This window comes from Notamacropus eugenii, chromosome 1, assembly GCF_028372415.1.
Source record: "Notamacropus eugenii isolate mMacEug1 chromosome 1, mMacEug1.pri_v2, whole genome shotgun sequence".
In the NCBI taxonomy this organism is placed as follows: Eukaryota; Metazoa; Chordata; class Mammalia; order Diprotodontia; family Macropodidae; genus Notamacropus; species Notamacropus eugenii.
The window spans coordinates 95,838,744-96,084,640 of record NC_092872.1 but is presented as its reverse complement, the minus strand read 5'-3'; the positions used below and the strand labels follow the sequence as shown (position 1 = coordinate 96,084,640).

Sequence of the window (245,897 nt, the reverse complement as noted above, 5' to 3'; positions counted from 1 at the left end):
GTCACTTCGCCCTGCTTGCCTCAGTGTCCTCATCTGTAAAATGGACTGGAGAAGGAAATGGCAAACTCTTTGTCTTTGTCAAGAAAACGTCAAATGGGGTCAAGAAGAGTCAGACATACCCGAAATGAAGCCAGGATTCTCTCTGCTCCGGATGTTGCCCCTGAGGCAAAGCAAGTCTTCTGCTTTCTCACCTACACCCACTCCTCCCCTTTGGGCAAATCATCAGCACCCCCTTCCTTTCCTACCCGGCTGGTTGCTTTTCTCGTATTTTTCGTCCCTCGAAAGTTTCCGAGATGCTCGGTATGGTGAAAGGACCACTTAGGACTGGGAAACGAGACCCGGAATTCCAGATCAAACTTTCCTACTAATTAGATTGAGGACATTAAATGAGTCTATCTTTCTGGATCGCATGTTCCTTAGGGAGAAAATAGAACTTCATTTTCGGCTCCGAACTTGTGACTTCTTCCTCTGGATGGGGGACTCCCAGTGTAGAATCTCCCTAGGGTGAGACTACTTGATAGTCTCGAAGAGTTGCCTGGAGAGTAGAGAGGGCACGGGACTTAGCCTAGATCGTGGAGAATCGGTCAAAGGCAGGATTTGAACTAGGTGTCAATTATTACAAAATCAGCCTTCTAGCCGTTACACTATGTTTTCCTCTCTTAAAGATGATCTTTCAGGTATAAAATTGTCTATATTTCAGATTACTCCCTCTCATGTTCTCTTTACTCTAGCCGGATTGGATGACTTCCTCATGCCCCAACTAGGTTCTGTGCATTCTTTCCTCCCATGCCTTTGTGGGATTCCTGCTATATGCCTTTCCCTCCCATTTCTCCACATCATGACTTCCAAACCATCATTTTTCAAGGGCTATCTCCTACATAAACTTTTCCTTGATAACTACAGTTGTATTGATTTCCGCATCTTCTTTATAACAAATATATTATTTTCATTGCTATCTTATCTCCTCCTCATCTTTTAACTTCTTTGAAGGTAGGATCTTATTTCTGTTGGTTTATTCCTCCTATCCTCTTCTACAAACCTTATGAAGGTCTCTTAAATGAATAAATAAATAGAACAATGGAAGAGAGAAAAACCTTAACATTAGTAATTTTATAAATCCATAAGTGGTTAAAATAATGCTTGAAGGACTTAAAAATAGTCTTATCTAATCCATTTTTCCTATATTTTTCTTGTATCTTTGGGCCTCTGTCACTTGAGAGGTCTTTGTTTCTTTTCCATGGGCCTCATAACATGATTTATTAATTCAAAATACTAACACCAACATAGAAGAAAAGGTTGTTATAGAAAAAGCTCCTTCAGTGCTAGCTTGGTAAATTCAGCAGTCATAGCATTGGAACAGAACGTACCTTATCTTTCTCAATGATCTAATTAATATACTATAAAATCTAATTAATTCAGACTTCATTAATTTGTAATTTCTTATAAATCTTAGCCAGAGACTGACTGAAATTTAACTTTGTTTTGTGATAAAGGAGTTTACGACCTAAATGAACAGGGTAAACAAATTGTAGTGACATGTTTAATCTGTTCATTCATAGAGACCTTTGTGTACAATCAATCAACAAGCATTTTCTAAACACCAATTACTTGCTGGGAATTGTGCAAGGCACTGAAAGAAATTATGAGATATATAGGTCTCTCCCTGAGAGGAATTTATCATTATAGATGAGACTTAAGAAAAACAATATTCAAACATTCACAAATACATTTTTTTCCCACTCATGAAAGCAGGTCTCTAAGAAGCTCTTAGCTCTCCTAGGAATTATTGTTTATTAACTTTCAACTTAACAGACATTTAATAAGCTCCTATTATATGCAAAGGACCTTGCTAGATGTTTTGAATAAAACAAGGAGCTTGCAATATAGTATGGAGAAATTTAAAATAACATAAACCCCTTTAACTATATCATAATACAAACATAACACTTGGATGGGAGCGTAGAAACCAAGCAGAAATCAGAGTTTAAAAGAGAGGAAGATCACCTTTGATGTGAGAGATCAAAGAAGGCTTCCTGAAGGAAATAGCCCTTGAGCTTGTTTCCCCCACTAATGAATAAAATGATCACCCTATAAAGGAGGTGGGGGTGTTCTGTGAAGAAAGGTGCTCTTGGGGTCTGAATATAAATTGAAACACACTATTGTCACTTTTTTTCATAGTTTTCTTTTTTTTTTTCTATTTCTTCTTTCACGCCATGACTAATACGGAAATATACTTTACATGATTGCACATATATAACCTATATCAAATCACTTACCATCTTAGGAAGGAGGGAGGTGACAGAGGGAGAACATTTGGAACTCAAAACTGTATTTAAAACATCAATGTTAAAAGTTGTCTTTACATGTAATTGGAAAAAATAGAATTTTATATATACATATATATGTAAAGTCATACCTCAAGCTGCTCACATTTTAATGAAGGAGATAACATGTAAGTAACTATGTGCATGCAAGAGAAAGATAGCTAGAGATATAAATAATATAGAGTATATGATAATGCATTATACATTAGTAATATATTGTTGTATATTATATAACATTCATATGTAATATACTGGTATAAAATATATAGTATAATAGTATAAATAATGTATGGTATAGTTACATATGATATTATATAATGTCCATATATATTAGTATATATAGTATAAATAAAAGGTAACCTCAAGAAAGATACTTGCAGCCACAGACTGTAAAATGTCTCTTGTGGGTGGGAATTTCAGTTGGTATTTTAAAGGAAGTCAGGGAATCAAAAAGTCAGAGAAGAGCAAGGAGAACATTCCAGCCATGAAGCATAGCCTGAGACAGGAAACATAGTATACTGTGTCCAAGGAACAGTGAGTAGGGTATTGTGAAGAATTTTAAATGTCAAACAGAGGATTTTATATTAGATCCTGAAGAGAGGAGGAACTGAAATTTATTGAGTGGAAGGACAGGGTGAGGTGATGATGGTAACATGGTCAGCATGCTTCTTAAAATCACTTTGACTGGGGCAGCTAGGTGGTCCAGCGGAGCCAGGAAGATCTGAGTTCTATTTTGACCTCAGATACTTACTTGCTGTATGACCCTGGGCAAATCCTTTAACCCTGACAACCTCCCCCACCCTGAAAATGACTTTGCAGCTGAGTGGAGGATAGAGTAAGATAAAGAGAAACTTGAGACAGAGAGACTAGTTAAAAGACTATTGGAAAAGTCCAGTCAAGAGGTAATGAGGGCCTAAACTAAGGTTGTGGTTGTATGAGTGGAGAAAAGGTAGATGCATGTGAGAGATGTCATAAATGTAGAAACCAGATGGCAACAGATTGGAAATGTAGGGTGGGTGATAATGGTGAATCAAGGATGACACCAAGAATATGAACCTGGGACACTGGGAAGATGGTAGTACATTTGACAGTAATAGTGAAATCTGGAAGAAGAGAAAGATATTGAGTTCTGTTTTGGACATGCTGAGTTTGAGATGCCCATGAGATATCTAATTAATAATAAATAACAAGGTCAGTTGAGATGATAATTAAATTCATGGGAACTAATGACATCACCAAATGAAACCATATAGAAGAATAAGAGAAGGCTCGGGACAGAGCCTTGGGGGCCATCCAAGGTTATTGGACATGAACTGGCAAAGAAGACTGAAGAATGGTCATACAGATAGGAGAATCAGGAGACAGCAATATCATGAAAAAGAAGAAAGACTATCTTGGAGGAGAAGGTAATTAGCTGTAGAGAGGTCAAGAAGGATGAGCACTGAGGAAAAGTCATTACATTTGATCATCCAGAGAACTCCAGTGATTTTCGAGGGCACAGTTTTTGTTGAATGATGAGACTGGAAACTGAATTGGAGAGGGTTTAGAAGAGGCTAAGAGAAGATAAATATTATAATCAGATAAAGGAATTTGAGAAGTGGAACACTTATAAGTGTTGGCAAAACCAAGGATTTGGTTATTTTGGTAGCTGAGGTGGAGTAGAGGAGTAACTCGTGTTAGTCGAGTAGACTGAGGAGATGGTAAGCTAGGGAGATTTTGCTAGTGTGAGAGCAGGAGTTGGACTGGAGAAACTACAAATCATGTACCAAACTCAATGAGGAAAGGAGAGTATCCTGAATGTTGGTAAGGCACCAAGGCAGAAACAACTAGGATAGGTTTGGTAAAAGGTGGATTGCATAGTTTGGATGGAGTAAAGAGAAATCATATAGTAAAGTAGAAAATATAATAAATTTGGAGTTAGAGAACCTGGGTTTGGCTCCCAGCTTTGCTGTTTGGCACCGGAGTAACATTGGGCTTATTTAATGTCTTACTTAACAGATTTCTCATCTGTAAAATGAGGAAATTGGATCAGTTGTCTTCTAATTTTCCTCCTTGCCCTAAATTTATGACCCTGTAAAAGAATGGGAATGAGCATTTATTAAGATTTACATGATAGTTTTATTGTATATTTAAAAGGAATATGAAGTTGAACATAATAGATTTGCGATTGCATGTGCAATCTTTTTTTAAATTATACTGTGTTATAGAAATGCTTGTTTTATTCTGTAAATTAAAAATAAAATTTAAAGTCCTACTATGTACCAGGCAGTATGCTAAGTGCTTTACAAATCTTGTCTCATTTGATTCAGCAAATCTATAAATTAGATGCTATTATTATTCCTGTTTAACAGTTGAGGAAACTAAGATAGGCAAAGGTTAAGTGTCAGGTTAAGCCCAGGGTCACAGAGCTAGTAAGTATCTGAAGCTGGATTTGAATTTAGGTCTTCCTGACTCTAGGCCCAACACTCTATCCAAGATGCCACCTAGCTACTCTGTCAAGATAGTAGTGTGAAATAACTATGGGAAGATAAATGGGAGTCAGATTGTGGAAGCCCTTGAATGCCAGGCTGATTATGGACTTCATTCATGTCAGTACATTAAATTATGGTGATGCTACTAAATGCAAAGGACCAGAGAAGGTAGCAATTAGAACAAATAAACAGAGGCATGGCATTCTAACTTTCTAATATTAACTAGCCAGCAGTCCTGCATAGTGGAAAGGAAGCTGAACTGGACGCCAGGAAGATCTTACCAGACAGGTAATGACTGGTGACTCATGGGAAGCCATTGGCAAATAAGGTGTCTGTTCCTGGTTAAAACCATCAACTCATCAGAATGAAAGCCAAAAATCAACAGCAAACTAGAAGAAAGAGTAAAGGTAAAAAAGATGTTATATACACTGGAATAGCCCTTTTGCAGCACTGGGGCTTCAAGGACAGGAAGATGTATGAATCAAACCAATATAAGAGGGAGTTTTTAATATACAGGACTTATTGGAGATAGCGGTCCTGCGGTCCTGTTTTATCCATGCACCTAATACTAAGAGAATCATGTAAAATTCCTGCAGTACCCTCCACACTGTGTCCATCTCTTGTGAGTTATACTGTCTTTAAACTGCTTCTTCTTTAATGGGGGAGAAAGCCTTTATAATAAGATATGGAACTTCCAGGTTGGCCTTCACAGCTGTAGCTTAGGAAAATGACAATGGATTCCAGCCAGAAAGACTGTAGCTGGGCAATGTTTGGAATGTTTCATCCCATGGTACCTGTGTCTAATTCTTCCTGATTTTACCATGATTTTGCTAGTCTAATTGAGCTACTTACTTATGAACTTGAGTTCTGAATGAAGGTTGACAGCTTAGGTCAGCTAGAGAGTGCTGAGACATGAGCCAAGGATTGAAGAGCAGGTTGGAAGCAAATTGTAAAGGCTTTAAATATCGAAAAGAAGAGTTTGCATTTGATTCTAGGAGCAATCTGGGACTTCTTGAGTATGGGAGTAACCTGATCTTTTAGATATAGTTAGGGATATAATGATCTCACCCACAGAATGCTTTGAGCCAAGGTCAGTGTTCTGATCTCCCCATCTACTCCAGAATACCAATTATTTATAGGTATCCATAAATTCAACATGCTTATTTTACTCTCTGAATTATTTTATAGGCAACATTTATACTCAGCATTAATTATTTAAAATCATGAGGTTCGAAAGTAATAGCATTTAAAATAAATGAGATGCAAAAGTAATATATATAATTTTCTTAATCACTGAAATAAACATGACTCTTTAGCTATTTAGTTTCAATATTCCAATAAAAGAACATGCCTCTCTTCTTAGACCTATGTACACTTTCATAGTCATATGATATATTGAAAGGTATATAAGATACATGATCTCACTGTGTTTTATCTTCTGTTGACTGGGGGAAAAAAAGCATTTCACAGAATCTCAGAGTTAGAAGATTTCTCAAAGATTATTTAGTCCAACGTGCACCCAAGCAAGAATCCCCTATCCAATCCATCCTCTACTCAGCACTCTCCCTACTCAGTAAACTCCAGTGGATCCCTATTACTTTTAGGAATCTTGAGTCAAGTACAGACTCCTCTGCTTGGCATTTAAACTTTTCACAACCTGATACCAACCCGTCTTTGCAGGCTCATTACACATCATGTTGTTTCACATACACACACAATCCATAGCCCATCCCTTCTGGCCTTCCTGCTTTTCCTCCCACATGACATTTCTTCTCCTATCTATGTCTTTGCAACCCATTGCTGGAATGAACATCTTCACTTCTTTCAAAGGAAGATAAGGAAGGAAGGAAGAAAAAAAAAGGAAGAAAGCTCTCTTGATCCTCCTAGCTACTCTTGTTTTCTCCCATCCCAAATCCCTTTGTATGTACTTTATATGGATTCAATATGTGCTCAGATATGTACGTTTCCACTGATAGAATGTAAGGTCCTTGAAGGCAAGGATTTTTATTTTTAATATTTGTATCAGTGCTTAGCACATTACCTGGTTAGTATTAGGAACTTAATAATTACTTTTTGATCAGTTGATACAGCATACCCAACAAGTAGTCAGTCTTTGCCTAAAGACCTCCAGTAAACCCATTACATTTTTTGTTGTTGTTCAGGTCTTTAGTCATGTCTAACTCTACATGACCTCATGGACCTATATTCATGGGTTTTGTTAGCACAGAGGGTGGAGGAGTTTGCCATTTCCTTTTCCAGTGTGTCCCCATTTTACAGATGAGCAACTGGGGCAAATAGGGGTTAAGTCACTTGCCCAGGATCACACAGCTAATAAGTGTCTGAGGTCAGATTTGAACTTAGATTTTCCTGATTTCCTGACTCCAGGCCCATCACTGTATCCACTCTACCACTTAAATGCCCCCACTACATTTTTAGATCACTTTAAATTTGGGGGGAAATTTTGACTTACATCAAGTCTAAGATTTTCTCTTCACAAACTTCTTCCTGTTGCTCCTAGATTCACAAAGACCAAGTGGAACAAACATAAAACCTCTTCCATATATCAATCCTTTAAATACTTGAAGGCAGGTAGTATGGCTCCTCTCTAGGTCCTTTCTTCTTCCATTTCTTCAACATATCCACATATGGCTTAATCTTCATCCTTTATGTTGTCCCTTATTGTTTGCTTTCCAATTTATCAGTAGACTTCCTAAAATGCGGTACCAGGAACTGTGAACATAATACTCCAGAGGGAGTCTGACCAGGTCGAGGTACAATGCAATGATCATCTCCCCTCCCAAAGTTTGTTTTCAGTTTTTACTTTATTTGGCAATTGAATGGTTTTCATGTTAAATAACTTAAAATAAAAGATATGTAGCTCATATAAGCTTGGAAGATCCCTATTCCAACTTCCACTCCTTCTGACATGTTGGGTCCCAAGAGCTTGGACACATCCCTGGTTCAGGTCTCTGGGGCTATCCATGAAAAGTTGGGGGGGGGTGGTATAGGGAGTAATACTTTAATATCATTAACTCAGGTTCCTATCCACTGAGATTACCAGCTGATGATAAATGTAGCCAGCCAGTCGTAAGTAGCTTTTAGAGAAGGATATTTATGGAGATGGTGTAATAAGATGTCAGTACAAAAGGTCTCTACCCTACCCCACCCCCCCCAAAAACCATTCTTCCCCAGATATATATCCAGAGTTCAGGGGAAAGTTGGGCTCAAGCTTAAAAAGCACATGTGGTAAAGGAATAGCTCACTGGTCCTGGCTGCTAGAAGTCCTTTTTTCCCATTTGTAGAGATGCTCATGAATTTCCCCTTAAGCATGGTGAATCTGTGTTCATTTGTCTTTGGCTACCAATGTAGACCCTGCTACCACCCTCTGCTACCTTGGGGAGATGGTGCTAGGATGCTGGTAGGAGGATATAAAGTCACAAATCCTCTAGACCAGGGATGGGGAACCTGTGGCCTCAAGGCCACATATAGCCTTCTAGGTCCTTGGGTGTGGTCTTTTGACTGAGTCCAAATTTTACAGAACAGATCCTTTTATTAATGAGATTTGTTCTGTGAAGTTTGGATTCAGTCAAAGGGCCTAGGACCTTGAGGCCCTTGAGGACCTAGAGGGTCACATGTGGCCTTGAGATTGCAGGTGCCCCATCCATGCTCTAGACCCTTCAGAGTTTCCAAGCTTCCTCCTCAAAATAAAGGGATATGGAAAAGAGATCCAGAATTGAAGCAGTGTTTCTCCTTTCTACCCAGGTGGTTCCATTTCAGGGGTTTTAGCTAGAAGACCTCACTTAATCCAATTTTTGGTATCCTTGGATTCTAGCTAAGTTGGTGTTTTTATATAGGATTCAGAGGGTATAATGAAGTCTCCCAGACAATTAAAACAGACTTTCTGTCTGACATCATTAACTTTATCAAATGGCTTTCAAAGACTTTTTACACTTAGGCCTATGATTGAAACTGATTTATTGAGGATCTTATAATTTATTCCTTTGGGTCAGGTGACTTGACTGACATAATTATAATTGCCATTACTAACATAAGTATAATTCAATTCAACAAACATTTAATAAGTGCTTGTTAGGCAGAAGTCACTGTGCTAGGGACTGGGTGTACAAAGATGAAAGGCAATCTCTGCTCTCAAGAAGATTGGAATCTAACAGAAGGGATACAAAATGCACACAAGTAAGGATGAAGCAAGATAAACTGTGATAAAAACAAAGGAATATCTAGACAAAATATTACAAGAAAATTTGAGGAGGAAGAGATCACTTTCAGCTGGGGAGGTGTGGATCTTTTTCATGGGGGTGGGGGGAGCAAGGTTAAGGGAAGGCTTCACAGAGAAGGTAACATTTACCTGGGCCTTGAAAGAAGAGAAGGAATTCAAAAGGCAGAAATAATAAGGGAATGCACCCCTAGGAATAGGGGACAGTCTGACTAGGATGAGAATGTAAGAATGAGATTGAGAATCAATCAACAAACATTTGTTAAGTCCTAACTATATGCCAAACACTGCTAAATGATGGAAATACAAGGAAAAAAACAATAGTCCCTATCCTTATGGAGCCTTCCATTTTCCATATACATAAATGGTACATACAAGATAAACCTTGTAACCCACAATAGCACAAACATCTAGGGTTGCCTCATCCAGAATTGCGGGCAGACTCATGTATTGGACAGCCTAGCAACTGCCCACAGAAGACTTTATGTCAGAGATAGTTTCATTACGCAAATAACACAGAAAAGGGAACAAAGAAAAGCCTACAAATAATTCTTGGAGAATCCCCAAGTTCATATGATCTTAAAATCAGTGACGCTGGTGGTTCCATCTGAGGATCCCTCTCTGGTTTCTGTTCCTCTGAGTTCCTAGGGCTTGACAAAGTTCTACATATGATACTCTCATGTCTGGCCTTGGCCCAGAGTTCTCCTCAGCAACCTCTAGTCTCTACTCTGACTATTTTCTTTTGGTTTCTGCCTTCTGGATTCTTGCTCTGTTCTCTACTGTGTCATTTTTTTCCCTTGGGTCTACAGTCTTCCATCTTAATAGGATACTTCTGGAGCTCTGACTCATCCTATCCTTTCCCCTCTCCTCCCCCCCCAACCTTTGTGATCTAGTGCTAACTTGGTCATTATAGAAACCACATCAGCTCTATGGGGTAATGGGTAGAGAGTTAGCCTCAGAGCCACCAAGACCTGGCTTCAAACCCTATGTCTGACACATACTGGCTGTGTGACCAGGAACAGTTCACTTAGCCTTTCAGTCCTCTAAGCATGCACAAAGAATTTCCTAATCCAGAAATTCCCTATATTAAATTTAGCACCCTCTGTAGGGCTACTTCCCTAATCCACATCAACACTGGTAGTACCCAGAGAGCAATAGTCGTTCCAAGGTAAGATGTTGATATTGATACCTGGCCCAAGCTTAAAATACATGGCCTCATACCTTGTATCTCTACTTAAACTTAGGTAGAATTTGTGGCCTTTGGCTTGTATTAAGCCCCTGCTAAGGCTGTGTGTAGTGGTGTGCTTGAACTTGGGAGGACTCCTGATTGTTAAATCTTGTGAGCACTTGCCTTAAAAATAGGCGCAGCCGGCACGGTGTTGCCCTTATCCTTACTGAAGACAGCCCAGAATCACCCCATGTTGGTAGAACTAAAAAATGGTGAAACCTACAAAGGGCACCTTGTGAGCTGCGATAATTGGATGAATATCAATTTGAGAGAGGTCATCTGTACATCTAGGGATCGTGATAAGTTCTGGCGAATGCTTGAGTGTCACATCCCAGGCAGCACCATTAAATATTTGCGGATTCCGGAAGAAATTATTGACATGGTGAAAGAAGAGGTGGTGTCCAAGGGCAGGGGCCGAGGTGGTGTGCAGCAGCAGAAGCAGCAGAAGGGGCGTGGTGCAGGCGGAGCTGGCCAAGGTGTGTTTGGAGGTCGAGGCCGAGGAGGAATTCCTGGCAGCGGAAGAGGACAGCAGGAGAAAAAGCCAGGCCGGCAGGCTGGGAAGCAATGAAGGCGCGGCCATGACCTTGGCCTGGCTGACCAGAGACTTTGACGGGAAGATCCCTGTGCTGCTGCCTTGCACTGGCCTCGTGTCCTATTTCTAATTTTTGGTTAATGAATCTGTTTTTTTTTTTAAAAAGTTGGGGGCCGGGCAAGTGTTGGGGAAGAATTCCATGAATCATGTCTTTTGTAGTCCTTTGAAATCCTCTTCTTTAGGTAAAGTAAGTAGTCATTGGCTCACTTGTTTTAGCCTCCATTCTAGAGTTAGAAACATCAGGGGGGCTTTTCAGTTTTTTGACATCCTTGGTTCCTGGGGACTTGATTTAAAGATTCTGAGCCCTTTTTTTAAGTGTAGCCGAACATGGTGGTCTTTGTTTCTGTTTTAAGGGTGTTTCAGGAATTTCCACAGTGGTTTTCTTGTGCTGCCGTCTGTCTTGTGATGTTTGCTTTAAGATTTGGGCATTTCTGACACATGGCAGGTTTTTTCCTTCAAAGTTACAAGCCCTGAAACTATCAGGGAGGTGTTTCCTTTAAGTCTGTTCCCTAACCTTGCTTCTTCTTTTTTTTAAACTAAAAATAGAGGTTGGAATTTGTTTCAGAGAAAAATTATTAGAGTTGTTTTCCCTTCTCCTCTGAGCATTTGTTTTGGGGAAACCACTTTAGTTTGTGTGACTGAAATAAAAATAATACAACCATAAGCTGAAAACTAGTAATTCCTTTGTACATGCCCAACAGATGAGCATGTGATTTCTTCATTCTCAGGCTGCCATGGAGCATATTTCTACTCTCGCTCCCTCAGGAAACTCCACTCTCTAGAAAGATGGTGGTTTTGGGTATTGTACTGTACACTTTCTCCATGGCACCAGAGCTGTCCCCTGGCAAATCTCCTATCCTGCTTTTCTGATACGTATGACCCTTTCAGAAGTTAACCTAGTATGTAGAAACACTTGCTACTTCACAGAACTTTTTAAGCGTCAATATTCTAGGGATAGAAATAGAAGATTTATGTCTATTTCAATGGTTTTAAATTCTAACATCCTGCACATTTCTTTCATTTCGGGGTGGGGTTCTCACCTTCCTTTCCCCTCTTTTCCATTTCTGCAGAGACATTTCATGTATGGAGATTATAGCCAGGATTTTGCTTTGAAATGATTCTCTGAAATGTGCGTGGAGAACATTTGCAGACACCTGAAGTGTGGGCAGACTTCAGCCCTTTGGATGTACCTTTTAAAGTGTGTGACAGGGTAGTTTGTACTATTTGGATCTCTTACAGTCACTATTTCCTATCCTGGGAAAACCTCAAACTGAAGCTATATAGGGATGCAGCAAAAAATACTTGAAAAAAAATTCTCATTGAGTTTTGAAAGGAGTTCACACTGCTTTAGGAATAAGAGACCTATTTCCTCTAGAAATAAGAGATTGTATATTTTATCTCAATACTTTATCTTGAAAAAATAGAGCCAGATTTTTGGGGGTGGGAGTGAGTGGCAGGGATGACCTTCTTGTTAAGAAGGTTTTATCTGAGACAACTCTCCCTTTTTTAAAAGATGATGATGAAAAAAACCAAACCATATCCAGTGTTGTAAGCAAGAAGCTCCATAGGTTACCAAGGTTTTATATATGCATATTTTCTCCATGATGACTTGGCTGAACCCATCCTGAATGGTGATTGGAATAAATGCAATGTTGACCTAAAAAAAAAAATAGGCAAAGGCTACAAATCAGGGCTTGATTTTTTTGTTTTGTTGATTGTCTAGCAAGTGAAGGAGAAAATGCTAATATTGCAAATGAAACTTCAAAGTGCATTGTGAACACTATCACCCCCAGCTGTTAAACATTTGTTAGTACACCCCTGGACATATGGATGCCTATGTAGTCTATGTAGCATTCTACTTCAATGCAATAAGTTTTGATTAAGACTACTATACCCAAGACAATTATTTTGAATAGTTTTAAATGTTAGAAAGTTTTTTCCTGACTTTGGGGTTAAATTTACCTCTTTGCAACATTTTTTGGAGGAGGGTAGAGTTGAGTCGAAGAGTGGGTCCAAGTCCTGTGCCCAATACTATGAATACATTGTTATAGGGAAATTTTCAGTGAGGAAACTCTCCTAAGGCAGGTCAACAAATACTTTGCACCTTCTGTTCTTAGAGAGCTTTTTTTTGTGGGGTACTGAGAGGTGTGGAAGCATATTTAAAAACTTCCTTCTTTTCAACTTATAATATTAAGAATTAACATTTTCACCAGGCTAAAAACACTTTCCAGACCTTTCCCATGGGTAGTAGGTTGAGACAAGCACTAAAGTGGCAGGAATAGGAATTGGGGATGATAAACTTAAAACAAAAAGTACCTAGTCTCTAGTTAAGACTATTACTTCCCCACCTCCCTAAAGTGATTGGTGCCATGACTCACCTAAAGGCAGTATCTTTTCCTTTCTAGGATTAAGGTGTTGATAATCAAGAGAAAGCCCTTTCAGTCCTTGAGGGCAAAGGCCAAGGGAGGAATATAGTAGTTTTAGTAGATAAAGTGATGTGTTCAGGAATGTTAACCCCATATTGTAACATATTTTAATCTTTTCTTTAGTCAAAATTCCTGTAAATGTTACTTCAGATCATCTTTGGCTGGAGAGGGATGTCAGAGAGCATGAGAGAAAGAATTATGCCCATCTGAGCATTTCTTTCTCCAAACTAGAAATGCTTAGATTTAGACTGACTTAAAATTAATAAAAATTTCTGGCAAACTTGTACCTAAAATGAAAAGAAGAATATTTTCCCTCTTCCAGTTGATATTCCTCCATATACTTTAAATACTGTAAATCTTCTCTTTGCTAGGCTAAACATCCCCAGCTGTTTCAATCCCTCATCATATGATGTGAAGTGAAGGCCCTTCACCATTTGGGTTCCCCTCTTTTAGGTTTTTTTCATCCTTTTGTTATAGTAAAATGTAATGCCTATAGTTGAATCCAGAAGTGGTCTAATCAGGCCATAATCCAACAGGACAATCAACCCCTCATGTCTCAAAGCTATGCCCTTAATGCAGCCTGAGATCCCATTAGCTTTTTTGGCTCCCATATCACAGTATTGATTCACCCTGCATTCACAAGTCTTGAGACCCTTTTTAGACAAATTATTACACTATTATGTTTCTTCCATCTTGTACTTACAAAATTGATTTTTTAAAACCTAAAAGTAAGAATAAGACTATACATTTATCCCCACTGCATTTTATTTTACTTGACTTGGACCAATGCTGTAATCTGTCAAGATCATTTTCAATCATAACTTTATCACTTGATGAGGAAATTTTTCTGATAAGAGTTTGGTATCCAAGAGATAGAAATAATGAACACTTATGCATATATATATGTATATATATATATGACACATATACAGATAGCTCTCTATATAAATGTATATATGTGTGTATATATAACGAAGACATTTCCCACTAAATAAGTGACCAAAAGACAAGAACAAACTATTCTCAAAAGGATAATAGCCATAATAACCATATGAAAACATGCTCCAAATCACTGATAAGAGAAATGCAAATCAAAATAACTCTGAGATTCCACCTTATACCCTGCAAATTGGCAAATATGACAAAAGATAGTAAGGATAAAATTAGAAGGACTGTGGTGCATTGTTGATAGAGTGTGAATCAGCACAACCATTATGGAAAGCAATCTGGAATTATGTAAGTAAGGTGACTAAAATGTTCAACACCCTTTGACTCACAGATTTCATTACTGGGGTTGACACTGTAAGGAGGTCATTGATAAGAAGAAAGTCCCCACATATACCAATGTATTTATAGTAACAAATTTTGGGACAGCAAAGAATTAGAAATAAAGTAGATGCTCATCAAGTAGAGAATAGTTAAACAAAACTGTGTTATATGAATGTAATAGAGTGTTACTGTGCTTTAGGAAACGACAAATGTGATGAATACAGAGAAGCGTGGACTGATCTACATGAACTGAGGTAGAGTGAAGTCAGAAGAGCCAAGAAAACTATACATAATGCCGACACCAATGGAAACAGAACCTCAAAAAAAGGTCAGAAGTGAGCGTTGCAAAATTATAAAAAACAGTCATATTATAGATAGGTAATATTAAGGCAAATCAAGAAATGATTAATTTTTAAGTTTTTAGTAGAGTGAAAGTTTCAGCAGATGTCTGAATAATTGAATTCTTCCATCACTGCTATGACTTGCTTCTATGTCAGGTTTGTGAACTCATCCACTTCTTGTTTTGTTTAGCTGGTGTATAGTATACTCTGATGACAGTATTGCTTCACTTATCTGCCTTCACTGATTGTTGCCCAACTGTTTTCCATGATACTTCCCCCTCCGGTTTCTTATATTAATATACCTTCTTAATTATATTATTATATTAATATACTTTCTTAATTATATTATTATATTAATATACCTTCTTATATTAACACACCTTCTTAATATAGCATGTTACCCTGCCCCCCCTTTTACCTATATGGTTTCTTTTGACTAAGAAATACCCTTCCAGAACCATATTTCATGGCTCGTCCTACAAAGTCTTAGTAATACCTATTAAATCAAATTTGCTTCCTTGAATTGGGATAGTTCATATTGCTTGTTAGTCAACTAGAATAAAAAAGGGAGAGAAAAATTCTGTTACCTTTATTAATACTCTCTGCCCAGAATTGGAGCTATGGGTTTACATGAACTAAGCAACTTGGAGGTGTTGTAATAAAATCTGGCATTTTGGTTTATGTAACCACCCAGTAGTTTTCATTGAAAACATCAGAATTTGATTCCTTTTGTCCTCACTCAGGATATTCCTTGGGAACATCAGAATGTGGCTCATGGCTTGGTCTCTAGAGAATAAATAAATGACAAGAACAACAATAAAGAGAGCATTTATTTAGTGCTTTGAGGTTTACAAAGCATTTTACAAATATTATGTCATTTTATCTTCCCAACAGCCCTGAGAAGTAAGTGTTATTACTAGCCCCATTTTACCTATGAGGAAAACTGAGGTAGACAGAAGTTAAGTAAGTTGCCTAAGGTCACATAGCTAATAAGTATCCACTCAAGTTACAAGACAGGATGGTCTTTATTACACCCACAAGAAAGTACAAATGAGTAGCACCCAAGCCTATAAACAGTGAAAGCATCTCCTCCTCTCCAGTGATTCCCTACCTCTCCTTAAGAACTATACAGTCTTCCAGACTAGCTTATTCTTGGTCGGTTCAGCAAGGGGAGAGAATTGGGACTATTAGTGAGTTCACCCTTATTGTGAGCCCTACTTCTGATTTATAGTGCCACTCTGGGGTTAAGTGCCTCCCCTCCATCCTTCCCCCACATATACCAAGGGGGTAAGCACAGGGTCACCAGGGAATGACTTCCTTTCTTCCAGACTTGCACAGTCCATGTGATTCACATTCATCTGTGAAGAACAGTATCTCTTCCACATCATGGTTTTGGTTTTGGCTCCTCCTTGGTCCAAGAAGCCTTCCTATGGGTTCATTTCCTTGGACAGCGAGTCTTATATTATTCAGAAACTCCTCCTCTGGTCTAGGAATTGAGCATAATCCAGAATCTCCCCAACTGGTTTCAAGAGGCTAGTTCCTGGAACTTAATTCTACTATTGCTTCCAAATGTTTCCATCTCTGAGTCTATATGATTCCCTTCCCTTCTGGGCCACAGGGTTCCCTGGAAGGAGCTACATAAGCTTTCCTTAAAGGAAATGGAGTTAATGTGTGTCCAAATAACATCTTGCTTTCCTTTCCACCTCTGTTTTGCTATGTGTGTGTATTTTAGTGTGTGTATGATGGCTTTTTGTTATTCTTTCTTATGGTTTAGTTCCCAGGATCCATAGCCATAACAATCTCTTGTTCCCAGGTGTTAGATATGAGTTCTCACCATCATAATTCAAAATATCTCCACCATGCTTGCACAGTGTTATATAATGATATAAATATTTTTTGTTCTTAAATTGTAAATATTCACTATAACTGAGCAGTGAAATATAGGGATGAGGTGATGTAAAATTGTAAGGCTATTGTTGGTAATATGCTTTCTTTGACCGTTGCCCTATAAAGTAGGTGGGCACTGGTCAATGAGTGGGGAACCCTTAGGGTTGAATGCATAAACTGGAATGCTGTGTATGCCTTGATCAGGCCCCATCAAGGCTTCACGGAATCTGTGTTTGCCTTAACTGTACCCCATTGAGGCTTGAGGGGATTTAGGAGAGTGTACAAGCTGTGCCTGTCTTGATTGACCCCATGGAGACTTAGGAGTAGCTGCCCCTTTCACGCTGGTCCCTACAGAAGGGTGATTAAGGAATGCTGTAGGAGTTGGTGCTCTCATTATCAACAAACCCCTCTTGAGAAGAATAGACTAGAATAAAGTAAAGTTATTAACCCCTGCAAAGCTGTCTTCCTGTTCTTCCTATCTGACCAGATCAAGAGTGAATCTGTTAGAGGCTGGAGTCAAAAACTCCAGTCTCCCTCCTCCCCACCCCTATGTGTTATTTGTGAAACAGTGTGATAGGCAGTTCTATTTTTAAAGGCCAAGGCCATAGTTCAGGGGCAGGACTGGCCATGACTCAACTAATCATTCTTACTACAGTGTTTAAAAAGCCAATAAATGCCCATAGCAAGGGAAGTTCATGCCCCATCAAAAGGGAAGTGTCACTGCCAGAGCAATGCTTCCTTCATCAGTGTTAAGCAAGGAAACATCATATACCATCCTCTGCAATTATTCTACATATTTGTCAATATTTCTGATTGTGTTTTATGGGTTAGATTATAAGCTCCAAGAGGGCAGACACTGTACCTTATCTGGAGGCAGTTTCAGCACAGAACTATACTTGGAGTCAAGAACCTTTGGATTTGAATTCCACCTCAGATATTTACTAGCTGTGGACTCCAGACATGTTGGTTTATCTCTCTAAGTCTCAGTTTTTTTATCTCTAAAATGTCAATGAAAATAACAGCATCTAGCTCAGAGTTGCTGTAAGGAGAAAAAGAGATAATACATTTAGAAGGAGTGTAAGTTCTCTGAACTGACAGAGAGAACAGGCAACTGACCAGGGAGTCCAGTCCACCATGTGCAGAGTGCTCAGCTGAGGAGTGGATTTTGTAGAATGTCTAGACATACTATAACATGCTAACCATGTGGTAAATAGGAGCCTCCTTGAATGACTGTAGCTGTCTGTTTAGTTGGAATTGGAGTCCATTCAAAAGGTACTAGGTCCCCTCATCTTTTCTGTCTTTACTTGACGTCTTCCTATGGGGTATCATTCCAGGGAGAGAAGACAAATAGTGCTGAAAGGAGAGAGGTCTTGGGTCCTTCCCACTGGAGTCTAGCACTGGTGTTTGTTCTTTTGTTTAGGTGAAGGAGACTAGAGGTGGATTTTGAGACTGTGAACTTCTTAAGATCAGGAAAACAAGCCATTTGAAGTTGAAGAGTGCAATCATCTCAGGTTTTACAGTCAGCTTGGTCCAAGATCAAGGACTGACCTCTGGGACCCAGCCCAGTGGTAGGTAGATAGAACTAGGGTTCATCCAGTCACAATGTCACATTTGGATTTAAATTAGGTGAGATTAATGCTGGGTAGAAACTGAGTTAACTCTCAGCCACCTCTTTCAGGGACCAAAGTGGAGGGAGAGGCGAGAGTATATTTCTGAAGAATAGGAATAGGGGAAGAAATGTTTGTACTTTTGATCTTGCTATGTCTTTGAAGTTAATATCCCTTTGTAAAAGGTAACTGCTGTTAATCAGTTAAATGGAACTGAGTCTTTAGTCACTAAAAGCTATGGGGGTGGAGGAGCAGAAACAGAATATTGGTTCAAGTCAATAGCAGAACCTCATAATATATAGAACCTCCAGCAGGGGGAAATATCATTAGCCTAGCTCACATGCATAAAGAGCTTTGCAAACTTTTTTGTGCATCATAGTTTCTTTGGCAGTCTACACACTCTGCAGAATAATGTTTTTAAGAGTATAAAATAAAATCCATAGAATTACAAAGGAAACCAATTATAATGAAATAGTTATCAAAATATTATTTAAAAAATATTAAAATATTATTAAAAATAGTTATCAAAATATTATTAAAATATTATTAACCTGTGGCAGACCGCAGGTTAAGAATCTCTGCTTTAGAGCTTCATTATTATGATTATTTAAACTTTTTAATGCCTTCTTTGTAAACAGCAGGTACTTGATTAGTTTTTTTAAATGAATGGAAAAGCACTGGAAGGAATGTTGTTTTAAAAATTTTTTTTATGATTCTCACCTGTAAAATATCCCACACATATACATAATGATGGTGAGCAAATCACCAGCTTATAAAATCCTATATGGTTGTCTTCTGCCTTCTGGCAAGTTAAATACAAGCATAAAAGATGTTTCATGTGCTTGTTTGATCTTGCCTTCAACCATACAATACAAGTCTATATCACTGGCTTAGATTTTCCTAAATTCTCAGCTACTGATACAAGTTTGTGGTATAAGATCATCAAAACTGTACATCAGAAAAAAATTGTCCCTTTCCCCTCCAAAATTTAGTTTCTTAGGAAATTCAAGAAATTGAGTTACAGCAGAAATAACCTAAGACAACTAACAGTTATTTGTGGCAAATAACCACAAATCTTACTTATCAAAAGAAGTACAGACAAAAGAATATACAGACCTATTCACTGTCCCAAATGGCCATTATTTCAAATCTTCAGGTGTTCTAGCTACAAAATATTGGTAGTTTTTAGAGAAAAAAAGTGAAGCTACAAATGGGTAAGGGTACCAAATAAAGCTATTGGCAATGTGTGGATATTGTAGGAGCTCCTTCCCTAAAATTAGAAATTCCTTGTCTGTCCTTAGAAAAATATCTCAATAAATTTTACTTGTAAAGCAACTGGAAATTACTAAGAGCATAACACACACACTGACATTTTGAAATTTCATTTATTGCAAAAGCTAAATTTATAAAAAAAATTCATAGATAACAGTTCTCCAACATACTTTAACCCAATATGTTTACTTTGACTTCAGAATTACAGCGTTGGAATAGAATTTATCCGGGTGAGGCTTCCTGAGTTAGGGAAGTAAACAGTAAGATACTGTTTTACTCTTTGTATTTGTATCTCCACGATGCTAGACCCAGGTCTAGGCACATAGTACATGCAATATAAGTGCTCATTGAAGTCAGAAACCTGAAGTTTTATTGGCTTAATATAATGAAAATGAATTTTCTTGTGTGACCACGAGGTGGCACTCTAAGGACACAGTACAGCAGCAGCGACTGAATTGTAAAGTTTTACTGTTGCCTAAAGGAGGCAACAAAATTTCCAGGATTTGTCTCATCAAAATGCCAACTGTAGGCACGACTTTTTTCTTCTAGTATCTAAAGGACTGCCAATTTGCTATGGGTGAGTACAGAGAGTAAAAGCAAGGACCAATGGGAGAACTTCCAGAGACACAGATCTGAGATCTTCTGTATGGAGAAAATGAAACAATCAGAGCAGCTAAGCAGTGGAATGGGCTACCTCAGGGGGTAGTGGAGCAAAGTCTGGATGACCATTTACCTAGTTATTTGGAGGGGATTCCTGTTTGGATATGGATTAGATGGCCTCTGAAATCCGTTAGCTCGAAGAGTGTGTAGTTTAGTTCCCTAAACGAGGAAATAGTGAGAGCTTCTTTAATTCATTAATTCAACAATTATTTATTTAGTAGCTACTATGTGCTTCTATTTAGTAGATACTATACTAAGGGTTGGAGATAAAAAAGGCCCTTAAAGGAGGACTTCACCCTGTCTGCTCTATGTCCTACTTCTCTTGTACTCTTCCAAATGGACCTCTGGAGACCATGAGCTGGAGGAGCTACTCTTCCTTTGGAATTCCTGCCTACAAACTGTGCTCTCCTGACTTGTGAGAGCTTCCTAGCCTCCCCAGACATGATTAGGCTACACCCTAGCCATCTTTTTGCCATCTGTCACTGTACCTATAACCTCTCTGCTCTGGTCACCGTTGCCCTATAGATTGTCTCTATTTGCTTTTGTATTGCCAGCACCTGAGTAAGCTCTGTTACCTTAGTTAGGTGAGACCAATGACTCAATCAATCAAAAGACCTCAGACTGTGGGAAAAAGTCTTTGAAAGCCATTGGCTGAAGTAAAAGGCAAGCGGTCCATTCCAATTGGTCGGGGAAATTTTGTTCCTCCCTCTGGGTCCTACCGTGTAAGCATCAGATTTGCCACAAAGAGGAGTGACTTAGAATGTGACTGAGAGTGTGTGTGTGAGGCCCAAAGGTGCCACTGAATCGTGACAAAGACAAATATCTGGGGGAACTCTCAAGAAGACACTGACTGTTTGCCCAATCTACCCTCCCAGGCCTGTCTTTCTACAGACTCTGTAACATAATCAGTTATTTCATTACCCAAATGTTTTCAGTAAACTAAATTTTGCTTCAACCACAAAGAGGCCAGGGGTTAATTAGGGATAATTATACATTCAAAGAGCCCGACTTTTGCCCAAATGTTAGAAATTCTTCTAACTAGGGTCTCTGGAGTCACGGTGACTGAACTCATAACTCTTTAAAAAATAAAATGCCTAAGCTTGGACCGTAGGGTAAGTTTTATCATCTCGCTAGGCTTAAAATGAGCTCATATTTTTAACAGGTATGAAACTCTCAATAAATATTTTCATTCAAGGACTTTCTGTAATATTATTCCTTCTATTTTTTGGTAAGACCCTGATAGGGGTCCAGAGTCCTGCTTCCTAGTCCAGTCCTTGAAGGACCCTCGTCTTACGGCTGAACAAACTGAAGCGGTGCCCTTCTGGAGATTATTCCCAGATTGTCCTGCGTACAGGACACCCGTCCTATGCACAGCGGACAGCTCCAAGGCGCTCCCAGAGTCAGGCGCGGTGTCTGGGGCGCTTAGCGGAGCCCCCAGCCCGCAGAAAGGGCTTCGTAAAGGCTCGTGGCCGGAGAGGGAACCTCGGCTCGACTCCAGCACACAGAGAGGCACCGGCCAGCCCCGGCCCCCGAGTGCACCGTCACCGGGGGGCCGGCATGCGCCCATGGCCAAAGCCCGCTACCCAGGGCTAAGCGTGCGGTACGGGGCGGGGGGGGGACGTGAGGAAGGTCACCCGGACAGACTGCACCCTGACTAGGGTCACCAGGCAGTCAGCGGGAAAGCACACTGGACCCAGAAAGGATCCGAGGTTCAGCGTCCCGGAGCCCCGGACGGGGACGACAGACACCCAGCTCTTTCTCGCCCCCGCACCACGGGAGGTTCTGGGAGGGCTGCCTGCCCGGGTCAGGAGGAGCCCGGGGGGAGGAGCCTCGGAGAAGAAGGCGGGGCCTCGGAGAAGAAGGCGGGGCCGCGGGGAGGAGGCGGGAGGGGCCGGTCTCTTTCTGGAGGACGAGGTCGAGGAGGCGTGGAAGTTTCCCCCAGGCCCCGCCTCCTGGGCTTCCCAGCACGCCCCGCGGAGGAGGAGCCCAGGGGGACTTGGGAGGGGGTTCGGGGAAAGAGGTGAGAAGGGTGTGCGTGAGGGCGTCGGTTTTGCGACAGGGCGGTGCGTTACGGAAGCGGAAGTGGTGGGTGCGCTTGGCGGCGGCGGCGGGAGCTGCGGAGTCGGGAATCAAAACAAAGGGCTGGGGGGGTGGGGGGGAAGGCGGTATGGCCGGCATGTGAGAGCAGGTGGAGCAGGTGGCTGAGGTGAGTGTGCAGGGGGGGTGGGGAGGAGCGGAGGGGTCGCGTCACCGCCCTGCGGTCCCTTCCTTCTGGCCCTGGGAGCTGAAAGAAGAAGAACGCTTTCCTTCCGCCTTCCCCCTCCCCCCCTCCACACAACTTGGGAGGGCTCGGGCTGCGCCGTCTGGGGGACTGCCCTTGGCCTAGCTCCAGGGCGGCTCCCTTTCCCCTCCCCCCTCCCCGCTTTGGGCTAGGGAGCCCCGCAGCTCTCCCTCGGGCCCTCCTTTGCCTCCTCTCCCGCTTTGGGCTTGGGCCCCCCCTTGTTTTTACTTCGGGGGGCCGGGGTGGGGGTGGGGGGCGGACAGCGGAGAAGTAAGGGAAGTTGGTGGGATCCGCCAGGGTTTCCTGCGTGGCCCCCGCCCGGTCGCGTAGGCTTTCGTGGGGCGGCACTCCGGCGGTGTTTGTGTGATGGGGAAGGTGACCACGTTAGCCCTGTGGGTGACAGGAGTCAGTCGGAGTGTGCGCCGTGGAACTACTCCACGAGGAGATGCAGCCTGTTGGAATCCGTCCGCGGTAGAAATTCTGGGTGTTGTGAGACTCCTCACATCACGGAGCACTCAGCCAAGTGGATAGTCTGTAAAAGCAGCCCTTACCCGCACGTCTCGGGAGCCTAGGGCAGTGCCAGTAGAGTCCCAAGCACAGAATCTAAGATGGGGAGCTTGGCATTTCTCTCTTTAAGAGAGACTGGTTGAGTTTCCCTTCCATTCCAGAAAAAGCTCCACTTTTACGTTTGGTCGAAGGCATTCAGCCTAGGACTCTGGATTACCTACAGTATATCCTGTGTATACCATGTTTGTACATAGTTAATTCTTGTCTCTCCCTTTACATTGTGAGCTCCTAACGAGCAGGGACTGTCGTTTTGCCTTTCTTTGTAACTCCAGTACTTAGGACTGTGCCTGGCACGGAATGAACATTTAATAAATGTTTATTGACTGACTGATGAGTTGCCTCATGCGTCCGACTGATTAAACATCTTGTTTGATTATGTGTTTTACTTTATGTGATTTCCAGGGACGATTTAGTAGAATTGGTACTGTTTGTAGCCTTTTGACTTAGGCGCTTTCTTTTCCTTCTCAGTACGTTTCACCTTCCCTTGAATTTGTTCAGGAAAAGGGAAGTGAAAGTGAATTAGGCAGATTATAACAAAGTTAGCTTTGGTTCCTTGCCTCTCCAAAGTTTAAAAGTTGAGGTTAGAGCTACACTCTTGTAAAGAAATGAGCATGGATGGTCAACATATTTAACCTTCCTGGATGGAATGTCAGTGAACTTCTCTAGGGTGGGTCAGTATCAGGCACACTAGAATTAATTTTGATTAAAAAAGGTAGGAGCACAGAAAATAGATATTTGGTTGTAAGAAGAAAATTGATGAAATGGAGCCATGGAGCGAAACATTTATTTGTACCTTCTATTCCAGGAGCCCCCTCCCCCTTTTTTTTATCTCACAGATGTTCTCTTCCGTGCTTTCAAGTTACTTTGTATCTATTTTTCTTTTACTTAGCCATGTACATGTTATTTCCCTTGTGTGTAACGTAAGCTTCTTAAGGGTAGGGATCGTTTAGGTTTGTCTTTGTAGCCCCAGAACTCTACAGCTGATAGACATTTAATAAATACATATTGAATTATACATTTAAAATGGTCAGTATTTAAGATAATAGAATCTGTAACTTTCTGTCAGTGACCACAGGTTGTAAGGAAAATGATCATAATGGGAATCCAGTATTTCATCAGAAATATATATTGTACTTTCTGATTTAACCTCAAGATTCCCAAAAGGTTCAGCTGGTGAGTCTGTTGCTGTTTCAAGGTTCTGTGACTCATAAGTTGTAGCAAAAATCAGAGAATGATGAACACTGGTGCATCTGAAAGAAATATTTTACTATTACTTTATCCAGTCGTGCAAAGTTTGTATAATTTTACAAACGTGCATATCTCTGTGAGTTAGAACTTGTATGAGAAGTCTCACATCTCTGAATGATTTTGGAGAACATTTCTTCCCCTGGGGGAAGAAGAGAGAGCTTGAGTCAATATCAGCACTGGGCTCCAGATACAGTTAGTGCTGTTATTTCCTATTCAACTAGGTTGCTGGGAGCCCCTGCAGAAAAATTAATGCTTTGGAGGAATTCTCCAGTTAAATCCCACGTCTGTAGTTGGATGATTTGGTATTTGAAGAGGACAATGAAAGTCTGTTGGAAAGAAAGTTGAGTTAGATGTGAAATAAGTTAAAATAATGACCCCAATTTACAATAAATTAAAAAAGGTAAAATTAAGGTTCACATGCAATTTTAAGTCCTACTGAAATCATAGTATCTACATTAAGCAGAGAAAGGTAAGTTAGAAGGAAGATATTTGAGTACTGTCTACAAAAGTAATTTTTATGAAAGGAGGATAAGCCTGGAAGAGGTATTTGGGGGTGAATTTTTAAAAAATTTCTCTAAAAAAGTGTCTTGGGAAATTACCGAGAGGAAATGTTTGAAGCTATTTCATAAACTTTAAAAAAAGAAGACCAAGAAAGGTGGTTGGATATGTTTGTGTAGAATATGAAAAGAACTCGGGCATGAAACATTGCTTTTGCCATTGTCAGGCTTTCTCCAGGTAAATGGGCAACAGTGCTTTGATCTGTTTTGTTAAATTACAGGAATACCTTTGTAATTTGTAGTTACAAATCATGAGTGAACTGCTCGGAATAAATCATCAATTCTATAAATGAATAGTTTACTTATTTTTCATTAGTGATGTCAGTTTGTAATAAATAGTGAAATAGAGGAATGAAGTTCTCAGACAATTCTTGATTAGTTTTCTGAGCATTTATGGAAGATGCCCATGACTAGGCAGTCATGAAAGGCTGGATTTTGCATACTATCAAAAATAATATGGGATAAAATATCCTTAACACATTTTAAAATTACTTATTTTTGGTAGTGAAGATGGATAGTTTGCTCCTATAAAAAGACTGATATTAATAGAAATGAATAGTAACTCTCAAGCAAGTAAGTAGTGTTCAGAATACTTTAGTAAACTGTATTTAAATCTTTCTGTGTATGATATTGACTTGATATTTTTAAAGATTTGATCATTATACTCACTTGATTACACTATAAACATTGAAATCTTAAATGTAAAGAAAATTTTTTTCCTCCTTTAAAAAAGATAATGATCAGATTCATTCTTCACAGGGGGGAAGAATGAAAGAAAGGAAAGACAAAAGAATGTTGAACTGCACTGTATGGTTGTATGATGGAAGGAAACGGAACCGAGAACCCCTGCAATAGGTCACGTGGATGGCTTCAACAAGATAGCGATGCTAAGCCATGGCTTTGGAAATTTTCTAATTGCTTTTCTCGTCCTGAACAGACATTGCCACTTAGTCCCAAAACGGTAACTATATGGTATACTAACAACATAGGGAATTTGTTATTGAAATAGTTTGCTGGTTCACATTGTCTAGTATGTTATGTCAGTATGGTCAATGACAAGCTTTCTTTTTGTATGCTTTTTCTAATGTCCTTTGGTTGTTCATTATATTTTCTGACTAAAGAGCAGTTTATTTTCATAACTCCTATGCTCATTGGAAGAGTAGATACTTTAAATATTTAATGTTAGACTCTTAGGAAGGCTTTTCCCCTTTAAACCTGGCAGCAGTTGACTCTAAAGATAAATTCTACATTGTATTATGTAACAAAAGAAGAGATCAAAAGGGAGGTTATAGTTACTATATCTCAAGTTTCAAGATCTTTTTCTCATATACAGAAAAGGAAAACGAGAGCTTTATTGACTTTTAGTACTTTGTATACATAACTCCTTATTGCTTTTTTCTTTCAAAGAAAACTTATTTTTATTAATGCCTGTTATATTTATTTCCAAATTCCTCCTGTCCCCTTCCCCTACCAGTGTGTCATCTCTTGCAAGTCATTTCCTTTCAAAATTTTCTTAACGATTTCACATTTTTTTCTGTGCAAAAGTTTTCTTATCCTCTGATGCTTTTTGTTTTAGTTTTCTGTGGACTTTTTCCTAATTTGTTTTCCTTTTTAGAATTCAAATGAATTGCAGAAACTCACTGAAGAAACTATAAATGCTACTTTATACTTTTGTGTTCTCAATTTCCATCCTGTATGTATCTTTATTGAGCTCTTTTAATAACCAGTTTGGTTCATGATTCTGTGTGGGATGTGTAAGAAACTTGTTTTTTGGCATGCTTTACTTGAAAATTATCAGGAAGGAATTTAGTTCGCTACTATATTGCTTATTAGACATTGTTTCATTCTTGGAGATTTTAGTCAGTTGAGAGTAGTTGTAAAGTAATTGTTGTAGGTTAAGTTCCATTTATTGGAGTGCATCAGCATTAGAAATAGAAATTTCTTGAAAAAATAGTCTACATCTGGTACCTCCATGTGATTATTATCTACTCTCTTTTTGACCCTTCACAGTCTGGCTTCTTTCCTCAACAGTGCAGAAACTGCTTTCTCTGGTCACCAGTGAATCTTCTGATCACCAGTACATTGTCCTTTTCCCAATTCTTGTTCTCCATAAGCCATCCAAAGTGTTTGGTTCTGTTAACTACCTCTTGTTTTAGGTGGTTTGTCCTTGAAGATAGTGGTAGCATCCTCAAGTAGAAACAGATCCTTGTGGGCTCTATATTGACTTTCAAAAGCACAAGTTGACATTCTCTATATTGTATTATGTTTTTGCTCATTTTGTTAAACACTTCTCAGTTGTAGGGTTCAGGTTTGTGACACGTACTCTCCTGGTTGTCTTTGTCTTCACTTTTTGCTTGTCTTCTTTCTGATCCTTAAGTTGAGTATTTCCCATGTGTCTGTCCTTAGCTACCTTTTTTCTTTGCCAACTTTCTTGACAATCTTTTACTCTCACTGCATCAGCTATCACTTTAATTGAATGATTCTGAAATCTTTATCTTTTTCACTGCCCCTTTCTTTTCAATTGTTAACCACAATGCCTAATTCTCATGTCCCATATATTCAGTGTTTTCAAATCTTGCCATTTCTACCTTCACAATGTCTTTCTCTACTCCCACAGTCACCACTAGGTCAGCCCTTTATCACCTCTCGCCTGGGATTATTACAGTAACTTTTTTTATCAGTCTCCTTGTTTCAGATCTCCTCTAGCTGCAATCTGTCCCCCACTCAGCTATCAGTTCCTTACTCAGTAAATTCCAACGGTTTCCTCTGTTCCCCAATTTAAACAAGTCAACAAGCATTTATTAAATGTCTACTATGTGCCAAGCACTGTGCTAAATGATGCTGATACAAAAAAAGGGAAGGGAAGGAAATAAGCATTTGTATAGTGTCTGTGTTTCAAGTACTGTGCCAAGTGCTGTTTGCAGATATCTCATTTGATCCTCACAACAACCCTGGGAAGTATGTGCTGCTATTATGGCCACTTTATAGTTGAGGCAAATAGAGGTTAAGTGATTTGCACAGGGTCATATACACATAATATAAATTGGAGATAACCTCCAAGGGAAGGGAGCCAAGGAAGCCAGGAGGCAGAGAGGAAAGAGAGAGTGTTCCAGGGATGGGAGATAAAGAAAATGCCTGGAGCCAGGAGGAGTATCATATGTGAGGAAGAGTAAGCAAGCCATTGGAATTGGATTGAAGAGTATATGGAGGGGAGTAAAGTGTAAGAAGATGAGAATTGGAAGAAAGGGCCAGAGTTTGAAGAGCTTTTAAAGCCAAACAAAGAATTTTATATTTGATCCTAGAGATGATAGCCACTGGACTTTATTGAATGGGTAAGGGTGGTGGTGAAACAGTCAAACTTGAGCTTTAGAAAGATATTTTGACAATTGAGTGGATGCTCCATTGGAATGAGGAGAAATTTGAAACAGAGAGCCTCCCAGAAGGCTATTTTTATAATCAAGGTGTAAGGAAAGTGGGGTGTCCTTTACTAGGGTGGAGTCAGTATCAGAGTAAAGAAAGGAGTCTATAGGATTGATGCTGCAAATGTATAAACAACAAAACTTAGCAGTTGATTGGATGTGGGGAGGGTGAGAGTGAAGAGTCAAGGATAACATCTAGGTTTCGAGTCTGAGTGACTGAGAGGATGGTAGTACCCTTGATAGTATTAGGGAAGTTAGGAAGAAGGGAGAGTTTAGGAGGAAAGATAATGAGTTGCTTTTTGGACATAGTGAATTTAGGCTGTTTGTGGGTCTACTTCAAGATATCTTTATAGGCAGTTGGAGACTAGACCAGAGGACAGGAGACAGGTCAGGCTAGGCAAATCCATTCAGGCATCAGCACAGGGATGATAATTATATTTTAATGGGAACTGATGAAATCACCAAATATAAAATCTTTTGGCAATTGAAAGTGTTTCACCACCTGGTACCTTACTAGCTTCCAGTTTTCTTACACTTTACTCCCCTCCATGCCTATGTGCTCTAGCTACCCTTTTGCTTTGGGGTCCACACAGCATTTCATCTCCCAACTCTTTGAATTTGAACTGACAATGCTTTATGCCTACAGTGTTCTTCCTACCCACCTCTGCCTCCTAGGTTACCTGGCTTCCTTCAAGACTTAGCTTTGTACCAGGTCTGTACCAGGCTTATCACCATACCTGTCCCAGTCTCTTCACTCTGAGATTACCTTCCATTTACAGGTTATACTATCTTGTATGTACATATCTGTTTTCATGTTGTCTCCCTCAGAGTATGAGCTCCTTAAGAGTGGAGTCTGTTTTTGCCTTTGTTTGTATCCTCAGGGCTTCTCCTCATTCCTGGCATGTATTAAATGTTTGCTGACTATCTGATTTCTACACCCAGTTCTCTAACTGCCTGTCTAGAGAATATTTCAACCTTAAACTCAACACATTCAAAATTGAACTTAATATATTTTGTCTTAAACTTCTTCCTCATTCTGATTTCACACTTTTCTGTCATTGGTAACACCACTTACCTTGTCTTCCATTTTTGAAACCTTGGTGACTGTTTCGCTATTCCTCTGTCCTTCGTTTCCCATATCTAGCTAGTTACCAAGGCCTGTTGATTCTACCTCTAGCATCTGTTAGATACTTGTTCCTTTCTCCAAGTCTTATTACCACTTGCTTAGGCTTTTGCAATCACCCTCACTCTCACATCTATCATACTATAGTTAGCCACCTTTATTATTCTGTCCAAGCTGAGTTAGAAAAAGTAAAGCTTGGTATTTGAAACTCCTAATAATGTGGTACCCTTTTCCCTGTTATTCCCATGTACTCTGTAGACATGTATATGCTTCCTTTCTTTCTTGCCATTGCTTGTATGGTTTCTTTGTCTGGAATGCTCTTCACTCCTTTTTGAATTCTTACCATCTGAGATAGTACCTCCTCTTCAGCCTTCATTCTACCCAGTTGCCCCCTTTGAACTTCAGTAGTACTTCAACACTTTTTTATGTACTTGTCATATATTATTTTGTATTATATTTGTGTGTCATTTTCCCCACTTGGCTATAAGCTTCATGAGAGCAAGGATAGTGTCTTACCTAAAACTTTTTATCACAACCCTTAATACAGTATCCTTTAGTAGGCCCTCAGTAAATGTTTGATTTGAACTCAAATCTCTGGAAAGTTTGGTAGCCTTTTTATCTGAACTCACTTATATTGATTTGTATTTCATCTGCTTCAGTCTTCAGTCCCTTAAAACTGAGTAATTATGGTGATTTTGTCTATTACTCCACTTTAGTTTTTGTTTGTCAGATAAAGTAGTACTTAAATAGACTTGGGATTTGTGCTTTTGAATGAAACATGAGGGAAACTTTAGGCTTCATATCCTAATTAAGACACATCCCAATCTTTCATTTTGCAGAAAGATTACATGGAGAACAAAGTTGTTGTAGATTTAAAGGATGTACCATCTCCTCTTCATGCTGGCGCTAAACTTTTCCCAGCAGCCCCAATTCCAGATATTCATCCTCTTCAGCAACCTCAAATACAACTTCCACCTGCTCCTAAAGTAAGCTGCTGTGCTCATTGCTCTAATGACCCCTCAACTCCTCCGATGCACTTTGGTGGTGGTGGCGGCGGCGGCACTGGTGGCAGAGGTACTGGGGGCTTGATTCACGCTGGCTCACTATTAGACTCACCAGGCACTGGGACAATCACTTGTCAAGTAGGGTCAGGGTTTGCTTTTCAGTCTGCATCTTCACTCAAGAATGCTCCAGCTAGAAATAATTTGGCAGGCATTGCAAGTGACTTTTCCAGCATGTGTATAGAAAGTAACTTCTCTTCCTGTAAGCACCTGCCCTGTTGTGGAAAACTCCATTTCCAATCATGTCATGGTAATGTACGCAAACTGCATCAGTTCCCAGCTCTTCCGAGCTGCACCTCTTCTGGCTATTTCCCCTGTTCTGATTTCACAAGTGGGGCTCCCGGGCATTTGGAAGAGCACATTTCACAGTCGGAGCTCACATCCCATGTGTGCACCAACCCTTTGCATCTAAATGTGGCACCATCGGTTTGTCTAAAGGGCTCTCATTACTGCGAAGACTGTTTAAGCAAGGTTTGTATATTTTTTTTTTTTACACAGTGCATAAACATAGTTGAGGTTTTCAAAATAAGAATTTGTAAGGTGTCTTGCATTATAGATGTAAGATTGTACTTTTGATGGAGTTTTTTTTTTTAAGTTAGAAAATAATTTTATTGATCAGTATAACTTTTGCTGGTCTTAGAGGAAGATGTGAAGTCAGTCAACAATAAGAATTAGGTCTGATATTGAACGTAAAGAACTACTAAAACAGAAATATAGTTATGTAGAAACTGTACTGAGCTAGATGGTTCATGCTTTGTAGAACTTATTGTTTTGTTTTATCTGGACCTGTAATTTTATTGTGTGGGAGAGTTCCTTTGTAAAGTCTCCACTGATATAGATCAGTAATTAGTCCTTAATTGTACTCTTAAAGATTTACTTGGGGCACTGAGTTGGCTGATTTGCCCATAGTAAGATAACTAGTATATATCACAAGTAGAACCTGAACCTGGGTCTTTTTGACAGTTCTATATCCATTACACCATTTTGCCTCTCAGAGCTTCTTACATTGCATTACAACAAATTTACCATAGCTTATGTATGTGAACCTACAAAACCAGGTCAGTTGTCCAAAGGCTTTTGTCTTTGAATAAAAACAAGAAGAATATAGCACATTTGTGATATAAATTAATTACTTTTTTAGCTTAAAGCATTTGAAAGATTTGATTTCACAGATTCACTCATGTAAGGTAGTTCAGAATTTAGATGAGCTTTGCACATTAATAGTAAAATTGGGAACTTGATACTTACCTATAATGTATGACTGCATTTATGTGAAAAACTTTAATACCCTTTATGTAAAGCACATGATTAATTTCATTTGTGTCCAACTCTTCAAGATCCTATTTGGGTTTTTCTTGGCAACGATACTGGAGTAGTTTGCCATTTCCATTTTTGGCTTATTTTATAGATAAGGAAACTGAGGCACGTAGGCGTAAGTGACTTGCCTACGTTCACAGTTCATAAGTGTCTTGAGGCTGGATTTGAACTCAGGCTTTTTGACTTTCAGACCCAGTGCTTTATTTACCTTGCCACCTAGCTACTCCCAAAGCACATATATATGAAGAAATAGTTTGTAGGTGATGTGGGCCTTAGAACATGGAGTTTCAGACGTTGAATTCCCTAGCCGTTCTTTGCATGGTCGTATTTTGTTTTAGAGAATAAGGGACAACTGCTTGGAATTAGTTTCTGAATTTGATGTCAATTGCTTCCAAGAAATATAACTGAAAATTAATTTTAATAGAGAGATGGAAAATTGTTAAATATATTCAGCACATGCTTTTTGGGTGTGAGTATGATTGTAAAGTCTAAAATAATGTGATTGAAAAACTTGTTTTTAACATAAAATAATGTGATTGAAAAACTTGTTTTTAACAGCCAGCAAGAAATAGTATAATTGATGCTGCTAAAGTCTGGCCAAATATTCCACCTCCAAATACTCAAACTGCATCGATTTCTATCCCTTTGTGTAATGGCTGTGGAACCAAAGGAACAGGGAATGAGACAGCTTTGCTACTTGCAAATAGTCTAAGCAAAACAGCATCAAAATATGGTAAATTACATTTAAATATACACTTGTATTCATTATATTTTTAGTACAAAATGTTAATATCAGAAATATACCTCGTTATTTTTAATTTTGAGAGTAGTGCTAAAGCCCTGTTTCCTTTTTTCTTCATTCTAGCAAAAAAAACTCCTCACCGTTCTAAAACTCAGTAAACCAATAGGTTTTTATGTCATCTTAAATTGGGTTTCTTCTCTTAGAAGGATTAAAGTGTTGGAAGACACTACCTCATTTCTGTCAAATTAGGATTACAGTTGGTGGGATTGGTTACTGAGTCTGTCATCTTTGTGTAATGGAAGTAGGAATTTTAGTCATGGAGGTTAAGAACAATATTTGCGAATCCCCACTGTATGTTAACATCTATTTCACAGAAGTGCTGTTCAATGTCCTGTCTTGTTTTAGAAAATTATAAATACTAGATCAGGTATTAATGCAGTGCTATGTAGTAAGTATTTTGTGACTGCTCATCCTTTTTTATTTTATCTGGTACTTTACTTTCTCTTTCAGATGTGTGTTGGTTTTAGAGAAATATGACTGGTCAAAAAATGTCGGATTTATAAATTGACTTGCTTTATGTACTTTATGAACTCATGTGAGGGTTTGGGTTTTTTTTCTTGTAAATGAAGATAGTGTTTTAAATGGCAAATTTTGTATTCCCTGCCCCACTCCCCCCCATAGTAGTGGTTTCTCCTTGAGGGAATATGATGTATAATCAAGTGTTTTCTTTTCTACCAAATCTACTTAACTGGAAAAAATAATAGTGGGAATCTTGATTTTATTTTCACCAATTTTTCTTTTTCTGTGATTACAATAGAACATATTAAATTTTTTAAAGGGTCATCAGAAGTTGCAATAGCGGGACAGGTGCTAGAAAACTTACCCCCCATTGGAGTTTTTTGGGACATTGAAAACTGCTCTGTTCCTTCTGGCCGGTCAGCTGTGACTGTTGTACAACGAATTCGTGAGAAGTTTTTTAAAGGCCACAGAGAAGCAGAATTCATCTGCGTCTGTGACATCAGTAAAGAAAGCAAAGAAGTTATTCAGGAGCTGAATAATTGCCAGGTAAAAGAAAACACTCTGTTATGGTATAGTAATAAGTACAAATGATTTGAAATTTTTCCATGTTATAATAAATAATGTCCAGTAATACTGGTTTCATATCTTTATTGGGTATATTCTCTTATGTTGACTGTTTGAGACCACAGGAAACTATCTTATCTTTCTAGATAATATCGTAATGATAATTATTAATTCCCAATTGTATATAATTATATAAATATAATGTCCTAGGTAATTGTATTTTTTGTTTTGTATTGTCATTTGGATATTATGAGTTTTTCATGTGGTTGCCTTATCTCTTCAATTATTATTTTCCTGATGAAGGGGAAAGTCTTCTTTGCCTACCTCCTATAGTCCCTGTCACATAGTAGATAATAAATATTTTGTTGATTGATAAAAAATATTTTTTGAGGGGCAGTGTTGGATAGTACTGGACTTGGAGCTAGGAAGATGTGGATTCAAATCTCACCTTTGTTACTTACTAGCCTGCATGACTTTGGGTAGATACTTAACCTCTCTAAATGGAGATGATGATATAAAGTTGTTGTGAGGCTCAAATGAAATGGGGTACCTTACAGGTTTTGTCAACTTTAAAGTATTCAATAAGTGTGCTATTGTTAATATTATTGTTACTTTGAGAGCTTTATGTGAATGAATATTCACAGAATCAAGACTAAAAAGACAGACATTACATGACATTTTGAAATAATCTCAGTAGTCTTTTCAGCAAGTCAGCTACCCTGATAGTTATTTCTTCAAGCAATATTTATCGTATGTTTTATTTTTTCAAGGTGATGTTTTTAGTTTTGTGCTGGGTAATAACCACATTGCCTAATGGAAAAAAAATTGATGCAGAATTGTTGAAATGCTAGGTTCTTTTTAATAATGGAGGCTTTGTGGATCATTACATTATCTAAAATTACACTTCTGTTAAACATCTACTGAAATTTCTGCTTGAGTATCTTATGTGATGCTGGACAACCTCTAGAAATAGAACTTTTCCTGTTAGAGGGTACATTTATATGCTTCACTGTTGCTATTTTTTATGTATTGGAGTTAAGGTTCAGAGAATCAAATAAGAAAATATACTAACCTTATAACTTTGACACAATATAACATATTATTATGTATTATGTTATGTAACTTATAATTTATATAGCCTTATGACTTTGATAACAAAAACATTTCCGGAGTTTGTCTATTCCCATCCTTCCTCTTCCTCTCCTATCCCGCCATTGTCATAATTTCTTAGGTGGCTAATAACTATAAGAATATAATCCACAGATTTCATTTTAACCATAGTTTGAAATCCCTGCCACTATCGTATCCACATTTTAACCAAAAATACTTAACAAATTTGTCTCAGATTTTGTTTGTTTCCTTCTATCCATCCTCTGATCTAAGAATTAAAGAATAAAGCAAAAAAAATAACAAAAGGCGGTCAAAGGAAGGAAAATTAGTAGAAAAATATCCAGATAAATAAGTCTGATTAATTGAAAGGTGTTTGTGATTTATGTTTTTCCATCTTAAAATGACAAAGAATAGCATGAATTTTCTTCCTTAAGGATGATATTTACAAAGTAATGGGCAACTATTAATCTTCACATTGTTGTTCTTATGAATAATGTAGGTGACAGTTGCACATATCAATGCTACTGCAAAAAATGCTGCTGATGATAAACTCAGGCAGAGTCTCAGAAGATTTGCAGATACTCACACTGCACCAGCCACTGTGGTTCTTGTATCTAGTAAGTTTGTGTTAACATATTTGCAAGGTTAAATTAAATTTACTCTGTGGTAATGGTTATGGATTGCTTTGGAATCTAAAAACTTATAAAATAAAATAGGCCCAAAAAGGAATATGTAACAAGTCTTTATGCTTATCAAGTTGGAGCTTTGTTATAGCAGAAAATAATTGTCTTTTCTGAAGTTCTTAACCTGGGGTCTGTGAACTTAGTTTCTAATATTCTGATAATCATATTTCGACATAATTTGATTTCCTAAGCCTGTGTCTTTTACCCATTTAAAAACATCATTCTGAGAAGGAGTCCATAGACTTCACCAGACTACGTAAAGGATTCCATGGCCCCCAAAAAGTTAAGAAGCTTTAGACTAGAAATTTTTATGAATTTCTTTTCTCTTTTTCAATACGTAAGGGCCAGATTTATCATTATTACATTTTTAGTTTTGATTCTGAATCTGCTATTACTTTAGAGCTTCAGAGTGTCAAGTTTTCTAACTCTGTTCCCCAAAGAACTTCTTATAATAGAAAATGGAATTATCTACCTCTGTAAATGAGTTGATATTCTGCATTTTTATATTATACTGTAATATGAGAAATGAAATCTAAGGATTGAGGGTATACATGTTGAAATTTGCTACTTTTATAGAATTGAAACTGTTAACCAAAAATTGTGACTCCATAAGACATGTAGAAACTAGATTTATTGTAAGAGAAATAAACTATGTAGAACTCCTTATACCAAATACAAAAGAGCTCAGCAATGCAGGGAAAGCCCTGGATATTTGAGTTAAAGCAAAAACAGGAAGTATGAGGGGAGGGGAAAAGGGCTAATACTCTCCCCAAGGGGAGGCAGAAGGGGAGAGCCCCCTCCCTAAGGGGAGGGTGGTATCGAGAGTGGTCTATTCTTCTTCCTTGGTGGGAAAATTCTAGCCCATGAAGAGGAGACAGTCTGCTTGTCCATTAAAATCCCAGCTATATCAACAGTTTACCAGTCTAGGTAGACTGGTTGGAGCTAGATTTAGCTTTGAGGGCACTGAGAGTTTATTAATAGAGTTCAGTTGCAAAAGATCACTGTTAAATTAGTTCAGGGGGGCTTCATCTCTGGAAAATAGGACAACTCAAGAAAATAAGTTCAAGGAGCCCCTTCATATCCTCCCCCACTGGTCAAAGTGACTCCTCAGTATGCCAGTGACCACAGAGAGAGAGCATGCCCTGAAGGATGGCGCGAGCCCATGAACTTAGGCATTCAGGGAGCCAGAATTTCTGAACTAAGTTTAGAGACAAAGAAATGTGGCTCAGGCAATTTAGAACATCGGGGGTGATACAGAATGGTTCCAAGTACAAAGTGAGATCAGAATCATTGACCAATTACAGTACGAGCCAGAGGAAGCATGCCCAAAATCAGGGACTAATTCAGAGGAAAATTCACCAAGCACCAAGATGATGGAGAGAACTTGGTATTCAGATACAGTGAAACAAAAAGACAAAGTACAATAGTGAACATCAACAATGAACACAATCAACACATTTCATCTTGGATCTTAAATGTCCCATGAAGTTGTCTGGTCTCTGGAACATCTTTTCTTGGGGCAATCTGGAAAATATCGTGTCCTCAGGGGTAGTACTTCAGTAGATTAACTTTTTGATTCCAAGTTATTTGTAAAGACTCCTTAAATATTTCTATTAAAATCTTTTGCAAAACAGATCTCAATACAAGATTTCAATATAATTCTCAAAATTTACTTCTTCAACAACTAGTTCATGTGGTGAAAACCAGCTGGAATCATGTGATTCCAACCTTATCAATATTAGAGCTATAAGGGGTTAGGGCACCAAATTAGAAACCCATAATTTACTTGAAACTTCAGAGATTAGAGTTCAGTTGCAAAAGATCACTGTCAAGTTAGTTCCGGGGGCTTTATCTCTAGAAAATAGGGTATCTCAAGAAAACAAGTTCATGGGACCCTTTTATAAAACTAACATTTTGACATTTAGGTTTGTGTTTAAAGGAGGGATTATTTTGTGTTGCCCTTTTGCAAGATTTTGAATTATAGCAAGTTTCTGTTTGTGCTTATATGTGCTTTAAAAGAAAGTGGATTTTGAAAGAAAGTTCACATTCATTTGTATAGCTGGTGCTTTTTCCTTATTGAATATTAGTAGAATTGTGTGCTACACTTTCCAATATTGAGAGGGAACGCCTTTTTTCTTTCAGCTGATGTCAATTTTGCGTTGGAACTTAGTGACTTGAGGCACCGGCATGGTTTTCATATTATTTTGGTACATAAAAACCAGGCCTCTGAAGCACTGCTGCATCATGCTCATGAGCTTATCAGATTTGAAGAGTTCATTTCAGACTTGCCCCCAAGATTACCACTAAAAATGCCAGTAAGTAAGTGAATGTGTGTGTGAAAGAGAGACTTTTAAGAATATTTTAATTGTGTCACAGTATTAAATTATAGAGACTATCAAACTTGGGATTGGAAATTATTTTATTTGCATGTAGAAACTCAAATCTTTAAATGGCACTTTAACATTCATTTGCCCAATTGCCTGTCACATCATTCCCAACGAAAGATTTTGTGCCCTTTATCATAATTTTTTGAGCATCTTTCAAATTATCTTTTTTGGGAGTTTTCTTCTCCCTCTCTCTCTCCCGTCTTTCCTTCTTTTTCTTCTTTCCTTTCCTTCCTTTCTGCCTTCTTTCCTTCCTTCCTTCCTTCCTTTCCTTCTTTTATTTCCTTTCTTCCTCTTTTTCCATAGACTTGGTGTCTTATTATTTCCTTCTCATTCTTTCATAACTGTTCTCTTTCCTCACAAATGAATGCCTTTAGCTTTTGATGTGTTCCTGTTTATTTCTGGATTGGAAGTAAATTATTCTGCATCTGTGCGCCCTTTTATGGCATCTTTGGTCTCTGTTTTGCCTTTTTACTTATAATTAAAGAAAAGGCTAAATACTGATTAACAATGGAACATTATGTCTTTCTGTATTTTTTTTCTAGCTCAAAGTTTCTAGCTCATCAGTTTCACATTTTTCTTTTTAGCCACTTTTAGGACTTTCAGGAGATTTAATAATTTTAAATATGTTACTCTAGCTCAGGGGTTCTTAACTTAGAGTCTGTGAGCTTGCTTTTTGAAAAATATTTTGATAACTGTTTAAATAAAATTAGTTTCCTTGGTAATCATATGTATTTTGTCTTACATGTTTAAAAGAATTCTGAGAAAGTGTCTGTGACACATAAAAAAATGGTTAAAAACCTAAAGTATCTTTAGCCTGACTCCTGGGTAAGAACATAACATCTGCATGTTGTTGTTCACACCCTCTCAAAGAAGTCTGTTACCTTAGTTTACTAAGGAAAAGGTTAAGAAAAGGTTTTGTTACTTGATTGCTCACACTTCTTAGTTGCTGTAGCCCGTCTAGTCCAAACCACGCCAAAACAGAAATACCCTCCAACATTTTCATCAGTAGATCACTTAATCTTTGCTTAAATATTTTTAATGAAGGAGAACCCACTTCCTCCTGCAGCAGACCATTCTTTTGTCGGTAGCCATAATTATTAAGGATGTTTTTCCTTACATTGAGCCTAAATTTGTTTCTCTTTAAATTCTACTCCTTACTCCAAGCAGGATAGTTTTTTTTTCCTGTGACAGCCCTATAAATAATTCAGAATAGTTAGCATGTCCTCTTGAAGTCATCTCTAGTCTAAAAATTGTTTGCATTTTAAACTGATCCTTGTAAGGCATGGTCTTCAGTTTCTTCACCATCCTTACTGCTGTCTTTTGGCAGTTTGTGAATGTCCTTAAAATGTTTTTTAACAGAACTGAGCAGACACTCTATATATGGTTTGACCTGGCAGTGTACAACATACCTCTCATCTCCCTCTTTCTGCACATTATGCCACTCTTATTGCATCCTTAGATAGTATAAGCTTTTTTCAGCTGCTTTGTCTTTCTCAGTTTTGGTTTGCTAAAACTCCTAGGTGTTTTTCACATAAATTGTTTTCTAGCCATAGCTCTTTCATTTTGTTCTTGCAAAGTGGATTTTTTTGAACCCAAGTGTAGGACATTATATTTACCTCAAAAATTTCATCGTATTTGATTTGAATTAATGATGTAACATTTCAAGACCTTTTTGGATCCTGACTTTATTTGTTAGGATAACTAATATGTTGGCTATCTTCCCCAGTTTTGTGTCATCTGAAAAATTTGATGAGTGTGCTATGTGTGCATTTATCTAAGTGTTTGATAAAAATGCTAAGTAGCACAGAGCCCAATTGAGCATCATTAATGATGCTGATCATCTCTCCATCTTGTCTTCAGTGACAGCCTGAAAGATTTCGTCAGATGCCAATGTAGTTATCCTGCTTTCTGGTATTCTTCCCTTTTTGAGTGATAGAATTGCTAAGGAGATAACTTCTTTTTAGAAGATACATAGCACAGTAAAAAAGTGCTGTTGACACTGGGTAATGGGCCCCTTCTTCTTGTCCTACCCTTTCATTATCAGTTATGGCTTGAAGGCTCTTTATTTTGTTTCTTTGGTTTCTAAATGATTGTAATGGAGTTGATGAAACTTCATCTCTTGTCTTTTGCAGCAGTGCCACACTTTGCTCTATGTTTATAACCTACCGACAAACAGAGATAGCAAAAGTATTAGCAACCGCCTTAGACGCCTGTCAGACAACTGTGGCGGCAAAGTGCTCAGCCTTTCTGGAAGCAGCGCCATTCTGCGCTTCTTGAATCAAGAAAGTGCAGAACGTGCCCAGAAGCGAATGGAAAATGAAGATGTTTTTGGCAACAGAATTATTGTGTCATTTACTCCTAAAAATAAAGAACTTAGTGAGATAAAGAGTTCAAACACTGTTGCTGATAAAGCGAAATCTCCCAAAAAGGTCAACAAGAATCCAAAGCTGTGCCTAGTCAAAGATGGAATTGAACAGTCTCCCAGTGCCAAAGTCATGCCTGGAAAAGGGTTACAAGCAAGTCTTGGATCTGCTGCAAAAAGTACTAACATTAAAAGTTTACAGGTAATTTTGGCAGCTTGATTTTTCAAGTTTCTCTTTGCGTGTCCTCTTTGACTTTAGTTTCGTCTAGCACTGACAGACTCAGTGGGGTATCAGTTAATCTCTTTTGGTCTGTACCTTAGACCTGGTGGCTGTCATATTTTAAGCAGTATTGCCTTCATATTTTTTAAAGGAGCTCTGCCGAATTGAGTCTAATACAAATAATAAAAACAGTGAACACCACCAGCAGGACCAGCTAAGGATGGATACACCTTCTCCACAAAATAATTCTCATGCTGCAAGTGCTGAAACTCTGACAGCTAAAACTACAGGAACAGCAGAATCTGTTTATAAAAGCTGTCAGAAGTATGTAAAGTTACTTTATTTAAAAACTGAATTAATTTATTATGGCACAAGTAACTTTTCTTCTTACCTTCACCTTTTCAATTTTTTTTTTAAATTAGGAAAGAGAATCCTAGCAACCGAAGCATTACCAGTTCACCTGTAGAGAAAAAAGATAAAGAGGAGATCATGTTTCAAGTCAGTTATCCATCTGCTTTTAGCAAGTTGACTACATCAAGGCAACTCAGCCCTTTGCTTGCTTCTCAGAATTGGTCTTCTAGGTAAAAACCAGCTTTACATATGAGTGTCTAGATTTTTCATGGGGATTTGTTTTTTATTTGAAAATTTATGGCAAGGGAAATTAGAGAAAATATTAATCTACTTTTGGTTGAAAGCACACTATTATAATATATACAGAGATCCTTAAGGAAAATAGTAATTTTTGATCATTTTCTATAATTACTTTTCTTTAGTGAGTAGACCCTAGATCCATGGGTCAGAGGTCCTCAGCTTGTGGAGAACCTTTAGGAAGGAAGTTGACAGTGGTCTTGTGGAATGGGAATGGCACGACTGAGAGAGGGGATTTAACTAAGACCGCTGGCTAGAGATGAAGGAGAATGTAACTGCAGCTGAGAAATCTGCCACGAGTTTATGATTGGTCCTTAGGCCCTGCTGAAGAAACCTTACCTAGAACCAGATCACTGCTGGTTGTGTTAATTCAACAAAGATTAGTTATAATAATTACTTATTTAGGACTTCAAAGACTCAAAACAGCTATGTTTGTTTTCTAATTTTTATTATAAATTCAGTAAATTAGAGAGACCTTGTGGTGTGATGGATAGAGAGCTGGCCTTGGAGCCAGGAAGACCTGGATTCAAGTTCTACCTTTTACATGTACTAGCTCTGTGATTATGGGTACGTTTCTTACCCTCTCAGTGCTCTAAACAATACTCTAAGACTAAGATACAAAGAAGGTGATAACTTGCGTTGGTAGAGAGAGTCCTTATTTGGGAGTCCCACAAAAACAGTGAGATCACAAGTCCTGTCTATTATAAATTATCAACCAAAACAATCAAACCTGAAAAATAAAGTATAAGACTGCAAATTAAATTGTGAAGTTTGTCAAAGTAGAGCCAAACAAAAATTATATTTGTTCTCTATTCCCCCTCTGAATTTGGTAACATTAATTTGACCTTTTTTTCTTTTTCAGTTGTCATACTTAGTTTTAAGTTTCCTAAATTTAAATCAAGTGGTCTGTGGGTGTATTATGGTCTGAAGAGACCACAAAACTAAACATATCACAAGAATTCAAATAAATATATTATTTGATTTTTTTTTTAATTTGGAAAAGATAATTGCAGAAAGATTCTAGAGACCCCTGAGAATCCATAAATAGGTTTAAGATTTTTCTCTACAGGGAGAAGATTTGTGATAAAGCAGAGATCCAAATAGACTGGACAGAGAATAGGAAGAGAATAAATTAAGTCCTAATGTTAAAATGGAATTTTTATATGCCAAGGTTTAAACTTTAATTTGATGAGAGTAATTATCTAAAAGGGACTATCCCTCATTAGCATGTTTGGTTTTCTTTAATAATAATAACTCATTTATATAATGCTTTAAGGTGTAAAAAATGCTTTTCTCACACAACTTTTGGAGTTGTTAGTGCAAATATCCTTATTTTGCAGGTGTAAAAACAGACTCTGAGAGGTTAAGTGACATTATAGCACAGCTAGTAAATATTTGAAATGAGATTTAAAGGTTTCCTGACTCTTAAGATCAATACCTTATCTACTATGCCACAAAAATTCTTAAAACTAAGAATTTTTAATGCACTTAGCAATTTAAATTAGAAGTCAACAAATAGTGCAGTTGTTACTTTGAAAATAAGTATAATTATTCATAAGATATAGGGTTTTTAGGCAAAAAAGAATTTTTTAAGCGCCATTTGTACAGTGAAATTTAAAAAAAATAATTACAAGTGGTGAAATATTTTAACATACTTTTATTTTAAGCAGGAGTGGATCTCCAAACCTTTTGAACAGAGCATCCCCACTTACTTTCAGCATTACAAATCCTAGCAGCACAGACTGCCCTGATCCATTTGCAAATGGTGCTGATATTCAGATTAGTAATATTGACTACAGATTGTCTCGGAAGGAATTACAGCAAGTTATGCAAGAAGCCTTCTCTAGGCATGGCAAGGTATTTTCTCAAAATTTTTCTTAGTGTTACTTTTGTATTTTTGCCTTGTTTAGTTCTTTGGCCCCTTTGCTAAAAGAGTTTTAAGTTGTTTAGTTTAGCAAACATTTGTGGTTTAAGTATTTAGTGTAGTACAATTCTAGGGGTTTAATGAAACCTAATTCAGCATATTGTCATTCTCAGTATATAAAGCATTAAATTGTTATTGTAAATCAAAAATTGGAAATTAAGCTCAGTGCTTTTTGGTTCTGATTTTCTTCACACCACAGAAAATAGAGCTCTTACCATGATCATGGGGCTGGATTAAATGACACTTTAAAATCTAAATGGATGATATTTCTTAATAACAACTACTAAAATATAAAACCGAGATTGCCTTAGGATTGGGGTAACTTCTGTATGTTAGGATGTTGGTCCATCGAGTGTCCTATTTTTAGTACAGCTTGCTGATAATGCACCACTTACTGTTTTTGATCTACATCTTCCTGGTATTTTTGAAGTCAGGAGAGGATCCCATGAATCTTTTTGTTGTGAGTTTAGTACCCTGTGACCTTTAGATCTCGTGACCTTGACTTCGTTGTCTAGAGTTCTGTGGCCTGAGAACTGACACAAAGTGAGCCACAGATAAGTGCAGGACAGGAAAGGCACTGCTGTAACACCAAGTTTTTAAAGCTTGTCTCAGTGAGATCAGGCTCATTTTTAATGGTTTGCTGTGGTAAACTCTATGACGAGAAGCTTATGCAGTTTTGCTTTTTGCTGTTTTAGGTGAAGAGCATAGAGCTCAGCCCTCATACAGATTATCAGCTCAAAGCTGTTGTTCAGATGGAGAACTTGCAGGAAGCAGTCATTGCAGTGAACAGTCTTCACAGATACAAGATTGGCAGCAAGAGGATCCAGGTCTCTCTAGCCACCGGAGCGGCTAATAAGTCATTGTCTTTGCTGAGGTAAAAAAAAAAAAAATGCTGTTATAGGAGAGTGAACTTTGACCCATAAAATAATTATGTCATCCGCATCCTAGCCAGTCTTTATATAGTCCTTTATGATTTTTCAGAGCGTTTTATGTTGGTTATCTCATTTGATTCTCACAACAACCCTGTGAGGGTTATCTGTTATCTCCATTTTTACTGATGGGAAAATTGAGCCTGAGCAGTTAATGACTGACTTGTCCATGTTCATTAAGCTAGCTAGTGACTGAGGCTGATTTGAACTCGAGTCTTCCAGTGCTCTATTCTCCAGCTGTTTTAAATGTATGGTAATACTTGGTTACTTATAAATTAATCCATTAGAAATATTTCTCCATCCTTGTTCAAGTTTATAATTCTGTAAGTTTATGATTTTAAGAAATACAACTTAACAGTGGTGAGCACTAAGAAATTAACAAGTCATCTAATGTCTACCAATTAGGTGCTTTAAAAAAATAGAAAAATGAAATCAAACTTTAAAAGCAAAGACTTAAAAATCTTTATTTCTAAACTAGTGAAAAAACAGTGAAATTATCCATATGTGGTATCATATCTCATACATTAAGCATAGCTTCTCAATATCCATCTAGTTTTAAGACTTGTCTTTTCAGTTCATATTGTTAAAGAGAAAATTAGCTGTTAACAGTTTTGATTCTAACAGAATCACTAATACGCATTTTTTTTGCATTAGGAGCATTTTCCTTGATTTGCATCTATGGCATGCCCTCTGTGGATATATCTCAAAGCTCTGCCTTAGGCCATCTTTTCTTCTCTTGTTAGAGTTTCTCTCTTGGTGACCTCATCAACACCCCTGGATTTAATTATCTCTATACAGATGACTCCTAGATTACAGAGCTAGACCCATTCGCTCTCCCAAGCTGCATCACTGACTGCCTCCTGGACATTTCCAACTGGATGTCCCATGTACACCTCAGATTCAACATGTCTAAAACAGAACCCATTATCTTCCCCCCAAAACCTTCTTTGCCTCAAGTCTAGTATTCTATCTGCTACACTACCCTTGGGCAGGGCTCCAGCAGTCAGAGAAATCTTCGAGTTGAAAATGCTTAAGTTCTGTCTTGAAGGAATTGAAGGATATGTGAGGGAAAAGGAAGTGCATTTCAGTCAGCAAAGACAGAAGGGAAATGGAGTACCCTCTGTGAGGAATAAAGAGAAAGCTTATTTGACTAGAGACTATAGAGTATGAAGAGGGAAATCATTTATAATGAGGTTAGAAAGCAGGACAGTGCCATATTCTGACGGGTCTTTAAAGGGATTTTTATCCTTTAGGAAGTCTTTAGAGTTTATTAAGTAGGAGGCATGACTTAGGCACTTGTGAAAAATCACTTTAGTAGTTCACTCTGGAAGATACATTTGAGGGACAAGTCACATCACCTCTCAGCCTCAGTTTCCTAATTTGTAAAGGAAGATGATAATACCTCCTGCTTCAAGATTGATGTGAGGATCAAATGAGATAACATCTGTAAAGTGCTTTCTGAAACAGAAAGTTCTATATAAATGCTAGCTTTGATACTATTCCCTTGATAAGTGTATGCCTAGCATATATAGCAGGTGCTTAATACATGCTTGATTACTTGATTGATATGGTATAGGAAACTTGGTTATTGTTAGGATCTGTGATTCTGTGATCCATTTGGAAAACTACTTAAATATCCTTTTCTGCAAGCCAAGTTGCTTAAAACATCAGTAATTCTTTTTTGTCCTAAATTGTTCTTTTTGTCATTAATAAGTTATTTTAAAGCATGATGTTCTGAACTGTAGCAGTTCTAATTCATGTGATCTCTCATGCATCCATTGAAGTGTGACCATCGTTATTAGATAGTGCTAATGCTGATTGTTCTCAATTTTAATTTCCAGTAAAAGAGGACATCTTCTGGTTGTATTTTATAAAATTTGCAATATATAATTTCACTTTGTCCTTCAGTTCCCAAATCTTTGTTTTAAAAATTCTGGAGAACTTCAGGAGCTTAGATTCATTGTGTGAATAATTTTCTTGATGATTTGTTATCTGTTCACAAAAATAGTTTGAAACAAGTAGAAAAATGTTTTTTAATTTTTTTATGCTTAAAGCTCAGAAACAGTATCCATTCTTCAAGATGCTCCTGCTTGTTGCTTGCCTTTGTATAAGTTCACAGATGTCTATGAAAAAAAGTAAGTTGACTGAAATTCACTGCTTATTGAAATTGCTTCTTAAAAGGATTCTGTGTTTAACAAATTAAATTTTCTGTTAGTGAATATGGCAATAATGTAGATGCTGGGATGTTTTTTTTTAATCTGTTAAATTATTCAAACTAGTGAATTTTTCTATATAGTATTGAGAACAGTTTTTTGAACTCTAAACTGAAAGTCTCTACTTATTTCTATCCTTTCCCATTTAGGTTTGGACACAAATTGAGTGTGTCAGACCTACATAAATTAACAGACACAGTAACAATCCGTGATCAAGGAAATGGGCGGTTGGTGTGTCTGCTACCTAGTAGCCAGGCCCGACAGAGCCCTTTAGGGTCTTCCCAGTCACATGATGGCTCATCAGCTAATTGTAGTCCAATTATATTTGAAGAGCTAGAATATCACGAACCTGTCTGCAAGCAGCACCACTCCAATAAAGATTTCAGGTAGATTATTAAGTATCTTTTTAAAAAAATTCATCCTGTCATAAATGTTTTCTTTCATTCTTTAGAAATAATTGCTATTATAGTCTGTTTGCTACAACATAAGTAGGCAACTAAATACTTTTTCTCATTACTTTAGTGAACATGAATTTGATCCAGACTCATACAAGATTCCTTATGTTATACTCTCTCTGAAGACATTTGCACCCCAGGTTCATAGTCTTCTACAAACACATGAGGGCACTGTACCGTTACTAAGGTGAATAATTTTAAATGTTACTACCAGAGTAAAGCATGTCTTGTTTCATTGATGAGGTTTTTATTAAGTTCAAATGATGGCTTTCTTGTGTTATGTCTAAGTAACAGCTGACATTTCTGTATTCTTTTATGATTTGCAGAGTTTTATGTACATGGAAATGATAGATCACTGAGAGATCTTTATTTTACTTCTCAATGATTCTATCTAACTTTTGTGTGTTTTATTATAGTTTCCCAGATTGCTACACTGCTGAGTTCAGTGATCTAGAAGTGGTGCAGGAAAATCAAGGCGGAGTTCCCTTGGAACATCTCATCACCTGTGTTCCTGGAGTAAACATTGTTACTGCACAGAATGGCATAAAAGTAGTTAAGTGGATACACAATAAGCCTCCACCTCCAAACACTGGTATGTATTTATATCCCTTGCTTAGTCTATTTGAATTCTTGCTAGTCAGTTAATAGCATATGTGGAGAATACAGTGAAATGTGGCTGGGTCAGATTTGGAGTTATCTGATTTATTTATTAACAGATTGTGAAAGTACCATACAAGTTTCTGCTTTGCTATTTAAAACATCAGGTACTTTGTAGAACTTTTTTTTAAAAAGCTTAGTTATAAATTATCTTTGACTTATGATCTATGTATATAGTCCTGGTTCTGTTCCTTTCAGCATCAGTTCATATAAGTCTTTCCAGGTTTTTCTTAAGTCAGCCTGCTCACACACCACAGCTTGTTCAGCCATTCCCCAGTTGATGGGCATCTGCTCAATTCCAATTCCTGTCCACCACAAAAAGAGGTGCTACAAATATTTTTGTATACGTGTGTCCTTTTCCCATTTGTTTGATCTCTTTGGGATGTAGCCCAAAATGGTTGAATCAGTTACTAAGGACTTTGAATGGCAAACAAAGCATTTTGCATTTGATCCCAGACGTAATAAGATGCCACTGGAGTTTATTTAATGAAGGGGTGACATGATCAGAACTGCTTTTTAGGGAAATCACTTTAGTGACTGAATGGAGGACGGAGGGGAGTAGGGAGAAATTTGAGGTAGGCAGACACACTGTCAGGTTATTCCAATAATCCAGGCATGAAGTGATGAGGGCCTAAAATGGTGGCAAAGGCAGAGGACAAAAGGGGGCATATTTGAGAAATGTTGCAAAGGTGAAATCAACAGACCTTAGTAACAACTTGGATATGAGGAGTGAGAGGTAGTGAGGAATCTAGGATGACGCCTAGGTTGTGTACCTGAGGGACTTGGAGGATAGTGTTGCCTTCTGCAATAATAGGGAAGGAGGGAGGAGAGGGTTTAGGGAGAAAGAATTCTGTTTTGTACATACTGAGTTTGAGATGTCTATTGGACATCGAGTTTGAAATGTCTGAAGGGCAGTTGGAGATGTAATATTCTAGATCAGAAGAGATTTATTTATTTATTTTTTCATTTTATTTATTTTTAATGCTCTACGATCACTACCATAAAACTTAGATTTTTTTCCCCCACCTTCCCTCCACAACCCCCCTCCCTCCCCAAGACAGCATACAATTCTATATAGGATCTACACATACGTTCCTGTTGAGTAAATTTTCCTTATAGTCACACTGTGTAGAAGAACTGAAATGGGAGAAATTATATAACAAACCAAAACATAATACGCACAGACATGCACACACACACACAGCGCTACATTCTGCGATTGAATTCCGTAATTCTTTCTCTGAATGTGGAAGGTAGACTTAGAAGACCATTGGGAATTTTTTTTTTTTTATGTCCTTTCATTGCTATGAAGATCCACCTCTACCAGAAAAAACAGTCACACACTGTGGTCGTTGCTGTGCACAAAGTTCTCCTGGTTCTGCTCCTTTTGCTCCTGGTTCTGTTCCTTTCGCTCAGTATCAGATCATACAAGTCTTTCCAGGCCTCTCTGAAGTCTTCTTGTTCATCATTTCTTATTGCACAATAATATGCCATTACATTCATATACCATAATTTGTTCAGCCATTCCCCAATTGATGGGCATCCCCTTGATTTCCAGTTTTTGGCCACTACAAAGAGTGCTGCTATAAATATTTTTGTACATGGGGGACCCTTTCCCATTTTTTTTGATCTCTTGGGGACAGAAGAGATTTATTTATGAAATCAAATTAGCTCTAGGCAAAAAAAGACAATTTTAAACTTAGATTTGGTTGGCATTCAGAGTATAGCCTCTCATTGAATACATATGAACAGTTAGCTATACTAATGCTCAGTCTCTTCCACCCCCTGCTTCTCACCCATCCTAAAACCATGCTCCCTTCCTACCTCTCTGCAAGGACTAGTGAGACCAGCTGGTAGTCAGAGCAGGGGAATTGTTGAACCTCATCTCTCCCACTTCAAGAGAATAGTGTGTACTCCTTGTGCATCTTTTTTAGTCTTTTTTCTTCCATAATTCAATTAATTCCACTTCAAGTGATCTTTTTCTCATAATTTACCATCCCTAATTTTCTTATTCCTTCTCCCTACTTGTAAATTTTGCTCAAGTATAAAGAAAAATCTTAGGAAAATTTTTTTGTCCCTTTTTCTCTGTTATTCTGTTTGAGAATAACAAAAATAAATGAATGATCCTAATCATGACTAATAAGCATTAAAAATAGTGCTGCTGATACTTAGATAGCTAGGAAAAGAAAACCTACTTTGAAGTAAAATCAAATAGAACTTAGCATCAATTTTTGACTTGAAGTAAAATCAGATATAGTTGTTACCATCAATTTTTGACCCTTCAAAAAATGCAGAGAAATCACTTTTAAAATTTTTACAAAAGCCTCCATTTATCTCTTGTTTTTCCCTAATCAAAGTCCCTTTTTTCTCAAGTACAGGCATCCACTTAAGAAACTTGAATTCAGAATAGTTTTTAAATTTTTTATTTTTAAATTTATTTTCAATGTTCTACAATCACTAGCATATAACTTAGATTTTTTCCCCCTCCCTCCCCCTCCTTTCCCCCTCCTTCTCCTCCCCCTCCCTGAGATAGCATACAATTTTATGTAGGTCTACACATACATTCCTATTAAATACATTTTCACCATAATCCTGTTGCGTAGAAGAATTAAAATGAATGGGAGAAATCATATAACAAACCAAAACATAATACAAAAGAAAATGTTCTGCTACATTCTGTGATTTAATTCCATAGTTCTTTCTCTGGATGTGGAAGGCATTTTGCCTTAAGAGACCATTGGGAATTTTTTAAGTTGTTGCGTTGGAATGAAGTTCTAAGTCTACCAGAAAAAAGCCTCTCACACTGTGGTTGTTGCTATGTACAAAGTTCTCCTGGTTCTGCTCCTTTCACTCAGCATCAGATCATATAAGTCTTTCCAGGCCTTTCTGAAGTCTTCTTGTTCATCATTTCTTATAGCACAATAGTATTCCATTACATCCATATACCTTAATTTATTCAGCCATTCCCCAGTTGATGGGCATTCCCTTGATTTCCGGTTCTTGGCCACCACAAAGAGAGCTGCTATAAATATTTTTTGTACATGTGGGACCCTTTGCCATTTTTATGATCTCTTGGGGATACAGTCCTAGAATTGCTATTACTGCATCAAAGGGTATGCACATGTTTGCAGCCCTTTGGGCAGAGTTCCAAATTGCTCCCCAGAATGGCTGGATCTTAGTTTTTAAAAGTTTTAAAAAATTAGCATTATGAAAACATTTGAAGTATTTATTGTGGTTGTACTGTATTTCACCTCCATTGGTGGCTAAAACAGTTTGCGTAGGTGAATCTGGCAACCTAAAATTGACATTATGTCTATAGGAAAGCACATTCTGAATTCAAAAATAATCAACATTCAAATGAACTTTTGAAACATAAACCCTTCTATTCTACTATTTCTAACCTTTATGAATGAATGCTTGACTTGGAGTCAGAGGAGATCTGGGTTTGAATCTTATCTCTAATACTTGCAACCTCTTAAAGCATCAGTTACCTTATCTATAAAATGGGAATAATAAAGAGTAACGTAAGTTATGTGGGTTATAAAAAAAATCTTCATGTTTCATCTTTTTCCAATTACATGTAAAAATTATTTTTAATCTTTGTTTTTTGCAGTTTTGAGTTGCAAATTCTCTCCTGTCTTTCCTCCTTTCCTACTTCATGAGAAGGCAAGCAATTTGATAGAAAGGCTATACTTGTGCAATTAAGCTAAGCATTTCTATGTTAGTCATGTTGTGAAAGAACATACTGAGAACAATCTCCAGAATAATAAAGAAAATTAGAAAAACAGCATACTTTGATCTGCATTCAGATTCTATTAGTTCTTTCTCTGGAAGTGTAGATAGCATTTTTCATCATAGTTCCTTCAGAATTACCTTAGATGTTTATATTACTGAGAATAGCTAAATTATTTACAGTTTATCATGGTACGATATTGCTATTACTGTGTATAGTGTTCTACTTCTGCTCATTTCACTTTGCATCAGTTCATTTAAAGTCTTTCTAGGTTTTTCTTAAAGCATCCTGCTTATTATTTTTTATAGCATAATAGTCTTCCATCATGGTGTTGTCATACCACAACTTGTTCAGCCATTCCCCAATATATGAGTGTCCCCTCAGTTGCCAGTTCTTTGCTGCTACAAAAAGAGCTGCTATAAATATTTTTGTACACAGAAGTCATTTTACTTTTTTCAAGTCTAACGTAATCAAAGTTATCTATTTTACGTCCTGTAATGTTCCCTGTCTCTTGTTTGGTACTAAATTCTTCACTTGTCTGTAGAGCTGACAGGTGAACTATTTCATGTTTCCCTAATATGCTTATGGTATCATCGTTTATGTCTGAATCATGTAACCATTTTAACTTTGAGTTTCAGGATTTCCAGTTTGGTGATTAATTTGGGACTTTTAGGTTTTTCTCTTTCTAGTTTTTTTTTAACTGCATGTCCAATTCATTGATTTCCCTTTCTGTGTTTTTTTGATGTGTTTAGAGATATAAAATTTCCTCTAAGTACTGCCTTGGCTCATCCTGTACGTTTTGATATGTTTGTCTCGTTTTGTCATTTTCTTTAATGAAATGATTTATTGCTTCTGTAATTTGTTCTCTGACACATTCATTCTTTAAGATTAGATTATTTAGCTTCCAATTAATTTTTTATCTGTTTTCATGGCCCTTTATTTAATGTTACTTTTATTGCTTTATGATCTGAAAAGGACGTGTTTAGTAATTCTGCTTTTCTACATTTGGTTGTGAGCTTTTTATACCCTGATAAATGGTCAGTTTTTGTGTAGGTGCCTTTTGCCGTGAGAAAAAGGAATTTTCCTTTCTATTCCTATTCAGTTTTCTTCTATCATATGTAACTTTTCTAAAATTTTATTCATCTCCTTAACTTCTTTCTTAATGTTTCCCCCTTTAACTCATTTAACTTTTCCTTAAGTATTTAGATGCTCTGCCATTTTGTACATACATTTCAGTATTGATATCACTTCATTGTTTAGGATATCTTTGAACAAAATGTAGGTTCCTTGCTTATCCCTTTTAAAATAAGTTTATTTTTGCTTTTGCTTTATCTGAGATCATAGTTGCTATTCTTGCTTTTTCTTTTGAGCCTCAGCTGAAGGATAATAGGTTGTGCTCCAGCCCCTTATTTTTACTTTATTAAAGCTATTTTTACTTTGATTCTGTATTTCAGGTGTGTTTCCTGCAAACCTGGTTTCTAATCCATTCTGCTGTCCACTTCCATTTTATGGGAGATTCATCTCATTCACATTCACAGTTATGATTATTAACTTTGAATTTCCCTCCATCCTATTGGTTCCCTGTTTATCTTTTTCTCGCTGTTTTTACCCTGTCCCATTTGATCTTCATTTCTCCCAATCTGCTCTCCCTTCTATCAGTCCCCCCTTCTCTTACCTGCTTCCTCTCCTACTTCCCTGTAGAATAAGGTAGATTTCTATATCCAACTGAGTATGGATGGTTTTCCCTCTTTGAGCTAATTCGAATGAGAGTAAGGTTAAAGTCTTACCTTCTGCCATCTCTCCTGCCGCCCCCACTATCCCCAGCCCCACTCCATCTTTCACTACACTGTAAAAGCTCTTTTGCGCCTCGAACCCCATTCTACCTTTCCCTTCTCCCAGTGTATCCCTTTCTCACCCTTTGCTTCTTTTTTGTATCTTCCCGTCATAGTCAACTCATACTTGTGCCCTCCATCTATGTGTATTCCTAACTGCCCTAATATTGATAAAGTTCTGAGGAGTTACAAGTATCATCTTCTCATGTAAGAATATAAATAGTTTAACCTTTCTCCTTCATGTTTACCTTTTTATGCTTCTCTTGAGTCTTGTATTTGAAAATCAGATTGTCTGTTCAGCTATGGTCTTTTATTAGGAATACTTAAAAGTCCTCTATTTTTTTAAAATTAAATTTTTTCCCCTGAAGGATTATACTTAGTTTTTCTGGGTAGATGATTCTTGGTTATGATCATAGCTCCCTTGCCCTCAGGAATATTATATCCCAACCCCTCCAGTCCTTTAATGTAGAAGCTGTTAAATCTTGTGTTATCCAGGTGACTGACTGCACAGTATTTGTATTGTTTTTTTCTGGCTGCTTGCAATATTTTCTCCTTGACCTCGGAGCTCTGGAATTTGGCTAAAATATTCCTGGGAGTTTCATTTGTTATTTCTTTTAGGAAGTGATTGATGGATTCTTTAGAGTTCTATTTTACCCTCTGGTTCTAGGACAGCAGGGCAATTTTCCTCAATAATTTCTTGTAATATGATGTCTAGACACTTTTTTTGATGATTAGTTTTCAGGTCGTATAATAATTTTTAAATTAACTCTTTTTGATCTTTTTTCTAGGGAGCTGTTTCACATTTTCTTCTATTTTTTCATTCTTTTGATTTGATTTTATTGTTTTTTGATGGCTCATGGAGTCCTTAACTTTCACTTGCTTAATTCTAATTTTTAAGCAGTTATTTTCTTCAGTGAGCTTTTATACCTCCTTTTCCATTTGACCAATTCTATATTTTAGGGAGTTCTTTTCTTTTTCCATTTAGTAGTATTTTATTTTTTCCAATGATTGTCAACATTCACTTTTGTAAGATTTTGAGTTCCAGATTTTTTTCTCCCTTCCTCCTGTCTCCTCTCCCCAAGATGGCAAGCAATCTGATAAAGACTTTACGCGTATAAGCAAATTAAACATATATTCACATTATTCATGTTGTGAAAAGGGGAATGAGAACAAACGGGAAACCATGAGAAAAAAAACCCAACAAAAAATGGAAAATAGTAAATGCTTTGATCTGCATTCAGGCTCCATAGGTCTTTCTTGGGATGTGGATAGCATTTTCTATCATGAGTGTTTTGGCATCATCTTAGATCACTATTGCTGAGAAGAGCTAAGGCTATCAAAGTTGGTCATCACACAGTGTTGCTGTCATCCTGCTTGTCATTTCTTAGCACATAATAGTATTCCATTACATTCATATATCATCACTTGTTTAACCATTCTGTAGTCAGATGGTGAGTTCTTATCCCAGAAGTAGAAGTCCTTGGGTTTATCAAACAGTAGATTAGTATAGTTGTTGACTACTGTGTTTTACGTACTCAGCCTATTCTACTGATCCACCACTCTGTTTCTTAGCTAGAACCAAATAGTTTTGATGATTGCTGTTTTATAATACAATTTTAGATCTCCTATAGCTAGGCTGCCTTTAGGGAGTTCTTTTCATCAGTAAATTTTTATGTCCTTTTCCATTTGACCAATTCTACTTTTTAAGGAATTGGTTTCTTTAGTCAATTTTTGTACATCTTTTTCCATTTTTTGTGTTCCTTCATCAAGTGGTTGACTCGTGAAAAAGTGGTTGACTCATTCTTTTTCATGAATTCTCTTGCATCGCTCCCATTTCTTTTCCCAATTTTTCCTTTACCTCTCTTATTTGATTTTTAAAAGCTTTTTTGAGCTCTTCTAGTAAATCTTCTTTTTGGGGCCTGAGGCCAATTCACTTTTTCTTTGAGGCTTTGCATTTAACCATTTTACCATTGTTGTCCTCTTCTGAGTTTGTCTTTTACTCTTCCCTGTCATCATAGTAACTTTCTACAGTCAGGTTCTTTTTTTCCTGTTGCTTGCTCATTTTTCTAACCTATTTCTTGATGTCTGATTTTGTGTTACAGTTGGACTCTGTTATTAGGGTAGGGGGAGCATGGTCTGAAGCTTCAGGTTTTTTGTTCTGTTATTTTCAGAGCTATTTCTGGGGAGCTAAGTTTTCAGTTCTTCCCAGATGGTATGATTTAAGAAGAGGTATGGTCTCTGCTTTCCTGACCTGTACTCTAGTCTGTGAGTGACCACAAGCACTATTTTCTGCCCTGGAACTAATAACCAGGGTTCACACTTCATTGTGGCCAGGAGCTCTAATGTACCTAGTGCTCCTTCTTGCCCTGGGACTGTGACTGGGATCCCTGTATAGGTAATGCAACAGGGGCCTACACCCAATGCCAACTAAGGGTCCCCTATAATCCACTTTTGACCAGTTATTTGATCCTCTTACAATTTGTGGGTTGAGAGCTCTGAAAGTCACCACAGATTTACTTGCCTCCAGGGCATGCTGCTGGCTTGCAATGGGTGTACACCACTGCCAGTTGCATTGTGTAAGGGCCTGGGTCTTGCTGCTGACTTGAGTTGGGGCTCAGAGCTTCACTGCAGGCTTGCACCAGGGCTTAGGACCTTATTGCTAGCTTGCCTGGCACAGCATGCACTGGTCTGCACTTCCCTCATACCCTAAGTGAGACAGACCTTTCCTACCCACTTTCTAAGTTGACTTGGACTGGAATATTGTTTCACCTGGTCCTTTTTGTTGATTTTGCCACTCCAGAATTTCTTTTGAGGCATTATTTTAATGTTGTTTGGAGGGGAATTTGGGAGTGGTTGGTGGAGTTCCTGCCTTTACTCTTTATCTTGGTTTTACCTCATAAGTGTTTTGCAAACCTTAAAACACCATACAAATTTAGGATTTCTGATTTTTTTTTTTTTGCTTTTACTGAAGGAAGCAGCACTTTTATGAAAAATAAAATTTATTTTTGGTTTTATTGTTTAGGCTTGAAAATAAGTACAAAGACATTTGCTAAATGTGCATATCCTTTGATCCAGCAGTACCACTACTAGGACTGTATTTCAAAGAGATCACAAAAAAGAGAAAAGGACCTCCATATACAAAAATACTTACAGCAGCTCTTATTGTGGTGGCCAAAAATTGGAAATTGATGGGATGCCCATCAGTTGGGGAATGGCTGACCAAGTTGTATATGAATGTAATGTAATGTAACATGAATGTAACTTATTAGTGTGATATAAGAAGTGTGATGTGAGCTAACAGATTTCAGAAAAACATGGAAAGACTTACATGAACTGATGTAGGGTGAAGGAAGCAGAATCAGAAGAACATTATACATACTAAGAGCAACACTGGTGATTCAGCTACGAATGACTTAGTTTTCAGAAAAACAGTAATCTAAGATAGTTACAAAGGACTGAAAATGGAAGATGCTGTCCCCATCCAGAGAAAGAACTAAGGTAATCTGAATACAAATCGAAGCATAGTATTTTCTCTGTCTTTATTTTTTCCTTTAGATCTGTTTCTTCTTTCACACCATAACTAATATGGAAATATGGTATACATGATTGCACATATACAGCCTATATGCTTTCTGTTTTAAGGAGGGGGGAGGAGAGGAGGGAGAAAATTTGAAACTCAAATTAAAAAAAAAAGAATGTTAAAAATTTTCTTTCAGTGTAATTGGAAAAAATAAAATACTTAAAAAAAAAATTTGGTAGCCCTTAAATATTTTCAGCTGGTATGTTGACTCTTTGCCATACCTAGGTATGGATATAAAATAGAGCAATGTTCTTTTCTACTTGATTGATTGAAATTATTAGTGACTTCAAGCAGTGACTCTTGTGTTTTGTTTACCTATTGGAAATTCTGTTTACATGTTTTTAAATATTCACTTTTGTTTTCTATCCTAGACCCTTGGCTGTTACGTTCCAAAAGTCCTGTGGGGAACCCACAACTTATCCAGTTCAGTAGAGAAGTAATTGACTTACTGAAGAACCAGCCATCTTGTATCATACCTGTGGGCAAATTCATCCCATCCTATCATCATCACTTTGCAAAGCAATGCCGTGTGTCAGACTATGGATATTCCAGGTTAATGGAATTACTAGAAGCAGTGCCTCACGTATTGCAGGTGAGTGGCACTCAGGAAATTTTGGTGATCGAAACATTGTGTGAGAAATTCTGAAATGAGATGTTTTGCTTGTAAAATAATGTTTATGACATTAAGTTTTGTTATTGATGTCTGGCCTTGGAAGTTAAAAGATCAAAAAGTTCAAAATTCATTTTAATAAGTCTATAAAAAACTTCTATTAAAAAAACAAAAGTCTTATCATTTCAGACAGTATATTAAGGATAGAAGCTAGCTTAAAGATAGAAAATAGAGACTAAAGATAAGAGGACACTGCATGTAAAATTATTAGCAGTGGCTCTCCCCTTGTCGCTGATAGAAGCCTCACTCATTTGATAAATTGTCTTGCTTTTAGACTGACTTGGATGTAATCTTTCTGAGAACCAGTATGGAGTACTGAAAAGAGCCCTGAATTTGGATACTAGCCCTGTTGTTTTACCTTTTTTGACCTCAGTTTCCCCTTCTGTATAATTAAGAAGTTGGACTTTGCTGACATCTGTAGCCCCTTCTGTAATATTTTATAATTCTGTGAATTTGACTCATACAGATACAATCAAATTATTTCAAGTTCTCCAAAAGTATTTACTTTTTCCAAGAGACAAGATGCATTTCTTTTTTTATTTCTTTTTTCTTTCTTTATTTTTAGATGAGGCAAGGTCATTTATTTTATAGTTCTTTTTTTCTTTTTATTCTTTATTTATTTTAAGTTTTCAACATTCATTCCCACAAAATTTTGAGTTCCAAATTTTCTCCCCATCTCTCCCCTCCCCCCACCCCAAAATGCTGAGCATTCTGATTACCTGTTGTACCAATTTGCCCTCCCTTCTAACACCTCTCCTTTCCTTATCCCCATCTTCTCTCTTGTTTTGTAGGGCAAGATAAATTTCTGTACCCCATTACCTGTATTTCTTATTTTCCAGTTGTACACAAAAACAATTCTCAACATTTGTTCTTAAACTTTGAGTGCCAACTTCCCTTCCTTTCTCCCTCCTTACCCATCCCCACTGAGAAGGCAAGCAATTCAATATAGGCTATATATTTGTAGTTTTGCAAATGACTTCCAAAGTAGTCATATTGTGTAAAACTAACTATATTTCCCTCCATCCTATCCTGCCTCCCATTTATTCTGTTCTCTCTTTTGACCTTGTCCCTCCCCAAGAATGTTGACTTCTAATTGCTCTCTCTTCCCATTTGCCCTCCCTTTCATCATCCCCCCCCCCATCCTCCCCTAATTTCCTGTAGTGTAAGATAGGTTTTCATACCAAATTGAGTGTGCATGTTATTTCTTCCTTGAGCCAGATGTGATGAGAGTAAGCTGCACTTTTTCCCTCTTGCATCCCCACTTTTTCCCTCCATTGAAAAAGCTTTTTCTTGCCTCTTCTATGAGAGATAATTTGCCCCATTCCATTTTTCCCTTTCTCCTCCCAATATATTCCTCTCACTCCTTAGTTTTATTTTTTTGATATGATCCCTTCCTATTCAATTCACCCTGTCCTGTGTGTGTATATGTGTGTGTGTGTGTGTGTGTGTGTGTGTGTGTGTGTATGTGTGTAATCCCTCCATCTACCCAAATACTGAGAAAAGTTTCAAGAGTTACAAATGTTATCTTTCCATGTAGGAATGGAAACAGTTCAACTTTAGTAAGTCCCTTGTGATTTCTCTGTCTTGTTTACCTTTTCATGCTTCTCTTGATTCTTGTGTTTGAAAGTCAAATTTTCTTTTCAGCTCTGGGCTTTTCATCATGAATGCTTGAAAGTCCTATATTTCATTGAATGACCATTTTTTCCCCTGAAGTATTATACTCAGTTTTTCTGAGTAGGTGATTCTTGGTTTTAATCCTAGTTCCTTTGACTTCTGATATGTCATATTCCAAGCCCTTCAATCCCTTAATGTAGAAACTGCTAGATCTTGTGTTATCCTGATTGTATTTCCACAATACTTGAATTGTTTCTTTCTAGCTGCTTGCAGTATTTTCTCCTTGACCTGGGAACTCTGGAATTTGGCTACAATATTCCTAGGAGTTTCTCTTTTTAGATCTCTTTCAAGAGGTGATTAGTGGATTCTTTCAATATTTATTTTGCCCTCTGGTACTTGAATATCACGGCAGTTTTCCTTGATAATATCATGGAAAACGATGTCAGACTCTTTTTTTGATTATGACTTTCAGGTAGTCCCATAATTTTTAAATTGTCTTTCCTGGATCTGTTTTGTAGGGCAGTTGTTTTTCCAATGAGATATTTCACATTAACTTCTATTTTTTCAGTATTTTGGTTTTGCTTTGTAATTTCTTGGTTTCTCATAGAGTAATAGCTTCCATCTGCTCCATTCTAATTTTGAAAGAACTATTTTCTTCAGTGAGCTTTTGAACCTCCTTTTCCATTTGGCTAATTCTGCTTTTTAAAGCCTTCTTCTCCTCATTGGCTTTTTGGACTTCTTTTTCCAATTGAGTTAGCCTATTTTTAAAAGTGTTATTTTCTTCAGCATTTTTTTTGGATTTCCTTTAGCAAGCATTTCAAGCTCTTGCATGACCTGAGACTATTGCATATTTATTTAGGAGGTACTGGAGGCAGAAGCTTTGACTTCCTCTGACATTATGCATTGTTCTTCCTCATTCCAAAGGATGGAAGAAAATACCTGTTCACCAAGAAAGTAATCTTCTATAGTCTTATCTTTTTTCCCTTTTTGGGGCATTTTCCAAGCCAGTTACTTGACTTGTGAATCCTTTGTCAAGAGGAGGGTAGGAGAATGCCCTCTCTACAACCAGCTCCAGCTCTGCCACGCCAGCCAGTGCTCCTCATCACTCCTAGGCAGGGCTCATGGCTGAGATGTAAATCAGATGCTCAGTTCCCCCAGGGGCTTTAGGCTCAGGGCTCCAGGAATGGACGTTGCTGCTGCCGCCACCATCACCGCCTGAGGTTCAGGCTACGGGAGGACCCTGCTCCCTTGTCACTGAGGTGAAAAAGCTTTCTCATTGACCTTTGAGGCTGCCTTTGGTGTTGTGGTTTGAGGGATCTGAGAACCTCTGCTGCTGCTGGGGATTCTGCCCCCAAGGCCTGTTCCAGTCCTGTTCATCCCGGTGCTGCACCACCAAGGTTGGGCTGCGCTCTGCTCTGTGCCTTGTGTGATAGACCTTTCCTGTCAGCCTTCCAGGCTACCTTGGGCTGGAAATCATTTTTACTCTGTCATTCTGTGGCTTCTGCTGCTCTAGAATTTCTTGAGAGTCATTTTTACAGGTATTTTATGGGCTGTGGGGCAGGAGCTAGAGTTTGTGCGTCTTTCTACTCCACTATCTTGGCTCCGCCCAACAAGGTGCATTTCTTGGGCATATTATTAGAATCCTTTTTCTGAATTGATAGAATATTTTACATTGCTAATGATATAACTCTTTGAAGGTGTATGTAGCAGTTGTTGGAAGCTGGAGAAGGAACACTGATACTTAAATAATTTCCCTTGTTTTTACAGATTCATTTTATAGCAAATATTTCTGTTTAAACTCCAAAATAAAGTGATCTGTTTTCTCTCTGGGGCAATAGAAAGTAGATAATAGGTTTTAACAGGAAATAACATTGATAAATGAGAATATGATTGTTGAGTTAATGCCTTGTAGTGGTACGCACTCAAGTATTTGTTGAATATTTGTTTCAATGAATGTTATGATTCTAATTCAGAGTATTTGATTTTCAGATCCTTGGAATGGGTTCCAAACGATTGCTGACTCTAACCCACAGAGCCCAAGTGAAGCGCTTTACCCAAGATTTATTAAAACTTCTTAAATCCCAGGCCAGTAAACAGGTTATTGTGAGAGAATTTTTGCAGGCTTATCATTGGTAAGTTTGTAAGAAAAAAACAAATACTTTTCCCCCAAAAGATTTAAAGATTACATAATATTTATATTTTATGTTCCTTTGAAAAGTTAATGAAGTAATTTAAACTATTTTATTCATTTTCTTCTCCATTTCCATTTTTAATACGTAGGTGTTTCTCTAAAGACTGGGATGTTACTGAATATGGTGTTTGTGAGTTGATTGATATCATATCAGAAATTCCAGATACAACAATTTGTTTGACACAACAAGATGATGAAATGGTGATCTGCATCCCCAAAAAAGGTATGTTGGCCTAAGTTTGTTAAAGGTTTGTCTTTAGTCTACATTTCACCTCATCACCTCACATCCTAAACTGTTGCAGTAGCCTTTTGATTGGTCTCCCTTTCCTCACTTTAAGCCATCCTCTATTCAGCTACCAGAGTCATCTAACTAAATTGTGGTTGTAACTTTTGTTAACCCTCTATTCGGTAAACTGTAGTGGTTCCCTGTTATCTCTGGTATCAGATTAAAAACCCCCCATTTGGCTTTTAAAGTCTTTATAACCAACCCCATTCCTACCTTTTCTTCTCATGCTTCACTCCCCTCCACATTCTCTATGATCCAGTGACTTGTCTCCTTTTTATTCCTCGCATGAGGCACTCCATCTCTTGACTTCTTGCCTTTTCACTGGCTGTCTCCAATTCCTGGAATACTCTTCCTCCTCACTTCTGCCTTCTGACTTCCCTGAATTCTTTTAAATCTTGACTAACATTTTGCCTTCTACAAGAAGTCTTTCTGGTTCCCCTTAAAACTCATGCTTTCCCTCTTAGATTACCTTCCATCTTCTTTGTATGTGTATCATTTGTGCATTGTTGTATGTTCCTTCCCATGTTAGCATGTGAGCTCCTTGAGAGTACGGATTGTTTTTTCCTTTCTTTGTTTCTTCAGTGCTTAACCCAGTACGTAGAATGTAGTGAGTATTTAATAAATGTTTGTTCACTGACTGACATTTTGTGACAAATACGTTTGTGTTTTGATGGAATCTGTAACTGCTGGGTTGGGGACATGCTGTATCTCCACATAAATAGATGCATGAGTAAATAAGGGAAGAAAAGAAGAAATTAAGCTCATTTTCAAATGAGAAAATTGCCCATATAATAAGAAATTTTTATATGTAAAAAATAGAAGACATTTATCACTAACATATTTATCATCAGAACTTTTATTTGCATTGCAAGGAACACCAGTTAGAAATGGCATAGACCATGGTCATCTATGCTATGGACCTCAGTAATAATTTTGATTATGATTGTATGCATAGGTCATTCTTCCTTCACATTGGTTTGTACTTAAGTAATAGATTAAAATTTGCCAGGACAAAAACATTGTAAATTGTAGATGTTTTTACATATCTGTAATCTGTGATGATTGTAGAAAAAGGAAAATGGCAGTAACAAGAATTACCAAAATGTCTTTTTCAAGAATAGTAAGATTGAAGTTGTTTAGGGGTTACTTATCCAACTAAAAATTCTATTTGTCCTTACTTTGCCCTTCCCTTCTTTATTAGGTTGGGGGATCACAGATTTAGAGCTGGGAAGGGTGTCTTAGAGACCATTTATTCCAACTCTCTGAAGACTAAAAGTTAAATGACTTTCCCAGGGTCATATACAGCATTGTTAGGAATCAAACTGAGCTCCTCTGACTCTTTTTTGTCCACGAAAGAGAACCTTCATCAAGGAAGTGAAGAAATTAAGCTCACATCAGTTCTAATTTTTAGAAAACCACCTCTGACAGAATATTTGGTTGAAAAGGAAGATAAACTTATTAACAAAAAGGAATTTTCAGGGTGGCTTCATGAATTTATTTTGTCTAGCCTAGCATTGTCCTTCATTACCATTTATCATCAAGTCTTAACTGGGTCTTTCCTCTCATCCTCCCATAATGTGAATTCCTAGAAGACAAAGATTATGTCTTTTTAAGCAGTGTCTGAGACCTGGTGCACTATAGATACTAAATGTATATAAGCACATGAAAGAGTTGTAATATTTGTTTTGTCTTTTAAAGAACGTACTCAGGATGAAATAGAAAGGACAAAACAATTCTGCAAAGAGGTTGTCGATTTGCTGCGTCATCAACCCTATTTCCGGATGCCCTTCAATAAATTTATTCCTTCTTATCATCACCACTTTGGCCGTCAGTGCAAACTTGCACACTATGGTTTTACTAAACTACTTGAACTTTTTGAGGCCATTCCTGATGTTTTACAAGTAAGTTCAAAAGAATGTCTAACTTTTAAAATTAGGTTACTTTTGTGTGCAGTTTGCGGAGAAGAGTTTTCACTTTGAAGACCTGTATTGCCGTGCCATAGTAATTGCAGGCACGCGTCCTGAAGTACTTTGGTTAAGAAAATCACTGACTGGTATGTCGTTTTGGAGTGTGCGTGTGATTTTTAAATAAAAAAAAGATTTAGTTGATTTTGTTTTACATTGGTTTTTTTTTTTTAGATAACTCAGTAGTTAGCTTTTAGAATCATTTCTTTTATGATCTGTATGTTTTTAAACAAATTTAAAATTTTATGTATGGGTTGGAGAGTGTGTTAGAACTCTAGTACTTAACCTTTTAAAGGATAGGATGTTGCTTAAGGTGAGCCCAGCATAGGAAGGAAGCCTTGATATTAGAATTGTGTCAGAAGAAGGACAAGTAACTTTCTCTTGCTTTGGGGGGAAGAGAGATGAAAACAAAAAGGGGTATATTCTGCAAACATATGAGTGCCACTTCAATACAATGGAATTTACACTCAGAGGCCAGGAACCAGAAAACATTATTTATCAGGCTGTAGGAGAGAACATGGTCTTTATTGTTGTTACTTCTGCCTGGATATTTCCATATGTCTGGGCTTTAACAACATACTAACTCAGTGACCTTTAAACCAGCTAAATACAAATTGCCCAAAGGAAATTCTGCCAGGTTGAAAATAAACTTGAACAGTTATCTGAATGATGGGTTGTCTACACATACCCATAGCCAGCTCTGTAATGGTTTAGAGCATCTTCACCTTCAGAAAAGGACTTTACCTATATCCATTTTTTTTGTAGTTAATGATCTTTGTAATGGAGAGATAGGACAAGTGCTGTGATTACCATGAACAGCTGGGGAAACTGAAAAAAAAAATTTTAAGAAATAAACCCTTGTAAGACATTATATTATTGCTAAGATAAACAAAAGTACTTTCTAGTTAATAGTTTTATATACATGAATGCCTATTATTTGTTCATTGAGTTATAACATTTCATTTCTTTTTGTTTCCCTTTCTTAGGTATTGGAATGTGGACAAGAAAAGATCCTTACGTTGACAGAGGTAGAACGTGTCAAGGCTTTAGCTTCCCAATTTGTTAAACTTCTTCGATCTCAGAAAGACAACTGTCTTATGATGACTGATTTACTTACAGAATATGGTAAAACTTTTGGTTATACCCTGCGTCTCCAAGACTATGATGTCAGTTCAGTTTCATCATTAATGCAAAAACTCTGCCATGTTGTAAAGGTAAATTAATTTTTCTTTTTGGAATAAATTTTATGGTGGCCTGATTATATACCTTACATTTTTTCCATGCTTTAATGTTTAAATTAACCTTATCTGCCAGTCCGTCAATCAGTTAAGAAATGTTCATTAGGAATCTACTAGGTGTTAAGCACTCTGCTGTGGAATTGCTCCCAAGAGTGGCTCCAGGCAATTACAACCATATTTCTTATGCTATAACACTTCTATATATTTTGCATAAGCCATGGGAAATTCATGAAGGAAGGTTGGCCAGGAACTGTTCATAGTGAGGTAATGTAGTTTACCATTCGCTTGAGTTTTTAAAAAAAAAATTGCTTCTTTATCAAACTTCTTTTGTAAGTTATTATCAACTTTTTATTAAGTAAAATAAGATAGCCAAGGTTTTAGGTTTTTGTTTCCTTCTTCACTGCTACAATTTCAAACCAACAACACAGTAACCTTTTGGACTGATGGATTCATTCTGTCTCCTATCTGAGTATTTCACTCCCAGAATTCTCTTGGAATTTTAGAAAACAAACTATTATCTCATCTACCTAACTTTTGGTCTGATGGATAGCACTTTAGGAGAAATAATACAGGAACATTTTGTTTTTCTCAACAGGTCTCACTGACCACAAAAAGTATAACTGCATTCATGTGGCCTAAACGGTCTCAGTTTTGAAAGTTCAAATTCTCTATCCTTTCTCAGGTTGCCGATACAGAATCTGGCAAGCAGATTCAACTGATAAATAGGAAGTCTCTTCGGTCTCTCACTGCCCAGCTGCTGGTGTTGTTAATGTCTTGGGAGGAAACCTCTTTTCTTTCTGTTGACCAGCTCAAGAGACATTATGAAACTACCTATAGTGCTTTTCTCAACCCTTGTGAATATGGATTCATGACCCTGTCTGAACTTTTGAGGAGTCTGCCGTATTTGGTTGAGGTATAAAATTTTGACCTTGGTCTTTAGAATAGTCGTAATACATTGGTTGGAATTTGAATTTTAGGTTTTAAGAAATATTGTTCTTATTGTAGCTTCCCAAATAGGGTAGCTTGTATTATAATGCTACTGGTTTTTTAAATTGTTACTGTTGTTGATATTAATAGGTTTTTACCACTGATACTGATACGACAGAAGAGTATGTGAAGCTCACCAGTTTATATTTGTTTGCAAAAAATGTTCGGTCTCTACTTCACACATACCACTACCAGCAAATATTCCTTCATGAATTCCCTGTGGCCTACACCAAATATATAGGAGAAGTGTTGCAGCCCAAGACCTATGGTTATAGTAGCCTGGAGGAGCTGTTGGGGTCAATTCCTCAGGTAGCCATTTATACTTTGATTTGTATTGAGATCCCCCGTTAGAACCATATGTTGCCAGTGATAGGCAGCTTAAATTTAGCTTAAATTCATATTTAGTTTAAATTTTAAAATATATACCAGATAAGCTGTATTATTTGACTGAAATGAAGAACTCAAGCATGTAGTCAATTTTTTAGTGTTTTGTAAGTAAAAAACATTAAGAGATTTGTACAATAGAAGTGTCTTAAGTTATATGTACACTAAAGAAATCATGTTTTAAATCAGGAAATTGGTCCATAGTAGTTCTAGAAATTATGACCCTTAAGGAGAGGAATATCCTCTATTTTATAAATATAAGCTTTGTAAAGGTAAATTATTTTTAGATAGTCCATACTGCTTCAAAAGCTAAGAAAAAGACTATAGAAAATTATTTTCAACTCTCCAGGCATATTTCTTTATAATACAGCTACTAAATTCTCAGCTTTGACTTAAATATGGTGATTTTTGAAGGACTTGGAATTCTTGACAGGCAAGATCATGCTTGATAAGATTTAAGGGTGGGTGTGGTTGTGTTTGGGATGTGTGGGTGGGTGGGTGTGTGTGGTATCCCACCTACCTTCCCCTCCATTGACTAGGAATATGTTTTGTTGTAGGTGGTCTGGATAAAAGGACATGGTCACAAGAGAATTGTTGTTTTAAAAAATGACATGAAAAGTGAGTAAACTTTAAAAAAAAAAAGTTTTCATCCAGTAATTTAAATTTTCTGACCCATGTGTGTTTTGTCTTCCAGCTCGATTGAGTTCTCCCAGTTTTTCTCCTGCCAATCATGTGAGTGATCATGAAAACCAGACAGAAGACAACAGTGAGCTTACTCTGGAGACACCTGAATCTTGTGCCTCCTTAGGACTCACCCTGGGAACGTGTGCTAATGGTAAAAGAAAACTTAGGATAAGTAAATGCAAGCAAGGTCACAGATAAAGTTAAAGGTTTACACCTGTTGCTCTTGAATACGTAGTAGAGAGAGCTTTTGACAGTTCTTATTGGCCAGTAAGATTAGAGTGTTGGAGAGGGTTGCAGTCACTATATCATGTAGAGATCAGTTCAGTTCCAGGCATCAACAGGAAAAAGTTGATTTTGGACTGGGAGTTGGGAGAGCAAAGCTCAAGTGCAGCCTTCGTCACTAATTAGTAGTGTGACTTTGAGCAAGTCATTTATATCTTAATCCTCACTTTCCCCATTAAATTTATGTGAAGCAATGCAGATAATCTCCAGGTCCCTTTCCAGTTCTAAAATTCTGTGATCTCATGATTTATCTAGATCAGGCCTGCACAGTGTACTGCCCTGGATGGTATGTTGTACAGGCCTGTTTTACATCCTTTACACTTTTTTTTTTTTTTTGCCCCAAATCCTTAGATGGGCCCCATGTTGCGCAGGTCTGATCTAGATAGTATGGTATGTCTGTTATTTTGTTCGCAATTGATAAGGCAGTAGTTCTGGTAAAGGTTTAGTGCTATGTCCTCAAGTGTGACCCTTTGACTGAATCCAGACTTCTTACAACAAGTCTCCTTAGTAAAAGGATTTGTTCTGTAAAACTTGGACTCACTCAGAAGGCCACATGTGACCTCAAGGTCACAGGTTCCCCAGCCCTGGTTTAGAGCCTTGGCCTTTATGTTTAACTTTTACTATTAAAGAACATTTTCACATGCACTATTTAATGTTGTTTTCACATAGTCCTCTGAGGTAGACAGGGCTGGTTTCATTTCTCCCATCTAAAAAGTGAAAAGGCTGAGGTAAAGATAAACCAGTAATTTGGGGAAATTAATTCTTTCTTTTGAATCACTGTAATCCATTTAATTTATTCTTCTAGGACTCTTAAGTTAAATTATGAGTGTCAAATATCTGTTTTTCAGTGAAGGATGGCATTCTTCCTTTATAAAACGAGTCGTCCAGGTTGGGACATGACTCGCTGTGCAACTGATAGTTTTTGTTTCGTTTTGTTTTTTAAACACTTCCCTTGCACTTTAAGGCTTAAAACTCTGAGCATTTGACATTTTCAGAGTGTTCCTGGTCTCTTCTTCCCACAGGTCCTAATCAAACCGAGCAGGAGCTCCTCTGTTTAACTAATACTTCACCTGTAGACCTTTTGTGTGAGCCAGTCCCTTCTTGCTTGCCATCCCCACAGCTGAGACCTGATCCAGTCATTCTTGAGTCTACTGATCTTATTCAGTTTGAGGAGCATCCCCGAACTCCTTGTGGTAGGATTCGCTGAGTTTTCATCATTTACCTGGAAATAGCAGCTATTATTATTAGTATGATTTTACTTTTGTATAAATTTAAATGGATAGCATTAAATGTATGAAGTCATTATTTTACATGGTAAAATTCCCAGTGTTTAATCTTTATGACTAGCTTCAGTTATTGTTACAAACAGGACAAAGAGAATATCGTGGATAAATGGAATCTACAGGTAAAATAAGTGTTACACCACCTACCTCTGAAGAATAGCATGTTATGTAAAATAACAAAAATCAACTCCTTTATTAATTTCAGTTTCCCGTCCAAAGAGCTTTTGTAAGAGCTGTGCAAAAACAGCTGCACAGAGTGATTGAGTTTATTCTCCTGCCTGTTCTTATATTTCCTTAGTGTAACCTAATGGTCAGCATTTTTTGAAGTACCCACTCTGTCCCAGTCACTGTGATTAGTGCTAAGAATACAAAGACAAAAAAACAGTTCTTGCTGCAAGGAGCTTAAAGTTTATCTACACAAAAGCTAAATACAGCCCAAGTAGTAAATTATCAATAGAGGAATGGTACTAGAATTAAACAGGGAAAGGCTTCCATTCCACGGAAGGTGAGATTTTAGTTTGGTCTTGACAGGAGCCAAGAGATGACAGTGAAGAAAGAACATTCCCAGTATGGGGGACAGCGGGTGAAAGTGCCTAAAGCCAAGAGAACGCAGTCTCTTGTTTGAGGAACAGCAAGGACAGCGGGATCACTAGATTGAGGCATGTGTGTGTATTTGAGGGGAGGAGGGATGAAAGACGTGAGGAGACCAGAAAGGGGAGAGTGAGAGATGCCTGAGTTATGAAGGGGCTTTGAGTGACAGTCAGATTGTCTGGATGGTCTGTGACCTAGGTAGGTTTTTTTCTGTGAAATTGAAAGTTAATAATAGGCAAAATTATTTGCATACCTCCATATTGATTATATAAGTTACAAAGTATCAGCACCTGTTCTTCAGTGAATGTTTGAATATGTGGAATACTTTGCACAATCCCAAGTACCAGTGTATCTTCCTTTAAGAAAAGCTAGCACATAAAGAATCAAGTTTGCACAACCATTAAAATAGAGGAAGTTTGTTGTCACAAAGAAGTCCATTCACTTAGGATTCCTTGTAGTAACTTTTCTGTTGTGAATTCATATATAAAGCATTATCTAGTTGACAGATTCTTGTGACAAAAAAATGTGAGGAGTCATTGCCCATTGAGAAATCAGCTAGAAATTAAGAGAACATCCTGAAGTTGTTCTTTACTTCAGTAGAAAGGTGTGATCTCTATTTAAATTGGATTGATTCAGCTTTTCACAAGCGCAGCTATTTGGTAAAGTAGTGTGTGCTTGTGTGTAACATGAAAAATTAATCCAAAGTGTTTGAGAGGCAGTATGTAATGGTTAGTGTGATGGTTAGAGCACTGCTCAGGCAGATGTAGAGTCAAATTCCAGTTCTGACCTTCATTAACTTGGTGTTTCTGGACAAGTTATTTAATCTCCAAGTATCTCAAGCAGCTCTTTAGGACTTCTCTACCAAATCATAAAGAACTCTGTTAGTCTAGTGTTGCTGATCTCAAACTGAAATCCTCTACACTAATGGTTTTAGAAGTATGTTGTGGGGAGGGAGAAGCCATAGAAACATGTTGTTCCTCCCGTTTTATGGAGCTGATGGAGCTGAGTGTTTGTCTTTCTTTCTTCACAGAAATCATGGTTTTAACAGAAGAACAACAAACTAAAATGACAGAAAGCAAAGAAAAACCACTCTCTGGCCCTGGGATGCCTGATGCATTGGAAAACGTCTCAGTGCCTCCTTGTTCATCGTTGAATATCTCAGAGTCTCGACCAAGCAAGGACCCAGTGGACAGCCCAGCCAGAAAGCAACACAAAAACAAAGTGAAATTGGCAGCCAACTTTTCTTTTGCGCCCATAACCAAGCTTTAACTTTGATTTGTGACATGGAATTAGGAGGGAAAAGCACTGTCTGACTCTACACACAAAAATAGGTTCAAAGCTATTGGCACGCCCTTTCATGTTTTAATGAAAACCCCTGTGAGCCATTTAATTTCTATAAGATGAATTTGAAAATGTTTTTGTTCCTTTTACCTCGAACACAGCTTTTGGCTGAAGAGTTTTTTTAATTATTTGAAAAAACTTCCCAGCACTCATTCAAGAATCCCTTAGGTATTTTACCAAATTTTCTTAACTCTAATAAAATGGTGTTCGGTAAAAAGAAAGAAGTAAGAATTCAAATGGAAAGATTTGGGTTTTATTTCCATTAAACTTCATCAGTGGTGTAATCTTACATGTAGCATATGATATTCATTAGGCCACTGCTTACTGATGTTGTTTTCAGACAGTATTAATAAAATGCATGATCTGTCTTTCAAAAGCCTGTTAAGTAAACAAGTGTTTATGCACTAGAATGTAACGGGTAAACAAGGAGTTTTGAATGTATTTGGAGGTGGAGTACAAATGGTAATTGTTTCTGTGTGACTTGTAAGTCCACCTTTTTTTTCATTTTACTATGTCTGGAGATGACAGGTGTGGCTTTGTGACAAAATTTATTCTAAATGATTTTTGTCACTTTCAGTTCCATTTTGGAGCTTTCTAGGAAATTGAGGATGTTTTAAGCTTCCCTTTTATGTTATGTTCCAGTTTGACATGGATTAGGTTAAGGAAAAGGAAATGGTCTTGGTGTCTTGAGTTTAAAGTCAGTGTTTGGGTTACAACACACACATTTTGTGTGTCTAGGGGTGGTATTGGTGGGAGAGAGTCTGATTTTTCTAAACTATGCATTAAATGCATAAATCATGAATCAGAGCAGGTTATGAGAAGCGCTTTAACCTGAGAGGTATCAATACGATTTCCACTGGAAAGAGACACAGTGATTCTATCTATGCAGGGGAAGGCCAAGGTTGATCTGCTTAACCTTGTTTTTGTACTTTTAAAGCAAGTTTTGGTAACTGGGAAGCTTTGTGTGTATGTTGGCATATTGTCTTTTAACTGTTTTTATACTGATGGTTACTTCTCGTGTTGATAGCGTGTTCAATCGTTTGTGGTGTTTGATCTTGGCATTTGGAAAAGCCAGCCTTTGAAGTAGCACTGCACTAGTGGAATGGCCTTACTTTAGAGTTGGCTGAAATGTCCATTGGCAGATAGCCTCTTACCCTTCTGGGTAACCCAGCATTTACAATGGATTGTATTTGTTGGGCAAAGAGACAGATGGAAGTGCTCATAAAACAGAAAGAACCTGTCACACGATGTCTTCCACTAGTTAAGTGATTCCTTTTTTGAGGTTAACATTTTTGCAATGTACTAGAAAGCCAGAAAATGGGCTCAGATTTCATCGCCAGCTTTTAGGGAAATGCCACAGAATAGCTACTACAGAGACAATTTTACAAGTTAACGTTTTGTTTAAAAAAAAAGAAAGAAACCAGAGACTCTTAGTATGGTATATGGCCATGAGTCCAATGGAGATTCACTGGAAATTTTTCTCAGTATAATGGCACAGTGTAACTCCTTCTGTAGGCATATTTCCTCTACAGACATAGTACAGTGAGAAAAAATGCAAACATAACTTTTTTTTAGAGATGCTTTTAAACATTTCATCAGTTTATTGATCAAAAACATCAGTTAATTAATTACACAAAGATTTCATAAGGCAGAGCTAGAACATTGGGACTTTTGTTTTAAAAATACGCAAAATATTGTGGACTTAAAGAATATAAAAGGTGTAATTACAAGTCACTGGAAACAGTCCAAAAGAAAAGGTTCTTGAGGCAATCATAAGGGAAGAAGAATCTGCAATCCTGCAATATCCTATGAATGTGGCAGTTGTACCATTTATGGAGGCCAGCCAAGTGGGCCCAGGTCTACGTGTAATTCTAATAAATCGCTGTTTGAAAGTAAGAAAATTCATTAGGTGGGAAGTTGTGTTCATGATGTATTATAAAATGGCCAATCCAATTGCAATATATTTTTTTAATCCAAAGGCTTAATTAAATGATGTGACTAAGTGATCTATAAGAATTAGGACAATTAAATTATTTCTGGTTGGAAAGATTTACCAATTTAGATTTGTCTGTTAAAAAAAAAAGTCACCAAAACTCCCTCTCCCATCCTGCACTGTTTGTTTTGGATTGGGTAGAGGGGAAGAAATGTTTTCTTAACTGTCTACTTTGTTTGAACACTTTTTGTGGTTCAAAGTGCTGTTTTGTGTGTTGGGACCAAACAGTTGTCAATAAAATTTACAAGCAAGCATAACATTTTGGTGGTGTTTCGTATGTGCGTTTTGTTGGAATTTAAACTGTCTTCATCTTCTTTTGTTTCTTTGCATTTTGAACATCCTATTCTTTGGGAAAATTGTATTTACCATTTACCTAGTAGTTATTGTGTGCAAAATGTACAAACTGGCTTTCTTGACTGACATGTGGTAGGGAGAACACATCATTTAGCAGCCTGGCCAGTCAGGAGTCTTAAAGTTTCTGACACTGATTCTGTTGTTTGACTCAGAAAAGTTAGTAACCACAAACTGTTTCTCACACCCACCCAACCTTTAATTGATAAAACTCAGATCATTTCTAAAATTACCTTTCCAGAAAAATTCATTTTGTGTTATGCCTTTTACTGCTGCTGATCATACTTTAAATTCTTTTAGAAGATTAGGCCTTTGTGGTCTAGAGTGGGCATCTTAACCCCCATAATAACATGGAAAGACAGAAAAACATGAATGTTGTTTCAAGGTAATATGCGATTCTATATATAAAGAAGCTCTTTGAAACATTTAATAGTTCTTTTGAAGTACAAGAGAGTGTGGTATAATGGATGGAGCAACCTGGATTAAACTTCTTCCTCTGACATTGACTCTTTTGTGCCCTATGGACTTTGGCAACTCTTTAAGGCTCTCAGTTTATAGAATGGTGTTCCCACCCAATAAAACCACAGGTTCTTTAATGTTACTTGAAGCATTTTTCATCCGAGTATTTTTTCAGAATTATTCTATCACTGTGTTCTTTAGAGACTAACAAGTATAAGTGTAGCTAAAATCAAGAGTTTGAAATGTGCAGTGCAGACATTGTACCTTAGCAATTTTTTAAAGTGCATCTGAATCTCATTTGATAAACCAGTGGAAGCAAATCTTAAAAAAATAGCTAAAAAGAGAATACATTACTTGACTTGCCCAAAAGTCAGTTTGATTTGCTACAACCAGAGTCTAGGAGATCTTACTATGACCCTTCCCATTGACTGTATACTCTCTCTCAATCTAAGTAATTTGAGTTTAGGATTAGGCTTATGAAAATTATTTATTCTGTACAATTTCTTGAATAATAATAGGGTAAAAAACGAGTCATCTTATTTCCCCTAAAGCATCACAATTCCCTCTTTTGGTCTATTGATTAACAAAAGTTATTAAGCATTTACTCTATGTAATATGTTGTACTGGTGACTTGAAGAAATTATAAAGATGAAAAGACCTGACTTTCCTCTCAAGGTGGTAACAGTCTGATATAGATAAGATGATAAAAGCAATACCCATTAAGATATAATAACTGCACTGGAAGTATACAAAATGGTGTGAAATTATTGGAGAGCTAACTTTCACCAGATCAGAAAATGCTATGTTTTGGAGTGATTGAGTGTAGGCCATAAGGAAGAATGACACGTATTAAACTTACTCTGGGGTTACAGGGAGAAGAGAACTGTATAGATTGACATTAAGTCTGACTATGATAAGTAGCCACATTTTGGGTTCGTGTGGTTTTGAGTTATTGAATGTGATTACAAGATTCAGGAGTTCTTTGGTTATTTTTGTCACAGGTGCCATATTTAAGAATCAGAGCTAGAAGGGACCTCAGACCAACTCAGACATAACCAGGAAATTGTTCCACAGTATTTCTAAGCAGTGGTTATTCACTTTGAAGACTTCAGTAAAGTTGGGATCCACCACCTCCTGAGAATGCATTCCATTTTTGGATAGCACTAGTTTTTCCTTTCATCAAGCTAAAATTGGCTTTTCTGCTATTTGCACCTGTTCTTGCTAACTCTGCCTTCTGGGGTCAAATTGGTAAAGCTATCATATCTCCTTTAAGTCTTTCCTTCTCCATCATGGGTTTCTCCAGTCTTCTCATAATCCTCTTTGGATTCCTTCAAGGTGTGTGTGGTGTAGAGGAGTGGGGGAGAGGGGGAAGTGGGATGGCAGTGTGGTGGTGGTGGTGGTGGTGGTGGTGAATTTAATTATACAAACATTAGAATTGTACGAATATACAAACATAATTATACAAATATGCTAGATAACTGGGAATACCAAAAAATGGCTCTTTACCTCATGGAGCTGACATTACTTACAGTTTGTAGTTTTCTTGGCTTTCTTATAAGTTCTCATATACCCCAGAGACATGAATACAGTATCTTTCTTGAATAGTGAACCCTGATTATGAAAGGAGAGTTATTTTATTTGGAGGTAGGTGACTTATTTGAGAAGTAAATCCAAGAACCTTTGGCATATTAGAGCAGTCTATGAAAATGAATGCCACCTTTCTTTGAAGAGGTGGAAGACTATGGAATACTGCATATATGTATATGCATGTACATATATATATATATGCGTGCACACACACAGAAAGATGGATTTGTTCTGCTGAATACTCCCTTTTTATTCTTTATTATAGGGGGTGACTTTACAGGAGAGGGAGTTTAGTGAGATTCATTGGGAAAGATAAGTGATATATTTTTGAAAGGTGGGAAAAAAATGAATGCTAAACATAAGGCATAGTTGGAGCTACTCTAAAAGTTAAGTTTTCCTTACTTGCTAATACGTCTGAATTCAGCTTCCAAAGGCCCACGAGGCATCTCCATAACTACATCAAACTCAAATGTGTCCAAAATAGAACTCATCTTTTCTGGCTAAAACCTCCGTGTCTATTATAGACACCATCATTCTTCCAGTCACCCAGATTTCTTTCTTGCCCATGTCCCATATCTTATCTTGTCAAGTCTTAACAATTTCACCTCCACAACACTTTTAGTACCTGTTACCTTCTCCTCATTTACTTGTCTGCTGTTGTAGTTCAGTCCCTCTCACCTAGACTCTTTCAGTGGCCTAATTCATAAACCTGCCTCAAATCTTTCCCTTTCCCTTCCTAAGTTTGCCTCTGGCTCTTATGGGTGAGTTTTTGCCTGATCTTTCCTGGAACCAGGCATCCGTGCTGCTTCCTGGTCATGTCCACACTCTGCTGTCCAGTGTGAGTTATGTTCCAACTCCCCTTTATGGGTTGATGTCTCCCATTAGAATGTAAATTCTTTGAAGGCAAGGACTACCTTGTTTGCTTTTGTTTGTATCCCCAGAGCTCAGCACAGTGCCAGGCCCATAATGCTTAATAAATGCTCTATTTCTCTATCTCTTTTAATCCATCCTCCACACAGCTGCCAAAATAACCTTTTGGCCAAGAATCTCTTGTGGTTCCTTTTCCTCTACATGACTCTTTCGGAAAGACTACTCACTCTGGTGTGTGGGCTTGCAATCTCTTTTCAGGGCTGCTCATCCACCTGTGGTGTCCATCTCTCACCCAACTCTCACTTGTGGCTCCAAGAAGTTGTAGCATGTGCAGCAGCCACACCCTGGTAAACCATTTTAGCAGATGGGCTAAACCCGGTGAGGGCAACTCAAACCCATCATGAGTTAGGAGCATGTCTACCCAAACGTGAAGACTTCCCCTGGTGGAATGGATGAATGCCAGCATTTTGTTCCAGTGGGCCATCACTAGTCATCCTGAGTTTTGTCCTGCCACTGGACTGTGGAAGAGAGAGTGAGTTGATGACTTTCTGCAACTCTTCCTCACTTAAATCTGACTCATGCACAAGTCACATCACCCATCATCCATATGAAATTACTAATTCTCTAGTTCCCCATGTAAAGGCCTTCACAATTCAGTACCAGCTTACCTTTCCAAGGTTTCACATTACTTCTCTTCACACGTTTTCTGCTCCAGCCAAATTGGTTTACTTGCTGCTCTATCCCCAGTCCCTGTGCTTCTCAAGGGCTATAACTGATGTCTGGAATGTATTCCTTCCTCACCTCTGCCTCATAACTTCTTGCATGAACCAGCTTAAGTGCCAGATCCTACAAGAAACCTTTTCTGATTTCCCTGGCTGTCAGTGCTCTCTCTCTTTGTCCTCAAATTCTATTGCATTTACTTCTCTATGTGAATATTGTAACCCCACCACCACCAATGTAAGCCCCTTGAGAGCTTTATGTCTTTGCATCCCCACTGCGTAATACAGTATATCGTAGGTACTTAATAAATGCTTGTTGAATGGATGAATTCAGTTCATTTGGAGTTCTAAAATTACTTTGTGTTTTCTTAACATTATCTGAAACAATCTGAAGTTAACATTTTACTTTTTGATCATTGTGGGATTTAGAGTAGAAGGGACCTTAGAGCATTTAATTCAGCCCCTTCATTTTAAAAATGGAAATGGGCCCAGAGAGGAGAAATGATTTGTCTAAGGTCATTGTGATCACCTTAAAAAAACAAACAAACATTCTTGTTTTTATTGGGGTCTACCCTTTCTTGTGTTAGGATTCTTCCACTCTGTACTGACTCTTCTTCCTTTTCCTGGGAAATGCTTGGGCATCTGGGGCCTTGGCAGTCAATTCCTAGTGTCTTCCTGTCTGTGATATTAGAGACAGGAAACTAAGAGGTGTGCCTAAGTATGAGAGCTTACATTTCCCTCTGGCCCCTTACCTGCATCAGTAAGATCTGCGATGAAACTGATAAAAAAAACAACCCAACAGCAATAGCACAGGAGTCCCATCAGCCAGGAGATGTGACATAATAAAAGCCTGACAGAACCTGGTGTAGCCAGCCTCACATGGGACCATTGTCCCCATTACTCTGTGTGCAGTTTTCTGAAGGGCATTTTTCTGTAAAGTTCTAGTAACCCAAGTTACATCCTTAATTGTCCCTCTCTTTCCTTCTTAATTTACGTTAGGCCTCTAGCCTTTCCTTATGTGAGTTAAAATGTTCAGAAATAAAGACCTTTGGGTTTAAGTATTAATGGCTTGTTTGACTCTTTTGTGAAATTTCCCTAAGTCCTCAAAATTCTGTTACGGACAGGGACAGAAAAAGATATTCACATGGATGGTAAGTGTCAGGGCCAATATTCAAAATCTTTGAGTCCACGTCCAGACTTCCTTTTTCCTCCATGCAAATCTGCCTTTAGTGTGGGCCATTTCTTGTGACATGAAACTCTTTGGCAGTCTGATGAAGCCTGTAGATCTCTTCTCAGCATCATGTTTCAAATATATAAAGTACAAAGGGTTACAAAAAAAAGCCAATCATATCAAAAAACAACAAAATATTTTAAAAAGTAAGTTCATGGACTGCAGGCTAAGGATCTTTGCTGTAGACAGTAGCATTACCACCCATAAGTTGTAGAGTCCAAAATTCCCAGAACAAGGGGCAGGGGAAGGTGGAAAGCCTCTTGGGAGCCCTGGGGATTCCAGTATCAGGTCCACCCCTCTAAAACCAGCAAGGATGACTGTAGAGAAAAAAGCATGACTGAAACATTTGCTCCTCGGCCCCCTCCTTTGGGGAGAGGGCAGGAGCAGAATCCTTCCCAAACAATACCCTTTTTTTTCCTTTGGACCCTTTGTTTGTTAGCTATATATAGTCAGTATAATTGATGTTCTTTGTAATACTATGTAATTTATCTTATACATTTAAAAATGCTTTTGAGAAGGGGTACATAGATTACCATAGCACAAAAAAAATGTTAAGAACTGCAGAGGTACAGAGTTAATTAAGCAAGTTACAACTTTATGGCTAAGATGGTATTCCTTAGTGTGGGGAATCTTATCTTAGAATCAGAATTTTGTGATGCCTTGAACTGTTCAAAATTGGAATCCTAGCAGAAGGCGCAATACAGTGAGGCACGGAGTTTAAAGAGCCGAGAGTGAGAAAGCCAGCCTCTGGGCATATGCTTTCTATAGCACAGTGGAGCTCCCAAGCTCTTCTCAGGATAAGCTTAGCCAGGGAAGAGGCTTCAGGTTTCTGGAAAGTGCAGTCCCTCACACGTGGCAGTGTGGAAATGTTTACAACAGCCTTCTCCAGCCCCATCCTCAGATATCTCCACAGTGCAATGCTCATGATGCTCATGAGCGTGGATGTCTAACTGAAGAATTCTGCTGAGTGTAACAAATAGTTCCCATTTCTGTAGCTATAACCTTTAAAAAAAGAACTTTTCTCAGAACAAGTCTGTGGTATAGAGAGGTCATGCAAGTATTATTATACCCATCCTGTAGATGAGGAAGCTAAGACCCAGAGTGATGACAGGAAGTGCCCGAGGCCAGAACAGGGAACCCCACAGCAGAGTCATGATGATGGTTGTCATCGTAGCTCTATTCTGGGTTTTCAGAGCCCTTTCCATGCATTATCTTATTTGATAACAGGTCGGTACAGTAGTTACCCTATTTTCCAGATGAGAAAACGGAGACTTGGATTGAGCCTAGGATCAGCTCAGCTAGGAAGGGTCTGAGAAGTATTCAGTTCCAAGTCTTCTTGACTCTCCAATGTCATCCTACAACTAGGGAGGGGAAAACAGAGCCTGGGAAAACAAAATCCTCTGATAAGAATTGAGGGGAATAAAAACAGGCACAACATTCCTTTAAAGTAGATAGTTTCTGTACAACTCAACCTGAAGAATGACTCTCTGGGTAAGATGGATTATTTATATTTTTAAATAAATATTTAATATAATTTTTATTATAATTATAATAAACAAAATTTTGGATAATATATAAATAAATTTATAATATATAAATAAATTTGTAATTTATAAATTTGTTATAATTATAATTTTGATATAATTTTACATAAACATTTAATAATATATTAGATATTTGCTATATTATATTTACTACATATTTACTGTATTATATTCATTTATATTTTCTTTGTATTTACTATATAATATTTACTATATTCATTTATATTTTCTTTCCTTTCAATGCCTTCTGGTATCATCAAGTAGAATTAATTATAAAATAGTAATGAAATGGTAGGGAAGCAGGACTCTGGTGACCAGATCTCTGGCTTTTGTTGTTGTTCAGTCTTGTCTTATTCTTCGTGACCCCGTTGGGGATTTTCTTGGCAAAGATACTGGAGTGGTTTGCCATAAGTACTTATTCAATAAGTACTTATTGAAATTAATCAATAGATCATTTATATTAAGCAATCATTTATCAAGCACCTACTATGGTCTGGGTATGGTGCTAGTTGCTAAGGAGTACAGAAACAATACCGAATATAGAAGGCAGTGTCTGCCTTCAAAATGCTATCTGCATTCAGAGAAAGAACCATGGAGTCTGAATGCACATCGAAGCATACAGTTTTCATTTTGGGGGGTTTTTTTGTGGCTTTTTCCTTTTGTTTCTTTCACAACATGACTAATATGGAAATATGTTGAACATAATTGCACATGTGACATCAGATTGCTTGTCATCTTGGGGAGCAGGGGTGGGACGGAGAAAAATTTGGAACTCAACCTTATAAACAAAGAACGACAACCTTATAGAAATATAAATAAGAGTAAAAATCTTAAGAGCAAAATCTTATGAAAATGAATGTTGAAAACTATTGAAATATGTAATTGGGGAAAAAATAGTATTTACTAAAAAAAAAAAAAGTCTGTGCAATCAAGCTTACCATCTATAGAAGGGGTGGAACGTGTGTGTATATGTATGATTATATATATGTATGTATGTGTACACAATAAATACAAAGCAATTTTGGGGAAAAAAACATTTTCTAGGGTAGTATAGTGGTTGGGAGGATCAGGAAAAGTTTAATTTGAAGGAAACTAGGAATTCTAAGAGGTGGAGGTGAGAAGGGGTCTGTACTCCAGTGTTCTAGACAGCCAGTGCAGAGGCGATGAAACGTAGAATGATGTCTGTGAAGAGTAGTAAAGGCTGTTGACTGAATCATAGGGTGCAGGAAGGGGACTAACATTCCAAGCCTTAGAGGTAGGTTGGAACCAGGTTGTGAAGGACTTGAAATGCTAAACAGAGGATTTTGTATTTTTTTTTTTCGTATTTTGTACTTGATTTTTGCGTATTACATCTAGGAAATACCACTGTAGCTTACTGAGCCAGAGATTGGTATGGTCAGACCTTTGTATAAGGAAAATCATTTGGCTGGCTGTTTGAAGGATGGACTTGAGAGGGGAGAAGCTCGAGACAGGGAGACCAGTTAGGAAACATATTACAATAGTCCAAGTAAAAAGTGATGAATACTGAACTAGAATGTTGGCTGTATGAGTAGGGAGAAAAAAGATGGAGACGAGGAGAAATTGAAGAAATTGGACTTAATAGCAACTGTAACCTGTACCAGGGGCATTTTGTATTCTCTCTCCATTCTCCCCTCTTTTCCTTAGATAAGACAGACCACTTCCTTCTTATGGAGACTGGCAGACTCAGTTCCAGGAACTGAACTTCATTTTTGATGAGCCTAACTCCTACACCTGTGTGCCCCCCCCTCCCAGCCCATGAAGGTCTATATGTCTAGCTCCTTAAACTTTAAGGCTTTTTAAAAGAAGCAATATAGTTCATCTGTTAGCATCAGGGTTTGGAGCATATTCTGGACAGAGGATTTCTGGAGAAGAAAATCTTCCAGGCTGTATTTCATGTTGTTGCATTGATAATTTACCCTTTTGTCTATCACCTTTTTCTGAGTTATTGCCTAACTGACGATTGGAAAGGTGTGGAAAGAGCTGGGCCAGATGAACTCCTGGGGAGAAGCAAAGCGAAGCGAGAGAACTGAGACCCTCTGTCTGAACAAGCATATGAGGATGGGAGGAGAGAGCTAACAGAGCAGAAATGCTGGCCGAGATAAAGCCAGGGCCCCCAAACAAAGGGTGTTCTGGTCGTCAGTGCTGGAAAATGATCATTTCTTACCCTTCAGTGGTTTAAGATGATAAGATTATACATCTCAAGTTAAAGAGACTTTAGAAACCATCTAGTCTAACCCTCTCATTTTACAAATGAGGAAACTGAGGCTGAGGGAGCAAAATGACTTACCCAAGGCCATATGCATAGTAATTATCAAAAGGCAAGATTTGAACCCAGGTTCTCTGATTCCAGAGCCAATTCTCTTCAAATTACACTGCATTGCCTGGCATCCTCCATTTCTCAATAAGTTTGGACTAGACAATAATTCAGGCATTTCCATAGGCTCAACCTTGTACTCAGTCCTCTCTCTGTTCTTTTCATTATAGGAAGGCAAGCCCACACAATCATCTGCCTTCAGCAATCTCCTAAATTCTACAAACAGTTTTTCAATAAGCCAAATTAAGAGAGGTCTGAGATAGTAGGGAAAAAGAGGCTGAATTAAATAGATATTTTAGGTTTGTGGCCTAGCTTTGTCCCATTAGAATGTGAAGTGCTTGATGGCAGGGAGTGTTTTGATTCTGTCTTTATCTCATCCCACACCTGGCATAGAGACTTGAACAAAGCAGGATTTAAGTGTAATCCCACTTCTACCCAAGCTTCAGGCAGTATTTCTGAGCCACAGTCTTGTGTGATGTTATACTATATCCCCAGAGGGAGATGTGACTGAGGGACCCCTCTGAGTCAGGGTGCTGGGTATGGGGCAGATACTTCAGAGGACTTTGAAAGAGGTAGTTGAGACAAGTATGAACATTTGGGTAGTAGACAGGAGATCTCTCTGGAGCTGCAGAAGGGGAATACAATATCCAATGTACCCTTGATTCCCATAGGAGAGACTGTTCTACCTTGGAAGTCCTGGATCCTGCATATTCCATCGTAATAGACTCCTGGAAGGGTAGGTATAGCCCTCTTCTTCCTCATAAAAGCATTGTGTTCTCCCATGGAGTCTTGATAAGCTGGATTCCAGATAGTATCCATCCCTGCCACATTTGAACCAACCATATCTATATTAAGTGGGTACTAACCACATACAAATACATGAGTATTCACTTGAGTAACATAGAACAGTTCTGGATTTCAGAATGCTGTGACTTCAGCTTGTTCCTTTCTCTTTTATGCTTCTGTGATAAATGCATCCAGATATTAGCTTGCATTGTGAAATGTCTTTATGCCTTGGGCTTTCACAAAAGCTTGGAGTCATAAGATAAACCTATGGAAAATTAAAACACAAGAGTGCTTTCGGCCCTGGGGGTGCAGGCTTGACTTTACCCCTGGCCAGGAATAGCACTTGGTTGTACTACCTGCTGCCAGAACCATTGATGTGGATTCTGCCCCATCACCAATTTCCCCCTTACCAAACCAAACCAAGTGAAGTCTAACCTAGAAGTGGGCATCATAAATTGGCTCTCTTAGAGATTTGCTCTATCACTTTGGCTGCTCTATTTATTCTGTTGTAAGAAAACAGATACTGCCATCCTCTGCTTAGGGCAAATTAGACTTGGAGAAGATTCCTAAGGACCTGCAGTGAATATGATGTGAAGTACTGATTAATAAAAAGCAGGTTTATTTAAGGCTCTGCAGTAACCCTGACTTGCCATGAGTCATTTCCAATCAATCAGAGCCTGCTCGAATGTCTGGGAAGAGCACTGTAGTAGGAAACATTAAATAAACAAAAAGGAATCTTTAATTTGCCTCTGCAACTGGAAGAAATTTCGCAACCAAACTGTCATCTCAAGTAACCCACCAGCCAGAAACCAATGAACTGCTTCTGTCTAGGAGGGGAAAGATGTGCAGTCAGAATAACAGTTTGGCTGACAGGGATCCCTTGACTCCCTCAATACCAATGTGAAGGAGTTGGAGGCAGCACCAGCACTAGAGACCAAGTATTAGCAAATTCCTTAGCAGGGTGGAGTGAGTTCTTGGTCTAATTTCTTTCTGTCATGCTGAAGGCTGGGAATAGGGTATATCTTTAGGGATCCTTGTTTTCAAGAACAAGTTAAAAAATGTTACCACACATAGGTAGGCTGGACAGTTAAACTATGGGGAACAGAAAGGTGACATATGAAGACCCCTTCATGGCAGAGATGTACAACTCTGAGGAGCTTAGTTACCTAGGTGACTTTTTGTGTGTCTTTGGGTGCCCCTATGTTATGTCTGCATAAACCTGAAGAGTCTTACATACTGTTATACACTGCAAATGGCTTGAAATATATAGCTCAGAATATGCCAAAGGATTGGGTAGTGATAACTATCATAGGGTCAGCAAGGGCTATGCCCTGGATATCATCTTCTATACTCTTCCATCTTCTCTCAGGCAGGCCTGTGTCGGGTCACAAGATCACTGACCAACAGAAGGAGAGTGCTGAGAACTTTATTTCCCTGGTTCTGGTGCTCAGTTCTCCCCTAACTCCTTCCTCCCCCTTTTTTTAATCTTGAAATTTCATCTTTATGTATTGGTCTGCCTTGGAAAAGAACCACATTGAGGCACATTTCAGCAGGGCAGGAATCATGCCTAGCCAACACAAACTTGCCCTGGGAGCTCATACTGGACAAAAAAATTTAAGGAGATAACAAGATTCATGTTTGATGAGCTATAACTCTTAACATTTTGAATTAGGTAAGACCCTGACATTGGCAGATCCAGTCAAAAGAAGTGAGAAAACCACCTAATCCTGTTATCAGACAATTCATCCCAGCAGTGATTTACTCTCATAAAGCTTTATCCTTGTTTTGACTCTTCAAAGCTCCCTTCGATTTCCTTTCCCTTGTTTTTTTATCTAGGTTGGCACCCTTCTTGGTCTCTTCTAGTTACCTTTATAGTTGTATGACTGTGGACTCTGGTATTTGACTAGGCTCATTATCTGCTTGTATCTTCCCAGTCTTTTTTCTAGGTTCTGAAGTTCAATGTTTCTCTTCATTTCACCATTAATAACCCCACATGGCCCTGCTGCCCACTTGACTCCCACTCAGACAGAAATGCAGGTTTGTGGGTAGCTAAAGGCTAGGTCTAACTAGGCTGTGACAGATGAATGTGCCATGTCACACAGATCATCCACCTGATGATCTGAAGAGAAGTTAACATGCTATCTGAAGAGAAGTTAAGTTCATTGCAGATAGACCCTTAACGTTTAAGGATAACATCCTAGAGAATAATGACCATTCATTTTCACAAAGTGTTCCTTGGTGCCATCTAAAAGAGAATCCTGGGCTGAAGCAACCAGAGATTTGTTCTGATTTTACAATCCTATTGGAGACCATTTTTTAAAAAGGATAACCTCTTTGCTGGAGTTGTTTTCTATATTTGTGGGATTGAATGTGGGTGTATGACATTCCGAGCAAGGCTTTTTAGATCTGTGCAGAATTACCGGTGTTCCAGGAACTGCTTGGATAATTACTTTTCTCCCTCCTTTGTGTGAAATGCTAAAATAAATAAGGAAAGAAATCAATAAGTGTGGCAAGAGTATGAGTTCAGTATAGCTCGGGGCCAGGCAGACATGTGTGAGATGGCATTTTTATGAAGACTTCAATCTACATTTGCTGGTTGGAGCAGTGAGTGATGGGTTTGTAATGGGCTTGGCACTGGGATGTTAACTCCCACATTCTCTGTAGGGAGAGAGAACAGCTAGGCCCTCTGGAGCCTGGGTGGAGGTGTAGGGAACAGCAGCCATCTGCTCTATGTTATCCAGGTTGGGTTTCCCAAACTTAGGCCACCTGGAATGAAAGGTGTTCTTATTGGCCTTAGTTTACACCCATAGCTAACTTGGATGAATCCTAAAGTTTACAGCATGAGTGGTGGCAGAGAAGCGAGCTTCCTGACCTCAGTCTCCTGAGGTGCTGGCCGTAGCAGGCAGGAAAGGCCTTTTAAAAGTGATATATACTCATATGTTTGCATTTTTTATTATTTTTTTCCAGATGGATGATTGCACATCAGTAAGTCTTGAGTCACATAACTATTTAGGCCACACATACATAGAGATGTTGCACAAACCGCGCCCTGCTGGCTACAGCGAATGTACAAAGAGATTTACATGGGTTGAATTGGCAGACTGATTAAAATAAGCCATTGCACAGTGGAACACAGACATTGGGTCACGCTGACTCTCCCATCCATTGGCACTCTTTTCTTCCTCAAGAAGTCAAATCTGGCTGTTGAGGCAGCCGCACTCAGGATAGCTTCTCTGGTGACCCACTGGCAAGTGTCGAGGGCCCCTCTCAGTCCTTTATTCTGTGTCCTCATCACCTCCGACCTTGCTCAGCTCTCTAGAATTAATTTAGGCCCAGGGGAACCATGTACAGCCTTTCCCTTTGACTTGACTCTTCTGGCTGAGGCCAAACACAGATAGGTGATATGCACAAAGAATGGCCTTCCTGGGGAGTGTAAGAAGGGAGACCTGAGCTCTAGTGAGAGGCTTAGGCTAGGAAGGCTGACCCAGGCTCACACACATAATATGAGAGCAGGGATTGTCCACAAGAGCACTCAAAACGACACCTGGGAAAGGTGCCAAATGGCCAGCAATGGCAGGGGCTGCGACCTCTTGTGCCTTTCTTAACTGATCCAAGAAGTCCACAGTCTAGGGGCTGACTTGGGGTTCCCATTATTATAGGATTGGAGAAATGGTGCTGGCTTCTTGTAATCCCTATCATCTAGTACTTTGAAAGGGCAAGGTGGGAAACAGGAGGTGGGGCAGTTTCAGCGAGATAAGGGGCATGGGACTAGTCCTATAAAGTGCTAAATTGTTAAAAATCACAATTGTACACACTTGGGGAACATGCCCCTCTCCCAGCTTGTTTACACAATGGGATTTTATGTATATATACATATATATATGTACATATGTATACTTTTCTTTTTAAAAAGACAGCTCTTTCCCAATGGTCGGATAAACTGCTATACATAACTCCTGTATTCAGCATGCGCGTGGGGAGGGCCATGCAACAGTGAGGGACTCCCTATTGCTACACTCTGTACATGACGGCTGGGCCCCACCGCGCCCATGGCCCTACTGACAGAATTAGGGTTGCCTTTGATCCCTTCTGCCTCGTAAAGTTTTTTTGTTTTGTTTTGACCCCGGTGAAATGGGGGCTATGAAGATAAGAAGGTGGGGGTGGCCCCAAGGCCGAAGGAGAGCCCTCCAGGGGCTACATAACGTTGCACTGGGTGGCCCCACAACAATCCTTTATGAGTGCGATCCCAGTCTTGGCAACTGTAGGCTTAGTAGGTGGGGGTTCTGCCTTCTTCTCTGCCGGAGAACCTGTGGTAGGAGATGAATGAACACAGGATGTGGTGGTGGATCATACTGAAAGTCCCCTTGGTCTTCTGTCCGTATCTCCTCCCTGCCCAGCTCCCTGCTAAAGCAGCAGGGATTGAATCAATTTCAGCCCACCCAAATAGTGACTTGGACTGTACTGAGAGGGTAAAGTATGGAGGAAATTCTGCAACAAGAGCTATATGTTAGCAAAGAAAAAAAATCACTGGTGTATCTCGTTGTTTGCATGTTTGTCTCCATCAGACTGAGCTCCTTGAGGGTAGGGACTGTGTTTTTGCCTTTCTTTGTATTCCCAGGGCTTAGCACAGTGCCTGGCACCCAGCAGAAGCTTTGATTGGTGTACATTTTATTTTAAAATGCAATTTACACACGCTGACTTTTAAAGTCTGCAGAGGGCGTACGTGATCTCCACTCTTATAACAGCCCTGTGAGCTAAGTACTAGTGCTATGATGTTACAGATGAAGAAACTGATGCTTATGGATATCCATCCAGCAAGTGTCTGAGGAAGGAATTAAACTCAGGTCTTCCCAACTCTCGGTCCAGCTCTGTGTGTTACACCTGGCTCTGAGGATAGAGGAGAAAGTACATTGGGCTTATAATCAGGGAGAACAGGAGCCTTCCTATGTGACATGGGCCTATGTGACCTTAACCGACTTCATTCAAGTGGGGATATTAAAACGTACTTATTGTACTATGGTGGGGAAAATACTTTGTAAACCTGGAAAGGGCCTCACTTCCCCCCACTTCCTTCCTCCCCTACACACACACACACACACACACACACACACACACACACACTTTGACATTTTCTTTGACACATCAATTATTTCTTTTTCCTTTCCCAGCAGTTTCAAACATCATCAAGAATGCTTAGTAGCTCCCAGCCATGAGGGTGCTCCCCAGGAGCAAGTACCCACTTTCTCCAAGGATCCAAGGATCTTTCCTGGCTTGGGATTTCAGCCATGAGACTGAGACATCAGGGTTCTCACCCCTCCTTTATCTCCTTTTGATCTGATACCAACAGGCTTCTCCCTTTTATTTGGAGATAGTGTAGTCTTGTAGGTACTCTAGGGGATACAGTATATTTCTAGGTAGTGCAGTGGCTTGAGAGATGGACCTGGAGGCAGGAAGACTTGGGTTCAAATTCTGCTTCAGGAACTGACTAGCTGGAGTCACTTAACTTCTGCTTGCCTCGACCAAATATAGTAATATTTGTGAAGTGCTTAGCACACTGCCTGGCACATCGTAGGTGTTATGTAACTTTTCTTACCTCCTGGACAGAGTGCTGGTCGTGTCTCCAGGATAATCTGAGTTTGCATCCTCCCTAGGATATTTACTATAACTATGTGACCCGAGGTAAAGCATTTAACCTTTCCAACGGTTAAATGGGGAGAATGATAACATCTGCCTCACAGGACTCTTTCTGGGCTAAGTATGTAAAATATTTTACAAACCCTAAGGCTCTATGTAAACATGAGTTCTTACTAAGATTCTGCTGATTCTTGCGTATGCCAGATTGGAGAAGGTTGTTTAGGCCAAGACTAGTTCTGCCATTGGGTGATGGTGGAATTTGTGCCACGTATTCCTATAAGGGTCTACTTAGGAAGTAGGGACCAGTGTCTCTGTTGTACCCTACCCTACTCCAGCAGGGGAGACTTGCTCCTGCAGCCCTCAGCCTCAAACCTCACATCTCTGCCTATGTGAATGCATATCTCCATGTATGAAAACCATTGGATCACAGATCTAAATCTGGAAAGGACCTTAAAGGTCCACTGGTCCCATGCCAGGTGAGGAAACTGAGGCCAGGGAAATAAAATTACTTTCCTGCTTGTTAGGTCTGACCTTACTTAATAAACTCCAGTGGCTCCCTATCATCTCCAGGATTAAATGCAAAATCTTTTGATGTGCAAAACCCTTCATAACCTCTCCCAATTCATAAAACCACCTTTCTAGTCTTATACATTATACCTGCTCTCCCACATACTCTGTAATCTGGTGGAACTGACCTCCCATGTTGTTCCTCAAAGAAGATAATTCATCTCCCAACTCCAGGCATCTTCACTAACTGTCTCCCATGCCTGAAATGCTCTCCCTCCTCAATTCTGCCTCATGGCTTCCCTGACTTACTTCAGGTCCCAGCTGAAATCCCACTTCTACAAGAAGCTTGTCCCAGTCCCCCTTAATTCGAATGCCTTCTCTCCATTGATCATCTGTTAATATCTCATTTGTACATAGGTGTTTACAAGTTGTCTCCCCTCATTAGAGTGAGTTCCTCAAGAAGGTCGGGACAGTCTTTTACCTTTATATCACCAGTGGTTAGCCCACTGCCTGTGGCGTAATAGGTGCTTAACTAATGTTTATTGTGTGACATTGCCCAAGGTGGTAGGTCTGGGACTCAAACTGAAGTCCTGTGACTCCAGAGCCAGGGCTCTTTCCCCTGAACAATGAGTAGACAAGGATAGATGTTGCCATCTCATGGATTTCTTGGAAAGTGTTTCACTTTTTTCACTGAATATACTCTGACCTAAAAACTAAACATGCAACCCATTCCCCACCCCCTCTTCTTGGGGGGAAACAATAGAGACACTCACTGGCTGGAGATTTCGTTACTTTTTCTAGAGGTTTTAACTTGATTCTCAGAAATTCTGCCATTTCCTTGTCTTCTTCTTGTTCCCTGTTAGGGCAGATGTGAAACAAGGAGAGAAAAGGCCTATGAACTATGAAAGCATTAAAGAGTCATAAAAATATGTAATAAAAAAGGGAAAAGGATAAAATACAATGGGGAAGGGATTTTAAGGTGTGACCCAAGGAATGTAGAGTTTTATGAGTCACATTTAGAGCCATGGCTCTTCCTGTGCCTGGGTAGAAATCTGACTAGGGCTCAGGGCGTCATGCTGAGGTCTTTGGGACCCTCTCTACACAGACCTCGATGAAATGGACCAAACTCAACTGTAGTCAGAGTTGGGGTGAGTGTGGTTTCCTGGTCACTAACTTCTCACCTCTGAAAGCAGCCATCCCTTTTTGATGAAGTCTTTACCAGACATATTAGACAAGAACTGGGTACATCTGACCATCTAACTGCCTGAAGTACCACTGTTCCTCCAGTCTCTCTGAGCTTAAGATTGTCCTCTGCTCTATTCACTCCATCATCTCCTCTATTTATCCCAGACATATGCCCATCAGTCCAACCATCTGGTCCATTCTCCACCTGGAAAAGGACACTCCAGTTGAGCCCTCTAAAGATCATGCTGCTCCTCAAAAGGAGAGTTAACCTACTCAGTTTGGGAACTTTATCTTGGGACCAAGATGTCCTGATTGTGAATGAGTACAAATTCACCTAACCTCACGATTTCTAGCCCTCCCAAGACCATACTTCGTGCTTCCATTCAGTTTAGACATTTTGCCATCTGTTCTGCCACCATGTACGTATTTTTCCCCCATCTCTACTTTCTATCTTTTACTCTAAGAACATTAATAAAATAAAAATTACCATTATTTCTGTAATGGGTATGATAAAGGACTTCCTAGGACTCATCATTCCCATGGGGGCAGAACAAAACCCTCTTCCCTGACCACCACTCCTGTAGATGTGCTGTCTCCCACTAATAGAATGGAAGTTCATGAGGGCAAGGACTGTCTCACTTTTGCGTTTGTATCCCCAGTACCCAGCACAGTGTTTGGCACATAATAGACGCTCAACAAAATGCTTTTTCATTTATTAGTTACTTTTTTCCCCAAGGCGCTAACAGGACCAAGTGTCATAGAAAATAGACAGCACCAGATGACCTAGGGAAGGTCAGATTATCTGAGGGCTGTTTCCATTCCAGTCATTCATTGGTAGATCTGGGGAGAGACACTTGTTCTATGCCTCAAACTCACCTGTGTGGTACAAAAAAGGAATGACTGTTTCAGCTTGGCTCTCGCATATCAATTTCAAAAGGATGACCCTTTGGAGGTCCCTTTAATGATTTTTTTTTAGCAAGGTTTCCAATATTGGGTGGGCAGATTACTTGATACCCCTGATGATTCTGAAGATGAGAATGATCAGGACAGGCAGTATCAACAGTGTTCCTAGATACAAGGATGTCTCAACATGCCCCTAGTTTTGCCTCCTTCAGAGACCTGACAAGGGGCCATTTGTCACTCTCACCGTAATCGCTCCACTTCAGCATCGTCCACCAGGAAGTCTCTCTTTTGCACCAATTTGTGGATCTTCTGGATCAATTCATCCTCTCTCTGCTTTTGCTGTTTAGTTTTTTCTTTTTCTGAAAATAAAGAAAAAAGATTCAGAAAATGAACTAAAGGGCCACTTTGGCTTTTCAGAGGGAACTAACCACTTAACACTGTATAATTGTAATGGTCACACTGGGTCCTGGAAAGAATCAAGAAAGTGTACCTCTTTTCTTTCATTGCAGATGTGAGAGTTTAGGGGAGCAGAATATTACATATACTGTCAGTAAATGTGGCAAATGGTTTTGCTGAACTTCTTTTCTTTTTGTGAAACATGAATTGGATGTCAAAACACAAAGCATTGCTGATTAAAGAACAGTCAGAGACTCAGGCAGCATACTTTATCTCCAGACTTAAGTGAAACTGATAGAAGGAAGGAAGGAAAGAAGGAAGGAAGGAAGGAAGGAAGGAAGGAAGGAAGGAAGGAAGGAAGGAAGGAAGGAAGGAAGGAAGGAAGGAAAGAAGAAGAAAGGAAGGAACTGCATTGCCCAACTGGAACTGGCCACTTGGGTCCCAAGTGGGGCAGCTACTACCGCTCATAAATTGTTGACTGTTATTTGTCTTTCATTCGCAAAGAGGACCATGACATTGGTAAGGTGATGTCATGACTTGCAAGTGAATTGGATTTAAGTGAGGCAGGTCTGTACAAAGTCACCAGCCTGACTCTGTCCTCCAGAGCCATCTGGGTCCAGGTGGCAAGTGTCAGTATATTAGGAGACATCCTGTTTTCCAGAGCTAAGGTCCAGTAAGCAAGCCATGCCAGAGTGATTTGGGTTTAAGGCATGTTTCCTAAAAAAGAAATCTAGCCCCCAAGCTAGATATCTTGAGAGATTTCAGCAATTCAAATTTATATTCCTTTGAGCAGAGCACTTGAAGATAAGGTATGATTCCCTATGTGGACAGAGGGAGGGAGGTAGGGAGAGGAGAGAGGGAAGAAGGAAGGAAGGAAGGAAGAGGAAGGAAGGAAGGAAGGAAGGAAGGAAGGAAGGAAGGAAGGAAGGAAGGAAGGGAGGGAGGGAGGGAGGGAGGGAGGAAGAGAGAGGAAGGAAGGAAGAGAGAGGAAGGAAGGAAGGAAGAGAGAGGAAGGAAGGAAGGAAGAGAGAGGAAGGAAGGAAGGAAGCAAGGAAGGAAGGAAGGAAGGAAGGAAGGAAGGAAGGGAGCTGCATTGCCTAACTGGACCTGGCCTTAAACCCAAATCACTCTGGCTTCCTAGACTGGCCAACAGTATGTCCCACCCCACACATCATTTGGTCATTATTTGGCCTCTGATGGCTCAGGGTAAATGTAAATAGCAATTGTTTCTGTTTTGACCAGAAAAATCTGAGGTTGTTTCCCTCCCAGACTGACTTTTTTTGATAGGTAAAAGCCATTCTCTGCCTCATTTCTTACCTAGCCTTAATCACTGAATGGGCATTGTCTCAGACAAATTGAAATGTGGGAAAGACCTAAGGTCTCCCACTGCATCCAGGGCCATCTCCAGTCATCCTGATCTAGAAGATCTTGCCACTGGATCCAGATGGTTCTGGAGAAGAGAGTGAAACTGGTGTCTTTGCACAACCCTCCCTCACTTAAATCCAATTCATTTGTAAGTCATGACATCACCTTCCTGATATCACGGTCCTCTTTAGCACAAAGGGCAAAACAACAGATGAAACAGATACTATTGTCAATGTTCAAATCCAGATCCAGTTTAGTTGAATTTCTTGAATTCCTCCAGGCATCATATAAAGTGATGTCAGTATCCATAAGCTGATAAGTGTATTTTATTATGAAACCCACAAAACTACTAAGAAATCATATTTCTAAAGGCAGGGACAAAAATATTGCATACTTGTTCTCTAGCTGTTGACATGAAGATCTTAGTCCCGGGCACATGGTAGATACTTAATTGCTTATTGAATGAATGAATGAAAGAATGAATGAAGAGCTGGAAGGGACCAACTTCATCTAGTTGAACCCCCCCAAGACTTAGATCAGAGCAAATTGTGACCATTCTGTTGGGTTATCCTTTGAGGACACACTAAAACCAATTCCAATCTTGTTCATACATTCAATCTAATCTGAACCCTTGCATTGTGGGGTCTGACACTTTTTTCTTACACATTCCCAACTGCTCTCCTATCTTCCTTTTTTCAGTCTTCTCCTTAAGGACTCAGGCAGGAATCAATGGTATCTTATCTTCTGTACTGAATCTAGGAATTGTCTGGTGCTTAAAATAATAATAATAATTGTGTTGTGTCTGTCCTTTGTTCTTGAAGAGGACCAAGACCTCAAGATGATGGCATGACTTACATGACTTGATTTGAGTGAGGGAGAGCTATGCAAGGTCACCAACCTCACTTTCTTCTCCAGAGCCATCTGGGTCCAGTGGCCTGATATTCATCAGGATGACTAGAGATGGTCCAGGATGCAATGGGAGACCCTGGCCCTTTCAGGCAGAGGTCTTATCAGATTCTCACTTTGAGTGAGATACACCCATTCAATGAATAGGCTTCTTTAAGTAGTTACTCAAGGTATGGCATCTTTAATCCAAAAAAAAAAAAAATCAAACTGGGAAGGGAAGAACTTCAGGGTTCTTGGATAAAAGAAAAACAGTTACTATTTAGTAATTACCAACAACTGACATTTATATGATACTTTCAGTAAATAAAGATGAATTTATTTGTTCTTACTATGCTAATCATTCTGGAAATAAGTTTGGAAAATATACTCACTATGTGCACATCCTTTGACTCAGTGACAACCCAGAGAGGGCAAAGACAAAAGGAAAGGACACCCATGTATACAAATATAAATAGCCCTTTTGTTGTAGCTAAGAATTGGGAACAAAGCAGGTGCACATGGACTGGAAAATAGCTGAATGAATTATGGCATATGAATATAATGGAATATTACTGTGCCATAAAAAATGACAAAAGGGAAGATTCAAAGAAACTTGGAAGATTTATATCAACTGAAGAATGAAGTGAACACAACCAGAACGATTTATACAATGACTATAAAAACGTAAAGAAAAACGACTTTGAAAGACGACCAAATTCTGATCAGTGCATTGACCAATCATGACTGATGCTGATTCACAGAAAGGTAAAAGTGCTGAACCAGAAGTACAAAATAAGACATACATTTTTAGGTACAACAGATATGTTGATTTGTTTTGCTTAATTTTACTTATTTGTCAGAAGGGAGAGGGTCTATTGGTTAGAGAAGGGAAAACTGGTAAGCAGTGAAAGTTAAGGGAGGTGGGTAAGAAAGGAGTGTCAATGAAATTTGAAAGAAATACACAGAACAGAACAGAGGAAGGTCACAAGGGGACACAGATGACATGTTAAATGGAAGTATTTTTTAACATGTATACAGCATTTACTGCCAGTGATTCTGCTAAGCTCAGTACAGTTACTCCATTTAATCCTCTCAACAGCCCTGGGAAGCAAGTGTTATTATTATACACACTTCACAGATGAAGAAACTGAGGGGTTAAATGACTTACTTGGGATCACAAAAATAGTTACTGATATGAACCTAGGTTTTCCTAATCCCACCTAGGGGCAGTTAGGTGGTACAATGAATATAGTACTGGGCCTAAAGTCAGGAAGACCTAGGTTCGAATCCGGCCTTAGATACTTCCTAACTGTGTGACCCTGGGCAAGTCACTTACCCTTGTTTGCCTCAGTTCCCTCATCTGTAAAATGAGTTGGAAAAAGAAATGGCAAACCATGTCAGCATCTTTGCCAAGAGGATCCCAAGTGGGGTCACCAAGAGTTGGACATGACTGAATAACAACTTCCTAACTCAAGGCCTTGCACCTTATTCAATGTACCACCTAGTTGCCGATGAATGAACAAGGCTGTTTTGTTACTATTGTGTTAAATTTAATACACACTTTAAAATGTTGAGAAGGGAAGTCATTCTAAGCATGAGGATCATCATGTGAACAAGGACAGGAGAAGAAACATCTTTCCTGAGCAACAGTGAGCAGGCTGGTTTGGCCAGCCTGTATAGTATGCAAAAGGGAGTGAGATATAATAATCATGGGAAGCAAGTTGGAGCCAGCCAAGCTGTAAAGGGTCTTAAGGGCAAATGGAGGAATCTTATACTTTATCCTAGAGGCAATAAGGAGCTTTGGGGGCACATGAGAAGCATGGTCAGTCCTGGACTGTAGGAAATTCACTTTGGCAGCTGTGTGGAGGATAGATTGGCATGGGGAGAGACATGAAGCAGGGAGATCATAGAAGGCAATTGCAGTAGTTCAGGTGAGAGGTGATGAGGGCCTGAACTAGGGGAATGTGAGTGGAGAAGAGACGGCAGGTATTTCATGGAAGGAGAATCAACAGGATTTAAAAATTGTTTGGACATGGAGTAGGAGGTGAAGGGGGTGAAGTCAGAAGTTATAATGATGACTCCAAAATTGTGAACCTGGGTGACTGGAAGGATAATGGTGACTTGAACAGAAATAAGGAAGTTAGAAAGAATGGTTAGTTTTGGGGAAAAGGTAATGATTTTCTTTTGGGCATGCTGGGTATGTGATGTTTATGGGACATCTAGTTGGCGACGCTGTAACAGCAAGCAAAGTGGGATTTTTTGCTGTTTTTCTGGATTGAGTTTTAGCCAGTCAAGTGCCCTTGAGTCTTGCCTTTGATTGAATCAAGAGTCTTTGTTTGAATCAAGAGTCTTTGATTGGAAACAGCATATATATTGTATTGCTTAGAGGGAGAAGAGAGAGGAGAGAGAAGCAGAGCTGAGAGAGAGAAGTGAACATGAACAGGCTAGAGGAACTTGCTTGTAGGGAGGTCTAACAGAAACAATGTTTATAATGTTGGCACTCGGTTGATCTGTTGATTCCTCAGACAGAAGCCCTGTCTGTTGATCTGTGTTAATTCCTCAGACAGAAGCCCTGTCTGTTGATCTGTGTTAATTCCTCAGACAGAAGCCCTGTCTGTTGATCTGTGTTGATGTCTTAGATAGAAGTCCTGTTTGTTGGTCTTTATGAGTGAATTGAGGTGATAATGGTGCTGGTAATGTGTATAAATATTGTTATAGCCCTGTTAAGCTTTGTTTTCTTAGAAGCAGAAGCTGCAGACAGGAGCCCCTGGAGCCTGCTGTCAGCCAGAAGCAGGAAGAGTTTGGAGTGGAACAGTCCCTGTGAGCTGAGACAAGGAGCAGGAGCAGAGAGCTGCCTGCGTGTGAACTGAGGCAAGAACTGGGAGCAGTTGGCCCATGGAGGAGGAGCTATGGGGTTTGGAAGTCAACCTCGAGTCAAGATGAGAGAGGACTTTACTTGGACACTGTGTATTGATTAAGGAGATTGTACTTACAGTAACCTAGGGGTGGATGGTGTGGTATCTTCTGCTACAGACCCTGACCTGGGACCCCCTGACTTTGGGGATGCAGTGATATATACTATGCACCATATGACATACTGAATGTTATGAGATACATACATGTATTAGATGATTTGTTTTGCTTAAAGATGTTGCTGTGAATGTCATGCTTTTCTTTATTGAACAATGTTTAGTTTATTGCTGAATGGAGAGCTCATTATACTATGCAATTAGTAGTCGCAGCAGCAATCCTCAGGTGCGCTGCTGTGATTGGCTTTACATATGCCTCATAGGGATGTTGGAGTAGATCCCAGTAGAAAGAGACAGGGACAAAGAAAGAGAGACAGAGACAGAGATACAGAGACACAAGAGAGACAGAAACAAAGAGATGGACACGCAGAGTGACAGAAACAGAGAGAGAGAAACAGAGAGACAGAGCAAGTGAGAGAGAGAGAGAGAGAGAGAGAGAGAGAGAGAGAGAGAGAGAGAGAGAGAGCACGCTTTATAGTTGGCAAAGCTCCTTATAAATATAATCTCACAGAGTGTCACAGCAATTCAGTGAGTCAGGTACTACAGGCATTATTATTTCCATTTCACAGATGAAGGAACTAAGCTTCAGTAAGGTTATATGACTCACCCATAGTCACTTGCCTAGTCAATGTCAGAGTTCTTCCAGAATCCAAGCCCGGCATGCTATTCACTAGGCCTAGCAGTCAGCCTGTCAGTCAATAAGCATTTATTAAGCCCCTACTGTGTTCCAGGCATCGTGCTAAGCACTGAGAATACAAAGAAAAGCAAAAGATAGTCCCTGCCCTCAAGGAGCTCCCAGTCTGAACTATGTAGACACACTATACACAAGATAAATCAGAAATAGACAACAGAGGGCAGGTCCTAGAATTAAGAGGGATTAGGAAGGTTTCCTGTAGAAGGTGGAATTTTAGCTGGGACCTGAAGAAATTCAGGGAAAAATAGAGGTAGGAGATAGAGAAGGGAGAGATAAAGGAGGGAGAGCATTCCCAGGCATGGAGAAGAGTCAGAATGCCATTTAGTAAGTCTCCTCTTGTCCCTGTCCATCATCCAAGGTGAAGTAATGTATAAATATACTTCATTATTTGTGAAACACTATGTAAGGACTTATAATAAACTATGAACAAAATTTCTAGCTATCATTGCCTCCATTTTTCTCAGTTGGTTTCTTTCCCCCAGTTGTTTTATTTTGTGTCTTTCACCATTCCTAGTGTCCCTTTCTTTCCTTTGCTTCTTAAGTTCTCTCTCTCTCTGTCTCTCTGTCTGTCTCTCTCTCTATCTCTGTCACTCTGTGTTTCTCTCTATCCAGAACTCTTTCCACCGTGTCACCCAACACTTTATAAATTTTATCTCAACCCTGAAAGTTATTATCCTTGTCTTACCACTGAGGAAACTGAGGCTCAGAGAGGTTAAGTGACATAGCTAGTAAATACATGAGGTTGGATTTGAATTCAGATCTTCCTGACTCCAGGCTCAGCACTCTATCTACTTCACCATAGTTGCCTAGAATGGGAGGGATAATTCATTCTGGATGAAGGAGAGGAGCAGGATTGCTAAATTTACACACTATGGACCTGTTTGGAGTTGCAGACTTGCCCAAGTCCAGTACAGACAGGTGAACTAGACCCCATCCCTGTTCTTGTGGGCAGGCAGTCTAAACCAAAAATAAAAGACTAAATTGGAAAAAAGAGACCAAGGAATGACCAAGATAATACAAAAAGACCTAAGAAAAGATTCAAAAAAGGGACGGGAACACCGTAAACTTCTGGGGGAGATGATGGTGGGTGGAAAATGCCACATTCCTCAGTGAAGGGATTTGGACATAGGCTTAGAAAAACGTTGAAGGTTGAGATTGGTTTTCATGTGCCCCCCCCGCCCCGAGTCTAACCAGCAGGATGGTCTTAAGTGGCCCTAGTCAACGGCATCTTCACATCAGCTGCTGAGGAGCAGGTAGGCTCTGCTTTGTCCATGTCTTGGAAATATAATTTTCTTGCTGGTTTGGTGTATTTTTAACTTAATACTTTTATTGACACATTGCCAAGAGCTCTGATTTTTCTCTAACCTCAGCTAAATTCATTTAGGACCTGGTACAGCTCCAAAAATGGAAAGGGAGAACTCTTGGTGAGAAAGTGAGGAGGAGGAGTAAAGATAAGGAGGAGGGAGTCTCTCATGCCTATTTCATTCTGAGGTTTATTCAGGGAAGACTTTGGGCTGAGAAAAGAAAAAAAAACTGGCATTGACAGGTCTCTAGACCAAAGAGTCATGGCTGTAGGAGTAGCAGCCCTCAAACAAGCTTTACAGTGGGATCATGGCAAAGCACTTGGCTTCTCCTTCTGGTTTCCCATCTTTAATTGAGGATGCTGTTTTGTAGTGGAAAGAACATTGAAATGGGAGGCAAGAGGCTTGGCTATAGCTCTGCAACCACTGTTACAAATTGTGTGATCTTGGGAAAGGCATTTTCCGTCATTGAGGTTCAGCTTTTTCATCTATAAATTAAAGGAAGGGTCACACAAGTATCATAAGAGAAAGAGGCCAAAGAACCTTAGGAATCAACTAACACAGTCCCCTTATTTTATAGATGAGAAAACTGAGGCTTAGAAAGTTCAAGTAATTTGTTTAAAGGCACAGAGTAGGAGTAAGTTAGCAGAACTGAGATTTAAACACAGGCCTTTTTACTTTAAATCCAGTGGTTGAGAGGGAGATCGGTGTAGCAGAAATAACTCTGAATTTGGAGACAGGAAGAAACCTAAGTGTAGGAGTTTGAAAACTCCCTCTGACAGTAGCTGTGTGACCATGGGCAAGCCATTTAACCTCAGTAAGCCTGGGTTTTTTTTTAAATACTTTTTTTCTTTTTTTAAGTTTTAAAATGTGTTTTAAACTTAAATACAAAATAAGAAAAAAATGCCATGTACATAGCAGAACATGAGAGAAGTCAATATAAAATATAAATTTGCATTTCAAGAAAACCTATATTGAATGCTACACTTTATTTTCAAAGCTATCCTTCTTTTCTCTGCTTCCTTGTGTATTTTCTTTTGTGATCTGCTATTCACTTTTTACTTTATTTTTCCCTTCCCCCAAGAAGGCTACAATTAATCGAAGCTATATGTATTTATATGTACATATGTACACATATGTAAACAGATATACATAGACATTCATAAACATACACATACACATACGTCAAACATATATACATGACGGTTTATACTTATTTCCATGTGTCATTTGTTTCTCTGAAGCATCTTCCTTCCTAAGTCCAAACCTTTGCATAATTTTCTAAATCTAGAAGCTCATCGTTTCCTACACCATGACAATATTCCAGCCTAGTCATATTCTATCTGAGAGATTGTCTATGAGATTTTCCCCAATTTTCTGTATTCCCTCTATTCTTGGCTACATGGGTTTTATTTCTACGAGAAATTTTTAATTTAAAATAATCAAAATGATCAATTTTACACTTTACTGCTCTCACCTATGGCTTATGGTCTGATACTACTGAATCTAGCTTCTTCACATCTTTCCCTTCAGTTTCCTTGAAGTTCCTGACCTTCTGCTTTTCCCAATGAATCCTGTTATTTTTTTCTGACTCAGTAAGATAACCTTTTAGTAATTTAATTGGCATTGCATAAATCAGTTAGTGAGGCTCAGTTTTTTATCTGTAAAATGGAGATAATTATGCCTGTTGGCCCTACTTTGAAGGGTTGTTGTAGACATAAATGGAATAATAGACATAAGGTATTTTGCAGACCTGTTATACAAGTTGTATCATTTTGGAATGCCTTATGTCAGTTCTTTCCAATGGACCATATGATTAGATAATTTCTTAAGTTTTTTCCAGAATAATAAGTCTATAGTTTAATGACTTTATTTCCTGCAGGGCAAGGGAGAACAGCCTGAATTGGACAGAATAGTACTAGAAGGGTTGTGTGGAAAGGTCTACAGACAGTGCCAGTGGGAAAACATTTGTGGACTAGTAATATATTACTGATTCACACCGCAGGGCAGCTACTGGGCGCAGTAGATAAAGCACTGGGCTTGGAATCAGGAAAATTCATCTTCTTGAGTTCAAATCTGGCCTCACATATTTACTATGTGACCTTGGGCAAATTACTTAACCCTGTTTGCCTCAGTATCTTCATCTGTAAAATGATATGGAGAAGGAAATGGCAAACCACTCCAGTATCTTTGCAGAGAAAGTCCTCAAATGGGGTCACCAAGGGTGATTAAACAACAGCACTTAGACTACAGAGATCAGTTAGTCAACAAGAAGTGCTCACTCTGTGCCAGACATTTTGCTAATCAATGGGGACACAAAGAAAGGTAAAACTGTAGATAGTAAGAAGGGAAGAATCATCCAATCTTCCAGGCATGGTGAATCTGAGAGGGAACAGGCTCTAGGCCCCCCAAGCATTTCTGAGATATCTAAACCATTACCTGGAATGGCGACTAAATTCTGCAGCTCTTGTTTCAGGTCCATGATGTCCTTGCACAGTTGGATATCATCCATCCTGTACAAAAAGAGAGAGAGAGAAAAAAAATCACACCTCAAAAGCAGAATTGGGTTATTCCTCTCTGAAGCTTTGTCAAAATCTCCCTCCACCCCCAAACCATCGTGACAATGTGCTTTTTGCTAGTTTGAGAATTTCTCCCTCCAATCCCAGGAGCCTGAGTTGACCACTTCACCCTCAACTGCTGAGGGGTTTGTTACCAAAGCCAATTGAGACATTATTTTAGAAAAAAGAAAGGTGTATGTGGACGTAAGGGGTGGGGGGATCCTAGCAGGTGCCTGCTTCCCCTCTGATTTGTTTGTGCCGAACCAGATGGATGCAAATATCTCCTGCAGATTCCACATTAGCTGCTTTTTCATTGGTCCCTCCCCCATGTGCTCTGAAACAGGCCCCTGCCCTTTCCTCTTCAGAGAGAAGTGAGATCAGCTTAAAGTGCTGGGATTGACTGAGAAGGCTGCTTTACAGTTTTTTATAGGAGAAAGAAAGTACTAGGGAAACAAGAAAAGGGAGAGGGAAGGAAATTAGGGGCGGGGGGGACAAGAAAGAGAGAGGCGGTGATGACAGGGGACTAAATCTGTAATTTAAGCAGCTTGAAATGGCAGCCCATTTTGAAAACTTGAGAGACAGAGCATTGTAGAATAAAGCCAGACTTAAACTTTGGAAGAGCTGGTTTCAAACCCTGTCTGTGACACATATTAGACATGTTAGTTAGGATAAGTCACTAGACCTCTGTCTGTGTTCTAAGAAATGCTCTTAGATTCTAAGTTACAGAGAAGGTGCTTTGGTAGAGGGAGTTCCATGTCAATGAAATCACAAGTTCAGTGCCTTTCCTTTGTGAGAGTCCCAAAATTCTAACGATATTCTTTAGTCCATCCCCAATAAAAATAAAATCCTTTCCATTTCATTATACCTTTCATTCAATGAGCATTTATTAGGTACCTGACAATACTGTGCAGTTCAGTGGCACAGTGAGTACAGTACTCAGCCTGGACATCTTCCTGAGTTAAAATCTGGTCTGAGACACTTGCTAGCTGTGTGATCCTGGACAAGTCACTTAACCTTGTTTGCCTCAGTTTCCTCATCTGTAAAATGGGCTGGAGAAGGAAATGGCAAACCCTTTCAGTATTTTTGCCAAGAAAACCCCAAATGGGGTCATGGAGAGTTCAACAGGACTGAAATGACTGAATAAGAAAAAGGCACTATCAGGCCCTGGGGACCTAGAAGCAAAAATCTATTAGGTTGTGTTTGTCTTTCATTCTCAAAGAGGACCGTGACGTCAAGATGATGACATGACTTGCAGTTGACTTTGATTTGAGGGAGGGAGGGCTGTGCAGGGTCACCAGCCTCACTTTCTTCTCCTGAGCCATCTGGGTCTAGTAGCCTGATATTCATCAGGATGACTGGAGATGGCCCAGGATGCAGTGTGAGACTCTGGCTCTTTCAGGAGAAGGCTTATCACCTTCTCACTTTGAGTGAGAAACACCCACTCAACAAATAGGCTTCTCTAAGTCACTCAAAGGATGGTCCCTTTAATCAAAAAAAAAAAAAATCCAACTGGGAGGGGAAGACCCTTAAGGTTCCTGGGGAAAAGAGAAATAATTACTATTTAGTTATTACATTCACTCTGTGCTGGGTGGTGGGGACTTGTCCTGTCTGTGAGCTCCAGAGTGAATTGAGTTTAACGCTTGATCTTTGAGCAAGAAATGTAGCCAGTAAACTCAAAGGAAAAAAGCAGCTTTTGGCCATGGAGTTTTACCTTCCCCTGGGCAGAACATCAGAGGAGAAGAAAATAGGGGAGGGGAGGGGAGGGGAGGGGAGGGGAGGGGAGGGGAGGGAGGCTCCTGAAAAGAAAATGCATGATGATGACAAATAGATACAAATCATCTCTATACAAACAGATATAAAATATAGCTACGATGGAAATACAAAGTATTATCTCCAGGGAGGGCACTAGTTTTACACTTAATAGAAAACTTTGATATGATCTCATTTGGCTCTCACAGAAATCTTATGAAATGCATAAAGCAGAGGTTCCCCTCACTTTTCAGTAAAAGAAAAAGGGGTTTAAAGAAAGTCACTGTGAAATAACCGAGATCATAGAACCATAGAAAGTGGACTTAGTACCTAGGTTTTTAAATGTTTCCCTCACAACAAACTTTGGATGTAGTTGGTAAAAAAAAAAAAAAAAAAAAAAAAATCTCCATTTTACACATAGAGGAACAATCCATGACGTCACATTCCAAAAATGCTTTGAAGACAGCCCTCATTGATTGGGAGGAGTCTCTAAGCTATATTTTCTAGAAGATTGTGCATGAGCTCACCATGCGGTTTATTTTTTATATAAATTTTCTTCTTTATAATAAAGACTAATAAGTACAAACATTTCAAAATATAAAGGAAAAAAGAAAATGGAATTGTAACTGAAAATGAATTTCATTTATCTTGTTTTTAAAGTGTATATTAAATTTAACATGGTAGTAACAAAACTATCCTGCTAATGTATCCTTTTCTACTCTGGTATATTAAAAAATATGTTTTGTTTATGTTCATTTCCTCCTCTTTCTCCTTCTTTCTCCTTCTCCTCCTCCTCCTTCTTCCTCTTCTTCTTCTTCTTCTTTCTTCTCCTTTTCCTCCATCACTAGCCACATCCAGAAGCTCTCCCTTATAACTAAGCTTGCCTAATTTAGAAAGAGAATGGAAGTCTTGATCGTGTGAATGAAAAGCAGGCTTGCAACTGACAGAGGGAGAAGCAAGAATGGGGGAGTAGATATGTCCAGAGATCTGGGGAGACAGCCATCCAAAGATAAGTGCTGGGAATGCTCAATACTCCATCCCATTTCTTGTTATTTATCTTGCATTCTGCTTCATTAAATGTTTTCTATTTTGAACTTGTATCTGTTGGATTGGTGAGATTCAATGGAAACAGGGGCTCGGAGCTGTTAGTGTGAAGAGATAATAGACCCCTAAATGACCCATGAGTGTGGGGATATTACATTTGTAGGGCCTGATCTGGGATTCTATTTTTATTTTTTAGATTTTGTTTGTTTGGTTTTCCGTGAGATTGTTTTGAGTATTGGGTCAACCTATAGTTTTGGTTCCTCCCAGAATCTTCATTTTTAAGGAGGATGCCCAGACCAACCATGTCTTCATTCTTCTCTAGACTGCATTCCTGATTCTCCACAGGACTTTTTTTTAAAACTATGCCACAGAAACCTCTTCACCCTGGAAACTTCCTCTACCCTGAACTACTTCTCACATTGGAAATAATCTCCACTCCCACAGTGGTTCCCTTTGACTGGCTGGTTCCTTCCAGAGACACCATTTTAAGGAGGATGCCCAGGCCAACCATGTCTTCACCTAGGCTACATTCTTGATTCTCCAGACTTTCACTACAATATGGTCTTGAACCAGGGATCCTGAACCCTCTCCAAACTGCCCGCTTAATTTTCAACTTTCTTTTATGTGTTGTCTTCCCCTACCAGAGTGCTTAGCCCCTTAAGAGGAGGAACTATCCTTCTTTCTGTGTGTATTTGTATTCTCAGTCTGGGCCATCTCTAAGTTGTCCTGATCTGTATCTGGCCACTGGACCCAGATGGCTCTGGAGGAGAAAGTGCAGCTGGTAACTTTGCACAGTCCTGCCTCACTTAAGCCCAATTCACTTGCAAGTTATGGCATCACCTTCCTCATACCATGATCCTCTTCAAGAATGAAGGACAAGCAATAAACAACAAATATTCCCAGTGCTTAGCATATTGCCTGGAACATAGTAAATACTTAATAAATACTTGTTGATTTTACTATTTCAGGGACCCAGAGAAGTTTTTCATTTTTCTTTACATCTCTATCCCCACTGAAACATTTATAGGCCAGACCAGAGGAGCAACCAGAGGAAAGGAGAGCAATGCTGAGCTGTAGCTGATGTATAGAGACCACATGGAGAAGATTCAAGATACTCCATTATGACTCCCAACCCAAGGCAGAACTCCAGGGAAAGGTCTTAGGAGACTCTTCCTCCCTCTCTTCCCCTTTCATTCTAGTTGAGAGTTGAGCCAAATATTCCTGGAAGACAACTGGTAGAGATGGCTACTTGTGGCTAGGTAGTCAGCCAACAAACGTTAAGCATCTATTCTATGTTAGGCACTGTGCTAAGTTCTAGGGATAAAAAGAAAGGCAAAAGACAGTCTCTGATGTCAAGAAGTTACTAGAGACCCTTAATGTTCCTTTATCTACCTTGAAGGTAAGTGCCTGATGGATTGGTCAGAGGCAGATTTAATGTAAATGGAAGCTCAAAGAAAAAGGTTTGAATGGGCCCTTAAAGAGCAAAAGGCAAAAATGGTGCTACATTCAAGATTGGAAACTGAGTCTCAGAAGGGTTAAAATGGCCTGCTCCAGCTTATCCAGCAAGAGTCACAGGCGGTTTTCTGACTCCAAATGTTGTGCTGGCTTGCTACTATAGACTATCCTTCCTTGATGGGCCTCTAAGCACTTTTAAATTAGTGATTCTCCTCAGTGTGACTGACATCGGGTACTCATTGCAATCCTAAAGCTTCCAGGGCTCTAGTCTAGAGAGATTTACCGTTTCTAAGACCCTGATTGATGAAGGAAGAGAAAAATCCAGCTTGTGTTATTACAAGCCTTGGTCTTTCATGCTGGGCCAAGTGGGACAAATATATCATTTTATCTACATTCAGTGGGGAGAGGTGAGGAGAGACTGTCAGACTAATATGTGGTTCTTTACAAAATTTAATCCAAAACAACACGATCTTTATGCACCAGGGATTTACGCTACAACCTAATGTAAGGCCTGCAGAGACAAAGGCAGATTTGAAGAAAAGGGCAGGCTTTCTCAAAATGCCAGGGGGAGCTGATTTATTTTTTTTATACTTAATGTGTGCTTTAGAATTCTTAGGGGATGGGGAAAATTTTCAAAAGAAATTTTTATATTCAGGAGAAAATAAAAAGAAACGGTATGGAGTAACATAGCTCTTCAGTGGGGTTCTCCTACGGTTATTAGATCAGGATCAAATAGAAAATTCTCCCTAGGTGGTCTTCTACTCTTGAATCACAGGTGTTCTGAGAAGAGAAGGGGAGTTTGCTGGGCACTGGATAGTAGAGACAGTAGATCAGGGGTTCTTAAACTGGGGTCCCAAGGGCTCCATGAACTTGGATGGGAAAAAAATGACACCTTTATTTTCACTAACCTGTGCCTAAAAATTAGCATTACCTTCATTATTTAAAAATATTATTCTGAGAAACCATCCACAGGCTTTACGCCAAAGGAATGTGACACAAAAATGGTTAAGAACTCCCAAGGAAGAATGTTACATCCTTTCTTGTATAGGCTCCGTTGATTTGTTTTTCTCATCCTGGGACAGAGGGAGGGAATTAATGGTCTTAGGCTGTAACCCTGGGTTGGGTCAGGATGTCCAAAGGCCAGAGGCAACAGGCTTGGTTGGTACTGTGTTTCTTTGTCGCCTGCCAATTTGTTTCAGTTCAGTTGTTTTTCAGTTGTGTCTTACTCTTAGCAACTGTTTTCTTAGCAGAGATACCAGAAAAATTTGTCATTTTTCTTTTCCAGTTTGTTTTACAGATGAGGAAACTGAGGCAAGCAGGGTAAAGTGATTTGCCTAGGGTCACACTGCTAGTAAGTATTTGAAGCTGTATTTGAACTCAGGAAGAGGACTCCAGACCCAGGACTCTTATCTGTTGAGCCACCTAGCTGTCCTTTTGCCAGCTTAACTAATTTTAAATGTTCCCTTTAGCAGAAGTAGCACTGAGGACCCACCAATGCTTGCATGGAGGGTACAAATATGTGTATGTGATGCATGTACAGCTATATCACACTGACATGTTTGGGACTAAGAAGTCAGTGCAGTAGCAACTAGAAGATTTCAGTATTGTTTCTGCCATCACCTAACTTATTGACAGTTCCTAGCAAGTTGTTCCCTTGGTCTCCATTTCCTCATCTGTAAAATGAAGAAGTAGGTAAGACTAGATAATTCTTTCAGCTCTAAGATGCCAAGCTATCTCTCTTCATGGATCGGATTTTCATCTCTTCTTCTCGACCTAGGCTTGTTCTAGGAATCAGAGTTGAAAATCACCCAAAGTTCAGATATTCCACCCATACCCGAAGAGAAATTTCCTATGTGACATTATTATATATTATAATATAGTAAATGCCTATATAACATCACATTATTATGTAACAAGTGGTTTTCATGCTCTCTATGATGGGAACTCACTATCTTTCAAGACATCCTCTTATACTTTAGGACATTTCTAGTGGTTACATTGAGCTGATATCTCCCTCTCTGTAACTTGCAACCATTGCTTCTAATTCTGCCTTCTGGGACCAAGCAAAACAAATCTAATTCTTTTTCCACATGAAGAAAGATGTCATTCCCTGTCTAAGACTTTTTCCCTCCTCCAGGCTAAACAATCTTATTTCCTTGAACAGATATTAAAGCCTATTTTCAAATCCCTTTGCCAACCTTATTGTCCTCCTCCAGATGTACTCCAGTCTTGTCAACATCCTCCCAAAATATCACCCCTAGAAATAAATATAATGCTTTAGAGATAACCTGCCTATAGCAAAATATAGAGGCATTATCATCCTCTTACTCTTAGGTCCCACGAAAAGTGAACCTAGGTTTGAATTCTCCAATAGGTCAGCAACTACTTAAAAACAATAGCTCATGAGCCCCCATGGATGTGTTCACTTTTACCTGTCAACCAGAGCACCCATTAGTTCAAAGAAAAGGTATTTAAACAGACAAAATAGAAAATAAAATAATTAAAGGTTCCCCATACATGCACATGATGTGTATGCTCCCACATACAGGTTATTACATTACCAGTAAAGAAAGGAAGGCATACATTCAGAGAACATGCAGGGCACACATGTAGAGGCTCATACATGGCCAAGGTACACCCATGATCATGACAGGACAAACCCAGAACTGTAGGGCTGTAGATGTTCTCTGGTGAGGTTATGCTGCTTTCTGTTGGGAGGTGTATCTGTGCTCTTTGCTGGGCACATTGTCTATATTGGGAGTTACATTATCCCTGCTGGTCACTGAACTGGAGTTCATCTCTTTAGGGTCACCACATGGTCATGCTCCTGTCTGCTAAGATGGAGTGACTAGAAAGTCTCTTCCTGAAAAAGGCAGGATAACTCTTAATTATAGATGGTGTTATAAGGTCCCACACCTAGCTGTGGATAGTTTTTTTAAAAAGCCAAGAAAAATACCCTGTCTAAGATTAAATCTATTTTTAAATTGCCTCTTGCTAAATCAAAGTCTGTTATCTCAAGGAGCCTGCGAGCCCTGCATCAGCTGAAAACCTAGCTACATATGTCATGAATCTGTCATCCTTCCAGGACATTCCTAGAATGCTCTACAAGCTTGCAAGCCCTCATATCATCCTGGCCTCCATTTATAACCTTGCCTCCCCAACATACATACCTTCCCTCCAAGGACTTCCTAGGGAGCCCTGCCTCAGCTCAGAGTCTGGTCTTCATCCCTAGAATTTTCTCTAGTACTCCAGAGGCTAGACTGAACCAGACTCACCTCCCAATGCCTTCTCCTGACTCCTGACCAGAGGTTCACTGGCCATACCTTCTCTTGCTCCTGTGTGCTGTGAAGTGATCCTCCTATAGGACACAATATCACCACATGTCATGAGGTAGGTTCTTAGGGGAAGAACTTTAAGAGTATGATCTCCTGCGTCCAACAGCGGATTTCTCTCCAACTCAGATACTCATTCCTCAGTGGTTAGCAAGATTCTACCTCTTTATACGCTCTTTAACACAGTGATTCAGAACCCCCAGCTGTTAATGTATAAACCTTATTCCCCATTCCCAATTACCTTCTCCCTTACTCCAGTCTCTCTCAAGCCTATGCCCCTAATGTTCCATTCCAAATATACCTGCTCTTTCCACTGTACTCTCTGGAGTGCTTGCTCTGTAATTAGCAAATTTACTTTGATCTGCATTCTTTGGCAGACACTTATTAAATACCTACTCTATGCAAGACCCTATTTAAGGCGTTGAGTAAGATAGACTCAATTCCCTCAAGGAGTTTACAAGCCCATGGCATAATTTATCAAACTTTTCTTCCAGTGCCCAAACAAATGGCATTAGCGAGTCTGAGATGATCTAGAGCTGATGTCTTTAAGCTGGTATCTACAGACCTCCCAAGGGGTCCATGGATAGATCTCAGAGGGTCCATGAACATGGTAAAAATAAACATTTTTAATTTTCACTAACCTCTAACTGAAATTTAGCTTTTCCCTCAATAATTTAAAAACATTATTCTGAGGAGGGTTCCATGGGTTTAACTAGCTTGCCAAAGGAGTCCATGAAACAGAAAAAGGTTAAGAACTCTTGATCTGGAGGATCTTTTTGGTGTCACCTGGTTCCAGAAATGCTAGTTCCTTTTGTAGACCATATGACCCTTTACCTCAGGGACTACTTCTTTCTCCTATACTAATTAATATTTCTATTCCAAATCCAGCTGAGAAAACCAGGACAGGCAGGGATAAAGTGGATAAGAGGAATCCTTTGCACAAAGAACTCCCTTAAATAATTCTATTGTTGGCTACTATTAAGAGCTACAGGTGAACTATGACCTCTTACCTTTCTTACCTCTTAACCTACTTGGCTCCCAGCTAGAGTATCTTAGAAAGCTGACCTGATGACCAAGAGCTTAGAAAAAATGCCCTGCAGCATCCTGTGAAAATGAGCATCTTCTCAAGGATACCTAAAAAATATCTATTGATTTGAATCCAGAAAGAAGCACAGCTCTGTGCTTGGAATCAATCAATCAATGAATATTTTTCCACCAAGTTCAGTTGGATACCTACTCTATAGCCAGCATTATCGGCATTGTAGAAGACACAAAAGAATTTTCTGTCATGTAGTCTAGTTGGGGAAATCCAGTTCTTGACACAAAGAACAAAGAAAATAATTGAATGGCAAGCCATGTGGGCAACTGATATGTTCAATAATAGTTCAGACAAGGGTGATTATCTTTTTGGACTGGAATAGTTAAAGAAGGCTTCATGAAGGAATTGAAGCTTGAAATTGCCCCAGAAGGATAAGTATACTTTGGAGTGACAGAAAGGATCAGGGAACAGCGTTCTAAATGGAGGAAAGGGCAGGAGCAAAGAAAAAGAGGCAGAAATGGAGTGTGGGTGGAGGGGTAAGGGATTAGGAAAAAGTCTGACTGATTTAATAGAAAGAGAGGGTGTACATTAGAGAACAGAGTGATCTACTGGGATAGGTAAAGTAGCCTAGATTATGAAGGGACTTGCCATGTTGGGCAATGGAAGTTGAATTTGATGCAGGAGTCCCTAGGGAGCATGGGAAGGGGTGTAAGAGGTCAACTAGTTCAACCTCATAATTTTACTGAAGAGGAAATTAGGGCCCAGAAAAGTTGCAACTTGGCTGAAATATAGATAATTAGAGGGAGAGGAAGGAAGGGAACTGCTGTTTCCAGGTGTCCAACACTGTGTTCTTTCCCACATTAGAACATAAGCTCCTTGAGGGCAGACTGTTTTTCCCTTTCCTTGAATCCCCAGGGTTTAGCACTGTACTTGGCAAATGTTGCTGTTTGGTAGTTTTTCAGTCATGCCTGACTCATCACCCCTTTTGGGGTTTTCTTGGTAAGGATTCTGGAGTAATTTGCCATTTCCTTCTCCAGTTGATTTTACAGATGAAGAAACTGAAGCAAACAGGGTTAAGTGACCTGCCCAGGGTCATATAGCTAGTGGATTTGAACTTAGGTCTTGTTCACTTGAGGCCTGGCATTGTATTCCACAGTGTTACCTAACTGCCGTACTCGGAAGTAAACACGTTAAAAAATAACTCTTGGCTGATTGATTGATTTCCTCTAAAAATGCAGTATTCCTTATTCAGAAATGAGGGAGAAGCCAAGAAATCTGTCCAAAGAGTAAGTTTAGTGTGTGAGGGGTAGAACCCAATTGCCCTGATTCCTAGCCCAGAGTCATGTCAGTGATAAAATTCTTCTCTGAAACTGCGGCTGGGAATGTGAATGAATGAATACTACAAGATAAAAGCTGAGGCTGGCCGCCTGGTGCTCTCCAGGGGTTGGGGTAATGAGATCTGGCAGTTTCTGTAACATCTATAATTTTCTCTCTTCTCATTCTCTTCCATGGGTAGGAATGTTGAGGTTTCTCTCTCTCTCTCTCTCTCTCTCTCTCTCTCTTTCTGTCTTTGCCTCTCTCTGTCTCTCCCTCCTTCTCTCTCTGTGTCTCTCCCTCCTCTCTCTCTCCCCACCCCTGTCTCTGTCTCCCTCCTTCTATTCTGTCTCTCTGTCTCCTTCCATCTATCCTCTCTGTCTGTCTTTGTCATTGTCTGTCTCTCCCTCCATCTCTCTCCTTGCTCTCTGTCTCTGTCTCTTTCTCTCTCTCTCTCCAATATATTCCCCAGGCTGAGAGCCCAAAGTTCATCTTGGTCAAAAGTGACGGCTAACCCTGGGAAGAAGATCTAGGGCCCCTCTTGGCTCAGTGGCTCAGGAGGTATCAAGCTGACAAAACCAGCTCTGACCAGTCAATACCGATGCTGTTCAGGAAAAGCACCAGACCTTAACCAGGTCAAATCAGGTGATTATTTTTGTCCTGCTGCCCTCAGGCACCTTTCCAGGTAACTTAATGTACTGTCATCAAGTTGGTAAAGAGGTAAAACCATTGTCCAGCTCAGTGAAATAGCTGGGGAAGGAAGGTTTCCTAGCTCTGTAGATTCTGGTTTGTTTATATGGATACCTGAGTTAGTCTAGTTATTGACCTGTGAACAGCCTGCATAGTCTGGCAACCCAGCTGAATGAAGCTGAGAGGAGAGAAAATGGCTAATGTGTCATGTCCTGGAGTGGAGGGATGTTGAAAAAGCAAAGAACAAGAAGGAGGAGAAAAAAGGCAGGAGGAGGAGGAAAAGGAGGAGGGGAAGGAAAAGGAAGAGGAGGAGAAGAAGGAAAAGAAGAAGAGGAGGAAGAAGGAGAAAAAGGAGGAGGAGGAGAAGAAAAAGGAGGAGGAGGAGGAGAAAAGGAAAAAGAAGAAAAAGGAGAAGGAGAAGAAGGAGGGAGAGGAAAAGGAGGAGGAGAAAAGAAAGAAGAAGAAGAAAAACAAAAAGCAGAAGGAGAAGAAGGAGGAGGAGGAGGAGTCATCTCTTTAACTCCTGTGACCTACAAAACATTTCCCACATGTCAAGAGACTTGTATGGAAAGTAATGAGTCAATAGGCATTCATTACGTGCGTGCCACATGCCAGGTACTGCCAAACACTGAAGATGCAAAAAGAAGCAAAAGGCAGACAGTTCCTGCCCTGAAGGAGCTCACAGTCTAACAGGAGAGACAAGTAAACAAATCTGTACAAAACGCTATAGATAGATAAAATAGGAAATCATTAACAGAGGAAAGGCACAAGGATTAAGGTAATGCAAGCATTTTCCCTATCAGGATGCTGTGACTTGGGGAAAATTAATTGAAGATCACAGTCACATGACTAGTAGATGGTGGGAGCCAGAACTCAAACCCAGGGCTTCCAACTCTTGAATCTAGTGCTTTCTCCAAGACTCCCTCCCTAATTCCTCAAAAAAGAAAGCTAGACCCGGCGTCTAGTGTTTAAGCTCCCTTTATGCACATTGAAGTAAATACCTCCCTTTGTGGTAAGGGAAGAGGCAGTTAAAAGGTTGGGGCCCTTCTCTAGCAGCAATGGGTTGTGGCCAAATTTCCCAAAGTCTCCTCCTTTTTCTCTTCTTCTTCCTCCTCTTCCACTCTAGTACTAGTTGCTGAGGGCAGCTAGGTGGTGCAGTGGACAGAGCACCAGTGCAGGAGTCAGGAGGACCTGAGTTCAAATGTCATCTCAGACACTTGACACTCACTAGCTGTGTGACCTTGGGCAAGTCACTTAACCCCAACTGCCTCATTCCTGGGTCATCTCCAGTCATCCTGATGAATATCTGCTCAATGGAATCAGATGGCTCTGTAGGAGAAGTGAGGCTGGTGACCTGCACAGCCCTCCCTCACTCAAAACAAAGTCAAGTGTAAGTCATGTCATCACTTCTCTGATGGCATGGTCTCCTTCGCCAACGGACAAACACACTAGTTGCTGAATATGATACATGTTTCCAAGTATATGTCAGTCAAATCTAATGAGAAACACAGAAATGAGTTTGAATCTCATTTGAGTAATGAGTCTGAGATCTGGAATCCCAGGATTTGGGTTTGAATCTTGCCTCTTGCCGCTACCTGTGTGACTTTGGGTAAGTTACTTCCTAATTTGAGCCTCAGTTTTCTCACTAAGAGGAGAGAGTTGAACTAGATGACTAGTTCTAAGGTTCTAAATTTGTAATTCTTTATCCCCAAGGAAGGTAGTTACAAATGCATGGATTCCATTCTATTTAATTCAACATAAATTTAGGGGCTCAAACCTTGGTTAAGGATGTATTTGGCTAAAGGCCTTGTTCTAAGCAGTGGGGAAATGAAGGAAAAAAACGAAACCATCCCTTGCTTGGAGAGGTTTATCACTGCCCTCCAGAGGATAACTCCCCAACAATTCCTGGGGCACACACTTTTGGGAGAGAGGGACCCTTCCACTCCACTAATTATCAGCTACCCACTAATAGAATGAAAAAGTTCTGGATTTCAACAACATAAAACTGTTCCCTGAAGAATGTATAAGTGATGCTGGGGAATTTAAAATTCCATCACAGAGATTCAGCATTGGGAGCACCATCCATCAGAGCCAGCAAGTTCCAATTAAACATCTGATCAAGAAGCAGTACAATTGTACATTTGCCCATTAATACTGTTTCTATTCCAAGCCTCCTCAGCACTCTGGCCCTCATTTGTCTCCAGTTCCCCCGACTTGTCACTATTTCTCTATAATTGTTCCCAATTCCCTATTCCTACTTTCAAACCCAACCCACTCACCTGTCAGCTAGGGAATTCTTGAGCCCACTTTCATGCTCCCCTGATTCTAAACTCCTTCTACTCCAAAGGAACTTTGATCTCCTCCATGTGACTATTCCCTCCAACACATCATATCGCTACCCATTCATACTTGCTTATCTTGTGAGACTCTTGCCAATGTCTACCCACAAGTCCCTACTTTAAGGCTTCATAGTGGCGTGAAAGTTACCCTAGGTTCTTGAAGGCTATGACAGCAGCACATACTCTGGCAGGTTACATTGTGCTGGAAAGGTTTCAGGTTCAGTCTTGGCAATAGTCTGTGTTGGTTTTCTCAGGGCCAATCTAACCAAGTAGAGAGAGACTCATTACCAGTTGGCTGGCTACAATGATCCATGAAACAAGGATCGCAAAACAAAGGAGGCAAGAATTGTTAAGAGTTTTTCCGCCTGTCTCTAAATAACCCTCAGTCCATCATCCCTCATATTTTATCACCATCCCTAGGAGTGGGGCATCTGAAAACGTTTTCAGCTGAGGACTAGGAAGAGGTCATTGTCCTGGGACAGCGTTTTTCTGTATCTTGCTTCCCCCCTAGTCTGAAAATCTGGGTTTAGTCCTGTTGACCATGCCCTCAGTCTAGTCGCGCTGATGTGCCAAACAGAAAACCTAGTTTTTCTTTCAGAGGCAGTATACTGTGGTTATTGTTGTTAATGATAATAACTATAATACCAAAAATAATAAATAAAACTTATTTTATTATTTATTACGCTTAATTTATTCATTATCTGTTACTTTAGAATATTTATTATTTATTCATTTAAATCTTATTTACTATTTATTTTTATTAATTATTTAGCCCTTTAAGGTTTGCAAAGTTCGTTACAAATATTTTTCTCATTTTGTCCTCATAAGAACCTTGGGAAGGAGGTATTATTATGATCCCTATTTTACAGATAAGGAAATTGAGGCAGACAAAGGTTAATTTACTTGCCCAATAGTAAGTGCATGAAACAAATTCTTCCTGATTCCAAGTCCAGCACTATCCACTGAGTCACCTATGCCCACTGGTCACTCCCAAGTCCAGTTAAACACCAGACTGCTGTACCACAAGGAGATGCAAAGAGCCTTTTCAATTTAATTTATAATAAATTAAATTCATCAGACATTTATTAAATGCCTATTATACAGAGTGTCCCAAAAGTCTTAAGGCTTAAAATGTTACTAAAATTTTGGGACTCTCTGTTCTCAAGAAACTTATGTTTTAATGAGGAAGATGACTTTTAAAAGGGAGCTGAAAAGCAGTAGGGGACAAGTAGGGAAGGAAGACAATCATCTAGGGGCATGGTGGTGCTTGGGTGCCTGTGCTTGGATCCCAATTCTACAATCACATTTCTCTTTAAAAATCACCTTTCTCCCTAGCCTCAAAACACTATCCCAGGCAGTTTCTCCCCAGCCCAAGGACACGACAACCTACCCTAGCAAAACTTTTATCTCTTTTTCTGATACAGTAACCAGCTGCACCTATAGAATTTATTAGTCTGAACCAGCTGTGTACTGGCTGAACTGGCTGTGTACTGGGTCATAGATGTATTTACCACTCACTGACCAATCATATGTATCCTAGACTTAGACATATGTACACAACCTTATGTTATCTTGTCTAACAAGACATTGATGGGGGCAGCCTGGGTATTTCTCAGTTGGCCCTGACTATTAATTGACTTAGTGACATTTCATGCCTAAAACCACACCTCCTGGTAGCCCACCTTGGGCTATTTCCTGATGAACTCTGGGTAAAATACTTGCACAGTAGGTACTAAAAGTACATGTTCCATTAAGAACTGAGCACTCCCTAACCACTCCCTAATCCTGCCCTGAATCACCTAGTTAGCTATTTGGCACATGTTATACTATAGAACACTATATAAACTTTACCTGTACTGCCTTCAAATTGCAGGTTCCCTAAGAACTCTTGCCCATTGAAAAGTGTGATATGTCTTTACCACCTTGACTTCAAGAATCCTCGAGTCTGCGAATTCTTTCTGGACAGCCCACCCAGGGAACTCCAGTCTTTGGATTCCTGTATTTTTCCAATCCCCATCAGTGAAATCCAAAGAATGAAGGATGGTTGGTCTGGGCCCTTCCTCAAAATGGAGGTTCACCAATGGAAGAAGGGAGCGAAGAGAAGGAAGCTAAAGTGTGATGACAAAATCCAGAGAATGCCATGAACATCTTTAGCAAGAATATGTCTCCCTATCTGATGCTTTGCGTGATATTAATGAGGAAAAGATGGTGCAACAACACTGTCTCTGTTGTTATATTTTTCTCCTTTTTTATATTTATTTATTTTTAATTTATGCAATAAAACAAGTATTTCCATAACATAAAATAATAAAAAAGGTGATTGCACACGAAACTGCAAATCTATTATGTACAACTTGCCATTCATTTTAAATATGTTATAATCATGTAAATTTCTTTTTTTCCTTCCCTTCCTGTCTAAGTCCCCCCCCAAGATAGCTACCATTAGACACAAAAGGGTATATATTTATGTAAAGTTATTCTGTGCATACTTCTATTTATTGGTTATTTCTCTGAATGCATCCTTTACCTGAGGATGTTCTGCCCAAAAGAAGAGAAATGTTGATGGTTGAAAGCTACCCAGTTAACTTGGTTAGGTTTCTTTCTCAAGGACCAAGCCTTAAAACCAACTCACTCTGAATCTCGAGGATGGGACAATAGGTCCCTGCCCAAGCACCACCTAGTGGTTAGTTTTTGGGCCCTCCTGGTTCAAAGTGAATGTAAATAGTAACTGTTTCTCTTTTGGACAGCAACCCTGAGGGTCTCCCCCTTCCAGTTTGATTTTTTTTTTTTTTTTTTTACTAAAGGGGCCATCCCTTGATTCACTTCTTAAAGAGGTCTATTCACTGAATGAGTGTCGCTTCACTCAAAGTGAGAACCTGAAAAGACCTTAGCTTAAAAGGGCAACATCTCTCACTTCATCCTGGGTCATCTACAGTTGTCCAGATCCATATCTGGCCACTGGACTCAGATGGCTCTGGAGGAGAAAGTGAGGCTTGTGACTTTGCACAACCCTCCCTCAATAATCTAGGCATTTGATAAATCAGGTAAAATGGAAAAAAATAAAACCAAACTATCAAAACTTTGTTTTTACTCATCACTGGCTGGTTTATGTCGTGATTCCAGAAGGGGAAAAAGAAATAGCAGGCTGGTTTCTTTGTTAAAGGGCAGCTCAGCTCCATGAACAATGAGGAAATTGTTAATGGCTCAGGAAAGTCAACTGCAAGTCATGTCATCATCATCCTGATGTCATGATCCTCTTTGAGAATGAAGGACAAATCACAACCACAGTCTCTGAATGCAGATAACATCTCTGTTACCATATCCTTTTAGGTTAATTTGAATATTTAAAACAGTCAAAATTATTTATTCAGTCAAAGGAATTCTTAAAACAATATTGTTGTCATTGTATATAATGTCCTCTTGGGTCTGCGCATTTCACTCTTCATTATTTTGTGCAAGTTTTTCTAAAATCATGTTGTTATATCTTACATTATTTTGATGTATGCATGGGAGATACCTTGGTGGAGGAGAGTCATTAAGACCCCTTTTGCTCCACTGAATTGAATGTTTTTTTTAAGTGACCACAAGTAATCATATAATAAGCACAGTGCAATCTTGTATTTGTTTAATCCTTCAGTCAATTCTGTAAAGATGCTAAAAATGGTCTACTGTGAAACAGCACTTTTGAAAGCCTACCTGTTCCCTTCTAAAATCCTCATCAAGTGTGCTCCCATGCACAGGTAAATTATCCTTATTAATTTATGTACGTGGAAAAGAAGATCAAAAGTTATTAATGTTTTTTTTTTTAGTTGCCTTTTCGGGGTAGCAATAAGGCCTAAAATTTTTTCCATACCTTTTATATCTCCCACCCTGGAAATCCATCTTATTCAGTTCTACCCTGCCACTCTCCCTTGTGCGAGCAAAAAATGCCCACAAAATGACTGAGACTCATAGCCCAGAGTGAGTGGACTGGGCATCCAACTCCACCAAGGAGCCACATTATGTGTTGCCAGTTTTGGCCTCCATTTTCTCTATCCCTGGGTAGAGTAAATGCCACAGCTACTTCTCCCTTCACTTCCTTTTGCCAACTCCCAGTAAAAACCCCAGAGTGAGAGGGCCATTGTATCTAAATACCCTCTCAGCAAGTTTACTAAAGGGTATCTTGAGAGCTTTACTATTATAGATATACAGAAGTGAGAAGTAGAAGGTCAAAACTAGAGAGCAGCTAATAGTCCAGTTTAGCTGGATAGAGGAGGGGAATGATATGAAATAAGTCTGAAAAGGTAAATTGGAGCCAGATTGTAGAGGGCTTTAAAGGCTAGGGATTTTCACTTCATCTCAGAGGCCACAGGAAGCCATTGAATGCCAACCTCTTCATCAAGGGGATGGCCCCAGACACACCTGTGCCTTAGAAAGATAATTTTGGTGGCTGTGTAGAAGATGAATGCATATAGAGACAGAATGGACACAAGCTAGGAGACCAATAGGAGGCTATTTCAATAATCTAGGCATTTGATAAATCAGGTAAAATGGAAAAAAATAAAACCAAACCACCAAAACTTTGTGTTTACTCATCACTGGCTGGTTTATGTCATGATTCCAGAAGGGAAAAAAGAAACAGCAGGTTGGTTTCTTTGCTAAAGGGGAGCTCAGCTCTGTGAACAATGAGGAAGTTGTTAATGACTCAGGAAGCTGCACACTAGGGTCCTGGCTGACAGATCACTCCAGCTTGCCATCAGAGGAGCAGAGAGCTTTAGATCTGGGAAGGCCGGAGGGGCTTCAGTCTGGAAAAAGAATTAAGCTATCACCCTGCCTGCAGATGCTAGCCTGTTGTTCCTCTGCATTTCACATGCTGAGCTAATCTTATCAAAACTCTCTGAAGATGGGGAGCTTAGCTTATCTTCATGACTCAATCCAAGCGTAACAATGCCATTTCACGTATGGTGAGAGAAAAGGCATTATTTATACTAGTGGCCACAGCCTTAAATGAGGCTCTTCTTGGCTCACAGGCTGTATTTAGTGGCTCACTGGATGATAGATTTAGAGCTAGAAAGCCATGGAATCCAAACCCCTCATTCCGCAAATGAGAAAACTAAGGCATAGAGAAGTGACATGATTTGCCTACAAGTCACACTAGAATGTCTGAGGCAAGATTTCACCTCATCTTCCTGCCTTCATCCATGTCCAGCCTTCTATCTACCACCACCATTCATACTGCTTCCTTTCTGTGCCTCAGTTTTGCAGTTAGGATGAGGAAGTAACTTATTCCTTTTTTTGTTTCTTGGCTTATACTCACCTTCATGAGTATTGCAAGAAGAGACGACCAAGGACCCCATGAAACCTTGTTGTCTTCGGGTGGACAATGAAACCAACTCCATTAACTGTGTTGTTATCAATCTAGGAGCTTAGGAGCCATCCTTCCAATTAGCCACAAGTTCCTTTTGACATCTCATTTTAATTTTTCAGTCTGACTCTGTGATTTCAATTAGTGTAAAAATCTTTTAGTTGAGGAAGCTCCCTCTACTAACTTAGAGTCTTAATGAGTTGCCTGTAGCATTGAGAGGTTAAGTAACTTGCTCAGGGGAACCCAGCCAATAGGAGTGCGAGGTAGTATTTGAACCTACATCTCATTAACTCTGAGACCAGCACTCCATCTATGCCATGGTACTTCTGATTTTGTTCATTGTAGAAATAGAAGCAGAATGGTGCAGTTGACAGTGTTAGATCTTGAAATTAGCAAGATGTGGATCCAGGAACTGACTCAGACACACGCTAGCTCTGTGACAATCCCCTGGAATGTTCATTTAACTTCTCAGGGATGCAGGCAATTTTAAATCGCAGTTGAGTCACCAGCCTACCTTGGGCAGCTGGGTGGCTCAGTGGATAAAGCACTGGGCTTAGAATCAGGAAGACTCAGGGGGTGGAGCCAAGATGGCAGAGTAGAAGGATGACCCAGTAGAAGTTCTCCCCCCCAGCCCATAAAATACCTTTAAAAAATGACTCTAAACAAATTCTAGAGCAGCAAAAGCCACAAAACAACAGAGTGAAAGAGATTTCCAGCCCAAGACAGCCTGGAAGGCTGACAGGAAAGGTCTATCCCACCAGGCTCAGAGCGGAGCACAGTTCAGCCTTGGCCACGCAGAGCAGCAGTGATAGGACTTGAGCAGGCTTTACAGCATGGAATCCCAGGCAGTTGCTTTGGTTCCCAGATTTCTCACCCCACAAACACCAAAGACAGCTTCAAAAGTCACAGAGAAAGCTCTTTCACCTGGGTGAGAAGGGAGCAGGGTCCTGCCCTAGTCCCAGCCCCAGGTGGTCCCAGGAAGCAGCAGTGTCCACTTTTGGAGCTCTTGGCCTAAAGACCCTGGGGGAAGTGAGTCATTGATCTGGATCTCAGCCCTGAGTGGCAGCCCTGGGGTGAGTAAGAGCACTAGCTGGTGGAGCTGGTGGAGGCTCTGGACAGGGAATGCTACTCACAGATCCTGGGCAGAAGAATGCTTGTGTTTGCTCCCAGACCACAGCACAGGCCAAGAGAGGAGTAAACTCCTCTCCCTTGATTGTACCACCTTGGAGGTCCCTAGAGTATACCCTCTTCTTGACAAAGGACTCAAGAATCAAGTAACTGGCTGGGAAAATGCCCAAAAAAGGGGGAAAAATAAGACTAGAGAAGGCTACTTTCTTAGTGAACAGGTATTTTCTTCCATCCTTTGGGATGAGGAAGAACAATGCATACCACATCAGAGGAAGACCTAAAAGTCAAGGCTTCTGCATCCAAAGCCTCCAAAATAAATATGTAATGGCCTCAGGCCAAGGAAGAGCTCAAATAAGATTTTGAAAATCAAGTAAGAGAAGTGGAGGAAAAACTGGGAAGAGAAATGAGAGAGATGAAAGAATATCATGAAAAGTGATTCAACAGTTTGCTAAAGGAGACCCAAAAAAATGCTAAAGGAAATAACACCTTTAAAAATAGACTAGCCCAAATGACAAAAGAGGTCCAAAAAGCCAATGAGGAGAAGAATGCTTTAAAAAGCAGAATTAGCCAAATGGAAAAGGAGGTTCAAAAGCTCACTGAAGAAAACAGTTCTTTCAAAATTAGAATGGAACAGATGGAAATTAATGACTTTATGAGAAACCAAGAAATCACAAAATAAAACCAAAAGAATGAAAAAATGGAAGACAATGTGAAATATATCACTGGAAAAACAGCTGATCTGGAAAATAGATCCAGGAGAGACAATTAAAAGTTATGGGACGACTTGAAAGTCATGATCAAAAAAAGAGCCTAGTCATCATCTTTCATGAAATTATCAAGGAAAACTGCCCTGATATGCTAGTATCTGAGGGTAAAATAAATATGGAAAGAATCCACCAATCAACTCCTGAAAGAGATCCAAAAAGGAAAACTCCTAGGAGTAGCCAAATTCCAGAGTTCTCAGGTCAAGGAGAAAATATTTCAAGCAGCCAGAAAGAAATAATTTGAGTATTGTGTAAATACAATAAGGCTAACACAAGATCTATCAGCTTCTACATTAAGGGATTGAAGGATTTGTAATATGACATATCAGAAGTCAAAGGAACTAGGATTAAAACCAAGAATCACCTACCCAGAAAAACTGAGTATAATACTTCAGGGAAAAAAATGGTCATTCAATTAAATAGAGGATTTTCAAGCATTCTTGATGAAAAAATCAGAGCTGAATAGAAAATCTGACTTTCAAATACAAGAATCAAGAGAAACATGAAAAGGTAAACAGGAAAGAGCAGTCATAAGGGACTTACTAAAGTTGTACTGTTTACATTCCTATATGGAAAGATAATATTTGTAACTCTTGGAACTTTGCTAAGTAATTGGGTAGTTGGAGGGATTATACACATATACATAGAGAGAGGGCAGGGTGAGTTGAATAGGAAGGGATGATATCTAAAAAATAAAATTAAGGAGTGAGAGAGGAATATATTGGGAGTAGAAAGAGAGAAATGGAATGGGGTAAATTATCTCATAAAAAAAGAAAGAAAAAGCTTTTTCAATGGAGGGGAAAAGGGGAAGGTGACAGGCAAAAAGTAAAGCCTACTCTCATCACATTTGGCTTAAGGAGGGAACAACATGCACACTCAATTTGGTATGAAAATCTATCATACACTACAGGAAAGTAGGGGAGAAGGAAAGAAGTGGGATAGGGGGATGGTAGAAAGGAGGGCAAATAGGAGGAGGGAGTAATTAGAAGTAAACACTTCAGGGGAGGGACAAGGTCAAAAGAGAATAGAATAAATAGGGGGCAGGATAGGATGGAGGGAAACATAGTTAGTCTTTTGCAACATGACTATTATGGAAGTCTTTTGCCTATAAGTATGGCCTATATTGAATTGCTTGCCTTCTCAGTGGGGATAGGAGGGAGGACAGGAGAGAAGTTGGGACTCAAAAGTTTTAGGAATAAATGTTGAGAATTGTTTCTGCATGCAACTGGGAAATAAGAAAATACAGATAATGGGGTATAGAAATTTATCTTGCCCTACAAGAAAAGAGAGAAGATGGGGATAAGGGACAGTAGGGGTATGATAGAAGGGAGGGCAGATTGGGGGAAGGGGTAATCCAAATGCATAGTGTCTTGGGGTGCAGGGAGGGAGAGATGAAGAGAAAATTTGGAACTCAAATCTTGTGGAAATGAATGTTGAAAACTAAAAATAAATAGATTATTTAAAATTTCAAAAAAAAAAAAAGAATCAAGAGGACTCATCTTTATGGGCTCAAATCAAGCCTCAGACACCTATTAGCTGTATGACCTTAAGCCAGTCATTTAACTCTGCCTCAATTCCTCATCTATAAAATGAGCTAGAGAAGGAAATGGCAAACCATCCTAATATTTTTGTCAAGAAAACCCCAAAATGAGGTCATGAAGAACTAGTCATGACTGAAATGATCTAACACCACCAGCCTGCATGAATGATAAATATTTCCATACCTAGAGTTATGTACATTGAGACGATCACAGGTCCCGACCCATCACCTCCTCAAAAACAAAATGGGATTGATATGGTTCAGTCATTAGAATAGTTTGTTGGTCACCATTAGAATGCCCATCCTTGAAGCAGAGATGGAGCAGTATATAGAGTGCAGGACCTGATGAGTTCAAAGCCTGTCTCTCACTAGCTGTGTGACCCTAGGTAAATCAATCGATTAACAAACATTTATTAAGTACTCTCTATGTGCTAGATCCTCTGCTAAGTCATCTCTTCTACTCTAGTCTCAGTTTCCTCATCTGTAAAATGGAAATAAAAATAATATCTGCCTTACCCAGAAGGTTGTTGGGAAAATCAAGGAAGTAACAGGGTAAAGTGCTTTGAAAACCTTAAAACACTATATAAATGCTATTATTATTATACTTACTTAGTGACTCTCAGCCCTGGGCAACTCACTGTTACTTCCCCATGGCTCGTAGTACAAGGTTGCCAAACCCTTTTGCTGAAAAGGTGGTATAGGTTGCTAAGAATTAGTTTTAAGGGATTGGACTACATGATCTCGGAGACTCCTTCCGGCTCTATATCTGGGACTCTATGAACTATTTGGTTGATTAACATTGCTAGGAGTCTCAGGTCTCTCTCATTTACTGCAGTTCTGGATAAATATATCAGTGCTGTGAGCCAGAAGGAACTCTGACCTTTCCCTCCCCAAGATAGTTAAAAAAGATGTATGAACAAAAGGAGGAGACCCAGACAGAATGGAGACGCATGGAGAAGGCAAGACCTTTTGTTTAATGAACTCAAGGCTGCTTATTGCCAGTGTGTGGTTAGAGCTCCTTCTCACCCCAGCCAAACCAACCATAATTGTTCCCAAGATGAAAAGGGAGAAGAACTCCTAGTTAGTTCTAACTGACCTAAGAAGCTGAATGAGTCTATGGAGAGCTGACCAGACAGTTTGTAATTACCAATCCTTTAAGAGTGAAGGACTGTGCTGACTGACTAAATGGTGTAATGACCTGGGATGTTTCACTGCCTGTTGTTAAGCAAAAACATCTATTTATAATCCATGTGGCCAGGAATTTTCTAATGTCACTGTAAAAGTAACAATCACATAAAATTAGGTATGGATATGGGGAGTGAGTCTGAGGAGTAGAGCCTGACAGTGATGTTAATAAGCCTGGGTGACTAGAAGGATGTTGGTACCCTCAATAGTAATAAGGAAGCCTAGAGGATGAGAGAGTTTTTAGAAGAAAGAATAAACTTTATTTTGGATGCTTAAGATACCTATGGGATATTTAGGTCAAATTCTTTTATCTCCCCTTCCCTGCTTCCCTACCCTAATCCAGCAATTTTCATTAAAGAATCTCAGAAAACTTTATCTTTCCAGGAGTATTCTTGTTTTCCACATTTTGGAAATACCCGGATACAAAGAAGATTATGTCTTATCTGTGATCACAAAGCTATGATAGAAGAGAGGGAAAAATAAGCCAGATCTTCTGACTATTGGATTAACTGTCCTTTGGACATCTTGAATTGGGTGACATCTTAAAGACATCTTAAACACAACCTATCCAAAGCAAAACTTATTTCCCCCATAAAACTATCCTATTTCCAAACTTCTTTATAACTGTCAAGGGCACCACCCTCCTCTTAGTCAGCCAGGATCATAGCCTCAGTGTCATCTTCCCCTCCTCATGCTCCACATAGACAATCTGTTGCCAAATCTTATGGTTTCTACCTTCCCAACTTTTGTCCTCTTTGTTCCCTTCTCTCCTATCAACCAGCCACAAACTTGGTTCACTTTCTCCTCACATCTCACCTGGATTATTGCAATAGCTTTCCAACAGGTCTTTCTACCTCATTTTTTTTTCTCCTCCATCTTCATCCTCCATTCAGTTGCCCATGGGTTTTTTCTAAAGCACAGGTCTGATCATTTCATCCCCTTGCTTAATGAACTTCTAGTGGCTCTCTTATTGCCACTAGGATAAACTATGGAATCCTCTATTTGGCGTTAAAAAACTCTTCATGCCTTGGCCCTCTACCTTTCTAGTCTTCTTACATCTTACTCTTCTCTTTATATTTTACAATCCAGGGAAACTGGCCTATTTGTTGTTCTTTCCACAAGACATGCCAGCTCTTCCAATAGTTATCCTGCATTCCTGGAATGCTCTGCCCCTCACACTGGGGCAGCTAGATGGTGCACTGAATAGAGCACCATTGCAGGAGTCAGGAGGATCTGAGTTCAAATCTTACCTCAGACCCTTGACACTCACTAGCTGTGTGACCTTGGGAAGTCACTTAACCCCAATTGCTTCATCTTGGGTCATCTCTAGTCATCCTGATGAATATCTGGTCACTGGATTCAGATGGCTCTGGAGGAGAAATGAGGCTGGTGACCTGCACAGCCCTCCCTCACTCAAAACAAAGTCAAGTGCAAGTCATGTCATCATTTCTCTGATGGCATGGTCTTCTTTGGCAACGAAGGATGAACACAACAACAGCTTCTCACATTAGCCTTTTAGTTTCCCAGGCTTTCTTCAAGAATCATCTCATAGCATATGGTTATGGGAGAACTTTCTCTATCCCCTCCAGCTGCAAATGCTTTCCCCTTTCAAATTAATTGCCAGTCAGCTACTCTGTACAGATCTTGTAGGCACCTAGTTATTTACATATTATCTCCCTTCATTAGAATGCATTCCTTAAAGTCAGAGACCGTTTTTCATCTTTCTTTTCATCCTTAGCAGTTAGCACAGTTTTGGACATATATTAAGCACTTACTAAAGGCTTGATAACTGATTCACTGACCTCTGATCCACAATTCCACCTGCGTAAGAACATTTTGGACGGGACTGTGATTTTGCTGAGACAAGGAACTCTAGATGAAGAAATTCCTTCTGTTGGTACAGATGAGTCCCTACTCTGCAATGTAGGCTCTTAGTAAATTGTTTGGGATGCAAAGATTAAGATGAAGATATGAAGAGGTTAGGTTGCTGTCTCACTCTATAATATCAATGTGGGAAAGCAATCATATGTGCCTGCTAGAGTTCCTGCATCTCACTAAAATCCATGGTTCTCACCTGCCTGCCTGAGTAGGACTGGTGTGAAGGATGGGAATATTTTATTTAGAGTCAATGTTTAAAAGACTATCCTGAAAGACCCAGAACTTGCAAAGAAAAACCCTAGGAATGTTTGGCCAATTAATTCTATTTTCCTTCCTTCTCCCACATTTCTCTCTGGACTTTCAGAGAAGCGTCATGAGAAGCTAGCCTCAAGTTTTTTAAGGTTTTCATTTGAAGCATTAGCTGATTATGGACTAAACTCTAGCAAGGGAGATCCTGGCACAAAATATAAACCATTAACTAGATAGAGATGAGCCTTTAACTGTCCCTGCCCACCACAGCAGGCAAGTCTAGAGCCAGGCAGAGAGTAAGGAACAATGTCCTTTGTGAGTCAGAGTCCTGCCCTCCCTCTTCCCCCAGATACAGTTTCTCTGGAAGATTTCAAGGTTTGATAATTCCACAAAATAAGGAAGCAACAGGAAATTCCCCAAAGCCAGTGTTTTCATTTTGTCTTAGCTTTGATCTTAGTTTTTCCTCATTCCCACAGCCACAGACATGAAAAGCCTTAGGTTTATCACTTCAATAGATTCTCTCCTCAAGCCTCCTTACTCCCTACCTCTTGGAATCCCTGGGGCAGAAATTCTTTTTGTCTTTTAAAAAATTGAATAATATTATTTTCCAAGTACAAATAAAAATAATTTTGAATATTCTTTTTTTAAATTTTGAGTTCTAAATTGTCTTCCTCCTCCCCTCCTCCCTCCCTGAGATAGTAAGCAATTTAATATAGGTTATACATGGGCAATTTCCATATTAGTCATATTGTGAAAGAAAACACAGACCAACACACACACACATACACACACACAATAAAGTGAAAAATAGTATGCTTTGAACTGCACTCAGACTCCATCAGTTCTTTCTCTTGAGGCAAATAACATTTTTCATCATGCGTCCTTTGGGATTGTCTTGGATCGTTGCATTGCTGAGAATAGCTAAGTCATTCACATTTGTTCATCATACAATATTACTGTTACTGTATACAACATTCTCCTAACTCTGCCCCCTTCACTCTGCATCAGTTCATCTAAGTCTTTTCAGGTTTTTCTGAAAACATCCTAAGAGCAGAAACTCTTCACCTTTTTTTTCTTGCAGTCTGGTGAAGCCTATGGATCCTTTCTCAGAAGGATGTTTTGAAATGCATAAAATAAAATACTTAGGATTATAAAGGAAACCAATTATAACTGTAACAGTTACCAAGATATAACAAAAATACATTCAAGGACCTTAAGTTAAGAATGCTTGCCCTAGAGTGCCCTTTGTGACTCAGTTTAAATGCCAACTTGACCTGAGACCTTTCAGGGTCTCCCCTAGTCAAAGACACTCTTACTCTCCGACCAGTACTATGTGTTTTATTTGCATATTCTTTGCTTAACATGGGTCAACTGAATGTGTATATGTTTTGGCTCAAGGCAAAAGCTTGATGCTCTAGGATGATAGGAGCCATCCTAGGGACCATGGGTGGTGATGGGCCCATTCTCTGGTCCCTTGATAAGTATATGTGTGACCACATACTCGTGGTTCCTCATGGTCCCTCACTGAAGGCAGTGTCAAAGATGATTAGTAAGATCATTAGTAGCAGGTCCAATAAAACTTTAACTTAGGATCATAGATTTAGACCTGTAAGGTGCCTTAGAGGACATTGAGTCTAATCCTCTCATTTTACAGATGAGGAAACTGAGGCACAGAGTGGTTAAGTGACTTTCCCAAGGTCACACAGCAGGAGTGGGAGGAAGGAGTTGGGAATTTGAACCAAATCACATCTTTCTGATTCTAAATCCGGTGCCCATTCTACTATATTCAGCAATGCTTTTCATAATATCTGGTCCATAATTTCTAGTACTCTTTTTTATTGTGTATATGAAGGTATGCACTGTCTTCTTAGAATTTTTGTAGCTGGAAGCTCCTCACTCTCAGGAATGCAATTGAATTTTAATTCAATTTAATAGACACACTCTCTCTGTCTCTCTGTCTGTCTTGTATTTCATACACACACACACACACACACACACACACACACACAGCTGTAGTAATAAAGTCTTTTTCTCCTTTTTAGAATCTTTATCCTAAATACAAGTAGATAGGTAGATAAATAGACCAGACAGACAGACAGATAGATAGATAGGTAGATAAATAGACCAGACAGACAGACAGACAGATAAATAGATAGATAGATGAACACACATTTATAACTAACTACAATAATAAGTCTTTATCCCCTTTTTAGGATTATTTGTGAGATGTTAATTTGAATTCGAGTTAGCATTTCACATACAGCTAGGCCCTGATTAGAGCAAATGATGAATTTCCTGAAGTGGTCCCACATTTTTCAATTCAAACTATTTGAAGTTATAATTATGTAAAATATGGTCTTTGGTCCCAGCCTAATAAAAATACGCAGTTCAAATTCAAATAACGCAACTGCTTCAAGGGAATTCATTATTTGCAGTAAGAGGGACCTGGCTATATGGAATCTTCAGGGGAGTAAAAAACCTGAACATCTATGAAGTCTTGGTCCTTCACTTGAGAGAACTCAAGATCATTTCCCTGTACTTATCAGGTAATTTGCACATATTTGATAAGTATTAATAATTCTTTTCTTTCTTTTTTACTATCCCTAAAATAAGCCAGGAAAATTTCCCCTTCTTAAATACGTAATAATTTCATAGATAAAGTGTCCATCTGGGACCAGATATCCCCAGAGTGCCTGGTATCATAGGGAAGACCCTCCATAACCCCTCATTAATTATCACATTCTCATTCTCTTTCACTACTTAGTGCACTCAAAGATCTCAAAGTGCAGATCTATAAGCAAAGGGAGTAGATAGTACTTTGTTCCACTAGACATCATTTTGGAATCACCAAAAGGAGAATATCTCTAATGCATATCTGAGATAGTAGTTTTCCTACATTAAAAAAGGCAAGTTAGGAAATCATATGTGAAGCTATCACATCACCTCAATTTGGATGCTGATTAGGGGCCACCACTATCCCACTGCCTTTTCTGACCATATAAAGAATATCTTTTAATAAATCTCTTTTGGACACAAAAGTCCTGTGCATGAGTTTCCTTTTCCTCTCTGTAGTGAGGATGCTAGGATTATCACTCATTTGGAGAGATATTTGAAGAAATTAAAATGGGTATAAAAAGCTAATCAAGTGTCTTATTTCAGATTTATCAAACTCAGGGTACTTTCATTTCAACTGCAACACACAACCCCCCTACACAGAACCTTCAGAAATTCAGCACCATGCTCCTTCCTTTCAGAAATCTCACGTGGGTCCTTTCTGAGCTCATCATCTCTCCTCTCACCTTTCTTCTCTCCCTCTTCCCTCAGATCCTTGTAAATCAGATGCTATGACAAATTGTTTTTAAAACTTCTTCAATTAAACATTGACTTGTCTTCTACCTTACGAGTACAACAACTGGAAGACAGTGACCTGTGCTTATGGAATCTGCTCTTGGAGGAGTCTATTTAAAACCCAGAGTGAGACCAGGGTGACAATGACACTTGCAGAACGTGGCCAAGATGTGTCAAGTTACATAAATGTACACGTTTCAATTTGCCCTTGACATGAAGCTTTTTCTCTAGACTTCAACTTGTTAGAGGGAAAAAGAGAAATGCAAATTAAAAACATGTAAAAATGTAAAGGTTCCCTGGAGGCGGAGGGGGCTGAGTTTTTTAGTTAGGGATCACATGGGTGTGTCAACCCATCCCAGCATGCTCCCATGAGCATCTGAGCATCGCTCCAGCTGGCCGAGGTACAGGGAGAGAAGGGAGATTTCTGGGCATCCTTCTAGAGAGATGGCTGGGGAGAGAGGACCCTGCCTTCCCTTAGGTTTTAATGTTTTCATTTTTTATATGCAGTCCTTTGTTTGGCATTTAAAGCTCTTTGTAACCTTTTCCCCTTTCTGTCTTTCTAGTTTTCTTACTCTTACTTCCTGTCATTTATTCTATGGTCCAGCCTTGCCTTTCTGATTTCTGTTCCTTCCATATGGCTCTCCATTTCCCCTCTTTGCCTTTTAACAGGTTGCCTCCCATGCTTTGAAAGTTTTCCCTCATCATCCCTGCTGCCTCTTTAGAACCCCTGACTTCCTTGAAGGGTCAGCTCAAAGGCCACAGCTCTGTAGTGAACCTAATTACTAGAGGTTTCCCCTCTAAGGTTACGTTTCATCTACTTGATAGACATTTTTTTAAATTTTAAATTATTTTATTTGTTTTCAGTTTTCTACAATCACTTCCACATATCTTTAGATTTTTTCCCATCCCTCCCCACTTCCTATCAAAGATGGCATGCAATCTTATATAGGTTCACACATACATTCCTATTAAATACATTTTCACCTTAGTCATGTTTCATAGAATAATTAAAATGAATGGGAGAAACTATAAAACCAAACAAAACAAGACATAACACAAGAGAAAATGGTCTGCTTCATTCTGCGAGCCAATTCCATAGTTCTTTCTTTGGATGTGGAAGGTGTTTTACCTTAAGAATCCACTGGGAATTTTTTAGGTCTTTGTATTGCTATGAAGGGCTAAGTCTACCAGAAAAATTCCTCACACACTGTGGTTGTTGCTGTGTACAGTGTTCTCCTGGTTCTGTTCCTTTCAGTCAGTATCAGTTCACATAACTCCTTCCAGGCCTCTCTGAAGTCTTCCTGTTCATCATTTCTTATAGCACAATAGTATTTCATTACATTCATATACCACAATTTGTTCAGCCATTCCCCAGTTGATGGGCATCCCCTTGATTTACAGCTTTTGGCCCCCACAAAGAGAGCTGCTATAAATATTTTTGTACATGTGGGACCCTTTCCCATTTTTGTGATCTCTTTGGGATACAGTCCTAAAAGCAAAGGGATATTGTTGGGTCAAAGGGTATGCACATTTTTGTAGCCCTTTGGGTATAGTTCCAAATTGCTCTCCAGAATGGCTGGATAAGCTCACAGTTCCACCAATGAATTAGTGTTCCAACTCTTCCACATCTTCTCCAACATTTATCATTTTCCTGTTTTGTAATGTTAGCCATTCTGACAGATGTAATGTGGTAACTCAGAGTTGTTTTGATTTGCATCTCTCTAATCAATAGTGATTTAGAGCATTCTTTCATATGACTATAGATAGCTTTAATTTCTTCCTCTGAAAACTGCCTGCTCATATCCTTTGACCATTTATCAGTTGGGGAATGACTTGTATTCTTGTACATTTGACTCAGTTCTCTCTATATTTTAGAAATGATACCTTTTGAAAAACGTTTTTTAAGTACCTATTTATATACATGTTATCTCTCCCATTGAATGTAAGCTTCTTGAAGGCAAGGACAGTGTTTGTATCATTAGACTGTGAACTACTTGGGAGAAGGGACTGGTTTTTGCCTTTGTATTCCCAGTGCCTTGCATATAGTAAGCCCTTAATAAATGCTTACTGACTTGACTTTCTTTGTATCTCCAACCCTTAGCACAGCTCCTGGTATGCAATAAAGCACTTAATAAATGCTGATTAATTATCTTTATTTCTGATCTTCAGCTTCCCATACTAGCTGACAAACCCATCGAAGACTTGAAAAAAAAGGCATTGAATTCAACGCCCATTAATCGACGCTGAGATTCTGGATGATTTAAGCCTAACACTACACACAATCAGGACATGATTCATGTAAGAACAGAGGACTGGCTTAATAGCAGCTCGTGTTTCTATATCACCTAAGGCTTATGAAGCGCTTTCCTCATAGCAGTCTTGAAGAAGGTAGTATAATTATCATTATTTCCATTTTACGGAAGAGGAAACTGATGCTCTCTGGGGTTAAGTGAGTCGTCTAAGGTCCTACAACTAATATAGTTTCCTATCTCCAGATTTAGAACTGTTTCCAATACCTTCATCTTCCTCTGCTCTAAGGTTCAATTCTATGCCAAAGATTCCATGATTCCCTGTTGACACTCTTGAGCCCTATTGGGCTCTTGAGCTGCTGTCATTCAAAAGGTTAGTCATCTCCCACTTCTAATCTCTTTGTAATATCTTTTTCAGCTGCACTACCTTGTAGAAATTACTCTCTCCAAGCTAACCAAGAATATCTTCAATACTGAATTCAATGACTTTTTCTCAGTCCTCATCTCCCTTGTCTTTTGACATTGTTGACAGACCTTTTCCTCTAAAAACTCTCTGGATTTTCATGACGTTTCTATCAATAAGCTTGAAGTGCCAACCATGTGCTAAGCTCTGGAGATACAAGTACAAAGAATGAGATAATCCCTGCACAAGAAAGTTACATCTCAAAGGTGAAAACAACAAGTATTTGCTAATATATGTCATATTTTTATATCTGCTTTGTAGTTATGCTGAATGTATATATGTATGTATATGAATATATGGGGAAGTTAGATAGCTTGGTGGATGGAGAGCTCAGCCTGGAGTCAGGAAGACCTAAGTTCAGATCTGACCTCAGACACTTATTAGCTGTGTGACCCTGGACTTAAACCTGTTTGTCTCAGTTTCCTCATCTGTAAAACGACCTGGTGAAGGAAATGGCAAATCATTCCATTATCTTTGCCAAGAAAACTCCACAAGCGGTTACGAGGGGTCAGACACAACTGAAATGACTTAACAACAACATATGTATATATACATACATACACACACATAATTATGTTGAGCATAAATATAAAAAATAAGTATATATTCAGAAATAAGTATAAATAAAAATGCAAAATGTATATTCAAGACAAAACAAAATATACCTAAAAATATAAAGTATATATTTGGGTGTGTCTTCAGCATAAGTACATAAATAAATATGACCACATACAAAGCAGTTAAATACAAAGTGCTTTGGGATGGAGGGTTCTCTTCCTATCTGTCTGATTGTTCCTTCTCAGTCTCCTTGGTAGATCATCATTCATTCCTGTCCATTACGTGTGGATATATTCTCTAAATCTCTGCCCCAAGCCCCTCCAATTATCATCTCTATGCAGAAAGCCCCCAAATCCATATATCCAGCCCTTACTTCTCTTCTGAGTCTTTCAATCCCACATTACCAACTCCCTGCTGAATATCTCCAACTGAATGTTCATAAAATCATAGATAATAAGGGACTTTGGAGGTCATGTAGTCTAACCCCTCATTTTACAGATGGAGAAACTGAGGCTCTGGGAGGTATCCAAGGTCACAAAGGTGATAGGCATCAGAGACAGGATTTGAACCCAGATCCTCTGTGTCCAATGACAATGCTTCCCCCCGCCCTGGCCCCCATTCAGCTTCTAGGATAAGAACTCACTGTTTGACAAAAACTGCTGGGAAGACTGGTGGAAACTGGGCATAGAACAATGCCTGACACTGTACGCAAGAATAAAGTTCAAAAGGGTACCTGATCTAGGTATAAAAGCTAATACTATAAACAAACTAGGGGAACAAGCAATAGTGTATTTTGTCATATTTATAAAGAATGGGGAAATTCATGACCAAACAAGAGATAGAAAGCATTATGAAATGTAAAATGGATAATTTTGATTACATTAAATTGAAAAGTTTTTAAAACAAACACAATGCAACCAAGATTAGGAGGGAAGCAGAAAACTGGGAAAGAATTTTTGCAATTAGTGTCTGTGATAAAGGCTTCATTTCTAAAATATATAGAGAACTTTGTCAAATTTATGAGAATATGTCATTCCCCAGTTGATAAATGGTCAAAGGATATGAACAGGCAGTTTTCAGAATAAGAAATTAAAGCCATCTATAGTCATATGAAAAAATGCTCTAAATCACTATAGATTAGAGAGATGCACATCAAAACAACTCTGAGGTACCACATCATACCTATTAGGTTGGCTAACATGACAAAACAGGAAGATGATAAATGTTGGAGAAGATGTGGGAAAGTTGGAACACTAATTCATTGTTGATGGAGCTGTGAGCTGATCTAATCACTCTGGAGAGAAATTTGGAACTATACCCAAAGGGCTACAAAAATGTCCATATCCTTTGACCCAGCAATATCACTTCACTTTTAGGACTATGTCCCAAAGAGATCACAAAAATGGGAAAGGGTCCCACATATACAAAAATATTTATAGCAGCTCTCTTTGTGGGGGCCAAAAGCTGTAAATCAAGGGGATGCCCATCAACTGGGGAATGGCTGAACAAATTGTGGTATATGAATGTAATGAAATACTATTGTGCTATAAGAAATGATGAACAAGAAGACTTCAGAGAGGCCTGGAAGGAGTTATGTGAACTGATACTGACTGAAAGGAGCAGAACCAGGAGAACATTATACACAGTAACAGCCGCAGTGTGTGAGGACTGTTTCTGAAAGACTTTGCCTTTCACAGCAACGCAAGCACCTAAAACATTCCCAATGATCTCTTGAGGCAAAATGCCATCCACATCCAGAGAAAGAATTATGAAATCAGAACACAAAAGGAAGCAGAATATTTTCTCTTGTGTTATATTTTGCTTTTTCCCATGGTTTCTCCCGTTCATTTTAATTCTTCTATGCAACATGATTAATGTGAAAATGTGTTTCATAAGAATGTATGTGTAGAAACCACACATGATTGCATGCCATCTCAGGGAAGGAGAAGGGGGAAGAAGGAGAAAATCTGAGACTTACGGAAGTAACTGTTGGAAACTGAAAACAAATAAATTAATTTTAAAAAAGGACAATGCTTTTTCCACAGTACCCCAGAGGCATTTCAAATTCAACATATACAAAATGGAAATTAACATATTTTCTTAGTTAGGGAAAATCTAATTCCTCCAAACTTCCTCATTTCTTCTGAGGGCACCACCATTCTCCCAATTACTCAAGTTCACAGTTTTGGAGTCATCCTTACTTCTTCCCTTGGTCTCACTCATGTGTGCCCATGGTCACACATCTTTTAAGAGGAAAAGGAAGGATCTGAATCTGGGTATTCCCGAAGTGAAGAGGCAGGGTGATGTACGGAAGAAGAAGAATAATTAATAATACTAAAATTTATACACCTCTTTAAAGTTTGCAAAACATTTTATGCGTTATCTCAATTGATCCTCTCAACATTTTATAGATGAGGAAACTGATGCTTAGAAGGACGAGTGATTTTCTGAGACCTTGACTCCTACAAAGCTACTCATGTCCTGCCTCTCTCATGCACTGGCTTTGTGACCCTGGGCAAATCATTTAACCTATCAGTATTCTAGGGCAACCAGTATTAGAAGTGGCATAGAAGGTGCCAATTTACATTGGTAAAGGGAGTTTCTTCATCTGAGTTCTCCCTATACCAATAAAAATCACAGGGTTAGTCTCTATCTGGAAGCTTGATGGCTCAGTGGATAGAGCACCGGGCCTGGAGTCAAGAAGACCTGAATTCAAATCCAGCCTCACATACTTACTAGCTGTGTGACCCTAGGCAAGTCACTTAACCCTATTTGCTTCAGTTTCCTCATCTATAAAATGACCTGGAGTAGGAAATGGCAAACCATTGCAGTATCTCTGCCAAGGGAACCCTAAGTGGGGTCACAAAGAATCAGATGCAACTGAAACAACTGAACAATGACAGTCCCTATCCTACTCTGCATGCCAAAGCCAGTGCTCAGTCAACTGGGCCATGCTTGTTCCATGACTCATCTCAATCCTCCAGGCCCATGTCTCTAACCACAACCCACACCCAGGATGCTGACAGAAAAACCACAAGCCATTTTTCCCACCTTTTGGCCAAACTTGGTGGTCTGTGAACATCAGCTAAAGATCCAGAGGTGCTTTTGCTACTATCCAGGGGAAAATAATATATCTGAACTCACTTCCTGCACAGTGATCTGCCCAGTTTCTAGTGGTCCTCTTTTCATCCCAATGCTTTCCTTGCAAAGGTTCTGGCTGTTGCTGATTAAATCCTTCTACTGCCCAAAGCAAGCTATGAGACACTGTCCTATATCCTCTTTTATTAAAATTTGGCAAATGGGTGTAAAATGAAGATAAAAGAAATTCTCCCCTCATCCTTTCATGGATGCAGATATTTAATTATCTGAAACCAAGATAAACAGCAGGATGTGTAGTGTCCATGTGACGCAAAGAAGCAGAGGCAGGGATCCAAGAGCTGGCAAATGGAGTTATTAAAAGCTAATGATGTGATTCAGCACTGGAATTAAGGGCAAGAAAATGAGTCTGAAGCTATTGACTTTATCAGTAAAGTTCTCCCCTGTAGTTTGGTAGCACTAGAGAGAGACCCAGGCAAAAAAAACAGCAAGAAGATAAAAGCTCCAAATTTGGGGGGCACTTCTAGTTCATGCTCCCTGAAACAAAGGAATATTTAGATTGCTAAGAGTTTTATTAGCTTGCTGAAGGCAAGAAAGTGGCCAAGCTGTAAGAGGGGAATCTTTGGGAAGCTATTTCTCAATTGATCTGACATATAACAGTTACTTAATCAATGGTTGTTGGATTGAATTGTCAAGTGGAAATCTAGATCTCTTATTCATAAGGAAAGCATTCTTGGGGATGAATGCCTGCTGTCAGGAAGACCTGAGTTCAAATCCAGCCCCAGACCCTGGACAAATCACTTAACTTCTGCCTGCCTCAGTCTCCTAATCTCTAAAATGGGGATAATAATAGTACTTACCAAACAGGGCTGCTTCAAGGACCGAAAGAGATAATTTGTAAAGTACTTTGCAAACTTTAATATCCTTAAATAAATACTAGCTATTATTATTATTATTAAGTATATGAGACTCAGACCTGGAATCATTCGTGCACATGATTCACTTCAGCAAACATTAAATGCTAGGCAAAGGGGATACAAAAACAGTCATGAAATAATGCCTGTCCTCAAAGAGCTTCCAACCCAAAAAGAAGATGCATGTATACATAGAAGTAAATGCAAAGAAATGCAACGGAATTTCAAGAGGGAAACATGCACCCCAACTGGAGATCAGAAAAAGCTTGATACAGGAGAGGAGCAAAAGAAGTCCAGGGTCATTCCTTTCCTCCCACCCAGGATAAAGATTTCACATTGTTCCATTGCATTGCACTGATGGGGATGGAAGATCTACTTGGCCCTCACCTCCTATTTTCCCCCAAGGAGAATGCAGATCTCCCAGACACTGTCTTATCTACAAACTGTGTAAAAATACGTGACTGACCCTTTTTCCCCCAGTCTCTCTGTTGAGCCTCTCCCTCTTCCCCAGGGGAGGGAAGCATAAGCTTTCTTTTTTTTGGAAAGGGAAGTATGAATGGCTCCCTGGGGTGGATTCCCCCAGCCTCTGGCTGGCCTCAACACTGGAAAATGAGGAGTTTCTATAATAAACAGATGAGTGGTAGAAAAAAAAAAGGAAAAAGATACCTCTTGAAGGAAGCTAGAGGATTCTGTGAGGTGGGAGTGAAATAAGAATCTATTCCAAACGTGAGGTGGGGGAGGGGAATAAGGGAGAAAGAATGTTCTATGCTGGGGTAAGTATGACTGGATCAGTTTAGTATGTGAGGGAGAGTCAGGTGGGAACCAGGTTATGGTAGGACTTTCAGCGACAGGCTGAGAATTTTATATTTTATCCTAGAGGCAATAGGGAATCATTAGGGATTTTTTGGTAGGGAGTTGATGTTGTCAGATCTGTGTTTTAAGAAAACATATGTAACTAGGTGGGCACCTGTGCACACTTGCTGTAGGAATATGTATTTATAAACAGGTATTTGCCATCTGTTAAGGGTAAGAACTTGATCTATGGAGACTACCTCAGGTTTGGTAATGCCTGGTTTTGCCTTATCACTGTGACCTGAGGGAGGTGATACAGAGAGGTCCCAAACCCAAGGCCTGGCCCAGCGGGACTCTTTCAATGTCCATTTCACACTTATCATAAGGCACTGGGCAAAGCTATATGCATAATAACACTAGAAACAATCCTTGTTCATGATACTTTGGCTTCTGGTGACCCACCTTATCCAGTTTGCCCTACAATCCAGGTGAGAAAGTCAAAGACAGTCATATCTATATTCCCCAGCTTCTGGCTGTCCTCAACACTGGAATATTAGGAGTTTCTAAAAGCAAGGGAATGGTAAAAAATAAAATAGGAGAAGATACCGTAGCTGTGCTCTCAAAGGAAGCTAGGTGATTCTATGAGGAACAGCTTGGAATGGTTTTGATATCCTTCCCAAACTTTTTCACCATCTTTATTAAGAGATGAACTAGTTGCAAAGAGGAAGAAAGAGTAGGCTAGGGAAGGAGATCTCTGGAAGAATAATTCTAAGGACAGGTAGGGAGCAGGAGGCATGTGAGACCTTCTCATGTCACTGAGCTAATTCTTGGAGGACCATGCTTGGAGTCAGAGAACATTCTCAACTATGAAGCATTCATCTGACTCACTAAGTCTCCATGGGCTGATTATTTAGCAGTAGATTTGCTAGAAAACAATCAAGAGCTGTCAGTATTTCCATGACTGCCATCCTCTGCTGCCTCTGCTTCTAAAGGCTTAGTTAATACAAACAGTAAGTCTAAATTCTCTTGTTGGAATCCCTATACTTCAATCCTTAAGGCATTGCAGTTCTGCCTCTGTGGGTATTCCTTCTACTGACCCAGGTTACAATCTCTCCAAGTCTTCCTGAATCATTTTCCTAAGGTTTTTTCCTCCTCTACATCCTCCCTCCCCAACTCATCCCCTGGTGCTAGCCTTCTGGTTGACGATGACTCCTTCCACATTTAGCACAGTGCCTGGCACATCAGAGGCTCTTAATACACGTTTCTTGTATTTAATTGAATGAGACAGATGAATTCTTATGCGACAGGCACATGAGTCATCCCTTGGCCTGGACTTGAAACCTCTTAAGCTTGGGTAGAACCTGGCAGAGTTTCTGTTTCACTGGCATAGGCTTTGTGAATCCAAAGTCACTGAGTGCCATGATATGGCATCAGAGGAGGACGTTTGAGGAGGCTGAATATATAGATAGATAGATATAGATAGGTATGTAGAGATAGACACATTATAGATGGAAAGATAGATAGATAGAGGAATGGATAGATATAGACAGATAGATAGATAGACAGAATGAGACAGGTAAAATGACAGACAGAAAGACAGACAGAGAGAAAATCAGATAAACAGACAGAAATGCGAGCAGATAGACAGAAAGACAGACCAGCAGGTAGGGAAGCAGAGAGACAGACAGATAGAAAGATAGACAGGTAGGCAGGCAGAGACCAAAAAAAATATAGAGAGACAGAAAGACAGGCAGACAGATAAATATCTAGACAGAAAGACTGTGGATGGATATATATACTTAATAGAGGGATTCATTTGTAGTTACTGTTCTCTTATCTAACCTATCAGAGAAAGCAAAAAAAAAAAAAATAGTGCAAATCTTCCTTGTGTATAGACATGAAGGTTTTCCTTTTGGTCTTTTGGGGCACAGTTAAAAGTATATCTCTTCTCTCCTTATGAAAATAAAATGGAGTAGTTGTTCTGACTTTTGTTTTTTAACATACAAGACTGTTCAACCTATTCTAGAATAAAGTGATCCTAAGAAGAGAGCAGGACTGTGCACGACCCAGATTGGCTTGGCCAGCTTGCATTTCGCCCTGCCAGGTTCCAAATGAAAAATGGTAATTTCCCTGGAAAGCCCATCCATCATTCCTAGGTACTACTGAGCATACAATCTGCCCAATCAGGCCCTCCTCATTTTCAAAGAAATTCAAACCACTAAGTATCCCATAAATATGTGCCCCCCACCCTCATCACCAGGGTCTCCATCTCTCTTTGTATCATTTGTATCATTTCTAATTGGTTGAGTCTCCTGTACTGCTTTCTCTGGTACTTACATAAACCTGAGTTCTGATTCCCTTCTGACTAAGACTTCCCGAAGACGCTGAATTTTTGCCATCTCCAATTCAATCTCCTCTGGCATCATTGTTGTCTCAGCCATGGAAATGATGTCAAGTTGATCTGTGCAAGACAGAAGAAACACAAGGCATGTAAGCCAGGTTATGCCAGGTTATATAGCATTTTGCAACCCCCAAAGCACCACAGAAATGTGCAGAAGGCTAGCTAAATCCCTGATAGCTGTAGAGTGCTCAGTATTGAGTGCCTGCTACATAGTAGATAATAAATGTTTACTGACTGATTAATTTATGGTTCCTGAAAAAGTGGTAGCCACTTGTTAGGATTCATGTGAACTGGAAATGGTCAGTCAGTCAGTCAGTCAACAAGCATGTATTAAAAGCATCTAGTACGTACTGGACACTGGGCTGACTCTGGAAATACAAATACAAGCAGAAAAAAAAAAAGAAGATGTTTCTGATGGCGTATAGGCTCTGGGAACCCCCTTGAACTCTCCTTGAATCTTTCCCACTTGATCTGCTGTCTCCTTGAGGCCATAAGCTTTTCTTTATCGCTATGCCCAATTCTAGGTTACCTCCCAATTCCTCCTTGATCCTATCAAAATCCCATTCTCCAGTCTACTGGTCACTCCCACGAAGATCCTCCCTGTATTTGACCTCTAGTCATCTCAGAATACTGGTCATTTCCATCAAGATCTTCCCAAGATTCGACCTCTAGACACCCCAAGCTATTGACCACTCCCATCATGACCATCGCTGGACCCACTGGCTACCTGGATTCTTCCCTCAGTCTTTCCGTATATAAGATCCACCTTGTTTCCATGAAAGTGCCCAGATTCTAACCTGCTTCCTTTAGTGTTACAAAGGCTCGTGGTTGAATCTGGCTCACCAGCATTAGCAAACAAATGCTAATTTGTTTAATGAGAGGGAGAGAGAGGGAGAGAGAGAGAGAGAGAGAGAGAGAGAGAGAGAGAGAGAGAGAGAGAGAGAGAGAGAGAGAGAGAGAGAGAGAGAGGAGAGAGAGGAGAGGGGGGGAGAGGGAGGGGGGGAGACAGAGGGAGGGAGAGGGAGAGATGGAGAGAGAGGGAGAGGGAGAGAGAGAGGGAGAGGGAGAGAGAGAGAGAGGGAGGGAGAGAGAGAGAGAGAGGGAGGGAGAGAAAGAATCATTCGTAGCAGGGAGACCAATTAGGAGGCAACTGTAATAATCCAGGCAAGAGACGATGAAGGTTCAAACCAGAGTGCTGGTTGTGTTACTCAAGAAGTAGATGGGCATGAGTGATGTTTTGAAGGTATGGTTGGAAATATGCTATTTGAAACTTTTGAAAACATTTCCTTATAGAAACACATTGCAAATGAGGGTTAAATTCCTAAGCTAGGCCACATGAGTCTATTTAACACATAATGAAACTAGACTACAGTAGCTGGAGCTCAGGATCCCAGGAAAAGAAGACCATGCATTGCACAAGAAGAGAGAGGGAAAGAAAGAGATACAGTCACTGGTCAACAGATATTTCTCTTTTAACTTACAATGCAAGGGATATACACAGAAAGATATATCTGAGTACAAACTCAATTAGATTTTACTATGGGGATTCTTTTATACAAAAGGAATAATTTCATTATTCTGCTTGGGGGTGCAAGAATATGTGGGAGTACAGAAAAACAATTAAGAAACATCTGCTTTAAAAAGATATAATTGATATATGGTGCAGACAATTAAAGTCGTATTGGTAACATACAGTATAAGCAATTAGTTACAATTAATAAGCATCTGTTCATACAGGATACAGAGTGCAGGGAATTTTTCACAGACATACATTGTTATACATTTTGCTTAGCAGACTACAGCAGTCCTATAATTTCTTAAAACAAAGATGGCTTTACTTCGATCCAAAGTTAGTTAAACCCCATTTCGCACCCTATAGTCTACCAGGTGGTGCTTTCTCCCAGAACCTTTATGCCTTTGCCACAAGCCCCCACTGCAGCACACTCCTCAAGCTGTTCCTTTCCCCTCCATCAAAGTGCTCCAATCACTCCATCCCAAATGACCTCACCCACTTCTGAGGCTTCCCCATCCCTTCGATGCATTAAATCTCAGCTGCTTGTTGGGAGCAAAGCAATCACACAGAACTAATTTAAACTAAGACGTGAATGACTGATAACCTTTTAACCCTCTCAAAGGTATTCCTACTTTTAGAAGGGCATGGTCATTAACCCACAAGAATCTTTAGGTGGAGGAATTGTGAGCAATCCAAAGTAAAGAAAAAAAATGTCAAGCAAGGTTGGGCAGTCCAGTCAGTTCAGCCTGAGAAACTGAGGTCAGCTCCCCAAAGCCAGTTTGCTTTTCACAGTCTCTTTTCATTTCCCAAGTACAAAAAAGCTCTGGATTTTTTCCCACTATAGTTCCCAAGGCACTGGCAGAAAGGACTCTGATGGGGAGGAAGAGGATGTTCAGAAAAAGGCATGGGGTTTGGGAAGGGTTGAGGGGCACAGAGGCATTAGTAGCCTTTTGTATGAATGGCTTATTTATGATTCAGGCCTTTTTAGTTGATCAATAAAGATTTATTAAATGGCTATACAATGTGCTAGGCCCTGTACAAAACACTGATGTTTAAAGTCAGGGACTGCCCATACTTGTTCACATCATTGATCAAAAGTGTTTTTTCTTGATGATACATCATTGAAACGATAATTTCATTTTTTCTTCAAGCATTCATTGCTTAGTAGGATTATCTTTGATCCAAAGAAGAAAGTCTCATGGTACCTCATTTCCCATCACAGTTTGGATGGGAAACATTTTATTTCTCATTCTCTTTGTCTACAGTCTTAAATCTTGCCCAAATGATCAGTCCCCTAAGACACCAACCAAAGCTTAGAGCTAGCAATGCACTAACTCGATCTTTCTCTTTTTTCTTCATCTTGTTTCAGTACTTTCAGAGGTACAGATGCTATAAATGGCACCATACCCTGGAAGTAGGGTGTAGAATAAGGAGAATTAATCATGCCTTGTGGATTGGCACTTTACCTCAACCCTCAGGGAAGGTGACGATGGCATTGCCTGACTTCATTTATTGAAATCAATATTCAGCTGGGATTTGAGGATGAGGTCTTTGATGAGGAATCTTGAGGAGAGGTACTTCTTACCCCCTAAGGGAAGAGATATGATAATCCAGAGTTCAAGAAGTATGTTTATAAAAGAGAGAGGCAGGTTGGCAAAGTGGTGAGCTGGCCTTGGTGCTAGCAGACCTAAGTTCAAGTCCTGTTTTAACACACAGTGACAATGCAGCACTGGGCAACCCACTTAACCAACTTCTCACGCCCTAAGCAACTCTCTGACACTGTAAATTGCATACAAGGTGACAGCCTGCACTGGTAGAGATAGTTTCCTCATCTGGAAGTTTTCTATTCCAACAGAATCTCAGGTGCAATCACCATCTCTATCCTCTTAGTTGTGACTATGCTATCTCCAACAATCCAGAACTCTGAAACTCCTTTCTGATCATCATCTCCTATCAATTCATCTTTCCCTCTACCTTATTCCTCCAAAACCTAGTTTCTGTTCTTGCTGTGATTTTTACTCATTCCAATTCATCCTTTTCTCTGAGTTCATCAGCTTTTACCTTATTTTCCTCTTCTCTCTTCACAATCTTGACCCTAACAACAGCAAGTTCACCTTAAGTCTGGTATCCTTGACTCCTTTGTCTTTGTCCTATCCCTGGTGTAGTAGAGAGAGCTTAGTAAATGCTTGTTGATTCGTTGACTAATTATTATGTATGAGGCACTGCCCTTGGTACTGGAATAAAAAAAATGCAACAGTTCTTGATCTCAAAGAGCTTACATTTTTTGGGAAGGGAACAATATCCATACAAAAGATACAAAAAATCTGCCCAGTATTCAATTCTCAAATGGATCTCTGATCCTATTGAGTGCGATGGTATCCATAGTCTTCAGGATGCATTGCAGAGAAACAGTGACTCAGAGAATCACAAAATTCCAGAGTTGGAAGGAAGCTTATGGATCATCTAGTCTAACCTATACCTAAAAAATTATCACTTCCACAACAGAGATGAAAAGTGATCATCCAACCTTTGTTTGCAGCTTTCCAAGGAAGGAGACACTACAACCTACCACTTGCTCAATCATGTCTGACTCTTCATGACCCCATTTGGGGTTTTCTTAGCAGAGATACTAGAATAGTTTGCTACTTCCTTCTCCAGCTCATTTTACAGATAAAGAAACCAAGGCAAACAGGGTTAAGTGACTTGGCTAGGGTCACACTTCTAGTAAGTGTCTGAGGACAGATTTGAATTCAGGAAGATGAATCTTCCTGACTCCAAGCCCAGCACTCTATTATGGTATATTATGGTATAATGATACCACCTAGCTGCCCTACAACCTACCACTTTCATTTCCTGAAAGTTATAGGATCCAGAGCCGGAAGGCATCTCAGATGCTAACTACTGTAACCCTTTCATTTCACAGATGAGGAAATTGAGACGAAGTGACTTGTCCATTGCGTCACAGGTAATAGGCACCAGGTATAGGAGTTGAACCTGCATCCTCTGACTCCAGACAGTGTTCTTCATATTATATCATGCTGTCTCCCCAGTTATAAGGCTAGGCTCAGAGTTAAGGGGAAAAGAGCAGACAGGATTGTGTTTGAAAAATTCTACAACACTTTTGACATTCAAAGCTGCTCCTTAACATAAAATCTCATCTTTTCAATACTGAGACCAGTTAGTCAATAAACATTTATTAAGTGCGCACTATGTGTCAGGCACTGTACTGAGCACTGGGGATACAAAAAGAGGCAAAAGGCAGTCCCTGTCCTCAAAGAGCTGCCAATCGAATGAAAAGCTCACAATCTATAGTGATTCAGCCATTCTGGGGAGAAATTTTTGCAGCAAATATCTTTAATAGAGTCCTGATATATTGGATATGTAAGGAATTGATACAAATGTATATGAACTAGATCCATTCTCCAATTGATAAGTTGTCAAAAGGAATGAACAGGCAGTTTTTAAAAGAAGAAATACAGAGTATCAATAACCATATGAAAGAATACTCCAATTCACTAACTATTAGAGAAGGGCAAACCACGAATATCCAGGAAGTTCTTCCTGTTGTCTAACATCCTCACATTCCCAAAGGAAGTTTTTAACCATTGGGCAAACACATGGATTACATGCTTGAGTAATGGATTACCCAATCCATTTCTTTTTTCTTCCTTTCTTTTTGGTCCTTAATGTGGTTTACTTTTAATTCCTTAATATTCAAACATCCCCAACTCTTGATCATTACTTAAACATCTCAGTGTGTGAAAAGTTGCTGAGACTGCACAGAATCAATCTTACTTTCCACCTGTAAACACAATGTAATCCCATCAGACCATTTTAGGACAAAATGGTAGGTTTAGCCTTTTCTCTTTTAGACCAATTCATTTTTTTGAAGGCTTCTGATAAACTCATCAAGTTGTTTTTGTTTTATCTTCAGCTAATTGCCCGGTAACTCTTTTTTATTCCCAGACATTATATTATAGAGCATTGTATGTTTCCAAAAGAATTACTTTCTTATCATAATGAATAGAATGGTAAATAGTCCTTTGCTTTTATTGAATTAGTATTTCCAAGGAAAATAAAGTAACCAAATGTAATTCAGCTGCTCATGATGTCTGTTCTCCTCTATTTATCTCATTAAGTATGGTTCCTGGGAATCGAGAACAGCTTTTAGAACTCTACCAGGAATTTAATTGTGGGGGAGGGCAAGAGGTAAGGAAGGTGGTTGTATTTTACATATTATGCAAAAGGAGGAGGAACCATAAGAATTCAGAGTCAGGGTCACCTTATTAGAAGCTGCACCATGGATTGACTACAGTGGCCAGTGAGAATCTTCAATTGCTTCACTTGGAAATCATTTCTTTCCTTCTGCTTGGCATGTCTAGGGCACTGGATAGAGTGCCAGACCTGCAGTCAGGAAGACCTGAATTCAAATACAGTCTCAGACATGAGCTGTGTGACCCTGGGGGGGGGGGGGGGGGTCATGTGACCCCTTTTTGCCTCAGTTTTCTCTCTTGTGAGGATCAAGTGAGATAATAATTGTAAAGCACTCAGCACAGTGCCAGACACATAGTAAGAGCTTTATAAATACTAGCTGTTATTATTATTCAAATGCATCCGACTAGTTTTCTGTGGCTCCAACAGTCTTTTCCCCTGTCTCAAGAAAAAAAACCTATTTTGTTAATAAGCATTATTAATCATAAGCATTTTCCTCCTATTTGTGATCCAGAGGTCACATAAGGGCCAACGTCTGCAAAATGATGTTTTCCCAGCAGAGAAATCAGGAAAAGCCAGAGCCAAGAGATCTAGCTATCCTTTTGACAAGCCAATCAAATAGTTTTTGAGAACCATCTCTGTACCCAGCACTATACTAGGCATCACATGTGGGAAATATTTTCAGCTCTCAAGTAACTTACAAACCATTTAATAAGCAGACTGGAGAGGTAGGATCCAAGAAACAATGAAGAAAGGATATAGAACTGTTTCTATTAGCATCATACACTGATAGAATAAAGCATTAAATTTTGAAGTGTGAGACAATTAGAGAATCGTACTGTATTAAGGAGGTGCTAATTGGATTTTACCAATATTAAATGAAAAAAGGATTCAGAGAGGAAAGAGAGGAACATGGGCTAGAGTCATCAGAGAAGTATTTGTGAAAGTGAGTTGTGCCTTGAAATGTGAACAAGACAGGGAGGATAGTATGAACTACAGAGGGTAGAAACAGTATAATTACAGGCAAAGAGATGGAAACAAGTGTGGCATATGGGAAGGGAGGATGGTGTTAGGGTATGGCAAGGGGACCAATCTAGTTAAATACAGATTCATGTTGGGAATGATGGGGAAAAAAATTGCTTAAGTAAATTTGGGGCAAGAGTATAAAAGGGTTTTGAAAGTCACATAAAAGAGGTTAAGGCTTAATACTGTAAATAAAAGGCTGCCAAGGTAAAAAGTACACATGAGCACAGGAATGATTTGAAGTTCCCTGTTACTTTAACAAGGACTACACCAACCTCTTAGTCACTCAAACTTGCAACTTTGGTTTAACTCTAAATACCTCAAAACCACTTACCTCAGAAATCTCGTTTCTACCTTCACAACATTTCTAGTTTTATACATCGCCTTTTCTCCACCCATACTTCCTCTGTAGCCCTGTGTGTTCATCCTTCATTGCCAAAGAAGACCATGCCATCAGAGAAATAATGACATGACTTGCACTTGACTTTGTTTTGAGTGAGGGGGGGCTGTGCAGGTCACCAGCCTCACCTCCTCCGGGGCACATAGAACACTGTCTGATATGTTTGTTGTTGAGTCATTTCAGTCACTTATGACTCTTCAAGACCCCATTTGGGGTTTTCTCTGCAAAGACCTTGGAGTGGTTTGCCATTTCCTTCTCTGGCTCATTTTACAAATGAGGAAATTTAGGCAAACAGGATTAAGTGACTTGCTCAGGGTCTTACAGCTAGTAAGTGTCCAAGGACACATTTGAACCCATGAAGATTCCACTATTCCTCTGTCCACTAAACAATCTAGCTGTCCTGTATGGTACATAGTAAATGCTTAATAAAAGTTTACTCATCATGACAAATGCTTGTTAAAACAATGAATGAGTGAGGAAAGGTGGAAGAGAGCAAATTGAAAAGAGAATGGAAAGTCTAGCAGAGGTGGGGAACCTATGACCTTGAGGCCACATGTGGACCTCTAGGTCCTCAAATGCAAATGCTTAACCCCTGAGAGAGAAGTGAAATAACTGTAGGAATGAAGGTTATCAAGAAATAGGGAAGGAATAGAGGAGAGAACACAGTGGAAAGGTTGGCTTTGGAGAAGAGAGGGCATATTTCATCATCTTCAACCAAATTTGTTGAAATGAAAAAGGATATAAAAAAAGAGCTCACACTTCATAGACTCAACCTTTTCAGTAAAATGGAATGAAAAGTTTTCAGCATATTCATTTGTAAAATGAGAACTTGGGGCTACCTGCTAAGGTTCCATCCAACGTCATACCTCAAATTCTGCTCCATGGCCCCTTGGAGTCCCACATGATGTGAATAGGGGTTCTGTGGTAAAATAGGCTGCTGTCCTTTTCCTTTAAAATATTAAACTTGAAATGATATCTATAGCAAAAAAACTTGCAAAATTTAGGGATATAAAATATTCATTTTATTTTTATGTATCAGTCTATTTTATTATTTATTATGCATAAATTCATGTTTATTATAGTTTCTTTCAATTTATAATCAATAGCTTTGCATTTTCTAAATCCAGTTTCATTTTTATTACTTTATGAATGATTGTTATACTCTTTAAAAAAAGGAACAATATTAATAACATTTTTATATTTTGGTTTTAAGTTTCATCACCGAAGACAAAGCAGTGGGTTGACTATGTGGGAATTTAAAGGAATGACAGAAAGACTCTCCTGGGACTGCACTGTTACTCATGACATGTGAAGAAAGCCAGATCTTCAGTGCATTGGGTGGATCTTTGGTGGAGGAATGTATCCATCAATCACTAAGAATTTCTTATGTTCCTACTATGTGCCAAACACTGTGCTAGGCACTGAATATTGCATCCAACGGGGAGGTTGTTATTGTAGTTTAGTCGTTTTTCATTGTGTTTGACTCTTTGTGACTCCATCTGGAGTTTTCTGGACAAAGATACTGGAGAGGTTTGGAAATGAAGGTAAACAGGGTTAAGTGACTTGCCTAGGGTCACATAGCTAGTTAGTGTCTGAAGTCACATTTGAACTCAGGAAGATGAGTCTTCCTGATTCCATGCCCTGTATCCACTGCACTACCTAACTGTCCCCACTCAATGGGGACGCAAAAATGCAGGAGTCTACAGGAGAACATAGACAAAAATCACACTGGATGAGGAGATAGGTTGTAAGCACCTACCTCAATGAGATTAAGGTCCTTCGAAGTATAATCTTTAATGACAGACTAAAAGGTTAAGAGTCAGAATGCAGGGCAAAGCAGACTATTTTCCTTTTTGTTTTATTTTGTTTTCTTTGTCACGGTTTCTCCCTTTAGTTATAATTCTTTTATGCAACATGACTAATGTGAAAAAGGTTTTTGATAGGAATGTATGTGTAGAACCTATATCAGATTGCATGCCATCTTGGGGAGGGAGGAGGAAAGAGGGGGAGAAAATTTAAAACTTATGGAAGTGAATGTTGAAAACTAAAAATAAATAAACTGAAAACCGTAAAAAAAAAAAAAGGTTAAAATCCTTTTGTAAATATTTTAAATATAAACCTATTTTTCATTTTTAAAGTGCTCTGTTTTTTAGGAAAAAAAGGTATTTTTAATATATTAATATATACTTAATATATTAATATATTTATGGTTTGAGGTTTAGTGGTTTTTTTTTTTTAAAGAAACATTGCAAGCTATGAAGGGAGGTCCCTAAAGCCTTGCTACCCAAGGAGACTAGAAGATCCTACTTTACCACTGCAGGCATATACACAAAGCTTTATTGCAAAGTCTGAGGAATTACATAGGTGGAAGCAGGATGGTATCATGGAAAGAGCATTGTTTCTAAAATCAGAGGAGCTAAGTTCAAAAACAGCCTAACACACCTACTACCTGTATGATCTTGAGCAAGTCAAGGACCTCAAGGTCCTGAGTTTCCTCATCTGGAGAATGAAGGAGATAGGGCTAAATGACCTTTGGAATCACTTTCCTCTTTAGGTAGAGGATGCCAAGACTTAGGCTGAGATCTGTGCTTAGCAGTCTCCTTAGCATCTCCTGCCTCCCCCACCTCAGGATTTATGGAATCCAACTGAATACTAAAGCAGCCTGACTGGATTACAGAGCACTATAGCCCTTCCTGGGGATGGTGAGAAAAAGTACAGCACACTGATGGGCTCACACAGCAAGAGCCAAGTAGGAAAGACAGAACAATAACTGCTTTGCAAAAATAAAAAAAAATGCAAACATCAAATTGTTGCTAATAATGAGAATCTTTACACACTCATGCTTTCCCTCTGGTGAGATGATCTCACTTAAATGTTGATTTCATGATTGAACCTGCTCATCAGCTAAAGTAAACAGAAGTGACTGTCAATAAAAGACAAGAGAGGTGAAAATGTAAAGGGTAAAAAAAATTCACCATGAAGGTGAAAACATGAAAGAAAATCATTACTAAGCTTATAAAATCATTATAAGCATTATAAGAAAGCAGACTGGGTTATTTTATTGTGGTTCAGTCATGTCCAGCTCTTCATGACCCTGTTTGGGGTTTTCTTGGCAAAAATACTGGAGTGGTTTGCCATTTCCTTCTCCAGTTCATTTTATAGATGAGGAAACTGAGGCAAACAGGGGTAAAGTGACCTGCCAGTCATATAGGTAGTAAGTGCCTGAGTCCAGATTTGAACTCAGGAACATAAATTTTCCTTATTCTAAGCTCAGTGCTCTATCTACTGTACCACCTAGCTGACAGAGAATATGATTTGGAAGTGATAGCCCAGATTTTAGGTACACGCATGAGGATAATATGATACTTATATTTTTGCTGGTTTTAACAAACATACTCCACTAAAATTTAAGTCCCTAAGTGTTATCTTTCAAAGTAATGATAATAGTGTATTAAAAACAGCAAAGTGGCTTTACATTATCTCTTTTGATCTTAACAAGAACTCTATGAGGCCACTCGTTCCCCACCCCTGCTAACAACTCAGAGAAATTAAATAACTTGTCAATAGTCACACAGCTAGCAAATAATTATGATGCTGATTTGCAAAACATTTTGGGGGCTCATCTTTGGGCAACACATTTCAGCCCCACAAGAAATTCAATTTCCGGGGGAGGAGCCAAGATGGCGGAGTGGAAAGATACACATATGCTAGCTCCCAACCCACAGCCCATAGAATACCTGTAAAGAAGAACTCCCAACAAATTCTGGAGCAACAGAAGCCACAGAACAACGGCGTGGAGGAGATTTCTGTTCCAGAGAGACCTGAAAAACTGACCCAAAAGGTCCATTGTGCACTGGACCAGGAGCAGAGCCCAGCCCCTCCTTGGCCATGCGGCACCAAGGGGAGCAGATCCCAGCAGGCTTCAGGGACGGAATCTCCAGCAGCAACGCAGGTCCCTCCACCCACAGGTGTAAAAGGTCAGTGAGAGGGTCTTTTCAGCTTGCTGAGAGGGGAGCAGGGTATCCCCATGACTCAGGCCCCCTCAGGAGGCAGCAGTAGAGGCAGCAGCAGACAGGGGCTCCCAAAGCAGGCAGGAGCCCAGATCCATTGTTGAAGGTCTCTGCATAAATCCCCTGAGGGAACTGAGCCCGTGAGGTGGCCCTGCCCCCACCTGAGCACCTGAACTTAATCTCAAATGAACAGCAGCCCCACCCCCGCCCAAAGCCCTGAGGTTGGGAAGCAGCATTTGAATCTCAGCCGCCAAGCACTAGTTGGGCAGATCTGGAGGCAAGGTGGGTGTGGAAAGGAAACTCAGAAGTCAAGTAATTGGCTGGGAAAATGCCCAGAAAAGGGAAAAAAAATAAGACCATAGAAGGTTACTTTCTTGGTGAACAGATATCTCCTCCTGTCCTTTCTGATGAGGAAGAACAATGCTTACCATCAGGGAAAGTCATAGAAGTCAAGGTTTCTGTATCCCAAACATCCAAAATAAATATTCAATAGGCTCAGGTCATGGAAGAGCTCAAAAAGGATTTTGAAAATCAAGTTAGAGAGGTGGAGGAAAAATTGGGAAGAGAAATGAGAGAGATGCAAGAAAAGCATGAGAAGCAAGTCAACACCTTGCTAAAGGAGACCCAAAAAAATGCTGAAGAAAATAACACCTTGAAAAATAGGCTAACTCAATTGGCAAAAGAGGTTCAAAAAGCCAATGAGGAGAAGAAGGCTTTAAAAAGAAGAATTAGCCAAATGGAAAAGGAGGTTCAAAAGCTCATTGAAGAAAATAGTTCTTTCAAAATTAGAATGGAACAGATGGAGGCTAATGACTTTATGAGAAACCAATAAATCACAAAACAAAACCAAAAGAATGAAAAAATGGAAGATCATGTGAAATATCTCATTGGAAAAACAACTGACCTGGAAAATAGATCCAGGAGAGACAATTTAAAAATTAGGGGACTACCTGAAAGCCATGATCAAAAAAAAGAGCCTAGACATCATCTTTCATGAAATTATCAAGGAAAACTGCCCTGATAGTCTAGAACCAGAGGGCAAAATAAGCATTCCAGGAATCCACCGATCACCACCTGAAAGAGATCCAAAAAGAGAAACTCCTAGGAACATTGTGGCCAAATTCCAGAGTTCCCTGGTCAAGGAGAAAATATTGCAAGCAGCTAGAAAGAAATAATTCAAGTATTGTGGAAATACAATCAGGATAACACAAAATCTAGCACCCTCTACATTAAGGGATCGAAGGGAATGGAATAGGATATTTCAGAAGTCAAAGGAACTAGGACTAAAACCAAGAATCACCTACACCACAAAATTGAGTATAATACTTCAGGGGAAAAAACGGTCTTTCAATGAAATTGGGGACTTTCAAGCATTCTTGATGAAAAGACCAGAGCTGAAAAGAAAATCTGACTTTCAAACACAAGAATGAAGAGAAGCATGAAAAGGTAAACAGCAAAGAGAAGTCATAAGAGACTTTACTAAAGTTAAACTGTTTACATTCCTACATGGAAAGACAATATTTGTAACTCTTGAAACTTTTCAGTATCTGGGTAGTTGGTGGGATTACACACACACACACACACACACACACACACACAGCACAGAGTGAATGGAATAGGATGGGATCATATCTTAAAAAAATGAAATTAAGGGATAAGAGAGAAATATATTGGGAGGAGAAAGGGAGAAATGGAATGGGGCAAATTATCTCTCATAAAAGAGTCAGGTAAAAGACTTATTAGTGGAGGGATAAGAGGGGAGGTGAGAGAAAAACATGAAGTTTACTCTCATCACATTCCACTAAAGGAAGGAATAAAATACACACTCATTTTGGTATGAAAACTTATCTTACAATACAGGAAAGTGGGGGAGAAGGGGATAAGCAGGAGGGGGGATGATGGAAGGGAGGGCAGTGTGAGGAGGGAGCAATTTGAAGGCAACACTTTTGGCGAGGGATAGGATCAAAAGAAAAAACAGAAGCAGCGTGGGGCAGGATAGGATGGAGGGAAATATAGTTAGTCTTACACAACATGACTATTATGGAAGTCATTTGCAAAACTACACAGATATGGCCTATATTGAATTGCTTGCCTTCCAAAGGGAATGGGTAGGGAGGGAGAGATGAAGAGAAGTTGGAACTCAAAGTTTTAGGAATAACTGTTGAGTACTGTTCTTGCTACTAGGAAATAAGAAATACAGGTAAAGGGGTATAGAAAGTTATCTGGCCCTACAGGACAAAAGAGAAGATGGGGATAAGAGAAGGGAGGGATGTTAGAAGAGAGGGCAGATTGGTGATAGGGGCAATTAGAATGCTTGGCATTTTGGGGTAGGGGGGAGGAGAGAAATGGGGAGAAAATTTGGAACCCAAAATTTTGTGGAAATGAATGTTAAAAGTTAAATAAATAAATTTTAAAAAAAAGAAATTCAATTTCCTTATAAGCAACAGCATAGGTCCCTAATAAACAAATGGCCAAATGATATGAATAAGCAATTCTCAAAAGAGAAAAAGCGGGATATTAGCAATTCTATGGGAAAATGCTCCAAATAACTAATAATAAGTGATTAAACTAATCAAGAAAACAAAACTGCTCTGAGGGTCCACTTCACATCCATCATATTGGCAAACCTGGCAAAAAATACAAAAATTACAATCTTTGGAGGGGTTGTGGGTTGACGGACACTGGTGGAAGTGTGAATAGATCCCACCATTCTGGAAAGCAATTTTAAACTATCTCCCCAAATTCCCTTTGACTCAGTAATATCACTACTAGGAATATATCCCCAAAAGAGCAGAGTCTCATAAATTATCCAAAAAAATATTAACAGTACTTTTTTGTAGCAAAAAAAAGTAGACAGTAGAAGGATAGCTCATAAATTGGAGAATGGCTCACCAAGTTATGGGATATGAAAGTGATAGAATATTATTGAACCATAGGAGATAATGAAAGGGATGGATTAAGAGAAACCTAGGAGGATTTGTAGGAACTGATGCAGAATGAAGTGAGCAGAACCAAAATAATTTTTACGGTGATTATAATACTATAAAGAAAAACTCTAATTAACACAAGGACCAGCCACAGCTCCAGGAGACTGATAACGAGCCGTGCTTCCCATCAGAATCTTAGGACCTTTCGGCAGAGAGGAGATAAACCATATAGGTGCAGGATGAGACATCAGTGTTTTAGCACGACCAGTGTGTGAATTTGTTTTGCTTAAAGTAAATTGTTTAAGAGACAGAGAGAGAGAGAGAGAGAGAGAGAGAGAGAGAGAGAGAGAGAGAGAGAGAGACAGAGACAGAGACAGAGAGACAGAGAGAGAGAGGGAGGGAGAGAGAGAGAGGGAGAGAGAGAGAAGGGGGGGAGAGAGAGAGAGAAAGAGAGAGAGAGAGAGAGAGAGAGAGAGAGAGGGAGGGAGGAAGGGAGGGAGGGAGGGAGGGATGGAGGGAGAGAGAGAGAGAGAGAGGGAGAGAGAGAGAGAGAGAGAGAGGGAGAGAGAGAGAGAGAGAGGAAGGCTTTTGGTGGGAGCAGAGGGAGGGGAGTTACAGTGAGGCAATTAGGAAGTAATGAGAGTAATGTAAAAAATAAGAAAGAAAAGAACATCTATTGAATGTTTGGTTTTAAAACACATGGAAGAGGGTAAAAGAAAATTCAGAAGAGGACAGAAAAACAAGGCAAGGTTGGTGTTGCCGTGTTAAATGTGGCATGTACTTGAAAAACCTCAAGGAGGTAGTAGAGATTCCCAGTTTCATATACAACTGTCTTTTTTTGTGGTTCTTCATATATGGGAATGTTCACTGATATTTTTCCAATTCATAATTTCTTTTTAAAGAAACAGAAGCATGATATAGTGGGAAAGAGGAGTAGTCTTGGAGTCAGCAGAAACCTCCTGGGTTCAAATTCCACTTCGGACCCATAGCAGATATGTGGTAATGGTCAAGTCCCTTAATTTCTCTGTGCCTCAGTTTACTCATCTTTCTAATGGAATATCAGTGTTACCTATCTCACAGAGTTGTCAGAATCAAAGATTATGTTTTTAAACTTTAAAATGCTATATACATATTGACTACCATTATTATTTTATCTTCATCCCTTTCTTAAAACCAAAAATTGTATAACACAACAAATCTATCTTCAAAGGGTAAAGATTTGCCACTATTTAATGCCCTGAGAAGGGTTAAAGAAAATTTCTACCTCTGTCATTACCCACACCACACCCTAGGCTTATGTGGATATATAAACTTTGGTACCTCCAAAACTAGGATCCGGTAACTGGGGTTTTGCCTCAGAGTGCTAAATTTTAAATAAAACAAAGCATTTACAATCCTTTAGCAGTTAGGTTAACAAGAAAAACTATTCAAAGCAGGAAGCTACAAAAAGACAATATGGAGTTATCCCCCTGCCCCAGAAGTTGCTAATATATTGGGGTCTCTGCTGCCCCCCACCTTAATCAGCTGAGGATGCTTTATGCCACTTGTCCCGGAACAAAAATAACTGGTTGTCTCCAAGCTTTAGTAGTGTTTGTTAAACAATCAGTCGCATGAGTCATAATCACACTTCATATTTTCCCTAATTGTTATGTGACCCTCAGTGAGTCACTAAACCTCTCTGCGATGAATGTATTTCACCATCTCTAAGGTGAGGGTATCACATTTGTTTATAGGTCCTTAGAGAGCCTGATATGAAAGAACAAATTATTCTTTCTTCAGAAAGAACTGCCAGAACTGTCAAACGAGTGTGGAAATTGAAGACCATGTAATTGCAGGAAGATAATTGTGCCAATTAAATTTCATAAACGACTAATGTTTTTCATCTCTTTTGCAAGTTCTTCATATTCTTCAAAGTTCATTCTTGGACTATCCTCTACCAGTGTAATTTCAGGATGATTTCATGCATACGCACAATTACAAATGTATCTTGAGCAGCCATTCATGCATCTTCTCTGAGCCTTCCCCACACAATATTTACAAGCTAATGCAGAAGTAAGCAAAAGGGAACAGGTGGCAGAAACAGGATGGAGGGAGAAGCAAATGGTGCACCTTAAGAGCCTGCTTGGTGAAGGCTAAAATAATTACAATACAGAAGGAAATTAGCTTCATTTTAAAAAATTGCTTAGGCTGAAAATCATGTGGCTCATTTAATTACTCACTGGCTTGTCAGATGGAAGCTAGCCTGCTTCTAGACTGTGCTGGTGACATCATTTAGATTTACCAAATACAAGGCTATGGAATAAAGATAGATAAGATCTCATCTATCTATGGTAACTCTGGTATGGGCCAACCTGAAGGCAAAGTGATTCATTCTATGACTTCTTAAGATCTTCAGACTTAAAAGATTACATGAATATTCAAAGAATCACATGACTGGGACAGTCAGGAGGCAGATCCAGCCTCAGCTATTTATAGTTGTATGACACTGGACAAGTCACTTGACTTCTTTCTGTCTTGGTTTCCTCATTTGTAACACAATAATAGCACCTGCCTCACAAGGTGGTTGCTGGGAGTGAATGAGGTGATATTTGTAACGCACTTAGCACAGTACCTGACACATAGTAGGCACTTAAGTATTTATTTCCTTCATTAAGAGACGGAAGGTCCTGTAGAGATTATCTAATCCAATCCTCATATTTTACAGTTGAGGAAACTGAGACCCAGTTCTAGGAACCTGCTAAACAAAGGCTGCTGTGATATAGGATTTCTTTAGGCTCAGTAGTAAATTTACTAATAATTTCTGTTCATAAGTGGTTTCTGCCACATTTGCCAGATAGACTGACTCTTGCTGCCTAGCTCCCTTAGAGCAGACATTAGACAAAGGAAAGCAGCTCAGCACATGGCTGAAGATGAACAGGCAAACCTGATCTCAAATTCTTTGCAGAGAGCAGATTCTCATGTAATAGGAAAGATTTCATTATGTTCTTGCTTGATGGTAGAGAAATGGGCAAGAGTGGCATGGCCTCTTTGGCACAAAGGAGTCTGTGATTCTACGAAGGTCCCCTGCCTCTCATTCATTGTGACCTGTTTTGGTTATGGTTCTTACCTAGGGAGGTCATTTGGTGTCCAGATGGCTTGAACAAATAGCGAGGGAGGACTGCCAGGGACTGGACACTGCCATTTGCACCTATTTTCCTCTGAAGAGTTTTTAGCTTCAGTTTGGCATCACTCCCTTCTTATAATATAACCTCCCTCTGAACAAACCTTTCTGAGCTTGGCAAGCCAAAATGTAAATGAAGATCCATTTTTAAATTTCCTTAGCTAATCAGGTAATGCAGCCCTGGAATAGCCAGCTCTCTGAACTTCTTGGGAAAGCATTAACTTTAATACCATCATCCTGAGAAAGTCAGATATAATCAAACTGTGTAGCTGCAAGAATGATATTCTCTAGCATGGATTTGGTCTCTGTACTTCACATTGCTAAGTGATGAATAAAAATTCATCCTTCAGTTTGCTCTGCCCTTTAGTAATTGTCCATATTTATATAGTAGATTTACAAAATGCTTTCATGACAATAACCCTAACATGTACATAATGCAAGTATTATCTTCATTTTGCAGATAGGGAAACTGAGCCTCAGAGATATTCCGTGACTTGCCAAGATCATACAGCCTGTCAGGGTCAAAGCCAGGATCTGAACTCAGATCTCTCCTGGCTCCTAGTCCAGCACACTTTCCAGAATACCACCCTTATTTCAAGTTCCTGACCTTTTCTTCTTTCCCATGTACATATCTTGAAACGTACCTTTTAGTATATTTCTGCCTATCCTTTTTTTCTCAATCCATTTTTTCTAACTTTCATCTACATATTTTTTGTTTTGACATCATTTCTGAATATATTCCTTCCCTTCTTTTCTATCCAGTGAACTATCCCTAGTGACAAATAAAATAAGAAAAAAAGGTCAGCAAAAAAATTAGCCAAGACATCAGTCATCTCTGGCAGTAAAAGTGGTTTTCCATGCCTGTGTTGTTGCTGTTTTGGCCCCAAGGACTTAGTCCATTGGATCTTCTTGGCAAAGACGGTGGAATAGTTTGCCAGTTGCTTCTCCAGTGTGTCCCCATTTTACAGAAGGGGAACTGAGGCAAATAGGGGTTAAGTGACTTGCCCAGGGTCACCCAGCATCTGAGACTGAATTTGAACTCAGGTCTTCCTGACTTTGGGTCCAGTGCTCTATCCACTGCACCAACGAGCTGCCGATAGTGCCCTATATTTGCAAAACACTGTTAGGGAAGCATATTTTTCTTTATTCCTCTCTGGGCACAAGTTTGATCATTGTAATCACACAATGTTCAGTTTTAATTTTTTTGTTTTTTATCTAGTTATCGTCAGTGTGCGTATTGTTTTTCCTGGTTTGTTTCACTCTGCGTTAGTTCTTTTAAGTCTTCTCATGCTTCTCTGAATTCTTCATATTCATCTTGTTTTTTATGTCCTAGTTTTTTATGTTTTATGTCCTAGTTTTTTCCTTTTTATGCCCTAGTTTTATCTCACTCTTACCCCATTTCATTGTATATTGAGATTTTCCCTAGAAAGAGATTATACATTTATACATTTTTTTTTTTTTTTACAAATCTGGATTTTACTTTTAAAAACTATAAGCAGGGAACCAAAACACAAAGTTCCAGGCCTCATCTCAGTACTAATGGAATCACAGACACCACCTTCTAACCCTACTACTACTTTAGGAATTCTTTATGGTGTGCCTGGAAGCCAAATGGTAAGCACTTCCACATTCAGCCAAGTGCTGGGCTACTTACTACTCTCCTTTGTCTACTGCCTGCTAGAAAAGGGGAGGGGTTAAGGGTCAGGCTATCTTACAAAAAAAAGGTTATCTAGCAGAAATTCATTTATAAATAGATAAAATCTCACCTTCCTGGGATAACTTTGGTATAGGCCAACCTAGAGGCAAAAGGACTGACCTAACTCTAGAATGTCAATTAATAATTAATTTAAATAATTAATGACTTCAAAGTTGTAAAATATAAAATAAATCCACATAAATCATTAGCATTCTTATACAGGCATACCTCATTTTATTATACTTTGCTTTACTGTGTTTCCTAGTGTTGACCTGAAAACTTGGTTAAAGAAAAGGCAACAGGCTAAATGCATACATTTTATGATTTAATTAATTAATTAATCAATTCCCTATTAAAGAAAATGGTAACATAATGCATCATGGAGCCAGAAATGTTCTGGCTACCGATACAAAGAATTGGGCAGCCTTAAATATGTTTTTAGGACAAAGAAGTGTTCTGTGTCCTTCAGATTTATGATGTCCATGAGTGATTAACTAGACCATTAGAAAGGAATTTCTTGATTGCATAGGTTGTAAATACAACAAGATAACAGAATTTGACAAAGTTTCACATAGAAATTACGACCCAAGATGTCTGTGTTTTCTTTACCATTAACATGCCATAACACAGTATATGTCTACAAATATTAAGATATGGAAAACGTCCCGTTACTCAATGTCTTAGGTTAAAGGTCCCTTAAGGAATGTTAAGTCAGCCCTGGCTGGCTTTTGTTGACATAGGAAGAGGCATTCTCTGAGTTTGCTTCAGAGAGAACAAAGAGATTATTCCAAAATTTTATATTAAACATTATCACTAGATATTGCATTTCTTTTTTTTTTACAAATGGAAGATTTGTGGCAACCCTGCATTAAGCAAGCCATTTTTCCAACAGCACGTGCTTCCATTGTGTCTCTCTGCCAATTTTGGTAATTCTTGCAATATTTTAAATCTTTTCATTATTATTATATGTTATGATGATCTGTGATCAGTGATCTTTGATGTTATTATTTTAATTGTTTTGGGGCTGCGGAAACCATGCCTGTATAAGATGGAGAACTTCACAGGCAAATTTTGTGTGTGTTCTGACTGTTTCACCAACTAGGGGTTTCCTGTCTCTCTCAGGGACTCCCTATTCCCTGAGACACAACAATATTGAAATTAGGTCAGTTCATAACCCTACAATGCCCTCTAAGTGTTCAAATGAAAGGAAGAGTCAATCAGCGGGGCAAATTCCACCATTGTCTTATTTTAAGAATTGCCACAGCCACCCCGACTTTCAGTAACCACCACCCTGATCAATCAACGGTCATCAACACTGAGGCAAGACCCTCCACCAGCAGAAAGATTATAACTTGCTGAAAACTCAGAGGATGGTTAGCATTTTTAGCAATAAAGTATTTTTAAATTAAGTATGTACATTTTTTAGGTAATACCATTGTACACATAATAGACTACAGTATGGGGTAAACATCACTTTTACATGCACTAGGAAACCAAAAATTTGTGTGGCTTGCTTTATTGCACTGTTTGCTTTATTATGAACCCAAAATATCTCTGAGGTTTGCCAGTAGATTACTAACAAAACTTGGTAAGAAGATCTAGAAACAGAAATTCCATTCAAAATACCAAAGGCATGTGTACTAAGATTCAGTAAGGAACTATATGAATCTGACTGCAAAATACTCTCAATAGAAATAAAAGACAGTTGAATGACATGGGGAGATACATGTCCTTTGACCTTGCTATGCCATTACAAGGTCTATATGTTTAGGGAATTATGAAAAGGACCTATATTTATAGTAACTCTCTTTGTGATAGCCAAAAGTTAGAAAAATAAGGGGAATGACTAAACAAATTGTAGTATATAAGTGGAATATTGTCTTATAAGAAATAGAGAAAAGAAGAAATGAACAGTTTCAGAGGGACTGGGAAGATTTCTATGAATTGTGTCAGAGAGAACAGTCTACGTGAAACTAACATTACAGAGGAAAACAATTTTGAAAAACTTTAGAATTCTGATCGACACCATGAAAACGCATGAATCCGAAAGAATGAAAATGGAAAATGCCATTCACCTCCTGCCAGAGAGATGAACTTTAAAAATGCAGAAAGATATAGATTTTCTGACATTGCTAGTGTTAAAATTTATTTTGCTGGATATATGTATTGAGGGTTTTAAAGGGTTTGTTCATGGGGGTGGAGGTGGGAGGAAGTGCTATGGGAGGAATAGATTAGTAGGAAAAGGAAAAATAGTTGAAAAATAATTATGACTGGCAGGTCCAAAGACACCATATTTTGAGAAACTTGTACCCAAAACAAGACCACTCAACATATGAATATTATTACAATTATTTTATGTTTTAAAAATCCATGTATGTTCCATTATTTTGATTTTATTTTAAGGTTGATTTGTATGGTAATAAAATTATAATATATTTTTAAAAATTAACTTCTGTTCCCTAGACCTGCACAATCCTGTGGGGATTTATATTATAAATGAAGGGTAAGGTCTGAATTTGCTTCTCTATGTGGTGGCTCGGTTCTCGGTTGCTTCAGGACTTTGGTTTTATTTGGTTAGAGAATTTGAATTCCAGGGGGAGGTGGAGGAAGTCTAGAGTGTAGGGAGGATCAGGGGCCCCTTTTAGGCAAGATAAGATGAATATTTGCCTATCAAAGCCCAGGATTCTTGGTACCTGAGCCTGAGTTCTGGTGGGAGGAGAAGAAAGGTGGAGATTGTTTTGAAAATGTGATCCAGGAATCCCTCTCTCCTCTGTCTTTTTCTTCAGGACCTTTCTTTTATGCAAGACCTCCAAGTCACCTTTCTTCCCCCCTCCCCCAAAAAAGGCCAAGGCTGAAATATAGCTCAGATGTTAACCTCACCAGCTGGGAAGTAACAACTGGGTAATAAACATCCCTGAACTTCATTAGCAAGATGGTGTTAACTCAGTGATACCCAGGACAAGTCTGGTTCTTGCTTTATCTAAGTTAACCTTGTCAAGGGAATTTCACATCTTCTTAAAGAGACCATGCCAAAGCCAGAACAAAATCTTCAGCAGTGGACAAATGTTTTTGCATTTTATATAGGGAATTTTACACTTGGCTTCAGGGTAATGCTCTTTACCTACAAAACATCACTGGCAAAATATTAATATTTAAAAGGTGAAGTTTTCTAAAAGGTTATAGTGGGTGAAAGATGAAATGACTGAGGAAACAAAGGTTTGAATTTCTAAGCATATAGATTTATTGAATAATGAGTGCCACTTGCATAACAAATTGAGACCAGACTGCCTCAGCTTTGACACTGGACCCCAAATACTGGGGGAGACATATTTTTATGCCTTAAAAATAACCAATAAGACCAATTAATTAAAAGAAAGCAACTAGGATACAAAATTAGGTCATCTGTTTTGTAACTGAAGGAAATATTAGGGACTTTCCAAATTGAGAGGGAGAGAGTAAACAGGTACAATTCCCTGAAATCAGGAAAAGAGGTGTCCCACTCCCCTCAAGGGTCTGTATTCAGTTGAAGGAACATGAAAACAACATGGGTTGCTTGAGAGGTGTAACTGTGAGAAAACACCTTGCATCAGTCTTTGGATCTGACTGGATTTGCCGTCGGTATAACCGAGGTCCTTAGTTAAAGATCTCTAAGCAGCAGGTAGAGGTGGTTCAGCCTCCCAGTCATTCAGGGCTAGGTTCAAACAATGCAAAACAGTTTTCTCACAAGACAGAAATTGGACAAAACCCATAATTGAATAGAAAGGGAACTGAGGAAGATCCAGAATTGAGTCACAAAATGAAGTCAGTGTGGTTCACTCAATACCCACACAGGGAGGATCCTGGGATTATTGAAATTGCTATGGATTTTCTGAAATGCAATCCAGCCTGCTTTTCGACTCCTATTTAATTCTGGGTCCATCTCATCTACTATCTAGAGATAACACAGTGTAGAATGGACACACAGGACAATACACCAACCTAGCCTAGTTGCATAGTGGTAACCATCAGCTGAGACCCAAGAAGATTGTGGTAAAACTGACAGAGTTTAATAAAGCAACAACATAAGAGAGATGCTATGCCCGGAGAGGGGTAAGTCAAGACAGAACAGCAAGATGAAGACACTGGGGTTCTGCAGCATCAGAAGTATAAATCACTTCTCTATACAGACCCCGCCCCCCAATTGGCCCCTCATTCAGGATCCCTATGGATGCTCACTGCCCCAACTAATGCTGTGTATGAAACATCAGTGGGGAAAATGAGCTTGGTACAGAATATTCAATAGGGAAGAAGAGGGGAAAGGAATAAGCACTTATTAAGCACCTACTATATGCCTGGTACTGGGCTAAGGGCTTTAAAAATATTATTTCATTTTATTTCAATAGGTTCATGGGGGAATGATCTATTGCAAATCTTCTTGCTATGCTATTTCATCAAATAAAGCAATTGTGTCCTTTGGCTAACTGGAGTAGGGATGGGGTAGAAAGTAGGTAGGGGTGAGGGTTCACAAACCATTGTCTTATGAGGATGTGGACATACTGAGTAGCTGTCACCTGGGGGAACTAATCTAGAGGCCCCTCATTTTAGAGGGTGTCCGGGCAAAGAGTTAAGAAAGTAGGCGAATAGTTTGACAGATACGGGCATCATCTTGATTGCTTTTTTTGCTAAAAAACTGTCTCTGATTTTTTCTAATCATTGACTTTCTTCTTCTTGTTGGAATATCTTTAAAATTAACCCCTCAAAGCTTTGCAAATTTTTAGTTTCAACATAAGTATCTTCTCTGTTTGCTTAGCCTGGTCTAGCTACATTTGTTCCTCTCAGTGCTATTTCTGCTTCTTCACAGCTCATTTATGCCTAAGGTGTGGTTTCACTATCATCGACGGTGAAAATCGTTTGCTATAAAGTTGTTGGCAGAACTGTTCCATTTTTTATTTGTCGCTTGCTCTACTTTGAGTTTAATATGTAAATTTTCTTGAGATAATCTAGTTTAGTTGGGTCTTTTGCCAATCTCTTTTTTTCTAGAAATAGTTCATTTATTTGTTTTCAGTTTTCAGCAATCACTTCCATAAGTCTTAGATTTTCTCTCCCTCCCTTCCCTCTCCCTCCCTGAGACAGCAAGCAATCTTATATGGGTTGTACACACGCATCCTTATCAAACACATTTTCACATCAGTCATGTTTTTTGCCAATTTTTCTGCAGGGTTAGTGGGTCCACATTTCTTCCTTGCTTTGTGACACACGTCTAATAGCGTCATCCCCAAAATCATTTTCCAAATGAGTGTATACTCTAAACTGATATTGCCCAGGGCTGCCATGTTGCTCTTCTGGAGAAATAAAATATTTGTTGACTGAGGAAGGTTCTGGATCTTTCTGTTCTTCTTATTGTGGTGATTGATTTTAATTGGTAAAACTTTTATAGGACATGATAATAATTTCTGTAATGTCTTTTGGTTTATTCATTCTTTGCCTCCTTTTCTGAATCTACAATTTGGTTAGAATAATTGGACTATAGCTATTACAATGCATAAATGCCTTTCCTTAATTGCCCTTTCAGCGAAATTAGTTTTAAGGGTTATAATCTCCCAGTCCTAGTACTGCCATTAATTTGCTAAGCAAGTCACTAAACCTTCTAGTTTTCCAACAAAGTGAGTAATGCTAGTTTTTCATTTGTGTGTGCTCGTCCTTTGTTGCCAAAGATCATGCCATCAGAGAAATGATGACGTGACTCACACTTGACTTTGTTTTGAGTGAGGGAGGGCTGTGCAGGTCACCAGCCTCACTTCTCCTCCAGAGCCATCTGGATCCAGTGACCAGATATTCCTCAGGATGACTGGAAATGACTCAAGATGAGGTAACTGGGGTTAAGTAACTTGTCCAAGGTCACACAGCTAGTGAGTGTCAAGTGTCTGAGGTGAGATCTGAACTCAGGTCCTCCTGACTCCTGCACTGGTGCTCTATCCACTGCACTACCTAGCTGCCCCCTCAGTGAGGATGGGTGAGGAGGGTTAGGGTTACCTTTTTCATTTAATATAATTCTGAAGAGGTTTTTTTTTTAAGATAATAACTTGAGAGATAGATCCCAAGCAATCACTATTTCTCATTCAGTGGCAAATAGAAATAGTACTTATTCAATATAATAATATTCATGCACTTTTTAATCACACAAGTGCTCTGATGGCCCTTTTAAAAATAGCACTTCTGAGAGCAGTTAGGTGATACAAGAGTTATTCTTCAGTAATTCAGTCATGTCTGACTCTTGATGACTCAGTGAGGTTTTCCTGGCAAAGATCCTGGGGTGGTTTGCCATTTCCTTCTCCAGTAGATCAAAGCAAACAGGTGACTTGTCCCAGGTCACATAGCTAATGAGTGTCTGACTCGAGGCCCAGCACTCTAACCACTGAACCACCTAGCTTCTGGTAGGAACACCAGAAGGCAGCTAGGCTGCTCGGTAGATAAAGTGCCAGACCTGGAGTTAGGAAGACCTGAATTCAAATCTGACCTCAAACACGAACTAGCGATGACCTTGGGCAACTCATTTAATCCCTATTTGCCTCAGTTCCTCATCTGTTAATGGGGACACATTGAAGAAGGAAATGGCAAACCATTCCAGGATCTTTGCTAAGAACAGTATTGAAGAGTGTGGCATGTTACGGTCTACAGCAGGGGAAGAGTTGGACATGACTGAACAACCAAACAACAAAGGTGGTACAGTGGATAGAGCACTGAACCTGGAGTGAGAAAAACCTACACTCAAATCCATTCTTAGATACTGACTAGCTGTGTGACCCTGGACAAGTCACTTAACCAGGGCTCGCTTTAGTTTTTTCATCTATAAAATGGGCTAACTAACAGCACCTACCTCCCAGGTTTGTTGTGAGGATCAAATGAGATATTTGTGAAGTGCTCTGCAAACCTTACAATACTATATGCATACTAGCTATTATTATGATCCTTATTTCATCCTTAGAGTTTGTATTTTCTAAGTGAAGAATCTGGGACTGAAATAGAATATGTATTGAGTTGGGTTCACAAATATTTCTGCCTTTCCCCCCTAAATACTGACATTTATTTCTAGTTATTTCACTTTAGAAAATGGGGTAGGGGCACTCTACCTTTTCATCTCAGTCTTCTAATGCCAAGTTTCTATAATCTTATGATGCTATGAACTAAAAGAAATAAGGGATTTTAGGGGAAGATTTTGATCTTTGAATGAAAGTACACAGAGAAGGCCCAAAATAATAACCAAATTTCTATCTTTCTTTGAGTAAAAAACGTAGGTCTCTTTAAGTAACAGGGCTAGAGCATTTTCAGCTATTTCCTTAATTCTTAACTATATGTCAGGTCCCAAGAATTGCTGGTAAGTGGGTGGCAGAATCAACCTGGAGAGTTCAGGTGCAGCACAGGTTAAAAAGCTGCTTAATCTTTAGTTTGGCTTTATGGGGAGAAAATAACTCTCTTTTGCCATTTCCCTCAAGTAAAGCAGCTAGAAATAACAGTCTATATTTAGGAAGAGAAAATAAACTCCATTTCAGAACCAATTACTCAGATTACCAAAGTGAATATAAAATGCTCCTGCAGCAAAGAAAATAAAGCAGCTATTTTCTCATATGCCACATTAATCAAACCCGCAGTAGCTCAGTGACCAACCACCTAATCACTTGTTGGAAGAAATTAAGCAGAGAATGACAAAGAAAAAAGCCTGCATTCCCTAGGCCTGATACTCTGTGAGTAGGGTGGAAGATGGCGTGCTATTTTGCAGATAAGGAATCTGAGGAACCGAGATGCCAGGTGAATTACACTGGATGATAAGTCTGTACTCATGAAGGACCTATGATTTTGTCACTGCTGGGAGAGCCTATCTCCAGTGAAGCTCACAGACCATCTGTGACTGACACTGAAAGATATGGTTTCTACTTCTGGAAAGTCGGCATTTCATATATGTGTGTATGTATATATGTATACCAGGCATATAATAGACATTACATATGAATTCGTATATAGCCATACTTTCTACATGGTGTTACCAATACACATATATGTGTTTAGGTGTACATATTTATGCATGCATATACACACATACAAGTACATATAATCTACACATAAATTTATTAGTATGTACATATAGAAATTCTTATCAATATTTTTGCTTATAATATTTAACTTTGCTGAAATATACCTTCCTCTGCCCCTCACAGAGAATTATTTTTCTAAGAAAAAAATGAAAAAGGGGAAAAAATTAATCAAAACTAACCAACATTAAAATGATACAAAGTAATTTTTTAAACTTTATTTTCTTGCTTTTTTTTTGCAACATTCCCATTATGGAAATATGTTTTACATGACTTCACATGCATAATGAGTATTATATTGCCTGCCTTCTCAATAAGTGGAGGAGGGGCTGAAGGGACAAAGAGAACTTGGAACTTGAAATTTTACAAAATGAATATTTCAAAATTAAAAATTTTTAAAAATATGCAGTACAGATGCTGCCATGTTAAAGACTAGAAATCAGGAGACCTAAGTCCTATTCTATTGAACATAAATCCTAAGGACCTTCTTGAGTCACACAAAGATTAAGCAACTTGCCCAGGGTCATACAGTATTGGGTGACAGGCTACTAAGTCTAGGAATCAGGAATAGGACTCAGGACTCCTGACTTCCAGTCTTTAAAATCTCTAGGTTCAGGGACCGTGTCTTTGTATGTCCTGATGTGCTGGTAAGCACCTAGTTAGCCCAGCATGACTAAACAGTAAGTAATTACTAGCCAGATGATTGTGACAATGGTCTCTGTGACCGGATGTGTCCTCAGAATTCATTTTATCAGAGATCTCCAGATTAGAACCCTGAAGCTCCCAGCTTGGAATCTGCTCCCTTAGGGACTTCACTATGATACATTCCTTGCAACCAGATGCTCTCTCAGCAAGACTTTTCAAAGGTGTTGGCAGAGTAATGCAACAAACATTATATGTCAATTTGCAGGGAGTTATTAACCTGTTTCTGTCCTATGTGTCCCCTGAATTCTCCCCCCACAACATAGGGAATTTTGTTCAATTCTGGATGCCAAGTTTTAGGAAGATTGCTGACAAATTACACACTTTCTGGAGGATGGTGACCTGGTCTGTGAGGATTCTCAACCAAGATTACACTATAACTATGCCACGAAGGAGCTAGGTATCATGGTGAAAGTCAGGAATATCTGGCTTCAAAACCTGCCTCAATTACACATCAGCTATATGATCCTGGGCAAGTCACTGAACCTCTTTCAGCCTCAGTTTCCTCATATGTAAAATGGGGATAAGAGTTGCATTTATTTCCAGGGTTGTTGGGAAAATCAAATGAGATAACAAGGGCAAAGTGCTTTGGAAAGACTAAGACTAACATTTATATATCGCTTTAAGGTTTGCAGAACAGTTCACAAATGTTATATCATTCTATTCTCATAACAACTCTGAGATATAGGTGCTATTATTATCCTTATTTTATAGAGGAGGAAACTGAGGCAGAGAATAGTTACTTGACAGGCCCAGAGTCATAGTTACTAAGTATGTGAGGCTGGATTTGAACTCAGGTCTCGCTGAGTCTAGGCTCAATGCTCTATCCACTGTACCAACTAGCTGCCTCTAAAACATTAAGTAAATGCTGGAGAAAGAAAAGAAGAAGAAGGAGGTGGCGGTGGCAGCAGCCATATGAGAATTGCTTGGAAGAACTGAGGATGCTTAGCCTGGAGAAAAGAAAACTTGGGGGAGGAGGGAAAGAAATGATCACTGTCTTCAGGTATTTGAAGGGTTCATCCAATGGAGGAGAGATTAGATGTTTTTTGCTTGGCCCTGGTGGATATAACTAGAAACAATGGATATAAGCAATAGAGAGGCAGGTTTAGCCTTTCTACTGCAAAGAAACACTTCTATATATAATCAGAGCTATGAGAAGTAATGTGTTAACTACGGGTCTAGACTTCAAGCAAAGGCTGAACATGACATGACTTGCACTTGACTTTGTTTTGAGTGAGGGAGGGCTGTGCAGGTCACCAGCCTCACTTCTCCTCCAGAGCCATCTGGATCCAGTGACCAGATATTCCTCAGGATGACTGGAAATGACTCAAGATGAGGTAACTGGGGTTAAGTAACTTGTCCAAGGTCACACAGCTAGTGAGTTTCAAGTGTCTAAGGTGAGATCTGAACTCAGGTCCTCCTGACTCCTGCACTGGTACTCTATCTACTGCACCACCTAGTTGCCCATTTGTTAGATATGTTATCCAGGGAATTCTTGTTCAGCTGCAAAATGAAAGAGGCAGCACCTGAAGATTCTTCTAGTTAGGATTCTGTGACTCACAAAAGCTGACTCAGCCAGGGCTGCCTCTATCCAAGGCTCATTTGAATTCTTTATTTTTGTTGTCTTTCCTGGAAACTTCCATTGGAGATGATGGGAGAAGAAAGACAAAAATCAGCAGTGATCCTTCCAGGCTCCCAAGTTTCTTTATTTTTAGTTTATTTCATAATAATAATAATATTAAAAGTAGCATTTGTATATAGCTTTAAAGTCTATGAAATACTTTACAAATATTAACTTATTTGATCCTCACAACATTAGGAGGAATTATCCTCATTTTACAGATAAGGAAGCAGACTTAGGGGGGTAAATGACTTGTCCAGGGTCACATAGCTGGTAAATGTCTGAGGCTAAATTTTATTCCAACTCCACTATACTTTGGATGTACCTCAGGTATTTCATATCTTCTATTGTCTTTTTAGTCCCTTCTAAAATGTTGGGAGCTCCCACTCAGCATCCCTTTGACACGGTCTCTCTCAATAAACCCAACTCATGCCATTGCACATCTGTCGCTCTCCATCAAATCATATGAAATGTGAGGTCAAGAGCGAGTCATCTTCTATTTTCACAGGTGCCCTTTTCCATGATCTTTTGAAACCTGGGTTTTGCTCATCATAACATTGCTGTACCATGTTTTACGTCCCCTCGCTGGGATGCTCCTTCTGTAATCTACATGAACTCAGCCCTCCTCACCTGCCTTCCTCTCTTGGGGGAGCCATCAGTATATCAATAGATGATAAGCAGATTGAAAAACCACCCCATGAATAAATAGTTCCCGTGGCCAAGAGTAACCCTTTTCATTTCCTTGATTTCACTCACAGTCAGTGGAAGTGATGAGGGCAGCTCTGATTACATCTTGGGTTTCTGTTTTGGCACTGACGTCAACCCAGACTGTTAAGTCAATAACCCGTCCAGACTCATTTTCTCCTCAGAGATAGAGACCATGTTCACAGCCCAGCAGCTGTGAATGTCTCAGTGTCACATATACCTCCCCATGGCTAGTTCTTGTCACCATGGCTCATTTGTTCCCCCTGTTCTCTTTTCCCCACCTTTAGGGTTCCAGCTCCAGGTTACTCCATCACTTGGTTCATCCTGGGGAGAGCTGTGGGCAAGCCATGATCATCAGTGGTGTTTGACTCTCTGTTGCAAAAGAAAGGTCCTCAAATGAAGGGCAAAAACCTCTCAAATCTATCTGGTTCTGCCTTTAAACAAGTTTCCGGTTCTCAGAAATTGACAAATAGTTGGGTGACTAACTGGGGGAAGGAGAAGGGTTGGTAAAGCAGAATAATATTTTTTATTTGTATGGCTTGATAATTTCTTTCCTTCTAAGATACTTCTACTCCATAATGGGGCCTCGTGCATACAAAAAAGAAGTACTATCTTATATCTCATCACAAAACAGAAAAGATAATGACATAAGTGGTCCATAAAGGTCATGAGAGGACTTCAGCAAAACAGGTTGGTCAAACTCCCATAAGGCTAAGCAATTAGGCAGCTTTTAAAGTATAAAGAGGTACCAGAACAGGGTTCCAAGGCTGGATGGGGAAATGCGAGAGAAAAGAGGGCTTGAAATAATGGCTCTCAGCAAAGAGAAAAACTTTGACCCAGAATTAGAAACTATTTTCCATTGTCCCTGATATCAGAAGTGCCTCGCCACCTCTTTCTACTGTCCAAGCATTTCTTAGAAGTTAGTATTATTTATTATAGGAGGATAGAACCTGTACCTGTGATTTTCCTGATAGAAGTTACCCTGAATCAAGGGTAAGCTCCCTTGATGCAGGAACCAGATTAAAATGGAATTGGAAAGTATTTAACAAAATGAATAAAAATACAATAAAACATAGATAATATTAACATGTGGCTTTCTAAGTCAATATGTATGGTTTAGCTACCTCGCTTTCTATTTGAATTTGACAACTGTTGAACTAGAGCAGTTAAAGTTTAAGTAGCTTATACAGGGTCACACAGTCAGTATATAACCCAAAGTGTGCCCTCACTTAAATCCAATTCATTTGCAAGTCATAGCATTATCTTCTTGATGTCATGGTTCTCTTCAAGAATGAAGGACAAACAATAGCCTTGAACCCTGATCTTCCTGGTTTGGAGGCTAGCTCTTTGTCCACCACATCATGCTGAGTCATAGATAGGAAGAAAGGAAGAAAGAAAGAAAGAAAGGAAGGAAGGAAGGAAGGAAGGAAGGAAGGAAGGAAGGAAGGAAGGAAGGAAGGAAGGAAGGAAGGAAGGAAGGAAGAAAGAAAGAAAGAAAGAAAGAAAGAAAGAAAGAAAGAAAGAAAGAAAGAAAGAAAGAAAGGAAGGAAGGAAGGAAGGAAGGAAGGAAGGAAGGAAGGAAGGAAGGAAGGAAGGAAGGAAGAAAGAAAGAAAGAAAGAAAGAAAGAAAGAAAGAAAGAAAGAAAGAAAGAAAAAGAAAGATAGATAGATAGATAGATAGATAGATAGATAGATGATAGATAGATAGATAGATAGATAGATAGATAGATAGATAGATAGATAGATGATAGACGGATGGATGGATGGATGGATGGATGGATGGATAGACGGATATGAAAATGGATGTGGATATAGAATAGACATGGATATAGAGGACATAGACAGACATAGACATAGCTAGATATAGATATAAATATGGATATGGATATAGAGATAGAGATAGATAGATACATGGATGGATAGATACATGGATGGATGGATGGATGGATAGATATGGAAATGGATATGGATATAGAGTAGACATGGATATAGATATAGACAGACATAGATATAGCTAGATATAGATATAGATATGTATATGGATATATAGAGATAGAGATAGATAGATAGATGGGCTGCTAGGTGGTGCCATAATGCATAGAGTGCTGGGCCAGGAGTCAGGAATGCTCATCTTCCAGAGTTCAAATCTGGCTTCAGACACTTACTAGTTATGTGACACTGGACAAGTCACTTAACCCTCTTTGCCTCAGTTCCTCCTGTGTAAAATGGGCTGAAGAAGGAAATGGCAAATCACTCCAGTATCTTTGCAAAAGCAAAGTCCAAATGGGGTCATGAAGAGTCAGACACACCTGATAAAAGACTAAATAACAATAGATAGATGACAGATAGATAGATAGACATATCCAGATGCATGTGTATATACATGCACACTGACATAATCTGTTTGCATTTTGTTTCCCTCTTAACATTGCAAACTCCTGGAGGGCAGAAACTATCTTTTGCTTCCCCAGCACTTATCAAAGGACAAAAATTATTTGATTTATTTATTTATTTATAAGGACTCATTGATTTGGTTTATTGTTTGATTGATTATAATGATATGCACATATTATATCACTGGAAATAGAAAGGCTTCTGTCCTTTCCCTTGTACCTCCTCCTGGCAAGCTGTTTTGGATATTTACTTGTCGGTGCTCTCCCTGTCTGTCAGTCTGGCTTTTAGAGGTAGCTTTTGGCACAGAAAAGCCCCTTCATTCCAGACATGAATATTTTCCCATCAGGGATACACACAAAGCCCGCTCTAGTTTCCAAGCAGCCTCCTTTAAGGGTTCTGTAAGAGATCAATTATGCAGCACCTTCCATTTAAATCACGAGAAACTGGTCTAGAAGATAACCACTTCTACTTTCTAAAACGCAGGGCTTTTAGAGTATTTAGAGTCAAATTCACATTTATTTGCAGGAGATTTTGAATAGTAAAAGAATCCTTTGGCTGGCTCCATATAAATACTGTGTGACCTTTGGCAATAGAGGAATTTAGCACATTCACGAATCTCGCTCTTTTGAATTAAAACACCTACTAGAACAGCCAGACCTGACATTTATTTATGTAGCACCCCACATCTCTCTCTATTGAAATTCTTTCTGTCCTTCAAGGCCCAGCTCAGATGCCTTGGAAGCTTTTTCTTTGATTGCCTAGATCTCTCCCCCACTTCCCAACTCCTCACCATCCTTGACCCACACTTCAATATATTCTAATTTACAAGTTCCTTGAGGCCAGAAACTTTGGGGTTTATTTGTTTTTGTTTTTATGTCTTGGATTTCTAACCCCAGCAATGGTTATCAATCTACATTGGTAGAGAGAGTTCCATAAATGGATGAAACAACAAAAAGCCAGCACCTGGCACATAGTAGGTGCTTAATAAATTCCCTAGGTGACAGGGATCATAGTAGCCTGTATTTAGAACTGAAAGGGACCTCAGAAGCCATCTAGAACAATCCCATCATTTTACAGAAGAGGAAACAATCTGAGAGAGGGTACAAACTTGCCCATAGTTTACAGGACTGGGATCAGTAGCAGGATTTGAACTCAGGTCTTCCTGACTCCAAGTTCAGCAAACCATTATAGCATGCCTTTTTCTTGTCTTTTTTTTAAAAATTAATTTACTTTAAACTTAAATACACAATAAGAAAAGAAAAAAGAAACAAACTTAAATACAAAATAAGAAAAGAAAAAAAAGCATTGCCATGTACACAGCAGAACTTTCAAGAGAAGATTCAAAATCAACCTGAAATTCAAATTCAAAACCAACTCTCATGTCATTACTTTTTAACCCTGTATTCCCAATACCTTGAATGTTGCCTGGCACATAACTGTTCAGTGGTTTCAGTCATGTCTGATTCTTTGTGACCCTATTTTGCTGGTTTTCTTGGCAAAAATATTGCAATGGTTTGCTATTTCCTTTTCCAGCTCATTTTAGAAAGGGGAAACTGAGGTAAATAGGGTTAAGTGATTTGCCCGGGTTTACACAGCTAGTATGTGTCTGATGTTAGATTTGAACTCAGGTCTTCCTAACTCCGGGTCCTATACTCTTTCTACCAGCTGCCTAGCTGCCTTGGCAAATAATAAATAATTAGTAAACTAACCATAACTGATATTTACAAACTGATTTGATGTTTACAAAGTGCTTTACCTACATTAGTTCACTGAAGTCTCACATTACCCTGTGAGGGAGGTAATATTATCCCCATTTTACAGGTCAAGAAATAGTGAGGTTGAGACCTATCCAGGGTCATACAGCTAGCAAGTGTCAAAGGCAGGATTTGAACTCAAGTTTTCTGGACTTGCTGCACTAAACTGCTGCTCTGAGAGGAAGTGAAGCACAGTTGACTATGACCTGGGTTCATATCCTGCCTCTTGACACTTGCTAGCTGTTTGACTGCTGGCAAATGCTTAACCTCTCAGGGCTCTGGCTAGACAACTTTCTAAAGCTATAAGCTACAGAGAAAGTGCTGACCTGCACTGGCAGAAGGTTTCTCATCCAAGAGTTTTCTATACCGGCAATTCTCAAAGTTTTTGGACTTAGGATCCCTTTATATTCTGAGGACTCCAAAGGGCTTTCGTTTGAGCTGTTGTAAATAGCTGTTGATACTTCTCATACTAGAAATTCAAACTGATATTTTAAAAATATTAGTTCATTAAAAATTGTTAATATAAATGATATTTTCGTAAAAACCTATATTTTCAAATAATTTTGGTGAGAGGAGTGACATTGTTTCATATATTTTTGCAAATCTTGTTAGCATCTGGTTTCATAGAAGACAATTAAATTCTAGTATCTTCTACCTTCAATCTGTTGTGATATGCTATTTTGGTCTAAATATATGAAGAAAATCTGTGAGATATGTAGTTAGAAAAGAGAAGAATATTTTAGTAGGCAAATAATGTTAGTATTATTCTATAAATACGTTTTTACCTCAAGGACCCCCTACAAGGGTCACAAGAACAAAGAAACAAACAACACTGAGAAATACTGTGCTATGTCAATTAAATTGAAGGTTCAGTCCCTATCTTTTTCCTAAATTGCAGTACTCTTATCAACTATACTACCCTCCCTCTTGAACCTATGTAGCATCCCACATCTCTCCCTACAGAGATTCTTGATGTCCCTCAAGGCCCAGCCCAGATACCTTTGAAGCTTACTTTGACTGCCCAGATCTCTCCCCACTTCAAAACTCTTGAACTAGGTCAACCTCCCTGTGAGATAGATGTAATAAGCTTTAAAAAAAAGGAAATACTTTACAAATAAATATTTTACAAACATGGAAACTGAGGTGTAAAAGGAGGCTGAATGATGACCATTGGAGTCAGATTTAGAGCTAAACCTAGAATCCAGGTGTCCTGGTCCTCAGGCCAGAACTATTCACCCATTTTTCCTTCTAATTTTAATACTGCTTTTTACTCTAATTCTGAAATCAACACCATTATCAATGAGGAAACACAAATACATTAACACCTAGAGTGAAGCCAAGAGCCTCTTTGGGACAGTACCTCAAAGTAGCTGATGGGGGAGAAGAAGGAGTTGGTTCTGATGAGTTATTTCAAAAGTCAAGCATCCTTGCCTGCAATCAGTCCATTAAAGCTCTCTCAGAGAGACTGCCTCCATCTCTGTTTAAGAGGTATATTCGGTGTATTTTTGTGATTTCTTTTCTCCCTCAACACCACTTTTGTTCATGCTAATTTTATTTCACCTAAATAAGAAGGTTAAGTGATTTGCCTAGGGCTCTTCAAATTCATTGGTCTGGCCCTGTAGCACCCATGACCTCACTCTGGTCTTGCCTTCAATTTCAATTTTCATAGAATTATAGAATGCTAAAGTTTGAAGACGGTCTCGTCCAACCCCACATGTAACAAAAGAGAAAAGTAAAGCCCAGAGAGGTTAAAGTGACAGTTAGTTCGGGATAACGGCCACAGCAGATTCCAGATCTGCTGACTCGAACAAGTGTTCCTTTCACTCGCACAGTCACACTGCCTTGAGCAAAGGAGCAAAATATTCTGTTGCTGCCATTTAATTTAGTTCTGCTTTGGGAATATCTGTAAGAGATACTGAGAACGATACAAGTGATTTCCATAAATGCCTGCTGCCAGCATCGAGATCTGCATTGACAATGGATGCTTATAGGAAGCTACTGTTAATATCAACGTTATTTTCATGAGTACATGCCATCAAATTGTACTTAAGCCCACTAGGATCACAGAATCGTAGGATTTTAAAGCTGAAAAGAACCTTCAAGATAATGTGGATAAACCCTCTCATTTTAAAAATGAGGAAATAGATTTATTTATTTTTAGTTTTCAACATTCACTTCCATAAGTTTTAAATTTTCTCCATCTCACTCCCTCCTCCCCAAGACGGCATGCAATATGATATAGGCTCTACATATACATTCCTATTAAACATATTTTTCACATTAAAAAGGAGGAAATTGAAGTTAAACCTCAATCCCAAAATGGTTAAGGGACTATTCCAAGGAAATATTGCTAGCTAGTGAGTGTTTGAGGCAGGATTCAGACCAGCATCTTTCTATTTCAAATTCAAAACGCCATCCACTAGACTATGTTGCCTTCAGAGAAGTTAAGTGACAATAACAATAACTAGTGTTTATACAGCTCTTTAAGGTTTGCAAAGCCCTTTACAAATATTATCTCACTTTATCCTTACAACAATCTTGAGACATTGTTGATATTATCCTCATTTTACAGATGAAGAAATTGTGTCAGACAAAGTTAAGTGATTTGCCCAGGTAAGAAAGCTAGTTAATGTCTAAGGCTGGATTTGAATCCAAGTCTTTCAGACCCCAGCTCCAGAGATTTATTTACTACCACCTAACTGCCTCTGACTTTCCCATATAAGTAGCAAACTGGGCTATCTCCAGTCATCTTGAGTGATATCTGGTCACTGGACACAGATGGTTCTGGAGGAGAAAGTCAGGCTGGAAATTTTGCCGAGCCCTCCTTCATTCAAATCAAAGTCAAATGCAAGTCATGTCATCATCTCCCTGATGTCATGGTCCTCTTCAAGAATGAAGGCTAAACCATAACGACAAAAATAAGAGTTCAGGACTCAAACCCAGGTCTTCTGACTTCACATCCAGAGAGCTTTCCATTAATTCATTTGACCCACATCCAATCTTCTCCCCTTCAATCTCACCTATTGCTATGGAGGACATCATCATTCTAGTCAGCTGGTTTACAACACTGGAGTCACTGACTTGTCCAATTCTATTTCCCTCTCTCCCCATCAGTGTCTACTAAACTGCCAATTCTGATAAATTTTACATCTAAAACTTCTTTTTTGTGGGTCCTCTTCTCTCTACTCATCACCCTCTTCAAGCCCTCATCACCTCTTCCCTTGACCATTATAACATCCTAATTGACCTCTCTGTTCTCAGTCTCTCCCTTCTTCAATTCTTCTTCCCCACAGCTATCAAAATAATCTTCCAAAGGCTCAGATCTGATTCTGTTATTCCTGTTAAAAACAAAGCAAAACTTAACAGCCTGGAATTTCAGATCTTTCACAATATGGCACCCACCTGTCTTTCCAGCCTCATTTTGTCCTACTCACCTTCAAAAATTCTACATTCCAGTCAGGTTAAATTATTAGTTATTTGCCATTTCCATGAATTCAGACAACTTCCCCTCCACCCTCCATGACTTTAATGAATTCTCTCCTTATCTTCACTTATCAAAATTCTCATTTTCCTTCAAGACTCAGCTCAGGTGACACTTCCTTCATAAATTTTCTCTTAATTTCTCATCATTTGTACCCTCCTTTCTTTACAGTTACATGGTCATCAGGGGCAGTGTTTTGCAGATTTGAATTATAAGAAATTTTGGTATTTCAGTATGCTAAGGAATGGTGTGATTGGATCTTATTTGAGTTCCTTTCTGTTCTGAACCTTCTGTGTTAACATATTGAAGTTTGCTATGTAATTCTATAGCTTCTAAAGTAATAAATTTTGGTTAGGTTGAATAACATTCTTATTTTTAACTTGGCACTTATACCAATATGCTAAAGGGATAATATGATGTAAAAGTTTTCTTTCTTTGGTTCATGTCTATACCCTTGACAAAAGTGTCTGCTAGTCCTACAAATGGGTAAGGGGGAAGAAGAAAAAGGACATAACAGTTCTAGTAGTTAATTCTGTAGTTTTTAAATAAAAAATACCCTCTAAACCAGGGTTTCTTAACTTTTTTGGGTCATTGACTCTTTTAACAATCTAGTGTTCTCATTATAATATTTTAAATACATAAAATAAAATACATAGAGTTACAGAGGAAACCAGTTATATCAAAATATGGTTATCAAAATATTTTCCAATAAAACAAGTTCAGTGACTCCCTTGAAGAGAGAGACTACATATTTTTTTTGTTTTATTTTGGTATCCCCCAAAACTGCACAATGTTCAACACTACCTGTTAAATGCCTGTTGGATTGGATTGGTTCATACATTTACAGATTTTGTTATTGAAAGGATTTTATTATAGGTAGATTCTTATTCATAAGATTCATTCTTATTTACAGATGAAAAAATAGAATCTCAAAGAAGTCAATGATTTGTCCAGGACCACACAAGGGAAGAAGCATTTATTAAACATCTACTATGTGCCCAGCACTGTGCTAAGCACTTTATCAGTATGATCTCATTCAATTCCCACATAGGTAATAAAGTACAGAGGTGGGCTTCAAAGTCAGATTTTCTCCTCCAAATTCATCATTCGCCTCTTGTGTTCATTTCCAGCTTATCAAATGTCCTTCCTAAAATGTAGTACCCAGAGGAAGCTAGGTGGCACAGTGAACAGAGCACCCGCTCTGGGGTCAGGAGGACCTGAGTTCAAATTTGACCTCAGACACTTAACCCTTACTAGTTGTGTGACCTTGGGCAAGACACTTAACCCCAATTGCCTTGCCTTCCCCCCTCCAAAAAAAAAATGTAATATCCAGAAATCAGAACAATATTTCAAATGTGGTCTGACCAGGGCAGAGTACAGTTTGAATTGTCACCTACCTCATTCTGGACAGTATGCCTCCATAAATGTAGTCTAAGGTTGTATTGGCTTTTGGGACTGACAAATTATGTTGTCCCCTTGACCTTCACACAAACTACTGTCTAGCCACACTACCTCTATCTTTCTTTTTAGAGAAGGAAAAAAATTGGATTGAGAGTGAATATTCACATGAAGCTTCCTAGTTTGCTTTTCTGTATTCAGAAAGTTTCATTTATTCATTTTCTATAAGATGAGAGATTTTTGTCCTGCTCTAGTCAACTAGGAATGTGATTTCTAGCAAAGTACTTATTATAACAAAACTTCTCAACAACAAAACAATTTATATGTTCTGAATATGTCTTCATATTCAATTCAATGAACATTTATAAACTTAAACATGTACCATGTTTAAGTAACTGTAATGGTGATAGCTTTTTTTTTAATGGTAGTTCCTGCTCTAAAGTATGTATAAATTCTATTAGAGTTGGGGAAATATAGTACATATACTCAGATAAATAAAGTGTAGGATAGAACGTGATGCAATTAAAGCAGAGGTACAGATAAAGTATTCGAAGAAAATCTGGGAAAGGAGAGAACATTTTTTTAGAAGGGCGTGAGATTGGAAAGAGGTGAAGAAGGATCATAGGTTTCAAAGCAGGGATATACTGGTAATGTTGAACAATTGGCTCTCCAGAAAAAACCCAAGACATACTTTTCCATTTAACAATTATTAATAACATTTTTCCATCATTTTCTCAAGTCTAGAGTTCCTCTAGAAAATCAGGACAACAATAAATCAAGCCTAATTTATAATTTGCAGATTTCTTAAATGTCCACATTGAAAATTTAACAGTCTTCTTTTGATCTGGTTTGAGCTGGCTCCAGGACAGTCCTACCTCAAGGAGGAGATGGCTTGTGAACTGAACCTTGAAACAAGACAAAAATTCTGAAAAATGGAGAGTAGAGCTAGCATTCCTTGGGAATGGGAAGTGACTTGAACACATGAATGGAGGCAGGACTCAGCAGTCTAGGTCTGGGCAAAATATATATTCTTCCAGTATTGCCCCACTTCCACTGTTTATCCTGCCCATTTTGCCATCATGTTTGATGCGAAATAAGGAGGCAGTTTTGATCTCACCATTTGATACAAGGTCATGCACATAGCTGAACAAAGAGTAGGTTCAATTCAGCTTTTTTAACCTCCTACGACAGCAGGTTTCAGTTATGCTTGTTGGTTTGTGAAAATACAGCAGTTATATTGCTTAGACTTGAATCACAGACTCTAACTTGGATTATAATCATGATAAATCAGCAAAAGGGACAAGTTCAGCAACATCTGTTAACTATTAGCCCAGTACATAAAGATAGACAAAGAGGAGACAAAACTCTCCCTATTTGCTGATGACATGATGATTTACTTAGAAAATACTAGGGAATCAGCAAAGAAACTAATAGAGGTGGGTAAGACCTTCAGTAAAGTTAAAGGCTACAAAATAAATGCACAAAATCAATGACATTTCTACATAGTTACACCAAAATCCAAGAGGCAATAACAGAAATGAAGTCCCACTCAAAAGAATTACAAAATGAATAATACATTTGGTAGTCAGTCTACTAAAGCACACTTGGTACTTGTATAGATTCAATTACAAAAATCTTCCATTAAGAAATAAAGGATGGCTTAAATAGCTGGATGAACATTCAGTGCTCATGGCTGGGCTCTGCCAATATAACAAAAATGACAATACTACTAAAGTTAATTTGAAGATTTAATACTATACCAATCATACTGCCAAAGGGCTACTTTAAGAGCTGTATAAAATACTAACAAAATTCACTTGGGAGAACAAAAGGTCTATAATATCAAAGGAAATACTGAAAAAGGTAGGAATGAAGGGGAAATAGCACTTCCAGATGTCAAGCAATATTGCAAAGCAGCAATCATCAAAACCATTTGGTACTGGTTTAAAAATAGAAAAAGTAGACCCACGTAACAGACTTGATGAGAAAGAATCAGAAATAATTGAACTCAATAATTTAGTGTTAGATAAACATGCAAACATACACTATTTAGGAAAAAACTCCTTATTTGATAAAAATGGCTGTAAAAAAATGTAAAGCAAGTTGGCAGAAATCAGGCTTAGACTAATATTTTATACTATATTCCATAATAAATTAAAAATAGTTATGTCAACTACATAATAAGTGAAACGCCATTAAAGAAGAGAGGGACATCATATATCTTTCAAAGATACTGTTAGGGGATGAATTCTTAAACAAAAGACAGGGGCAATGACAAAAGATTAGATAATTTTGATTCTATGAAATTGAAAAGCTTTTGAACAAACAAAATGAATTTATCTAGGGGAAAGAAGGAAGCAGTGAGTAGAAAAAGATCTTTGCATCAAATCCTCATCTCTGTCAAGCTATGTAGACAACAAACAGAAATACATAAGACCAAAAGCCATTTTCTAATAGATAAATGGTCAAATTATTTGAAAAAATAATTCTCAAGAGTTACAAACTATTAATAACCATATAAAAGTATGCTCCAAACCACTAATAATAAGAGAAAAACAAATCAGAAGAATCCCTGGGTTTTAATTGCACCCACTAAACTGGTAAATGTGACAAAAGATGGATCAACATTTGAAGGTTTGTGGGAAGATAGGCGCATTAATTTATTGTTGGTGGAGCTGAGAATTGGTAGAACCATTCTGACAAGCAATTCAGGAACTGCAAAAAAGAATAATGTTAATAAAGTGACTAAAAATGTCCGGACCCTTTGACCCAGAGACTCTATTGCTAGACATATATACCCCAAGGAGGTCATTAACAAAGAAAAAAGACTTCATGCACACCAAAATCTTTATAGCAACTTTTTTCCATAGTAGCAGAGAACTGGAAACAAAGTGGGTGCCCATCAGTTAGGAAAAGGCTAAACAAACCATGGCACATGAATGGAATGGAATATTATAATGCCATAAGAAACTATGAACATGACGAATGCAGAGAGGGACATAGAAAGATACACGAACGGATATGAAATGAAATAAGGAGAGCCAGGAAAACAATATACATGACTACAAAAATGCAAATGCAAAGAACATCACGAAACACTGGGAACTGAACATCATTAAAGTATAAAGAACTTAGATGTGAGACAGAGATGTGAGAAGACTCCTTCCCCTCCCTGCTCCTTTGAAAGATAGAAGGTCCACAGGTATGAAATTCTGAATATGCCATCAGATTTTTTTTTCAGTGCATTGTTTGGTTTTGCTGCATTTTTTTCTTCCTTTTTAAAAATATTCTTTGTTATAATGGACAGATGTCTGGGAGGAGGAAGGGGAGGGGTACAAAGACAAATATATATGATGCAAAAACAGAAGATAGCAATATAAATAAATTATTTTAGAAAAAAAACATTAGCCCAGTAGCTGTTAGCCTCTCTGAGTGTCAATACTGTCAGCTGTTTGATTCTGGTTCCTAAAAGTACAGTGTTCTAGATTGGATGATTGGATATGTCTATATTTAATTAAGGGGAATTAAAATTAATTTTCCAAGATAATGTTTTGAGAATTTCACATCACCCTCTTGAGATAGCAGGAGAAAATCCCAAGAAAGCAACACTGGGAATCATTATTTTAGTATAAAGTCAATACAGCAGGAGTGAGAATTTGTGAATCCAAAATTGATTTCTCAAATCATGATAAAGCCAGGCAGACCACATATTAGCTTGGAACACTCTTTATCCTGACTGCAGGCCAAGTGCTTCTAAAGTGATTTTAAATGGGGGGTGATCATTACAAGTTAGCAGAGGACAAGTTAACGTATGCCAGTTAAGTATTAGCCCAGTGCTTTCCAATATGCTTGTTCATTCCTGCTACTATTTGATTTGGAATAATCTTTTTCTGCCCCCTCCAAGTGCTGCATTGCATATTTTTGATTAAAGGGAATTAAAATTAATTCTATGTGAACAAATGTGAGAGAATTTCATAGCACCAAAGCTAACAAAAAGTATGAAATGTTCTCTGCTAACTCAATACAAATTTTCTTTTCCAAGAAAAATTCCTTTTTGAGATCACTAGAGACACCCCTGAGAGTTTAGCATTTAATGCTAGAACACTGAAGTTGTTTAGATGCTGTCAATAGTCAGGACCTTGGGGCAGGTGGCTGTCCATCACCTATCAGGCAGTGTCTCATATCTACATCCCAGACGGTCTTCTAAAAGTGCATGTGTCCATCATGATATGTCATTCCTATGATTTCTCCCCTACCTATTGACCACAGTAGGTCCTTCCTTTCCAAATCCAATGTTGCATTAGTCATCAATTCCATTTGGCAACAATTTAATGTGGCTAGGTAATAACATGGTAAACAAACACCACAGTTACATACATCACAAGGTACTTCCATTCTACATCCTGGTTCAACCCTTCCAGGCAAAGAGCACACATCCTCAGGCTGAAGCTTGATTTGATTCTCTTTTGCCTCTCAACCAAAACATGAGGGCAAGGGAAAAGCTAACAGGGAAGTCTCTGTTCTCTAAATAAGAATTCTTATTTATTGGTGAAGTGGAAGGGCGACACAGGTAGTTAACTAACAAAAGGTTGTTTACACCTATACGGAAGAGTCCATCAGTGAAAAAGCATTTATTAAACCCCTATGGACAACTGGTTGCATAAGGGATAGAACACCAGGGGCTTGAGTCAAGAAGACCTAAGTTCAGATTCAGCCACAGATACTTACTAGCTGTGTGACCCTGGCTAAATCACTTACCCTCTGTTTGCCTCAGTTTCCTCAACTGTAAAATAGGGATAATAACAGCATCTACCTCTCAGAGTTGCTGTATAATATTTATACAAGATAGTATTTGTAAAGTACTTAACACAATTCCTGGCACCTAGTAAGTGCTATATAAATGTTTATTCCCTTCTTCCCTACTCTGTGCCAGGTATTATGTTAAGTTCTGGGGATTTTCTTGGTCAAACACAATATCAGGATGTAGGATTCAGGGTCCCAGGAACTCTGCTCCATGGTTTAGTCCTCTGCTGTATTTCAGTTTGACTCAAGTACTTGTCCTTCCCCTACCACCAACTTCATTGGAAAAATATGTCCTAGAGCCAATGCCACCCAGTGCCAGGAAGAATGTTGTGACTGAGATGTGCCCTCTAGTTCACCAAATTCCCTCATTTTTCTCCCTCAAGTCCCCACATGTCACATCTCTCTCTTTGTCAGTCCTCTTTGTCTAGTGGGGAATGCCAAAAGTGTGGATGAAGCTATATCACAATGTTAGAGTACTGTCATTTAGGATGAGGACTCTTGTAGGTGAAAAAAGACAATTTTTCTATCTTAACTTGTCTTTCAATTTGATTGAAATAGATTTCTTTCCTTCTTTTGTTTCCTGTCTATAAGGCATGAGTGACAGCCACTCCAATAATATTTTCATAACTACTCCTGACTAGAGAATGGTATGATTGACCAGAGAGAGAGTCACCTGACTTCTGCTTTATATTAACATATCAAATAATAAAGAAAACTCTGAGTTTACTGAGTGTGAATAATCCCAGATACCTCCAGATGAAGTAACTATAGGAACCTTGCCAGGGAGAGGTGCAACACTAAGGATGAAATGAAGCCCGCAGATCATACTGAACTCCTTTGATTTCTTTCACAAATAAAGCAGTTGTATTTCAAAGGGGTGGATTTTGCAGCCAAACCTGGAAGAGAATGAGAAATTCTGAAACCCGTGACTTCTGGGAACTGCAGTCCTGAACATACAGCTTTGTTTTCTTCCTCCTGCCTTGGAATCTCTCAGGGTAGCTGAGCGAGGGTAATGATCTAAAGGATCATTACCTATGACATGGTGTTTCCTCACCCCTCCAGCAGACATAGACCAGTATAACAGAGGGATGGGGGGGAGAGAGAAAAGGGGGGGGTAGGGAGGGAGGGAGAAAGAGAGAAAGAGAGAGAGAGAAAGAGAAAGAGAGAGAGAGAGAGAGAGGGAGAGAGAGAGAGAGAGAGGGAGAGAGAGAAAGAGAGAGAGAGAGAAAGAGAGAGAGAATAGAGACCCTGACCTGTAGACGTGGCTCCAGTGACTGAGCTGCCACATAGGAGAACCCAAGTCTTTAGGGCAGGTAGGGGTAACTGAAACAAACTACTCCTTGGGAATCAATTTAAGGACATCAAAGGTTTAGGCTCCTCTCCCCTGTGCCTGATGCTGACAAGCATTCAATATGATTTTCTCTATTTCTTTATGCTATTTCTATTTCCTGATTTTGTTTTCTATAAAAATTATGATTAATAATAACTTATTTTTATATGTATTTTAAAAGTAATTGGGGCTAAGGTAGGGTAGAAAAGGGCAATGGAGGACACCAATGACTAGCTTAATGTATACTTAAAAAAGAAATAAAAAATGTGTTAGAGGATCATACAGAATGCTAGAGGTACCTAACTGGGGGCTGAGCTGATTCAGAGAGAATCTTTTTTTTTTATTATTAATTCTTGATAAATTCCCTGAAAGTACTAAATCTAGGGATTTTTTCCTTTCGTCTTAAGCTAAAATCCATTTTATTTTGCTGTCTGGGACAAGGCTGAGGGTTGTGAAGTCATGTTTTCTTATTCCTCCTTTTCTCCCCCTGTACTCTTTTTGGTGGAGCCTAGATTAGTGACTATAGAGCTGCTCCACACACTGCCTGGCACATTTTGTTATGGTTGTTCAGTCGTTTTCAGTAGTGTCTGACTTTCCGTGACCCCATTTGGGATTTTCTTGGCAAAGATACTGGAGGGGTTTGCCATTTCCTTCTCCAGTTCATCTTACAAATGAGGAAACTGAGGCAAACGGCTTAAGTGACTTGCTCAGGGATACACATCTAGTAAGTGTCTGAGGCCAGATCCGAACAACTTTAAGACCAGCACTCTATCTATTGCACCACTTAGCTGCCCCAGCTGGCACATAGTGGGCTCTTAATAAATACTAGTTGACTGAATAGTGGGAAGGGAGATAAGTGTGACCATACCTGGCCAGTACATCTCCATTCTTACAGCGGGAGAGAGTCAAAAGTGTGAGGACTTTATTTTTAAGTTTCTCTTACACCACCAAACCTTCTCTACAGATTTGCCTGGTAGCTGCTAGAAGCAGCATGAAAGGAATATAAACCAATTTTGGGGGAGGAAGGGGGGGTGAATTGTGATTTTTATCAGTGTAAGGAGCTTTCTGGTAAACAAATTCCTACCAACAGAGATTTATATCTGTTCTGCAACTTATTTGCCTGGGACATTGAAATGCTAAGTTTCTCAGGTTCTCACAGACAATATATATTAAGTGTCCTGACTCTGAAGACAGTTTCCTGCCAACTACATTATGCAAATTCTTACCTAACAGAAAAATCTATTGCCTCAGATATTATACAGTCAAATAAAAAAGCCACATCAGCAGGAAGTTATAGAATACTAATGATATACACATAGAGTTTTATGGTTTGCAAAATACTTTACAAATATTATCTCACTTTATCCTCATAACACTGGGAGTTAGCTTCTATTACCCTGTTCTGGACTGTTACCCAATGGCCCCTTCCTTTGCCCACTAGACATTAATTGTATTTCTCCTTTTAACAAATGTCCTTATTTGTGCAAAAGAAATTTATTATGTAGCAAATTGAATTAACTGAGAGCATTTCATGCTTTTCATTAGCTATGGTTCTTGCTGATATTGTTCTAAATTAAAAATTTATATGAGATCTGTTAAGAATTGCTCTACCTGGAGTGTCCATTTTCTCATTTGCTATCCAGCCTTACAGATGCCCAGTGTGACAGGACCAGCATTTTCCTGACACAGCTTCCCAACCTAGAGGCATAAAAAGTCCCCCAACCATGCAGCATGTGGGCCTCTCAGACTTGGTGGGTGCTTAAGACCACATGAGTCATCATATCTTGAAGACATGCTGATCAGACTCAGGGAGGAGGTGAAGAAGACTGCATCTAACCAAGCTGAAGAGAAATGCCATTGTATCTCTGCTGTGTTTGGGTGAAGGAAGCCTCTGTTGTTAAATGCTCAATGACTTAAGAATGCCTTATTTCACCTCAAAACTGAGCCTAATCTAAGAGTGTCCCAGTGTTAGTACCATGCTTACAGCAACTGGAAAGCCTTCCCAATGGAAACCATAAAAGTGCTATTGCTGTTTAGTGTCTGACTCTTGGTGATTCCATTTGGAGCTTTCTTGGCAAAGATACTAGAGTGATTTACCATTAGCACTTTATCTACTGTGCCTCCTTGAAAGTAGAAGGGAGCTATACATACTCTAGGGTGAGTGAGGGAATTATAAAGGTAGAAATAAATTGTGAAATGAGAGAAAAGGGACTGGATTCTAAAATGCCATCTTTTGATACTTCCAGAAAAAAAAGAAAGGAAAAGGGAAAAAATCCTTTTCTCCTGCTGGGAAACACATGAAATCACCAGCAGATATGTTTTCTGCTCATGCTGAAGGGCAAGAGCTGGAAGCAATATTTAATCGAATATCAGCAGTCAATATAAAAAAGAAGAGCACAGACAAGAATTTTTTTTTCAAAAGGTAAGGATCCCAGAGTATATTTCAAGGACTTGTATTATAGCTAACAGGTCTTAAGGTGGAGGATCATTAAAGCAATGCCTGGTCCTAGACCCCATTCCTGCTAGTAAGCCTCAGTCAACATAGAAGCCTGTGTTCCGGTTTTATAAAGTCTTAGGCAAACTTTGGAGAAGAGCTAAGGGATCTGTAATCTTTCCACTCTATTTGCTCATCTTATAGTGTGACCTTGAGTCTCCTATTTGTGACCCTTTTCCCTAAATGAGACCTAAGCTTTCAGCAGTCCAACAAATGCTTTGAGATTCTTAAGAGAGCTCTGCATGCCAAAATGAAATGGAAGGTAACACTGTTCTCCAAATGCATCATGCTCTGTCCCTTCGCTTGGGGCCATGGTTTCTTTCATCACTCTGCTTCATACCATCATGACTTTCAGCCTGGATCATTATAATAAACACCTAACTGGTTTCTGGGTTTCCAATTTCTCCCTATTTCAGTTCTTCCTGCACTCTGCTTCCAGACTGATCTTTCTAAAGTATAGCTCTGATCATGTCATTTCCTTGTTGAGAAACCATTGTTGGCTTCCAATGGGCTACATAATAAAGTCCAAACTCCTTAACCTGGTATTTGCATTCTGGACCCAACTGACTTTTCCAGGTCTGTCTCATACTACTCCCCCTTCGCCACCCCTCTACATACTCTTATGTTCCAGTTGACCTGGTTCATGTGTTAATTCTTAAATACATCATGTGTTTTTCCTACTTCTGTGCTCTTTTCCTACCTGTCAAAATCCAATCCTTCTTACAAACTCCTGTTCAAATGTTACATACTCAGTGAAGCCCCATCTAATCTCACCTAGCCTAAAGTCATCTATCTGTTCTCACATGGTAATCTAGCTGCCTTCTAATGCAGGTAGCTAGCTGGCACATTGGATCGATTTAGAGTTAGGAAAACCCAAATTTGAATCCTACAGATAAACGTGTAACCCTGGGTAAAATACTCAACCACTATGTCCCTCAGTTTCCTCATCTGTTAATTGCAGATAATAATGGGATTTACCTCATAGGGTTATTGTAAGGATGAGTTAATTAATATACATAAAGCATTCTGAAAACCTTGAAGCACTATGTAACTGCTATTTACCCTATTAAATCAGACATTTAAAAAGATTTACAAAATTTGCAAATCAATGCCACTCTTTTCATTGAATTTTTTTTTGTTTTAGAAAGTAAAGTTAATTTTCATAAAAAATATATATATTAACATGTAATGGGTTAGTATTTGCATTTCATATGAATAAATAAATAATTATTTTAAATGGTCTGTTTTAATTTCCAATGCTGTAAATATTGATAGGTATAATTTACACAAACAAAAGCTTTTTGGGGGTCCTCAAAAACAACTAAGGGTGGAAAGGGATCTTGAGACCAAGATGGTCTAAGACTATTTACGCACTTTAGTTGTGGAGACCTGACCTTGGAGATCAGGCTGAGAGTTATCACAGAGATCACCTCCCTGGGCAACAAAAACCCACAGATGACTGATGTTCTAAGTGCTCCAGAAAACCTGCCACAGATTACTTCAAAGGTTTGCAGCTTTAAGTTTTTCCTCCAGTGTGCTCCTTTGGGGAGTTACCAGATTCCTATATATTCAACAAAGTAGGCAAACAGAGCAAGTAACCTAATGCAAAGGGTTTGTGATCTCTTGTCAACTTTAATCTGCCTGAATTTATTTTTAGACAGTAGAAAAACCAGTTGAGTAAATGTGGACACAGTAAAGTGAGTAAAAGACTGGAAACAGGTTTCCATTTTTTTTCCCTTTCTGGTTTATTCCTTAACTGACAACCATTGTCTCCACGCCCTTAGGAGAGACTGAAGCAACACTCTTCTCAGTCATTTGGGAGCGAGGCACCTCCTTTCTTTGTGGCAAACACTCATTGTGTGCCTACCACGCCCAAAGCATTGCACTAGTGAATCTTCATTTCTTTTTAACATTCAAAGCTGCTTTATTGAAAGTATATCCCTTCAGTTCACGGTGCTTTAGAGGATTCACATAAACTATGTTTTCTAAATCATTATAATTTTCATGTTCTTACTACATACAATTCAAAGTTTTAACAGCAATGATTTTAAAGCATCAATCTATTATATAATCAGACCTTATGTGACCTTTTCCCCCCAACTGTCAAATATCAAGTAAGACAGCACACACGTACAGTAGATTCTTCCTTGAAGGGAAAGAATCTTAACTTATCTTGGGTCATCCAGTTTGACTCCACTTGAGATCAACTTCCATTCTAATGAAGAATTTTCTTCAGTGATCCTGGAAAACTGACTGTCCTTTCTGAACTTAGAAAATATGGTTAATGGTACTGAGGCATGACTTCACTGCTGTCTCCTACAGGGATCCTGGGATATCATCATGATTTTTCCCATTTCTTTCTCTAAACATCCATTTTTGCATGTTGGATCTTTGGATGGATTTATACTACAGCTGAGAGGTCATGCTGAAGAATGTTTTCTTAGGAGATGGATGGAAGGAGTCAGCATTTATGGAGCACCTGCTATGTGTTAAGTGCTTTACAGATATCTCATTTGGTCTTCACAACAACTCTATTGTCAACTCACAAAGTTGTTGAGGAAAGCACTATTATTATCCCCATTTTACAATTAAGGACACTGAGGTAGACAAAGGTTAAGTGACTTGCACAGGGTCATACAGCTAGAAAGTACTGAGACCAGATTTTAATTCAGGTTTTCCTGACTCAGCATTCTAGCTGCCTAATGCAGCCTTTATATAACACCACCTCAAATCTCAGAAGAGTGGAAGGCAAATAATATTGGATGGTACTATTGCTGAGTTGTTTCACTTATGTCCAACTCTTCATGACCTCATTTGGGACTTTCTTATCAAGGATACTGGAGTGGCTTGCCATTTTCTTCTCCAGCTCATTTTACAGATGGGGAAACTGAGACAAACTGGGTGACTTGCCCAGGGGCACAAAACTGAGAGGACTGGCATTCTATCTATTGCACCACCTATCTTTCCTGACCCACTAAAGCCTGCACAATCTGCAGTCTGCCAAAGGGCCACAGTTTGTGCAGCTGGGCCTTCACTAAAGGAAGGCAAACAATTTCTATTTCCCAGTAGTGGCCGTGATTTTACAAATTGGGGCCTGACCATTTCCCTCTATCCCATCTCCCATGCAGCATATTCAGAGACTCTATTTCTGGATATGGGTGACCACATGGAAGACTTCATGGCCTACCTTGGAGCTGGAAGGGGTGATGATTCAGTGTATACAGAAAAGGAAATGGTCCACCCCTCCCACTCCCTTTCTCACTGCAAATCATACTGGATTGTTTTTCAGTTGCATCCCAAGAGATGACTCCCACTGCATAAGAATGTATTTTGCTAGGAGTTTCAGTTCTTAATATGAGATGGACAAAAATGAGCATACGTAAATAAATAGTGGAGGCACCTGAATGATCAGAAAGGCACGTAAGAATTTGGAAGGGGGAGTAGGGAATAATTAGATGGTACAGTGGATAGAGTGCTGGGCCTGGAGTCAGGAAGACTCATTCGTGAGTTGAAATCTGGCCTCAGACACTTACTAGTTCTCTGACCCTGGGCGAGTCACTTAACCCTATTTGCCTCAGTTTCCTTATTTTTAAAATAAACTAGAGAAAGAAAGGACAAACCACTCCAGTATCTTTGCTAAGAAAATCCCAAATAGGGTCACAAAGAATCAGACAAGACTGAAAAATGACTGTACAAAAACAAAAATACAAGAATAATGAAAAATCTATCTGGGAATACTCAATGAAGTATTAGTATACCTGCCTGCCCCAGGCCCTGAATAGCTTATTTCAGTTTGCTGGAGGGTGATGTAATATCTGTCATACTAAGCACCCTACTTTCTTGGTTTCTTTCCTTATTTCTCACAAACTCTTTGTATAAATAAGAAAAGGAGAATGATTCAAGCCAGACCTGGAAGACAATTTTTTTTCGAGAAACTTAATGGACCCTGAATGAACTCAGGACAGATAAATTCATCCAACTTTAGAATCATAGGATCTAAAGCTGAAAGGAACCTTAGATACCAACTAGTTGAAACCCCTTATTTTACAGATAGAGAAACAGAGTCCCAGAGAAATGTAAATGACTTGCTCAAAGTCACAAAAGGTGGAAAGGGACAAAGCTAGAACTCACTCCAGGAAAAGAAAACTCCCAATCCAGTGATGTCTCCTCTAAACCGCACTGAACTATTTTTCAAATGTGCTCCTGTGCAGCCTATCTGAAACATTTCTTTTTCTCTTTCTAAGCAAAAGGGACAATTTATTCTTTGTCACTTCCACTTGTGGTAACTAGGAATCTTCACAGACAGGAATGCCTTTAGCAAAAATCAAATCTCATTCTGCATGGAGAGATTTCGTTCTGCATCAGAAAATGTCATGACTGAATACTTCTGGATTAAGGCTAAACCTCTCCAACCTTATTCACATTTCCAAGGTTCTTTGGGTAAATAAGACCCTGAGATTTCTGAAGGGAAAATTTTGGTTAAAAAATTTGGAAATTAGTGAAGAAATGGAACATTAAAGTTATAGGAGTCATCAAGTCCAACTCCTTTCCTGACATGAATACTTCCATAACATCACTGTCATGTAGTCATCCAGTTTGGGTTGTTGTGTTTGTCCTTCATTGCCAAAGAAGACCACGCTGTCAGAGAAATGATGACATGACGTGCACTTGACTATGTTTTGAGTGAGGGCTGTGCAGGTCACCAGCCTCACTTTCTCCTCCTGAGCCATCTGAATCCAGTGACCAGACATTCATCAGGATGACTAGAGATGGCCCAGGATGCAATGGGAGACCTTGGCCTTTTAAGACTAAGGCCTTTTTGGGTACTCACTTAGAGGGAGGCAATGTCCAGTCAGTGAATAGACCTCTTTAAGAAGTAGTTGGGGATAGCCCCTTTAATGAGTAAAAGAAAAAAATAACTAAATCAAGCTGAAAGGGAAGGGAAACAGTTCTTATTAATAATCACTCTAAGCCACAAGGGTCCCAAGAGCAGTCATAGAGTGGAGTTTGGGCAGAACCTACTGTTGTCTAATCTATGGGCTTCAGAGTGCACTGGGTTTAAGGTTTTGGGAAAGAGAAAGAAAGAAGGAAAAAAGAAAGGAAGGAAGGAAGAAAGAAAGAAAGGAAGAAAGAAAGAAAGAAAGAAAGAAAGAAAGAAAGAAAGAAAGAAAGAAAGAAAGAAAGAAAGAAAGAGAGAGAGAGAGAAAGGAAGGAAGGAAGGAAGGAAGAAAGAAAGAATCTATGGGCTTCAGAGTGCACTGGGTTTAAGGTTTTGGGAAAGAGAAAGAAAGAAGGAAAAAAAGAAAGGAAGGAAGGAAGGAAGGAAGAAAGAAAAAGAAAGAAAGAAAGAAAGAGAGAGAGAGAGAGAAAGGAAGGAAGGAAGGAAGGAAGACATCTAGCCAGTAAACCCCAAGTTAACTGGGCAGCCTCTGGTCATCCTAATTTACCTTCCTTTGGAGAGAAAGAAGGGAAGAGGGAGACAGAAGGGAGAGGGTGAGCTGAGTTACCCAGCTAGCTGGGTCCCCACTCAGGCAGCTTGGTTTACTCATAGGCTGTATTCATCCTTCATTTTCTAAGAAGATCATGGCATCAGAGAAATGATGACATGACTTGCACTTGACTGTGTTTTGACTGAGGGAGGGCTGAGCAAGGTCACCAGCCTCACTTTCTCCTCCCGAGCCATCTGGGTCCAGTGACCGGACTGGTCCAGTTTTGGTAATGAAGATGAGGAAGGACATATTCCAGCAGGAGGATGATCCTTTTACTTTTAGATTTCTCTCATTGTTTGAAATTTTTAAAATAATATGAGATGAAATCTGCCTCCCTATAACTTCCACCCATTGAGTTTGCCCTCTGGCACTTGCACTAATCAATTAATTAGTTAATAATTAATAATCAATCAATTAGGCAGTTAGGTTGTAGTGGCAGATAGATGTTGGACCTTAAGTCAAGAAGACAACTTGAGTTCAAGTACAGTCACAGACACATGCTAGTTGTGTGACCTTAAGCAAGTCACTTAGACTCTGTCTACCACCTATAAAATTGTAATAATAATAATGGCAGCTCTCTCCCAGGATTGTTATGAGGATAAAATGAGACAATATTTGTGAAGTGATTTGTAAGCCTGAAAGTGCTATCTAAATGCTAGCTACCAGTAGCATTGATTGGTTAACTACTCTTTGTCAGGCACTAAGAAAACAAAATCCCTCTTACAAGGGACAACCCTAAGAATACTGCAAAGACAACTATCCATGTCCTTTTCTTTAGCAGGTTAAACACCTCCAGTTCATTCACACCTTCTTCATGTAATATAATTTCCAAATTCCTTGCTCTCATGATCATCCTCCTACAGACTTCTCCATCTCATCAATGTCTTCCCTAATGTATGACATTCAGAACATGTGGTCTAACCGACAAGGCAAATGGTGGAACTATTAATTATTTCTTTTGTTTGGGGATGAGAGAAGATGCTACACTTCTATGAATATGATCCAAAATCAAATCAGTTTTTGGTCAGTCATGTCACACTACTGGACTGACATCGAAGGACTAAAATCCTATCCCCACTCTCCTTAGAACTTGCTGTCTAACCAACAATATCTTTTTCATTTCTTTCCATTTGTTCAGGTAATTTTTTTAACCTAAATGCAGAACTTTATCCCTGTTAAATTTCATCTTATTAAATCTGACCCATTGTTTTATCCTGTTGACTATTTCCAATTTATCATATATAATATATAATATACATATGTATATTGTTTGTATGTTGTCATTGGCATGTTATCTCCCTCATTATACTTTGAATTCCCTTTTTGTTTTTCTTTTTTTAAATTTATTTATTTAAATTAATTTATTTGTTTATACTTTGAATTCCTTGAGAGCTGGAACTGTCTTTTCCCTTTCTTTGTATCCTCAGAACTTAGCAAATTGCCAAGCACAAAGTAAGCACTTAATAAAAGTTTATTGACTAATGGGCAAGATGCTTGTATCCCAATTCTGCTATATAAATGATTTAAACTATCTCCACCCCATCCCTCCCATTCTCCCTTCCTCCAGCTCTGGGTCATCTGTAGGTTTTATAAGCATGTCATTGATGGGGTGTTTGAGTGGATATACTTAGACCCCAATTCTAAAACCACATTTCTCTTTAAAAATCACATTTTTCTCTAGCCCCAAAACACTTACCCCAGGCAGTTTCTCCCCAGCCCAAGGACACAGCCTCCCCCAGCAACAACTGTTATCTCCCTTCCTGACACAATAGCCAGTCGCACCTATAGAACTTATTAGCCTGAACCAGCTGTGTACTGGCTGATCTGGCTGTGCGCTGGGTCATAACATTTACTTCTCACCGAGCAATCATCTGTATCCTAGATTTAGACATCTGTATACTCCCTTACATTTATCTTGTCTAACAAGACATTGATGAGAGCAGCCTGGTATTCCTGAGTCAGTCCTGATGGCCAGTTGACTTAGTGACATTTCAGGTCTAAAACCACACCTCCATGTAGCACACCTCTTGGGCTGTTTCCCGAGGAACTCTGGGTAAAATACCTGTGCAGTAAATACTAAAAGTGCATGTTCCTTTAAGAACTAACCACTTCTTAACCACTGCCTAACCGCACCCTGAATCACCTAATTAGCATATTTGGCACCTGTTTTACTATAGAATATCCTATATAAACTTTACCTGTACACCTCTAAGGGTACAGATTCCCTAAGAACTCTTGCCCACTGAAAAGTATAATAAATTTTCACCCTGACCTCAAGAATGCTTGAGTCTGCAAATTCATTCCAAGTGACCTATGCCTATATTCCCTCCTTTGTGGGGGTCTTACCCCCTCCCCACTTCCAGCCCTCATCACCATCTCTGCATGAGTTACTGGTTAAAAACATTAACTAGGACAGGGCTATGGACAGCACCCTACAGCATATCACTAGATACTTCCCTACTCTTATCACCACAATTAAGAAAACAGCGACATTAAATTATGACAGCAAGAAGCCAGCAACTGCTGCCAAAGTCCCTGGTGAAGGCTCTCTCCTATTCTGAGGGTGCCTGTAGACAACTCTAAACTAGTTTTATTAATTTAGATCTGAATGTACTTACTGTCAGGAAGAAGGTCCAGTGACAAGGGAGACCACTCTATGCTAGAGCAATAAAGAGCTTAGGAATTGGGTTACTTGGGTGGCTTCCACTGTATCCTCAATTGCTGTATGTGCCTCTCAGCAAAGTTACACTAGTGGGTCTTTTTAAAAACTTAAGCATAGAATACACACCAAAAAGTTGGTAAGTGATGAATTTGCATTTGATTGTTTCAATCCTATCAACTTTTCATGACCCTATTTGGGGCTTTCTTGGCAAAGATACCAGAGTGACTTACCATTTTCTTCTCCAGTTCATTTTGCAGATGAGGAAATTGAGGCAGACAGGGTTAAGTGATCTGCCCAGGATCACACAGCTATTAAGTGTCTGAGGTCACATTTGAACTTAGTTCTTCTTAATTCTACGCCTAGTGCTCTATCCACTCTACCACCTAGTTGCCCCAATTTTATCTCAGACAATGCTTTCTGAAATTTTCCCAAGTCTTTTTTTGAGTGTGCCTTTATCAGAGTCTGTGGGATCTCATAAGGCAGTGACTGCCAAATAATGCCAGCATAACATGGAAGACTACTCTCCTATTCTCATAACCCAAATTGTCTGAGGGAATATAACGCAAGTTTAGTATGGTATGGTTATGGTATAGTAGATATAATATAGCATAATATAGTATATACATGTATAAATATACATGTATATATATATGTAGGTTGTCTAAATATATAGAAATGCCTTACAGGTGGTATGAATAAATACTATCTTAAGTCTGGTTTTCCTCTTTGGAGAGTAGGAGAAGATAATGATGTCATTCTCAACAGCCTGGTTGAGAGGAGGGGCTGACATGATCCAAGACTGCTAAGGTTAGGAGCTCACTTCCCCAGTTTCCAAGATATGTATTAAGCTAGACTTATATCTATGGTCTACTTTTCCAGTATCTCTAGTCTAAGAGTGTGATAGGTTCAGAACACCTTAAGGAGAAGGCAGATACCCCTTAGTTTACCCTTGGTAGCTTGGCCCCATCTCACCAAGCACCAGTTACACAAAAGACCAAAATAAAGAGTAATAGTGAGGAAATTCATCTATCCAAACAAAACAAACAAGTGGAAATTGGAGAAGTTCTACAGGTTAGACTATATCCTCCTAAACTTCAGTTTCCTCATCTGTAAAATGAAGGGATTAGTCTTGGTAGCCTCTTAATTCCCTTTCAGCTCTAAATCTATGCTTATGATTAGTAAAAATAGGTTCACAACATTTATACTACCTCACTAATAGATGGGGAGTGGAGGAAATGTTCTATATACCTTTAAGGACTAGGTCAACGTGAATTATTATTCCTAACATAGTGTGAACTTAAAGATTTGTGGAATTGGCCTATCAGTTTATACAGGCATAGAATCAGGGATTAAGAAGAGAAATCTTGGCAGGTTGGAAAGGCAGGAATGAAATAGAACTAAGGTATTAAAAGTGAACCAAGAACCTCAGTCTCCCACAATATGACCACACTGGACCCACTCATTTCAACCCTTGTTTTAAGTATAATGGCCCCTGGCCTTCTGGCTGCAATAACTAGAAATTGAGACAATGCACCTCCCTCCCCTCAAGGGGGCTTAGTGTTGCATCCAGGGCCCTTAAAAAACCACTCCCAAGACTTATAGAATGTCAGAGAGAGGAAAGGACCTTCATAATCATCTGGTTTGAGTTTCTAATTTTACAGATCATAAGCTCACATGATCATAGACTTAGAGCTGGAATAGATCTTAGAAGCCATGAAGTCCAACTCTCATTTGCAGGGAGGATAAGTGACTCCCTTGGACACCTAAACTGTCATAGGATGTCTTGGGATGACTATTATTTCAAATTTACTAAATAACAAGACTGTTCCTCCTGCCAGTGAGAAGGTACCAGAAACAGCTATGGCATCTAAGAAGCCCAGGAAAATGAAAACCTGATATATAAAGTTCTCCTGGTCACCTTCCCTGGGGTCGGTACATCAGCAGAAATAAAGCCACATCAGGTGACTCTGAGGGATTTTACAACGTTGTCATGTCTTTCCCAAACTCAAGAGGCTCACCCAAGTCTGAGTTTCCCTTCAAAAGGACAATGATAGGGTCTAGGCTTTCCTTCCCCTTATGTCCCCCACTAATAGCTGACTTTATAGACATCTAAGGGAAGCACAATGACTAGCCCAAGGTAACACAGGGAGTCAGCGGCAGAGTCCAAATGTAATCCCAGGTCTTTGACTCAAAATCCAGTGTCATTTCTGGAAGAGAATCTGAGAAATTCCCATGACACCTAGAATGTCTATCACCTTGGATGAGGGATTACAAAGTCCCAAGATTCAGATGTAGTACCAAGGTAGACAGAGCTGACCAGCATTCTCCTGGTCATGCGCAGTTAAGGTCAAGAGGCCTTGAGTATCAGATTGAGGAAACCCAAGTCATTTTTATTTCACTACCAACTCTACTCCTCAGTCTTTGAACTTCTCCACCTTCTTACCATCAACTTTTTCACTCTGGAGATGCCCCTATTCCATGGCCCTCTCTTCTGGATTGGTGATTCTCTGGTCCAGATTCCTCTTTCTAAATCTCTTTATATGTTGTGGTCTTCCACTAGAATTTAAGCTCCTTGAGGGTAGGGGCTGTTCTTTTTTTTGCATTTGTAGCCTCAGTGCTTAGCATGATGCCTAGCATAGTAAATGCTTAACAAATGCTCTATCTGCCTATCTATCTATCTATCTATCTATCTATCTATCTATCTATCTATCTATCTATTTATCTATCTATCTATCTATCTTTGACTTTAAATCTTCATCTCAAGGGAAGAACACCAAAGAGAAAGAAGGTATAAAAGTCATCAGTACAAGTCTTTTAGCAAGGCAGGATGATGTAAAGGAACTGGAATGGCCCTTCATATAAATCATTCTTCAAGAGAAGGGCAAGGAAGAAAGATCGATGGAAAAAGAATACAGAGATTAGACAAGGAGTCCTATACAAAGAATAGACCTCATTTTGCTTCAAATGGCAAACATTGAGAGAAGTAGTCAACCCCAGTAGTCCCAATGCCAATTATAAATACATTGGCAATTTTCGAGGGGTGGGAGAAAGAGAATTTGGAATGCAAATGTTTTTAAATGAAGGTTAAAAAATTTTACGTGTGATTTGGAAATATTTAATAAAATAAAAATATGCTAAAATAAATAAATAAATACATTGGCAATCACTGAGGGGAAAGTGGCCTAGCAGGCGTGTACCAGTTCCCTCCAGATAGGGAAGCCAAATCACATAACACCATGGAGGGAAAGGGAAAGGGGATCTTAGAAAAGAAGAATATATAACATCATCGGAAGTCAGTGACTAGCACGATGCCTGGCATAGAGCAGGTGCTTAGTAAATTATTGTTGATTCATTTTCTTTTTTAATTATTTTACAAGGTATGACTCTGGGTAGGGCAGAGGAGAAGAGATCAGAAATAAAAATGATTTAGGAATAAAATACTTTAAAAGAAAATGAATCAATTTAAAAAAAATATATGTGCAAGGCACTACTATGAGTAGGCAAATAGACAAAACTAAAAATGGTCCCTGACTTCATGCTTACATTTCACTTGGGAGATATAACATTTAAAGAGATAAGTAAAATACAAAATAATATGAGAAAATAGAAAGCACAAGTAACTAGGGAGTTCAGGACAGGCTTCCTTAAGAAGGTGGTACCTGAACTGAGCCTTGAAGAAAGCCAACCTTTCCAGGAGGTGGAGGCACATCTTTGTATCACAAGGTTAATGACAGCTCTGTCCTGAGGGACACCTTCTGATCTCCTTAGTTCTCTCTCAACACTCTTGCACCAGAAGTAATGGAATCCTGACAGTCAAGGGTCATAGGACCCTGACACAAGTTGACATTGATCGGGTACCATGGTTCATTATTATCTACATTTCTTCTTCATTATTATCTACATTTCTTTGTCTATTTCAGACGACATCATGAGAAACTTTGTCAAATGAATTACTGAAATTCAAACATATAACGTCTATAACATTTCCCTGTTCTATCAGCATAGTAATGCCATCGAAAAAAGAAATAAGGTTGGTTTGTTGAGTGTGCTGTTGTTGAGTTGTTTCTGTCATATCCAAATATTCATGACCCCACTTGGGGTTTTCTTGACAAAGATACAGGAGTGGTTTACCACTCCTTCTCCAACTCATTTTACAGATGAGGAAACTGAGGTAAACAGGGTTGAGTGACGTGCTCAGGGTCACGCAGCTAGTAAGTGTCTGAGGTCAGATTTGAACTCAGGAAGATGAATATTCCTGACTTCAGGCCCTGTGCTCTATCAGCTGACCCTCTTAGCTGCCCCTGGTTTGTTACGAGTTGATCTTAATGAACACACTGATACCAAGTGATAACCACTTCTAATACTCCATGCTCATAAACTAACTATATGCTAACTATAACTATTAATTCCCTATAAATATACGTATATAAACAATATATAGGCAGTTAGATAGAAGACTGTTCCTGGACTCAGGGAGACGTGATCTCAAATCCAGCATCAGACACTTACTAGCTGTATAACTTAGGGCAAGTCATTTGAACTCTTTGCTACTCAGTTTCCTCCTCTGTAAAATGGACGTAATAATAGTACCTACCTCCCCAGGTTTGTTGTGAGGATAAAATGACATAATACTTGTAATTTATTGTTGAGTTTTTTTAGTCACATCTAACTCTTTGTGACTCCATTTGGGGTTTTCTTGGCAGAGATACTGGAGTAGTTTGTCATTTCCTTCTCCAGATCATTTTACAGATGAGGAAACTGAGGCAAACAGGGTTCAGTGATTTGCCTAGGGTTAGTAAGTGTCTGAGGCCAGATCTGAACTCAGGAAGAGGAGCTTCCCTGACTCCAGGCCCAGAATTCAATCCACTATGCCATCGCGCTGCCCCTAGTTTGGTATGGATTGTGCTTAATGAACATACTGATACCAAGTGATAACCACTTCTAATTCTCCATGTTAACAAACTAAGTTTATAGCCAATTATAGCTAACTAAATCTAACTCTAGATAAATTGTGTATATATATACATATATATGTAAATCATATAAACTATATTCATGAGAGAACTGGATCTGAAGTCAGGAAGACTTGAGTTCAAATCCAGCATCAGACACTTACAAGCTGTGTGACCCTGGGCAAGTCACTGAAAAGCTCTGTGACTCAGTTTACCTATCTGTAAAATGGACACAATAATAGCACCCACCTCCCCAGGGTTGTTTTGGAAATTAAATGACATAATATTTGTAATAGTGCTTTGCAAACCTTAAAGTGTTATATAAGTGCTATTGATTACCACTAGGATTTTCACAAGGATGGGTGTTAAATTCAACTGTCTGGGTATTAACAACACTTTTCTACTCTTTTTGAAAATTGGGATATTTGACTGTCCCCAGTCTTCTGGTACCTCTTTAGATCTCTATGATTCCTCTACCATTATTGACAAGAGTTCAAAGATTTTCACTGCAAATTTTTTTTTCCATGTCCTGAAATGCATAATTCATCCAAGCCAGGAAAACTTATTTAGAGCAGCATAACGTTCTTTTTTCCTCACCTGTCTTGGTCTTCCACTCTGTGTGATGTATGTTCTTTAACCCTTCTCACCCTGAAGTTAATGGCCCTAACCTTTATTTAGCACATTAAGATTTGCAAAAAGCACTTTGCATATATTATCTCACTGGCTCTCAGAGAAAACCCTATGTGATAGGTCTCTACTTTACAGATGAGGAAATTGAAACTGAGAGAGGCTGGGTAATTTGCCCAGGGATACATAACTAGTAAGAAACTGAGGCAGGGCTTGAACTCTTAGTCCAGTACTGTCCACACTGGCTAGCTGCCTCTAAGTTAACTGTTCTTGACAGAAATAATAACCATTTAACCTCTCTAGAATGGAGTTTCTTCATCTAGAAATGTAAAGTATCTCTAAGGTCCTTTAAAGTTTGGTGACACACATACATCTCACCTGCACCCCCCACATCAATTCAAAATTAGGAAGAGGAGCTCAATTCTGAATTCATACTTAGAAAGCAGGGCCAAGATGGTGGGATAGCAGGAAAAGTACATCAGCCTCTACCTCCCCACCCATCCTCACAAAAAACTTCCCCCAAATAGATCTAGAAAATGCACCAGATTGAATACTGATGGGCAGATCCATTAAAAGTTACCATAAGTCATTTTCCAGGCATAGGGAGTCAAACAGAGAGGTGTGCAGATCCTGGGGATGGTGTGATGGTGTCTGAGCAGAAACTCAGCTACCTGTGTTCCCAGGGAGAGCTTGGGCATCAGAGCAAGAGGAAGTCCCAGACCCATACCAGGGTCTAGCGCCAACTGGTCACTTTGTTGCATACTCCCCAGATCTAGGGCAGGGGAGTCCAAGGCTAGTGTTGCCAAGTATGGAGCAAAGAATGGCCCTGGGCTGTGTGTAGAGAATGGGGCAGGTGAAGAAACAAGCAGCAGTGTGACTTGGACCCCCAGAAGAGGGCAAGTCTCAGTTTCAGCTTCTAATCCACTCTGAAGCCTTCAGAGAAATAACCCACAGCAAAGAAAAGCCTGCGGATCTGACACTCTGAACCCAATGAACTTCCCAGCTGGCCAATAGTGACTGAGTCCAGCTGCAGTCTACTACTGTTCAGATCCAAGTCCAAATCAGAAACTTATAGACCCCACACCAGCACAGTCAGAAATCTGACGTTGCCCTGAGTCGGACAAGGCAGATCTCTTGAGAACTGGAGGGCAAAGTGGAAACAGAAAGAATCCATATGTCACCTCCTGAAAGAAATCCCAAAGTGAAAACTTTCAAAACTCAGAGCATCTAGGACAACGAAAAGATACTGCAAGCAGCCAGAAAGAAATGCAAGTGGTTCTGTTTTGTGGAATGGTGTGGAGTTATAATTTTTGATTGCTCTCTTTGGATGCTCTCCTTCTCATTTCTCCTACCAAGCCCTATCACAGCCTCTTGGGTATCTGAACTTGATGGGGAACCCCTTGTGGATGCCTGTGGCCATTCTCCCAAAGTGGTTTAGGGAATGGAACATTCTGATTACCTTCTGCATGTCCCAGAGAAGTTGAGGAAGTCTCATTAAACTCATTTTTTTTTTTAATTCTGAATGATTATTCTTTCCCTTAACCTCATCCAAGGAATTCCTGTAACAGAGGAGATAGGGTAGGGAGGATCCCCATAAGATTTCATCCCCTCCTCACCTATATCACTAGTTTTGATCTCCCTCCCAAATTTCTATTAGACATTTCTATATGAATGTCTTGCTATAAAGCTTTCTTGTAAATTTTGGTATGATGTCTCCCTTTGGCAGTCTAGTGAAACCCCTTCTTAGAGAAATGCTTTTAAATGCATAAAACAAAATACATAGGAATACAAATGAAACCAATTATTTTGAAATACAATTATAAATTTTTTTTTTTAATTCCAGGGGTGGAGCCAAGATAGCGGACTAGAAAGACACACTTACGCAGGGTCTCCCCACGCAGCCCACAGAATACCTGTAGAGAGGGACTCTCAACAAACTCTGGAGCAGCAGAAGTGGAGAACAACAGAGTGGAAGAGATTTCCAGCCCAGGGTGACCTGAAAGGCCCATGGAAACATCGGTTGTGCCAGACACGAAGCAGAGCCCAGCCTAGGCTTGGCCGTGTGGCGCGATGAGACTCTGGGAGGAGGACACCTCGGGGGCAAAATCTCCAGTCACAGCAGCAGGTCCTCAGATCCCTCAACCCACAGGCACCAAAGATCAGTGACAGGGTTTTATCAGCTGGCCAGGAAGGGAGAAGGGCCTTCCCATAGCTCCAGCAGCAGGCAGCAGCCACAGAGGCTACACAATAGCCCGTACAGACCCTCCATTGTTGGAGTGTAAAAACCCCTGGGGGCACTGAAGATCTGAGTCTTACCTCAGCCCTGGGTGGAGGCCCTGGCCAAGCTGGTCTTTGTCTTACACTGCATGATGGCCCTGCCCATCCAGCTTATCTGAAAATCAACCCCCAGTGCTGACTTGGTGGAACTAGAGGCCAGGTGGCTGTGGAGAGGTAACTGCTAAGATTCTGGACACAAAAATCCCTCTCTGCATCCAGACCAGTACACGCTTGATCATGCCATTTTGAAAAAACTGAGATCTCACAGATTCCCAGAGTATACCCTACTCTTGACAAAGGACCCAAAAGTCAAGTAACTAGTTGGGAAAATGCCCAAAAAAGGGAAAAAAAATAAGACCATAGAAGGTTATTTTCTTGGTGAACAGATATCTCCTCCCATCCTTTTGGATGAGGAAGAACAATGCTTACCATCAGGGAAAGACATAGAAGTCAAGGTTTCTGTATCCCAAAAATCCAAAATAAATATTCAATAGGCTCAGGCCATGGAAGAGCTCAAAAAGGATTTTGAAAATCAAGTTAGAGAGGTGGAGGACAAACTGGGAAGAGAAATGAGAGAGATTCAAGAAAAGCATGAAAAGTAGGTCAACACCTTGGTAAAGGAGACTCAAAAAAATGCTGAAGAAAATAACACCTTGAAAAATAGGCTAACTCAATTGGCAAAAGAGGTTGAACAGATGGAGGCTAATGACTTTATGAGAAACCAAGAAATCACAAAACAAAACCAAAAGAATGAAAAAATGGAAGATCATGTGAAATATCTCATTGGAAAAACAACCGACCTGGAAAGATCCAGGAGAGACAATTTAAAAATTATGGGACTACCTGAAAGCCATGATCAAAAAAAGAGCATAGACATCATCCTTCATGAAATTATCAAGGAAAACTGCCCTGATATTCTAGAACCAGAGGGCAAAATAAATATTGAAAGAATCCACCGATCACCATCTGGAAGAGATCCAAAAAGAAAAACTCCTAGGAACATTTTGGCCAAATTCCAGAGTTCCCTGGTCAAGGAGAAAATATTGCAAGGAGCTAGAAAGAAACAATTCAAGTACTGTGGAAACACAATCAGGATAACCCAAGATCTAGCAGCTTCTACATTAAGGGATCGAAGGGCATGGAATATGATGTTCCAGAAGTCAAAGGAACTAGGACTAAAACCAAGAATCACCTACCCAGCACAACTGAGTATAATACCTCAGGGGGAAAAATGGTCATTTAATGAAATAGAGGACTTTCAAGCATTCTTCGTGAAAAGACCAGAGCTGAAAAGAAAATTTGACTTTCAAACACAAGAATGAAGAGAAGCATGAAAAGGTAAACAGCAAAAAGAAGTCATAAGGGACTTACTAAAGTTGAACTGTTTACATTCCTACATGGAAAGACAATATTTGTAACTCTTGAAACTTTTCAGTATCTGGGTAGTGGGTGGGATTACACATACACACGCACACACACACACACACACACACACACAGAACACAGAGTGAATGGAATAGGATGGGATCATATCTTTAAAAAATGAAATTAAGTGATGAGAGAGAAATATATTAGGAGGAGAAAGGGAGAAATGGAATGGGGCAAATTATCTCTCATAAAAGAGGCAGGTAAAAGACTTTTCAGTGAAGGGAAAAAGAGGGGAGGTGAGAGAAAAAACATGAAGCTTACTCTCATCACATTCGACTAAAGGAAGGAATAAAATGCACACTCATTTTGGTATGAAAACCTATCTTACAATACAGGAAAGTGGGGGAGAAGGGGATAAGCAGGGTGGGGGGGATGATGGAAGGGAGGGCATGGGGAGGAGGGAGCAATTTGAAGTCAACACTCTTGGGGAGGGACAGGATCAAAAGAGAGAACAGAAGCAATGGGGGACAGGATAGGATGGAGGGAAATATAATTAGTCTTACACAACATGACTAATATGGAAGTCATTTGCAAAACTACACAGATATGGCCTATATTGAATTGCTTGCTTTCCCAAAGGGAATGGGTGGGGAGGGAGGGATGAAGAGAAGTTGGAACTCAAAGTTTTAGGAACAACTGTCGAGTATTGTTCTTACTACTAGGAAATAAGAAATACAGGTAAAGGGGTATAGAAAGTTATCTGGCCCTACAGGACAAAAAAGAAGATGGGGACAAGGGAAGGGAGGGATGTTAGAAGAGAGGGTAGATTGGTAATAGGGGCAACTAGAATGCTTGGCATTTTGGGGTGGAGGAGAGGAGAAATGGGGAGAAAATTTGGAACCCAAAATTTTGTGAAAATGAATGTTAAAAGTTAAATAAATAAATTTAAAAAAAAATTCAGCGTCTAGGTTAAAAATTTCTGCTATCAAAGTAAGTAGATAGTAGTTAGATTTAAATCCTGAGCAATATTCTGATTAGTACAAATAATTAATCCCCATGATGTCATCATATATATTCAAATGAACAGGAAGTTATAAATATGTAAAATATGATCTTTGATTTTAGCCCAGTATTACTATGCAGTGTGTTTTGAAAATAACTCTGTTCTATAATGCTAAGCAAATCACTTAATATCTACATGACTCATGCAACTCCCTAGTGCTTGTGCCCAAAGTTCTAGTTGCTAGAGTTTCTTACACTAACCAAATCATTGATCCTTCATATGTTGGTGCATCTTATAGCCTTAAATATTACATATCTAAAACCAGAGTTCTCATATTTTTCCCCTTGAAACAGCTTCTATTTTCTGTTAATATCACCATTATTCTCATTTTCCTCATTTTCCTTACCTGGAATCCTTTCTGCTTCTCCATCTATGTACTATCTACCTAAAGATACAAGCATTAGTTCTCCAAAAGGAAGTCTTCTCAGACCCCTCCAACCCTCAATGAGGTCTCTTCTGCCTCTGAAGGGACAATTCATCATACTCTGCCTTGTGACACCTTGTGTACTGTTATGCTGAACTGCCGTTTATCTCTTGTCTTGTTACTTTTTTTCCCTTGTGTTATGTCTTGTTTCTCCATCCAGACCCAGGGTTATTAGCCTTTCTTGTGTCATGGATTCCTTCATGATCTCTTCTCAGAATAATGTTTTTAAATGCAGAAAAGTACAAAGGACAAAAATTATACGGAAAAAGTTGTTAAAATATTTTTAAGAACAAATTCATGGAATCCAGATGAAGAACTCCTTATGTAATCTGTAAATTCTTGAAAGGCAAGCTCCATGCCTTTTGTTTAGATTCCTTCATAGAATCTTGGATTGTCATGTGTTGCACAACAAAAGCTGGCTAGGTGCATGGATGGAGAGATATACAATGAAAGGCCAGTGCCATAGTGATAAACCTCAAAAAAAGAGGAGTAAAAAAATCCCAAAAAGAACAAAAACAGGCTGCCTGCGCTCTGTGCCAGGTGGCAAAGAGGATAGAAGTATTTGACTGCTCCCTGGAAAATAACCTCTCTGCCTTCAGGATCTGGAACAGATCTGGCTTTCTGGAACAGAACTGTGACAGCCCTAGCATCTGCTGAGCTGCTCTTTAGGATTTGCATCCATTTGCATAAGATTTTAAAGTCAGAACAGGAGGAAATTTGCCCTGTGTTATATATGTTTGAGCAAAGAGAAGTAGAGATTCTGGGGGGCGGGGGCGGAAGGGGTGCCAGGACAAAGTCTGCAAAAGTGTATTGCAAATATGGAGCGGATGACATTCGCACCCTGGGGTGCTGGTTGTGAAAGGAAAAGAAAATTAAGCAGTTTTATCCCCTGAACAAGCCAATGATCATTTTTCAGATCCCCTTGTAAAAAAATTATCATTTGGAGTAGGGCTCTGTCTGATTTGTCCTTCCGCTGATTAGTATTCTCACTATCCCAGGTTTATCTCAAGAATCAGAACCAAGGAGAGCAACGAGTTTCCAATTGCCAACCCAAGGACTTCCAGGAGGAATCTGCAATTACAAAGATTTTGTGAAAATTTTTGTTCAGTGGTGGCAAAGTTCAGAAAATTCATCACCAACTGAGATGAAATTAACAACATTAGCTGTCTTTGCCTGTTCTGTGTCTATCTCAAGTGAGATTTTGATTAACTTTGGGAGATTATGTGCATTAAGCACAGATAAGTGTTTATATAGCACATTACAAACACATCTGAACTGAAAAGTTGTAAGTTCACCTGAGAGAGCAGAAGAACAAGGATGCTGATGTGACCCCAGAAAACTGGGTCAAGTTTGTCTGTGCTAGACCAACAGAAACTCTGTTGTGACTGCCTTGATTGATTTTTTAGTATCATATAAAATATTTGCGAATGGTGGTAAAGCACAATTAAGTTACAATGAACACTGCCTGGGCCCCTAACCTTTATGGATTAACTGTCGACCCATCATTTTAACTCACCAAACTTGATTTGACCTTTTCAAGGCTCATCTTATTGACTGTCTGCAAACGCTATTTTTTATCTGAACTTTTTTGTTGACTTTTAACCAAGATGGGAGGAAGATTGTTGGGGTTTTTTGGGGGGGAGGGGAAAGTAGCCATCCTGTTTTGAGTTTCTGGTAGAGCTTTAGAGATGCTATTTAACCCACTAGAATATTTTTTGTTATCATTCCAAATTTGTATTTCTTCCTTAGCAATTTTAGAAGGAACTAAAGATAAAATGAGCTAGAAATAAAAATCATTACAATTTTCCAATTTGGAATTTTAGTAATCCAGATGAACCTAACAGCAGATTCCCACCCCTGTGCTACACTGCTATATATTTATGTAATTCTGCTTAATTTTTCTCTGATACTTGACCTTTATTACACATGGTTCCAACATTGGTTGGTTGGTGGTTCCAACATTTATTTAAAGCCAATGCAGGATGAAGAGATGCCAATTTCTTTAAATACTAAGAAATCCTGTGTTATCTTGAGAAAATCACTTAGCCTCTCTAGATCTAGTGTATGGAATTGGAATGGGAGTCAGAAGATCTGAGTTTAAATCCTATCTCAGATGCCTACTAATTGTGTGACCTTAGGCAAATCTTTTAACCTTTTTGTGCCTTGGTTTCCTCATTTGTAAAATGCAGGAGTTGGATTCAAGGGTCTCTAAGATTCCTTCTAGTTCTGAATCTATGATGCTGGGATCCTATGATCTGTAAAATTAGGATATTAGTCTAGATGAGCAGTGAAGTCCTTTCTAACTTCAACTCTATGATCTATAACCTTACATAAAGGACAGTGGTCATCTCCTGCTTGAAGAGCTATCCTAGTTTAACTTCTATATTTCTATATTTCACCATTATATAACTCTAATGATGATTCTTTAAAATCTCAATCCCACTGCCACTATCCTAGTCTATCACTTTATTTTATGCCTAAATCATTAAAAATTGCTTCTTTGAATAGAATGTTAAGCAGCAAATAAGAAAGAGTAGGAGGAAGCTGTCCAGTCCAGATCTCTCCCACAACTACTCCAGCAAAGATCTATGAAGGGTGCCAGACTGATAAGACTGAGTAATAATCAGGAAATTGAAAGAGAAACCACAGTCGGTCAGTTTTTCCCAATCCAAGATCATGACGGGGATCCTGATCAACCAACAAGCAAGTGACAGGGGCAGGAAATTCAGAATAGGGATGGACTGGCAACTCTATTGCTCTGACCCCACAGCAGGAGCAGAATTCAACTTGTAAGTACAGACAAGATAGAGGTGTGGTGACAACGCTGTTACTCTGTACCTGCAGACCTTTTCAGCTAGAGAACAAGAGTGGGGCCAGTACCTGTCCACTGGAGCCCAAACCAGGTAACCTGCAGTTGTGTTTCTCAGACTAAAACTAGGGTCCAGAGTCTACAAAGCTCAAACAAGAAAGGCAACAACCATTCCATGACCTAGATAAGAGCTAGAACAAACTGAAAATTTGCAGTTTCCTAGCCTGAGCTGTCCCCAATATCTATGATGAACATAACTCTCAATTACCTGGATAATACTACCATATAATGCAGTCCAGGATCATATAGAATTCCAATGTTCCTTCCAAAAGTGCCCAGAGCCTGACCCTAATACAAAGTTTCAATTCAGAAGGCTAGAAGAAAAAGTAAATTAAAAAAAAAGTGATGATAAAGAGCTATTTTGAAGACAGGCCCAAATCTAGAAGAAAAGAATAATTCTCAAATTCCTACATGCAAAGCCTAAAAAACAAAAAACACAACTTTGCTTCAATGTCAATTAGAGTTTCTGGGAGAAAGGAAGCAAGAGGTTTGTTGAAAAATTAAAAAAGTATATTAAAAATGAAATGAGAGCTCTGGAAGAAAAAATTAGAAAAGAAATGAGAGCACTAAGGCAGAGGTGTTAAATATGCAACCTGTGGGTTGTATGTTTATGACCCACAACACTCCTGCATGATACCCACACCAGATTAAAATGTGATTGGGAAATATCCAACAAAATAAATAAAAATACAACAAAACAGATAATATTAATATATGGTTTTCAAAATCGATAGATGGGTCAGACGGATACTTCTGTAGAGTTTGGTGGTTCATGTTTCTGTTTGAATCTGGCACTATTTTGTTAGAAGACAGACTTGAGAAGAGAATTAAAGCTCAGTTCAAGAGGAACAAAACTTTACCTTAAGTAACAGACTCCTTGAAAAGTAGTATGGACCAAACAGAAATTAGTGATTCTACGAAACAATAAGAAATATTAAAACAAAGGTAAAAGACTGAAAAGTAAGACAAATATTAGGGCTTCAAGGAACCTTAGGAATAATCTAGTCCAACCACTTCATTTTATAAATATGGACATTGATATCCATACTTGGCCAAAATCAAATAGCAAAAATGGGACAAAAAACCCCAAAGTCTTCTGACTAGTCTAGTGCTTTTTTCACCATGCCATAGAACTTAGCATTTGTCATAGCATTTTTCCTATCGCCAGTATATGCTCTCCAAAATCCACCATGCATTCTTTTGCCAGATCATTCTTTTTCCTTTGTTTTTGTTTTTATCCACTTAATAGTATACTATTTTTTCCAATTACATGTAAAAATAGTTTGCAACATTCATTTTTATATGATTTTGAGATCCAAATTTTTTTCATCCCTCTCTTCCCTCTCCCACCCCAAGACAGCAAGCAATTTTATATAGGTTATACATGTACAATTATATTAAATATATTTAAACATTAGTCATGTTGTGAAAGAAGAATCAAAACAAAAGGGAAAAACCATGAGAAAGAAAAAAACAAAAAATGAAAATAGTATGCTTTGATCTGTATTCAGATTCCATGGTTCTTTCTCTGGATGTGGATAGCATTTTCCATCATAGAACATTCTTAAAACACAATATCTTTTATGTTACTCCTCTACTCAAAACTCACAATGCCTCTCTATTGAATATTACATCAGATTCTAACTACTTTGCCATGTTTTCAAAACCCTTCAGAATTTAACTGAACTTTGTTCATTGGACCTGATTTCCTACCACCCATTGGCATTTAGGCTCTGCACTAGTCCAACTGGTCTCACTATCTCAAGCACATGCTGATGCTATTTAATCCACCTGAATGCCCAGTTTCCTTCTGACGTTTCCACCAAACCAAATCCTATCTATTCTTCAAGGCTCAGTTCAAGTTCTGATCTATAAAGATTTTTTTTTAACTACTCCAACTCATACAATTTTGTACTTAATAGCTTTCTATTGCTTATGTGACAGTTTTGTCCTCCAAATGGATCTCAAGGTTTTTGAGGTTGAAGATAATTATATTTCTTTTGGTTCCCCCAGAGTTCTTAAAAAATATTAAGGGGATGGTGAGCATTCAATAAATAATTGTTGAATAATTTTATGGTAGAATAAAAGAGATGATTTCACAAATCTGTATCTTCATTTCTGTTCTCATGGGGTCTTACTTCCCTGGACTGTTATAATAACCCATTTTCTCCTCTTTTTCATCATACAATTAATTCAGACAAACATTTATTTAAGCACAAATTGTATGTAGCACACTGTAGCAGGTAATGAGGGAGATAGTTTATTTAACACATGTCCCCTGCTCTCATATAGTTTATAATCTAGTAGGGAATTATGACACATATTTTTTAAAAATACATGCAAAACAAAATGTGAGGCTTAACAAGGAAAGCTTCATAGAGATGATGTTCATCTTATACATCATTTATTAATTAATCTTCCCAAAATACACCTCTGATCATGCCATTTCTCCACTCAAAAACCTTCAATGCCTGCTTTTTACTTACTGAATAAAGTCTAAATTCATTATGTTGTCACTCAAAGCCTTCTGAACAACCTGGACCAGATCTACATTTTCTGTCTTATCTCAAATTATTCCCCATCAAGTCAAGTTGACTATCTTCTAAGCATGTCCTCTACTAATCTGTTTTCCAGCCTTTCTGGAAATATGTCCTTTACATGACATATGTCATGCTTGAAATGCCTTCTTTGCCATCCCCAACTATCTAAAATCTCCTATGATAAGCCCTTCAAAGTTTAGCTCAAATGTCACCTCCTCAATATAGTCTCTATATTGAGACATGATAGTTATCCATTCCTCTTCTGAACTCTCATCTATCACTTTGTTTGTCCTTCTTTTCCATACTTTATGAATCACTAATTTCATCAATGTGGGGCATTCCCTCCTACAAGAATTGTAACTCTCTCACATCTTCTGTTCCTGTAGGATTCTTGTCTATATATTCCTAAAAATGGTCCCATCATGTAGGGTTCTTCATTTAGATCTCATGAAATTGTATAGATGCCAAGGGATATTCCATCTCTCAGTTATTCTTTACTCTTGCTACTTGACTGGTCCACCTGCTTTCCTAGAAAATCAGTTAATATGTATGAAGGACCAACTATGTGCTGGCCACCGTGCTAAGTGCTGAATCACATATCACCATGCAATATGCTGCATCCTATGCACTTTTATCATGTGCCTCTCCAGTGACCCTTGGGTGACTCTCAACTTTAGTTCTTCAGAGACTTAGGTAATCCATGCAGTCATACAGTGTCACTAGAAGAATATTGATATTCAAAAGGTGAATCTTTGTCTCAGTAAAAAACTCAGGATCATGAAAAACACAGGGCAGTTTCCCTAATCAGTCCATCCCACTCTCCTCCTATTCAGTCTTAGACCAGTTCATTGTCCATCTGCAGTGCCCATACAAGATTATATGTACTAATGGATCTACTTCTACCAGTTTTCTATAGGTTTGCCTGAGTGGATAATTAGCCCAAATGCTCTGGAGGATTGTGGATTTTATTTAGAAAGATCTTCAATGTTACTGGGTTTGATGTATTCAGGACAATGTCATTTACAAACAGGGGTTTTCAAAAAACTCCATCGTCTATGAGGACTCTCCCTTACATTTGGACTCTGCACTGGATATCCTGTGTTAGCGACACTTTTAATGAGCGAAGCTCTCCCTCTTCAGTGCCTAATTTGATACAAAACATAAGAGGGTCATGAAGTTAAGTTATCACTGTTATATCTCTCAAGCAATCTTGAATGGCTCTGACGTATTCATGGTCCACATTTTGTCGGAGAAGATCTTTGGATCCACGTTTTGCTCTGGGATGATAATGTCCAAATGTTATGGCTTCATTTTTCTAAGGTTTACTGTGAAAAATCTTTCCAGATCTTTTCCATTTTGATCTGTTCATTGACCTCCTTTCAATTTCATCCTTAAATACCCATGGGATGATCTGGCTTTCTCTCACCAAGTTTTTGAAACTTGTTTTAGCCTTAAATGTTTTATGAAGCAGTATTGCTCAGAACCTTCCACTGCCTTCCTCCTTAAGATATTAAAAATAAATGTATATTCTAAACCAGGGGTTAGCAAACTATAGCCCAAGGATCAAATCCAGGCTGCTGCCTGCTTTTTGTATAGCCTGCAAATTAAAAACAGTTTTGTGGGGTTTTTTACATTTTTAAATACTGTATTTAAAAGTATTTGTAAAACTTACAGGCTAAGAAAACTTTTTATGTTTTATCATAAGATATTTCAAAATATAAAAACATTCTTGGCTCAGGGCTATACAAAAACAGGCAGCAGGAAGATTTATCCCATGGACTGTAGTTTACCAAACCCTATTCTAAAACACTATTACTTATCATTTCTTTTTCTCTCCATTTGGCAAAGAGATCAAATGTTTGCTGACTGAGATCCTTCAGTCATCTCACTAGGACAACGAATTTACAGCAGTTAAACTTGCTTAGGAAAAAGGTGATAATCCATGTCAATCTCTGTTCTTTTATCTATGCCTCATTTTCTGCATCAATTGATCATTTAAATTGACCAGACTGAAGATGTCTCAAATGTCTCTCACATTATTCATTTTTCATTCTTTTTCCTAATTTGGTACTGATTACTCTGCTCTATTAAGTTAGCAGACTGATTGTGTAGAGATAACTCTACACAATTTGGAAATGACTCTCACAGCAACAACTAGTTGTTTTCTACCTGTTAAATATAATTTCATTTTTTTGTTATGCTACTTGATGTTCCACAAGTCTAGTGTGGAAATCTAATAAATTCTTTACTATGTACAGGCTTGGAATTTCTGAGTATATAATCTCTTAGCCTTTCTTGTGAATAACTTTTTTTCCTGTTTACCTCTATGCCTACCTTTGCATTAAAAATAATCAGACTACATGTCAATTTAATTTGGTGGGTCTTATCAAGGAGATAGAATTTATGTGTTTCCTCTTCCTCTGTAACAGATATTGCCATATAAGCTGCAATTAACTTCGTGATAGGCTTTTTGCAATTACTTATCATGAGCACTGCAATCCCAAGTGACCAGGTGTCCTGTGACACCTGTGATGTTTCTTGTTACCTCCAGATATACAATAAAACCAATCTGCCAACTCTTTTATTTGCCTCTTCAAAGGTGCCTGAGAACCAGTAGCCTTCCATCTAACTGCAATCTTCCTTTGTCTTCTTTTTGACAAGGAATGGCACGATTTTATGATTTACTACCTCTGCTTGTAGTATATCTAACTGGTCACTGGTCACTGAGAATGAAAACCTCTAAGTTAACGTTTATAGAAGGTCTAAAAATTATGTTTCTTAACATTCTTAACACTTAACACTTCTTTTCTATCATTTTGCCCCTAGGGCTCATTGTTTGGGTTCTGATGGCTCAGAGTTGGTATAAATAACAATTATTTGTTTTGGTCAGAAATCCTGAGGGTCTTCCCCTCTCAGACTGATTTTTTTTATTAGGTAAAATAGGTCATTTTTTTTTTGCCACTTTTTTACATAGCCTCAATCACTGAATGAGCATTGACTCAGACAAACTGAGACCTTAAAAAGGACGAGATATCCCACTGCATCCAAAGCCATCTCTAGTCATCCTGGTCTATAACCAGATGGCTCCAGAGGAGTGAGGCTGGTGACTTTGCACAGCTCTGCCTCATTTAAATTCAATTCACTTTCAAGTCATGCTATCCCCTTCTTTAGGTCATGGTCCCGTTCTAGAAGGAAATACAAACAAAAACAGGCACTACAAAAACAGAAAGGAATATACAGGCCTGGAAGCCATTTGATATTCTCCTTTGTTTCATGGGTTGCCAAGGCCAAAGAATTCATCACTAAGAGGCCAGCCTCTCAGCAATGAGCTGCACTGTACTCAGTCAGGCTGGTCCTTGAAAAGTCAACATGTTCTGTTGCTAGGACACTACTTGAAGACTTTCCCGCATGGTGGAACCTGACAAAGCTTACGATCTCCTGGCATAGCCTTCAAGAACCTAAGATCACATTCAAACTACAATAAGGCATTGGAATAGGTCAGTCTTTGTGATGTTGTACAGTGGGAAATGCACAGGCTTTGGAGTTAGAGGACTTGGGTTCTAATTCTAGTGTTTACTATTTTTGTTTACTATTTGTATGATTGTAAGCAAGTCACTGTAATACTAATCAGAGAGTTAAAAGATCTTTCCCACAAATTCATGGGCCTGCCCATTAAGGGAAGCTTGATTAGGGGAGCTCCATGCCTTTTATTAATTTCTAATGCACTGGTTCTCAAGAGTTGTGATGCCCTCTGGTTCTGAAAAATGTATAAATACTCTGAGGTGAGGTTTTATTTTGGGACTTACTCTTTGGAAGTGTTTGTTTGGCCAGACAAGACCCTGGGCAGCCACTAAGGAGCCGCCTGGCTTTGAAAACCCAGATGCTGGTGCTTCTCTCTCTGGTAACTATGTATGTATGATCAGACAATTGGATCTGTCTGTTGATCTGTGATGTATGCATTGCTTACTGTCAGGCAGTTGAAAGCCCTGTCTGTTGATTTTGATTTCTCTATATTTTCTCTGAAGTTCAAGGTGCTGACTTTTTCTCCTAAACTAAGTGAATGATATATATGTGCTTAATTAAAGCAGATTGTTGACCCTTCAAAAATTGGTTTTCCTTTTAGAAAAGCAGATCAAAGAACCTGTATAGCAAGCCATCCTGCATGTATGTGTCAGGGTGCTTGCTTTTACATTCACTTAACTTTAGAATAAGAGGGTCTTAGTTTCCTTCTCTGTAAAATGAGTTTGCCCTGACTGGCCTTTGGGGTCCCTTTCAACTTGAGATTTATGACTCTATGACTTATAGTGGTAATTCATATATATCATATTGTAACTGCTTATATAAATTACCTCCATTCCTTGACTGAAAACTCTTTTAGGGCAGGGTCTATCTCTTATTTCGCTTTTTTCCTTAGTAACTAGCACAGGGTTTTGTACATATTAGGCACTTTAAATGTTTTGTTGAATAAATGAATTTTCATTTGGGAAATAAGATTGAAATGACCAATAAGATAATAAGATGCGTGGTTGGTGAACCCCCTTGACAGTGGTCTCTCTTTATAACTTCTTTCTCTTTTCTATGTGAGGTTCAAATTCTTCCCTTTAAGAGAGATGCGTCTAAGTCTTCTACTGAGAAGCAGTAGGGTGGTTTAGTGGAAAGAAGGAATCAGGAAGACTTAAGTTCAAATTTAGCCTCAGACCATTACTAGCTGTGTGACCCTGGACAAATCACTTAACCAGTCTGACTCACTTTCCTCATCTATAAAATGGGGATGATTATAGCATTTACCCACCAGGGTTGCTACAAGGATATAACATTTGTAAAGTGCTTAGCATAGCGACTAGAGCATTGTAGGCATTTAACAAATGCCTGTTTCCTTCCTTACTGCTACAGATAGATTTATTCTGGTGCTTTTTTCTCCCACTCTAATCTACAGCAATTTAGCTCTGAGTTAGACGAGTGAAAATCTCAGGTTTATCAGGGACTGTATAAGACAGGCAAGAAGATGAGTAAATCAGAAAATTATATTCTTCCATAAGAATCAAGGGGGGAGGGGAGGAACCAACTTTACAAACCCGTATCCATATTTTGAGAATAAATGAAAAAGCAGTTATTAAGCATTTACCATCTGCAAAACCTGTGCTAAGCTATGGGAATGCAAATAAAAATAATAATAGCTAACATACGGTAATGCTTTAAGGTTTGCAAAGATAATTCCTGCTTGGAAAGAGATCACATTACAATGGGAGTCATAACATATATAGCGTCAGTTGCAAGTCAGATGGAAAAGTCCAGTGGTCTTCAGAATAGAGTGGCAAAGCAGATGGCAATGCCTATATGTTTAGTGACAGTTACATCCCCTCTGATGTGCAACTGTTTGACAATGCCAAAGACTCTGGTGTTAAGAACTTTCTTTTCTGGATTTGCAGTAGCTATGGCTTCTGAAGAAGTCAGGGCTACAACACCTGCAGTGGAATTTGCTAGGTACATTTCCACAAGGATTGCTCCCCAATACCAAGGAGGGCTGGGCAGGGTCAATGGTCTGGACAGCTGTACTGTTCTTGGGCTCTTCAGCTTACCTGCCCATTGTTGACAGTTGTTCTGCAGTTTGTGATTACAGTGATGCCAGTCCCTTCTCCATAAGGGTTGTACCTCTCTATGATGGTTACAGAAGTTGGACTCAAAACTGGGTTAGTGGTTTAGAGGTACTGCTATTCACAGGGTCCTTGGGTGCAGGGTCCTAGTCTTAAGGGAGTTAGTTGAGATGGGGTCAATAGTTTGACCCAACTGGTACATGTCACTTTCTGTCACTTCCTTATGATTTCTTGTTGTTAAAGTCAGCTTGGCCCACCTGTTTGCTTCCCTTATTTATATGTTTATACTGTAATTAGAATAATTGCGGGGTGGCATCCCATGACATCTGAATATAGGAAAAGCATGTCTAAAAATAATTTACAACCTGGAATAAGCTAGCTACCAGGAAGTCCCTAAAATACAAACACATATTCTTGGATTTTGGTCCCTTGATGTCTCAGTTGAACTTAAGATGGTATAATCTGAGTGGAGATGCTTGAAAGGAAAAATAGAAATTGGACATTCTTGTACATAGTTGGGACTTAATATGTCTGTTGAATTGAATTGACCTTCCTCTTCTTTGGCTTCCTATGAACCTCTGTTGCACTGAGACTACTACTATTTACTTCTTTCTGTAACTGTTAATAAATAGCCAAAAACCTTTTCGGGCCTTTTGGAGCAGTGTTTCAAAGAGGATAAAATAAAAGAGATTCCCTGTCTATGTCAAGCTCCAACCTGTCAGACCTGTTCTACCTGCAGACAGTATAGCTGAATGAAAAAGACAGATGTTGTTTTCTGTGACATGAGAACTAACAGATATGGATTTCATCCAGGAAAGAGGAAAAGTTAGAGAAGACAATATGCATACCCTAGAGCAATAAAAATTCTTCCTCCTTCTGCAACCAAGGTGGTGTAGTGGGTAGAACAATGGGCTTGGAGTCAGGAAGACCAGAATTCAAATCCAGTCTGAGACACTTAGTAAACTGTATGACCCTAGGCAAGTCACTTACCCTTTCTCAGCCTCAGTTTTCTCACCTATAAAACAGGGATAATAATAGCCCTTACCTTACAGGGTTATTGTGAAGATTAAATATGATAATCTATATGTAGTATTTTGGAAATATGTAAACCTAGAAACCTAGAAGCCAGAAGCCTTCCCTAGTCCTCCTTAACCTTAGAGCCTTCCTCTGAGGTGACCCCCAAATTATCCTGTCAATATCTTGTTTGTACATTATTTTCAGGTTGTCTCCCCCATTAGACTGGAAGCTCCTTGAAGGAAGAAACTGCCTTTTGCCTCTGTAACCCCAATGCTTATTAGCACAGTATGTGGAACATGGTAAGTGCTTAATAATTCTTTATTAACTACCTGATTAAAGAGCTCTATTTTGTAGTTCAGTCATTTCAGTCATGTCTGACTCTTCGTGATCACCATTTGGGGTTTTCTCGGCAGACACTGGAATAGCTTGTCATTTCCTTCTCCAGCTCATTTTAGTGGTGAGGAACTAAGGCAAACAGGGTTAAGGGACTTGTCTAAGGTCACACAGCTAGTAAGTGTCTGAGACCAGATTTAAACTCATGAAGATGAGTCTCCTGTTTTCAACCACAGTGCTCTCTCTACGGTAGCACTGAGCTGCTCCTGAAGAGCTCTATTAATGCTCACTATTATGGTCCTTTGCAAATTATGTTTGGAGATCAGAAATAAGAGCAAGTGGTTATACCCATCAGTTAATGAATGAGAATCGCTAAGTAATCTGATTACAGCTTAAAATGTCTCCCTATTTATTACACTTGCTCTTTAAAGTTATGAACAGTCACACAAAGAAGTAAATAACGGTGTGTTTATTCTAAATGCTTCCTAATCCAGCGAATATTCTCCTACACGCAAGGAAGGTACTGTGCTAGATTCTAGAGATACAAAAAAAATAATAAAACATTCTTTTTCACATTTATCTTCTTGTAACTCTACAATTATATCCCCACAATAATTTGCATAATGTAGGTTACCATTCTGGCGATGGTGCATAGAATCAAGTTTCTTATATCTAAGTTCCTCCCTTTATCCACTCTGTCTCCATAGCCTTGCCTCATTCTTTACATGCTGGGATTGGAGAATCTAATGCTTGAAAGGGGTCTAATCCAATCCTTTTGTTTTACAGATGAAGAACTAAGGCATAGAGAGATGAAATGATATCTCTAAGGTCATGTTGTTGGTAAGAACCAAGCCCGTCCTAGAGTCAGCTCAAACCACCCTTGGAAAATTGATGACTCAATTTTCAGTGTGGGCATTCACACCTCCGAAATCAGCAAATGCTGCAGATCAGGGCTTGTTTGATTATTTTGTTGATTGTACCTAAGAAAATACTGGTGAAAGTGTTTACAATGGACATTAAGGTTGTACAATTTCCTTCCCCCCCCACCCCCCCACCCCCGCCCACACCCATTGTTAAACATTTATTAGAACATCTCTGGTAAGAACCCAGGTCCTCTGAAACCAAATCTAGGGTTCTTTCCACTATACCATGGAGCTAAGGAAGTTTTTACTGAATGGTTCAAAGATTTAGCTAACCCTCTGAATAAACGTGTGAAACATTGGCCTCACACACCCAAGAGTAACCTTACCAAAGTAAGCCTTCATAGAAAGTCTATTTTTAAATGCCCTCGTCGTGTATTAGGATCTTTCCATCTTCACTATTTTGATAAACCTAAAACATTGTTCAGTTTGAATCTAGATATGTTCCCTTGACTGGAGTCAGTAATTTACCGGTCACTCTACAAACTTGGGCCTTTAACCAAGAATCATGTTCTCCTTTGCTTGTGGGAAAATTTGTTGCATGAGCCTTCCACATTTTTCTTGTCCTTTGCACACAGCATGCTCTTCCCCACCTCCATGCTTTCTCTGATGCTTTTCCACCCACCTGGAATGCCCTTCCCCCTCCTCTCCTTCTATCTAAATTCTACCCACTCTTAAAAGCCCAGTTCAAATCCAAAAGATGAGTCTCAACAACAGAGGAAAGTGATTAGAGGAAAGATCCGGATTTTTTTAAAAACCAAAGTATTTTCCCCATGAAACTCTTTCTACAGATTCAAAGCAATTTCCTATGAGGAAAGTAGAGCTATTTTTTCCAGTTATATAGAAGAAGAGACTGGAATATGTAGAAGCTAGGACTTGAAAATCTGGTTTAAAGTCCTCAAATATTTTTCTGCTCTGAATAATTAGATATTCAGCTTCTCATTATTATTGTTGCTAAAGACATTTAATAAGAGAATTTTATACAATCCTACCTCACCAAAAAGAAAAAAAAACAGCCCTCTGGTCTTTTTCTCTTTTATGTTATCTTTTAATTAAGCACATGCTTAGTGTTTAACAAAATTAATTTAAATATGTAGAGATTCCATTAACAGAGAGCTCTTTCTCCTATTAAAAGGCAAATGAATCATTACCTTGGGTCTACATTTCCATTACATTATGCAAATAAAAAAGCACCTCAACATCAAATGTCAGATCCTTACATCAGTTTGGTGTTTATACTTTTGGAAATCAATAATAACAATCATCATACCATATTAATCTATATAAATACATTTCATAGATGTTATATATGATGGCGTAGATATAGGAAGGTGGGAAGGATCCCCAAAGAGCTCCTTATTGTTATTTTTCTCTCAAATAGCTCTTATAATAGACTATCTAGTCAAGAGTATGAAACCCCAAAAGATGAAACTATCAGCTATCAAACTAAGATTCCAAAGCTTGTCTTAAATCAATTTCTTAAGAAGATTTCAAATTTGAGTTTAAAAAAAATCCCAACTTTGGATTTTAAGGTAGCTGTAAAAAACAGACCAGAGTCTGTGGGCAGAGTTTTAAAAAGCACGAGAATAGGTTTGATTACTGCAAGAAAGACATATAAAGGAATCTATCTAAAAAGCTCTGAACAGCTTATAGCCTGTGACCTAAAAGATTAAGAAGTTCACAGGGAAAGAAAAGGCTACAATAAGGTGATGTGAGTGATAACCAACAGCTCAGTATTACTCCAGAGTGTTATTGTGCAAAAGGAAAAAGGCAGGTCATTTCTACAGATTCTATTAAAAGTTTGATCTAAATTAACATCAGCTTATCAGGTCCAAAACCATGTCTACTGATTAGACCATAACATGGCAGGCTCCTGAAGCAGCCACAGCTTCCTCATGATTGTGAAATTAATGAACATACCCTGGGAGTCTATTCAATCGAGTCTGAAGAAATATTGATACATTCAGTAGTAATCTCATAACATATACTGCAACAAAACTCACAGTAGAAATATTAAGTGAGAAGGAGAGTTTGACATTTGAATATCGGAAAGATGGAAGGGGCGGGGGGAGAAAGAGGTTAAATAGTAGAGATCCTTGTGCTATACTGTAAAAAACTTCAGCAGTCCAAACATGGATTAACCTGTAGTCCCTATTCAAGCTGAATACACCTGAATCAGAACACATCTGTGCCATTCTAAGAAGACTTTCTAAATCTCAATGATCGGAGAAGGGAAAAACGTGAAAACACACAATTCGCTCCTGGACAGAGATGATGCAAAGAGCACACACATTGAGACTGAAAGCTGTCCAAGAAAACTGAAATAAAAATTAAACCAAATATGTCATGTGTCAATGGAACTCCCATTTCTACCCCCAGTAGCTTGGAAATATATATATACATATACATATACGTATATGTATATATATGCCTGCTTTATAGCTAATTCTGAGAACGGTAATCTAGAGCAAAGGCAGGAATGTACAGACTGAATGAGGAGGGGAGATGACTTTTCACAACATCTGGTGAACAGCTGCATTAAAGCAAGCAAAGTGAAGGGCACTTGGAGTCTCTCTAGGTTTTTGCAAGGAGGATTAGTGTCCCTGTTGCCCTCAGGAAGCACCCTCCCGCCTTTGGACTCTGGGGGCAGAAGTGTCAACTGTTGCATCCTTCAAAAAAAAATCCTTCATCTTTAGAAAGATGCTCTTTGCACTGAACCTTAGAAATTTAGCAAACAGAGCCCATCTGTTATACAGTGACAGCACATACAATCCAAAACCTTTAGTTGAGCCAAGTGCCACCTCTCCCCACTCCGGAATAGGTGAAGTAAGCATGTGTGTCTGGAGAAAAAGAAGGAATGCTGAGAATTTCACATGCACCCTCGACCAAGAAAACTGATCATGGACAACTGCCTTTCTTAGGAATTCCTGGTCCACTTGTTCTCATAGTATCAGGGTGGAAAATCATCCTTCACCCCTAATCTCTCCTCCTGCCTGCCTGCAACTGAGGAAGAGAGCCCACCTCAAGGTCCATCAGAAAGAGGCTGCACTAGGATCTCTAAAGCCCAAATCAGAGCCCAGGAATTGGTGTTCCCTCTCCATTTCCCGCTGGGCTGTCTTTGCAAAGTCCCCTGGACCGAGGACACATCGATTGACAACCCAGCGGGAATGACGTGCCGGTCCCCCTTTGTTAGAAGCCTAAGCCCGCGCGGCGCTGCGCATCGCCCCCCTCAGCTAAAAGCACCGCTGCGGGGGCGCTTTCTTCAGCCGGGCAGGGAACGGTCTCCAGCTTTTACCGCGCTTAAGCAGCCACCAGCGTGTTTGCAGGGCTGCTCCACTCTCCCCGCCCGGGTACTCACTTCTCCCCAGTCCCTCCGCTTTCCATTCCGTCTCCTCCACGGCCCCATAGCGCCTCAGCGGCTTTTCAGCCTCCAGGTGGGCGGACAACGATTGCTTTAATTCCATAGCCGGTTCCACTGGCGGGTCGATGGGTCTCCTTTACTCCATCCCCCCAGCGGGCTGCAAGGAGGGAGGTGGCTCCAGCCAGCAGCGTTTTAAGGGGCTGGGCGCTCGTGACGCTACTGCATCTCTTCCGCCGGCAGAGTCGGGGAGAGCCCGACTGGTACCCAGGAAGGGGAGGGATGCAGAGCACATGCGCAGTAGTGACTCGGAGAAGGTCTGGGGGCTGGGTGGCGAGAAGAGGGAAATAACTCTGCAAACAACAGTAACAAAAACATAACAGCCAAGGGAGAGTGAGCAAGACACTGGATGTATGCTGTGTCTCTGCTTCCGATGTCTTGAGGAAAGGTTAAAAGTGTCAGGGGTTTGTATGTGTTTTGCATATGGTTGTGTCTGTGAGCGCTATTCATCATCTGTAAGCAGGCTGAGCAGCTTTGTGTGGCATTCGTGAGCATGTCTGTGGACGATGTATCCATCTTTATGTGAATAATGCAAATGTGTCGGTGTTGGTGTATGGACAAGGGTTTGGGAGAAAGTTGTGTTTCAGCCACTACGCCTTTGTATACGTCTGCGTGTATAACAGTGAGGCAGTGAAATCTGTATGTATATGAACTAAAGGGATAGATAAAGGTATCATATCCTTAGATACCATAAAACTAATTGGAAAGGCCTCTAGTTCCTTTTTGTCTTGAAATCTACAATGCTAAGTACTTACAAAAGTGTTAAGTAATGAGTTACTTTCCAGAAATCTGAATAACATTGTCAGTCACAAAATACAGTGACTTTAAGAAGACAAAGTACATACATTTAGCAAAAATAACATTTGGATTCTATCTGGTGCTTTGTATCCAGTGGCCCTATTCTTTAATGCAAAATTATTTTACAATGTGCTAGGGAAATAATCTAATTTTGGAATCTTCTTAAAAGACAAGATTTCAACCCTGCGTCAAAAGAGGAAACACCTGTCCATTTGCACTGTTTCAGGGTGACAATAAGGCAATTTAAATAACTCTGAAAAAGTTCTGGAGTGATTTTCTACCCTTGGATTCAGAACTTGGATTAGTGCCTTGCTACTCCTGAGAATGCCAATGACTCAGAAGGGATACAAGATAATTATAAAAGGTCAGGTCAACAGAAGTATATATTCCCAGCAATAGTTGAATCTTAACCATACAATGTTTTCCATTCTTATCTTCCATGAATTTACTGAATTGTTTTCTTAGCTAAGAGAGGGAACCTGTTAAAATGAGAATGTACATAAGGATATACATCCATGATATGTATAATTTGTATAATGGTTTGTTAGGATTGTATTAATATTTCTATACATGAGGATGAAAATAAATCAACCCTTTCTTCCATGTATTTTTAATAGTTTCTTCATATCTTCCTACAAATAAGTTCAGATCACCTGATCTTTTTTTAAAAGCCTTCACTTAATACTTGTCCCCAGTACAGCTCCCAACATTGTATCTCTCTCCTCCCCATTCACTGCTCAAGTTGTTTAAAAAGTTGTTTACAGGAGTGCCTCTACTTCCTCACCCCTTTGTTATCTAGTTTCCATCTCCCTCACTCCACTCAAACTACTTTTTTCAAGATAATGATCACCAAATGGCCAAACCTGATGGCCTTTTTTTCCTTATTATCCTCCTTGACTCTACACAATATTTGCATTATTGCTATTTCTCCTGTGTGATACCACTCTTGTCTTATCTGACTTTTGGAACACCACACTCACCTGATTCCCCCATCTCTCTAGCCATTCTTTTTTCTGTTTCTGTCACTGGTTTCTTGTTTTCATCTTTTAAAGTAGGTATTCCCCAATGGACCCTGACCCTTTTAGATAGGCATTCTCTTAAGGCTGTGCCCTGGGCCCTCTGCTTTTCTGCCTCTGTACTGCATCCCTTGGAAATCTCAAACACTTTTGTGATTTTTAGTATCATTCTGTGCAAGTCACTCACAAATTTATATCTCTGGCTCTGACTCAAACTCCAAACTAATATTTCTAGCTCTACCTAGATATTCCACTGGTAATTCAAATTCAATGACTTTCCACTAAAACCTCTTCCTCCTGCTGACCTCACTATTTCCATCTGTGGAACCACCATTTGCCCCATCTCTCACATTAAAAATTTTGTTCTTCTCTTTGACTCTCCATCCCTCTCTCATCTCTCATTTTCAATTATCATTATTTTGATTCTACCTTCATATTATCTCTGCTTCACCCCTCCCCTGGTACGAGCTCTCATTACCACCCACTGTACTATCACAATAGCCTCCCAGTAGATTGTCCTGCCTCCCCCTCTCTTCCACCTCAAATCTATTCTCCACACTACTTTAATACTTTCATATCTTTCTTATTAAGATAAAAATGAAATATTTAAACTAAAAGTAATCATGAATGACCTGAACAACTAAGTGAACTAGGGGTTCACCTTTGCTTATCTACTTGAGCTTTGGAGAGCCTGGAGACTGTGATTAGAAATCCAGCCTTTACACGCACTAAAGGAAGGAGAAGAGCAAGAGACATCTGTGAGAGGTCATGGCATCAGGGAAGGTGCAACTGAACTGAAAGTAGGAGTTGGCTGTGTCCAATTGGCTTCAGCCACAGAGCAACCACTGGCTAAAAGAATGATATGGAATCAGAGGTTCTGTTTTTAATCACTAATATTTCTACCAGCTTGGAGTTAGAAATGCAGCAAAATTGTTTTATTTTTAAAGACTGATAGCATATGTTTAAACTTTGCAAAAGCAGTGATCAAAAGGAAGCCAAACTGTCCTGTATTGCCCTGGGCACAAAAAAAAGACCATAGTATGATGGGAGAAGGCATAGTAAATAGATGCTTGAGGAAAGTTTCCTCTGAGGCAGGGGTTTAGGGCAACTCTTAGGGATCCTCTGAAAGGAAGACTTGGGTGGATCCATTCATGGGAGGGTGGGAAACAGAAAGGAAAAACAGATAATTCTTCTCAAAGTTCCAACTCCTTTACCTGAGGCATTCGAAGACCTTCACACTCTGATACCCTAACATTTCAGTCTTTTTATTGCTACTTCCTTCATTGACTCTAGCCTTCAGCCAAACCATGTTACTTATTTTCCATTCCTCATACACATCCTTCAGTTTCCCATCTTTTATGCCTAGGATCACACTGTTTCCCAATTACTGCTAAACTTCTTTTAAAAGTTGACTTCCTTGACTGCTGGGCACCAATTGACACTGTTGGTGGTGCCTTCCTTTTGGTTAGTCTTTTTCTTCCTGGGATTTGAGATTCCCACACTTTCCTGGTATTTCTAGCTTCACAACTATGCCTCTATCTTCTTCACCACCTTTCTCTACCTGCTTGTGTTCATCCTTCATTGCCAAAGAAGACCATGCCATCAGAGGAATGATGACATGACTTGCACTTGACTTTGTTTTGAATGAGGTTACCAGCCTCATTTCTCCTCCAGAGCCATGTGAATCCAGTAACCAGATATTCATCAGGATGACTGGAGATGACCCAGGATGCACTCTATCTGCTTAAATTCCTACCCAAAGCACAACTTGAATACTATGACCTCCATGAAGCGTTCCCTATAATGACTTTTCCCTACCCCAACAACCATTTGGAATTCACATGTCAATCTATCCATATCTCTCTTAGCATGTACTGTTTTGTACTATAATTATTGCATGAGTATATCATAAGAAGGCAGCTAGGTGGCTCAGTGGATAAAGTGCTGGGGCTGGAGTCAGGAAGACCTGAGTTCAACCAGCCTCAGATAGTTAGGGTTATGTGGCTATAGGTGTGACACCCCCACCTCAACCCAGTTGGGCAAGTCACTTAACTTCTTTTTACCTTAATCCACTAGAGAAACAAATGGCAAACCACTCCACTACCTTTGCCAAGAAAACCCTATGGGCAGTATGGTCTACAAGGTCATGAAGAGTTTGACATGCTTGAATAAGTGAACAACAGCATATTCTAATCCCCATAGGGTAATCTCTATTGAAGGAATAAGCTCTATATATCTTATTTAAACTCTTTACCTTCTTTAGCATGTAGCATAGTATACAGTGAGCATTTAATTAATGTTTTTGAATTGAAATGTTCCAGTTGCTTAAACTGTCATCATGAAGCACTCTACACAGAAATCTGCTTCTTTTCAAGATGTATCATTATCTGTTCTAAGTCAAGGGAAGAAGAGAAAATGTGGAGATTGACATGCATGGCAATTGTTCAAGCCCTCAGTATTGCCACAAATTTACCCCCAACATCTCCTGGAACCTAGAACTATTTCTTTTTTTGGAAAACACATCTGTTTGACTGATCTCTTTCCATCTTTGCTAGGAAAATCATAAATACAAGTGAAGACATAGTTATCTATTAGAAATGAACAAACATAGATTGCAAACTCCTAGAAGACGGGGACTGTTGGTTTCTTACTTGTACCCCTAGTGCTTGGCACATAGTATGCTCTTAATAAATATTTGTTCTTTATAAATAATAAATTGTTCTAATAAATATTTGTAGAATGCATCAGTCTTCTTTACCTGCAACAGAAGCAAAAAAAAAAATGAGTTTTTTTAAAATCACTAAAGTCTTTCCACAGACTATATTAGATGCCTTAAATACCAAGCATCCCCCTGAAAATTCCCCATTCTGCAGAGAAAATATATTAACCAAAGAAGTGAAAGGATGATATATGATATTCTATAGTTTTGTTCATCTGAAGAATCAGTACTGATTTGAACGAAGATATATGTTGAGAATTTAAAAAGTGTTTTCTTCTGTAAGTTTCAGGTACTTTACAAGAGACATCCATATAATTGTAACATGATTCTTCAACTTACCAATTCATTATAACAAAATACTTGCATAACAACTTATATATTGTTAATTTTCCCCTCTGATTTTGTACTGTGTATATACACACAAATGCCAGTTTGTATTTATTGCATGACCTGCATATGCAATCCATTTTAAGAAATACTAATATTAATATTGTTCAGTGTTTATGGGGCTAAAAAGAGGGATTATGTGGTCTAATTTTGGTCAGTAATACCATCTGGATAATGCTGATTCAGAAGGAGAACATTTGTTAGTTGCAATGAGATACAAAATAGATCAGGTTATGAATCATACTGTATGAAATAAAATGTTACTATTATTAATGCATTATGTGCTAAACAGAGTACAAGTTATAGAATTAGAGATAATACCTGACCTATAGACCCATGCTCCAAAGGATGCAAGAAATGACATTACAATACCATGTTATCATAGTGCATTGTGATTACGGTCAACTGAGAACACAAGATTAATGTGAAATACTTCAATCAATGTCATCCACCTACTGAGCCATCTCTGAACAATATAACTAGTAATTTCATTGTTTAACCATGAAAATAAAAGTATGTGGGGCAAGAAATGGAAGCAGCCGGGCATGGCTTATAGAGAGATAAATAGGTGTAGTCCTTGCTTTAGAAAATGAGATTTTGTCTCACTAGAATACAAAATTAAACCTAAACAATTGGCTGGGGTGGGATGGGGTGAGGGGGAAGACCAGCTCCTCACACATTGCCCCTACCCTTTTACTCTAGTTGAAATAGAAGAAAGAACTTTTTAAAAAGTGAATCTGTCAGGCTATGTTGACATAATACAAAAGCGAGAGTGGTTTTTGTCATATATACAGTTAATTTACTCAGTGGTATTAGGGTCTGCCCAGCTCTTGACTGACTTTTTTCTTGAATCCTCTTGCCTTGGTGCAGATGAAGACCCTACCCTTCTCTCTACTGGGTACAATGATCAGATGTGGGCATTTGTTCTGTCTCGCAGTGGTTTTTTAATTCAGCTCAGTCTCAGAGATTTCCACAAAGTAAGCTTGAAAAAGAAACAGGGGGTCCAAAAGAGTCAAGGCTACAAATATCTGATTGTGCTTGATCCCGAATTACACACACACACACACACACACACACACACACACACACACACACATTCCCAAATCCTGACTCATGATTCTGCAAGATTCTGCACTTTTCAGCCCTGGCCTGAAATGGAGATAATAGAGTCTACTTCTATAGACTTTAAGAAAGGGGATCAGGGAAACTAGCAAAGGATTCTAAGAATGCCTTTGTCTATTGATTGGTTGGTGGTTGGTTGTTTGTTATGCTTTGTCTTCGAAGAGGATCAAACTGACATCACCATTGTAAAGTGAAATTTCAAAGTGTCCAACTGTGGCTGATCAGACCAGTATGAGCTCGGAATGCTCTATTATATGTCTATTATAGGGAAACTCAATATACAGGGTGTCCTCAAAGTCTTAGTGAAGATTTAAGTTACTACAGTTATTATACTTTTAATATTTAATATTCAAGCTAATAAGCTATTTATGCTATTAAAGCTTAAAAATGCACTAAAACTTTTGGGAAACCTTGTATATTTTTGTTTTGAAACATAGTTGTCTATTGTTTAAATGGGCTTTTAAAAGTACTTACTAAAAGAAAAAATGACCTAGGCAGAGAGAAACAGACAGACAGAGACAGAGACAGAAAGACTTGCAAGCTTAGACCCTTCTGGTGGAGATAATGGATAATCTTTGATTTTTTTGTTGTTGTTGTTAGAGTTCATTAATGTAGAAAAATCTCATGTAGAAAAATTCCATCCATTAATGAAGATTGACAACTGTTTGGGAACTTATAGTCTTAGAGAGTTAGTTGTCTGGAAAGAAAAAACTAAGGTTTTACAAAGGGATATTTATTTCAAAGATAAAGCAAGAAAGACACCAATATTTCCTTCACTACCTCAGGAATATACTCTCTCTTATACCCCCTCAGTCTCTAGGTAAGTAGGCTCAATTTATCCCTGTTCCTCCTTAACACTAATTGCATCAAGTTTGGTATTCAAAGGTGGCACTAATGCTGAATGAGTCCTTGTCTCAGCTAACACTGGACTGGAATCTTGTAGATCAAAGATGACTGACTGTTCCTCGGGATATCCTTTTGGATGGCAGCAGACCAGGACTTTGAATTGCCAAAGAGAGTCCTCTTGACCTTTTGAAAGTCACAAAGTGGGAGGGGTGGGATGGAATGGCAATCTTCTTCAAATAAAATGGAGAACAAATGTAGATGCCAAACACCAGCACCTATTTCTTGAGACTACATTTGCCTAGATAATCTTAAGCATTTTATTTAAACTGGCTTTGATATTGTCTCTGGACTTCAAAGGGCTAGGAATTTGAGAGATGAGATAAGTGGAGAAAAATTACTTCCTTTTGATGAATGTAAAATTAATATGCTGATCAATTTAATGAATTCCCTAATCAATTTGGAGTGATTACAGAGCATGGATGCATTGGGAGGGCCCATCTCAGTGAGATAAATATGCACATGTCTTTTAGAGAAAACAGGAAATTCCTCTTTTGGCTTCCATTGGCTAGAGATGCCTCCAAGATGATTGATAATTGAAAATAAGAGAAACTAGATTCTTCTCAGAGGGGCTGCCCCTCTTCATGATCTACATAAAATAAATTAGGAGGTATTCTTTCCCTTCAATACTCCCTCTTTAAGAAGCACATGATAAAAGCAGGCATGTATGTAACTGCTCAGCCCCCAAATTAGTTCATGAATAGTATACATGAACTCCAAGCTCCTCTGCGTGGAATTTACAAAGTGAACATTGTAGAATCAATATCATATAATGCATAGGAATACATACATTTATATGATTATTATCTGTGTTATGTGGTATGATTTGTAGGAACTGCATATTTTGGCCAGAGGACAATACAGCAAATGTTAGGAGAGTCTCCTCCTTCCTCACTCATTTGAATAACTATGGAAAAACAAAGGGTTCCCACCCCAAGGTATATATGGTGTCATAAGGCTGGTAGCTGGGAAAGATTGGATAACAGAGAAGTGATCACCAAGGGAATGTATATAGTAAGTCATAGTGAATGTTGCCTTTATTTTGTTCTGGGAAGAAGGCCCAGAAATATGAGACTCAATCATCACCTTGCCTAAGAAACTGGTTGGGTCATCTTAGCAGTGCTCCTGAGCTGGGAGTGTCATGAGGAACAATCCAGAAACAGGAGAGAGGAAATTAAAGATATTGTCCTGTGCAACTCCTACATCCTCAACAACCACCTTTTGACTGGCAAGAACTCACATTTGTGACTGCAAGTGACTGGGATTTATTTCTATTCTAGTACAATTATTTGATCACTCAAGGATTTTGGTCTTCCTCCTTTTAATACTCTGAACTTACTATGTGCATGGAAAATTGATTTACACATGACACCTATCAGATTGGCTAACATGACAAAACAGGAAGATGATAAATGTTGGAGAAGATGTGGGAGAGTTGGAACATTAATTCATTGTTGGTGGAGCTGCGAGCTGATCCAGCCATTCTGGAGAGAAATTTGGAACTATGCCCAAAAGGCTACAAAAATGTACATACCCTTTGACCCAGCAATATCATTTCTAGGACTCTAACCCAAAGAGATCATAAAAATGGGAAAGGGTCCCACAGGTACAAAAATATCTATAGCAGCTGTCTTTGTGGTGGCCAAGAACTGGAAATCATGGGAATGCCCATCAATTGGGGAATGGCTGAACAAAGTTGTGGTATATGAATGTAATGGAATACTATTGTGCTACAAGAAATGAAGAACAGGAAGATTTCAGAGAGTCCTGGAAGGACTCATATAAACTGATGCTGAGTGAAAGGAGCAGAACCAGGAGAACTTTGTACACAGCAACAACCACTGTGTGAGAAATTTTTCTGGTAGACTTAGTCCTTCATAACAATGCAAGGACCTAAAAAATTTCCAAAGAACTCGAGGCAAAATGCCTTCCACATCCAGAGAAAGAACTATGGAACTGGATCTCAGAGGGAGGCAGATCATTTTCTCTTCTGTTATGTTTTGTTTTATGGTTTCTCCCATTCATTTTAATTCTTCTATGCAAATGACTAAGGTGAAAATGTATTTAATAAGAGTGTATGTGTAGAACCTATATAAGACTGCATGCCATCTTGGGGAGGGAGGGGGGAAGGGAGGACAGAAAGAGGAGGGGGGAAATCTAAGACATATGGAAGTGATTATAGAAAACTTAAAACAAATGATTTTTTTAAAAAGTTGGTCTAAACATACTGGGAGTAGAGGGTACAATGTATTCCTTTCTCCAGGTTTCTTGGGTGGGGACTATGAGCCAAGTCTTACTTTCATGAGACAACTATTATATTAATTAAGTACTAAAATGTACAATATAGACTCAAGTGTTGTGGAATTTCAAAGGAAAGGGGAAAATGAGGGTTGGATCACTTAGGCAAGACTACACAGCTTTGGCAGGACTTGAGCTGAGCCTAGAAGAATGAATTTAGTCTGAGTTGGTAGGGAGAGTTGGAGACATTCCAGAGTGAAGAACCTAAGTGAAGGCACAAACTGATAGGAAGTATACCACTGCTTGGGCAGCAAAGGAGCACCTTGAATAATTTAAACATCATTTTGAAATACAACTAATAAGAAGCAGTGAGGTGGTACTGTGTGATACTGGGTGATTTGTTTGCCTCAGTTCCCTCATCTGTAAGGTTATAGGTTCGGATATATACACTAGCTAACATTAAGTATAACTGCACCTAACTCCAATGGCAACTAGGTGAGACAGTGGGAAGAATGCCAGACTTGGAATCAGGAAGATCTGAGTTCAAATTTGATCTCAGACACTTACTAGCTGTGTGACCTTGGGCAAGTCACTTAACCCTGTTTGTCTCATTTTCCTCAGGTATAAAATGAGCTGGAGAAGGAAATGGCAAACCACTCCAGTATTTTTGCCAAGAAAATCCCAAATGGGGTCACAAAGAGTCAGACATGATTGAAACGACTGAACAACAAAAAATCTCACTCTAAAGGCACAAAACTATGCTGTTAACATCATTCAGCCAACTGTCTATTTATAGTATCACTTCTATTGGATTAAATGTCCCCTATACTGTTATTTTACCTAACTACATGTGTTCATAGAACTAATGAACATTGTCAGAAAACAAGAGAAGGGAATGGTACATGTCAGTTTTTTTCAATATGTTAGATTTGATGAATTTATTTTACTTCTTTTCATTCATTATTGTAAGGGATAGCTCAATACAATGGGAAATATAGGTGACGCAAAATTAATTTTTTAAAAAAGAAAATTTCTCTTATGGAAAATAAGGCTGGAGAACTGGAATGGTTTTATTTCAGTTTCCTTGCGCTTTCTTCTCTTTGTATATCTGTGGGAAAAATAATCCTCAACTTTTCATTCAAACTTTGATCCATTTACAATATGATTTTATTATTTATGTATCTATGTTGAAAACCATTCTTCTCTTGTGTAATATAATTGACATTAAGTTGTTGAGAAAAATGACCCAAAATGCTGTATGGCTCCTTGTAACTTCTCCCAAGGGTTGAAAAAGCTGATTTACCCTGTTTCCTGCTAAACCCTATAAAAATTCACCCAGATAGGTGCCCTCTAATGCCAATACTGCCATTTAGTTGGTCAAAAGCTTGAAAATTTCAGTTCATCTTACTACTATTTATCATTATGGAATATCATTAGTATGTAAAAAAAATTGACAGATCATAATTTCTGCATAGTAGTTTACGACCTACTGTTCAGCTGCACTAAATTAAGACTTTATGTCCCTTGATCACATTCTATGAATATTATTAACCATCTGCTCTTTCACAAAATCCATATACAAGCTCATTTCCTCCTGACTTAACCTTTAATAGCAAAGAGAAATCAACTAAAATCTGCAAAATTTTTTATTAGCACACATTTTCCTTCCCTACTTCTACTCCCCTCCCTCACAACAATGGGGTCTTCTTCTGAAATTTAGAAATGAGATGAGCAAGGACTATTTCCACTCTAGCTCATACCTCCCTTTCACTTTCTAAAATACAATCTTTGAGCAAGATCCATTTGCACACGTAGGATGATAGAAATCTTTTAACAAACCTGAAATCCAAACATCTCTGTTATTTTCTTCCCCTTGGTTCATGCCCTCTTAAATTATAGATTATGGAAAAAGTTTGTAATTCAGGGGCAAATGTAGCAAACAAAAATAATTCCAGTGACAAACTGATTTTAGAAAAATTAAAATTAATGCATATATATATAGTGCATGCACATGTACAATATGTAAACATAGCTATTGATATATAATATAAAGTATGTATACATATATAACATATCTATATACATATATACAAAATATATACATATCTATATACATAAAATACATATACATGTGTGCATATGTAATGTATAATACACATATATAACACACAGTAAGTATATTTATAAGGGCAGCTAGATGGCACCATGGACAGAGTGGTGGGTCTAAAGTTAGGAAGACTCATCTCTCTGAGTTCAGATCTGGCCTCTGACACTTGCTAGTGGTGTGACTCTGGGTAAAATCATTTCAATACTGTCTGCCTTGGTTTCCTCCGCCGGAAAATGAGTTGGAGAACTAAATGGCAAATCACTCCAGCATCTTTGCCAAGAAAACCCCAAATGGGATCACAAAGAGTCAAACATGACTGAAATAACTGGACAATAAATCCATGTATGTGTGCATATGTACACATAAAAGTATACACGTCTATATATACATAAAAGCATATATGTAGACATATGCATAAAAGAATACATATATTATTAAAATCTATACATATACACATAAAAGCATACATATCTATGCAACTAAAAAGTATTCATATCTTTCTATATAAACGTATATGCAAAAGTATACACATCTTTACATACACAAAACTACATGTATCTATATAGACAAAAGTACACATATCTATACCCACATAAAAGTATAAAAAGTATCTATACATAAAAGTATATATTCACACAAAATCTATAGATATATCTACATCCAAATAGCTATATATACACAAAATATATATAATTTCTACATGTACATGACTATACATATCTGTGTGCAAAATTATACATACCTATATATACACAAGAGTATACAGATATACATAAAATACCTATATATACATGAAAGTATATCTACATAAAGTTTATATATATATTACCTATATATCTATATTACATATAGATACATATGTGTGTGTGTTATACATGTACCTATACAATCAGTTCCTTCACTGAATGCACCAAAGGAAATCTATTTCAGGCAAGACCCATGACCACAGCTTTAGAGTCAGAAGGGAGCTCAGAGACAATTTAGTCCAAAGTATTCATTTTGCACTTGAGAAAAACAAAGCCCAGGAAAGTAAAATGGTTAGTTTAAGGTCATACAGTAATAAGCACCGGAGGCTGGATTTGAACTCAGGTTCTTTGACCCCAAACCAAGTGGTCTTTCCACTGTCCACATATAGGAAGTTAAAATAAAGAAGGGGGAAAACGAAAACCTATCCATCTTAAAATATCAGATGACGAGTTTATCTCTTCATTTCTTACTAGGATGAATCCCAGACTTCTCCAGAAACTTCTTCATCCTGGGAGATCTCTTCCGCCCTGGATTTCACAACTTTCAGTACCCTTTGCCCCCTGCGACTGCTGCCTCAGATGGGAGGGAGGGTTCCTCCCACAGCCTCCACTTACAGAGAGCTCCTGTTTTTTTCTTTCATTTTTCACCAACCTAAATTCTGGACTCCTCCATCATGTTCCCTTGTGGAGGACCTTCCCCTTCCCCCTCCCATTTTCAGTGTCCTACTATGTGCTGTCTTCCCCATTAGAATGTAAAGTTCTTGAGGATGAGGACTGTCTTTCATTTTATTTGCCTGTCACATAGCAAATGCTTGTTGACTGACTGACTGAGCCATCAGAGACTGGACTGAATACAAGAGAGTCAAAGGGCTGCAGGCAAGGCTGAAAATGCACTTCTCAGTGTGATAACCCATGCAATACATTTGCAATGTGTTTTTCCATTTCACAAGGAATAATATTTTGAGAAGTTATTTAAAATCATTGCCTAGGATTTAATTTGCCAACATCTGGAAAAAATATTGAGTGATAAAGATAAGCGATCAGACAAAGAAAACTTATGGATGACTACATCAGATCACAGATGCAATCCAATTTAAAAGAATAAATTATGTTATGTTAAAATAAAGGGGATTAATAAAAATTTCCATTTGTCATAGAAGTATAACCAATTCTTTTCCTCTATTTCCTAAAACATTTAGAATGGCAATAAAGATAATAATTTCACAAATCAGTTGCTGCGCTTTTGATTAAAATTTATTTTTCTTGAAGACAATAAAATGTGATTTTAATTTACAGATTTTATACATGTACAATTTAATCTTTAAAATGCAATCAATTTAGCATTTCCAATACACAATGACATTTTCTGTTCAAGATGTTTTGAAAATTGTATTCTTCTCTTTCACTGTTCTGGTAAGTATTATACTCATGATCAAATATGACATTTTATCTCTAATACTGAGAAGTCATTACTTAAGCCTCATATCAAGTACTTAGCCCTACAGGAGACAACTGAAATCAATTAAGAGGTAGAGAATGAGTTGTTTAATATTTGCCAAGCGCAGTACTGGGTGCTGAGTAGTGGCTCAAAAGAATTAGATATTATCTCTGCCCTAGAGGAGCTTAGAATCCTAACTGGGAATCAATTTTGAATTTGTATCCAGAAAAGGACGTAAAAGCATTTAATCCACCTAAAAACTAAAACAAAAACTCAACTATCATGTTATTTGGAAGTATCTGGATAACTACCTGAATTTCAATTTTTATATGGAGTTTAACTGCCAAAAATACAAAACCATAGCTACCCTTATATAGAAGTAAAAGAAATGATACCCCATGTATGATTTGATTCCTTTATTTGTTAGTATGATTCCTTTTATTATTTTAAGTTGTGAAGAGATGATCACATTTCACAAACCCAGGACCATATGACAAAATTAACAAATTCTGCTGAGCGAGCACACATGAAGTTGGTGGTTGTTAGTTAGCAGTTTGAGAGAGGGGTTAGCGAGCTATGCTTTTGGCCAGGGGATCCCCATCTACTAAGAAAGAAGAAAATCTTTGAACCTCTGGATCTAAGATATCCCTGAGATTCGAAGTGGTTTTCCTGGGGGTTAGGGACTGGTTGAACAGTAGCTTAAGGAAACTAAGATAATTTAATGAGTTTCAGCCTAATCCACAGGAAAATGAGATAAATTCATAGGAGATAAAAGGAGCAAGGACCTACTGAATCATATGTGAGCATTCCTGGTCCCATAAATCAAAGACCTTGAGGCTTTCCTTTTTTAAAAAGCAGGAAGTGGTCACAGTCTGGTTCTTGATAGAGTACAAAGTTGTGCTTGGGTTAGGGTAGAGTAACCCTATCTATTCTAAAACTAGACCCGTTCACATTTATTGAGAGTAGCCAAGATCAAGGTCACCCCAGCCTCAACTCCAGAGAGGAAAATGGTGAATGAACAATGGTTGCTTCTTCCATCCATCTAGAGCAGGTCTTGTACACAGGCCAGAGGAAGTAAGTAAATTCCAAGGGATGGCATAAAGGTACACCTCACCAAAATATCTTCCCCATACTATAGAATAGTCCTTCAACAAGACAATTATTTGGGTTAACAAGAACCAACAGGAGAGAATGTTGAGAGAAGGGCTGGGAGTTGGTTATTTTATCAGGCATAGGCAAGGGTGGGCTGGTAAATGTTTAATAACTGGCTCCAGGGGGAGGAAAAAAAATATATAGGTGTATGACACACTTTTAAATTTAATATGCATTATTAACATTTGCTCCATCACTGTCTAAAATTTAGACAATCAATAAAGTAACAAATCAAGCCCTGACTTACAGCATTTGCCAATTTTTGAATTGGCAATACACTAAAAATTTTACAATCCACTCTCCTAGATGGGTTTGAGCTGGCTACAGAACACCTCTGGGACCCATAGGATAACACATTGAGAGGTATAAGGATTTTGGAGATTGTGTAGATATTCCAAACCCTATTCACTTTATAGATGAGAAATTCAACCACAATTTGCAGTGATTAATTAATCTAATCTAATTAATCTGAGATTAGTCTCATTAAGAAGATGGGTATTTTGAAGCAGTAGAAAAAAGGGAAAGAATGAGGTAATGTGGGCATATGGGGAACTTTGGGTTAAGGTAAGCATGAATGGAAACAAAGAAGCAGACTATGGGCAGTCAGAAGACACTGGGAATCTGAGGAACTGGTGAGAGAAGGTAATTTTGAAATGTAGAAAAATTAGAAGGCCTTACGTTAGTAAAAAAAAAAAAGTAACAGTACAGTTAGGCTTTTTAAAAAGATATGCACATAACAAATTAAAGTCACAATTTTTACATTAAGAAGAGAAAATAAAACTTTATTTGGTAAATATAACAAATAATTTAAAATATATTTCAAATGCATATTATGGCTAATTAACTTAGGGTAGGTAGAGAAGAAAGTAGAAAAGAGAGAAAGACAAAATAGAGAGGAAAAGAGATAAAGTGTCAAAGTGAGGGGTTCTTCAACTTTTTCATATCATGGACTCCGTTAGCAGTCTGGGGAAATCTGTAGACCCCTTCTCAGAATAATATTGTTATGTGCATAAAACATAATCTACAGGATTACAAAGAAAAACAATTATATTAAAATACAATTATCAAAATATTAAAAAAACAAAAACAAAACAAGCTCATGGACCCCAGGTTAAGAACCCCTGATCTATATAAATTTTGAAATGTTAATCTGGTAAAAATTCTCATGCCATACTCTACTATTTACAAATGTTCAACTATTTTTCATCTTTAATCCTTCAGAAGCTTTAACCTGAATGGGTTAATCCCAACTGCCCACCAAGGAAGAAATTATTCTCTTGGCTTCAGCGGCAGTGCCCAGCACAATACAACTTCCTCAGTCAGATTAAATCAAAAAGTAACTCTTTTCTTTCAAAGCTTTACAGGAATACTTTTTTAGAGACAGACTTTTACTAATTTGTATTTAGTCCCTTTCTGATTCTAAACACTTGTTATTTATGAACACAAAGTAAATGCAGTCATCACAAGGTCCACATCTACTGGCACCAAGATGGCTTACTTGGTAATATTATCAGACGAACCCAATTAATAGTACAAATAAAACCATTTACAGAAAATATACATAGCTAAACCATTCATTTCTCAAGACAAGTTAGTATAAAGAATAGTATATTTTTCCAAATGCTGTACCATTAATACACTTCAGTGTTCAACTTCACTAAAAGGTTCATTTCAGGAAACAGAAAAAATTTTGGTATACCTTCAAATGGAGTGCAAAGAGATGAAAATATTTTTTAATGCATAGTCTAGTATGCATAAGAGAGAAATTTCAGTTATATTTTTAAAATTAATCATTTTAATAGAATAACATCATTTAGAAAATCTGAATAAGGTAGAAGTTACAACTTTCAGTGTGACCTAGTAAATAATCAGCAATAGTAAAAATTGCTAAAACACATCAATTGTCAATAACACATCAATTTGGTCAATTCTGGCAAAATAGTTGCAATCAGATAATAGTTTTAAATATGCAAGTTGACCCATTTGAACTATAAATTTCAGTGAGAGAGGCAAAAGGGCTAAAAGTCAATTTCTACACAAAACTAAGAAAAATATGAAATTTTTATCATTAATGAGAAGTTGAAGTTGGAAAAATTGTCCAGGATGCCCTTAGTTTTTTCTCCTCTTCTTTGACTATCCAAATCCTTCTTCCTCCATGAACCTTTCTCATATCACTCCAGACTAAAATGAACTTTTTCTCCTGCAAATTCATAGCGCTTACTGTCTCCATGTTCATTTGTCAATAAATCTTGCATTGTTTTGTGAGATTTCTTGCACTGTTATTTAACTTTTCATGAAGGTATGTTTTACAATTAAGTTGTAAGCCCTTTACAGGTAGGGACTAGGTCTTCTATTTCTTCTTATCACCTATAGTGAACAGTGCCTTAAATGTAGTAAGCCCTCAACAAAATTAAGTCGGCTGACATGAATCTTAAATGAAAAAATTTCAGCTTTCCGTTGTAATATAAACATATTCTTACACTAGAAACTGAAGTATATTGTTTGCCAAAGTCCAGGTGAGTATAAAGTTTTAATGATTAATTCAAGACCCTTTTAGAATTTTTGTAAATATCATGCTTCAGTTTGACAGTGTAGAAAGTTTTTGTTCTAGAATTGTTCCCAAATTTTTAATCAAGGCAGTACAAGTACTATTCTTCCACCATAAAAAATAATTTAAAAGCTAAGCTTAAAAATATTAATATTTTTTCTCAAGAAATCATCACTTTGAAAACACTTATTCAAGTTTTTGGCATTTTATATTGAAAAATAGCTTTACACCTGAAATAACTGTTACTGAAAAACACTATTAACAAGTCAAAATTTGGAAAGGAAAGAAGGCAATTTCAGAATTAAAAAATCTGTGAATTACCTTTTTTCCCTAAGAACACAAATTATATTAACACATACTAAATTTTTCAACAACTTTTTAAAAAGAGACACTGTTTTGTCCAAATGGTATGTTAGCAATAGTATTTGACATGGTAAATCACTGTGGTAAAGGATGATATGGAAATACTGCCATTCTTTGTAGCTAAGTAGATACTTGCTTGAATCAGGGTCAAGCTTTGGATGCAATTTAGGTTAAATTAAGTGTTTTCTCCATTTCTCCATTAGAACACACTCAAAGTATAGTAATCTAATTTTTTTCAGTTGATAAAATAAGGAGTCATATTCAAGGAAATTTATATATAAAAAAAGTAGAGTCTACCACAAGACTCAAGTCTGCAGAAGTTCACTTTCAAAACTCAAATAGCAATTTGAAAATTTACTCTTTTTTTCCTTCATTGCTAAATTTTCTCCTTTTCAGTTGCAGGAATTATATCATTTTATCCTTGGGTCTTCAAAGTATGTATCAAAATAGATGCTTCCTAAAATTATTTTATTGATGTACTGAAAATTGCAAATAATAAATGTATCCCATCTTGAAAAATAAATAAATAAACAAGTAAAAATAAAAAGAGACGCTGTATTTAGGTAGGTTAGATGATACAAATTATACTCATAAGGACAAGGCAAACACATTTTTCTCAAAAACTCAATGCCTCACATTTTCCAATTCCAATAAAACCCCAGTGAAAGAAAGAAATTCATGCTTTCATTCTTACAGGAATTTTGATTAAACTTTTTGTGGTTCATTTTATAAACACACAATTTGTGAACTATAAACTTTGAATGTAAATGAACCTTGAATAATTTTAAAATATCTAAATCAAAACTACTAAGGCTTATTTGAAAACATTGATGTTCTTAAAAAATAAATTTAATATCAGTATTTGGGATGTTTTTACTGAAACCCCTAAATAAATTCTTCTTAAAACAACAAAAGGGAAAATTTGTTCAACACATTCTTGAAAATTTCAGTTGCTCTATCTCAGTAAAATACATGTGGAAGTAAAACTTCCATTTACTTGAAATGGGAAACAGAAGTTCTAGTTATAATTGAATATTCAAATGTTAAGTGAAAATTAAAATTTGAAACAAGAATTATCAGATTCAAAGAGTAAAATGTCGTAAAATATACCTGACAATAAAGCTACTTCATAATCTCTCTCTGATGATTAAGATATTTCAGTGCCTTAGTTCATCATAATTATTAATTATCTATGGCACTCTGGGGGAAAAAATCAGTTATTTGATCTTTTTGGTTATTTGGTTTCTGTGTACACAGGACTTTGCTTAAGGCCACTGTTGGCGCAGAGGACTATGAGCCTAAAGGAGTAGGATGAGAATTCAGTATCTTCAGTCTGAAAAAAAAAAGTATTTATGTATGTATGTGTATACACATATATTTTTTATATGTTATATAAAATATACATACACATACATACGTACATATATATACGTATATATATATATATATATATTTTTAGGTTCCCATTACTGTTTTTCTTATAACAATAGTTTTTGTAATCTAATATTTGTGTTTTCATAGTACTTTTAAATTATAAGAATGGTAAAAAGTGACATAGTAATTGCTTTATTAAACAATAACACTTTTTAATTGATAGTAACTAAAATATCAGATGAATAAAATCGACAATAGCCCTACCCCTTTTGTTCTTTCAAACAAAAATGAAAAGACATTTTGGTAATAAAATATATACAAAATTATTAATACTAAAAATTTTTTCTCTGTTGTACAATAATACTTCATAATGAAACATGCTATAAGAATTATTAAATAACATTTACCTGGTTCAACTCACTGCATTTTAGGAAATAAATTTTGGCCACTTGATGAGAACAATTTGTTTAAAAACAATCATTTCCCTGGGGATCTTTCGACTTCACTGGCCTCCTTTTCCTTAAGCCATGAAAAAACTGACGACAGTGTACCATCACCACTTTGTTGTGAGTAGCAAAGGAAAGAAGCCCAGAGAAAACCGCAAAGTCCCAAATATGCTGTTCTCAAGTAAATGGGAACAAAACTGAAGTTGAGAAGCTGTGGCAGAAAGAAGAAGAGTTTGTTATTGGTGTTCTGTATAAACTACACTAGAAAGTTAGCACAGAAAGTAGGTTTGAAACTCACCTGCACAAAAGGCCAAAACATGAGACCAGTCTGCAACAAAGGAGAATTTTATTATTATGTTTTTCAACCACATGTATTAATTTCATCGCTCAGTTTACAAAAGCCTGAGAAGTACATGGCAGAGGCTAATCATGTGGTATTGGGTTTAGGCTAAGCTGCTCAAATTAGATCTCACTCGTAAACTAGAGAATGAAATAAACACAGTAGAAAAGGTTAAATTTTGTTAGTCATACTTATACTCTGAGAATAGAATGCTAGCCAGCATCAACAATGAATATGTAAGACAAACATTTCTTAAAGACACAGTAAAATAGATATTGTGATAAGATATTAGACTGTAATATCTTATCACATATTTCAACTGACTCAAGAAAGTACTTATGAAATATGACATCAACTCATAGGAAAATATTCTGGAAACAAAAGGAGCTGCCATTCGGTGTAAGACTATCATATAATTCTTTGATATGAATAATAAGAATATGAATGATAAGAATAATAAGAAAATATGAATATGAATAATAAGAAATTAAAACTACATTAAGTTGAAATATATTGTTTACCTGCCTTCTTAGCAGATTCTAAAATACTTCACATATTTCTTTTAATAAACTTCAGATGTAACTTTCTTGAAAGTTTAACAATCATGAAGAATTTGCTTTTTTTTTTTAAAGGTATCTTAAGTATTTAAGAAGATAGGATCTTAGATCTAGTCCTAAAAGAGACTTCAGAAGCCATCCATTCTCATATTCTCATTTTAATAGATTAGAAAACCAAGGTCTGGTAAAATTAAGTGATTTTCCCAAGGTCACATAAGTCATGACAGAGGTAACATTTGAACACCAGGTAGCAGCAGGTAGCTTCGGAGCTAGTGTTCTTTTCATCATACCACAGAGACTATTTTTTAATTAATTAATTTTATTTATTTTCAGTGTTCTATAATCACTACCATATAACTTAGATTATTATTTTCCCCTCCCTCTCCCCTCCCTTTCCCTTCCCTCCCCGAGATGGCTTACAATTTTGTATAGGTTCTACACATACATTCCTATTAAATACGTTTTCACTATAGTCATGTTGTGTTGAGGAATTAAAATGAGTGGCAGAAATAACCTAACAAACCAAAACGCAATACACACACACACACACACACACACACACACACACACACACACAAAATGATCTACTACATTCTGTGATTGAATTACATAGCTCTTTCTCTGGATTTGGAAGGCATTTTGCCCTAGAAGACCACTGGGAATTTTTTTTAAGTTCTTGCATTGCAATGAAGTTCCAAATCTACCAGAAAAAACTCTCACACACTGTGGTCGTTGCTGTGCACAAAGTTCTCCTGGTTCTGCTCCTTTCACTCAGCATCAGATCATATAAGTCCTTCCAGAACTCTCTGAAGTCTTCTTGTTCATCATTTCTTATAGAACAATAGTATTCCGTTACATTCATATACCTTAATTTATTCAGCCATTCCCCAATTCATGGGCATCCCCTTGATTTCCAGTTTTTGGCCACCACAAAGACAACTGCTATAAATACTTTTGTACATGTGGGACCCTTTCCCATTTTTATGATCTCTTGGGGATACAGTCCTAGAAGTGCTATTACTGGGTCAAAGGGTATGCACATTTTTGTAGCCCTTTGAGCATAGTTCCAAATTGCTCCCCAGAATGGTTGGATCAGCTCACAGCTCCACCAATAGTATATTAGTGTTCCAAGTCTCCCACATCTTCTCCAACATTTATCATCTTCCTGTTCTGTCATGTATGCCAATCTTATAGGTGTGATGTGGTACCTCCGAGTTGTTTTGGTTTGCATCTCTCTAATCAAAAGTAATTTAGAGCATTTTTTCATATGACTATAGATATCTTTAATTTCTCACGAAGACTATTTTTAAAGAGAGGAATGGAAAGGGATATCTTTCACAATTATAGAAAAATATGTAAGCAGACACAGAATTAAAGACATAAAAAGTCATGCAGTGGTTAAGCATCTGAGAAGGGGTTTGCACCCTCCTCATCTCACTCCAAAGCTATTCCCCAAAGCTCCAGTCAAAGGACATGAACAAATGGTTTTCAAATGAGACAGAAATGATCAATAACCACCCAAAAAGTGTTTAAAATCATTAATCATCAGAGAATGGCAAATCAAATAAACTTGCTTTATTATCTTACCCTGAAACTAGCAAAAAAAACCCAACTTTTTTTCCTGAAAGATGGAAAGCATCACTGGAAGGACTGTAAAAAAGATAGGTACGTTAATTTACTCCAGGTATAACTGTGAATTGGCTCACTCATTCTGGATAAATTTTTAATTATGCAAAAACATTACTTGATTGTTCATATGCTTTGATACAGAAAGGCACACACTATTGGAAATCTTTAAAAGGTGTGAACCATTTAATAATTTCATCTTCTAAGGAGGTTATCTGCAAGAAAAGTTTCAGAAGTCATTCTCTCAGATAGGACGTTGTTAGGTTGAAATATTGCTCCAGTGTAGGAAATGATGAGCTGGTTGATTTAGAAATACATGGAAAGACTTAACACTTATGAAAGAAGATGTCATCCACCTTCAGAAAAACAGATAATAGGAAGAAATAAGCATAGTATGGTCTTCTATATGTGTATGGATGTATATGTGTATATTTATAGATAGCTGGGTGTCGGTGTGGGTGTGGGTGTATCCACAATTAATTGTAGCTTTCTTTAGGGGAAAAAATAAAGTAAAAAGGACACAGCAGAGAACACAAGAAAACCAACAAGGAAGCCAATAAAAGCTGGGTAGCTCTGAAAACAATGTGTAATATTTGTTATATAGGTTTTCTTGAAATGGAAATTTATTATTTTATATTGAATCCTTTCATCCTCTGCTGCGTATACGATACTTTTTTCTTTTCTCATTTTATATTTAAGTTTAAAATTTTAAAAAATCTACAAAAAAAAGAAAAGGTTCATAAGTAAATGTCATTTCAGTTTCACTAGGCTCTTCCCCAGAGACTACAGATAATATTCCATGTTTTCAAGAGCCAAATGGAAGGTTGAACAAAGAACAATTTAGATTTCCAGTTTGGAATGAGAGCTACAACCAAGTATGAGGTACTTCTCCCTATAGTCATGGAGAATATTTGTGTTTTGTCTTTGAACTATGAGATAAAGTATGGAAAGGACAAAGAGAAAGATGAAGAGAAATTTCTTTCTTGTGAGAATTATGCTGTTATTTTATGAAGTATCAGAAAGAATCTATAAAAAACTGACAGTTTTTAGGGTTCTCCAGAGACATTACTTGTGAATAAAAGGGAAAGAAAAAGGGCTAACATGATTTGTTTCTGGAGAGGTTGAAATTAACTTATAATTAGGAGAAATATTAAGAGGATTCTTGAGAGACTTCAATAGATATTTCAGATGATAGAATTGCATTTCCAGAAGTGAAAAACCATCATCTGTTGTTCTAGTGAGGTTTTGAAGTGACTCTGGTTGTGATCTTTTGATAACAGGGACAAATTTGAGAGGGACAAAATATTGTAAATAATTATACATTACTTTTACTGTTGATTTCACTTATTAATGAATTATATATTTGGTATTTTTTTAATATTTATTATTTAATAGTAAATATTCAATATTTATTTAATCATAGCAGATTTAGGAATTTAATATAGAGATAAATGAGTAGCTGCTATGGGGGGAAGCAATTTCTGTGGTTTATTCAGTATATAATATTTACTGAACTGGTGGAAGATTGAGTCAAATGTTTACAGGAAAGAAGCTGTAAGTCTATTAATTAACAAGAAATATAAAAACATGCCCCAGTTTTATTCTAGCACTAGGG

General features: G+C 38.6%; 3 protein-coding genes and 1 pseudogene across 9 annotated transcripts in view; 2 read left to right on the top strand and 2 right to left on the bottom strand.

The window, feature by feature from the left end:
• The first annotated feature begins 10,396 nt into the window (after positions 1–10,396).
• Positions 10,397–11,513, top strand: LOC140504921 (U6 snRNA-associated Sm-like protein LSm4 pseudogene; annotated as a pseudogene).
• Positions 11,514–22,389: 10,876 nt separating this feature from the next.
• On the top strand, positions 22,390–72,207 carry MARF1 (meiosis regulator and mRNA stability factor 1). 6 transcript variants are annotated; one of them, XM_072610315.1, is made up of 28 exons: positions 22,435–22,517; positions 25,724–25,925; positions 30,346–30,492; positions 30,775–31,038; positions 32,443–32,617; positions 33,444–33,691; positions 35,319–35,436; positions 37,645–37,817; positions 40,022–40,453; positions 40,623–40,795; positions 40,894–41,052; positions 42,790–42,976; positions 43,739–43,917; positions 46,027–46,107; positions 46,335–46,571; positions 46,708–46,827; positions 47,057–47,232; positions 56,814–57,034; positions 60,716–60,858; positions 61,007–61,140; positions 62,902–63,104; positions 64,154–64,381; positions 65,088–65,318; positions 65,483–65,701; positions 66,334–66,394; positions 66,471–66,611; positions 67,765–67,935; positions 69,647–72,207. In XM_072610315.1, the coding sequence occupies exons 2-28, from the start codon at positions 25,782–25,784 to the stop codon at positions 69,883–69,885; spliced, it is 5,004 nt and encodes a 1,667-aa protein (XP_072466416.1). In that variant the 5' UTR covers positions 22,435–22,517; positions 25,724–25,781; the 3' UTR covers positions 69,886–72,207. The 6 variants fall into 6 exon arrangements, with proteins under 6 accessions (XP_072466408.1, XP_072466389.1, XP_072466423.1 ...); XM_072610307.1 differs by having other exon boundaries at positions 22,390–22,517; positions 30,346–31,038; positions 33,465–33,691; XM_072610288.1 differs by having other exon boundaries at positions 22,390–22,517; positions 30,346–31,038.
• Positions 72,208–84,762: 12,555 nt separating this feature from the next.
• On the bottom strand, positions 84,763–222,604 carry BMERB1 (bMERB domain containing 1). Its single transcript, XM_072610259.1, has 6 exons — positions 222,343–222,604; positions 139,097–139,220; positions 100,171–100,244; positions 90,306–90,420; positions 88,747–88,829; positions 84,763–86,139 (listed from the first exon to the last, which is right to left on the bottom strand). The coding sequence occupies exons 1-6, from the start codon at positions 222,446–222,448 to the stop codon at positions 86,027–86,029; spliced, it is 615 nt and encodes a 204-aa protein (XP_072466360.1). The 5' UTR covers positions 222,449–222,604; the 3' UTR covers positions 84,763–86,026.
• Positions 222,605–237,781: 15,177 nt separating this feature from the next.
• MPV17L (MPV17 mitochondrial inner membrane protein like) overlaps positions 237,782–245,897 on the bottom strand; it is a 16,905-nt gene continuing 8,789 nt past the window's right edge. The window contains exons 3-5 of one of the 2 annotated variants that reach the window (XR_011967276.1): positions 242,058–242,087; positions 241,721–241,970; positions 237,782–238,049 (exon numbers count right to left, since the gene is read on the bottom strand). Coding sequence is in view for 1 of the 2 variants with exons in the window: in XM_072610271.1 (XP_072466372.1) it covers positions 241,791–241,970; positions 242,058–242,087 (210 nt within the window). In the remaining variant the exon portion in view is untranslated. Of the gene's footprint in view, positions 238,050–241,490; positions 241,971–242,057; positions 242,088–245,897 lie in introns of those variants that run through there. The other variant, XM_072610271.1, reaches the window with a different exon arrangement.

What these genes read in the sequence shown, in the direction of transcription:
- MARF1 (XM_072610288.1), top strand. Translation starts at nt 25,782, where the DNA reads ATGATGGAAGGAAACGGAACCGAGAACCCCTGCAATAGGTCACGTGGA. An exon ending in GATTACCACTAAAAATGCCA is followed by an intron (nt 37,818 to 40,021) that starts GTAAGTAAGTGA and finishes TGTCTTTTGCAG; the next exon opens with CAGTGCCACACTTTGCTCTA. An exon ending in GCATCCCCGAACTCCTTGTG is followed by an intron (nt 67,936 to 69,646) that starts GTAGGATTCGCT and finishes CTTTCTTCACAG; the next exon opens with AAATCATGGTTTTAACAGAA.
- BMERB1 (XM_072610259.1), bottom strand. Translation starts at nt 222,448, where the DNA reads ATGGAATTAAAGCAATCGTTGTCCGCCCACCTGGAGGCTGAAAAGCCG. An exon ending in GCTGAAGTGGAGCGATTACG is followed by an intron (nt 88,830 to 90,305) that starts GTGAGAGTGACA and finishes CTGCCCTAACAG; the next exon opens with GGAACAAGAAGAAGACAAGG. An exon ending in AGTAACGAAATCTCCAGCCA is followed by an intron (nt 86,140 to 88,746) that starts GTGAGTGTCTCT and finishes CTCCTACCACAG; the next exon opens with GTTCTCCGGCAGAGAAGAAG.